Below are 288358 nucleotides of genomic sequence, written 5' to 3'. Positions count from 1 at the left end.
TGCCCGCATCGACGCCCGACCCCGAGGTAACCTGCCGTATTCAATTATCGATCATCCGCAAAACAATCGGGTCGGAGTCAGAATAAACGCGATCCCGAGTCGAACCATGCATTTACGGGAAGGTTTGCCTTAATGTAACGCGATACACGGTAACACGCAATCGCGATGGCGGCGCGGCGCGGCGCGGCGAAACGAGGAGGAAGGGAGAAAGAAAAAAAAAGTGCATCGCCGTACGATAATTGCCGGGGCCGATGTATCGTGGGCGTAGAGGAAAACGCGGACGCGAAAAGGCCGCTTCCTGGGGACGGCGGGGGCGGAGGCGGGCGCGAGGCGCACCCTTGCCAGTTACGTGCATTACGGGAACGTGCGCAGGTTTCGTGCCGCGTCGAGATAAGTGCTGTATGATTTGGCGATGATTGATGGGGTCATGGGTCAAAGTGATCAGCGGCGCTCCGGGCTCCTCGGCTCACCTGACCGAGGCCCAGGTACACTCGAATACCGGGGGCCTCCTGCCCGTGTAATACGGCTTCAACCCCTGCCACCTACCACCGCCGGATCGTGCCCACGCGCTATTTTTCTTATCCGCCCGGTCCTCCAGGGGATTCCAGCGGTATTACCTCCGCGGGATGACTATATAATTGACTGTCTTCCGTTGATAGATTGGTTCGGCAAATATTCAATTACGGCTTCGCGAACAGTTTCGCAGCTTTCTGAAATCAAACGGTTTCATTTGGGCCTGTCGTCCCTCTGCCTGGGGCAGACGCGTTCGTCGCGGGCTTCGGAGTTTAGGGTCTTTTAGCCTCCGTATTTTCGGAGGCTTTGGGTACGAAATTGTTTGCTAATCGCATCAGTTACAGAAATGCCTTTTTGGCCATTGCGAATGGGTTGAAGCAACCTTCGGAGAGTACTTAGGGTACTTAGCCTAGCTTTCCCGGATTCGTTAGCTGTGAACACGTTAGTTAATTGTGTAGCTTGCGAACAGCTTCTGAAATATACAGGGTTCCCCGGAAAGAATCATCCGATTTCAAAACTTTATATTTTAAAAAATTACACACAGAAAATTATAATTCAAAGACGAATATAACGGGAAAATGTGCGAGTTTTACTTTTTACCCCATTGGCACTTGGAGGTTCGGAATTTCCTTAACACGGAACTACCAAACCGTTGGATTGGTCGCTGTTCATCCGATAATATGGTTCTACACAGTTGGCCTCCGAGATCACCCGAGCTAACCCCATGCGACTTCTTCCTTCGGGGATTTGTGAAGGATCTTGTCTTTGTACCACCTTTACCTACAAGTGTAAATGAACTGAAAAAACGCATTTGCGATGCTGTACAAACAATTACCAGAGGTACATTACACCGTGTTTGGCAAGAACTTTCATATCGCAATGATATCATACGTGTAACGAGAGGAAGCCATATTGAACACTTGTAAACAAAAACTCGCACATTTACCCGTTATATTCGTGTTTGAATTATAATTTTCCGTGTGCAATTTTTTAAAATATAAATTGTTGAAATCGGATGATTCTTTCCGGGGAACCCTGTATTTTTCGTAATTCAAAATGGGCTAAAGTGTCTTGTATAATTCGAGGTGCGCATTCGGGCCCCCTTGGATTCAGAAGACACGAGTTCCCCCTCCGTGGAAAGCTATAAAATTGGCAAAAGTTCGCGGTGAAGGAATCCGTGATGCGAGATGCCCCACTTGTGAACATTCCTGGCTTAAGGAGGTACCTCTTTCAGCATTTCGCTTGAGATACTCTGGGGACGAAGATTGATGATGCGTTTCACTGGGTGTCAAGATGGATGAGTTACAGTTAGATATCTCTGAAACCAAGTGATGTATGAAAGACCTATTTGTCGTAAGTTGCGCGGAATCGATCAGCTTATTGACCGGATACCGGCTAATCGTTTCATTTTCATTGTACAAGAAAAATGGCATGTGCTTAAGCATGCCATCGCATCGCATGCGCTACTGTCTTCGAACTTGCGTAGTCTTTTAACCATTTCTTACCGTGCAAGCTTTTGTTTCATTTTCTAGTCGCTATAATTAGGAATACAATAAAAGCATCGCACATAGTATCGATTACCTCGCTCCTTTCATTCCAGCGTAGCGTAATTGGAAAGAAATCTCGCGCAAGAGAAAACGGAATACTTACCTCACAAACGTACTTATCTCAAAATACAATATATAATACAATGTACAGTACGATATATAATACAATACTCAATATATTGGGTTGTCCGAAAAGTTCGTGCTGATTTTGAAGGAAAATTGAAGCGCAAGAGATTTAAATTTTAGCATACATTTATTATATTATATTATATATATATGATGAAAGATGGAAAGATGGAAAAAGGTTGTAGAAAAGAATGAAACCTATATATATATATATATATATATATATATATATATAAGAGATTTAAATTTTAGCATACATTTATTATATTATATATATATATTTTAGTTCATTCTTTTCTACAACCTTTTTCCATCTTTCAGGCAACTTGAAAATTCCGTCCTGTCAGAATCTCTCAGGTTTCTCAGGGAAAACCTTTTCTACGTGATTTTTTATCTTGACCAAAGAGTTGATATATATATCAACTCTCAATTATATATAATATAATAAATGTATGCTAAAATTTAAATCTCTTATATATATAGGTTTCATTCTTTTCTACGACCTTTTTCCATCTTTCAGGCAGCTTGAAAATTCCGTCCTGTCAGAATCTCTCAGGTTTCTCAGCGAAAAACTTTTCCACGTGATTTTTTATCTTGACCAAAGAGTCGAAGCTTTTTACCATTAAGGGAATTTTGTAACGATCGAAATAGATGGAAATCAGAGGGCGCAAGGTCTGGTGAATACGATGGATGGGGCAGAACATCTCAAACGAGCTCCAACAACTTTTGTCGAGTTATCAAAGACACCCGAGGCCGCGCACTTTGTTTTCTTTCATATTCGAAGGCGTATAAAACGGACAAAAATTAACGTATCGTAACCAAATTTTTGTCCAAATATACCTGGAAGTACCGTCTTTCACGATATGTATGCATGTCGTTTGATTTCAATCAATATTCAGACCTGTCCTTACGCCACCTATCAAAAATCGGCACGAACTTTCCGAACAACCTAATACAATGCAATACTTGCCTCACAAAAAGTAATTTTCTAACGTTACAATTAAATCTTTTAATAAATACTGCCGAATATCCATGCTCGTACCGAATGATCTTTGTTCTATTTAATGTAATTAGTCACAGATGAATACGAGAACTTTTAACGTCACCTTAAACGAGAGCATAATCCTTTACAAATGGCAATAACTTTTCGGTACACTAGGGATATTTTCTTCGGAAAACTAGATTATCCATCAATAATAATGGGAACAGTGAACAAGTATATTCTGATCTTCTGTTACGCGCATAATCAAATCATACGTACGTAACAGCCCGAGTAAGATACGCAGACCTGATGCCATCATTATGTCGACATTCGTCCTCAAAGGGTTAGAGTGTGTAAAAGTAACAAACTGTTGAACTCGGCCCACTCAAGATTTAGAAACTCAATTAAATACTTCTTTCTATAGAACGGTATCAAAAGGAGGACCGCGCGCGCGCGCGCGCGAAGTTAATCACCCTAATTGGAGTAATATCTCTCTGGAATCGCCTGCAATAAACGATTCCCCGGGAGCCCGCGTAGCGAACGTCGAAGATTTTCGCGTAAACCGCGGTCATAAACAACCAGCGGCGAAATTACGACGGGGGACATCGGCGCACGGTGGGTGTGTACACACTAACTCAACGTGAATCATCAACGTGATCTCCTGGACCGAGAGGCCGTGTCCGTGTAGCCGGTACGTTTCCAAGAACCTTCTCCTCCGTCTACGACAAATTGGCCTAACCACCCGCCGCCTCCTCTCCACGCCGCGGGATTTCTCTCTACACCCCCTCTGCCCACGTTCTGACGTAGCACGGTGAATATAAACCGCGCCATTAGTCAAGCTTCTGACTAATTCGGGCAATTAAGATTGCCCGAGCAGGGACCAACCGTGAACGAGAGCCGTCCGGATATCTAGCGTCCCCGGTCTAGGTTGCTCGCAGGGCCGCCGCAAACGAAAGCGAGAGAAAAAGAGGAGATCGCCCCGGGAGTTTTCACCCCGTCACGAAGTTCGGGATAATTAGTCGTAATTTAAGGGAAATAATCAGGGTGATGTCGGCATTAATCTTGCCGCCCGGTCGCTCCTCGATTTATCTCTCGTAATATGTCGTTTAGAGAGTGGCCGGGAACGGAGCGGAGGGGAGGGCAGCGGTTTCTCGAGAAAAGATAATTACACGTTGAAAACCAAGTTTCGTGTATGAAACATTACTTTCGAGACGCTCCTTCGGGATGCACCGAAGCAGCGGCTTTCATCTCGGGCGAAATCGTGCTCGTACTCTCTGAGCAGCCTTGTACAGCGACGCTATTGTTATGCTGATACTTGTTGCTCGAAGTAATAAAGGACTCTTGGGTTATTGAAATTCTTCCGCGATGAATATGTGCTCCTGCTAGACAATGCCGTTCGAAATTATTCAAACTTGGGGAATTGTGCAGGAAATGTTGTGGATAAATATACTTGGGCAGAATAGAAAGACTGAAGACTGTAATATTGAAATTGAATTGAGAACTATTGGGTTGGCAACTAACTAATTGCCGATTTCAGTTATAGATCTCTCACTCCCATTTTTATGATATCCGTAAATGTTATATTATAAAATTATTATTATTGTTATTATGTTATTAAAAGCGACCAGAATTGGTCAAGTAATAAAAGACTCTTGAGTTATTGAAATTCTTCGGCGATGAATATGTGCTCCCGCTAGACAATGCCGTTCGAAATTATTCAAATTTGGAGAATTGTGCAGGAAATGTTGTGGATAAATATACTTAGGCAGAATAGAAAGACTAAAGACTGTAATATTGAAATTGAATTGAGAACTATTGGGTTGGCAACTAACTAATTGCCGATTTCAGTTATAGATCTCTCACTCCCCTTTTTATGATATCCATAAATGTTATATTATAAAATTATTATTATTATTATTATATTTTTTATTATCCGTGAATGTTAGCAACTGGACAAATTGAATGCAGCGGTCAAGGAAAAGCGACCAGAATTGGTCAATCGTAAAGGTGTCCTAACAACATTAAAATTAAAATATCTCCTGAACTAATGATTTTTTTTTAACATAAATAGGTTAATACTTTTTTGTCAAGAATATTAAGATGCATCAACTGATGTATTAAAAAATATATGATTCCATTTAAAAAAACGTTAATGACCTTCATATGTCCTCTACGCGTCCACCTACTAGAAAACTAGTATCATCAGAATGTGCCCCCCTCGAAACCATTCAAGTCCATATGAAACGTTTTTCCCCACGCGTAATAATAATGATATAAATCTAGATGGCAATATGTAGTGATCCACCCTGTATACATACATATGTATATGTATAAAGAAGAGGCAACGATTTTGCATATTCAATGGAGAATTGAACGGGAGTTTTAATGCATGATCTCTTTTCAATGCCCTCTAATAGAATCTCTAATAGAACTATGTCAGTAAAAAGAGTTCCAAATTCGAATAATTCAAGAACATTCCCTGGACTCGATCAAGTATTCTACATCCTGAGATCCTAAGACTTCGATTACTCGATTGAACGGTCTACGAAATTAAGTCCCTTCGTTACTGATTGATCTAACTAGTACCGAAATGAATTTAAAATAAAAGGCCTCTAGATCGATATTCCAGGATCAATTAACAACTTTGTCTGCAATTGATTTGAGTCAGATTTTCTAGTTGTATAAGATCTCTTTTATGTACTGGTCCTGGTCTTATCTGAATCGAACGTTACATTTGTATTTTTGGTATCATTTAAGTCCTTTGGGTCTACTTTGTTTCGATTCAAATATTTGCAACCTAATTGAATTATCGAAAATTATAAAGCTACACAGGTGTGCATCGGTCATATTCGTGCTACGTATTCTAGCATTAATCTTGAAAACGGGTGATCATTTTGGCAGTGAATGTACAGAAGATAGAGGACACGGGATCGTGTCCCTAACTAGTCCTGCAAAAGGAATTAGGTGTTATTAAGGACTTCATCCTCTTAGGAACAAGCACGATTAAGAGGTATTGTGTCCATGCAACTGAAGCATAATGTCTCCACGTGGGCGACCAGAACCGAGCCCATTGCCATAGATCGGCATAGAATGATCTATGGGCAGGTACTATTTCGTATACGAAGCGCACTCAGCCTTGACTAATTAAGGCATTTGCGTGCGGTCATTACGTCTTGTCTTAGCGATCGTCCAAATCATGATAATACATGGGCCTGCGTTCGTACCAAATTACTATTGTCTGTTCCGGTCGGTGGTCGAGCTACCATGTTAACGATTTTTATCGCGACAGTATCAAAACATATTAAAATATTGAAACAAATTCTTCGCCAATCTAATCGGAATCACAAGAAGTTCTCTGCTGCGAGAGCAGCTCCTTGTTATGGATAGTTATTTAACGGTGAATCAATTTTAGTTGCGCCGTTTGAGAAATGATATTTTCTCTCTATTACGTTCGAAACATTTACTAAACCGATCGTTTATCGATCGGCGCTAGTCTTTAACGTTTGAAAGGGCGACTACATACATCAGATTTCGCGGTGTTGTCTGAACAATTCTTTATTTTCTACGAAGACAGGTGATCAATCACTGTGATTGCCAATGATGAATGGCGTGGACAGTAGACAGTGAAAGACCGTGTTAAATGTCAGTGTGAATTTAAGTCGCTTGATGAAAGATTTTCCGACCACCAGCCACTTCCTTTCGTCGCACACTTCTTCGTTGTTTTCGTTCTCAATGCGCCACGTTACATTCGCTCGCGACAATCGCACCGAAAAATCATTACTAGACTGCGGCTTTTTATGCGAAATAAGAATTGTCTGACTCGATTACAAGAATTGCAAGTCGGATGAAAATGTCCTTTCTTTTTTAATAATTTTAATGAGTCGTACATGATATAAAAACATTCTCAAATTCTTCTGATAGTTTTACAATTTTGTCTTCGACCTAATCGTTTCTGTCAGTAATGCGTAAAATCCGCGATTTAATCAGCACTTTACATCGCGTGGAAAAATTGATAAATATTCTAGACTGCGGCTTTTTATGCGAAATAAGAATTGTCTGACTTGATTACAAGAATTGCAAGTCGGATGAAAATGTCCTTTCTCTTTTAATCATTTTAACGAGTCGTACATAATATAAAAACATTCTCAAATTCTTCTGATAGTTTTACAATTTTGTCTTCGACCTAATCGTTTCTGTCAGTAATGCGTAAAATCCGCGATTTAATCAGCACTTTACATCGCGTGGAAAAATTGATAAATATTCAGAAGCATATCAACTCGTCGTTTACTCAAAGCCAAGAAACTCCAACGAATTCTCGACAGTGAACGCGTACGTTTTATAAAATTCAAATTAACAATTCAACTCCTATTGTCAAATTGCACTGAAAAAATGAACAACAATAGATTGATATACAAGGTGTCCCAGGTTTTAATGTTCAAACTTTGTCAGTATATTCTATGGCACAAAGTAAAGAAAAAAATGTTATGTATATGTATATACATATTATATTATTTATATTTTATTATATACTATATATATATATGTATACATATATCTTGGTTTAAAAATGGACCATTTAGAATTCGATTGTATAATAATAGTATATATATAATAGTAATAATAGTATAATAATAGTATATATATTATTACTATTATATATTTTACTATTATATTATTACATTATACTATTATTACTATTATATATATATATATACTATTATTATACAATCGAATTCTAAATGGTCCATTTTTAAACCAAGAGTCTGATCGAAGCTGACAGTTCGACTTTCCTGTCCACCTGTATCAGAAATTACAATCGCATACTGGTTTCAACATTGTATCAACCTGCCGCACCGCACCGGATCTAAAATATCGCAGTGTCAGGGGCCAAACGCCGGCCGGGGGAGGAGTAAACGTTTTTCGTTCGACGTTCATATGCGGGCTCGGGCTGGGAGTAACGAGGATGGCAGTAATCCGGGCTAATCAATTTGGGCCTAATTGGAGATTACGGCGACCCGATCTCGGTCCCCGGCTCCGTTTCCCTTATTCCCCCCCGCCGGGTTTCTTTTCCCTTCTTTCGCCCTTTATCCGCCGTTGGACGCAGGGACGCGAGGACTGCCGCGGCGCTAATAGATTAATTTATTACGCCAAAGCCCTCAAAGGCGCCGCCCGACGTCGCGGCCCGACGACATATTAGTATCGTGTCACAGCGATCATTAAACATACCCACGGGAGAATCGCGAACCGTCCGCTGGCGGAATGTTGATTCCGATGCACGCCGTGGCGTGGGCGAGATTTTGTCCGCTTTTCTCACCGTTTCTTCCGACCCCCTAAATGCGAAACATTCCGATGGTATCGTAGATGAATATTTTTATTTGTAATCGCGGATACGATTGCAGTCTGAGCTCGCAGAATCGACTGGATTGTAAAGTATGTTTTGCGGTTTTCGGGGCAATGACTTTGATTCGCGTCGATTTGCACGAGTAATATGCATTTCCATTTCATATTTTCCAACGAAACAGTTAGTGCATGTTCCTTCAACGTAAGATAAATTATCCCGAATGTTTCGTAAAAAAGAAACGCTGCATAATTGGTTTAAACATCTGATTTTTGGGATTTATTTTAGTGTTCGAAGCGACCTGTCATCTACTTAGAAGCTGTGAATTTAATGGTGTTTCTAGCATCTTTTCGGAGTAGCTGGTGGAGCTAATTGAAAATCTATTTGAGCCTTTAATTGTATTTCGTGTACTCAGCAAATGGCAGAGCATGACTGAGTGTGTGTCGAATTGTTTTGATGACATTTTGATATTAGAATAAAAAGTAAGAAGTGTTCATTTTCTATACAATATTAACTGAAGAAGTACAACAAATACTTTTTAAAATTATGAGCTGTACTTAAAAAAGCTCATTTTTATATAAGATATAAAACTTATCGTCGAGAAAGTTTGTACATACAAGTACAGACAAAACAAACATTTCTTTAGTTCCTCTTAACACTTTATCGTCCGGTCGTGGTTGAGGCTGCCACTCAGTAAGGACTGGCTTAGTCGCGCGCGCATTTGCTCCCAGTACCGGCTAAATTTTCGCTATTCATTGTGTTGTGCTTATTCCTTTAAAAATAATAATAAATAATAATAATTATTATAATTATAATTCATAAGGATATGGGGAGGTCAGCATACAGGAGGTCAGCTACTAACAAAACAGTAAAGAAGCGAAAACCGTCGATAGCTAAAAGTCGATTAATAGGCTATCGGTCGATAAGCATTGGCAATCGAAAAGCCGATTAATAGGCTAGCGATCGATAAACATTGGCAATCGAAAAGCCGATAAATAGGCTAGCGGTCGATAAAGTGTTAAGTACATGAAAAAATAGTTAAATGTATCAAATACTAATAATTTTCTTCGCGAATGACCAGCCGGTTAGAAAACGTGTAGAAATATTTCACCAGAAATCGAAAACAGAAACGAACTATTAAAGGAATACGCGGTGCATTAGTCAGCAAAAGGAGTGTTCGCTAATTTCAGCCGACAGCAGAAAAATCCAGCGAAGTGAAAGTTGCGTGTCATATTGTCAGTATCATAAACTAACAGGTATATTTTCCATTCATCCATTATTTCCGTTCTAATGATCGAAAAGTTCGTGCAGATTTCAATACCACCCTCGTTCGAAGTTGATTCGACGCGTCTATCTCGTATCTCGATCTCATTAGCTAAGTCGAAATCTCAATTAATCAATGGAAATACTTTCCGCTGGCCGGGTCAGCGAGCTCAATTATTCTCGCGCGATTAAATCGCCGGGCCCACGCCCCGCGAACGATAATTCCGGGATCGTTTCAATTACCTCCTTCGCGATCTGTGGCGCTGGTCGCGTTTCAGCCGTACGTACAATAATCGACACCGAAAGTGGCGAGCCTGATATCGAACGCGGCCAACGTTTATTAATCACTTGTTATTACGGCGCTGATGAGGTCATTGTTGCGGTCATTCTTCCCCCTCTGTCGACAAACGCATTTTTATTCCGGTCGAAATTTTCGCCGCGCCGACCAGGCAATTATAATGGAAGTCGCGTTGAAACTCGTTGGGAAGTCGCGTTGGGAGCCGCATTGATTTATTACCTACATTATGCCAATTTTTTATTAACACGTTGCGATTTTTTTTCAAGAATTCAATCGAACTCCAAATGCCACGTAATTTTACATGTTCGTTTCTAAATGGATTTTTAATTATATTCATCTTTGTTTGCACAAAAATGGAATAAAATGTCTCCACTATTTTTTTATAATTATTCGATGAAACTCTAATGAATTACAGCTGGAATTCTGAATTATTAACTGAGGGCATGTGAAGGAATAGCCTTTTCCAACAATCACGAACTTCTTTTTATGGGATGAAATTAATCAATTTGATTCTAGCGAGCAAGAATTCCGCGTGTCGATTTTCCTCGTTTCTATTGTGATGTGTGTACAAATTTCCATCTTCAGCTTCCATAAGGCGAACACGTAACATTTCCAATTATTTCCTCGTGCATAAAAAGAACTGTTCGAAGTCCCGTGCACGTCGTTTTGAATTTTAAACCACGATTTATAATGTTGGTTTCTAAATGGATTTTTAATTATATTCATCTTTGTCTCCACTATTTTTTTATAATTATTCGATGAAATTCTAATGTGAATTACAGCTGCAATTCTGAATTATTAACTGAGAGCATGTGAAGGAATAGCCTTTTCCAACAATCACGCACTTCTTTTTATGGGATAAAATTAATCAATTTGATTCCAGCGAGAGCAAGAATTCCGCGTGTCGATTTTCCTCGTTTCTATTGTGATGTGTGTACAAATTTCCATCTTCAGCTTCCATAAGGCGAACACGTAACATTTCCAATTATTTCCTCGTGCATAAAAAGAACTGTTCGAAGTTCCGTGCACGTCGTCTTGAATTTTAAACCACGATTTATAATGTACCGCAAAAACCTCGTGGAAAACGCGACGCTAATTAAGAGGGAATTGCCGTGAGGTGCATTAGGTCGAGGAGAAGCTCGTAACAAAGTCCACAGTCTCCCCTGATGCAATCGTGGCAAAGATGCCGGTAGCGACGACCACGAGCGACGATTAAATCGAGAGAATACCGACCAACCAAAACCTGTGAGCATTCTCACAAAAAGTACGTCAAATATTCTACCTAAAAGTATGATTAGGATTACCTATGATTAGGATCTAGAAATCTCTCGCATTGATTGAAAAATCATACTGTGTGTGTGTGTGTTTAAGTAAGTTCAGCAATCAAGTTTATCTGACGCGATTTACGACAATGCCGTCCATTTTCTCTAATTTTACTACCAAACAATTCTTAGTTGCCTTTTTTATCCAGTTATTGTCAAAATCGAAGGTAAGGAAAATGAATATTAGCATGGAATAATATTAATATGGAAATAATATTAAAAAGATATTTTAAAAAAGTATTAACATTAATATGAAAGGAACATTATTAACATTAATATTAATATGGAAAGGAATACAGAAAATAATTTTAAAAGCATTTTTATTTTATATTCTATAAACTATAAATCTTAAAGAATAAGATGATTTATATCAAAATATGAATCCATATAAATAACATTTTCATTTTATTTCTATAATATACGATTTTGCACAAAAGCCACATTCTACCGCGTATAGATTATAAATCTTAAAGAATAAGATAATTTACCAAAATATGAATCCATATAAATAACATTTTTATTTTATTTCTGTAATATACAATTTTTCACAAAAGCCACATTCTACCGCGTATAGATTATAAATCTTAAAGAATAAGATAATTTACCAAAATATGAATCCATATAAATAACATTTTTATTTTATTTCTGTAATATACAATTTTTCACAAAAGCCACAACAGTCTACCGCTTCAAATGACAAGAGAAAGCTCGAATTTCTTCAAACAATATCAACGTCTTCGCAGAACCGAGAGCACCTTATTTTCCACGAATAATGTTCGCTCTAACGAACGTAGAAACTCGCGTTTCGAAATGTATCCAGATGATATTTCCGTGAGGGGACCCGCGGCGATCTTCAGCACGCCGAGGACGATTTAGAGTCATCTCCTCGATCACGGCAACGGAACGGTACCTTCTTTCACCCGGTAGCTGTTTGCCAGCGAAGAAGAAGTGGGAGGTGGCTGTGTGGAAGCAACAAAGAATGAAACGCTCGAGTCACTCGTCCGTCTGGAAGTCTAGGAATCAATCAATGACCGTCTTTCCGAGGAATCCAGCCGGCTCGTAGGCGGGATATCTCTTTCTCCTGTTCTGCCCATCCCCGTCCTCTTCGCGCCCATTCGTTCTAACAGTCTTCTGTCCTCGTCCAGCTTCTTCCTCGATGCAATACGAACGACTCGGCATCGAAGCTTCCTCTCGTTTCCTTGGAATCTACCCCCTCAGCTCTCTTTTTGCGCGAAGAATACCCAGCCATACCGGAGAATCTGGTAACCGGCGACTAATCACTTCATTCTATACGTCATCGACGGTAATAGGGGCTCATGACGGTAATGAGGGTGCCTGGATCGTGCGCCGACTGCCGCTTCTCAACGGTGTCCTTGATTTTTTCCAAGCAAGACGCTCAGCGTCGTTAAAGGAATTTGTTCATCGAAATGGCACTTGTTACACGATCGTTCTTGCGAATGATTAAACTTTCGTAGAAAAATCGGCGTGACTCGGATTGCAAGCGTTTACTTTCGTCACGAGGAATTAATCAATTTACTAGTTTGGAAATAAGACTAAAAATTCAAATCTGCACATTTTAGGGTGTTCTTGTAAAATGATGCAAAAATTATGGCCACATTGGATTGCTGTATCCAGACTGAGATAAGAATCATTGCAACCAGATAGATTGAACAATAAATCATCTTTAAAATGACATGTAATAATAATTATTAATTATTATTATTATATTATATATTATTATTTATTATTATTATATTATATATATTATTATTAATTATTATTATATTATATATATTATTACTAATTATTATTAATTATTATTATATTATATATATATATATATCATTATTAATTATTATTATATTATATATTATTATTATTAGAAACCTGTAACAGTTCGTTATACAGGGTGTTCTATTTATATACTACATTGCCCATCTACAATTTTTGTGTACAATCTGAGCGTCAATGAGGAAAAATTTACTGTATTCATTAAATTTACTCTGTTCGAATAATCGTATCTCCTCTTCCCAAATTGTCTATTTTTATGTACAATCTAAGCATTAATTAGGGAAATTTTACTGTATTCATTAAGACTTTATACAGTTCTGTGTTAAATAAGAGAACATAACACTGAATCTTTCCCGACCGCACACAATCAAAAATTGTTTAAAGAAATATGTACAAGATTCTACTAGCTATGAAATAATTGTTTGACATCGCAGAGCCTTTTCAGAACAGTTAATTATTCTGCATGTTGGATACAGAAGATTTAATAGACATCGATTTTAAATGAAACATAAATCATGATACATTCATTGTGACGTTTACACAGTTGTTCAATAAATAAAGGAATGTAGCATTGGATGTTTACCGTCCACACTTTTCGAAAACTGTTTCGTAACGAAGTTTAACAAAACTATAAACAAGATCTTTCCGGCTTTGAAATAATTATTAGGGGTGCCGGAAAGTAATGTCTTTTCTGCGCATGTCAGTATTCCTTTTTTTTTGCATACTAATTTTGGCATACTAAAAATTTGCATACTACATGAAAAGAGGTCGTTGATAATGACAGTGATTACATCATTGATTGAAAATAAAAACTAGTTAAAAATTTATCTGTTTGAATTTAACACGTTCCGTGCCGAGCTTTTTTTACTCGAATCTTCACACTTTGATATTTTACTAAAACTTGATGTATTACGTGCAATTATTAATTGCGATGGAAATTGATTCTTCGGTTCTAAATTTCTTGTAAACAATTTGTTCAGTTCACTAAGTAAACATGCAAGCGTGTACCATCGATGGTACACGTGGCACGGAACGTGTTAATGTAAACACAAACGACATAACTTTCCGGTCCCCCTAATATTTTGCTTCGCGAAGATTTTTCATTGACATTTTAGACATCGGGGATTTAAACTGTGGTTCAATGTCCTAACAGCTCGATGCACAAACCGCTGGCCCCGGCGCAAGTCTCGAGTGTGTCGCCGAGAAAAAATTGTACTCCGACAAAAGAGGAAAGAGGGGAAATGAGTACGAAAGATTGAAAAAGATCGCCCCTGCGTTTTCGCAACCGCGCCTTTTGCAACCGTGTCTTTCATTCTCCTCACACTCGACTTCCCGCGCCTTTCATCGGAGTTATAAAGCGCGACGGAGAGTTCCAGTTCCTGCAAAGATAAGGGAGGAGATGTTTACAGCGAGTAACAAGCGCGCCAACGAGCACCGCCGATAGCTTGCTTAATCTACGGCCTGGTCTTTACCTCTGATAAAGTTTCGCGAACGATTCCGCGGCAAGTGGTTTCCCGGAGAATGGCCGGCACGTTTCTGCAATTACAAATTGTGACTAGCAATTATGTCGCATTGCAGCAAACGGGCCGCTGCGGTACAAAATACAAGCAGATAGGTGATCAAGAAACAGTCGACGAAGTACAAGCTGTCGGAAAGCTATCGTGGTCATTCGTGCAAGAAGGCCATTCATCGCAATCCTGATTTATTAACGCGAGTGCCGCGTCGGTCTCGTGTGGATAATACTGACTTTTTTTATCAGATTTCAATATTCATTTTTATTGCGACGTTTTCGAACCAACTGAATTTACTAGAATTTTATATAATATTTTTTATATTTTATTTATATTTTTATTCTATTTTTTTAATTATATTTATATTATATTTATAATATATATATATACCATTGTAATTAACAACATAAAGGAAGGTGAAAGTTGTAGACTGTAATAATATTCAAGAAATTTGAAAATACAACATTCAAATTTATCTCCAGTTTTTAACAAAATATCTAAGAATTAATTAATAAAAAATAATCACATGAATATCAAAATATAGTCGAACCTCGATAACTCGAAAACTCGAATCTTTTACATATATACATATATATATATATATATATATATATTATATTTATATTATTATTATATTATATTTTAATTATATTTATACTTTATTTTTTATATTGTTTTTACATTTTAATATTTAGGGTTGATATTCGTGCAGTTGAATCGTAATTAGCAGGTTTCTTGGATCTAGTGATTTTATAGATTATTATACGCTAATGTATTTTCATTGAAATAAGGAATTTTCAATGAACGTTAACATTGATCACCATGTTTGCCTTTTTATGTGCTTCTGACAAAAAGAACTCTCAATTTGATAAAATATTGCATATCCCCCTTTACATTTATGTAAAGACAACATTGTTCATAGGTCCACTGTTTATCGAGCTTTTATGAAAAGTTCGTGGGTAGGTGTTTACCAATTAGTCATACTATTAAAGAACAATTCAATTATAGTGGCTGTGAATGATTTATGTACAAGTACGCAGCCATTCTTCCTGTACGTTGCGTGGTCTCACACTCACGCTTCCAACAAACAGTCATAAACATGTCACTTCGTTCTCAACCATTCACGTTACTATGTTATTTCCTCTCGCACGTAGGAGCCTAATTTTTATTTGATAATCAGCCAAAGATTTAAGCCTTGTTCTCTGATCCAAATGTTCTCCGAGTAATTTGCATCTTCTTCGATATTCGTTTTGTAATAACAAATGGAAGCTCGATAAAACATTTGTGTATAAGAAACCAAGATTTATCACACTGATTATAATTTCACCAGAATTACCATTATAATTAACAACATAAAGGAAGGTGAAAGTTGTGGTAGACTATAATAATATTCAAGAAATTTGAGAATACTTAAGAAATTTTAACAGAATATTTAAGAATTAATTAATTAATATTTATAGTAATAATATATTATATAATATATTTATATCAATAATATATTATATTATATATATAAATAATATTTATATGATAATTAAGTATAAATTAATTAATTAAATCGCTGCCTTGTAAAAACCTTTATAAGTAGAAATAAAACTTTTTCCAACTCGAATTATTTTCCACGAGCTCAAATGCATTCTTTTATCTGCAAGTCAAATTTTTATCCTCGCTGCTTCTGTAACTCGAAGTTACAGTTACAGTCAGTAATTAAGTCAGTAATTAATCGATCGGTGCTGCCTTCAATATTTCAAATTTCTAGCTAGCCAGTTACTGTTAGCTAACTGAATGCTAGCCATATCCTTTTCGTTTCTTAATGACGGCGAATTTTGGCAGAGATAATAAGACCTTAGCTGTACCCATTATTCTTTAACTTGAATATTCACTTTCCTCAAAATATTGGATCTCTGAGAGCACAAATTTTATTTAAAAAACGTAACGTAAAGAAATCATACGTGTGCATATATTGCCGTGATTATGTATCTATTACTGCGAGTCAAATACTGCGGACATTCTGATTACTGCGTGTCACGGTTGATATAATCCATTTTCTTTTGACAGTGTACGTCGATTTTTTATCAATGTAGTGATTACTTTATCTAAAAATAACATTGAAATGAACAGTTTATTATTAAATTATTATAATTATATTATTATTATATTTATAATATTATTAATATTATTAATTATTATTATTATAGTTATAATATTATTAATATTATTAATTATTATTATTATATTTATAATATTATTAATAATATATAAATGTCTTTCGAATCAGTGTTCACAGCTGCTCAATGTTTTCATAAGCTTCCGAATATCAAGTCAATAAATGAATTAAAACTGCGACTGCCGTTACTTGTACGTCATAAACTATCAATATTAAACATATACAAAATTATGAGATTCATTTTTAGAAGATTATACTGTATAAAATGTTAGATTTTACTATTTCTATAGAATACCGCAGCATTTGGGACGTCCGCAGTAATACCCACACTTACCCTAATCGTTTTTTCTCAGTCGAAGGCATAATTCGCATCACCTCCGCGTATTAAATGATCCCCTTTGTGTTTACATTAAGCAAATGACTACATTTTCTTCTGGTACACATGCCTCAGAGCAAAGTGTTTCGAGAAAGTCCCATTAAAATCTACGAATGCAACCCTTTTCTACCTAATCACCCTCGTCTAAAACAACCCGAGTGTGCGCAAACACGCTGCAACCCCCATGGTGAACGGGGTATCGCCTAGCAAAAGAGGACTTTCTCACGGTCTAGAATCAACAGAGGTTCGTGCACCTCGTCGAGAGGGATGCGTTGAAGAATGAAGGAATCCTCGTGTCCCGTCGCGGCATCTCCATGCAAATGGGCCGCGCATAAGAAGGGCGAAACTACTTATTTTGGGATCTCCGGGAATGTGACGCACCCCATGGTTCCACGGGTGACGGGTGTCGTTATTTCGGACGATGGGTCCCGCGCCGGGGACTCCAGCTGGAGCAACCATAACATCGCCCTCGTTATTCGGTGCTAATGACGCCGCGCGAGCTGGATTTATGGTGTTGAGAGTTAAGGGTCCCGCAGATTTCGCGCGGACCTCGGACGCGAAACGTGTGGGCGAGCTCCTCTCGTAAATCGAGCTTTCGGGGAAGCTCGTTCGCCTAAGTGACTTTACGACGCGATTCCGGAAAAATGTGTCGCGATCTTTTCAACCCCCACTCCCCGCCTGTTTCGCAAACTCGCGTCGTCGAGGCACCGCGGGACTCCGCTTTGTCACAATTTTTATCGTCAACGGGGGAACAGTGTTACGTGTAATTATCCCGGGACAATGGTTTATTGAAAAATGCGGGGGCGGACTTAAATAATAGAGGGCTGAAGAAACCATTCGCGCGAGTTCACGCGTCTGTTCCATAAATTGCGGTAACTGCGTCCTCGTATGTTCTAATGTCTCGCGCGAAGAGCTAGAGTCCCCATGAAAGTTACTTTTACGCATACTCTTCGAATTAATCAACATCAGAATTTAAGTGGCCCGTAAATTCAACCACAAGTGAAATAATGTTGCTATGCTTCTCTTTTAAGCACAGAATACAGTAATTTCTCCATAATTCGCGCTCGGATTGCGCACAAAATTGGACAGTTTGGGAAGAGGAGATACGATTATTCGAGCCTTGCGTCTCGTTTTTATAATTGTCGACAATCGGTAACTATAAAAAAAACCGCAAAGCTGGAAAATAGATGGCGAGCATCGAACGGCGACGCCCGGGTCTGTCGCGACCCGGTATCCCAGATTAACAGTGGATAGAATTTTATACATAACCGTAAAGTATTATAGAAGCGAAGAATAATTCGATGGGAAAAAACGCGCGTTGCTTTCTTTCCATTCGCGAAGTATTTAGAATTAGATTGACCGAACCAATCGGGAGACGCCGTCAGTCGAATGATAGAACAGTAATTACAGTAATTTCTCCCTAATTCGCGGTCACATTGCGCACAAAAATGGACAAAATGGCCAACCGACGCGGGAATGCGTACCGATGAGTTTCTGGTGACGTCAGCCGAGAAATTTCGAGCGGAGGTCCGATTCGACGGGAAAATAGATGGCGAGCATCGAACGGCGACGCCCGGGTCTGTCGCGACCCGGTACAGTAATCACATGTTCGTAGGACGCTCGAACCTCGCCGGTTTTGCATTCTTTCAAGCGACATTTTAACACGAAATCTGTCAGTTGAAATTACCGGTTTCGCATTTCTTATTTTAAGCTTATTGAAATTATGGAGACTTTTTCGCAGAAAGCGACTGAATACATTTTTCAATTCGAACACACGCTATAATAAAGATGGCGAAAGGTCTGAATAAATTCAGTCTTATCATTATTATAAAGCAACACACTTCAGTCATATTTACTGCTTGGTAAATATAATGTTTATAATGTGGGTCGTTCCATTAGGATTTTCCTTTTAGAAAAGATTTCGTTGTTTTTCGTAGTACAGTAATTTCACCCTAATTCGCGCTCAGATCACGCAAAAAAAAATGGACAATTTGAGAAGAGGAGATGCGATTATTCGAGCCTTGCGTCACGTTTTTATAATTGTTGACGATCGGTAACTATAAAAACGAGACGCATCTGAGATCTCCTCTCCTCAAATTGTCTATTTTGTGCGCAATCTAAGCGCGAATTAAGGAGAAATTACTGCAGTTCCTACAAGGAGACCAACTTTCACCCAAGGAAGTGTAATTTTAATCGTTTTCCTCGTACTTGCTATTTATTAATGTGCCACCATTTTCTTTTTATTTCCAAGAACTTCTTTTACTTCACTCTTTCACCGAAGTTCGCTTCTAACGTTGCAGAAAAAAAAAATGTTGATAGGAAATCTGTCATTTAGGTTATCATTACGTACGCGTGCTGCTGTTGTGATAAGGAGGAGAATGAAAACATAGGGAAGTGGAACAGCGGAGGACATTGTGCAACAATATGACGCGACGGTGTGTGAAAGTTAGGTTCGCAACATTCATTTCCAGGGTGTTTGTCTCGCAGCTGCAACCCTTCCTTCTCATTTATGATTTAAGCCCGCAGCACGTGCACCCGCTTCTTCTTCCTTCCTTTCTCTGTCCCTCTTCCCCTCGGGAGCGATCACGACGAAGGATAACACGGTGAGAATTTATAGATGCCTGGTCTTGAGCGAACCCCAACACACACCGTAGACTTCGGCGAGCTTTCCACGTCTCGTTGACGATTATCTTCGATCATTCGTCGTACGCAAACACGATCCCACAATTAGATCGTCATCGATTGCTGGACTTGATACAAAACGTGTACAAGATAATTAGAAAAAGTTTGCTTCCCTAAATGCGAAGAGCACCTTAATTTGAAAATAAAACAGATTGACAGACTTAATTATCCGAAAGAACAATCTCTTTCGGAGATGCGAATTTTAATCATTCTGTAAGGACGTGAATTACGATGTCCGATAAATTCCTTTGTGCAGTTCTCATTTTCGTGAATTACTTTGCGAGACCTTGAATGACGGAACGTGCTAAAAAAGTTGTCATGCGATAAGAAGAAAGTAAAATTAATCTTTCACAATGTAAATATTTTTTAAAATTTTTCTATTCGAATTTGATGTTCTTAGAATTGAAGAGTATTATAAAAACAGTCTATCATTTGAATCGAATCATTTTTAATATACGTTTAATATGTGTTTTGTATGAGTGGATTACAAAGTTTTTTATCCTATTCTGCTGTCAATGCAAAATTTGCTGATCCATTTTTTTAAGAAGATAAAACGAAGGTTTGTATTATAAAATGCTATTAATCTCACACAATGTAAATATTTTCTTGTATTTTATTTTAATGATAAGTAAGCACAGTTTTATTGAAGTAGACAGTAAAGTTATTTTACCAAGTCAATCGTTAATGAACAATTCGTTAATACATTCGGTTAAGAAGACAAAATAGTGGTTTGAATTAGAATATAAAAATTGTAAAAATTGTAAAGGAAATCATGCAGTATGATAATTTCAATTTCAGCGGAAGCCGACAATAATCGTCAGTCGAACGAACTACCATTAGGAAAATCTTCGCAGGAGAAAAAAGTTCAAACTTTCCTGTGCTCGAATCAACTTTGAGATGTTGACCCTGTTAACGCAGGAAATGAAATCCTACCTTTCTCGAGCGCCTCCACAAATCTCGACGAAAGTATATAAATTACACAAAATTTTGCAACTTCGATTTCCCCGTGCTCGACGTTCCCGATCGAATCGAAGCAGGCGATACGTTGGCGCCGTGAAAACTACTTCCTCTCATCTTAATCGTCTTTTAATTACGCGACACACGTTGCCGGCCATGTAATCGCCGAAGGCGCCGATACCGTGGCTATTTAGTTAGCAACGAAGTTTCGCAGGGAGACGCATGGGAACGATGAAGTTATGAAACCCGACAGAGACTGTTTACGCACGCGTAATTAGAAGAAGAACGAATCCCGCCGCTAATTTATCTCCCTGTCACGGGCGAAATAAATCACTTTTAATGCACCCGCGGCTCCGTCGCATGTAATCATCGATATTCTGCGTGAAAATATTTTCACCGGGATCCTATCCCCGGTCGTCCGTCCATCTTCTCCTTTCGCGAGTCGCCACGCGATTCGCGGTAACGCGAATTAAAAATCACCGCTATCAATACACCGGACAGCTAAACGAATGCTACTGTCTCATTCGGACTACCGGTCATCCATCAGTTCTTTCTATTCAATTACTTGTGCACACGGCCTTGGGACTGTTAGGCAGTCGGCTGTGCAAATAAAGAAAGGATTAGTAGAAAAAAAAAAGGATTCTATAAGCTAACCGAGAGAAAAGTGTAAAAAGAGGAATTCTTTCTCAGAATAATGTTAATTATGTGCAGAGAAAAATATACCAATGGTGTAACGAAGGGTATTTACTTAATTGATCAGATCAGAAAAAGATCGGGAGAATTTAATAGTCTTTAATTGTTTTTGATCTAACGGTTGGTGTTGCTGACGACTTCAAAAAGTATACAAAGTACTAAGATTTAAATGTATGTATTTGTGTAGGACTTAGTATAATTGTTATGTCCTAGCTGACATAATGATTTTTGTTAAAAAAACTTCTGTGACTTTATGACTACATCGGTATTAATGTTTAAATATTTTTAGCATAAGGATAGAATTTTATTTCGTTTGTGCAAGGAATGATTAAATATTAGTAGCAGGTGAATAAAATTGTATTTCGGTTAAGAAGGAATGATTAAGTATTAATAGTATTAAACGAATTTGAAAAGAAATTATTAAATATTAAGCTAACAGAATTTTATTTCGGTTGAAACAAAATGATCAAATATTAGCTACAAGAGAGTACAATATTATATAAAAGAGAAGTAATTAAATTTTGATAGCAGGTGAATAAAATTGTATTTCGGTTAAGAAGGAATAATTAAGTATTAATAGTATTAAACGAATTTGAAAAGAAATTATTAAATATTAAGCTAACAGAATTTTATTTCAGTTGAAACAAAATGATCAAATATATTAGCTACAAGAGAATACAATATTATATAAAAGAGAAGTAATTAAATTTTGATAGCAGGTGAATAGAATTGTATTTCGGTTAAGAAGGAATGATTAAGTATTAATAGTATTAAACGAATTTGAAAAGAAATTATTAAATATTAAGCTAACAGAATTTTATTTCGGTTGAAACAAAATAATTAAATATTAGCTACAAGAGAATGCAATATCATATAAAAGAGAAGTAATTAAATTCTGATAGCAGGTGAATAAAATTGTATTTCGGTTGAACAAAAATAGCTAAGTATTAATAGTAGTTATAGCATAAAATTTTATTCCGTTTAAAAAGAAATGTTTAAATATTACTAGCAGGCTGATAGAATCTTATTTCACTTGAAACGGAACGATTAAATATTATCAGCAGGCGAATAAAATATCACTCCGGTTAAAAAGAAATAATAAAGTATTAATAGCAGGCGAGCAGAATTTTATTTCGATTAAAAGGAAACGATTAATATTCGTATCGACTAGAATCCGAGACATCCACCGGTCTGACTCGATAATATACAGGAAGAAGTAAAATGTGCTCGAGCCACGGTTTTCGCTGTAAATACCGAGGTACGTGATTTCTCTCGCGTCGGGAGACACGTTTTTCGCCGTGGAATCAATTCCACGTATCCGAGCGTGCAATCATTCTGGAATTTTGAGGTGGTCATGAAAATTGCGCGGTCGTAGGACTCGGCCGGGGAACAGCACCTAATCTTTTTGCGGCGTTATTACGGTAATCGAGGTGTTCCGCGGCCATTATCGATGCTCCATATTTTTCGCCCTCCCCCGCCTCGCGTTCCGCGCTCGGCGGATCCGTGTTGTACACACTGGCACCGAAATCGTCCTGCAATTACTCGCTCATAAACGAGCGACGCTAAAGGAAGTTATGCGCCCGGCCAATAAAAGCAGCGTCAATGACACACGCACGGCCGCCAGCAAAAAGCGTTAATGGCCGGCGTACCATGCCGGGGCCACGAGCACAATGTGTCCCGGGTGTACAGGCTCTGCCATTTCTGGGGGACCGTGGCAAAAATAGTATTTATAGAGGGCGGCGCGACGGTGCATCGCGACGGAATCTCCTTCCTCGTTAACTCGCTACCATGAATCTCCGCGAGACACGTCACTGCAATTTCGTACGAATCAAATTGACCGCGAAGAATCGAACCAGTTCATGGGCAAAAAGATGACGGATAGGAACCGCGCACCGAACTTCCGTTTTTGTTTCGTCCGATATAACAGGAAATAAAAGGTGCTCTTATATTGTAATTGGCATCGTCCCGCTCGCCGGACAAATGAGACTTTTTACTTTGTTTTCGTTGTTCCATAACTTTTATCCGATGCGAACTGTCCATCTGATCGCAGTGGATCTCTGTGCGAATTAAATATTTTCCGTGTCAACTGAAGGAAATGAATATCAAATAATTCCAGAACCTTGAACATAATGCATTAATAATAACCCTCCTATTGTGTCGCATATCTGCACGACTCGGATCTTACATGATTTTTCAGCTACATTTTTCAGCTATTTGTTTATTATTATTATTTATTATTATTATCAGCTATCTGCTGCGATCTCTCCAAAAGTACAACACTTTTGTAACGTTTAATAAAGAATATCAAACTATCCCTTAGCTGTTTTTAACGAGTATACTAGTCACGAAGAAATGGCAACACTTTGTCAACGTGCTCGTCAAAAACAGCTGACTGGTTCGTTAATAAGTTTTTGCCTTCTACACACGAGGTATACGATCGTAGATGTCAACAGCGCAAGGAAGCATCGACTAGTCCCTGTAGTAATTCGATTAGAAAATCAGTACACTATTTACCCGTTAATCTGCTCCAGCATAATCCTCTAAGTACTGCGATTGCGGCCGTGATGAGATTTCCGAAGAGCCAGAGGTTCGTAGAGCCATCGGTCTCGGAATGGGCAAACGGACGGCAGCCGCGGCGTGGGATCATCGAATGATCGAGCAACGTTCCCCGGAACACCCTATACAGGCTTATACAGACAGTTAAACCTTATCCAAAGTCGATGAAGAAGACTACAATAACCAAGAGGACGTCGGCCGCGTCCTGCCCATAAAAGCTTCCCGGCCGGACTACGCGGATAATACCCGCATTAATAATTTATAACTCGGCCGTTAACAGTTCCGTTGATTTTTTCTGGTCGTTTTGGTTCGGTTGCTCTTGTTGTCTCTACCGAGGCAGGAGGAGAACGTGGCTCTCCGGGGCCTTTTTGCTTTCGCGCGACATAAGGCCCCGGGCGCAGAGTGTCCCGACGAAGCGCGCGTCCCGTCGTCCCGTCGCGTCGAGGCGCCCAGGGACGTCCTTTCGACGACGTCCATTCGACGTCCTTTCGGCCGAATCGGCTCCGCGGCCATTAAAATCGAGCTCGCCAGCTCGTTCGCCGCGTTCTGCAAATTAATTGAACTTGCCTGCGCGAAATACTCCCGATGGCCCCCGCCCGATGATTTACGGCGACGCGCGGGCTACGCCAGCGATTAGCGTCGCCGCGCCTGTAAAATTTTATGGAAACGCGAGTCGGTGCGGCGAAACGAACAGAACCCGAGATGCCGGAGGCTCGGTCCCTCTGTTATTTTCGCCGTGGCCGCGCGGTTCGATGTCCACCGAAAGAATCTATCGGTGGAACGTAACGTCCGCTGGGGAATAATTTGTTGCCGATAAGACGCGTCGTTGACGTATATTTATCCTCTTTTATTGGGTTGGCAGCTAAGCAATTGCCGATTTGTTTAATGAAATACAAAATTTCTTTTTACTTGGAATGAAGTTTAATCTGTAATGTATCTTCCATTTTGTTCGATGACCTTTTGCCGTCTCTCTGACAACTTGAAAATTCCACGCTCGTAGAAAGTATGATCCTTTTCGGCCAAAAACTGAGTTAAGTGAGATTTTACAGCGTCGTCATCGTTAAAAGTTTTACCACGAAGGGAGTTGTCCAGGGATCGAAATAAGTGGTGATCCGATGGCGCGAGATCAGGGCTATATGGTGGGTGTAACATCGATTCCCAACCGATATCCATCAATTTTTGCCGAGTGGACAAAGACGTGTGCGGCCTAGCATTGTCCTGCTGGAAAATGACACCTTTACTATTGACCAGTTCTGGTCGCTTTTCCTTGACCGCTGCATTCAATTTGTCCAGTTGCTAACATTCGCGGATAATAAAAAATAACATAATAATAATAATAATAATAATTTTATAATATAACATTTACGGATATCATAAAAATGGAATGATTAAATATTAGTAGCAGGTGAATAAAATTGTATATCGGTTAAAAAGGAATAATTAAGTATTAATAGTATTAAACGAATTTGAAAAGAAATTATTAAATATTAATAGCAAGCTAACAGAATTTTATTTCGGTTGAAACAAAATGATTAAATATTAGCTACAAGAGAATGCAATATTATATAAAGGAGAAGTAATTAAATTTTGATAGCAGGAGAATAAAATTGTATTTTGGTTGAAAAGAAATAGCTAAGTCAATGCGGTCTAGCATTGTCCTGGTGGAAAATGACACCTTTTTCTGGTCGCTTTTCTTTGATCGCTGCGTTTAATTTGTCGAGTTGCTAACATTCACGGATAATAAAAAATAACAATAATAATAATAATAATAATAATAATTTTATAATATAACATTTACGGATATCATAAAAATGGAAGTGAGAGACATCTATAACTGAAATCGCCAATTACTTAGTTGCCAACCCAATAGAATCGTCGACTTCTACACAGATGCGCTTCGATGGAACGAAGTTGAAGATACGGTTGAGCTAGAGGAATTTTATTTTTCAACCGATTGGCTGAATTGATTGAAATGTTCTTTTAAAGCAACACAGTATGTGGGCAAACTTGACGTATTTATTCTATGTACCTTTAAAAAAGTTATTATTTTATGTACTGTATTGTGGCTTTGGTATTGTGACCGTAATGTGTGCATATTTAACAATACGTGTACAATATGTACGTCTCACTATATAAAAACAGAATGTTGAGGGAGGTATGAAACTTTCGTTGAACTAAAGGAAACCTATACCAACGGTAATGACTATTAGGCTGCGGATCTTTCATAAATAAATAATAATTCAATTAATTGATCGTAAGAAATAAAAGTTAACAGATAATGTCGCTCTTCTTTTAGTAATTTGTAATAACTTGGAAATAATGTAATAATGTTCTGATATTCTTCTAATGTATTCGCAGTCTTGTATTTGACCTATTCATTTATGTCATAAATGCATAAAAAACACTCAGAGTTTTATGAACTTATCGCAAAAGAGTGCGAATAACCTTTGTAACAGAGACAAGATTAATCTTGTCACAATTATTCAAGATGGAATGGAACCTTTCGTATGACCCCGAAAATTACATTCGCTAAAAGTATCTAATTTATTAAACGCAAAAGAGAAATCAATAAGCTAAGGTAAATGGAAAAAGAAGAAAAGTGTCAAAGACGGTTCATCAATTTCCTTACATCGAAGCTTTCTACCTTGCTGACGAATCAAGACCAAATCGACCAACAACGCTTGTTCACCGACGAAATATTCGCCCATAAGAGCAACGATTGAAACTGAACATAAACATTAATATGTTCCAGCAAGAAATAGAAAACAATAAGAACCGTACATGAATAAGAACCTAATATTACCTTTTTTTTCTTTTCGATCATGCGAAACTATGCAATAATTCTCCGCACGTTCGGACGGCCCGATGCCGGGGAACCGCGGTTGCAAAAATTGAAACCCAACCGCACCTAAACGCATACGCGGCGAATAAACCGAGCGCATTTCTCCGAACATTCTTCTTCTTTATTGGCCGCAGCATCGATACGACGACTTCTTGTTGCCAAAAATCTCACCGTCGTATCCCGTACGCGCACGATTTAATCGAGCCAGCTCCGCCCAGCTCTGGTACGACGATCGTTAAGCGTCGAACGGTTCTTCCCGTGTATTCTTGCTGTTGTAACGAGCCGAAAAAACGTCCGAGGGTTTCTGGAGCACTGGAACTGCTCCAGGGCGCGGGTTCTTGCGATTACGTATCGCAAATCAGTCATTCGTCCGCGCGCGTCTTTGGGTTCCCCGATCGCGGGCCCGCGAAGATATCGCGCGCATCGTGGAACCGAACGAGCGATTATCGTTACGAAAACCATCCGGCTGGTTTATTTTGCCAGATAAATCAGAAAACGGCGCACCGGTGGCGGCGTAATAAATTTATTTCGCGTTCGACTCCCCGATGATCAACGGGCCGTCGCCTTTTTTCTTCCTCTTTGCCCGCAAGTCCCTTAAGTGCGTTCGGGGAAACGATCGATGGAACGATGGAGATTTCACCGACACGGTTCCGCGGCTGCGTTACGTTTTTATCAGGGACCTGGATAAGAGGCCATTTGCATCTATAATTACCGGATTTGATTTTGGAAACGAGCACGACGCTCTCCCCGGATCGGTGCAGCCGAGATACTCGGCGCGGTTCTCGCTCCGATTGTTGAAAAAATTCTCAGATAGTGCGAAATGGATTCTGCTTACTTTACGAGGGCAACTGGGCTTTAACGGTTCGAATACCGGAAGGCCTATCAACCTTAAAAAGACTGCCAAAGGGACCACACCGAAGGGGCACATCTGGGAGATTTCGGGGCGAGCTTCGGTAGCGAGCAATCGTAAACGAAAATAATAAGTATAAAAAATAAATATAAATATAATAAATATAATAAATATTAATAATAATAGTAATAAATAAATATATATAATAAATAAATAATAAATAATAAATAAATATATATATAATAAATATTAATAAATAAATATCGAACATCATTTACTGCGCTAGGTGATTCGATCAATTCTCGCTGTTTTAGAAAACTCATATGTAACGTGTTCAGCTTCTTTAATATTGATACAGCTAAAACAATAGTGAACAGTAAAGATATTATATAATGATATATCAATAATAATAATAAAGATAATAATAAAGATATAATAAAAAGATATATATATATATAAAATAAAGGTAATAATATGATATATTAATTATTAATAAATATTATGTATAAATATTATACATAATCGTATCAGAAATCAGTAAAGATGTTATATAATGTTATATCAATAATAATAATAAAGATAATAATAAAGATATAATAAAGGTAATAATATGATATATTAATTATTAATAAATATTATGTATAAATATTATACATAATCGTATCAGAAAACAGTAAAGATATTATATAATGTTATATAAATAATAATAATAAAGATTATAATAAAGATATATAATAAAGGTAATAATAAATATAGTAATAAAGATATTATATAATATACATATATCATATAATTATATTATGCCTATTAAGATAGAAAATCTATTTGACTCCATTTTGGTGCGATCTAGTTGGAAAACTTATATGTTGCATAGTTTATCCCAAAATTGTCCTAGAGTCTTCACGGTCTCGTGTCAGTTTCATTCATTTTTGTATGCAAAAAGATTCGCGGTTTAATAATTAGCGTTGCTCCGAAGGCACCTCGAATAGCGACTCGAATCGAAGCAATCGTCGCTGGATTTCGAAAAGAGCCGAACGGAATAATAATGATTCAGTGTGAACGGCGCCTCAGGTGGCAGGCAAAGCGCTGGCACGTCAACAAAGGCATATCTCGCATTCGCTGAGCGTAAGGGATATTAACTCCAAGAATAGTATGCGTGGGTCGGTCTCCCACGTACGCGTCATACGCACGTCATACTCGGCGAGGCTGAGCGGAGCTGGGAGCTCGGACAGGTAAGAGGCCTGTCCGTCTTCTAGCTCGAATTCCGCGGTAGCCACCGCGATTCCGCTTTGCGTCGTTTCGCGAATTTCGACATGCAACCGCACGCGATCGCCGACTACTGGAAACAGAATCCGGATTTCGACGGGGCTTTCTCCTTCCGTGACTTCCTTGTGCGCTGAAACGTTATTGTCGCATGAACCGGGGAATATGTTGTAAGTCAGGGGTGTCAAACTCAAAAGCTAACTTGGGCCAAATTAACAATGCTTGACTTTAGGTGGGCCGCAAAAAAGAAATCAATGTATGCATTATTCTAGACTGTGCAATTTATGAATTTATAGTAAAAGCCAATAGATTAAATATATTGTTTTCAACTTACTGAAATTATTAAATGGAGATTCTTGTTTGGCTTCTGTTTCTTGAGATCGATGAACAAAAATATTATTTTGCATAAAGATCTGCAGTGTAGTAATAACTATTTGAGCGATTTAAAAGCGTTCGATTATGTCAAACGTGAAAATTGGATTTATCCATGAGAAATCAAATATAGGTACTTTGTTCAAATATGATATAGATCGTTTATTTTGAAGATCTGAGACTATTTTTTGTTGTTTCGAGAAAATTAAAGATTAGCATATTAGTCAATTTAAAAATATAAATTAATTATGCCAGGTCTGGCAATGTTGCTACTAATTTATAGTAATAAATTATTATAATAATTTATATACAGAACACTGTATAAAGTCTTAATGAATAAAGTAAATTTTCCCTAATTGACGCTCAGATTGTACACAAAAATAGACAATCTTGGAAGAGGAGATACGATTATTCTTCGCTTCTATAATACTTTACGGTTATGTATAAAATTCTATCCACTGTTAATCTGGGACTGTAACTACCTACAGTAATTTCTCCCAAATTCGCGTTCAGATCGCGCACAAAAATGGACAATTTGGGAAGAGGAGATCTCAGATGCGTCTCGTTTTCATAGTTACCGATTGTCGGCAACTATAAAAACGTGACGCAAGGCTCGAATAATCGCATCTCCTCTTCTCAAATTGTCTATTTTTTTTGCGTGATCTGAGCGCGAATTAGGGTGAAATTACTGTACTACGAAAAACAACGAAATCTTTTCTAAAAGGAAAATCCTAATGGAACGACCCACATTATAAACATTATATTTACCAAGCAGTAAATATGACTGACGTGTGTTGCTTTATAATAATGATAAGACTGAATTTATTCAGACCTTTCGCCATCTTTATTATAGCGTGTGTTCGAATTGAAAAATGTATTCAGTCGCTTTCTGCGAAGAAGTCTCCATAATTTGAATAAGCTTAAAATAAGAAATGCGAAATCGGTGATTTCGACTGGCAGATTTCGTGTTAAAATGTCGCTTGAAAGAATGCAAAACCGGCGAGGTTCGAGCGTCCTACGAACATGCGATTGCTGTACCGGGTCGCGACAGACCCGGGCGTCGCCGTTCGATGCTCGCCATCTATTTTCCCGTCGAATCGGATCTCCGCTCGAAATTTCTCGGCTAACGTCACCAGAAACTCAACGGTCCACATTCCCGCGTCGGTTGTTACTGTAATTACTGTTCTATCATTCGACTGACGGCGTCTCCCGATTGGTTCGGTCAATCTAATTCTAAATACTTCGCGGATGGAAAGAAAGCAACACGCGTTTTTTCCCATCGAATTATTCTTCGCTTCTATAATACTTTACGGTTATGTATAAAATTCTATCCACTGTTAATCTGGGATACCGGGTCGCGACAGACCCGGGCGTCGCCGTTCGATGCTCGCCATCTATTTTCCAGCCTTGCGGTTTTTTTTTATAGTTACCGATTGTCGACAATTATTAAAACGAGACGCAAGGTTCGACTAATCGTATCTCCTCTTCCCAAACTGTCCAATTTTGTGCGCAATCCGAGCGCGAATTATGGAGAAATTACTGTATTCTGTACTTAAAAGAGAAGCATAGCAACATTATTTCACTTGTAGTTGAATTTACGGGCCACTTAAATTCTGATGTTGATTAATTCGAAGAGTATGCGTAAAAGTAACTTTCATGGGGACTCTAGCTCTTCGCGCGAGACATTAGAACATATGAGGAAAACGATTAAAATTGACTTCCTTAGGTGAAAGTTGGTCTCCTTGTAGAAACTACAATAATTTCTCCTTAATTCGCGCTTAGATTGCGCACAAAGTGGACAATTCGAGGAGAGGAGATACGATTATTTACGTTTTTATATACGTTTTTTCCCGTCGAATCGGATCTCCGCTCGAAATTTCTCGAAGCTGAGAGGCTTAGCGCCGATTAGGAAGAACTTACCGTGTATCTGACATAATCGAAGGTTCTACTGTATTTCAGTGATTTGCTTAGCGGTCTCAATTGCTGAAAAACATAAAAAATGTCGCTCACTGCGCATCCTTCAGGTCCCAAGCGGCCGATCCTACCTGCGCACGTAACAAAATGGAAACAACGTCGATTCGTCGGTTCGTCTACACATTATTGTCCATGTCGGTCACGTCTAAGGCCTAAACGAGCACGTTATTTTCACATTCTTCTCTGTGCGACGATGATGCAAGATCCTCGGTTGCGATCGATTGCGCAACCGGCCGAGCTGTGCGGTGGCTGATGGCGTGCAGCGTTGGCGGATCGATGCTTGATTTACAGCCTGTCGGATGTCTCGCGTACCCCGCGAGGGATAATCGACTACGCAACGCGTAATAGGTCGTTGCCGTTCGATGTCGTCGACGGAAACCGAGTTTGCCTACGGCTCAGGTGTGGGTGTCGAGTGACTTTTTCGCGAGCCACTCTGATTGGCACACGTACACCATCGACGGAAAAAGCCCGCGTGATAAATGGGCAATAAAGTGGCAATGAAATCCGAGCTGATTGCGAGTAATAATCCAAGAATAGGTTAGTATAGTTCGCTTCTTTATTACCCCTCTATCGTGACGACGCTGCTCGTTCGGATACATTGTAAATGTAGTCTGTCACGTCCGTTTGTTTACCTTACGTGGGATTGTCCAATTAGAGATCTAACGCTTGCTGACGTTGCACGATCGTTACGTTCGAGAGTTCGCAATCTGATTTCCTCTATAATATTACAACCCTTGGCAAGAAGTGTTCGTCCGCCTTTTAAAATGCAATAACTTTTTCCGAACTGGTCTGATTGACTTGAATCGTTTTTTAAGTGTTGAAGGGACCAGCTTACGCTACCTTACATACTTTTATAAAAATTATGCTATTGCATAAAATGACAACAGAAATATATAATAACTCTTTTATTTGAACGTGGAACGAAAATTTAAAACATGCGTTTCGTAGACCTAGATAAATTATATGCATACTGGAAATTTCATCGTAATTGGTTGACGTTGTTATGAGCTACAAACAATTGAAGATCGTGAAAATCGCAGTTTTTCGCCAAAAAAATATCAACCAAAAATAAGTAATTTTTCCGTTTTTGAGTGACTATAGCCTGACATATGCGTCAACTGATTTCGATGAAATTTTCAATTTACATGTAAATTACCGAGATGTAGTACCAAACGCATTATTTAAATTTTCGTTCCAGGTTCAGATAAAAAAAAGTTAAAAGAACGAGTGTTTATTATGTTCTGCTGTCATTTTATATAGTAGCAGAGTTTTAAGAAAAAGTATGCTAGTCATTGTACCATAAACTAGTCTCATTAACATTTAAAAAGAGATTAAAATCAATTAAACCAGTATGAAAAAAGTTATTGCGTTTTAAAAGGTGGTCGAATACTTTTTGCCAAGAATGGTATGTCAGCATTTAGTCCATATTCTTTTCCATCTGTACATGTATCACAATGTTCGGATGTGAGAAAGATTGATTCCCATTACAAATCTTACTTTCCATATTTTTGTATCAATCTATTACCAAACAAAACGTATAACGTATACAAATTTTATGTATTTTCGTATAAATGTTTATAATATATATTTATAATATTTATAATATATATAATATATATATATATATATATATATATATATATATATATATATATATTATAAAATGTTTATAAATATATCTGTGCTTTTTCTAAAAATAGAATAACTATACGTTCGACTAAATAATTAGTGCACTTAGTTGAATTAAAAATATGATAATACAATCAAAAAAATTAACGAATGAAAGAAAGAATATTCTATTTTTCACAAAAATTGTATAAAAGAACTTTGTGTTTGTTTATTTTTTTTAATATTGAAATGATCGCCAGTCTTCCATATTCGCTTCGTTTTACCATTTCTTGAAATCACTTTGAAATTGACAATCGTTCATTGTGTCGGAAACTTAACCCCAGATTGCATTTTCGCAAAGGAAAAAGTTACTTCAAATGACCTCAGCTACCCCTCACTTTCGGCTGTTAAAATAATTATGGAACATCCTGTATGTAATACACGATCGCCTCGAACTCGTCGAGCAGACAGACGAGACCTAGAAGAAGGTGGCGTCGAAAGAGGTTTCCCTCGAACCGCTCTGGCAGTTCTGGTCGCCGAGGAGAGGTCGGCCTCGATTAGAGCCACGGAATAAATTTCTGCGGAGTGTGGGAGCGAGGCGGCCGGGGTCCTCGTCTCCAATTGACCCCACTTTGCTGCGAAACTCAAGCGACTACGCGGGCAGATTTCAGTGGGTACGCGGGCATGCCTAGATTTTCGCAGATTGCGCGCGGTTCCGGGCCTGGCTCTCGCCACCGTGGTTGCCTGCCTGCTGTGCCAGCCAGGTAAAACCAGCGTGTTTGCGGTCTCGTATAAGCTGATGCCTCGAAACCACCGGTTACCGTATGCATGCTCGCGTATCAAATTTTCTCACCGGCTTGTTTCCCATTTCCACAGCACCCGCGGTCTCCGCCGGCCAGCGTGTAACGTTAATCATACCGTTTGAGATGAGGGTCTGTCTCGGGCGCCGATTAGAACTTGGACACACGAGCAGGCCCGCGGTGGCGAGGCGGGGCGATACGCGCGCGGACTTAATCACCGAACTATTAGAATGTAAATGCACTGCGACGAAACTGGTTTCAGAAGAAAACATTTCGTTTACTTTGTGCTAAGTGGCCGGCGCTCGTTCGTCCAACACGAAACTACCCGTCTACAGAGTAATTATTGGCCTCGCGGATAAGTAATTACCCGATCGACGGTCGCGTCCGCGATATTTTCATTCCAGGAGGAATTTGCATACAAGAGCATTTATGCTGGAAAACGGAACGGTGGCACGATAAAATCTTGCTAAAATGTTGGAACTAGCTTGCGAATGCTTCCGGTAACTTTCACAGGACTAACTTATCGAACATTACGATACGAAGGAGACAAGAGACCCACTGAATTTGATTGAACTCCTCACTCAACGATAGTTTTGAATGTGTTGCGACGGCAACACCGAAGGTCGAACGTCCCTGGCCATCCCTTGAGCAATTAACACGTTCCGTGCCGAGCTTTTTTTACTCGAATCTTCACACTTTGATATTTTACTAAAACTTGATGTATTACGTGCAATTATTAATTCTCGTACACATAACACCGTAACAAAAACTTATCAACGCCCATTCTTGCGGTGGAAATTGATTCTTCGGTTCTAAATTTCTTGTAAACAATTTGTTCAGTTCACTAAGTAAACATGCAAGCGTGTACCATCGATGGTACACGTGGCACGGAACGTGTTAAGCAGTATACCTGCGACAGAAAAAATGCATCCGAACGAAAGTACTCTTCGACCCGACGAACGGACAACACGCGCGACAGACTCATAAATTCCATATTTGACAAACGAAGAAATTACAAACCCGAACTTTCGAACAGTTTCCCACTCCTCATTTCAAGTTCCTTCCGACACACCCATCTCCGATCAAAAACGCTTCATTTCCTCCACCAAAACCCACCATCCACCAATCAGCAGAAAACCGAGGTGACAAGCGGGAAGGCACCTAGAACGTAGGTAGAACTCGTAGAACTCCTAGAACGTATAGAACTCTGAGAACGCAGATAGAACGCACATCGAAACCACAAATAACGCGTCGCTAACACCATAGCTGTACAGACTGTAATATTATTAAAGTGTACATAGAAGCAACCAGCGACTTCGTTTCAACTTAATTCCACTTGAAACAACGCGCATATACAGAATGCCTCTCTGAATAACTGCATTTCTTTGTATGAAAATATTCGTTGTCGAAACACTGTTTTAGGCAAATTTATTGTCTAAAACTTGATTACAGAAAACAGGAATTAGATGAAGCATCAACGCGTGTTGTTTTAGAGTTAACAGCGTGCTCGAACGAGTTTCCTACGTTTCTTTGGCGCGATCGAAACTGCACCTACCACAGAATATACTATTAAATTGTACTCCGTATTCGTTGCGTGACATTTTCCCAATTCATTGTTTCGATTAACTAATGATCGTCGACGGTAATCTGCGACGCAAGCGTCGCTCAGCTACGAAAGAATTTCAAACAAATATACGAGTCGAAGCTACAAAATTGTTCTACGTTGTCGAAACACCGTCGTACTGGCTTATTACTCGTAAATATTGTCCCTTTCATAATTCTTTCTAAATAACAAGTAAGACTTGTCGTTATAAGAATGGAAATAAAAAGTATGTAGAAGACTTTAAACAGAAGGTTTGAGGGTTTAGACGATAAATAAAGACGCGACAGGTTCTAATGATACATATCGTAACGACCGATTTCGTCATAGAAGAAGAATTAAGATCTTGGACGAGAGATCGGCCGGGCTGGCGGTCCCGCAGCGACGACAGAGAGAACTATGCCGAACCGTGAAAGAAGGAAATTTATATATCCGAGAGCTTGTCATCTTCCACCCCTCATTTCCGTGGAGTTGGCGAATTGTCGTAGATACATCTGGAAATAGCCTTCCCGGAATAGCGAAGAATTTAGACCACCAACGCGCGGTCTCTTGTCTCAATTAACGCTTAAAGACTCGTCCACACGAAACCACCACCCACTACGCTGCTCGACACGCTGTGTTTGTTCGTAACAAGAGTCGCGCTTGTTATCTTATAAGAGCCGGTGACGATACCGATCTTGATTCATACGCCGGTGCAGAATAATGCGCATTCGTGTGACGGCCAGTGCCGTCCGTAAATCACGCGGTCGTGGTGCTCACCTTCGCGACTGGAAACCAAATTTCGCCAGCGGTACTCGCACACCAGATTCCCGAGATGTTTCATATTTGCCGGCGTTCCGTGTCTGCTACCAGCTCGCTCGACCTCTATTCCGTGTCATAACTATGCGGTTCGTTATGCAAAATAATATACAGGGTTCCCCGGAAAGAATCATCCGATTTGAAAAATTTATATTTTAAAAAATTACACACAGAAAATTATAATTCAAACACGAATATAACGGGTAAATGTGCGAGTTTTTGTTTACAAGTGTTCGATATGACTTCCTTTCGTTACACGTATGATATCATTGCGATATGAAAGTTCTTGCCAAACACGGTGTAATGTATCTCTGGTAATTGTTTGTACAGCATCGCAAATGCGTTTTTTCAGTTCATTTGCACTTGTAGGTAAAGGTGGTACAAAGACAAGATCCTTCACAAATCCCCAAAGGAAGAAGTCGCATGGGGTTAGGTCGGGTGATCTCGGAGGCCAACTGTGTAGAACCATATTATCGGATGAACTGCGACCAATCCAACGGTTTGGTAGTTCCGTGTTAAGAAAATTCCGAACATCCAAGTGCCAATGGGGTGGTGCACCATCCTGTTGAAAAATGAAAGTTGGAAGATCTTCTTTCAACTGTGGGAAAAGCCAAAACTCCAACGTATCTAGGTAAGTAATACAGAAAAAAATAATAAAAAGTGAAACTCGCACATTTTCCCGTTATATTCGTGTTTGAATTATAATTTTCTGTGTGTAATTTTCTAAAATATAAATTTTTGAAATCGGATGATTCTTTCCGGGGAAACCTGTATCTGTTTTAGCAGGTCGCTTCAATTTTCAATTTTACGATAGATTCGAACGAAATTTTTCATGATTTTAGAGTCACCTCGTGTTGCACCATTTTCCAAGAACAACGGTCGAAAACTCGAGTCACAGAAGCATTCTGCAAAGAATAAACAATGGATCGTGAGTGTTATTTGCGAGATTACAGCAGTTTAAGTTAAAAAGCAGATATGATGAATCGTATATATGCAAATTATATAAAAGATTATTATAAGAAAAGAATTATATGCAAATTATTATAAAAAATATATATTACAAAATTAGTTTTTAGGTGCGCAAAGGTTTTTCTTTTATAACTATCGGACACAGATTGTTACACGCTTGATAACATCGTTAACGATGTCAATATTTTTAGAATGTCTACGTATTCTTTGATTATTGAACTATACTTGGACTTATCACAGTTCAACCAATATTTTATAACATCACGAGATATCGAAAATCCGTTTTATTACTTTATTATTAACAAATCAAGGAAACCCAATTTGTTTCGCTCTGAAAAAGTATGCGAATCCACGCACGCGATTCATGCATTTGTGCAATTCGTAGGAAATCCGAATTTGGGAATAAGCTGTATATCACGTTACAAAAATTTCGAGAAAATTTCGCAGACAATCGTCGCAGATTACCGTCGACGATAATTGATTAATCGAAACAATGAATATATTTTGTGGTAGGTGCAGTTTCGATCGCGCCAAAGAAACGTAGGAAACTCGTTCGAGCACGCTGTTAACTCTAAAACAACACGCGTTGATGCTTCACCTTATTCCTATTTTCTGTAATCAAGTTTGACAATAAATAAGCCCTCGACTATTATAAACTACCGTATTCCTTTGACGCGTCGAATCGCGGAACCGCCAGCCCGGCCGATCTCGTCCAAGATCTTAATTCTTCTTCTATGACGAAATCGGTCGTTACGATATGTATCATTAGAACCTGTCGCATCCTTATTTATCGTCTAAACCCTCAAACCTTCTGTTTAAAGTCTTCTACATACTTTTTATTTCCATTCTTATAACGACAAGTCTTACTTGTTATTTAGAAAGAATTATGAAAGGGACAATATTTACGACTAATAAGCCAGTACGACGGTGTTTCGACAACGTAGAACAATTTTATAGCTTCGACTCGTATATTTGTTTGAAATTATTTCGTAGCTGAGCGACGCTTGCGTCGCAGATTACCGTCGACGATCATTGATTAATCGAAACAACGAATTGGGAAAATGTCACGCAACGAATACGGAGTACAATTTAATAGCATATTTTGTGGTAGGTGCAGTTTCGATCGCGCCAAAGAAACGTAGGAAACTCGTTCGAGCACGCTTTTAACTCTAATACAACACGCGTTGATGCTTCATCTAATTCCTGTTTTCTGTAATCAAGTTTTAGACAATAAATAAACCCTCGAACCGCGGAACAAGCGTTTAAAGTAGCCCCGCAACATTCTGTGAGTTACGTTGATTATAATCGACGCAACTCCGAGCGATCATTACAGCGTAATAATTCTTCCGTAGCGCGTCTCGATAACGTGTTACGATGTCTGTAATCTCTGCGTCACTAAACAATCCCAGCGGACGCAATTTGCATCGATATTCAAGAATAACTTAAACTAACAAGCTGTTACATTGATGAAACTATTCCGATAACGAGCCATAAGGAAAATGCGCAACCTATCCTGTTAATATAATGCGATTCGCATAAATTTAGCCCCGTGGTCACCCCTCGGAGATCATCGTAAATATCGCGCGATTCTATCGCATGCATTTTCTAACGCTCGAGCCACGCGACGAGCAACTTTTCTAAAATCGCGGTTAACAACCTGCGCCGTATCGTATTCGAGCAAGAACAATCTCGGCGAAATCGTTAATTAATTCCGGAATACGTGTGTTTTTCTACGGGCGTTTCCATCGGCGATCGTTTTTCCTTTATACAAGATCGACGTATCGACAGCGATTGGCAAACACGTGTTTTAGTGAGTTTCGCCAGGCGGTGCGGCGTGTCTCCAGGAGAAGAAAAAGTTTGCTTTATGATGTTGTCGGTGGTAAACTAGTTTCCAAGGTGGCGAGGCATTCGGGCCTGTTGCATACTTAATTTCCGCGATACCAACTACGCTGATCGTCGGGAACAATCGTTGTTTTCACCTGTACACGTTACGTGATATCAGTTGTTCGTAACAAATCGATGTGGAAAATGTTTTCGTTAATAATAAAATTATATGATATAATGATAAAATCTGTCAGTTATAGAGCAATTATTAACATAACGGATGTATATCATTTGCAAACATTCATAGCAATTTCTATCGTTACCCGCATCATTTGAAGCAATAGATAGTACGATAATACTTTACAGTATTGTTTTAAATCTTTTAGAATTTTTACACATTCTCGGATGGCGTATCATTTTACATGTCACAAACAAAACAAAAGCATCGATTACCTATTGAATCCTTTATATAAGGGAAAATCCTTTACATAATTCTTTATACATATAATCTTTATTATAAGGGAAGGTCAAGAAATGTTCACAGAATTTTAAATATGTACGTATTTATTAAATATATTTATTACGCATATTATTATACGAACAAATGCAGCGTTCACATCGTACCGATTCGCAGCACTTAGCCGAGAAAAAAATCACTTCGACGAAAGATTCCAAAAGGAGAGAAAATGAACAAGAAGTAACTAATGATGATCAAACTAACGATCTAGCCCACCATAAGGTAATAACGAACCGCCGAGCCTTTTCAAACAGAAAAAGAATGGATTCGAGTGTTAGAATGGAATCATTGCTCGACCATTTTGGCGATCGCCGATTATGCCAAAGAAGTCAATTACAGGCAGAAAAAAGCTGAAACAGTTCTCTCTAGTGTCGGCTAGATACACCCAGACCACATTCCAGGAGATAGTACGGGATCGGACGCAAAAGGGAAACGGAGACACGGCCGAAGCAACTCATTCCTCACGGGAATCGGTGTAATTACGATTTTTCGCGTGGCACCGCCGCGCGCCGCGGTTATAATTTCTCGACAAGCACGCGTGTGGGATAAGTAATGCTTATCGATCTTTCCCCGATGTTTCCCGGCGACTATCTGCCCGGACCGCGAGCTCGCACGGCGTGGGAGGCTCGGGATTTAATAGCCGTCAGATAATAACGAACGGATATGCACCCGATCGACCACTGAATCAGCCCCGGCTGCTTAGTATTTCACGGTTTACGGGTTATGAACACAAGGATTATTGTTACTATTATCGTCGGACCACCTGCGTGGCCGGCGGAGCCGCTCTCACGTTCGAGCGCAGCTCTTCTGCGACCGCCACGAGGAACAGATTTCATTCTTGTTCGCCGAAAAACCCTGCGATCTCCATCATCCGAGGAATACATTGTCCAGCCGACGAAACGATTGTTTCGCCGCGACTCGTGTACACTGCTTGACGCGCGTTGCTTTCTTTCCATCCGCGAAGTATTTAGAATTATTGGGTTGGCAACTAAGTAATTGCCGATTTGTTCAATGAAATAAAAAATTTCGTTTTACTTGGAACGAAGTTTAATCTGTAATGTATTTTCCATTTTGTTCGATGACCTTTTGGCGTCTCTCCGACAACTTGAAAATTCCACGCTCGTAGAAAGTCTTATCCTTTTCGGCCAAAAACTGAGTTAAGTGAGATTTTACAGCGTCATCATCGTTAAATGTTTTACCACGAAGTGAGTTGTCCAGGGATCGAAATAAGTGGTAATCCGACGCCGCGAGATCAGGGCTATATGGTGGGTGTAACATCGATTCCCAACCAATATCCATCAATTTTTGCCGAGTAGACAAAGACGTGTGCGGCCTAGCATTGTCCTGCTGGAAAATGACACCTTTACGATTGACCAATTCTAGCCGCTTTTCCTTGACCGCTGCAGTCAATTTGTCCAGTTGCTAACATTCACGGATAATAAAAAATAACATAATAATAATAATGATAATTTTATAAAATAACATTTACGGATATCGTAAAAATGGAATGATTAAATATTAGTAGCAGGTGAATAAAATTGTATTTCGGTTAAAAAGGAATAATTAAGTATGAATAGTATTAAACGAATTTGAAAAGAAATTATTAAATATTAATAGCAAGCTGACAGAATTTTATTTCGGTTGAAACAAAATGATTAAATATTAGCTACAAGAGAATGCAATATTATATAAAAGAGAAGTAATTAAATTTTGATAGCAGGGGAATAAAATTGTATTTTGGTTGAAAAGAAATAGCTAAGTCAATGCGGTGTAGCATTGTCCTGGTTGAAAATGACACCTTTACGATCGACCAATTCTGGTCGCTTTTCCTTGACCGCTGCAGTCAATTTGTCCAGTTGCTAACATTCACGGATAATAAAAAATAACATAATAATAATAATAATAATAATTTTGTAATATAACATTTACGGATATCATAAAAATGGGAGTGAGAGACATCTATAACTGAAATCGGCAATTACTTAGTTGCCAACCTAATAGATTGATCGAACCAATCAGGAGACGCCGTTAGTCGAATGATAGAACAGTAATTATAGTAATTTCTCCCTAATTCGCGCTCAGATTGCGCACAAAAATGGACAAAATGGACAACGCGACGCGGGAATGCGGACCGTTGAGTTTCTAGTGACGTTAGCCGAGAAATTTCGAGCGGAGATCCGATTCGACGGGAAAATAGATGGCGAGCATCGAACGGCGACGCCCGGGTCTGTCGCGACCCGGTACAGCAATCGCATGTTCGTAGGACGCTCTAACCTCGCCGGTTTTGCATTCTTTCAAGCGACATTTTAACACGAAATCTGCCAGTCAAAATCACCGGTTTCGCATTTCTTATTTTAAGCTTATTCAAATTATGGAGACTTCTTCGCAGAAAGCGACTGAATACATTTTTTAATTCGAACACGCGCTATAATAAAGATGGCGAAAGGTCTGAATAAATTCAGTCTTATCATTATTATAAAGCAACACACGTCAGTCATATTTACTGCTTGGTAAATATAATGTTTATAATGTGGGTCGTTCCATTAGGATTTTCCTTTTAGAAAAGATTTCGTTGTTTTTCGTAGTACAGTAATTTCACCCTAATTCGCGCTCAGATCACGCAAAGAAAGAAAATGGACAATTTGGGAAGAGGAGATGCGATTATTCGAGCCTTGCGTCTCGTTTTTATAATTGTCGACAATCGGTAACTATAAAAATGAAACGCATCTGAGATCTCCTCTTCCCAAATTGTCCATTTTTGTGCGCGATCTGAGCGCGAATTAGGGAGAAATTACTGTAGTTAGTTACTGTCCCAAATTAACAGTGGATAGAATTTTATACATAACCGTAAAATATTAGGGGGACCGGAAAGTCATGTCGTTTGTTTACATTAGATTCAAGCAGATAAATATGCGCAGAAACGACATTACTTTCCGGTCCCCCTAATATTACAGAAGCGAAGAACTATTTGGTGTGAAATGTTTACCTCCTTGCTTACGTTATGTTGTTGTTCATGACGTAATCCCTTGTGCAGCCTTAGAACGTGGCTACACGAGCGTCTTTTTCGGCGTTTTGTACGCGCAACAAATGACGAAGAAAAGGCGGCGTGCAAAAACAACGCCGAAAGAAAGGCGCACGCATAATCGCGGCCATATCGTGTATTATCGCGTAATATTTTGTCACAAAGAATTTGTTCAAAATGCCGTATTCTTGGAGTTTCGCATGATTACGAATTCCGCGTACGCTCGTGCCCAATCAACATAAATACAATTAAAATCAATACGGATACCGTAATACAGTAAAATGAACGAATTATTCGATAGCGATCACCGGCAAACAACTTAAGTCATCGTTCCTAATTAAATGCTTAACATCGAGATTCACCATTTCCATCCTGAAAAATATCCCGTTCTCTTTCTTTTATCTGTTTTCTCTTTGTAAACTCAATTAAAATTCTTGTTCTACTCCCGAATCGAATATCGGTTTTACCTCAAGCATACGAACTCCTCTTTCGTTAACGCTTTGAGATACGACACGAGGAGACCCAGAACCATTTCCTAATTGAATCTCTATCTTTCCTTGACCAGGAGTATAACAGATCGACCGATCGGAAAGCCCGTCGAATTAATAGCGAGCCGAGACGGGTCCCCGGCGAGGACGACGCGGAACGACCGCGACGATAACTTACGACGAAATTTTCGTCGTCGACCGTGCTTAACGTCGCTCCAGTCCAATATCGTTTAGATTAGCTCGAAATTGTCGGGACGAGGCAGGCGCTCGGCCGAATCGACCGGCTCGTACGCCCACACGTGAAACGTCGTCGCATCTTAAGTGGTCCCAATGAAAAAAAGCGCACGCCCAGGCCGGCCAGCCAGCCTCCGAGACCAGGCCCGGTTGCATTATAATTACTACAAATTGAATCGTTTAGCCGCTTTTAAGGTCGTGAGATAGTGTCCGGGAATGCGACGCTCGAATAAATCAATTCACGGGTTCCCCGTATAACTAACCGTTCGCTCGGACACACGCGCGCGATGGAACTGTTTGATGCTGGTTACGAGGATGACCGTTCATCGGCACCGTTGCTCTTTGTGTTGGATATCGGTGCTTATGCACGAGCAAGGAACTCAAACTGTTATTTTGGAGCAAAATGGTATTTGATTTAGATAACAGAAACAAGATTAGTAGAAGCTTCTGATCCTCTTTCTCGGCGAGGAACTCAAACTGTTATTTTGGAGCAAGATAGTATTTGATTTAGTTAACAGAAACAAGGTGAGTAGAAGCTTCTGATCCTCTTTCTCGGCGAGGAACTCAAACTGTTATTTTGGAGCAATATAGTATTTTATTTAGTTAACAGAAACAAGGTGAGTAGAAGCTTCTGATCCTCTTTCTCGGCGAGGAACTCAAGCTGTTATTTTGGATCAAGATAGTATTTGATTTAGTTAACAGGAACAAGGTGAGTAGAAGCTTCTGATCCTCTTTCTCGGCAAGGAACTCAAACTGTTATTTTAGAGCAAAATGGTATTTGATTTAGTTAACAGAAACAAGGTGAGTAGAAGCTTCTGATCCTCTTTCTCGGCAAGGAACTCAAGCTGTTATTTTAGAGCAAAATATTATTTTATTTAGTTAACAGAAACAAGGTGAGTAGAAGCTTCTGATCCTCTTTCTCGGCGAGGAACTCAAGCTGTTATTTTGGAGCAATATAGTATTTTATTTAGTTAACAGAAACAAGGTGAGTAGAAGCTTCTGATCCTCTTTCTCGGCGAGGAACTCAAGCTGTTATTTTGGATCAAGATAGTATTTGATTTAGTTAACAGGAACAAGGTGAGTAGAAGCTTCTGATCCTCTTTCTCGGCAAGGAACTCAAACTGTTATTTTAGAGCAAAATGGTATTTGATTTAGTTAACAGAAACAAGGTGAGTAGAAGCTTCTGATCCTCTTTCTCGGCAAGGAACTCAAGCTGTTATTTTAGAGCAAAATATTATTTTATTTAGTTAACAGAAACAAGGTGAGTAGAAGCTTCTGATCCTCTTTCTCGGCGAGGAACTCAAGCTGTTATTTTGGAGCAAGATAGTATTTTATTTAGTTAACAGAAACAAGGTGAGTAGAAGCTTCTGATCCTCTTTCTCGGTACTCCTATGAAAGTGGCTGCCACCTACACTAGTTATCTGCCTCGGCGCCAAGCATTTCCTACGCCAACCGCGTACTTCCTCGCTGCCGTTCAAGATCGTGAAAAGATTTCTTCGGCAAGGATCGAGGAAAAAGCATCGCAAGTGCACAGTGGTAACTGCGCCAGCAAACGTTTCTTGCTCGAGGATTTCTCGGTGACGTAACAAAGAACAGAACAAATCTCGATGATTCTGGCATTAACTCTCTTGCTTTATCGACATCGTAACTTCGTTCTTATTGCTAGAATAATAGAATACTCGTTACGCACGTTCTCTTAAAACCGGATGATTTTGTTGCACGGAGAAGAGAACGTGCTTCGTCGAAGTTCGAAAGTTGGAAAGTGAAACGAACGAGCACCATCGCACAGTTGCCGCCTTATGCACATGTAATCGGAAATGTGCATCACTTTTCGCGTGTATTCAACGAACAGCTAGGAGAATCGCTTCGACTTCCGAACAACGATATGCCCCTAACTATACTTGAGCGAATGTTGTTTCTTTGATATCTTCATTAAATTTATTTCTGTTGGGTATCGGTGTTTATGCACAAGCAAGGAACTCAAACTGTTATTTTAGAGCAAAATAGTATTTTATTTGGTTAACAGAAACAAGGCGAGTAGAAGATGTGTAAGAATAGGATAAGGAGACAACCGAGTAAGTGCAATTACTCTTGCGAAGGCTGTCGTTCGACTGACTAGGCAGCGTAGTTTTTCTTTCTAAAGTTGCCAGGGGCACAGGATAAACACGTGCAAGCGATTATCCTTACCCTGCGCATTTATTGCCCTGGCAGCGTCGTCTCCGGCTCGAACGTCGCATCGGTGAGCCGACCTATAAGTGTACGACCCTCCAAGAGTCATACCGCAAGATATAATAAAACTAGAATCTAAGCAAGCATTTAACAAATACTTAAAACTATCTAGACACTTCAATACTTCCCGATCAAAGACTTTTACCTAATTAACTATTCGACGGTCTGTGGACGCGCATTTGCGTGTAGGCGAGACGATGGACGCATACAGTGTCCCTCAAAAGTGTTCGTATACCTCTTTAAATGCAATAACTTTTTTTTAATTTTTTCCGGATGGTAGAGAGACTAATCTACTAGACGATGGCTAAAAAACTTCTTTTTAAATTTTGCTGTTACTTGGAATGAAAAGAAGAAATTAATTTTCCTCGTTTTTTAACTTTTTTATCTGAGCCTACAACAGGCGTTGAAGGATTTAAAAAACTGCAGATTTCTTACAGTTTTTGGTCAAAATCGTGATAAAACTGCGATTTTTGCGATCTTCAATTTCTTGTAACTCATAACAACAAATGAACCGACATTTTTTAAATTTTCGTTGCAGAGATAAGAAAGTTAAAAACGAGAGATTTTTATGTTTTTGTCATTCCAAGTAATAGCAAAATTTAAAAAAGTTATGTGAAGGTTATGTCAAGGTCATGTCAAGGTTATATCAAGGTCATGTCAAGGTTATGTCAAGGTCATGTCAAGGTCATGTCAAGGTCATGTCAAGGTTATATCAAGATCATGTCAAGGTTATGTCAAGGTTACGTCAAGGTTACGTCAAGGTCAACATATGAAATTTTTAAGCAAGGTGTACAGTGAAGATTAACAAAGTACGTAAATGATATTAAAGTTTAAAAATATCACTGTTATGTAGTAAAAAAAGATCCGGAAAGTTCTCGCTTCGTGATTTGTTCAATACTTCGAACGCGGCTCGAGTCCGTCCCGACCATCTGTCAAAGCCTCGTGCTGCGGGCTCTCGAACTTTGCGCCGTCACCTCTCATTGGTCAGTGTTTTCCGTTAATAACTCGTAAACAAAGCCGCAGATTGCATTTTCGCAAAGGTTATGTCAAGGTTATGTCAAGGTTATGTCAAGGTTATGTTTATTACTTCAAATGACCTCAGCTACCCCTTATTTTCGGCTGTTAAAATAATTGTGGAACACCCTGTATATATATATATATATATATATATATATATATATATATATATAACAATAATGCTCCACCAAATGCTACACACTGAAATCATAATTCTCCCGCGACTGTCATGCCCCAAATGACGCAAACTGGACCTCCTCGATATCGTCGGGACATCGAATCTTCGTTCCCCGACAATGGCAGGTTCCCCAGCATTCGCGGGCATGTGCAACTAATAATCCAGTGCGATTACTTGCGGAGAATCGTAGGAAATAACTGTTTACAAACTCCTCGGACGGCGCGGCGCGGCGCGTCGGTGCGGTGACCGCGAGATCGTTCGTGCATGAAAACGAAAATGCGGCTCTCGTCATTCTATCGGTTAAAACGAAGGGAAAGAGGAAAGGGTGAGAAAGGGAACGACTTGAGGGAACGGGAGAGGAACGGAGAAAGAATGAAAGAAAGAGAGGGAGAAAGTTGAGTTAACAACGTTCGCCGCGTTCCGCAGGGATGCGCTTATCGCGGCGCGCACGTCACGATCGAAATTTTATTACAGATAGGAATAGGACGGGGCTACCATCGGAACGAGCGTCTCTCTCATTCGTTACGCAGTTTATTTCGACGATTGTATTTTTTTCTTCACCGGCGTCCGTAATGTCTCGCCGGGTTTCTCTAGTTTACGGCCGACGAAAGGCAGCGTCGTTAGACGTACCTTTAATCGGGACGCGCGTCTATGCCGTGCGCACGGGCGTCTGTTGTCCGATCCTCGTCGCCGGCATGTTTCGCGGGGATCGGCCAGGGTCATTGCCTATAAACGTCCCGGCCCCCGGAGATCGGTAATTTACGAGCGTTCCCCTGGAAAACGAGCGGCCCCCGACGATTATCGCTCTAATTGTAATTAACGTCTCTGGGCGCCGTGGACACCGGCCCCGATCGTTTTATCGTGCCACGCGCATATTAATGAGTTTTCGCGAATCACTTGTCGCTCGCCACGATACGCTTCCTCCTCGGGCCCGATACATCTGTTTATTACGCGGCCGGGCTGCCGGCAATTGCGCAATCCGGACGTTTATTATCGACGAGCGTGGGCGGCTTTCGAACCGAAACGCGATCCAGAAGACGATCTAAGGGAGAAAGTGAGTTAACGATCACTGTTCCGCGAGGAAATTAATGTAATCGCATCGCATAAAGCTGTGCGCCCCGTCACTGCTGAACGTGATGGAAATATCGTGGTTGGAATCCGGGGACCTATCTCAACTTCCAAGTAGCTAATATAATATAACATTATATTACTCGCATAACTCTGGATTAATATGATATCACTTGCATAACTTCAAAGAGATATAATATAGTATTATATTAGTTGCATAACTTCCGAAGAATTTAATACAGTATTATACTATTTGCAGAACTCCCGATGAGTTCAATATTATTGTATTAATATTGTAAACATTATGAGGGAGTGTTGATGGGCACCAGAAGTTCGTATCGTTTTCCATTAATACGTTCGATACGAAATCAGAATTGTTTTTTTTTTAAATCAATTTAGTGCGAAATTTCAATAATATTAAGAGAACGATGATCGTTGTGTCTATCTCATGTTTCCTAATAATATTTTACTTGCAAGCTTCATTGTTTTATAACGCAGTTTTCTTTTTGTTATGTATGTATGTTTCACCAGTATACAAAAATAAACAATATTGAATACTAAAGACATCAGAAATGGATATTTTATTCCAGTTGCAAGCATATAATTTGATTATGTACACAACAGAAGACGAGGGTATATTGTTCATTTCTGCCATTATGGAAGTCTTTGACATATGTATTTTATATATTATTTTGTATTATATGTATTATTATTTATATATTATATATACAGGGTGTCCCAAAAATGTCTCGTGATCCGAAAGTAGGGGATTCCTGAGGTGATTTGAAGCAACTTTTTCCTTAGCGAAAATGCAATCCGCGGCTTCGTTTACGAGTTATTAAGGAAAACCAGTGACCAATCAGAGGCGAGATCATTTAGCGCGAGATGGCTGAGCCAATGAGCGGAACTGGGCTCCGTGCACTCGTTGGCTGGGCCGCCGCGCGCCAGTCGAGCTCGCCTCTTATTGGTTAGTGTTTTTCGTTGATAACTCGTAAACGAAGCCACGGAGAAAATTTTCGCAAAGGAAAAAGTTGCTTCAAATGACCTCAGGAACCTCTCATTTCCGGATTGCGAGACATTTTTGAGACACCCTGTATATATGTATAATGTAGTTCTTTGAGGAAAATATTCTTCGTAGTTTAATAATCACTTTCATGTTTCAGAATTTATTACACAAAGTCAAATCATTAGGTACGATACACTTCCGTGCATTATATCTTGCTTCCGAAAATTTAAACTCGTCAGTCTAATATCGCATTAAAAAAAATATTCGAGCGCCGTCTTCAAACGTTTAATGTAAATTTAAGAAACGACGATCTAAAACTAGGTTTCAATCGAAGAAGATGTATTAGCAATCGATGGTTATATCTACATAATATTATCGGTGTGAAGATAAATTTGAATTTCTGACATCAATTTAATGCTACGCTGAGCGACAATTTGTTGATGGAAATTTACGTGCAGCTCGTGCGCTCAACACTGGAACACGATTCGTATCTGTTCTAAATACCGGGCAGCACAAAGTATCGTGGAAAATCAATTTGACCGTACGCGACGTCTCGTTGCACGCAGTTCACATACTGTAACACCAATCAACATTCCGTTTAATTACTAATAGCGGTATCTACAGATGTGTTTGAGCACATCGACTTTGCTACAAGGCATACATTTCCAAGCCAAAACGCGTTCTGACAATCCATTTTGCCACTGTTGCAAATTATATTCGACGTACTGCAGACAGCTATGGTAAACATCGCCGTTCCTTGTTGAGAATTGGGTTAATGAGATAGATTCTGCTATTTCTTATTTGAAATTGAATTTAGTAGCTAAGTAGTTAGTAGCTACGTTTTAGATAACAGAAATGCAAATTAAATGATAAATATCATACACGCCAAGTAAATTCATTTTAATTTATGAGTAAAGTTTTGCTCATAATTGGTAATTTTCACTAAGCTTCAAAAATATGAAAAGAATAAAATTCAAAAATAACAATTCAAAGAATAAAATTATCGTGCTAATTTTCAATGTGTATCAGAATTGTTTATAAAACATAGTGAAATAAAACAGGAACACTACTAAGAATCATAAGATAATTATTATATCTACGTAAAATTTTAAAAATGTCGAAAAAAATTCGGCTCTTTATCTTTTCAATTAGATGATATTTTTCCCAGTATAAATAATTTCGTACAAACATTAAAAAAATCACCACTTTTCATTGCGGTAAAGTGACTTATGCCACTTTCAAAATAAACGGCTCAATTGTTGGTGATCTCAAGGTAACCCAAATAAATCGTCAATGCTGAAGGAAAGAGAAACGTCAATGCGAGAAAGATTCGTACGAAAGATACATCGAATACGGAAGAAGCAAATCGAGAAGTGAAACTGTTTCCGACCGCAGGAGAAGCGAGGCAACGCGACGCGCGGAGGCCGCGAGGTCCCCCGACGAATCAATTTTCCCCATCGTCGGGAGACAATCGCAAATCACCAGACGTCTCTATAAAACGCCCCCCGGTAACTGGACCCAACTAAGATGTCTCGGGGATCGAAGAAACCCGAGGAGGGATCGCGTCGACGTAGGAAAACCGAGGGGCAGAGGGGCTACGGCCGAGGGAAGCCGAGCAAAGTGAAACGTTCGCGGCACCCACGCGACCACCGGTCTAGATGAACTGTTTGTTGTTGCGTTTCAGTGAATTATGGCCGGGCCGTGGCCCCGTGCTACGAAGCCGCCGTATATTAACGGCTGAAAGCCAGCAAATGAGATCCGGGAAAGATTACAATTACCATCGCAAACAATATTCCACCTTAGCATGGAGCCGAGAAAACGGTTATTTACAGCCCATTATACTCGCCGGACAAACCTGGGGGAGGAAGCTGCAAGAACGCGTGCACCATGCACTCGAGACGCACAAGTTCTTTGTACCTCCTTGGGATTCAGGGTGGCGCGGATCTGCGACAGAACTTTCAGCGTTGCGATGTCAGTGCGGAACAGGCCCGTGAGGGTTCTATCCGATTATTGAACAACCCTCTGTGAACGAACATTTTCCATAATATTCCATGTTATATTATATAGTAGGTTATTTAAGTGTTATTATTTTTATATACATAATTCGTAATTGTATTATGGTTATACAGGAAGTTCCAAAATTATCGTATTTCCGAGAAATACGGAGTTCCTGAGGTCATTTGGAGCAACTTTTTCCTTAGCGAAAACGTGATCCGCGGCTTTGTTTACGAGTTATTAACGAGAAACAGTGACCAATGAGAAGCGAGATCAGCTGGCGCGAGGCGGCCCAGCCATTAAACGGAACTGGACTCCGTGCACTCGTTGATGCGTTCTCGTTGGTCAGTGTTTTTCGTTAATAACTCGTAAACGAAGCTGCGGATTGCATTTTTGCTGAGGAAAAAGTTGCTTCAAATAACTTCAGGAATCCCTCATTTCCCGGAAGTAGCGTAATTTTGAGACACCCTGTATATGTTTCGTATACGTGTACTTTGTTTACGAGTTATTAACGAAAAACAGTGACCAATGAGCGGCGATAGCGCGAGGTTCGAGAGCACGTGGCTTTGGCGGAGGTCGGGACGGATTTGAGCCGCGTTCGAAGTATTGAACAAGACACGGAGCGTGAACTTTCTGGATTTGTTTTACTACGTAAAACAGTGATATTTTTTAAAGAAAAACGCTGTTGGAAGAATTATAGAATACGGATGACCGTATGGCACCGGTCTTTATCTCCCCCTCGTTGGATCCTCCTACCTGGGCGACAACTGTGGCCACCTCCTGGGGGGTGACCGAGTCAACGAGTCCGCGCACCCTCTACTCAGCCCGCTTGACAAGACGCGCGATCCTCGTCCCCGTACCCGCCAGAGCCTGCGACACCTTCACGGCGAGTGCATCGGCCAAGGCGACTTCATCAACACCGGGAACCTCAAGTATCCGGGCCCCTGTAATCGCCCTTCTGGGCTTCAGCGAGGCGATGCCAAGTTCTGCCAGGTTCACCTTCGACCTGGCAGCGGACATCGCCTCGGCGTACGTAAGCCCCTCGCCCGCCGGTACCGTTATGGTAATTGCAGCCGCCTGCGGCGGTCGCGGAGGCAAGGGCGTCTTCTTCTCCGGCCTCGTGGCGCCCACCCTTTTCGTGGCCGTCTTAGTCTGCGGCGGTTTAACCGCCCTCGCACCCGCCGCAGCTTTGGCTGCGGTAGCCGCTCGCCTCGCCCTACGGCTCACCACTTTTGCCCACTCCTCCACCGAGCGCACCCTCGACCTCGCAGGAGGTGGCACATCGGCAGCCGAGACAGTCGCCGACTCAGATGGTCGCCGCCCAGCCACCCCCGTCCCTGACCGCCCCACCGGCCGCCGAAAGGAGGAGGAGGCAGTGTTTTGTGCGGCAGGTGGCATCACCCGCGGCGCAAGCTCCCTCCTCAGCGACTCCAGTTTGTCGTCGACAAGAGAGCTGACCCACGCCAGCAGATCCCCCGATGCAGGCGCAGGTGCAAGCTCGATCGCTCCACATCCCAAAGCGCGGGACTCCCGCGTCCCACCGACCAGCAACCGACGCCACCGAACGACGAGCTCGCGGAGAAGATATTGGGCCAGGCGGCGATGGCGATGATGGCATGGTCGTCGCCGTCCCGCTCTCCACGATTTGCCGGAGTCGGGACAGCTCTGCCCGAAGGTTCGCCAGCTGTCCTTTTAGGAGTCTCCTTACACAGACGCGTAGTTAAGACTGGGTCTTCCGTACCCGGCCTAATGACCGATAAGAGAAGGCGTCGGTTTATCCACGTTCGGACCTCTCGTAGGTGTCCCGCTAAACTTATATCCCGAACGTGGATATAAGTTTATTGTGTATGCCCTATGGGCGCGGAAACAGATCTGTGCCACCTTTGCGGTGGCCGGATTCACACTAAATGTCCTTTTAGGAGTGCATTCTCCACTTCTAAGGCCCTCGTCGAATCCGAGGACGACCGAGCGACCAGCTCGCCAATAGCCGTCCGGGTATTTAGGGCGGCCACCCTCAGCACCCTTGTCAGGGTGCCCTTCAGTCCCTTCGACACCGAAGCGACCCTGGCCACCTCCTCCTGGCTCTCCAAAACCGCCGCGGCCAAATCGCCGGTCGTTCGGCGCCGGAATTCCCGAGCCAGCTCCGCCTCATCGGGGAGAGGAATACTCGCTCTGCTCGTCGCGGGGGCCGGGATTGAGGGGTCGAGTATAGTTCAACCGCCTCCAGCTCATCCTCCATCCGGCAAGCCTCGACGTACTTCTTTTCGGCCCCCGCGAGGCCAACATTCTGGCCGACCGCTGGAGGCCGGCTCCTCTTCCTTCCCGAGACCGACGAGATCGTACTGGTAGTCGACACCGACTGGACCGAGCAGTCCGAGTCGTAATCGACCACGTCAGCCTCCGCCATCGACGTCGCACAGGACCCACGGCTGCTCGTCGTCACCGCACGCGATCAAGACTGCGGTCTCGAAACAACAATACGTTCGAGTCGGACGCTCAGCATATTCATGCCCACCTCCTTTCCTCCTACCCTACTTTGATATTCCCTTCTTTGGTCAACACCCATAAACGTCCTTGTATCTTTGACATCCATTTTATATTGTTACGGCGACTTGTCCAAATCAAGTCGCTGCAATGTGAAACTGCCCTGTTGTGAACAACTCCTTAAAAAATAATAGAAGATAGGGGTTGCCACGGAGGTGTGTTATTAACGGACAATCGAAGAGTCGAGATCGGACCGTCGAACGATCAACATCCTCCTTCTGAAAGATCTGAATTGTATTTGTATCGAATTGTGTTATAGTTAATATTCTTTATTGTAAATAAAATACCGCGACGCGAGAGAAATGATGTAATTCGCAACAATATTATGAAATTTATACGGCGGTTCTATTATACACCTGCAGATGACATTTTTTAAAGAATTTATTTGTTTAAGTGTTTATAGTCATTGGTTGTTTAGCATATTTCTCATTGAATCATATATTTAGACTGCGGATTTTAAGAGTGACTAATGTTCACTGCTCTGTGAGAATTATTGGGTTGGCAACTAAGTAATTGCCGATTTCAGATATAAATGTCTCTCACTTACATTTTTATGATATCCGTAAATGTTATATTATAACATTATTATTATTGTTATTATGTTATTAAAAGCGACCAGAATTGGTCAAGTAATAAAAGACTCTTGAGTTATTGAAATTCTTCGGCGATGAATATGTGCTCCCGCTAGACAATGCCGTTCGAAATTATTCAAATTTGGAGAATTGTGCAGGAAATGTGGATAAATATACTTAGGCAGAATATATATATATATAGAAAGACTAAAGACTGTAATATTGAAATTGAATTGAGAACTATTGGGTTGGCAAGTAAGTAATTGCCGATTTCAGATATAAATGTCTCTCACTCCCCTTTTTATGATATCCGTAAATGTTATATTATAAAATTATTATTATTGTTATTATGTTATTAAAAGCGACCAGAATTGGTCAAGTAATAAAAGACTCTTGAGTTATTGAAATTCTTCGGCGATGAATATGTGCTCCCGCTAGACAATGCCGTTCGAAATTATTCAAATTTGGAGAATTGTGCAGGAAATGTTGTGGATAAATGTACTTAGGCAGAATAGAAAGACTAAAGACTGTAATATTGAAATTGAATTCAGAACTATTGGGTTGGCAACTAACTAATTGCCGATTTCAGTTATAAATGTCTCTCACTCCCCTTTTTATGATATCCGTAAATGTTATATTATAAAATTATTATTATTGTTATTATGTTATTAAAAGCGACCAGAATTGGTCAAGTAATAAAAGACTCTTGAGTTATTGAAATTCTTCGGCGATGAATATCTGCTCCCGCTAGACAATGCCGTTCGAAATTATTCAAACTTGGGGAATTGTGCAGGAAATGTTGTGGATAAATATACTTAGGCAGAATAGAAAGACTAGAGACTGTAATATTGAAATTGAATTGAGAACTATTGGATTGGCAACTAACTAATTGCCGATTTCAGTTATAGATCTCTCACTTACATTTTTATGATATTCGTAAATGTTATATTATAAAATTATTATTATTTTTGGCCGAAAAGGATCAGACTTTCTACGAGCGTGGAATTTTCAAGTTGTCGGAGAGACGGCAAAAGGTCATCGAACAAAATGGAAAATACATTACAGATTAAACTTCGTTCCAAGTAAAAAGCAATTTTTTATTTCATTGAACAAATCGGCAATGTTGTCAACCCAATATAAGACTGGATTTATTTAGACTGTTCACAATTTTTATTATAATATAGCTTGGATTACAAAATTTATTCAATCATTTTCCGTAAAAGAGTCTCTTTGCAATTTCAGCAACTTTAAAATTAAAAAAAAGGGGAAACCGTTCATGTCGACCGTCTCGTTAGGTTCAGTGTGAGTAAAAAAATGGACAACTTTGTAACGTAAATTCCGTAAAAATACAGAAACGATCAACGTCGAACGTTAGACAGTTTCATCGACGAAGCTGGCTGGTGATTGGCTGGCACGAAGAAATATACGCGTACGATCGTGGCTGGCGCGAGTGCGTCGCAGCGACGAAACAGTAACTCACGCAATTACCATCAGAAAGTAATGATTTACGCGGCGGTTTTGCTCGTTTTGTCGCCGCGCCGCGTTCCCAGCCACCGACGTATTATCGTTATAAATTTCGCTGAAGATGTCTAAGTTTTAAATCATCCGGATATGTGGCGAATAAATGATCCCTCGCGCGCGGATTCATAAATAAATCATTCCCGTTGGACGTCGTCGGGAGGCGACATTGTGCGCGGGACGACCGTATTTCTTTTTCCGCGAACTTTAGTGCTCGCACCTTGGCTGCCGGGAACCCCCGTCGCATTGTAAAAAAGAAAGGATCGCGTGTGTGGGATGTGTTCAACAACGTCGCGGTCGGGAAACATGAGCTTTGGCTTGTATTACATCGTGTCTGAATCATCCGCGAGAATTCCTCTTCGAATGTTCCACATGCGGAATATTCTATTATACAGTAAATTCTCTCTAATTGACGCTCGGCTTGGAGACAAAAATGGACAATTTGGGAAGTGGAGATACGATCATTCGAGTCTGGCCACTCGTTTTCATAACTGTTGACAATCGGTAACTATAAAACCGAGCCGCAACGCTCGAATAATCGTATCTTCCCTTTCCAAATTGTCCATTCTTGTTTCCAAGCTGAGCGTCAATTAGGGAGAATTTAACCCTTATACTGGCCACCGGGCAAATAATTGCCCATTCCCTGCAATTTCTTCGACAATATTTTCAGAAAAATATTATGAAGCTGCTCTAAACGTCTACTCTCTCGACACAAGAATTTGTAAATTAAAAAAAAAATGCTTCGCGCGAACAATCTTGGAAGCTGAAGTTTTTATTGTAAATTACATACTTGGTTAACGTATTCTGACGAGCGTGACTCTGATGATTTCTACCATCAACCTATTAATAATGAAAATTCTGTTCTCTTGTCGTCAATATTTAAGCACCGAAATAAACGCGGACGCACGATAAATATAAATTCTAAGAAATTATTACAGCTGAAAACGTTCTAATCATCGAACTGTGGGGATAATGGTAAAGAGTTAATAATACGATACGGCTTTACTACCATTTAATCTTCCGCGAACGAAACTTCCAACGATGCCAGAAAAACTGGAAGTTCAAACAACTCGTGGTAACAGCATGTAAATCACACTCCAGTTTTATCGTTCCCTCTATTAGATGAATGCGCATAGTTAACTTACTCTGACATAATATTTTATATTATTTTAATACGGTGATTCGAAGGAGTGGAGGCTTATTATGGAAAATATTAACGATTACTATCATTATTTGGGATGAGAAGGAGGGTGCGTTAACAGTGGAGGATGTTACAAGGAAACGAGCGAGAAAAAAGGGGGAATAAAACACAGCGAGAAGGGAAATAAGAATGAAGAAGTCGGCGAAACACGGGCACGAGAGAGATAGAGACGTATGAGGAACGTAGTAAAACGAGGCGTAAGTAAAAAATGACGATAATGTCGATGAGCTGACAGGTTTGAGATCAACGCGAAATTAAATTCGGACGAGATGAACATACGATGCGGAAAGAGCAAAAAGGACGAGTTCAATGCAAAAACTATAAGCTACGCGTGCGTTATAAATTATTTCTGATCACTGCAATCAATACTAATTTTAAATGCAAAAGGGGTGGAAACTACACCACTTAACGCTACATAGAAATTCCGTGCAGTCGAACTAACTGGTTTCCAACTTCTTACATAAATTACGATAGCGGTTTTAATGAGAGTTCGCGCACTCTCATTTGGTTGTGTTTATTCAACCCTTGTGTTAATAACCGGGTGCCCCCGGGTACCCTGTTACATGCTCGCTTAAAATATGCTATCTTCCATCGTTGTTTGACACGCTTTCAATCCGCGTTTTCTTGAAGCTGAGAATTTTAATGTTTCGTAGATAAGCGAAACGATCGTGCCAAGTTCTGCGAGCAGTCAATGAAAATATTATTTTAGCAAGAAATTTGAAATAATGGCATGATTGAGAAATGTAAAATGTTCTTGATAGCAAACTCTGGGAAGAAAAAGGGCTTTGTTTGCAGCTTTTGAAAACGGTTTTGCATCATTTTTGTAATCAATTTTTTCTGCAAATAATCGATCCTTCATATATATATAAATATATAAATAAATAATTATATACATAATATAATATAATATAAAATATAATATAATATGATATAATATAAAATATAATATAATATGATATAATATAAAATATAATATAATATGATATAATATAAAATATAATATAATATGATATAATATAAAATATAATATAATATGATATAATATAAAATAAATAATTGTCAATAATATACAATAACAGCTTAAATTATACTGTTCGAAGATCGCATAAATATTAACACACCATACATGGTTGAATTAGTCTTTCCATCAACAGTATCATTACGCTAATCAAAATACATCGTCCCATTAAAAAAAAAGTTGTAAGTATGACTATACTTTTGTAAGTTTTCCGATGCGATAATTGCCCTATTATCTAATATCATTGAAAAGAACGGGGAACGTTTCGCATCGAAATTATAAGCGATTCAGCCCGAATGCTTCCGACCAACATAAACAAATCTGTCCGCTTCAAATGAGCCGTTTATTTTGAAAGTGGCATAAGTCACTTTGTTTTTAAGTCGATATATTTAAGGGTCTACGTTTCAACACGTTTAAAAATATGGATGCTAACTTTCGAGAAGATTTACTTGTATTTGTTATCTCAGGATACTGATATTTTTCTCGGTATAAATAATTTCGTATAAATGTTAAAAAATCACCACTTTTCATTACGGTAAAGTGACTTATGCCACTTTCAAAATAAACGGCTCGTATGTTCGTTCCACGATATATTGAAGCATGTGTATTTGGAAGTACAGTAAATTCTCTCTAATTTTCCCTCTCCTTGTAAACAAAAATGGACATTTTGAAAAGAGTATCATTATAACAAGCCCTATTGTCGAGGTTATTATAAAAACGAGGTGCAAATCTCTATTTCCATTTGTATTTACAAGCTCAAGGAAAATTAGGGAGAATTTACAGTACACCAGACTGGCAATTTAGATTCTAAAAGCAAAGTTGTCTCATAGTGCGACGATATGAAATCATAAAATTCATTGTAAATGGAACATCAAAGTTATTTTATATATTTACAAGGTTATTATAAATTTACATTTTTCTTTATTGTAACGTTATCATTCCGGTAAAGTGACTTATGCCACTTTCAAAATAAACGTCTCAATTATTAAACCGCGAATCTTTTTGCATACAAAAATGGATGAAACTGACACGAAACCGTGAAGACTCTAGAACAATTTTAGGATAATCTGACACTATTTTCGCCTTGTTTTGAAAGTGGCATAAGTCACTTTAAGGGCCTGCGTTTCAACACGTTTAAAAATATGGATGCTAACTTTCGAGAAGATTTACTTCTATTTGTTATCTCAGGATACCGATATTTCTCTCGGTATAAATAACTTCGTATAAACATTAAAAAATCACCACTTTTCATTACGGTAAAAGTGACTTATGCCACTTTCAAAATAAACGTCTCAATTATTAAACCGCGAATCTTTTTGCATACAAAAATGAATGAAACTGACACGAAACCGTGAAGACTCTAGAACAATTTTAGGATAATCTGACACTATTTTCGCCTTGTTTTGAAAGTGGCATAAGTCACTTTAAGGGTCTGCGTTTCAACACGTTTAAAAATATGGATGCTAACTTTCGAGAAGATTTACTTCTATTTGTTATCTCAGGATACCGATATTTCTCTCGGTATAAATAACTTCGTATAAACATTAAAAAATCACCACTTTTCATTACGGTAAAAGTGACTTATGCCACTTTCAAAATAAACGTCTCAATTATTAAACCGCGAATCTTTTTGCATACAAAAATGAATGAAACTGACACGAAACCGTGAAGACTCTAGAACAATTTTAGGATAATCTGACACTATTTTCGCCTTGTTTTGAAAGTGGCATAAGTCACTTTAAGGGTCTGCGTTTCAACACGTTTAAAAATATGGATGCTAACTTTCGAGAAGATTTACTTCTATTTGTTATCTCAGGATACCGATATTTCTCTCGGTATAAATAACTTCGTATAAACATTAAAAAATCACCACTTTTCATTACGGTAAAAGTGACTTATGCCACTTTCAAAATAAACGTCTCAATTATTAAACCGCGAATCTTTTTGCATACAAAAATGAATGAAACTGACACGAAACCGTGAAGACTCTAGAACAATTTTAGGATAATCTGACACTATTTTCGCCTTGTTTTTAAAGTGGCATAAGTCACTTTAAGGGTCTGCGTTTTAACACGTTTAAAAATATGGATGCTAACTTTCGAGAAGATTTACTTGTATTTTTTATCTCAGGATACCGATATTTCTCTCGGTATAAATAACTTCGTATAAACATTAAAAAATCACCACTTTTCATTACGGTAAAGTGACTTATGCCACTTTCAAAATAAACGGCTCAAATAACAACGTAACAGCGTTGTTTCTAAACGATTCCACGGGTTTCGTGATTTCGCCCTGAGGCTACGTAGAGGAAGCGGAGGATTTGAATTCACTGCCCACGGAATCCGCGTGGAAACGTCGGGAGTAGTATCCTCCGTGTGCCCGTCGTTCCTTTTTTTTTCTCCCCTCTTATTATATCGGCGATGATGAAGTGCCGGCCGGGTTACCTAATGCTCGCACAATGGCGACAACGGCGCGTTCCATGCGCCGCGCATAAATCTCCGAACAACGGGCGTATGTGTGCCGCGTGTACGCTTACGAACGCGCCGCGGCGTTATCGCGCGATGTATCGCGGCGCGGCCCGCTAAATATGTTATAAATCCTCCGGTGAAACATTAGGGAATGCTTTGAATGCGCCTAATGCCGGACGTTGACTTTTCCTCCGTCGCTGGACGCGACGAGCAGCCGCCACCCTTCCTTTCTTTCTCGCGCGCAAGCCCCGGCCATCGAGATCTCAATCGATAGCGCTGGAATTTCCGGCGATACGACGAACCGTAAAAGAAACTGATCCATTCATGCGAACGTAAGCCGCCGCCGATGGCGTCGAAGATTTCCTACGGCGGCGTAAATATCGGGCCTTGTTCCGTCGATGGCTTCTAACGTGAAACAGGAACAGCTTTTTTTGCAGTATCTCGGTATCGGTAGACTGAGAAATTACCAGACGGTTGCACAAATGTCACTGGCCAACCGACCAGTTTTCTGTTTCCAGGATGTGTAGAACGTTGTACAACGAAGCAGTGCGTTAAGTAACGAGGGAACTGTTTTGAAGCAATTTTTATTCAAATACGTGTAGGGTACAGCTGCGTTGCGTAGCATAATTATCGACTCACTTCGATAGATAGTACTGTGCTTTTAACGCTTTGAGTGCTGTATCTTATGAAAATGAGAGACAGAATTATTTGTCCAGGTTCAACGCTTAATTATCACACTGATATATTCAATGTAGAAAATATGTGTACAGAATTGTGACCCAAAATTATGGTACTTCCGGGAAGGGGGTGATTCCTGAGGTTATTTATACATGTAGGGTACGGCTGCAATGCGTAGTATAATTATCGACTCACTTCGATAGATAGTACTGTACTTTTAACGCTTTGAGTGCTGTATCTTAAGAAAATGAGAGACAGAATTATTTGTCCAGGTTCAACGCTTAATTTTCACACTGATATATTCAATGTACCAAATATGTGTACAGAATGATGACCCAAAATTATGGTACTTCCGGGAAGGGGGTGATTCCTGAGGTTATTTATACATGTAGGGTACGGCTGCATTGCGTAGTATAATTATCGACTCACTTCGATAGATAGTACTGTGCTTTTAACGCTTTGAGTGTCGTATCTTATGAAAATGAGAGACAGAATTATTTGTCCAGGTTCAACGCTTAATTTTCACGCTGATATATTCAATGTACCAAATATGTGTACGGAATGATGACCCAAAAATTATGGTACTTTCGGGAAGAGGGTGATTCCTGAGGTTATATTTATGTAGAGTACAGCTGCATTGCGTAGTATAATTATCGACTCACTTCGATAGATAGTACTGTGCTTTTAACGCTTTGAGTGCTGTATCTTATGAAAATGAGAGACAGAATTATTTGTCCAGGTTCAACGCTTAATTTTCACGCTGATATATTCAATGTACCAAATATGTGTACAGAATGATGACCCAAAATTATGGTACTTCCGGGAAGAGGGTGATTCCTGAGGTTATTTGAAGTAACTTCTTCCTTAGCGAAAATGCAATCCGCGGCTTTGTTTACGAGTTATTAACGAGAAACGCTGACCAATGAGAGACAAGCTCACCTAGCGCTAGGCGGCTAAGCCAATCAGCGGAACTGGGCTCTGACTGCCCATTGGCTCGGCCGCGCTAGGCAAGCTCGCCTCTTATTGGACGATGTTTTTCCTTGATAACTTGCAAACAAAGCCGCAGATTGCATTTTCGCTAAGGAAAAAGTTGCTTCAAATTACCTCAGGAATCCCTCATTTCTCGAAAATACCATAATTTTGGGACATCCTATATGAATAATCAGTACCAGACATTTTGACTCTTCACTTTTCATTTTAATGAAATAAATAATAAATAACCTCAATCATCTCACATAATTAAGGAAGCACAATTGTTCGGATGTTGAGCTATATTCCATATTGACATTCGCAATAATTGTTACTTATTTCGGTTATTTACATTATGTTCACGAATAATGCCACAATTACGTTGCACAATCACGAACAATGTTATACCAAATTCAGAAGTAAAAGAAAGGAAAATAAAATAAATAAACAAAATAAATAATAAAACAGAACGTTGTGTGTAGATCGCCTTAATTGTTCAAATATTAAATTGCTAACTACATATGAATTGCGTTTATTGTCTACTATTAAGCTGATTATGCGTGAAAAGTCTACGAACAATACATAGAGAATTCTGGTATTGGGAAACCAGATAATCAAACTTTCATTGTATTTGTTACAGATCCGGGCAATCGAGGTTCTACTGTACTTTGACCTTAAGAAACCTTCTGCGGAAAACGTGTAATCTATCAGCACAATCTCCGAAAAATTCTACTAAACGAGAAGGTTCTTCCGGCTGCGATCCAGATCAGAAATCGAGGTTCAACCCACGCGCGAGTTCCACAGCGAGCTAGAAACGAGATCAAAAGTACGAGTCCTTGCCGAGGCGTGAAAAAACGCGAACGGCACGTGTGCACGCAGGGAACCGTTCGGCCAGATCGAAGAATGAGAAGGTATCGGGACGAGGACGGTAGTGGCCGCGTTCGACACCGGCACAATAGCCGCTCGACTACAATATAAGCAACGGTCGGGGCCCGTTACGATCGGGCCCCGCGTCACGAAAACGCTTGTCGCCGCGCTGAAAACAGCGTCGGCGGCCGGGCGCGGTTCGACTAACGACAGCGGCGACCCGAAGGGAACACGGGAATGCGGTAGGAATCTAAATAAGACACAATCGTTCCGAACAATCGCATACCGTCGGTGCATTGGAACTTTCTAATAAGCGCTTCTCGGCGCCGGTCGGCCTTGCTAGGACTACTGCTAGTCGAATGTGAGGCCGGCCTGCCCGCATTCAACAACCTGTTGCTCGTGAGCTACCTGTTCGCGCGCGTGCACAACGCCCTATGTATCCGTTTGTCACACGGCGGCCCTGTCCGCGTATTGCTGGACTGAGGACTTTCCGCGTGTGCGGCGAAAATTTTGGACCCCCTCCCCGAGAACGACAAATTTTATCAGAGTATGTTTCACGATCAAATTTTTCGTTCCCAGCAAGGTCCAAGTTCGCCCTATTTTTGCCACCCTCCTTTAATCTTTTAGGTACGGCTGAGTCTGGACGGCAGAGTCTGTGATACTGTATATTCTGTCTGTATATGCAAGGTGTCCTAAAAATATCTCGCAATCCGAAAGTGGCGGGTTCCTCGGGCCATTTGAAGCAACTTTTTCCTTTACAAAAATTTTCTCCGAGGCACCGTTAACGAGTTATTAACGAGAAACAGTGACCAATGAGAGGCGAGCTCAGCTGGCGCGAGGCGATCGAGCCAATGAGCGGAACTGGGCTTCGCGCGCTGGTTGGCTGGGCCGCCTCGCGTCAGCCGTACTCGATTCTTATTGGTCACTGTTTTTCGTTGATAACTCGTTAACGGTGCCTCGGAGAACATTTTTGTAAAGGAAGAAGTTGCTTCAAATGATCCGAGGAACTCGCCATTTCCGGATTGCGAGACATTTTTGGGACACCCTGTAGACTGTTGTAAATCGATGCGAAGACAAAAGAAGTGTGAAACAATGCATATGAAGACGATTATGAGTTCAAACGATGAGCGAGTGAGCTACTAGAGCAAGCCACTATAGTGGCGTGTCGTCCAGAGAGATGACATCCGCGAAAGCCACTATAGTGGCGTGTCGTTCTGAAAGATGACATCCGCGAAAGCCACTATAGTGGCGCGTCGTGTCTAAAAGGTTAATGAAACGTGTGAAAATTTGAATTAATTGTCAGAAACTATCTAAGTTTCTCATTTTTATCGCAAATGCATACAATTCTCACATCTCACAATAAAACTCCACTTATCCGAACTCGATTTATTCGAACGAAATTTCTGGCAATGATCAATGTGGAGACCTTCCTCTGAACCCCTATTGTCTGAATTACCATGTATCGTTGCTCCAATCATGTGACCACCTAGGTATTGTGAACGTAGCCAAACGTAAACTCAGCACGTTTTCTCCGAACGATCCATTTACCTGAACGGCAACTCCGGTTGTTTGAACGAAAAGTTACAAGTAGTGAGAATAATCGGCGGACTCAGATTATACGAACCTGCCGGTTATATGAACTGGTTGTCTCCCGCCGAGTTCATATAAATGGAGTTCTACTGTATTTTCAGCTTACTAAAGTCACTAAACAAAGATTTTTCTACTATGCTTCTGTCGTTTACAGTTAATATACAATAGATTGATAATTTGTATGGATTGATAATTTCCTGGAGAGATCGCTAGTGTCTCCTTTCCAGCATTTCCTAAAAACAGTGGTAGGCTTGATAAAAAATGGGCTCAGAATAATCGTCGTATAATTATCTGTCACAAGGTTATTACTGTATTGCAGAATTTATGCTTTTGTGATAATAGTGAATAAATAAGATGCAACATGGTAAAGGCATTGCAAGAATTTTGTAATATTTCATTTAGAATTCGGCACTGCAAGCGTTAGAGATATAGATTTTTTAATTGATTTTATACAATAATGAGGATACAGATATTAATATCTGTCACAAAGTTATTACTGTATTGCAGAATTTATGCTTTTGTGATAATAGTGAATAAATAAGATACAACATGATAAAGACATTACAAAAATTGTGTAATATTTCATTTAGAATTCGGCACTGCAAGCGTTAGAGATGTAGATTTTTTAATTGATTTTATACAATAATGAGGATACAGATATTAATATCTGTCACAAAGTTATTACTGTATTGCAGAATTTATGCTTTTGTGATAATAGTGAATAAATAAGATGCAACATGGTAAAGGCATTGCAAGAATTTTGTAATATTCCATTTAGAACTCGGCACTGCAAGCGTTAGAGATGTAGATTTTTTAATTGATTTTATACAATGAGGATACAGATATTAATATCTGTCACAAAGTTATTACCGTATTGCAGAATTTATGCTTTTGTGATAGTAGTGAATAAATAAGATGCAACATGATAAAGACATTGCAAGAATTTTGTAATATTCCATTTAGAACTCGGCACTGCAAGCGTTAGAGATGTAGATTTTTTAATTGATTTTATACAATGAGGATACAGATATTAATATCTGTCACAAAGTTATTACTGTATTGCAGAATTTATGCTTTTGTGATAATAGTGAATAAATAAGATACAACATGATAAAGACATTGCAAGAATTTTGTAATATTCCATTTAGAACTCGGCACTGCAAGCGTTAGAGATGTAGATTTTTTAATCGATATTGTACAATAATGAGGATACAGACATTAATGTACGTGAGAAATTGTTCACGTCTTTTTATATTTTCTACAAAATGTAGTTTATCGATTCAGTTTACACAGCGCGCGATTAGAAACGTCTGAACTCGAGGTTCTAAACGGCGAACACGATGAAGATGATAGAATTATAAAGACCGTCGAATGAATCAGCGGGAAATCGCTATTAACACTTCCGAAACAACGGGGTAACATCCAGTCATGTGCCTCGAATCCTGTTTCCCCCGACCCGGAGGGTTCTGTCCCTGCAAAGTCACAGGCGGACCTCTTAAATTCAATTAAGCGACCCTCAAAACCAGTGGAACCCGATCCCAGATCACTAGTCATCTTCCGCCCTTTCCCGCTGTATTCACGACACGATTATAAAGTGTAAATGAAGTAATCTCCCGGCAGAGCCGTGTTTTTTCACGGCATTGCATACAGGGTGACCTGGAAGTATCGTCGATGCACTCGTGAGAAAAATGGAAATGTGTATAGTACAAAACGATGAATGCAAAAGATATATTTAACAATGCTATTAGATTGTTTTCAACTTATTCAAAATGTTGAGAATGAAAATTAATTATTTTCTCTTTTCAATTTAATTTATTTAATGTCGCATCTGCTTAATAGCAATTAGCGACCAATTGCGGGATTACATTTATAGGGTTGATATATATAATAGTGTAACATATACAATAGTTTTTTGCATTAGATTTTTACATTATTTTCTTAATCTAGGCCTCTTAAGTTACTATATAAAATTATCTAAAAATTATATAATTATAATATAAATAATATAATTATAATATAATAAATATAAAAAATTATATAATTTCACTAAACAATTTGGTTTCTTCTAAGTGTGACATAACTTTTGCCGTTTGTTTGTAGTCGTCCAAACATTCTTTGTTGGTATTGGGCATTTTTTACTTTTTTTCTGATATTGTTCTACACTGGACATTCTATTAGAATGTAGTTAACTGTAAGCTTGGTGTCACAGTTGTTACAAAGTGATTTATCTGTTTTAGAGAGTTTTTACTGATGGGTTATTTTAGCATATCCAATTCTTAGTCGAGATAGCTTAATCGATTTGCTTCCTTCTTGTTAAATATACTATGGGGTTGGTATAGCCATTCTAGATTCCACTCATGTAAAATAGAAAATAAATTATTACTTCGCTCGCATTTGTTGCATTCGAGATAGAGAATTATTATTTTCTGTGAAGATCCGCAGTCGAATAATAAGCATACGAATAATCCTGATATCATTGTTTTAATGTAAACTCGTTCGTGTGGGTGTCTCACACTGCACAGAATTCCTCTTCCTCTTTCTCCTAGTATTCAAAGAAGATTCGCTATCTTTCTCAGAAGAACATTTGTATCAATAAAAGCAAGTTCGCCATCAAGTTCTTAAGAAATGTCAATAAATTGCCAAAATTGTGTTTAATAGCGAAAACCCCTGAAGTTCTCCAACAGTAATTATTGGCTCCTCTGCTCAACCCTTGAACGTCGCCGAGTTTAAGTTCTTCCCGGGAGGGTCGAAAGCTCGTACCAGAAGCAGAAGCTGGCGACCATTAAGGCACTCCGGTGATCATAGCCGGTCGCAGCAGCTCGTATTCCCGGTGATCGTCGCCGAACGAAACGAATCGCCCGGGGAACCGGCTTTGTCCACCATAGACACCTTCTGCGCCGGGCAGCTGGCACGAGCACGCCTATAAATACGGCCAGTTTGCATAGCGATCGTCTACCGAGATTACGATCCACGCGCTCGGAAAAACCGCGAGCACGAGGAGGATCATCCTCTCGTTCCCTCTCGTCCTCGCGCGCATCTTGGTATCCCCATTCTCGAGCCCCGATCCTCTCGGATCGTTCGGTCTCCGGTCCATCGAGGCCTGTCCCCGTCCATTTCGAGGCGATCGGGGACTCGAATGGTGAGACATCCAATCCACGCTGCCGCGTAAATGTCCCCCAGATAGCCTCACGTGCGCATAATACATGATCGTAAACGATCCGCCGGTGAACCTGTCGACAGGCTGGTTCTCGAAACGCTGATGGGAATAAGGATATTCGTAATAGCGACCCGATACCGGGGACAGGATGCTTTATATGGACTGCGGCTGTTAGCTAGCGAGATTCTTTATTTCACCCGACCGGACAGCGTCTCTCAAACTTCCTCCTCGATCCCTGCTATCGATATGCCTCGTCACGAGCGAATTAGATCGCCGCTCGCGACCGTTCGTTATCGTCGGGTCGTCGCGGTGGATAAATCTTCGATTAACGAAAACGTGGACGATGCTGCGGAATGCTGTTCTTTGAATTTTCACCGATACGTGGTAACCGCGGAAGTGCGTTCTCCGTACGAATGTTTAAACTCGGGATGTCGAAGATGTGTTCGAAGATATCGATGCCGTGTTATCTGACAGCGATTTTAAGTGTCCGATCGTTATCAATCTATCGAGCGTATTTCCGTAGATTTTTGTAGCATGATTCATTGTAATTGGATTTTCGATGACTACGCATCGATGAATTTTTTCGTAAAAATATTTGGGACTTAATGTCTCGCAATCCGGAAACGGCGGGTTCCTCGGATCATTTGAAGCAACTTCTTCCTTTACAAAAATGTTCTCCGAGGCACCTTTAACGAGTTATCAACGAAAAACAGTGACCAATAAGAATCGAGTACGGCCGATGCGAGGCGGCCCAGCCAAGCAGCGCGCGAAGCCCAATTCCGCTCATTGGCTCGGTCGCCTCGCGCCAGCCGAGCTCGCCTCTCATTGGTCACCGTTTTTCGTTGATAACTCGTTAACGGAGCCTCGGAGAACATTTCTGTAAAGGAAAAAGTTGCTTCGAATGACCCGAGGAACCTGCCACCTTTGGATTGCGAGACATTTTTGGGACACTCTGTATATTCTGATAATGAGCCTGAAAAAACATATCAACCATTATAGAATATAAGAATAATAATAATATAATAGTAATATATAATAATAATATATAATAATGATATATAATATATAATAATAATAATAATATATAATAATAATATATAATAATAATATATAATAATAATATAAGAATATAAACATTTTATGCTGCTGTTTGAAATAAATGATTATATATTTATAGTGTTTGTGGAATCTTGTGCCAGAGTGGTTTCTCCGTTTTCGTATAGTAAAGTATGTATATTACTTTTCGCAAAGAATGTTTTTCATTCGGGCGTTTAAATGCAATTTCCCGCTCGAAATATTTGTCGCGTCGAATACGCTTCCGAATATGTTTTCGATAATTTTCGAAAAAAACCGCGGCGCGCGTTTATCGGTTTGAGAAGCGCTGACCGAAATATGCGGCCGATAACGCGTATAGTCCATCGGATCGAAAGAAAGCTTCCGTGATAATTTGATATTTGCTGCGGGAAACGTTTACGCGCACTACTGGCACGCGGTATCTTTTTCCTAACACGCGACAAATCAAGTTTTACGAGCGACTTGTTCGAGCACAGTTAAACACACTCTTCGTGTCTCGCTCTTGTTACTGCCTAACGTTTTAAAGATAGTGTTCCAAGTCACTTTTCTTTTACAACTTGATACCGTTACCGTTGAAGAATTTACGACAATGTGCGCGCACACTACCCCACGGGGAATTTACAATGTTACAGTGAATACTTTCTCCGCGGCTAGGATATCAAATTCTGCTCCTTTAAATATTGTTTCAGATACGATCGCACGCGAACTTCTGCGAAATTTAATTGCACGGATTTCACGGAATATTTATTATATTATTTATTATTACTATTTATTATATATAATATTATATTATATTATTATATGATATAATAATATATATTATTATATATTATATAATTATTATTATAATAATATAATTACATAATAATTATAATTAAATACATATCATATATATAAAATAAATATTCTATGAAATCCGCGCAATTCAATTTCGAAGAAGTTCGCATACGATTGTATCTGAAACAATATTTAAAGGAGCAGAATTATATTATATATATATATATATATATATATATATATATATATATATATATATATATATAATATGTGTATTTAAATATTATTATTATTTAATTATATGCTCGTCTAATGTTACGGACGATTATGTCATAAAGTTGAAATCGTTGCTATGAAATTTAACGATCGCTTTGAAAGTTGGTCAATAAACATATAGCGCACTCGATAGACGACGGGACGACGTTGCAGTCGATAAAACGTTTCGAGCTAATATTTGATTGCTAATCGAATACCGTTTTAAAAATGTTTCGTCGTTTCGCAGATTGACAGTCGCAGAAAACATGACGGACGAAACGACACGCGTGGACGCCGACCGATAATCGAGCGGCGATCGTTGCTTACATTGTGCACGAAGAACTTGTTAATTGCTTCGATGACCACACAAGTCGTTCAACGAAAAAATTCTGCGACTACGCTAAACCATCATCCGCCGTGCCCGGCCCACCCATCTTCGCGTTTTGACGTTCGTACCTCACCGTCGCGGCGCGGCGCGACGCGGCGATCATGAATTTTCTGCGATCTCATGTTGCGAACTTGACTGCGTCATGCCAACGATACTCCTCCCTTTTTCTACGTCAGCGATTTTTGGGCGTGTTGCGCAAACATCGGCCGGCTCGAAAAACCAATCAATTGATGTTCGGGCAATTTTTAATGTTCTAGCAATAGCGGCCAGGGCGCGGGATGATGGCTTTGACCTCTCCGCTTCATCTTTGTCCTTCCACGAACTCGGAGCGGGACACCTGTTGCTTCGTGGTTCGACCCTAATCCGCTACGCGGTGCCACTCATCAACAAATTAAGCGACCCAAAATTTGTAATTAATAGGCTGATGACTGCGACACCTTCTCTTTTAATAATAACAGTTTCTTTGTTTAGTTATAATCGACTTTATTAATTATAATCCACCAAATGTTATTCATTTGTTTTAAATCGAAATTTGTTTGTTACAAAAATATAGGAACGAAAGTAAATAAAAATAAGCAAGAATAAGAAATTGTCTTGTTCTATTAAGGAAATTATTAAGGGTGAACGTAGTTTAAGGAGTTAATGTGCCCACAGATTTCGATCTTATTTTTTTCATAATCAACCCTCCAAAAGTGTTCTTCGATTCAATTAATTATTAATAGATCGCAGGTTTTTATGTAAACATTTTTTAGATGTATTTATACGAAACGAAGACACGATGAACCAATTCTATTGAATATTATTATTCTATATTTATATATGTATTATATTATGTATATTATTATTTATATTATATTATATTATTATTTTATAAAAATAATAATGTGATATATATAATATATATATAATATAAATAATATAATATATATATATAAATATAAAATAATAATATTCAATAGATATAGTATATATTATATATATATATTATATTATATTATTATTTTATAAAAATAATAATGTGAAGCAGAATATATATATATATAATATTTATATAAATATAAAATAATAATATTCAATAGATATAATATATATTATATATATATATTATATTATTTATATCATATTATATTATTATTTTATAAAAATAATAATGTGAAGCAGACTATATTTTAAACGAATTAACAAACAAATACACTTTATCCCGTATTTTACAATGTAATATTTCGTTGCTAGACGTAACTTTATCTATCCTTGCTACCTCGCGAGTTCCCCTTGGACGATCCTGAGACGCTATCGCGTGGCTTCGCGCGTAAACACGATCAGCCTGAAAATCGGAGGAAGACGTGACGTGACGCCCACGGCAAAAACGTCACGAAATATTTCGAGAAAGACGGCACAGGTCTAGGCAGTCCAAGGTCTCGGCGTGACGAGGAGAAGGAATAAAAGGCCGAAGAAGCGGGACTCCCTCATTTAATTACGCGGCGCGGCGGCTCAATTTTACGTTCGTACTCGCACCTTATATCTGCCGTCCCGGTGGAAGGCGTGTCATAAAGTGGCTCGCCGTTTCCTTGGACGCGCGTATACGTCGGCGTTCCCCGGGAAATTTATAGGTTTATTAGGCGAGGCGATAATACACGGGCTACGCGAGGCGTCCGGCCCCGGTTCGGCCGCGTCTTAGAATTTATTGGGAACAAAACGTGGCCGCTTCTTCGTACAGCTGCGACATCCTGGAATCCTCGTCCGCCCGGCACCAGGCCCAAGCCCAGGGAAAAGGGAGGAAAGAGGAGGGAAACGGCCACCGCCATTTTCGGGCTCCGCTCGTTAAAGCGTGCCCGGACACCTGTCATTAATTACAACAACCAGCCTACGTGTTCCCGAGCGTTTTCCACCGTCCCTGGAATTTATCGAGAACGCGGCACGCATCCGACCGCCGCTGCCCCGAATCGTTAATTAACAATCGCCTTAACGCGAACGGACGCGAGACTTTCTCTGGAACTTGCCAGAATTTTCCGCGAATCTCGCGCGGTAACGAGCTACATTTCTGCTATGTACTCTGTTCTTATAAATAGTAGATTAACGCTATGCCGTCTGTAGATCTTAGATATGATTCTTTTGTTTGACGTCGGCGTAATAGCTTGGAAATTTTAGATTTTAACAAAATTTCGGAGATGGCGGTAATATAAATTCCTAAAATTAAGATAAGTCGTCCAAGAATTTTCGTACTTAATTCTTAGTTAACACGTTCCGTGCCACGTGTACCATCCATGGTACACGCTTGCATGTTTACTTAGTGAACTGAACAAATTGTTTACAAGAAATTTAGAACCGAAGAATCAATTTCCACCGCAAGAATGGGCGTTGATAAGTTTTTGTTACGTTGTTATGTGTACGAGAATTAATAATTGCACGTAATACATCAAGTTTTAGTCAAATATCAAAGTGTGAAGATTCGAGTAAAAAAAGCTCGGCACGGAACGTGTTAAACAAGCACAATGCTATAGTTAGTTTGCTGCCTTTTAACAGCCAAGAAATATAGTTCAAATGTTATTTCAGTTTTTGAAAATGGTACCGAAGTGGTACCATCGGCATACAACAGATAGTTTTTGCATGGCACCAGCGTGGTGCCATCGGACGGCATAGTGTTAATATACGATTATACAGAAACTATTGCATTTACAACAACGATTCTGCTGTGAACATGTTGCCTACTTATCTAAGATTACTGAATCACAGCTATTTTGTTATACGTCTTGGAATGTCCAAGTTATTAACACTATGCCGTCCGCAGATCTTAGATATGATTATTTTGTTTGACGTCGATGTAATAGCTTGGAAATTTTAGATTTTAACAAAATTTCGGAGATGGCGGTAATATAAATTTCTAAAATTAAGATAAGTCATCCAAGAATTTTCGTACTTAATTCTTAGTTAAAGAAGCAGAATGCTATAGTTAGTTTGCTGCCTTTTAACAGCCAAGAAATATAGTTCAAATGTTATTTCAGTTTTTGAAAATGGCACCAAAGTGGTACCATCGGCATACAACAGATAGTTAATACTGAATCTTATCGCTCCTGATTTGTCCTTTAATGATTATTGAAGCTGAAAATATATTCTCGAGAGAAATTTCTTGATGAATCTCTTTATTCGAGTAGGAGTTGCGTGAAATTAGAATACATTCAGTTTTGTCGGCGTATAGTGTTTGGTAATTCTATGCTCAACTGTAGAGACTTAAAACCAGCTTTAATTTCACTTGGTGGCCAAGCACAAAAGTGAAAGTTAGAATATATTTGGTTTATTAAAAGTAGTTGTCCGTAAGTAGTATTATTTTGCTATTGAAAAAGAAATCGACTTTATCGGTTTGTTCAGCTACATAATCTATAAACAAATTATATTCATTGACATTTAATGTGCAAATTGTGAAATTATTGTGTACTAAATATTCAATAAAATAAAATAAAATATTACCGAAGTATCAGAAAATAGCATCACTTATGAATCATAATATAAATATATATATAATTATATATATAATATAATATAATATATATAATATTATATTATTATTATTATATTATTATTATTATTATTATTATTATTATTATTATTATTATTATTATTATTATTATTATTATTATTATTATTATTATTATTATTATTATTATTATTATTATTATTATTATTATTATTATTATTATTATTATTATTATTATTATTATTATTATTATTATTATTATTATTATTATTATTATTATTATTATTATTATTATTATTATTATTATATAGGATGGAGGAAATGAGAAAGTGTAGGTTTAGAAGTAAGTTTTCTTTCGATATCGTATAAAATTGATACCTTCTTTGGACCTCTGGGACCTATTTCAATGGAGAGTTGGTTTAGGTGCTATGAATCATCAATTATAAAGTGGGATCGTAAATTAAGGTGCATTTATCAAACAGACGCTTCGAATCGTATAGTCATGTACCCTTTGGTTAAGTAATTCATCACGGTGCAGCCTACTTAAAAAATGTTTATTAGAACATGACCGACTATAGATTTTTTTAAGAAAACGTGCCCTGAAATTTTTCGTATGCTGTGATATATTAACGTTAACATTTCTCATTACGATTTGAATTAAAATTTTCCATCCTATTGCTTGTGTTTTCGATTATGAGATTCTTGTACAAAAGCTATAAAAGCAAATTATATCTGCGAATTTTTCTTAAGAAAACTATTTACAATATAGAAATTAAATATTTCGGGCTGTAAAAATATTGTTTATGGGATAACTAGCAACATCGTACGCCTATTTAGCGATATCGTCATTATTAACAAATAATGTAACGCGTCTCTTTAAAATGAATAGCAAAAAATAGATTGATCAGAATAGATTGCAAAATTTAACATAAATTAAAAGGTAGCTTGTTCAAAATAAAATTGCAAGACAATCTATTAATTTATTCGAAAAGTAGTATCGATATTCCAAAGAAAAGTAAAAGATTTTATTCTAAAAATTTTATTTTAATTTTAATTTATTCATTATTTATTTATTATTTTAATTTTATTCTAAAGTAAAATTTTATTCTACGATCAGTTTATCCTATAACATTTTCCGATCTTTTTGGTAACCTTGAAACCACATACCTGCACTTTATTAGCAAAATACTGAATCAAGTACTCTTTTCATAGCCTCGCAAGGCAAAACAAGTTTACGAAGGAACAACTAATTGAATCGAACGACTAAAAATTTATTGTGATGTTAGAAAGAAGAGTTTCTTAGACAATGCGTAAAAAATTTTTCACGAGAATTGTAACTGATTGGAGTAACGAAACAAGACAAGAAAATTACTTTTTCCAACTTTTTTATTTGAAACAGTACTGCAGAAACAAAGCATCTAATTTAGATAGAAAATTCTTTCTTCAATCAAATAATATTAGCGACAGTAATAGTAACACAATTTTAATAATAACAATGCGAGTAATTCTCAGCAAATTCTTTCTTCAATCAAATAATATCAGCGACAGTAATAGTAACACAATTTTAATAATAACAATGCGAGTAATTTTCAGCAAATTCTTTCTTCAATCAAATAATAGCAACGGTAATAGTAACACAATTTTAATAATAACAATGCGAGTAATTTTCAGCAAATTCTTTCTTCAATCAAATAATAGCAACGGTAATAGTAACACAATTTTAATAATAACAATGCGAGTAATTCTCAGCAAATTCTTTCTTCAATCAAATAATATCAGCGACGGTAATAGTAACACAATTTTAATAATAACAATGCGAGTAATTTTCAGCAAATTCTTTCTTCAATAAAATAATATTAGCGACGGTACTGGTAACACAATTTTAATAATAACAATGTGAGTAATTTTCAGCAAATTCTTTCTTCAATCAAATAATATCAGCAACGGTAATAGTAACACAATTTTAATAATAACAATGCAAGTAATTCTCAGCAAATTCTTTCTTCAATCAAATAATAGCAACGGTAATAGTAACACAATTTTAATAATAACAATGCGAGTAATTCTCAGCAAATTCTTTCTTCAATCAAATAACATTAGCGACGGCAATTAAATAATCCGCAATAAAATAATATCGAAACTTTTCAAGAAAAAAATCTGCTGACACGAATCTGCCGAAACATCCGCATTCGAAGCGTCTCGATCTCGCCGGTTCCGAGGTTTCTCACTCGCAGAGGACCTCTGTGACATGGCAGTCAAAGGGTCGAAGAGGGGCGAGGGGGCAAGAGACAGTCGGAGTAGGATGAGATACGTCGTATCCCCGCGACCGCGGCTTAATTGACAGTAGCCGGGTTCGAGGGGGGTAACGTGGCCGGCTACCTCGCGTCCTTATTATCGTTAATTTTAATTAGAGGTTACTGCCTTGTCCCCAGCATCCCGGGAAGATACGCGCGCCCGCAGGAGCAGCGGGACGTCCCCGGTGCCTGGACGAGGAGAGGGCCCCGCGCGGGGTCCCTTGCCGCGGGAGGAGACGCGAAAAAGGACACGGCGGTCCTGATCCTGATTATAAACGACTGCTCCTGCGCGGATACGAGCGCGGCGCGGTGCCCCGCCGCGAGAGAACGTCCCGAGACCACGGACGAGACAAGATTCTGTGAGATGATTCGAGGGAGCCGCCCCCCCTGCGTGAATCTTCGGCCGGACGATATCTGATCCTGCGCGGGACAGCTCCCGGATTCGACCGACGTCGTTCCTTACCAAAGAATCCCGCGGCGAATCTAATTTCTCTAATTTCGGCCGCCGTTGCGGGAGGATGCGTTCCCTCGGCGCTTTACTCGATCCGACTCCCGGCTAAATTGAGGAATTTTAATGTTTCCCGAGCCACCGTCCACTCGCTGAATCCTTAAAGGTGTGGGAAACCAACACGGCGGCCGTTACGCTCGTAAAACAGGAAAAACGTGTACGCGCATGGAACTTCCAAGGGTTCCAAAAATGTAACGTTCAACGCGTTTAACCTTTTACGAACGGAGCTGTTGTGAGACGGCAGTTGGACAACTTAGATGTGATAAAAGAGTTAAAAACTTTGTTACGTCGAAGGGAACGTGTTCTTGCTTATGACAGAATATATTACTATTGCTGAAAAGTACTTATATTGTTATTATTAAGATTGTGTTACTATTACTGTCGCTGATATTATTTGATTGAAGAAAGAATTTGCTGAGAATTACTCGCATTGTTATTATTAAAATTGTGTTACTATTACTGTCGCTAATATTATTTGATTGAAGAAAGAATTTTCTATCTAAATTAGATGCTTTGTTTCTGCAGTACTGTTTCAAATAAAAAAGTTGGAAAAAGTAATTTTCTTGTCTTGTTTCGTTATTCCAATCAGTTACAATTCTCGTGGAAAATTTTTTGCACATTGTCTAAGAAACTCTTCTTTCTAACATCACAATAAATTTTTAGTCGTTCGATTCAATTAGTTGTTCCTTCGTAAACTTATTTTGCCTTGCGAGGCTATGGAAGAGTACTTGATTCAGTTTGCTAATAAAGTGCAGGACCTGTGAGAGTATGTGATTTCAAGATCACCAAGATGATCGGAAAATGTTATAGGACAAACTGATCGTAGAATAAAATTTACTATGAATCTTTTACTTTTCTATGGAATATCGATACTACTTTCCGAATAAATTAATAGATTGTCTTGCAATTTTATTTTGAACAAGCTACGTTTTAAGTTATGTTAGATTTTGCAATCTATTCTATTACGCATTGTCTGAGAAACACTTCTTTCTAACATCACAACATATTTTTAGTCGTTTGATTCAATTTGAGAAAAGTGATTGTATTTCGAAAAGGGGCCGAATATTTACTGTGCGCTAAAAAGTTAAAATTTGGCACAGTAATCTCACTTTGAGTTCCTGCATTGAAACGCAATGATTTAAATGAATCTAATTATGATTGCTATATACATATATTAGAATTATATATAATAGAATATAATAGAAAATAATAGAATTATAATATTTAATAATTATTTTTATTTATTAATAATAGAAATATAATAATATAATTTAATTTTTCTTACCATTTTGCTGCGTAACATTTTATCTTCCTTACAAAACACACTAAAATATATTCGACGCAAGTCCACCGTTCGCATCCTGTACGATACACTCTCTCTCCTCGAGAATCCACGGTGTTCGAGGGTGAACGCTAAGGCCGCCATGAGAGGCGAGAGATCTTTCCTCCCGCGCAGACGAAGCTGAAGAATCGCTGGAGGGGTTCCGGCGCGTCGGACAATTAAATCTTTTTAATCGTCCCGCGTAATTGGACCGAATTAGTGATGCCGTCCATCCAACTCGGCGGATCCCACTCCCTGATTACCGCTCGTCGCCGGGCCAAATAACAGAGAGATAAAGCGGTATCGAGGGGACGGCCGAATGGAAAAGAAGAAGAGGAATGGGACCGAGCCGGCCAGCGAAAGACCGACTACGGAGCAGAGGGGAGCACTTAGCGGAATACGTCCCGGTGATTATTGGCCGTGATAATGATCGAGTCGCTGCGAGTTGTCTATGGCGTGATTGTAGGTCGCGACGGTGATCCTTAGGCCATGTGCGAGGGTGGTTATTAAGAGCGACCGGTTCCAACCGAGAGCATCAAGGACTCGGATTAGAGAAGAGGCGCGACTGTGCATGCCTCGGTTTAGAGCATGCACGGAGACATTTGATTTGTGACGTTACAATGGATAACGAGTGTCTTCGGATTTATTCGCACGGTTCATATACAAATTTGATTAAGTATATTATAATAACTGTTCGCTGAAATGTTTGCAAGCATTGAATCGTCGTAGACATTCAATTAGTTTTTCATTAACATGCGCAACGTGAATTTAGGACAGAAAGATGATCGCGCAGTTGGCTAATCATTTAAACCTCTTAGGGCTGAATTCTTTATTGCCCTAATAGATTCCACACGCGAACAGTCCAAGTCTAAAGTGATCCATTTATAACACAATTTATTGTAGAATGAACGTTTAGTTCACGTTCTTCTGAAATATATCGCATCATTATAATGTAGTAAGCAGTAAAGGTTAAACATATTCTGCTATATACTCTTGAGAAGAGGAGAACTGCGCGGATCTTGTGCTATTCAACCCTCGTCCATTTTGTATGTGTAATCCTGTTTCATACTTATACCGCCTTAGTATAGAAATGAGGAACCGGTGAAGCTTAATGATTAAATCGTTACGCAAATATTTAAATAAATAAATAAATAAAAATCATTTATTTAGAACGTTAGAAATTAGTTGTGCCAACCTGATGTTGCTAGAGAGTTAATATTGGGTTGGTAACTAAGTAATTGCCGATTTGTTCAATGAAATAAAAAATTCTTTTTTACTTAAAATGAAGTTTAATCTGTAATGTACAATATCAATTAAAAAATCTGCATCTCTAACGCTTGCAGTGCCGAATTCTAAATAAAATATTACAAAATTCTTGCAATGCCTTTACCATGTTGCATCTTATTTATTCACTATTATCACAAAAGCATAAATTCTGCAATACAGTAATAACTTTGTGATAGATATTAATATCTGTATCCTCATTATTGTACAATATCAATTAAAAAATCTGCATCTCTAACGCTTGCAGTGCCGAATTCAAAATGAAATATTACACAATTTTTGCAATGTCTTTACCACGTTGTATCTTATTTATTCGCTATTATCACAAAAGCATAAATTCTGCAATACAGTAATAACTTTGTGACAGATAATTATACGACGATTATTCTGAGCCCATTTTTTATCAAGCATACCACTGTTTTTAGGAAATGCTGGAAAGGAGACACTAGCGATCTCTCCAGGAAATTTTTTTTTTTTTTTATCACACACACACAATCCATACAAATTATCAATCTATTGGGTTGGCAACTAAGTAATTGCCGATTTGTTCAATGAAATAAAAAATTTCTTTTTACTTGGAACGAAGTTTAATCTGTAATGTATTTTCCATTTTGTTGGTTGACCTTTTGCCATCTCTCCGACAACTTGAAAATTCCACGCTCGTAGAAAGTCTGATCCTTTTCGGCCAAAAACTGAGTTAAGTGAGATTTTACAGCGTCATCGTCATTAAAAGTTTTACCACGAAGGGAGTTGTCCAGGGATCGAAATAAGTGGTAATCCGATGGCGCGAGATCAGGGCTATATGGTGGGTGTAACATCGATTCCCAACCAATATCCATCAATTTTTGCCGAGTGGACAAAGACGTGTGCGGCCTAGCATTGTCCTGCTGGAAAATTACACCTTTACGATCGACCAATTCTGGTCGCTTTTCCTTGACCGTTGCATTCAATTTGTCCAGTTGCTAACATTCACGGATAATAAAAATAACATAATAATAATAATAATAATTTTATAATATAACATTTACGGATATCATAAAAATGGGAGTGAGAGACGTCTATAACTGAAATTGGCAATTACTTAGTTGCCATCCCAATATTATTGGAGCAAGTTTTATAATAAAAACTTTACAAATTCCAAATAAATTCGGTCTTCTTACTTTTGTGAAGCAGTCCATGCCAGTTAGTATTACTGCTTGGTAGGTTTAGTGTTAAGTGCCGGTCACCGGTGACCCCCGTGGCATTCAACGTGAGAGGGATGTTTATGCTAATTCCAGTCGTCGTGAAATTTTGTCGGAACGAAGAAGTGGGAAAAATGTCTGTCATTGAGTAAAATAATAATAATAATAATAATAATATTATAATATAACATTCACGGATATCATAAAAATGGGAGTGAGAGACATCTATAACTGAAATCGGCAATTACTTAGTTGCCAACCCAATAGTATCAACAGTAAGTTTATAAATAATGGCAAGAAATTAGTTATCATCAGACTTTTCTCTGATCTATTTCTAACGCTCCGCAGGGACCGCATCGAAGCTCCTGCGCCACCCAACGTTAATTAATTGCAGAGCGGAATGTATTGCAGATAAATGGTACGAACGAGCGCATTTCCCTTGTACTATCGTAGCCGGCGCATAAATTTTATTAATAACCTCGCGTCGCGAGCTGGATGGCAGGTAACAACACCAGCTCGCTAATTCCGAGCAGGATAATCACAGCCAGTGTTTACTCGACGATGATTTCCGAGGGCCGAGATTCTTTCCGCTGACGGGGGTATTTAGTCGGACGTATTTACCCTGAGGAGACAATGTAATGGGTCAGCAATTAGACGAGAAACGATTAAAAGTGGCCCTTAATTGGCCGCGGCGGAGCCTCCCGAGCGATTCACACTCGCGTCCCATCATCCCTCTTCGCCGATCGTTCCACCCCTCTCTCCCCCGACCGTTCTTTATTCACCCGTATGAACTCCTTCTCCTCGCCTTCACCCTGTTCATTCGAACAACCATCTTCTCACCGCCTCCGCCGGCCACCCCGGGGCGATAAATCACGCGAGCTCGTGCAAGTAGTAACTAGTAACCAATTCGCGTTTGTACGACTCCCGTGAGATATTAGCTATTACAAAGACTTATGGCGCGGAACCACCCTCGCCCTCTGGCTACGGGGCCGCAATGATCATCGTGATCGACCTTGATTAATTACGACGCGAAGATTGCCGCTCGCCTATTCTGCGGTCAGGTAGCACGGAGTGACATGACCTTTTCCCTTGAAAATTGCGAGATGTTCAAGAACAACAAAGAGAGAGAGCGATCTTTCTTTCGCTTTTTCTTTGAAAATAAGACAAATCCGGAGGGATAAAGGTAACAGTCGTTCGCCCAGAACAGAGGCGGTTGAATAATTCGACTTTATGTTGCAAATCATTTCAGCAATTCTGAAAGAAGGTTAAAATGTGACTTTCATTTTTAGAGAGTGAACTCCGTCAATTAATAGTTTCATAAGGGTTTTGAGTGATTTGAATTGATATCGGTTTTCATAATGAGGATGTTTATGTATATTATATATTATTATATTATATTATGTATATTATTTATTATTATTTCATAATGGAGTTTTTCTAAGGTAAACAAACCTAGTAGCATATGTATATTGTTTTATGTTTTATCATAATATTTTTTCATCGCAAAATACTCATTGCAAAAATAAATAAATAAAACAAATACTGTTTGCTCATTCGCAATTTTTGTGTTACAATTTGACGCGTTCGACGTATAAAATATTAAATTGCCAACCGAATGAAGTTGACAAAATTATAGTATATACAGTTAGAGAGCGAATGTAGTACAACTTGATGACCAGTTGACTAATGAATTTTCGGCGACGTTGGCGTTCCCATTACCATTTTCGTGTCTCCCCAATCTGATTAACAAGATTGATTCTCTCTAATGTCATGCATATTACTCGGCGAATAATTCTTCCGCGGTCTTAATTTGACTCGAAGTCCGTGTATATGGAAATATCTGTACGAATGCTTCGTAATTCTCTTCTAATATCCTCATAATTTTGTAGTTCGAGTAATTTATTCACGTTGCCGCTTTAATGGGCCTTCTTTGAAGCTCTGGTCTCTCGTGATCGTACGACGTGGCTGGAAGTATATTCACATTCATTTATGGATTCATGCTAATATTTTCGCGAAAATATCTATAATAATCCGGACCTATATAATCAATTCCTTTTTTCATATCTCCGTCCGAGCCACATGTTTTCATCTTCCGAATTCTCCTCGAACTGTTTATCATTTTTTGTCACGCGAAGATCTGCCGCGTTTCGTATCGCCGTGTTAAAAAATACAACGCGATTTCCTTTTTTTCGCAGAAAATTGGACGCACGCCATTTTAAGGAGCGGCAACGAACAAACCGCGGCGATTATATGTGTTTGAGCACATTATATGTATTCACGGTCATTATACTCTTCTCTATTATGCTCTCCTTAAATGTGGCACGTTAGCGACGCGCTAATAATCTTCCAGCACCGATTTATAACATAAAGCGTTTGCATACATAATGATATAAATTACTTTGTAAAATATATAGTAATTTGCAAATCGCGTATGATAATGAAGTACAATTATTGACACTTTAATTATTAGATTAAAATTTTATAGAGAAGAAAATACGCGGACATCGTCGGTAATAAAACCTTTTTGTTCTTTTAAATAGTTTTACGAACATGCATAGCCTAGTAATTATTTTAAACTGCAATTACACATTATGGAATATGTCGATTTACGATCAGAATTTATTATTAGGATTACAGGACGAATGAATGAATTCTTGGCTATGTATGCGTTCATTTAAAAATGATATTCGATAGATAAGTATCATTTCAAACATTTAACACTAAAATATCAGAAGATAGGGGAAAGCGTATGTTTTCGTTCAATAGTTTTAACAAATCGAAAGCAATACCGTAACGTTCTCAAATTCTTCTCATCGCTAAACCATGGATTTTATGTATTTATGGCAAAATCGTGTAACCGAAATATAAAATTCTGAAGACATAAGAAAGGTTCGTAACATGTTTCAACTTATTCAAATTTTGTAAAAGCTTTTATTTCGCATAAAGATCGGCAGTCTACTCCTAAGTTTACAGCAGGGGTGTCAAACTCAAAAACTAACTTGGGTCAAATAAACAATGCTTAACTTTAGGTGGGCCGCAAAAAAAAGAATCAATGTTCATAGAAACAAATATTTTTATTTTGACTAGTACGTTGTAATAAACATATATAAAGTTAAATTATTGTTTACGTCCTGATACTTGACGTCTCTTCTCTGATACTATCTTTCCTATTTCGGGAGAAATTTTATTGGCCGAGACTACTTTCAAAATTGTATAAATATAATATAAATAAAGTAGTTTACAAATAAAGTATATTATAATTTTGTATGCTGGTTTCGTTTCTAATCCAAATTTCTATTTTATTTTTGTTTTGCGTCGGATATATTGACTGGGCCGCAAAAATGTTCATTGTCAAATTTACAGTGTCAAATTTTACCTATTTATTTACGTCACAAATGCATAAAATCCACGATCTAAGGTATACTTAGAAAGTACAGCCATCGTTCGCGTAAAATAGGGGTCGCAACGATTTCTGCTATTTTCCAACAAAAAAAGCAGAGCGGTCCCTGTTCTACGTCGAGATGGTCGAATTGAGCGAAGTAGTATTATAGTTATCAGGGTAATAGAAAAGATAGAGGCTCCGAGAGCTGTGCTGTGCACGGGAGGCGAAAGTGCTCGCGCTTGCGGGCGTTGAAGTCTCCGGCGCTCGGCCAACACGAGCGCCAATTCTTGACTATGCCGGTAAGGTGGCTGCAAATTACTCGCGTTTTCCTTCGCATTTCACTCGGCCGAATGGCTGTGTCCATGGGCAGTCGGTCGCCCGCGGCACCAACCCCCGGTGATTACGAATTTCTGGCTTCTGCCTGGGTTGAGGCGAGGAGGAGCCAGGCCGAGGAGACGACGAAATCATCTTAAGCGGTAAATTGCACATATGCTAAGTGGCCGCGATTCAAATTATTATTATCATCGTCATCCCTCGGCCACGGAATCGCTCTTCCGAGAATGATTACACGCGGCCACGGGGACCGCGCGTATGCTAAGACAGGTCTCTCTGTTTTCGGGGCCTGTTCTTTCCTCATTTGTATGCGATTTGGACTAGCAGCGGTGCGCATGCATCTCGCCGGGCTTTCGAGAATCTTCCCTTTATGATGCTTTGGAACAAAAATGATATACCATTTAGACAATATTGCTGAAATATTCGACTTTGTACGTTCGACACGCTTGGCTCGTTAAATCGGTTCATTGGCAGTTTAGAGATCGAGAAGTCGTTACGCGTAACTCGTGTGCTAGGAATACGAGACTAGGTCTAAGAGTCGAGAAGAGATTTAAACGTCGAGCGAAACGAGAACGAGATGATCGAGGTAGGCGAGAAGTTGTAATTTTCGTGTAAAACAGAGTCACGAGTTGCTAGAATTATTCGTTAAATCCCGTTCAATTTCAGGAGTGGTAATCATAGTCATCAATATAATTTCTGGAGATGTTTAGCCGCTAATGTATCTAAAAAAAACAGCGGCTTGACGAAGAAGGCGGAGGAGAACCACTGCGGAAATGATAGAGTATACAAAGCATTCCCCGCATTCGAGCCCGATTGGAGGACCGATTCCGGTAATACGTTATTAATTTGAATGGCCCGCGCCCGATGAATTATTTAACGGGGCCCGATTACCCTAATGCGTCGCGCGTCCTCTTTTATTAAAACACTCTCGTGTACGCGACTCGTTCTTAGCCGGGACCGATCATCGCTGATTTTCTTTTCTTTCTTTTTTTCGCGACTCTCGGTCACGGTCCTTTGTGCCCTCACGATTCTTTTAATTGCGAGACACCATTAAAACGGTCGGAAATGCACGATTCTTCTCGGAACTGTGACCAGCAGATTATTGTTATTAGCTTTCGAACGCTGAACACGCAGCGCGCAAACGGTTCCGCCGAAAATCTCGTATTTTCGGTGGAACCGTTCGCGGCACGTGCCAATTATTTCACGTTGCTATTCGCAAACTCCTTTGTTTTTCCAGCCGTCCATATAGGGTACGATAACTTGTACGCCCGTGTTTGCGATTCAAATGACTGGAATTACGTGTTATTAGGATTAATGTGTTAAGCGGACGGCTTTTATCGGGTTGATCGTCTTTTCGTCTTTTTTTTTTTTAATATTTTTGATTTGCATAGTCGACGAAATTAAGATCTCTTTCTGTATAATATTAGTTATTAGTTACTCCGACTCTATTTATTATAGCGCTTTCCGATCAGAATTGTGTAATAATGACGTTTCGAAACGAATCAACGTTGAAGTTTTATAATAACAATAAAATTAAATTTATTCGAACTGCATATTACACAATTTCTATGTATTTATGTTACGCTTAAACATAACATTTCTCGTAGAAATACTTTTACAATTGCACCAGACATTTTAAACCATTCGGTAATTCTATTGTTACTGTCACAGCGTTCATGTTGCTTGAAATTGGGATTATCGCGTGACACCTAAGAACTTGCTAATATTAGGTCTGCCGGAAAGTTCTGTCCGATAGTGTCACTTCAAGTTTCAATCCATATGCACATGTTGATTTGAGACATATATGACTATCTCTCTTTATCATTGCATTTACACACATGTACTATCCTAAATAAACTGAAACAAAGATGTCTCATGTCATTATTAAGCGAGACGCGATCGTGAAAACATGGCTACCGATGATAATGCCAGACCACATACTGCTTTGGCGACTCGTCAGAAAATCGCAGAGTTAGGCTGGGAAATTCTGTCGCATCCACCATACTCCCCAGACCTAGCACCCTCCGATTATCACTTGTTTCTCTCTTTGCAAAACTTTTTACAGGAAAACAAATTCAAAACTGAAGCTGATGTCAACCAAGCACTAGTCGAGTTCTTCGCCTCTAAAAATAAATCATTTTTTAAAAATGGCATTTACAAGTTGCCATCACGCTGGCAAAAAGTCATAAGTAACGATGGAAAGTATATTCTACAATAAATATTATTAAACGTATAAAAATTGTGTTATATTTCAATTCAAAAACGGACAGAACTTTCTGGTAGACCTAATATATGTAAGACGTTCTCTTCAACAAATCAAATATCCTGCCAAATACAATACGAAAAGAATTGTTATTTTTATAGATCAATGCTTACTTTGCGTTCATTCTTTTGAACATTATGGATAGTAAAAGCAACATTGCCAAATATAGTAAATTCTGCCCAATTTTCTTTCAGCTTGTAAACAAAAATGGACAATTTGGAAAGAGGAGATTTGAGCCTCGCACCTCATTTTTATAATTGTTGACAATCGGCAACTATTTTTTCAAAATGGTATTTACAAGTTGCCATCACGCTGGCAAAAAGTCATAAGTAACGATGGAAAGTATATTCTACAATAAATATTATTAAATGTATGAAAATTGTGTTACATTTCAATTCAAAAACGGATAGAACTTTCCGGTAGATCTAATACAATGTAGTTTAGATATGTTGCAGTGGCATACGTTTGACGAGACGTGACCTTTGAAGCACAAGTGAAATTTTCGGCTGTAAGAATTCTGTCCCCCTTAAGGGCGCAGACCCACCCACGAAATTCCTAGACGGCAGTGGCACCCATCGATTCGACGAACCGGCGTCCCGGTCGATTTGCGCTTGGCAAATATTCTCGAAACCCTCACCGCCGGCCAGGATCCCTAATTGCCGGGCGTCGCGCCAGTGTTCAGTGGTCCCCGAGGACAAAGATCGCTCTTCCTCCCCGTTCGGCACCACCGACGATTGGAATTCCATCCCCTGGCAGTGCGGTAACGCGAGCCGTTGCGCAGACCTCAGGAATGCCCCCCGAGCTGCGACGGTTCTGTAATGTTACGTTTTCGAAGCGGGGGAGGGACATTGGTCCCCGAGCCCTGCGATTCGAACGAGAACCCGCTTGCGTAAAACGTCGAAATCCTGGCCAGAAGCCAAATTCAAATATTGAATTCCTAGAATCTATCGCGAGATTTTGGCGCGGTTTTAAGAGTAGAGTAAGTGTTGGTATTACTGCGGACGCACCAAATACCGCGGTATTTTATGAAAGTAGTAAAATCTAACATTTTTCATTAGTGTGTAATCTTCTAAAAATGAATCCTATAATTTTTTATATGCTTAATATTGATAATTTATGGCATGCAAGTAACAGCAATTGTAGTTTTAATACATTTATTGACTTTTGATTTTCGAAAGCTTATGAAAACGTTGAGTCTTATGAAATACTCGTAATGGCAACTATGAACGCTTATTCGAAAGGCATTTATATTTTGATAATTAATAATAAACTATTCAGTTTAACGTTACTTTTAGATAAAGTAATCATTATTTTGATAAAAAAGAATCGACATGCACTATCACTATTATCTATCCTCAAATATTAATTACTAGCACAGTATTTGGCACATAGTTTTTTACTATGTATGTATAATACATTACTGCGGTGATTTACTGAACTGCGTACCTTAACCTATACAGTGAAATTCTCGATTAGCCGGTGCGAATACGCTTGATCGCAACACCAAATTTGTAAAGTGCTACAATGAGAATATCTTAATCCTAGGAATTGTAGCTGTGTGTGTACGTTTAAAAGAGAATGGGTTATGTCAACCTTGACACGCAGTAATCGGTACGTCCGCAGTATTTGGCTCGCAGTAATAGATACATAACTTTATATCACGCTTTTTAATGAAATCTGTGCTTTCAGTGATCCAATATTTTGAGAAAAGTAAATATTCAAGTTAAAGAATAATAGATATAGCTCAAGTTGTCAATTCATTGGCGTGAGAGGTCTTATTTTCTCTGTCAAAGTTCGCCTTCATTGAGAAACCGCAATAATACCTACACTCACTCTAATAGTTCAATTGATGTGATACTAGGTTTACAGAACGCGTCGTGTTAACACATTACAAATTGTTTAATTTGTGATTATTGAAATTATAAAGGTACATTTATAGGGAATTCATTAAATGTTTCAGTGGACATACATACATGGTGTCGCAGCTTTTCCCGCAGAACTTGACCAGCACATTGCACGATTAAAAATAAGAAATAAATATTATATGAACATAGATTTTTCAATGCTTCTTTAACCTTCTGGTGATGAGCAAAATTTGTGTAGCTTCTTTCACACAATGACAATACGTCATTCATTGACCTACGCCAACAGTTGAAGGTTAAGAAGTTACGAGAAAAGTACAAAATAATAACGGATTGCTTCCTTGATCGATTCCTTTCGTTAGAAATCCATTTCGAGAAATGTCATCCGCCGACATGCCACGACTTTTTCGTTCGAAGCATAGTAAACAGAGTTTATGGGAAATGATAAAGAATCTTGACATCCAAATTCTACTGTCCGACAAAAATGAGTAGGTGATATAGTAAACTATGTATTAAATGAACAGATAATTCGTATGAATTTCTATTTTACTTCCCTAAATTATAATTGACGTTATATATAATTATATATATTATGCAGACCAACTTTATGCAGAATAAAAATTGTCAATTATATATAATTATATATTATAATAATTATATATATATATAATATATAATTATATATAATTGACAATTTTTATTCTGCATAAAGTTGGTCTGCATAATATATATATATTATATTATTATTATATATAACGTCAATTATAATGCAGGGAAGTAAAATAGTCAATTAAAAAAAAATATAAAAAAAATAATATAAATATAATAATAAATAAAGTTGGTCTGCAGTCTAATTATTACCCATTTTCATTACTCATTCGATGTTTCACATACGCTGTTCCTACCGATGGACTTTATTACTGCATTCTTTTTTCAATATTTTCACCTTAGATGAGGTAATCTTTCGCCTCATTTATTTTACTCTGGGGAATTGGTAATCTTGTACGAGATAATAAGACAATCTTTCTCATCTTTGCAGCTATTATTCTTTCGTCCCTACGTTATCGAACATCGATTAGCCCTCCGCTAAACGCACGACGCCCATTCCCGAAGATTCCTAGGCAACGTCCGCGTTTCGTCAGCAGCGTTCATTCCTCAACGGTAGATAAATTTCTTCTTTACGAAATTGCCGGTTCCCCGGGGCGAGTGGGTGCTCGGTAATGAGGGCGAATCTGAATCCCCTTGGCTCGGTCTTATTTAAAAGTTTCGTAAACTAGAACGCCGGTGTTCACGGAATCGGCTCCGAACGAGAACGGCGAATTCGGTGGGCCCGGTGCGTAAACGTGCGGGTGGATGATTGCCATGATTGCCCGGTGATTATGGGAAATTTCCGAAAAGTCGACGATCCGTGGGCCCCTGTACCCTTTCGACACTCGGGGGTAATCGGTCGGTACCAAGTTAATCGCGTCTATTACCGGAAATTCTGGAAAGCTGACGCGGCTGCGATTAGCGGCCAAGAGCACTCCCTTGATTTCTCTTTGATCCCGCCGACTTTGATTAATCCATCGAGATTATTACTTTGCTATTAATCAACGTTGGAAATTGTGTTTCGGGGAACCGTGGTTCGCGGTGCCCACACTTGTCCCCGCTGCTTTCTGAAAACTGCTTGACGGTACGTTCCCGAATTCACGAATTTGAAGCGATCTGAAAGTATTCTATATTTTTGTTCTGTTAAGGTTTTATATAATTGTATAATTCTATGTAATATATAGAATAAGGTTTATTAATAAGCTAAGGTATAATATATATAATATATAATAATATAAATAATAATATATATAAATATTATTATATTATTATTATTATATATATATTATATATAAATATTATTATATTATTATTATTATATATATATTATATATATATTATTATTATATTATATATATAAATAATAATATATATAATATATTATAATATAAGCTATATAAGGTTCATAAAATTGCTAAGAGCTTTTTTTCAAGGACAAATATTTTCTTCAATTACAGGGCCAACAGTTTTACAGTTTTAGCAGACTGCGGATTTTAATGCGTCCGCAACAAATTCAAACTTATAACATTACTCATTTTTGCTTTGAGAATTAAAAAATAAAAAAAATATCTCTGTTTCATTTATATCACAAGATATAATTTTATCATCGAAAGAATTTACGGAGATTTTGCTTTCAAGAATTTTCAAGTCGTACAATTTTTGAATATTCTGCTTGAAGTTGACAGAAGAATTCGGAAGGTATTTTTATAGAAATAAAGATTAAAATAATATTAGAAAAATAAGTGAAGATATTTCTTCCCAGAGTAAGATTAACTTTTGCAACTATCATGAGCTAACAGCAAGCCAAATTAAAAGAAACCTAATTCAGAAACAGCATAAAGAGGATGTCACGGAAAGCATATCGGATGATGTCAATAATCCACGGCATTTATTAACGTAAATTTTATTGTTTAAATTAGACGTGACAGTATTATGTCGTATCTACAGGAAAAGTACAAAGTTATAAGTTATGCTATATATATGTATATCATATATATATATTATATTATATTATATATATTATATTATAATATATTATATTATAATATATTATATTATATATATTATATTATAATATATATATTATAACACGATAATAATCGTACGAGATAGCGAAGAGGTTCCTTACTTCAGCGTTCGATTACGAGTTCGATGGGATGAATTTTCTGGGACGAACAGGATTAATTGGTAGCTTTGAAACGGGGTTGCACGAGGATCCAGTGGGTAACAGTTGGGTGTAGGCGTTTCGTGGTGGATGATGGTGGTTAAGGGTGTCGGAGACGTAACATAGAAAAATAAATGTGAATCGCCGAAAGCAGCCACGATAGAAGGCACGACAAATTGCTACACGGAAGCAGATGCCCGCTCGCAGCATCCTTCTCACGACAGGCTCGTCGTTTTCGCATCGTTTACTCCGTTCTCGCTTTCCAACTTGGAACGCGTCGCACGGCGCGGCGTCGGATGAAAAAGAAACACACGACCGATTGTAAGGCAGCATTGTGCACACAGCTCGTCGATCCTGATTGTGCAAAGGAACGAAATTATTTTCGTGATACGTGAAGCAGAATAATTTCGTTCTTTCATCGTGAAAGTAGCGTGAAAGACGAATCTCGCCCGGGCAACTCGCGGCGAAGAGGGACGCTCGCGACCGAGAAAACAGCATCTTTCGAGCCGCATTTCGCAATTTCCGGTCCCTCTTCCTCGCTCGTCTGAAGCGCGATTCGCTTGGTGAACGCTTGGCGCGAGGAGAACGAGCGTACAACGGTCGAACGAGGCTCGATCGCGGCCCGTCCGCTTGAAAATCGAAAGAAAATCGAGGAAAGACACGGTCCATTTAGCCGGAAATCGGCGAGTATTTTTGAAAACGTGTATATGTACAAAAACAGGTGATTTTTATACCTCTCCGGCGGCTTCGCGGCCACACTCCGAACTTTGGCGATTGCGACAAGCAACAACTTAACATCTAGACTCCTTAATTTTTTCTTTCGAGGGACCAAACGCGGCGTGAATGCGACCATAATCGATTTTGAACTTTGCTCTTGAGTATATATAAGTGTATGTAATGATTTCAACGAAGAATTTTCTTGTGAATTTCCAACTTCAGCAATAGTGATTCATTTGTTTCGCATATCAGAGTCGAACAATTTTCGTTAAACAGTACTTTAACTCGATTAAAAGATAAAGTAATGTTTAACGAAAATTGTTCAACATTCAAAATAAGAGAATTATGTTATGTTTTTCTATGCACGTGTACGTAACATATCTTGCAGCGATTGTCTCGTAGAAAAGAAAACTGAAACTATGTGATTTATTAAATTCATCGAGAAGGAAAATAAGCATGTAAATTTGGAAAAATGATAACTAATCAATTCGTTGAACGAGATCGAGAAATGTTGCATCTCTGATCGGGTTCTCACCGCATTGTCACCTCAAAACACTTACTCCGCTATAAGAACGCAACGTTTCGGTCGCTTCTTCGACACTCCCGAGATAATCTCGTTTTCATATCCTTATCGCATTAATCGGTAAAAAATAGTGATTAATATGAGCGTATATGTTGTCTTGATTCTTTGAATACGAGTAGATGTCTATATTTAAGTGTCTAATATACGTAATATGCGAATATTTGGCGTGACTTCGGGAATCGATGAGAATAGGGGTTTATCGATGGAAGGGAACGCTTTATTAAATGGATCTAAACGAAAGGGCGGAAGACCTAACATTAAGCAAGCACATACGAAACCGCCAATCTCCAAACCCTTCGATTAGAAAATACAAAAATATTTTAATATTAATAATATTCACATCTCCGCGTGCAGTTTCGCACAAAGAAAAGAAAATCCGCCATCGAATGTTTCTAAAATCAAGACGACCTTCGTGTGCATTTACTGGTTCGCATATTATTTCGGGGCCCCGCACACTCACGTGGGTAAAAAAACTGATTTTTCTGAAAATGTTTTATAATGGTTATAATTAGTTAAATGCTATTTATAATGTTATAAATAAGTGAATTCTCAAAAATTTTCATTTAAAAATCTACAAGGCATTTAATGCGAAAACTTTTCCAGCCGCTACTATATTTGTAATTTAAATTAATCTTACAACGAAACTGGAGAGATAAGTTCTGTTAAAAAATAAATATTTATAGTTCCCTATACTTCTTGGCATTTTAGGTAATTAAAGACCCCTTAACGCTAAAAGTGGCGAGCTTCCATGGTAACTCGTTTGAAATTTTCTACAAAAATTACCTACGGTGCATTAATTAAAATTTATAATGGTATGCACACGAATAAACTTAAATAATCATCTCCTACAAACGTGCGATCTCCCACGACCGTTACACGGTCTCTCCGATATGCGCGGCAATGTTTAAACAAGACCAAGGATGCCCGCGTCTATCAAAAAGAAAAATGTATGAAGAAAAAACCAAAAAACAGGCATAAACAATGTTTGTCCAATTAATCCGAGACTCTTCCGTATGCACCCTCTTAATAAAAAATCAACACGGGAGAAGGCGGAGAAAAGAAACGAAACGGATAGACAGCACTATTTATCCACATTGCGATTTTGCGATATTTGTTAAACACAGGCTTAGAATTAATTTGTGAATAACAGCAAGAACAAAATAATCAGAAGGATGCGACTACAATCCCTCTTAATGTTACGCTAACGTATGTACATCGGGGCGAACACGATCGCGAAGAAACTCGGTACAAAATTAAGGGAGACACACGTTACAAAGCGAACCTACGAGAAAGGAAAACCGTCGAACCGACGAAAAGTACGATCAGTCGATTCGAATGTCATGGGTGACATGATCGAACCAACTGTCGCCATCTTTGTCTCGCTGCAACGAGGGAAGCCTCCCGGAACAATTAGCTGCTCTAAAAAAGTTATGATACTACAATTCTTAATAAATGGAACGAGTGCTATTCGTTATAACTTATTTTTACTGCTTTACTGGAACAGTAAACGAACAATTCAAGATGGTGGTTGTTAAACGTGTTATTTCATAACATCTAACTATGACTGTATGCATGCATAAATCTTGCTCTGCATTCATCAAATTTTATAATTATTGCACGGGACAAAAATTCTGAATTAAAATTGGCTGAACTCACTCGATTGGACAGACAAATACACATCGTGTACAAAGATACACGCAAAATAACAATGCACAACAAAGAAGAGATATTTCTATGTATTTAGAAAAATTCAAAATTAACAATACGTACGAATAAACGTCACCTACACTAATTTTCATATCACATGAAATTTGTTGAGAGAACGGCACTCGTTTCCCCCATTAAGAAGCAGAGTACCAAGACTTCTAATCCTTACTTTTCAAAGCTAATTGCGCATGTAAGGAAGCTTCTCTCGCAAGTACCTCGAGATAGATAAAGTTTGCGTTTCTTGTTCAGTAAGTTCTCTTCCGCAGTCTTATGATTTCTATCAGACGATCTGTCGACGAATGCATTACGATCTACGACCGATGATCGTCTTCGCGCAGAAAATGCACTTTCTCTCGTCCCCCCCGTAGCTCTCGGACATTAACAATCGCCCGACGCTCTGCTCTTTCTCTTCCAGCGCGGTTCGTATCCTTATCGCGAGCGTCGCATCCGATCACGCTCGCGCGAGGCTCCCGAAAGTTTCAATCGGTCACGGTTGAATTAGACGCGAGCGCAGGAAAACTTTCTTCCCGGTGTCTGCGTTACGCCGATATCGCTCGCGATCGCTCGTTCTCCTCTTCGACTTCCGTTGCCACGCTTCCGAGCAACGATTTCTACCTTATCTTTCATTTTACTTTTTCTCCCGTTCGTTAAAACGACGCTTGGCTCTCGTTCTGCTGTTTCAAGGCAAAATTTAGTCCGGTATCCTTCCTTTTGCGCACGAATCGAAACGAAAGGATACAGGTAATGGTATACGTCTAGGCGAGAACAAAAGAACGAACGATCATGATCAGGTGCGCGAGATCGTTTCGAAAAGCGAACGATCGCTGCGTACGATGAACAGGTGTCTGACGTGTCTCATATCCTAGACCGGTGGCAGAGCCCACAGGGTCGCTGTCTTGTCGGCGGAGGTGCTTAGAAACGAGAACTCCGTCGGGTGCCATCGGCCTGAGATTACTTTGTCCTGGTGCTGCGCCACCACCACGCTGGGCAGAGGCATCGTTAGATCACCTGCGAACATATAGATTGTTGTCAATAGAAATTTGGAATTCTTCTAATCAATTTTACGATTTAATACAATAATTAATACTATAAGACATAGGACACTGTAATGAATTTGGGAGGATTTTAGATTCCTTGTGTTAAAGTTATTCATATTATAACGATGCTCTTGTGGACAATTACAATTACATTTAAAAGGCGTCACAAATTAGTCGCTTCTAGTGCTCGGTATGTAGTTCTAAAACAAAAGATTATTTATAAACTGTAACGCAATCTGTTTTTAACACGTTGAATGCCACAGGGGCCACCGGTGACCGGCACTTAACTTGGCAGTGACGCCATGGGGGCCACCGGTGACTGGCGCGCCCAAATTGATAGAAATATTAGGTCTACCGGAAAGTTCTGTCCGATAGTGTCACTTCAAGTTTCAATCCATATGCACATGTTGATTTGAGACATATATGACTATCTTTCTTTATCATTGCATTTACACACATCTACTCTCCTAAATAAACTGAAACAAAGATGTCTCGTGTTATTATTAAGTGAGACGCGATTGTGAAAACATGGCTACCGATAATAATGCCAGACCACATGCTGCTTTGGCGACTCGTCAGAAAATCGCAGAGCTAGGCTGAGAAATTCTGTCGCATCCACCATACTCCCCAGACCTAGCACATTCCAATTATCACTTGTTTCTCTCTTTGCAAAACTTTTTACAGGAAAACAAATTCAAAACTGAAGCCGATGTCAACCAAGCACTAGTTGAGTTCTTCGCCTCTAAAAATAAATCATTCTTTAAAAATGGCATTTTCAAGTTGCCATCACACTGGCAAGAAGTCATAAGTAACGATGGAAAGTATATTCTTCAATAAAAATATTATTAAATGTATGAAAATTGTGTTATATTTCAATTCAAAAATGGACAGAACTTTCCGGTAGACCTTATATATATAATTTAAAACAAATGTCAATATCTAAAGTTTTGTATTATTACCATCTTTCGATTCAAACTATGATCCCCGCCGCAATTAACATGTCAAACATGGTTTATACACTGTAACTTATCTATTGCAGATAATATTTCAACATTATATGTATCACATAAAAGAAAATTCATCGTGGCGCCACAGGCAATTTCTGTAAAACTGGCGTGGCATTCAACGTGTTAAGTTTGTAATATTTTTTCGATTGAACTATATTCTTCTAAATAGAATGCTGTATGTTTGATATGTGATGTGCTATAGGATGACTGTCAAGGTCGTACGATATCAGAAATTAAAAATGTACTCAGCGATTTAAATGATTTCAAAGTAAAGATAACGCCACTGTGCTATATAAAAAGAGATACAGCATTTCTTTTACAAAAATTGAAGTTCACCTTCGTATCTTGACAAATATTTAAACATGTTGTTCTTTTGTTTCTTTCTATTACATACTCACTACTTTTACGACGAATATATTTATGCTTCGATACAATGTAAAAATTGTTTTAACAAAGCGATATGTCCAAAGTTAGATAATTTAAGACCAGAACTACTGAGCAGGCCAAAATGACTTGCTCCAAATTTTTTCCATTTACACTCACTGAAATCATACAAATATTTTACTATAGGAAATTTTTTGATGAACTTTTTTGTTCGAACCACTACTATAATAGCAATCGCACAATGTTTGAGTAAAATTAATCCTATCATTGTTACAAAACAATATGTATTAGTCAATATATTATATATATTAGTCAATATATTGTCAGACTACGCAGTTCTACTGTTAAAAGTAGTAAAACGCCAGGCCTGGCATTGAAATCACTGAAGCGTACCTTGCAGATCGGTAAGAACAAGCTTATTATCGTAGCCACCGGTGAGCAGGTAATACGCGGAAGGCGAGAAACGTATGCTCCTGATGTCGGCCGCGTGCGGTTTGAAGCATTGCACGGTTCTTCCGCCTCGGATGTCGAACAGGACGCAGCTACTGTCCTCGTGACCGGACACCAGAAGACGTCCGGACGGATCGACGCAAAGCGCCGCTACGGGACTGCCAACCTGCAAAGGTATCAAATGCTGATCAGACACGAGATAATGACTCTGTTCCATATTGATACTGAAGTACGTCCGATAAAGGTTCGATCCTAAGAGGGCACTAGAGAGTGAGAAAGAGAGAGAGAGAAAGACAGTTGAAAGTCGTGGAAACTATGAAATTTGTGATGGGGTAAAATGATCGGTGCGAGTTGAAAAACGTGGGTCGAAGACTTTATCGGACGTGGAACTGAAAACGGAACTGAAACAACTGAAAATCGATGTCCTCGGTGCATGCTGGATGCGTCGTCTGTTACAGAAATCCTTTCTGCGTTGAGAACATAATGTACAGAGTGCCCTAAAATTATAGTACAAGCGGGAAATGAGGGGTTCCTGCGGTCGTTTGAAGTAACTTTTTCTTTAACGAAAATGCAATCCGCGGCTTCGTTTATCAGTTATTAACGAAAAGTAGTAACCAATGAGAAGCGAGATTAGCTAGCGCGAGGCGGCCGAGCCAATTAGAGGAACTGGGCTTCGACAGCTTATTGGCTCGCGGCAACCGAGCTCGCCTCTCATTGGTCACTGTTTTTCGTTAATAACTCGTAAACAAAGTCACGAAATGCACTTTCGCTGAGGAAAAAGTTACTTCAAATGACCTCAGGAACCCCTCATTTCTCGCTTGTACAATAATTTTGGGACATCTTGTACAATGTACCAAAACTTAATAATGAATACGTAATATCAATAACAGAAAATTTAATTTATATTTTCATTTGAATTTAATCATTCAGCTGTGTAGATCAACTTAAGAGGTACATACAATATATTTTATCGTATGTACAAATTATGTACACGTATCATACGTACATTGTATGCAGATTCCTTCAACAAGGTTTTCTAAGATTATTCTAAAATGTCTGAATATTATGAATACGTTTCACACAAAAATTTTAATTGGAACAATGAGACGAGCGTACAGTAATTTCTCCCAGAAATGTTCGGAGGTCGGAAATGAAATCGGCAGTTCTGAGAATACTAAGTCGCGATTCTTTGGGCCTCGAGGCTCGTTTTTATAGAAAACGAGCAGTCGGATGAAAAGGCAGCAGCCAGCATGCCAGTGTACATTAATACGAATACATAGTAATGCTAGAATAATAACGATGACTTACGTTTTTTATTTTCAATTTTTTGCCACGATTCGAAGGCAATTCGGAGGTCACATGACACGATTCGACGGTCACGTATCTAGTACCTACCACATACCTTGTGGTACCTTCGCGGATTTTCTTACCCGACTCACACACAAACAAACCATTTTGTGTTGTTTTTCGGGAATTCGCTTCGCGACCGTCTCCGTCGACGGTCGATAAATTACGAGACGTAATTAGCATCGACGTAGCAATAAATTACGTAAGCGTAGGACCAGTACAAGGAAATTCAGAGCAACCCGAAATTTGGCATTTTCGAGAGAAATTACTGTACTTGTTCTAGCACAAAAATGTACATTTCTTCAGGACAAGTGTAGCCTTTCTACACAGCTAAAGGGTTAAATGCGAATGTAAAGTAGAAAGAATTTTTGCAATTTGGACCAATGACGGGAAGAAAGCACTAATTGAATAAACTACTTCGCTAGATAGTACTTGAAATTTATGCTTCTAATTCCCGATGAATTGAGATAGCTATCCGAAGCAGGCCTGTCCATTTTTTATTCTCCGCTGTAATAGTTTTTTCATAGCGAAACATTACTTCACGAAAGTACGAATATACAATGTTATTTTATGAACAGACCTAGCATTAAATGGTTTGAGTGCCAAATGGTACGAACTTGCTGAAGCAAGGTAAGAGATTTTCTAAGACATTTCGACAGTATTTCATTTTAACTTCTCATGTCTTGATGATATCAAATTCAGAAGATTCAATCATTTTCGATAAAATCCTGTCGTGATTCAATCAAGCTTACGTTCGCTAAATAAGTTAGCGAACAAAATCTCTTGCGAACTTCGAAGCATCCTTCTTCAAGCAAATCAAGATATTGCAAATCGTATTTTCATTTTCATCAAAATTATACTTAAAAATCTTCTTAATGTAGTACGGCTTCTGTAATGCCATACTTTGACGAGTCGGGCTTGTGATGGAGATTTCTATGAGTAACCTGTTAATTATGAATGTTATTCCGTTCTTTTAAGTCAGAATAAAGTTCCCTTAAATTCAAATAAATTTAAGCACTAAATCAACGTTCATTCCTTTCCAGGAAATTACGAATCGAAAAAGTCTCAATCGTGATCGTGAAGAAAATTGCACCGCAAGGGAATACAAAACTTTGTATTGTTACAATTTACTGCTAATGATATCTCAATTTTGTCAACAGCTACAATCACGTACTAAAATCATTTCCAAGAACATAATCTAATAATTCCTTCTAGAATTACATCGTCAAGCCTCTTTCCGATCTATTGGGTTGGCAACTAAGTAATTGCCGATTTGTTCAATGAAATAAAAAATTTTTTTTTACTTGGAACGAAGTTTAATCTGTAATGTATTTTCCATTTTGTTCGATGACCTTTTGCCATCTCTCTGACAACTTGAAAATTCCACGCTCGCAGAAAGTCTGATCCTTTTCGGCCAAAAACTGAGTTAAGTGAGATTTTACAGCGTCGTCGTCGTTAAAAGTTTTACCACGAAGGGAGTTGTCCAGGGATCGAAATAAGCGGTAATCCGATGGCGCGAGATCAGGGCTATATGGTGGGTGCAACATCGATTCCCAACCAATATCCATCAATTTTTGCCGAGTGGACAAAGACGTGTGCGGCCTAGCATTGTCCTGCTGGAAAATGACACCTTTACGATCGACCAATTCTGGTCGCTTTTCCTTGACCGTTGCATTCAATTTGTCCAGTTGCTACCATTCACGGATAATAAAAAATAACATAATAATAATAATAATAATTTTATAATATAACATTTACGGATATCATAAAAATGGGAGTGAGAGACGTCTATAACTGAAATCGGCAATTACTTAGTTGCCATCCCAATATTATTGGAACAAGTTTTATGATAAAAACTTTCCAAATTCCAAATAAATTCGGTCTTCTTACTTTTGTGAAGCAGTCCATGCCAGTTAGTATTACTGCTTGGTAGGTTTAATGTCAAGTGCCGATCACCGGTGACCCCCGTGGCATTCAACGTGATAGGGATGTTTATGCTAATTCCAGTCGTCGTGAAATTTTGTCGGAACGAAGAAGTGGGAAAAATGTCTGTCATTGAGTAAAATAATAATAATAATAATAATAATAATTTTATAATATAACATTTGCGGATATCATAAAAATAGGAGTGAGAGACGTCTATAACTGAAATCGGCAATTACTTAGTTGCCAACCCAATAGTATGCTCATTGAGAATCTTAAGACTTTCAATTGATAAACCGTCGAAAAGTCATTTAAAAACCGAAGGATACTCCGAAGTTCACCTGCCTCGGTTTTGCAAAAATCGGTCGGTACCATCGGGCGTAAACTATTTCTAGATAGTCATGACAACTCCTACAAGATAGCTAAACTAACCCTGCTGCCAGGTACCGTAGCGGGCGTGACCATGTTGACGCAGCCCCTCGTTCTGAGGTCCCAGAATCTGACGGTCTTGTCCTGCGATCCGCTGACGAACATCGCGCCTCCCCAATTGTACAACGTGAGCACGTGGCCGCTGTGGCCGCTCAACGCCTGGAAAGGTGTGCCGGTCGCGCAATCGGTTACGTAGATCTTGCAGTCACCTGCGCCGCCGCTAATCAACAGGCTCGACTTGTTCGAGGTGTCCTCGAGGAAGCACAGGTCGCGCACCGTGCCATCGTGCATCGTCAGCTCGACTTCTTGACCTGCAAGGATCGTGACGAAAGCGTCATTTTGTGAGAAAGTTCTCGCTTTTTTTGAGAGCCGGTCTCTCGTTGCGCAACAATTACATAAACCGCGTGTTGCTGGCAAACACATGGCGTCCGGCTCGGACCTAATGACTGGTCTCCATTTTTTCTTCTTCTTTCGTGCCGGAATTTCGTATTCTACGCGAGATCGCGGAGATACGCGGCGTTATTAAATGTGATTAACGCGGTTCCAAGGAAATCCTGTTTGGCCCGGATGTTTGCCGGCAGTTTGCCGCAATACAGTAAATTCTCCCTAATTTTCTTGCAGCTTGTAAACGAAAACGGACAATTTTGGAAGAGGAGGTACAATTATTCGAGCCTTCCTCTTCCCAAATTGTTTATTTTTGTTCACAAGCTAAATGAAAATTAGGGAGAATTTTCTATATTCCAAATCTAGTATGTTCGTTTGAAAACTTATAAATTAAGGATTAAACAAGGATCGTAATTAAGACCCTTTTCACGTTTTGAAAAACAAGTCTTAAATATGTTATATCAAAAGTTAATCTGCACGAGTGAATAAGTCTCGCGCATGTTCTGAAATATTAACGTAGTACTAAAAACAATACTGTCGTTTCTAGGTGATTTTATCAAACTCAATATCTCCACACGCTTAACACATTCTCTTTTCTTTCACTCATTTCTCTGTCTACCTAAAATTATAAGTTTTAGGAAAATTGGGGAGAATTTACTGCATTTTTATGTGTCGGGTCCGGACTATCGATTTATTTCGGAAGAAAGTAGCCAACAATTCTATTAATTTTGGATTATTTTAAGTGAATAGTTTCAGAAGATTTTCAAGCGCTATGAGACTCCAAAAAGTCGGTTTCTTTTTATCGCTGATTTTGAAAGAGTCGCCTGTGTTTCTGAACGGTTTATAAAATTCATGTGTTCGCATGGTTACGTAAGTTACTGGACTGAATTTAGCGGGAAGGTAGAAATTCGTTTAGGCCTGTTTTATAACGCGAAACTTTCCCACCTGCTTGATACATCGCGCGTAAAGACTGTGCTTCATACGACCGCATTATTTGTATCCAGGAATACGGACCAACGTTTAAATGGAAGAATGAACAAAATAGCGCCATCATACAATTTTTTAACAAATAAAACTATCCAAAATTGATTTGGGCAGCTGGATTCTTGATTTAGAAATATGCAACTCTATCATGTAAACCATCTGTTTCGTTTTAATATTTCCCAAGACATTCGTCTAAATATTGTTATTTATCCTATGTATTTCGACGGCTGTTTTCACGCTTCCAATAGAAACAATGATCGATAAAATTCCATGTTTATTATTGAAACTTTGCAAGCGTGCCGAGTTTCTATTTCTTCTATGAAATAATTAACGGCAAAGAAGTTCTAAAACTATCCAAAATTGATTTGTGCAGCTGGATTCTTGATTTAGAAATATGCAACTCTATCATGTGAACCATCTGTTTCATTTTAATATTTTCCAAGACATTCGTCTAAATATTGTTATTTATCCTATGTATTTCGACGGCTGTTTTCACGCTTCCAATAGAAACAATGATCGATAAAATTCCATGTTCGTCATTGAAACTTCGCAAGCGTGCCGAGTTTCTATTTCTTCTATGAAATAATTAACGGCAAAGAAGTTCTAAAACTATCCAAAATTGATTTGGGCAGCTGGATTCTTGATTTAGAAATATGCAACTCTATCATGTGAACCATTTGTTCCATTTTAATATTTTCAAAGATATTCGTCTAAATATTGTTATTTATCCTATGTATTTCGACGGCTGTTTTCACGCTTCCAATAGAAACGATGATCGATAAAATTCCATGTTCGTCATTGAAACTTCGCAAGCGTGCCGAGTTTTTATTTCTCCTATGAAATAATTAACGGCAAAAAGATTCTAAAACTATCCAAAATTGATTTGCGCAGCTGGATTCTTGATTTAGAAATATGCAACTCTATCATGTGAACCATCTGTTTCATTTTAATATTTTCCAAGATATTCGTCTAAATATTGTTATTTATCCTATGTATTTCGACGGCTGTTTTCATGCTTCCAACAGAAACGATGATCGATAAAAAATTCCATGTTTATTATTGAAACTTCGCAAGCGTGCCGAGTTTCTATTTCTCCTATGAAATAATTAACGGCAAAAAGGTTCTAAAACTATCCAAAATTGATTTGCGCAGCTGGATTCTTGATTTAGAAATATGCAACTCTATCATGTGAACCATCTGTTTCATTTTAATATTTTCCAAGACATTCGTCTAAATATTGTTATTTATCCTATGTATTTCGACGGCTGTTTTCACGCTTCCAATAGAAACGATGATCGATAAAATTCCATGTTCGTCATTGAAACTTCGCAAGCGTGCCGAGTTTCAATTTCTTCTATGAAATAATTAACGGCAAAAAGGTTCTAAAACTATCCAAAATTGATTTGCGCAGCTGGATTCTTGATTTAGAAATATGCAACTCTATCATGTGAACCATTTGTTCCATTTTAATATTTTCAAAGATATTCGTCTAAATATTGTTATTTATCCTATGTATTTCGACGGCTGTTTTCACGCTTCCAATAGAAACAATGATGGATAAAATTCCATGTTTATTATTGAAACTTCGCAAGCGTGCCGAGTTTCTATTTCTTCTATGAAATAATTACCGGCAAAGAAGTTCTAATCGATATAGCTGCAGAAGAAATCGCGGACTGTCCGAAGAAACCATTGATTTCATTGGCCAGTGGCGCGCCTCGTTAAATCTAAAAAGATAATCGTCGGTTCTATTTACCTTCGAGGTTCGACGTGTCGGCATTGAAGCGCATCAGTTTGACAGTCTTGTCGTTGCTTCCGGTGGCCATTAATTGCCCATCCGGTGTCCACGCGAGACAGTATATCGAGCCCTTGTGATGTTTCGTTCTCTTGAAGAGAACCGTGGGCTGATAGGTCTGGTGATCCTCCCTGCAAAAAAAAGACCGCCGTGCCCATCAAGATCTCGTTAGCGGTTGCCGCCATGAGAGCGTTTTTCTTGCCGCGTTTTTCGTCGCCGCGATTCGAACGAGCTTGTGTTCCATTTCACCGCGCAAGTATCACTAAAACAACGAAACGGAATCACGCGACCGCCTCGCGATTCGAACAGCCGAGACATCGCATCGCCTCGGGCAGCTCGCGAACCGTTTCGCTTTTCCCCGGCTTTTTCGATACGACTTTCCATTTCGGTATCGCTGATATCACCGCAGAATCCGCTGAAACTCGCGGTCGTTATCGGCACTTAAATATTTATTAGCGCGCCGCTGCGATATATTTTTATGCGTCCGTCTCGAAGAGATATTGCGGATCGTTTACAAGCGCACGACGAAGCTTCATGCATATTCAGATTTTACGATGTTTTTTTTTTCTTTCGCGGGACGAATAAATTGGAAACGCTTAGGCTCCGCGAGAGACCTTATCTCGATGAAAATAAAGCAAAAGATAGCTTCTTCCTCTGAGAGACATTTATTAGATGCGATTTATGTTTTATCATGCTTGACAGGACTCGTAAATGCGTTAAATCCGTCTGTGTATTCGTGAAATATTATTAATAATACGAGAAAATAATAAGGGAATAATGACGATCGAAGGCTAAGATCTTCACACTTTCCACGACAATTATGATACGTGGAACTGACAAGTGTTTAATCTACTTTCGTTCTTTTCGCGTATATATTTTATCCTTTTCACGATAACGTCTTTGGTCGACATTTCTTTTTCCGCGGTCCAGGATTTCAGACTTATTAATTTTAGTTACAGAAATGTGTCGTGAATCGTCGAAACTAGAGTAGGTTAGCGGCATTTCCACGCATTGAAATCATTGGTGCGTATTCTTGGAGAATTAGAAAAAGTTATTATTGCAAAAAATATATATATATATATATATATATAATAATATATATTATTATTAATATATATATTACTGTTATGATTAAATTTACTGATAGCGATAGAAAATACTTTTATACCAACGAAAAAATAGCTCACTTTTGTACTGCGCTGGTTTTAAATTTCTATGAAATAATATTATGATATTCTTTATTCATTACGCAGTTTTATTCATTAAAACGTATCACTAAAAAATAATGATATTCTTTATTCATTACACAGGTTTATTCATTGAAACCTGTTTCTATTCCATATCAATGGTGAAATTAGATATATGAAGTTACACAATTATGAGAACGCCACCATACGATATGTGGTACCTAACTTTATCAATAATTATCGGGACATAAGAGAAAATTCCAGATTTATAAATAGTGATTTTTACAGAAGTTCGAATTCAACTCACGATTCTGTTTTCTTACGTATTTAGCTGGTTAAAATTCATAAGAGAAAATTCCAGATTTATAAAGAGTGATTTTTATAGAAGTTTGAATTCAACTCAATTCTGTTTTCTTACGTATTTAGCTGGTTAAAATTCTTAATTAAAAAGGAAAAGTTGATCGCAGACAGCGAGATAAGTAAAAGTACACCATAATAAAATAATTTCCTTTGAACATCCTATTGGGAACTGGATACAATTAAAGATCTCGGTGTAAAGGGCGTCCAGATTTTATAAAACATGCTCCACTTGCGTACCAAGATCTTGATTTACAATAGAGATAATTTTGTACAGTATTATATAGTATTATAGTATTATAATATTATAGTATTATAGTCTTATAGTATTATTGTATTATAGCATTATTGTATTATACAGTATTATATCCGAACATTCTGTTATCTAAGCATTGTACCATTTAGATGTGCACTATCACCTAGTGCAGAGAATTTGAATAAAATTTTTAAATAACAGAATGTTTTGGTATCAGAATATTACAAAAATAAACCTTTTGGATAAGAGAGCCTCTATTTGTACAAACACTCGCGACGAAATAATGACGCAACGCTTTGCTGCCGATCATCCCGGTGAACCCGTTCCGAACGACCATCGATTTCTGTCGAGCGCGGAGCGCATCCACGGTTCTCATGCGTCACTTTCCATCAGCCTCGTTTTCCTCGTGGTTCCCAGGTCCGCGAGCTGGCGACTCGCCTCTAATTAACGCGAAGAGGATGCCGGCGAGCGGAAGGGCCGCGACGGATCGTTTCGGCCGTGGAAACGAGGGAGAGGATCCCCCCGACACACGATTTTAAGAGAGGCGAGGAGAGCGCCGCTTTCACGCCGGCTGCTCCTATTTACGTCGATTTTAATTAGCCGCGAGTTTTCCCAGCCGAATCCTCCGGTATCATACTGTTCGCCGATTAGACCGCGGCGAACCGAACCCGAACCGAGAACAGGGCCCGGCTGCTCGCCTGCGTTCACTTTCTTCCGCGAAAACGCGCGCGTATCGCGTGCTCGAAATTATGGGCCAGTCGCGATCACGAACGAATCTTCGATTGCTTCATTAGAATCCGACGTTTCACTTTCTCCGCGTGGAAAACGACAACGCAGCGCCAGGCAGGAATCGGCGAACAATCGAGCAAAACCGCGAAAAAACCGTGTTCAAACGATTCGCTACGCCGTGTGTAATCGCTGCACAAATTGTATGCATTGTGCTTCGAGCCGCTGATCTAATTTGATTTCTCGTTACGTGAAAGGTGAGTATTATATCGCCCCGATGAAATCTTCGCCGCTCGGCGAAAAATAGGCCAGCCGTACGTGTTTCCGTTAACTTGGCATTCGTTAATTACGCCCGACTATTTCGGTTCGTACGACCAGATTAACCCGTTTCGATTAAAACAAGGTAATTATCGCGGGCAACGTAACTGCCGGCGCGCATAGAGCCGGCGTTTTATTTCATGCGATTCGTTTCAACCAAGCGTCGAATTGGATTCGTAACGCTTAGGAGTAAAGGTGCCTTATATGAAACCCACGTTTTCTTATTTTCTTTTATTATAATCGATTAATTAATACATATATATACATAATATTAAAATTATTAATAATAATTATATATATAATTATTATTAATATTTGTATATATAATAATAATAATAATAATATATACATAATATAATATAATAATAATATATATATAATTATTAATAATTTTAATATTATTTAATATTAATAATAAAATAATAATAATAATATAATAATAAAATAGTATTATTTAATATTATTATTATTAATTATTATTATCATTATATATATAATATAATTAATATATAATTTTCGATTAAAAACTCTTTTAACGAAAGTAGAGACACGTTTGGAAAAACTGAAATACGTATTTCTTTAAAATTTATTGGAAATACAGACCAAAAATTCCGCTTCCCCGTAAAATAAAACAAAAATCGAAAGTATAGAAATTCACAGATTTGAAAAATAAGTTCCTAATGAGAGATTCCGTTTGGTTCTTTCAGGAAATTAATTTTCTCTGCATTTTTTCACACGTTGGGCATATCAAATTTGTTTCTTCAGCACCGATCGATTGCAATATACAATAAATTACATAGGCGTAGGACTAGCACAGGGAAATTCACAGCAACCCGAAATGTTGCATTTCCGGGAGGAAATGCTGTATTCACAACGGAAATAAATTAGAGTCAGATATTAGGGAGAGTGGTCCTCGCATTAGGCAATTTCACCCTACACATTGTCGAAAACAAAGCACGCGCAGAGAATCTGTAGAATTTGAATTCGTTCGCTCTCGTGGAAGAGAGCAATCGCAAGTTAATCTGACAATCTTTGAAACAAATTAAGGATTAGATCATCAATTTCGATGAAAGAAAGGAGAAAGTAATATTTGCATACACAACACTGCGCACGCGTCTATTCAAATCGCATTTTCTCTCCTCGATTCAATCATTCCGAGTGGTTAATAGAGAATTTCTATTCCATTTCTGCAACAACAAAACGATCTCGAAATATAGGGTAACGCCCGAGTTGTCTGCAGCCGAGTCGACTGGTGCGGCGCATGCGGTTGTATGCTTTCATCGTGTCTAATAACTTCGACAGTTATCCCGTTTTGGAAAGCGGAGGGAACGAGAAAAGTCGGGCGACGAGGACTCAGCCGGGTGATACAGTTCTGCGAAACGTTTCACGACAAATGAAGATCCACGCTCTCGCTTATTAATCACCGGCTGTCACGCGGCCGCGCGTTTATCACGTTCCGCGCGGCCAATTTACACGGAAACAGAGTGGAGCGGCTATCGTTCCAGACTTCGCCGAGTGGGCGAGAAGAAAGCTCGGATTCCTTCACGGGATCGAAACCGTCGGTCGCTCGAACTTCGGCGAACGTTCTTCGTGACGAGAGAATATCTGCTCTTTCCTGGAATTCAGAAAGCGTAGTCGCACGCGCAAGTTGCCCTTTTTGCGGAATCGACTTGGATCCTATTTTGTTTTGTATTCCAATTACACGGCGATACTAATTTGGCGATCGCTGCAAATTAAAACGAAATTTAAAATTCGTTCTTCTTTGCTTATTAATTTTTCCGAATTTTTACTGTAAAAGCTACACAAGTCTCTATTTTATTCGTGAGTTGCATGGACGTTATCATTTTCGTAATAGTTTTATAATTTACAATAACGTTCTTTTTATTGTCCTAGCGGAGATCATTATCTTCGGATTGGACAGAAATGGGGAACCAATTATTCATTTCGATATTAAATTCATATGTATGCATAGAAATACAAAAAGTTAGATTGTAATCATTTATCCAACGACTCCGTATTAAAATCTGCTGCATAGTGATGAATGTTTTTATCTGAACAAGTTTTATTTTGTGTAATAACGCGATTTTATGGCTGCAACCGGTTTAGAAATTATACATATAAAGAACGAATGTACACGTTGTTTACAAAAAGTCTGCGCTCCGATGTGCTTGTACATGAAAATTTCAGCTAAATTCATTTGAATCAAATTTTTTACAAGATTGCACAATAACGTCGAATCAGATTTGTTATAAAGATCCTGAACGTAATCTTTTGAATTGAAATCAAATTCAATTTTTCTGTTGTTGATTATCGATATTATAAACTAAATATATTATTTATATTATATGTATATATACAGGGTGTCCCAAAAGTGTCTCGCAATCCAAAAGTGGCGGGTTCCTCGGGCCATTCGAAGCAACTTTTTCCTTTACAAAAATGTTCTCCGAGGCACCGTTAACGAGTTATCAACGAAAAACAGTGACCAATGAGAGGCGAGCTCAGTTGGCGCGAGGCGACCGAGCCAATGAGCGGAACTGAGCTTCGTGCGCAGGTTGGCTGGGCCGCCTCGCGTCAGCCGTACTCGATTCTCATTGGTCAGTGTTTTTCGTTAATAACTCGTCAACGCTGGCTCGGAGAAAATTTTTGTAAAGGAAAAAGTTGCTTCAAATGACCCGAGGAATCCGCCACATTCGGATTGCGAGACATTTTTGGGACACCCTGTATAATATAAATAATACAATATAATATATATAATAATATAATATCATTATATTATATTATATTATTTATATTATTTATATTATACAGGGTGTCCCAAAAATAATAATAATATATAATATTATATATAATATATAATATAATATAATATAATATAATATAATATATAATGTATATAAATAAATAATATATATGTATGTATATATGCATAATACCTATTCTTTGTAAGAAATTATGAACGATAAAGAAATGCTAATCAACATCTAGAAACCGTAGTGTGAGAGGATAATTCGATACCGAAACAATTTCACAGTTTCCCGTCAGTCGAACAGACGCGACAAAGAAAAACGGCTGTTCCGGTGATCGAGTTCCTAAAGCTTGCGATCGAACAAGCTACATGTTCGATCGCTGAACGCGGACAAGTTAAACGGTTCTCAGCGGAACATAATTGAGCGATCACTGGGCACTTTAATGACCGAGTTTGCAGGAACCTTGCCTTTGACGACTGACGCAACCCGGCATTACGCTGTAAAAAGTCACTTCCTGCGATTTTACGGCCGCGCATAGTTGAAATTTAAGCATCGTACGACGGCCATTATCTTTCCATCGATTGGAAACGCGCGGGTCCCGCGCGTCCAAGAAACTTTTACGAGCTGTGCGCGCGCGCGCGCGCGTGCAACGCCTGCTGCAATTGTTGTGCTTTTTATTCCGCCGTTTTCGACGAGCCTCGCGCGGCCCGAGAGTTACGATTCGTCTTTCTCACCGGCAATCAGATCCAATATATTTTAACGAAAACTGTCATAATACACCGGCCCGTAAATTCGCTCGGTTGCACCGTCCGCGACTTTCACCCCGTGGTAAATATTAATTTAGCTTGTAACGTAACACCTCGCTCTGGAAAGCGCCTCGTTTCGTCCTAACGGGGCGTTAAAATGAAAAAGAGACGAATTATGTAAACCGTTCGTATTTTTTTATAGTTCACCGCGCGCCAAGGCGAAACGCTCCCAGCATGATTCACAACTGTTTTTTCTTTACGCTCTTTTAAACTCGAATGCAAAGCGTACACGGTGTGTGTGTCCCTCTCGCGAAAGTCCGTGGAAGTTATGCTTGTTCGTCAAGCGATTATATCCTATCCGGTAAAAAGCAGGATCAATAAATTCGATGGTAGCGGCGTTTTTGTCATTACCCGATGGAAAGTATAGCGGAACGATTAAAATCGCGATTCGGATAACACGCAACGGATCTAGTCGACGTGCGATCAACTTTCCATATTTTTGCGTAGTTACATATCGTATCGTCGAGGAGAAATTGAAATAACGAACTCGGAGAGGCGAGGAAATAGTCGATTCGTCGGACCTGAACTTTCTTCGATAAACGTCTCGTCTCCAAACCGGAGAGAAGAAGTGTGTTAAGAATAAATGGACGAAGCTCGGATTGAATGTGTAAAAATTAATTTTCGATACGTCCGTACTGATACGAGTTTGCGGATTCAGAAGTATATAATAAATTAATTTAATAATAATAAATAAATATAATATAATAAATAATAATATAATAAAATTATAATAAATAATATAGTATAAATTAATTAAAATTATAATAAATATATATTGTAATAAATAATAATATAATAAAATTATAATAAATAATATAGTATAAATTAATTAAAATTATAATAAATAATATAATATAAATTAATTAAAATTATAATAAATATTATAATAAATAATAATATAATAAAATTAATTTAACTATATAATAAATTCTCCAAGTCAAGTTAAATTTTGATTAAAAAAATTTCGTATTATTTTATTTAAGTATTTGAAATTGTGCTGATCCTGAATGTATTCGGGAAAAATATATTCTTACGAAGTTACGTATATAAACACACACACAAACACAGCCAACAATTATTCGCATAATTTTACAATCTCCGTTCGAATAAAGAATCATTGAAATAAATAGATAGAATGATTTATAACGAGTAACGAATAATTGTTATTCGAATAAAATATTCGACTGAAAAGTATTCGTACGAGTAATTATCTTAGAAAAATTCGAAACAAATCGCATAATGTCCGACTTCGGTGTACGGTAAAGCTTACATTTCTTTCTCCTTATTTCTAGCCTATTCAAAGGCAACAAAAAGTCGCCTTTACAGATCGATGGTGACCTAAGTCATTTTGCTGACTTCTAAATAACCCAAGGGGGTCGGTGAATAAATTTAGCAGGCGTGGGAATGGCGTTACTTATGACAAAGCTGCCCGAACAGTCACCTTTCGTTCGATTATGATTGACGTTTACCTGTCCGTTCCATTAGTTCGCGTCGCCGGCTTATCGAGTATCGCGGATCAAAAGCAAACGCGTTATCCGTGCCGCGAAATAATGGCACGGCGAATTGCATTCACGGGGGATGTCGAGTTTGCACCAGTCTGGCGGTTAATGTTGCACCGACCGAAACTTGTTCGAGATAACAAAGACAGAGAGACAGACAGAGAGAGAGAGAGAGAGAGAGAGAGAGAAACACAGAAAGAGAAAAAGAGACAGGGAGAGAGAGAGAGAAAAGAGGGAGAGAGGGAGAGAAAGAAAGAGAGAGAGAGAAAGGGAGAGAGAAATAGAAATAGAAAGAGAGAGATAGGAAGAGAAAGAGAGAAGGAGAGAGGGGGGAGGAGAGAGAGAAAGAGAGAGAAAAAACGAGAGAGAGACAGGGAGAGAGAGGGGAGAGGGAGAGAGAAATAGAGAGAAAGAGAGTGAAAGAGCGAGAAAAAGAGTGAGAAAGCGAGAAATAGAGAGAAAGAGAGAGAGAGAGAGAAAGCGAGAAATAGAGAGAGAGAGAGAGAGAAAGCGAGAAATAGAGAGAAAGAGATAAAGAGGAAGAGAGAGAAAGAGAAAGAGAGTGGGAGAGAGAGGGACGGAGAGAGAAAGAGAGAGAGAGAAAGCGAGAAAGAGAGAGAAAGAGAGAAAAAGGAAGAGAGAGAAAGAGAAAGAGAAAGGGGGAGAGCGGGAAGGAGAGAGGAAGAGAGAGAGAGAAAGCGAGAAAGAGAGAGAAAGAGAGAAAGAGGAAGAGAGAGAAAGAGAAAGAGAGATGGAGAGAGGGGGAAGGAGAAAGAGAGGGAGAGAGGGGGGAGGAGAGAGAGATGGTATCGCAGAATCGCGGTGGCGGGTAATAAAAGAATCGCGCGGACCATCCACGCACGCTGGCCGAGCCATTCAGGAATGCTCCGTTTGGTATGAAGGCCTCCGCCGTTCGTTAAGTCAGCAGGCTCGCGTAAAATTAGTGCGGCCAACGCAAATTTAAAAGCATCTCTCGAGACCGCCGCGCCGGCAATTTGCGGACGACCAAAGCGGACCGTAAGTAATCTGCGGGTTATCGTGAACCGACCGCGGGCAACGATTCGACGCGAAGTTTCGGCCGTTCTTCACTGGATCGTCGGCATTTTTGATACCCCGTGCACGTGTATTTAAAATACTCGTGTACCCGCGTAATTAACCCTTTTAGTGCCGGCTGAAAATGTACTTAAGCGAAAAACACTGAGCCAAGTGGATGTAATTTGGTCAGGACTGAGGGAAAAGTGATAGAAATTTTGTAAAAAGATAATCATTACTAAATTCATAAAGAATATGAACATAAGAAGATATAATAAAAATATGAAATTCATAAGAGATGAAAGTTTCATTCGTGTAACTTAAGCTGTTTTTGACGAGTATACTCGTCACGAAGAAATTGCAATATTTTGTACCGTGACGTTGTATATTTGTCAAAAACATCTAACTGATTACATTCGATAAATAATTGAGAATTGTTAATAAAATATTTTGACTGAATTTCCGGAAATTGTACCATTTCATTGCCACCTAGGTATCTGTACAGTATTTATGAATTATAAAATAGATCAACAAAAATTACAAATTGTAATCTTTGAATGACTACGGTTGGAATCAAAACTTTGAGTGAAAAGAATGGAACGAGGTGTTAGTCCGAGCGTTAAAATTTCAGTAACAGTAGTGTTACAATTTCAGTAATAGTTAAAATATGCAGTTCGCCGTAATGAATACAGTTATATTTGCCAGAGATAATATCTGCTACCTATTCGTAACTTGTGGCTCTTGTTTTGTTACTAGACTGTGAATGTGTATATGCATTCATAAATATTTATAGATTCCTTCAAAAGGCAGTGTTTAATAGTACGTAATTGCACTTGCATACGTTTCTGCCAACTATTATTTATTTAGACAAGTACTGGAAGTTAAATAATAATAGTATAATAGCCGTACGAATAAAACTACATCACACATTTATTTTTTTTTGCTTCGTTTTCTATTACTATAATTATCTTTCACGTCTCTTCTCGTTTCTGTACACGCCACATTTTTATGTTTCATCGTTCATACTGTTTAAGACTTGATATAATATTAAGCAACGTGTACATAGACGTGAACGCATTTTAATTATTTTATTTTTTAATTTTATTATATTATATAATACATATTTATTATATTATTATTATTATTAATTTTATTATTTATTTTATTTTATTTTTCAATTATTTTTATAGCTTCTCGTTGCAGCTCTGTTTCCAATTTTCGATTTCGTGTGTCGAATTGCGAAATTCGGTTTAATCTCCGATCGCGAAGGATTGAGTAAACGTTGCAAAAATACGCGAATGGTGTTGACCACCATGACGACCGTACTCTTTTGCGACTGAACATCGATCCGGAAAATTCAATGACATTTAAGACAGAAGAGAGGGCGACGCAAAAAGGAATTGTGCGAGCAAAACTAATTAACTAAACAGAATCGGACAAAATAGGTCTAGAAATCCGGAATTTTGCGTTCGTCGACCACCCGCACCAAAATCAATCTATCGCGCGTCGCATGGTTATCGAATTAAACCGTGATCAGTTTACAATGTTCGGACAGTTCCTTTCACGCAGGTCACCGATGGGGATCTCGCAAAAAAGTCTCGCCAGCTGCTAAGATACGCTTTCATATGTTTCCGACAGTATAACCCAGATCAAAAGGCGGAAAGCCGTCCTGGAGACTGTTTTAGCGTTACATGGCCGAGAAATTATAAAATATAATTGGGATTCCAACGAATCCGGGAAATTATAATGGGCGATATATGGAACGAGGATTAAGTCGTTGATAGAGTTTCGTAAAAAGAACATAAAGTGTCGACCAATGGATATCAAATAATCTCTAGCCGAGAAAAATATTGCCGACTGGAGCGTGAACCATAAGAATGCTATCGATGGATCTGCAGCTAGTGGTCGATAAAATTGCAATAAATATTACATTATAGAAAATTAAAATGAATACGCCATAAAAAAAACAAGAGGATAGAAAGTTGGGCAAGAAAATTCGCCAAGAGCCTTAAACACTGAAAATAAACGGGATAGCAAAGAGTATCAAATGGGCCGTTAAGAGAAAGGAAGGATCTGAAGAAGTCCCTGAAGAAGCAGTAAAATATTGTATAAGGAATAAAGTAACAGGTAAAAAGAATCGGATCTATGATAAAATAGTCTAGAAACAATATACACAGTGAATGTGTCTAAAATGTTTGTGAGGTGTAATTAATACTAAAAAGAGCGCAAAACATTGTGTTTCATTATCTTGATTGATAAAAATCCTCCTTCGCTCACAATCTCGTTCTACAAATTCTTTTCATTTTATACCTCTTACGAGTAGATAATTAATATTAATAAAAAATTTCCAGACGCAATGTTGAAGAATTAGATCGAAAGTAAAAGTAATGACGCCCCGAAGCTTCCTCCGCGAACATGTTACGGATTACATCAATTTAATAGAATTCGAAATTGCTTCAAACAAATTGCTTCGACCTGGCTGATTTGAGAAATGCGCCAAATAAATGGCTTCTGTGTAGCGGAATTGGGAAATGCTTTTAATCACTTGCTTCGATTTAGTAGAGTTGGAAATTGTAGCAATTAAATTGTTTCGATTTAGTAGAGTTGGAAATTGCAACATATAAATTGCTTCGATCTAATAGATTCGAGAATTGCTTGAAATAAATTGTTTGGTTTTAGTAGAATTGGGTACTGCTTCTAAGAAGTTACTTCGATTTTGTAAATTCTTTCGAGATTTTGTCAAATGAATTGCTTTCGATTTTATCAAATTCGGAATTGCTTCTAATAAATTGTTTCGATTTAGTGGATTTAGGAATTGCTTCTAAGAAGTCATCACGATTTAGTAAATTCTTTCGAAATTCTGTGAATTAAATTGCTTTCAATTTAGAAGAATTCGGAATTGCTTCTAATAAATTTCTTCGATTTAGTAGATTTTGGAATTTCTTCTAATAAGTCATCGCGATTTAATAAATTCTTTTGAAATTCTGTCAATTAAATTGCTTTCAATTTGGAAGAATTCGGAATTGCTTCTAATAAGTTTCTTCGATTTAGTAAATTTTGAAGTTGCTGCTAATAAGGCACCACAATTTAGTAAATTCTTTCGAAATTCTGTCAATTAAATTGCTTTCAATTTAGAAGAATTCGGAATTGCTTCTAATAAATTTATTCGATTTAGTAGATTTTGGAATTGCTTCTAATAAGTCACCACAATTTAGTAAATTCTTTCGAAATTCTGTCAATTAAATTGCTTTCAATTTGGAAGAATTCGGAATTGCTTCTAATAAATTTCTTCGATTTAGTAAATTTTGAAGTTGCTGCTAATAAGGCACCTTGATTTAGTAGATTTGCGAATTTCAGCAAACAAATTGCCTGAATTCGGTAGAGAATTAACGGAACGATAAGATTGTGAACACTCCAAAGAAAGTATCACCTACCTGACATCGTGGAGCTTCGGATACGAGCATATTCTGAGCGTCTTCGAGTTCGATCCCACGGCATATAATTTTCCATGGGGGTGGAATTCGGCGCATCGGACCGCTTGCACGTCTTCGAGCGCAGTTACGGGAACGAATCGCGGCCTTCCGCCATTGCTGCTGCCGTTGCTGGCGTCCAACTCTTGCCTCGGCTCTTGCTGGAATCAAAACAACAACCAGTTTATTATGCAGCCCTGGGCGCGCGACTAATTGCGATCGTTCCACGTTGTCAGGGATTAATGACAGCGCGCGGCGCGACTAAAAGCATCGAGATCTGATACGATCTGCGCGCGGTCTAGCCGTCATAAATGTCGCTGGCAGGGAACGTGCGTCATTGGTGTCGGCCTTTCAATGACTCCTGAATGTGGCACTAGTGGTCGAACCGTGATCCGTATTTGGCATGACATTCTTGTAATGAACAAAAATTTTGTTAGGGGAAAGGTACGCTTAAAGGTTGGTCGTTCAGCTAAATTGTACAATCAGTCGGATTGGTAGAGAAAATGTTGACAAGCTAAGTATTACGCTATTTTTATACACACTTACCTGTCTGTCATTTAAAAATATTATATATATATATATTATTATATTATATTATTATATATATATAATAATATAATAATATATAATAATAATAATAATATATAAATAATATAAATAATAATGTAATATAATAATAATATAATAATAATAATAATATAAAAAATAATATAAATAATAATGTAATATAATAATATATATATTATATTATATTATTATATTTATATTATTATATATACTAATTAAATGAATCGTGCTGTTATTATATTAAGAAAACGAAATGACAGTCGTAAAATTGGGAAGTATTACATTGAACTCTTTTAATACGTTCGATAAATTAAATCTAACTTGAGAATATTCTTAAATGTCTCTGATGCTAATGCTTTTCTAACGTAAAAAATTCGTAATATGGTAATTACGGTATCAAACACATTTTAGCAACAGGCTGCAACTAACTACCGGCCTCGCAACAAATTAACAACGATTAGATTGTTCTTTCGATCATGACAAATTATAGAGTTTACGCAAGTTTCCATTTTATACCGCTCTGTTGATACAATAACATAGTTTGAAAGGACATAAATGTCTGGTCGATTTATGCTCGGCTGTTCTTTTAAGCAGCGTTAATATTCATAGAGCCCAAAGGCAAGGTAAAGTTACGACTTTAATCAAGAAAAAGCGAAATCGCTGTAACTTTCGATGATTCGACGCGATCTTTCCCCGATACATATTTCACTTTTAAACCGGATCGCTTGCCATTAGATCCCGAGTGACGTCCGTTTTGACCCCTTTTGTGTGCCCTATACGTAAGAAAAGTTACGCACACAGCTTAAAGACATTTTCCACCGCGAACCAGTTCGTTGCGCGCAATCCGACGTGTTACGACCAGCGAACGTAACGGACGACGAAAACTTCAACGGAATTAGAAAGTCAGACCTTGAAAGGATTTCTAACGCCTCTTTTCTACACAATCATGAAATTTATTTGTATGCTAATCCCGGCGGAGCTTCCTGCTCGCGGCGCTTTGACGTTTCGAGCCGTGTTCACAATAATACAGTTGCACTTACGGTGCATGTGCCGCTGCGCCGGCAGTAATGCAACAAGCGCCAACCGTGCCAATTAATCTGGTGCCATTTTTGGTAAAGTTTCTACTTCGTTAATGTGTCAAGTTCTATTTTTGAAATATTCCCCGACTTTCTTTCTAGAAGTACTCTTTCTAGAGTTACGTTTAATACACTGTTTTTTTAGATTGTCCACAATGTAGAATCTACATAATTAATAATATGAAAATTGGCACTATTGAAGACTTAATTTTAATATGTAGAATAATATCGCACACGCACACACAAAATTTATATTCTTTTCTAAATGTATCAGGTACAGGTATATAATATAGTTAATTGACCATAATGAAATATCTTTTTCTCACATTTTCACATGTTTTCATATTACTGATATAAACAGATAGTAGATTAAAAATAATTCTCAATCGTCGTTTGTACATGCGGATTTTATACACTTATGCGAAAAATGAAATGATGAAATTTAAAATAGTGAAAAGAAAGTAGGAATGTTAATGTACCCGTCATTATTTAAGAAAAATACGAAATAAATCGCTCCTAAATCTTGCAATTGATGCAGATAATTTTTATCTTGCACAAAACTCGGTGGCCTAATAATTAAAAGGAGTCGCAACACCATTTCGCATTTCGTCTATCACGTATTATCAAATCTATGTAGATGTATTCGTAAACAAGTTATCGAATAAATTGATTCGTACGCGTTCATATCGTAACAAAAATCAATCGAAGCCTTAGTTTTACAAATTGTTCTACGCGAACATTATTTGTAGTGTTCCACAAATCTACTGGCTACAGTAAATTAAGTTTGGTGAATGGAAACTGCATACTGAATGGAACCAGGTTGTGCATACTTCCCCAGCAACCTATTAAATCGTTCTGTCTCTCAGTTTTATTTTGATCTTGACACGATATCCCGCCAGCGCAATTTCAGCCAGCTGCAGGAAACTCACTCTGGCACGAGGACGCTTTCAACGAATAACAACGTCGCAGAGTACGTAAATTTGCCTCGTGGGGCCTCCGAAATTTTTTCGCCGCACGTTTTTGCGCAACGATTCGCGCGCCTCGCCGCGCTCTTACTTTCGAGTCCTGCGTGTTCTTCGGCCACGATTATCTCGATCGGGGGAATTAGCAAAGCAAATAGGGTCGTTTTGTCGGGCTCTGTTGTTGGCGACCTCCTCTTGGTAAACCGCGAACCGAGAGCAAACTCGTCTCGATATCACGGTAAGGTAATCTCACTTCGTTCTTTGCGATCAGTGTTTCATTTTGATTCTCCATGCTTGAGGTATGGCGAGTTCCACATTCCTTAACACGTTCCGTGCCACGTGTACCATCGATGGTACACGCTTGCATGTTTACTTAGTGAACTGAACAAATTGTTTACAAGAAATTTAGAACCGAAGAATCAATTTCCACCGCAAGAATGGGCGTTGATAAGTTTTTGTTACGTTGTTATGTGTACGAGAATTAATAATTGCACGTAATACATCAAGTTTTAGTAAAATATCAAAGTGTGAAGATTCGAGTAAAAAAAGCTCGGCACGGAATGTGTTAATATGTATTAGGTTTACCGGAAAGTTTTATCCGTTTTTGAATTGAAATATAACACAATTTTCATACATTTAATAATATTTATTGGAGAATATACTTTCCATCGTTACTTATGACTTCTTGCCAGCGTGATGGCAACTTGTAAATGCCATTTTTTAAAAATAGTTGCCGATTGTCAACAATTATAAAAACGAGGTGCAAGGCTCAAATCTCCTCTTTACAAATTGTCCATTTTTGTTTACAAGCTGAAAGAAAATTGGGCAGAATTTACTATATTTGGCAATGTTGCTTTTACTATCCATAATGTTCAAAAGAATGAACGCAAAGTAAGCATTGATCTATAAAAATAACAATTCTTTTCGTATTGTATTTGGCAGAATATTTGATTTGTTGAAGAGAACGTCTCACATGTATTAGGTCTACCGGAAAGTTCTGTCTGTTTTTTAATTGAAATATAACACAATTTTCGTACATTTCATAATATTTATTGTAGAATATACTTTCCATCGTTACTTATGACTTCTTGCCAGCGCGATGGCAACTTGTAAATGCCATTTTTAAAAAATGATTTATTTTTAGGGGCGAAGAACTCAACTAGTGCTTGGTTGACATCAGCTTCAGTTTTGAATTTTTTTTCCTGTAAAAAGTTTTGCAAAGAGAGAAACAAGTGATAATCGGAGGGTGCTAGGTCTGGGGAGTATGGTGGATGCGACAGAATTTCCCAGCCTAGCTCTGCGATTTTCTGACGAGCCGCCAAAGCAGCATGTGGTCTGGCATTATCATCGGTAGCCATGTTTTCACGATCGCGTCTCACTTAATAATGACACGAGACATCTTTGTTTCAGTTTATTTAGGAGAGTACATATGTGTAAATACAATGATAAAGAGAGACAGTCATATATGTCTCAAATCAACATGTGCATATGGATTGAAACTTGAAGTGACACTATCGGACAGAACTTTCCGGTAGACCTAATACAATAAGTTCACCCTAATTTTCCTTCAGCTTGTAAACAAAAATGGACAATTTGGGAAAAGGCTTGCTGCTCGTTTTTATAATTTAGCTAGTTTTTATAATCGGCAACTATAAATATGTGCTGCGAGGCTCGAATAAACATATCTCCTCTTCCCAAATTGTCTATTTTTGTTTACAAGCTCAAGAAAAATTGAAGCAAACTCTATCTTAAATAGAGTTTGCTGTTCAAGGTACAGTGAATTCGCCTCAATTGACTCTCAGATCGTGCAAAAAAATTGCGGCACAATCCGGTAACTATAAAAACGAGCCGCGAGGCTCGAATAATCATATCTCTCCAAATCGTCCATTTTCTTTTTGCATAATCCGAGCGCGAATTAGGGATAATTTACTGTATTAATAACAATTGTTTAATACTGAACCTGAGGAAAATAATCGGTTTTTTATTTTACAAATCTATAAACTTTAGAAACTCAGGAAATGCTTGAATCAATTACGTTGTTGGAGCAAGTTTTACCATAAAAATTTCACAAAATCGAAATGAAATCGATTTTTCCACTTTTATGAGGCAATGCGCGGTCACTATTATTGCTTGATAGGTTTAGTGCTAATTATGATTGTTTCATATCTAAATTCTAAGCTGTGACAGAGTTACTTAGCATCACACAATTACCACCTTCTGTAAATCACTTGTAATTATTATTTATTAATATGGTATTCTAACGTATTATAAACCGCGTGCGCGTAATTATGCTCGCAATGCGGACCGAATTATACTCGCACACCGTCGTTATTTTCATCATTTTACACGTTGGTTTATTCGGCTTTTACTCCAGCGTACGTGTAAAGTTAAGAGGAATTACTATCGCTATGCATATTAGGGACCATAAACCGTTGAGAATAGTACAGAACGTTAAGTACGCATTCTCTTTTTCCGGCGACCATCTCGCATTTAGCTTAGCTATTCCCAAATTACATATTTAACATTATTACATTCAAGTAAATAGGTTCTGCCCTGATAAGCAGTTATGCTTTCTTCAAATGAGGATTTAGTATTACTCTTACTCTTGGTTGTGTGCTCAAGTGTCATTGATCGGAAGGATAATGTGTTTCACGTAATGATGATTGGTCTGTCTTGTCTTGCGTACATCGGCTTGGCATGTGACTAATAATTTTCATTATGCAATACGGCGGATAACTGATTTCCTGCGACGACGATGATTCAGATAGATGCCTGATCGAACATTGACGCGGATTACGAAATCTTTCATGTATAAACAGCCGTGAAACAGAATTATGTTTGTAGAATTTAATTGTAAATCGTGAAATATAATTAATCAAACATCTATAGAGTATAAACAAGAATTTGTTTTTCATAGCAGGTTTTCACAATTCTCTATAATAAAATATAATATAATATAATATAATATAATATAATATAATATAATATAATATAATATAATATAATATAATATAATATAATATAATATAATATAATATAATATTATATAATATAATTAATATATATTAATATTATATTAATATAATATTAAAAAAATGTCGATTAAACGATTCCTATTAACACGCAAATCACGATGCCAATTACGAGGCCAAGTCGCGGCGAAGATTTGAAACCGAGCCTAAAAAATATAAATTATTCATTTTCTGCAGATCCAAGCGAAATTCTATCCCGTTATAAATACTAAAAAGCTTTATGAAAAATGCATACTTATAATTGGACGGTGGATTTTTATGCTCTGACAGTTTAGAAAATGTTTCAAGAAACGATCCAATAAATATATATTTCCAATTATTTATCCCAGTGAAACTCCTACGAGAAAGTATCAAGATTAAAAAGTATTGTAGATTTATGAAAACGCTCGTAATTATTTGTAACAAACCGGAGAATTATTTAATATTTTAACAGCGATAAAATTTAGTCGATCGAAGCACATTGATGAAATGATCGCAAGGCTGGCGTGGTTAAACGTACGATTGTTAGGGCGATGCGATCGAAATGAAAGATTGACCGTGGAAAAAATTCGAAAGATCTAGGACGAGACAGGTGTAGACCGATCCTGACAAACAGTACGAATCGTTGCTTAGTCACGAACACCGTTTCTCCATCGGTGTTCACCGTACTGTATCGTTCTCGAGGGAACACCGAGGTAGGTTTGATCGAAAGAATGGGCACGTAACAATCGAATGTGTCATTTGGGAGGCCATTTGTACGCGCCGTACAACTAAATCTGTCTAGTCCAAACATTATTGCTAGGCTACGGACACATACGTTCGCAGCATTGTGATTAAAAAGTAATACTACCTTTGGATACTTCATAATTTAAAGTCGACAGTTACGAACGTTCAAGGAACGTTTAAAAAATTAAGAAAATTAAGCCCTTGTCGTGATTCGACGAGCCTGATTCCCGATGGAGATTGCCCAGAACAACCGTACTGCGGATTTTATGCAACTAGAGACTGGATAAAAAGAATTTAGAACAGTGAAGACATAAGAACAATTTATAAACATTGTGTTAGATTATTCCCAATTTATTCAAACTGTTAAGAGGAAGAATGCATTTTTATCTAACTCTTGTTCTATACAATTAATGTAGTCGAGTTTTAATTTGCACAAATATCCGCAGTCCAGTAATAATTTGTTAAGTATGAATTCCCTTCGTTTAGGTCTGAATGAAGTTTTATTCTCTTGTCATTAATATCTATATATAGATATTAATGACAAGAGAATAAAATTATAATAATAATAATAATATAATATATAATAATAATAATAATAATATAATATATAATAATAATATAAAGTTATATATATATATATATATATATATATATATATATATAATATTTAAGCAAATGTACATAATAAATGTGAATTAGACATATTTTGTAAATTCTATATAACTACACATATAAATTAGGTTACATTCCCCTCCTAGAAAATGATTACAATCGAAAAAGTCCTAATTATTGTAATCAGGAAGAAAATGGTACCGCCGAGAGGACGGTACCGTTAGAAAAAATTCAGAAAATTTAGAACCACACAAGCACATTTCCATGTAAATGTTTGAAATCTAATTTAGCTGAAATGGCGCGGGTTAGAATTTACTGGGAATTAAAATATGAACGGTCATTAAATAGCTAGAATTACGGCGGAACTTTCACGCGTAGTAGAACTCCGTATCCACAATGACGCTTATGATGGTCGGGATGATATATAAACCTACATACATACATACATACATGCATACATACATACATACATAGTGCCACCGGACTCCTCCGTTTGCTTTCTTATGAATTATGAACGGCGCTGGTAACAGGCGAAGTTACAACAGCAATCTCGTGGAAAAGAAATCGACAGTTCACGAAAACAATTCAGGATGGAACAGCCGACAGAGGGTTTATGAGTGAGAACGGGGTCGTCGAGAAGAATCGATCGTCGAGACGGATCGACGATTTAGGTTCGTGGAAATTTCATCGGCGAGCTGGCTTTCTTCCGGACGATTTAACGAACCGGAAACGACCCGGTGGCGAATCGTCCGGGAATGAACCATAAATTTCGAAGGATTCGCGCGGCAGCCCGGTTTCTCCAACGGCTCACTAAACTTGCAAATTATTGACAGTTACAGCCTCCTAAATGATTTAACAGGTCGTCGGGGCCGCTTGTCGGAACACGAGAGAAAACAACGAGCACCCGGTAATATTGGGTTGTCCGGAAAGTTCGTGCCGACTTTTTAGGAAAATTAAAACGCAGCTCATTTCAATATTGGAGCCAAGCTTCACAGTATGATCGTGGATGGTCGATTTTGATTTATTTAGCATTGCTGCTAAATGACATTATAGGTACCATTCTGTTCCGCAACCTTCCTCCATCTTTCATGCAGCTTGAGAGAATTCCGTCCTTCCAGAACCTCTCAGGTTTTTCGGCAAAAAATTGGACGTTCTTGATCTTCAAGTTCGAAATTTCCAGCTTTAAACCGAGCAAACCACTTCCGCACAGTTCTTTCGGCTACAGCATCCTCGCCATAAACAGCGCATATCTTATTTGCCGCTTGTGTGGCATTTTTGCCCTTTCGGAAAAAGAAAAGCATTAAATGCCCATAATGCACTTTATTTGCCACCATATTCTAAGGCGTACAAAACTGATAAAAATTAACGAATCGTAACCAAGCTTTTTGCCAAATATGGCTAAAGTTATCTCTTTTAGAATATATGTACACATGTCATTTGTTTTCAAATAATTGTGATATATTCAGTCAGGTCTCTCACGCTACCCTACCGAAAATCGGCACGAACTTTCCGGACAACCCAATAATAGCGCGACGATCTCGTTACTTCCGTTTTGCAAACAAGTTGTTGCCTAACGTGCAGAAAGGCTTTTCTTTAGCGTCCTCCTCGCAATTTTACAGTGCTTTCAATTTTAATGACAGAGAACAAGATTATTCTTAACGCGTGTTACCACACCGAACGAATGCATGACAGAAAATAGAACGTAGAATATTATGATTCATGGCTGTTTCAGAACTACATGGAAATCAGTGGTACACGTCCAACGAGCCATTGAACCTAAAATATCAATTTTAATAGGTGCAACACGAAACGCGTGTCTGCAATAAAATGGTAGTGTGAAGATCTGTAACTGATTTCAAGCTTGAGTTGATCAATATTAATAGTATCAGCACGATTTTTCTGTTGTCATTATTTAACTGTTACAGCGGATATGGACGACCAAAGAAATTTTCCCTTCGAGTAATTAATCAATGACGAAATGTAGGATCATAATTGAATGGCTATTGTCGAGTGTGTCGAAACGAATTTCTCGCAGGACAAATTCGAAACGGAGAATCTGTTGAAGTCTGACACAATCGGAAATAATTGCACGCGACTCGAGGGAGCGAGCAAGGACAAGTTACAAAAGTAAACGTTCCGCGGATTAAGAGGACAATCTCATTGTCCGAGGTTCTTCCATAATGCGTTGTAATTGCCTGACACGTCCTCCATTCGTAACAGTTCGTGGCGCATGCACGAGGAATAATAATCGTCTCCTCGTCGCATTCGAAAGCCGCACGAAGATTAACGATGTGAAGGAACCACTCTGTGATTCATTACTCGCACCCCTAAATACCAACAAGCTTCTCCGCGTACAACGTAAAATATATGATTTACGAAACACTTGCGGCGGATGCTAATTTATTACGTTTAAAACAACAATTAGACTACGGATTTTGATAATCTACGAATCGCAAATGAAGCATGAAACAATGTCATTTCATTTTTAATTTACTACTGTACAGATAGTAAGTTTTGAAAACTCTTCTATTTACAGTACTTTCTCCTGGAAATACCAATTTTTGGATTGCTGTGAATTTCCCTGTGCTAGTCCTACGCCTATGTAATTTATTGCAAATATTTACTACTGTACAGATAGTAAGTTTTGAAAACTGTTCTATTTACAGTACTTTCTCCTGGAAATGCCAATTTTTGGATTGCTGTGAATTTCCCTGTGCTAGTCCTACGCCTATGTAATTTATTGCGATTATTTACTACTGTACAGATAGTAAGTTTTGAAAACTGTTCTATTTACAGTACTTTCTCCTGGAAATGCCAATTTTTGGATTGCTGTGAATTTCCCTGTGCTAGTCCTACGCCTATGTAATTTATTGCGATTATTTACTACTGTACAGATAGTAAGTTTTGAAAACTGTTCTATTTACAGTACTTTCTCCTGGAAGTGCCAATTTTTGCGTTGCTGGGAATTTCCCTGTGCTAGTCCTACGCCTATGTAATTTATTGCTATTATTACGTCGATGCTAAAGGTCGCTGGAGTCGGTTACGCATGTAATACGGCAGGGAAAACGACACAAAATGGTACGTGACCAATCTCCATCGAATCGTGGCATGTGATGTTCGAATTGCTTTTGAGTTGTGGCAAAAAAATTAGAAATAATCGTTTTTATTCTAGCATTACTACATAGTAATAACGATTATATTATATTATATCATATTATATTATTATATATATTATATTATTATTTTATATTATTATATTATTATATTATATTATTATTTTATATTTTATATTATATTATATTATAACTAAAAACGATTATTTCTAATGTTAAAGAAATGAGCTAAAATTTTCTTTCCTTTGTAGTGTAAAAGATGAAGATTAACGACCACAGAGACCGCGAGTGCGTTACAATTTTGAAGTGACCTTCCAAATCATACACTGATCAGCGCTTGCGGACTCCCGTGTCTTACCCCGACGCGACGTACATGTACGTGCGTACGTGAGCGTCGCATTGTAAACATCACGCCGCGCTAGGACGATCGCCGGGTGTTCATATTAATCTACACCGATATGCTGGCCGCTGCTTTTTTTTGCCGACTACCCCAAGTTTCTAGAAAAACGAGCCGCGAGACTCGAAAAATTGCGTCTTAGTATCCTCAGAGCTGCCGGTTTCAATTCCAACCTTCGAGCATTTCTGGGAGAAATTACTGCATTCACTAAATAGTGACACACACAAAATACAATACAAAAAGACAGTGAAGCCGTGTACGCAATAATTTCTATAATCGCTCGCTGAAGTCGTAAACCGTAATCGTAAATCGTGTTCGTAAATCGTGTTAGTAATCGTAGGCGTACACGTAATCGTGTTGATGCTCGTCGCGATCTGCCTCACGCTCTGCGAGCACGTCTTCTTATCGGTACGCCGGCCGAACGTTACGAGTCTCCTTTCGAATTTGGCCGTTTCGCTCGACCAGCGTCTAACGCCCGGCGATCGTCCTAGCGCGGCGTGATGTTTACAATGCGACGCTCACGTACGCACGCGCATGTACGTCGCGTGGGGGTAACGCACGGGAGGCCGCAAGCGCTGATCGGTGTGTGATTTCGAAGGTCGCTCCAAAATCGTAACGCACTCGCGGACTCTCCGGTCGTTAATCTTCGCCTCTTACACTACAAGAGAAAGAAAATTTTAGCTCATTTCCTTAACACCGTATTTTCATTAAACTTCAACTTTGGTTATCGAACAAATTAATCGGTAGATATTTTGTGTCAGAGGAACAAGCCAATGCATATAAAAATTTATGAATTAAATTGTGCATTACATTATGTATTGAACTGTGTATTATGTATACTATGTATTAAACCCCGTATTATGTATAAACTATGTATTAAACTATGTATTAAACTATCTATTACGTATACTATGTATTAAATCCCGTATTATGTATAAACTACGTATTAAACTATGTATTAAACTATCTATTGCGTATACTATGTATTAAACTATGTATTATGTATACTATATATTAAATTATGTATTAAATTATTTTTTTGGACTTTTATGAATATTACAAATTAAGGATACAATTCCAAAATTGTCAGTAAAATCTCTCTGAACAAAAGAAGGTTTACAAATATTGTGCTGATAGAATCATGAAAATGAGAATATTGTATGACGAAAGACTGGTCAATCAATCTAATCGAGAAGTTTATTAAATGCAAAGAAACGATAATTACGGGGAAAGAGATGTTACGTTGAATTGAAAAGTCTCTAGAGTAACCAATAATTAACCAATGGGATTGTTAAGCAAGCTCGAATTATCAATTCGCGGATGTTCGACCGTCGATTTAGTTGTCATAATGTGGAAACACAAATTGCGACTGTAATTGCAGCCCGTTCGTGTTTTCAATGAATTATTCATATCCACGGAATGATCAAACCACGAACAACACGACCGAACGGTTGGCTCTCGCTTTCCATCGAAATTACTCCAGCGAATCTATTTCTTTTACTGCAACTTTCGATGATAAACTGGACACGGTCCGGCATCACTTTCTATGCGCTCCTCTTATCGGTTTCGTTCGTGCGATTCTTATTTCTAGATCAATCAAGTAAAAGCTGGTAACAATTGTTAGGGAATCTTTACGAATTTAATTGCATCCGGCCGGCTACTTTCACCGGATTAAATTGCTATGTTTTCCTTTATTTCGTAATGAGTCCGGCGCTGATAACAGTTTCAACTCAGCTTCGATTAAAGGAATATTAGCTAAAGCATCGTTTTATAATTTGTTTCCTACTGGGTCAACGCCTAAGTATTATTATATCCATCGGTATATGAGCCGTTTATTTTGAAAGTGGCATAAGTCACTTTGTTTTTAAGTCGATATATTTAAGGGTTTGCGTTTTAACGTGTTTAAAAATATGGATGCTAACTTTCGAGAAGAAGAAATTAAACTCCAGAAACCTATGAATGGTCTGTGGAACTTTATGCAAAAGAAAGATTATCTTCATGAATTACAATAGACGTGAGTCAAATTGAAATATTTTTCTTGAATAATGAAATATAAAAATATTTCAGTGAGATATTAATGTTTTAAATTTCACCTATCCATTGTTATTATAAACGCATAAAATCCGCAGTTCATCAGTGAATTATAAAAATGGATACTTCACTCGTTTACGTATCATCTGCTTTTTTATCAGAACAGTGCGAGATTTTTCAGCAACATAATAATTGTAGCATTTTATATGATAATATTTTTCATCATTATTTGATTTCTCAAGATTGCAACGTACGTTGAAGTCCAAAAGTATTTTAAACTACATGTCAAATTCAAATATTTCACTAGAGTGCTACTATTATGCTATTCCCAAATATCATCAGCGATTGAGCCGTTTATTTTGAAAGTGGCATAAGTCACTTTGTTTTAAGTGGATATATTTAAGGGTTTGCGTTTTAACACGTTTAAAAATATGGATGCTAACTTTCGAGAAGATTTACTTGTATTTGTTATCTCAGGATACTGATATTTTTCTCGGTATAAATAATTTCGTATAAACATTAAAAAATCACCACTTTTCATTACGGTAAAGTGACTTATGCCACTTTCAAAATAAACGGCTCATATTACATTTTTACGTAGGCATTGGAACGGTAACGCATTAAACTGACCTAACCAACGATCAGAATATTATTAACACTTTGCCCTCGGTCCTATTCTAATTGCAAAATCCAAGTTATTGTACTCTATTTCATTAAAAACGAACAAATTTAATAATCCAAAAATTGCTACAGACGACATTTGAATTGTTTCGATTTCTTCATATTTCTTCTATATTTCTATTATTATTATAATTATTTTTTCTATTTTTTCTATTATTATAATTATTCATTTTTTCTCCTATATTTTAAGAATTCTAAATGCAAATGCGTAATGAATAAACTGTGTACGTATATGCATTAACAGTATTTACTAATGTCTGATGCACAAGAAAGACTTCAAATTGACAAAGATAACATTTTCACACGATTTTTGCTGTATAGAATATTTTAGTCGACGAAATCAATTTTTCGTTAAAAAACGATTCACAACAATGGAAATGTGACGAGAACAATAAACGATTTCATTCAGAGAAAAGTATATGTCACGAGAAGTGTGCGAATCCACCGGAAAACCCGAAGGCCCTCGATCAAGCATCAAGGAGGAGTTCAGCGATGCACGACTCAAAGAAAATTAATTACCGATCAGAAGATCCTTGACCTGCCCATTCGATTCTTTTGTTCTTATTGCAAACTGCGCTCCATAAGCCGTGAGGGATTTCTTATTGCAAATTTATTATAAAAATTCGTTTCTGAAAATACAATAAATTCTCCCTAATTTTCCTTCAGCTTGTAAACATTCGAGTCTTGCACCTGATTTTTATAATTGTTGACAATCGTCAACTACAAGTATTTCCTCTTCCTAAATTGTCCATTTTTGTTTACAAGCTGAAGGAAAGTTGGGGAGAATTTACTGTAATCAGATTGCATTTACGCATTCAGATTTCGCGCTCCAATATATGAGCCGTTTATTTTGAAAGTGGCATAAGTCACTTTGTTTTTAAGTCGATATTATTTAAGGGATTGCGTTTTAACACGTTTAAAAATATGGATGCTAACTTTCGAGAAGATTCACTTGTATTTGTTATCTCAGGATAATAATTTAAATAATTAAAAGCATAAGTATAATAAATTAGTATAAATAATAAATATAAATAATTTCGTAGAAACATTAAAAATCACCACTTTTTATTACGGTAAACTATGCCACTTTGTAAACTTGTGCCACTTTAAAAATAAACGGCTCATATGCTCCAACAAAGAAGTTTACTAATTTCTCGCAAAGTATTGCGATTTCAATAATAGTGCAGTATCAAATTTTAGATCAACTATATTAATTAAACGTTCCTTTAGTTCTACTGTCAAAAATGAGCACCAAGTACATTCTAAAATAAAGAATTGTTCGTATAAATAGATAGAATAATTTACAATGAATAATGGATAATATTCGAATAAAAAGCATTCGAGTAAAAAATTAATATTTAATTTATAAAAAGAATTATATATTACATATAAATTTATATAATATTATATATATTATATATAAATCAATAAAAATTCGAGTAAAAAGAATTCATTCGGATAATTATCTTAGACAAGTATTCGTACGAAACGATTCGATTCGTGCCGAACTCAACCGTAGAACACTGGCTCCAAACATCAGAACGGGGTTAGACGAAAGAAAAACAGTTTAGAAATCGATTAGAAAATCGTTCCGCAGATTTATCGACGGCCCGATGAATATTCGTAAATTTATTACAAAGTAGAGCCGCCGCGCCGCGCCGCGCGGATTCTCGAGGTGAAATCGCTGAATCGGAATTTCCCGGTGGATGATATCGATCGCCGTCGCTTTCCTCCGACATCCGTCGCCGGCGGAAAAGCGCCGTCACGAAACTGGAACGACGATCGAGATCGGTCGACGGGCCCACGCAATTCGGCGCCGGCGATTTTCACTCTTCACGGCGGACCGGTCGAACCGGACCGTCTCTCTCTCCTTTCTCCGGCCCCGGAGGCCCCATAGATCGGCGATCGGTAACGATTCGCCGGGCCATGGGCCCGGCCACGGCGGTGTCACGGGACCGTATCAGGTCTTGAAGAAGTGACGTATGCTCCTTTATACTCTTCTATCGTACAGGCGAATTCACCGATTCGTATGAAGAAGGTTTAGTTGAAATAATCGCGAAACTTAGAATTATTACTTATGGTTCACAAAAGATCTTGTCTGTGAACGAAAGTAATTAACACTTTATCGTCCGGTCGTGGTTGAGGCTGCCACTCAGTAAGGACTGGCTTAGTCGCGCGCGCATTTGCTCCCAGTACCGGCTAAATTTTCGCTATTCATTGTGTTGTGCTTATTCCTTTAAAAATAATAATAAATAATAATAATTATTATAATTATAATTCATAAGGATATGGGGAGGTCAGCATACAGGAGGTCAGCTACTAACAAAACAGTAAAGAAGCGAAAACCGTCGATAGCTAAAAGTCGATTAATAGGCTATCGGTCGATAAGCATTGGCAATCGAAAAGCCGATTAATAGGCTAGCGATCGATAAACATTGGCAATCGAAAAGCCGATAAATAGGCTAGCGGTCGATAAAGTGTTAAGTATTTCCGTGGAAAATACCAAAAGTAACGCTTAGAACACGGAGCGAATAATGAAGGTTTCTAATGAGACGAACGAGGTGTGGCTTGGTTGGAATCGAACTCGTCAATGACTGTTTTGTTCGGAGGTCCGCGCGTTTTTATACATGCAAGTGTTGATAAGAGCATATCCGGTGCGATTTGATTAGGCGTCGGAGACGTTGGAATGTTGCCTTGCTTCGCGAACGCGGAAGATGATTCATTGAATAGAATTAGGATGTTCGCCGAGTTCGCTCCCGGTGAAATCAAGCATCTCGGTGTCGGATCTGGGTTGTGGCACACTTTTTCGCCGATCGGCGAGTCGCGGGACGTTCGGTTTGTCGCGTCGGTGTGGACGAGGCTTAAGAGAGCCGTGGACCGTCCGAGAGGTTTTGGAGGACGGAACTTTCGAAACGCGTGCACCGAATTTCACCGTTTAAATTTATTACGGCGATGCTCGCGAACGACAGACGAAATTTGATGTGTGTCCGGAGCTTTGATAAATCCGAGAAATTACCTAGCGCGGGAACGGTGATTTACGCGTCCGGAATATCTAATGAGCATACATACATATTTGGCAATTTAAGGAGTCTGGTGTTAAAAGTTGTTCCGAGAACGAAAGGTTTGAGAAAGTGTTTCCTCATTTCGGTAGCTTGTGTAACATTAACCCTAGAAAGATAACCATATGACAACGTACGTAAAAGATAACCATACGCTTCAGAGGCGCATGCTTTTCTAAGGCGTCAATTTTATACTAACAATGGATATTTATTTAAGTTAATCTAGTCATTTTAAAGGTTTGGCATTATTGTAAAAATAAAATGCATTTATATTATATTTTTTTATATTTTAAGTAATTTTAAACTTAAATCACTAGACCTCTATGAAAAATTAACAAAAATCAACAGTCTTCGCAGGCGCCTCTGCGACGTAGGTTATCTTTCTCGGGTTAAAAGAAGAAATTGGTTGGTCAAGTAAACATTTTATCGACGAAATACAAACGATCAAGCGAACAATCAATTTGCGGTTGATAAGAAATCCGATGTTTTCCGTGACACGACTTAACACTAAATCTATCATGACGGCCATTTTGACCGGTTTCAAAAGTTTTATCTTAAGAATGTTGACGTTTCGTAAACTTTTTTATAGGAAATGATTGACTTGATTTCCTGATTCAAGAATGCATTATAATAAAATTGATAAAATGTCTCCTAAATTCAGTCTTGTCATCCTTGGAACAACACACGTTCATCACTTTTAATACTCGGAAGGTTTAGTGTTAACACGTAATTACGAAATTTTGAGAATTATTTGAGCTTTTGCTATGGTAACACAATTGTTTGCTCCTTTCTGTGGAACACGAATATTTTGTAATACCTTAAGATTTCAGAAAGATATTTCTGGCGCTGAAAAGAATTTCAAGGAACTGTAATGAGATAATTGTACTTGATACCGACATATGTCAACTTTCAAGTCAATCAAGTGAGGAGAACAGTTGTCACTCTTTCCAAGAAAACTTGGTCACTCGAAATGGTTTTTTATTCCACAGTCCGCGAAAAAGTTCTACGGACTGCAGTAATGTTGGGTTGTCACGTCCGAGACACGCATTTCCTTCGACATTAATAAAAATGTGTTAAATTACACAGTACATACGGCATCGAACGCTTCATTGATTACAGGCAGAAATCAAGTTCGGCTAATCTATTTCTTGGGACAATTTGCACAAATTAATTCATTCTAAACCTACGTCGTAGGTTTTTATATTCGTATGATCTTTAACTATCATTTTTCTCTTGCAATCAAGAAACCGTTATCGAAGAGATAAACGTCTATTTGCAAGAACAACTTTCAGTTCTCGATGATGAGACTTTAAATCGATTCTGATGTACGCGAACATCGATTAACGTTGCTAATTGCTTCTGAGAGTAACTTGGAATTCGTTCGATATAATTAGATATAACTCGATGCAGGATACAATTTTGTTCGTCGCTTGCGCTAAACAACAGCGCAACAAGAATTTATTCATTTTCTTAACAATTTTAATAAGTTGAAAATCATGCCACTGTATTCTTAAATTATTCTGATATTTCGACTAGATACTCAATATTTCGCCTATTATTCGCTTTTACCAGAAATGCATGAAATAATAATAAGTCTAATTTTAATAAATTGAAGATCATGCCACTGTATTCTTAAATTGTTTTGATATTTCGACTAGATACTCAGTATTTCACCTATTATTCGCTTTTACCAGAAATGCATGAAATAATAATAAGTCTAATTTTAATAAATTGAAGATCATGCCACTGTATTCTTAAATTGTTCTGATATTTCGACTAGACACTCAATATTTCGCCTATTATTCGCTTTTACCAGAAATGCATGAAATAATAATAAGTCTAATTTTTATAAATTGAAGATTATGCCACTGTATTCTTAAATTGTTCTGATATTTCTACTAGATACTCAATATTTCGCCTATTATTCGCTTTTACCAGAAATGCATGAAATAATAATAAGTCTAATTTTAATAAATTGAAAATCATGCTACTGTATTCTTAAATTATTCTGATATTTCGACTAGATACTCAATATTTCGCCTATTATTCGCTTTTACCAGAAATGCATGAAATAATAATAAGTCTAATTTTAATAAATTGAAAATCATGCCACTGTATTCTTAAATTATTCTGATATTTCGACTAGATACTCAATATTTCGCCTATTATTCGCTTTTACCAGAAATGCATGAAATAATAATAAGTCTAATTTTAATAAATTGAAAATCATGCTACTGTATTCTTAAATTATTCTGATATTTCGACTAGATACTCAGTATTTCACCTATTATTCGCTTTTACCAGAGATGCATGAAATAATAATAAGTCTAATTTTAATAAATTGAAGATCATGCCACTGTATTCTTAAATTGTTCTGATATTTCGACTAGATACTCAATATTTCGCCTATTATTCGCTTTTACCAGAAATGCATGAGATAATAATAAGTCTAATTTTAATAAATTGAAGATCATGCCACTGTATTCTTAAATTGTTCTGATATTTCGACTAGATACTCAATATTTCACCTATTATTCGCTTTTACCAGAAATGCATGAGATAATAATAAGTCTAAAAATATCGATTATATTAATCTATCTAAAAATAAGTCTAGCGATAATCGTACCAAATAGTCAAATAGGAAAAACAACTTTTCGAATTATTATTATTCAACAGCTGCGTGCGCGAACATTTTTCTATAAAAATATTCATAACGTATCGATGCAAATATTGTTTGTTCCACCTATTTACATCAACAAAATCCATTTTTTTTAAACGTGTGCACTACATCCTGCAATAAATTATTGGTGAAGTTACAGAAACGGGTCGACAGTGACCCGGTACCGGTCGGACAAGAGTAGAATCTTAATTTCGGGACTGTCGAAACGCGAAAAAATACATATAACGGCGAGCAAACATGCGCTGGAAATGATTTTTTTCTGGTTCGAAACGAAATTTATCACGGTCGGGTGACAGAAATCGCGAAACTGGGCGAGCGTGGACCGGCGGGAAGCGCGATAATTCATACACGAGGGCTAAGAACGAGTTCTCAAGCGAGCGAAAATAAATTTTCGAGTAGCACGCAAAAGAGGGCGACAGTACGGGCCCTGGAATTTTATGAGAGGTCACTTGCAGCGAACGAGTTCTTATCGCAAGCTATCCAACCGGTGCAGAAACGCACTTTTCTCCGCGAAGCTCGGCGCATGCGAATATGGATTTTTCAGGACCAGAGGCCTTTAAACCGATCACGTAATAGTTCAGACGACTGCAGCCTGAGGCGAAAGACGTTGCATATACGACTTACGTGCACACTGCATTAGGCGGTTAATGTGAAGCGCTCTTCTGTGTCAATCGATGCCTACACGGCTCGAGCGTTCGATAGATTAAATCATGATTAATAATACTGTAATCTTAACCGCTTGGATACGTCGAATACCATGGCGGTCATCGGTGACCGGCGAAACCAACGTTAAGCCAACAAACATAATTTTATTTGCTTTTTGCTTATTCATTTATTTGGTATATTTAACGGACAAACCGTTTCCTATTCGAGTGAATTCCAATGCTTTAAAATGTTTCAATATTCTGATCGTTACTAAAATGATGCGAAGACCCCCAGTAAGATAAACGCGTCACGCATTATTATTACATAATATAATAAATTACACATAATAAGAAACTCATGTTGGACAGACAGGCGAATCGTGAAAAATCAGCGTGGCATTCAACGCGTTAACGATTGAGGAACAGTTACGACGATTGGTTATTTCTATTTTTATGACCTATGCGGAATAGTTAAGCGCAAAAGCAGCAGTTTCAAAGCCTCGCCGATGTTGGCTTTAATATAGATCAGAATACGTATATTCTTCTATCTTGGAATAACCTTCGGCTGCGATGTAAAAATAAGAAGGTAAACAATATATATAAGCAAAAATAAGAAATAAATTCATTGGAGGCTTAATCAAATAAAAATCATAAACAAACATATTAAATGTATATACGTGGATGGAACTATTGTTAGAAAGGAAATGTTTGCAATGCTCTTTTCATCCACGCTATGCTGATTCCGAGTGAAAGGACACTCGAATAGCACAATTAAAAGGAGAAAATCTCGTAGAAAAAGTCGCAGAAGTAGCATTGTAAAACAGTTAACCGATTGCATGTCGTAAATTACTATAATAAGTTACGTAAATATACAATACGTAAATTGATTCTGAAAAAGAATGTATCTTTCTTGCGCTCCTTTCCAACAAAGCTATCGTCCATTATACGGTAACAGATGATTCCGAACGTTCTTTACATAATCGTTCTTTTCCGCTATTCGCGTATCACTCGAGGAACAGTAATAGCCGCGGTGCATCGAACGAATCTATAAGCATACATTTTTTCCCGATTCCATTCTCGACAGTGGCAAATGCTTCCTCGGCACTATCCAATTATAGAACAAGAAAGGCACTTCGCGCCGCCGAGAGACGATTGCCGGTTGTTGCGAACTGCCGATGAACAAGACGCTAATTAAGTGCCTCATTGGTAGAAACGATCGCTTTTATTCGAAACGGCTCCCCATTTCGACATCCGATCGATCGTTGGTCGATACAGAAACGCCGCGAAACTGTTTCCATGTTCCGCGACGCGTCCGGTCGTCCTCGTTCGCGCTCGAGCAGGTTGCGCAACCCGTGGATTCACTTTCACCGAAAATATCCCTTTTCGAAAGCGTCCAACGGTCTTAATTATCGGCTTGAAAACGCGCGCCCAGAGATTTCGGTAGTCAAGTAAAAGTCTTGGTCGAACGGTTTCGCGATCGATAAAAATAAATATATTGGGTTGGCAACTAAGCAATTGCCGATTTGTTCAATGAAATAAAAAATTTCTTTTTACTTGGAACGAAGTTTAATCTGTAATGTATTTTCCATTTTGTTCGATGACATATGTAATATAATATAATATAATATAATATGATATAATATAAAATAATATAATATAATATAATATAATATAATATAATATAATATAATATAATATAATATAATATAATATAATATAATATAATATAATATAATATAATATAATATAATATAATATAATATAATATAATATAATATAATATAATATAATATAATATAATATAATATAATATAATATAATATAATATAATATAATATAATATAATATAATATAATATAATATAATATAATATAATATAATATAATATAATATAATATAATAACAAGTTCTTAGGTGTCACGCGATAATAATCCCAATTTCAATCAACATAAGAACGCTGTGACAGTAACAATAGAATTACCGAATGGTTTAAAATGTCTGGTGCAATTGTAAAAGCGCTTCTACGAGAAACGTTATGTTTAAGCGTAACATAAATACATAAAAATTGTGTAATATGCAGTTCGAAGAAATTTAATCTTTATGTTATTATAAAACTTCAACTTTGATTCGTTTCGAAACGTCATTATTGCACAATTTTGATCAGAAAGCGCTATAGTAAATAGAGTCGGATGTCATAAAAATGGGAGTGAGAGTCATCTATAACTGAAATCAGCAATTACTTATATGCCAACCCAATATATATTGTAAACTCGATCCTTATTTGCTTAAAATAAATGCCGAAGAACGCGCAAACTATTGTTTGTACGAGAAAGTAAATCGCATGTCGACGGACAATTTCTACGTTTTCAAACAAGAGACAGCACGGTGTAAAGATTTAACTCGCAGTTTAATTAGTCGGCTACGCAATTAAGAAATGTTGTGCACGAAAGATTGGATGAAATTCCCGCAAAACATCGAATTATATATGCCAGTTTCTCAGATTTCACGGTAAGAAATATTTGGTTGCCAAAAATGGAGTTATTTCTGGTTCAGCGTGAAAGTTAAACGTACTTTCAATGATTTAAAAGAATAGTTCGGGCAAAATGCTGTCGAAAAGTTAGGCTTCAAACGTGAATTAAAATTCAGAAGCAACAAGCACTTTTATTTACAGGGTTACACAAGGGTTTCAGTGTGAAAGTTAAACATACTTTGAATGATTTAAAAGAATAGTTTGGGCAAAATGCTGTCGAAAAGTTGGGCTCCAAACGTGAATTAAAATTCAGAAGCAACAAGCACTTCTATTTATAGGGTTACACTTGAAATCATAATTCTACGGAATGTAGAACGTATGTATAATGCATATGCATAGCGATCTAGACAGTGTTCGCTAGATCGAACGCAGCGATCTAAAATTAGGCACGGATAAGTAATAACAATAATTCTGCCGCGGCCGTTCTGTTTAGTAACCAGTTTTCTCGCCTATTAGCGATTCATTTCATACTGAAATTTCTCCTCTTTGCACGGTCATAATTTAAGAATAGATTTTATGGTACAATGAAGTAATTAAGGTCGACGTGTCGATTCGCGCGCGCGCGCGCTGACGACGAACTGCCAGGGACAACTTCTAAAATTTGTAATAACGGAAACCAACGGAAGGCAACCAGTTTCTCCACGTTCTAAGGAGAAACACGTCGAAAATTCAATTCACCGAAAGCGATCGGCGATCATTGTTCGTTACAGTCCTGTTCTTTTTGCCTCTTAACGAAGAGGTAACGGTGGATTAACTCGAGGTCGACGATTGGGAACACTTTCTATTCGCGAAATTAAAGGCTTAAATTGAGAACTATTTGATCTGGAAAACGGAGAATCATTTCGTAGATAGCATGCAATTCTCGTCAAATCTTGGATCGCTATATAATTAATCGAACTGCGCGTTTGCCCGTGATCTTGTGGATCTTCATCGGACATTCTTGCACGGTTTAAATGAGACTCTTGTTCCGGTAGATCGTATTAGAAAACTGCGCTTATAGTCGCAGCGATTAGCGCGGAAAGAAGATCATCGATTATCCGCGCTGTTGGTAATTCGTTTCTGAAAAATCGGCGTACCAATTTGCGGAGAAAGCGAAATCGTCGGAAACTTTTATGATATACCAAAAGCAAGATAACCAATCGAACTAAATATCTGTCCATTATTCGAAGATTTCCGCGCAGGTTAAACGAGGTCCCTGTTGATCGCTCGGCAAAATAGCGCGCGCAATCACGGCGCGGCGTTCGTTCCATTAAAGACGCGGAGTCTCCGAGGTTTAATCACACGCGACGACGATTATATCAAAGCGAGGAGAAAATCGATTACCCGCTTTCCTGAGTCATACCGTTGTTTCCGGATTGCAACGAGTGCCGAGAGACCGACCGCGCGGCTTTACCTTGGAACGATTTGTACGCGACGTAAACGCTGCGTAATGGATCGAACGCCGCGTTGCAGGTCCGGAACCACGGCTGTCAGAGCAGAGACTGCGAAACTGGAGTAAATCGCGGAACACTTTCCATGAAATGTTGCTTTCGTCGATTTGCATATAAAATAGGATAAAGGAACTGTTTCGTAAAGTACAATCGTGAGTTTCAAACATGTGTTCCAACCATGTGTCAGATAAAAATGAACCCAGCTAATTCTACATTGGTAAAACATACGGAATCTAATGGCTTATAAAGCGATCTCGACGTATATCCACGAGACTGCTATTTAACGTATTAGGCGTTTCTTCTGTCAAGTATTCAATTCGCTCGTTAACTTTTTATTGGACATTTCGCACGCCGTGCTATTTCCTTACCGTTGTGTAATTCTTCTGAATATTCTTTGGAAATACATACATTCTTCACCTAATTCTGTGTTAATAAAGATCATTGAAAGTTTTATGGTAATTCCTCTTTCCTGTTTTCGAAATACAGTACTCTTTTTACGATATTTTAATCCATATTTATATCTTAATGTATATCGTAGTGTATTATTGTAATTGTAATTTTCAAAGTGTTTTAGAAATTCCTAACATTTTTCTCTTGTTTATTTGTTACTGTATTTTAATTTATATCGTTATTAAATTAAAAAATTAAAAGAAAAAGTTATTATCGTTAATAAAGATCATTGAAAGTTTTATGGTAATTCCTCTTTCCTGTTTTCGAAATACAGTATTCTTTTTACGATATTTTAATCCTTATTTATATCTTAATGTATATCGTAGTGTATTATTGTAATTGTAATTTTCAAAGTGTTTTAGAAATTCCTAACATTTTTCTCTTGTTTATTAGTTACTGTATTTTAATTTATATCGTCATTTCTAGGGATCTGGATTCCTTAATTTTGTTAACTTTTAATAGATATCTGTATACTGTTGAATTGTTGGTCAAACCTCGGTAACTCGAATTTCAATTTATCTAGATTAAATCTTTAAGATGCGGTGGGGTTATTTTATCTCATTTTTGAGCAAAGCAGGTTTAACGATGAAAATTTCATTTGTAGAGCCTTCGTGGAACAATTAGTACGTTGTATATTTCGACTTCTAGGACGAATTCAATTTGAAATAGGCAATAGCTATTTCGATGTAATTTAATTGCATTGCTGGTTTCATGCATTTGTAACAGTTTTTGACAACAAAACTGCAATATCGTATAGTCTAGAAAAGTTGAACAAGATCTTTATCTTATTCCCTTAAGCTGTTCCTTTGAATTTTACTTCAACTTGTTCTTCCAACCGAGACGCATAGATTATTATATAGACAATGAACAATTAAATTGATATTAATAATAAATACAGTATTATGACTAAAAAGAGACTAGTTCCTCAGGTTGTTCCTTCCATTTTTAATTGAAATTATTCATATGTAACCGATATATATATATATATAATCTCTCTAATCTCTCTCTCTTATATATATATATATATATATATATAGAGAGAGAGAGAGAGGTTATTATATATATATATATATATATATATATATATACATTACGAACAATTTAATTGTTAATAAATTCGTTAATTAATCATTAAGAAATAATAAATATGTAAGTTTATAATTCAGTGCGAAGAGGTTTCTGCACCTGAACGGAAGAGAAGGAAATAATCACACAACCAGAAACCTAAATCATATATAAGCTTCGCGGAAATAACGACTGTAGCCAACCGACCCTCTCCAACCCGGACCTTCTCGACTTCTTGACCCGCAAATCTAAACTCGCCTAACCCATCGTTAGCCAGTTTCACCGGGACACCAATAGATACGGCAAATAAAATCCTAACGAACCATGTAGCTGCCGCGGCGCCTTCCCGCCTTCTCGTTCCTCTTTTCGTCCGCTTTCCTGCAGCTTCTCGCTACCCTCTCGAACGTATTGGCTTCCTGTTGCTCCACCGACTCGACGTCCAAAAGGTTCTCCATAGACCTGCGCACCTGTCTGCAGGGGACTCCGTTCTTCGGGCTCTTCCTCTGCAGGTGATTGCCGTTTTCATCGTGGAAGTCCTCCCACTCGCTGATCTCGCTTCTGACGTCCTCCAGGGACCTTGTCCTGCCCACGGAGCAGGTGCACGGAGGAACGCTGCTCCTGCAGAGCCCGCCGGAGCTTTTCGCGCGACCCCTGGGCGCCTCCATCATCATCATTCTCGGCGAGACAGCCACGGGGGACACCTGGAGCGGCGACATCCCCTGCGGCGGCGGTATAGCGTTCCTGTACAACGGCGCCAGGTAATAGTAATCGCGGCCCTTGTTAGGGTTCGACGCGCTCATCCTGGCCGGCACGTAGTTGTAGTCTGCCAGGTGAGGCGTCACCCATTGCGCCATCGCGTCCAATGGAACGGGCCGGTAGCAGAACGACGGCCCCCTGGACGCCGGATGGTTCCGGTACATCGGCGGCCACGGACGCGGCTGCTTCAACTCGAATCGAGGATCCATCCGCGGATCCAGCACTCGGATGTCGCCCATTTCCCGCGAGCGATCGTGACCGGGTTCCGGAATGACGGTCGCGGAACTAAGAGCGGACGAAAGTGGCGTCAATGAACGGCGACCCACGGAACGTTCATCGCGGACGGGGACTACTTCCGATGGCCGTGGGCGATCATGCTCCGGGAACGATTACCCGTCGACTAAACCGGGTCTCGGAGATGATCGAAGTAGATCGGGGGCGAGAACGCAGAAAGAGAATCCGATGAAAGTCGGAGCGGATCGGAAAATTGGGCGCAACAGGTCGCCGCGAAGGAGGAACGTGGCGCGGAACAAAGGACGCCGGAGTTCACACGGAGAATGGGCCCGATTTTCACCACTTTCCAACGACCGGCGAGGCGGGCTGGCACCGTAATAGGGCCCGTCACTTTCGATCTTCTCCTCTCTGGCCGAACACTTTTCACTTCACTGCGGCTCGGGGACGAGTTTTCGGGCGGCAAGTTTCTTGTTTGTTTGTTTTTTTGGCACTTCGCAGCGTCGCACGGTTATGCGCCTCGGATCCGGGTACCGTTAGATCCCACCTTTCACTTTTTTCTGGAGGAACCAACCGGGCGACAGTCGGGTTAGGCACCCAGGCCGGATTGATCTCGATGGCGGGCCCGTCGATCGTGGGGGAACCGAGGATCGTGGATCGCGGATCGGAGACGACTGTGCCCAGCTGAGTGCAGCGAAGGAGTGCGTAGCCGACACGTTCACGTCGAGTGACTTCGGCTCGTTGAGAAACGACCCACTTCTCCGCCGCGGGATCGAAACCTCATCTCCCTACCACCGGCGCCTTCTCTCTCTCTCTCTCTCTCTCTCTCTAGAGGCTCATCCCTAAGTCTCCTCTCTCGCGAGCATCCAGCGGGGAACGAGACTCTGCGCCGTTCCGTTCGCGAACCACGCGATCCTCGGGTATCGCAACAGGTGGCCGTCTTGAACACCGTGTTCGACTTTGATATACGGCGGTTAGCAATTTTATGAAATTTATTGACACACGCGACGTGACATTGACCGACCGAAAGACGGACTCGACTTTGATTGTTGGGTTGTTGCTGGTGGAACGGTGAATGTAGTATTTAGCGGTACTTCATGGCAAACGGAGATTCCTTTCGTTTAGTAAAATTTATTCATTTGAGTAGCGCTCTTGTTCTTGATACTCTGTTAAATTGTTTTTCTTTGTATTAAAGGAGACGTTTATGTTGAAAGTGATGAAAAGTGGTGATTTTTTAATGTTTATACGAAATTATTTATACTGAGAAAAATATCAGTATCCTGAGATAACGAATACAAGTGAATCTTCTCGAAAGTTAGCATCCATATTTTTAAACGTAAAATTATAATATTATATAATATAATATAATTAATATAATACAATATAATAATATAATAATATATATATTATTATTTATATTATTATTATTTATTATATTTATTTATATTATTTATATAATTATTATATATAATTATATATATAATATAATTATAATATATTAATATTTTTAAAACGCACACCCTTAAATATATCGACTTAAAAACAAACGGCTCAAATATAAATATTCGTTGTTTAACGAAAGATTGTCATCATTTCGGGACGAGCATAACTTGGTATAAACAGCGAGATATTTTAATGTATTTCCACGTTTAATGAGAGAGTCACATTCACGTGTTTATATAATCGAGGAGCATAAAAAATGTTATAAAAGACAGGATTTAGTCGGATTAATTTTGTAGCGCAATTTTAATTAGTATCAATATTTGTAAGTTTAGTAATTCGTTTATCCTATTATGATTTTAATATTTTCTTCGGTTTGCTAATTTCTGACATAAGTTCATTTTATTTATAATAATATTCAAAATTTATTATAATAAACGTTTCAATTCAAATATATCACTTATAGTATATTGCGAGAGCAATGAACATTAGAAAACCGTCATAAATAATAATAAAAAATACGGGTATATTTATTTGAATGTAATTCTGTATTTTCTTAATAAATAACAAGAAATATACAACCCAACTATTTTATATTACACACATAGGTAGCAGAAAGCAATGGAATTAAAGGAAAACTAATGAATATGTGAAAGTATATATATATAGAGAAAAATGTTTTATATTTTCAATATCTGTGTATTAAAAACCCAACATCTTCATACACATGCAGTATAACTAACTGTGAACCATTAAAGATTTTTAATTAGCATACATAAACTCGATCTGAATAGCATCAAAGTCACAAGTGTGGTGACTTCGATGCGTGGGATGTATGTACTGTGCCATCTGCAGCACGATCAAGAACATAACTCTGCTATGTACTTCAAGTATCTCCATTCACCCATGCAGTGTCAAGTGACGATCGTTGCTTTTAACGAAATTTCGATTTCCGGCACTAAGAGAGTTAAACTGTATTAAAAAACGAAGTTTGATCGATAGTTTAATACATTTTCATTTACTTTGGATCTATGTATAAACGGTATTAACACTGAAAATAAATCATGTTTGACTCTACTATCTTAAAATTAGTCCAAAAAAGCTTCGTAATCGAGGAATTATAGTAATTTCTTCCGCAAATGTCAAATTTCGGTTTGCTATGAATTTCTTTGTGCTAGTCCTACGCACTATGTAATTTATTGTTACGTCGATGCTAAGGGTCGACGGAGTGATGCGGCACATGTGATGCGAATTCCCAGAAAACAACACGAAATGGTCTGTTTGGGTATGACTCAGGTAAGAAAAACCGTGACCAATCAACGACGAATCGTGGCATGTGGCCTCCGAATTGCCTTCGAATAGTAGCACGTGGCCTCCGAATTGCCACCCAATAGTGGCATGTGGCCCCCAAATTGTCTTCGAATTGTGTCACGAGGCCTCCGAATTGCCTTGAAATCGTGACACGTGGCCTTCGAATTGCCTTCAAATCGTGACACGTGGCCTCCGAATTGCCTTCGAATCGTGGCAAAAAATTAGAAATAAAAAAGTTAAGTCACCATTTTTATTCTAGCATTACTATGTATTCATATTAATGTATACCGCTGCTTTTTTCGCCGAATTTCTATAAAAACGAACCGCGAGACTCGAAAAATCATGTCTTAACACTACTTAGTATTCTCAGATCTGCGTGTTTCGATTCCGACTCCGAACATTTCTGGGAGAAATCACCTTCTTCAAATTTGAGTAAAGAGCAACGCAAGTGATTACGCTGTAAAACACGCTGCAATTACTGGAAATTTGCGACCACAGAATATCCAGTCGGTGTCATACTTCGATTGCGAATTGGCGACTCAAGCGACAATAATTCAAGCTCGATAACCCAGAGCGAGAGATTCGAATCGTACCGCGTTCCTTTTCGATAGGCTCCCGCCGCTTTCACTGCGCGATTCTTTTCGACGACGAGCCCGCCGTTTCGGGTTCGTTTTATTTCAGATAGAAATCGCGCCATTATGCGCAGGAAGTAAGAAGTAGGCGGGCGCAAAGAATTAATTCCGGCCGGAGCAAGTACATGCCGCGCAAGAAGCCGGCGACGACAGGTTGATTAAAGAGTTCTAATCGCGGGAATAAAGCGTACATCTTACGAGCACCATTGCGAAATCCCTCGTCCTCTCGGCCGACCGCGCGGACGCGTTTTATTCTCCGTAAATGAGCCGTTTATTTTGAAAGTGGCATAAGTCACTTTACCGTAATGAAAAGTGGTGATTTTTTAATGTTTATACGAAATTCACATTTTCAACAATTTCACATTTTCTTTATTCTGAGAACCAAGGAGCGTTATCGTTCACTAACATGTGAATCGTTTGCGGACCAAATTTATTGCTAAAATAATTTAAAGTTAAGTTAATTCATACTAACTTTATAATTTATTTCACTCGTCCTTTTAACATTTTAGCACGTACCTTTTAGATTACACTTTAAGACACGAGTCAAAATTGTCGAAAATGCAACTTGCGTCGCTAGAGTGCAACAGTACAGTAAATTCTCCCTAATTGACGCTCAAACTGAACACAAAAATGGACAATTTAGGAAGAGGAAATACGATTATTCGAGCTTTGCGACACGTTTTTATAGTCACCGATTGTCAACAACTATAAAAACGAGCCACGAGGCTCGAATAATTGCATTTCCTCTTTCATTTTGGTCCATTGCAATTGTCCATTTTTGGGCACAATTTGAGAGTCTATTAGGAAGAATTTACTGTATTTATTGTTATCGATGCATACATGGCATTGAGAAACTGTAAGGATATTCATCATATGAGCCGTTTATTTCGAAAGTGGCATAAGTCACTTTGTTTTTAAGTCGATATATTTAAGGGTTTGCGTTTTGACACGTTTAAAAATATGGATGCTAACTTTCGAGAAGAAGAAATTAAACTCCAGAAACCTATGAAAGGTCTGTGGAACTTTATGCAAAAGAAAGATTATCCTCATGAATTACAATAGACGTGAGTCAAATTGAAATATTTTTCTTTAATAATGAAATATAAAAATATTTCAGTGAGATATTATTGTTTTAAATTTCACCCATCCATTGTTATTATAAACGCATAAAATCCGTAGTTCATCAGTGAATTATAAAAATGGATACTTCACTCGTTTACATATCGTCTGCTTTTTTATCAGAACAGTGCGAGATTTTTCAGCAACATAATAATTGTAGCATTTTATACGATAATATTTTTCATCATTATTTGATTTCTCAAGATTGCAACGTACGTTGAAGTTCAAAAGTATTTTAAACTACATGTCAAATTCAAATATTTCACTAGAGTGCTACTATTATGCTATTCCCAAATATCATCAGCGATTGAGCCGTTTATTTTGAAAGTGGCATAAGTCACTTTGTTTTTAAGTCGATATATTTACGGGTTTGCGTTTTAACACGTTTCAAAATATGAATGCTAACTTTCGAGAAGATTTACTTGTATTCGTTATCTCAGGATACTGATATTTTTCTCGGTATAAATAATTTCGTATAAACATTAAAAAGTCACCACTTTTCCTTACGGTAAAGTGACTTGTGCCACTTTCAAAATAAACGGCTCAAATAATCCAGACTTTTAACTGCGATCACTTTTTTTTTCGACGCGGCGTAATTACCGTCGCTTATTCGTCCAGTTCATCGATTTTACTTTTTCCTCGTGGCACCGCAACGCGTTCGATGTTCTTCCATTTTCTTTCTCGAGGGGAAGCCGATACGATGCGCGTACATACGACCACGCCGGTTCAATTTTCCATCTCAGCTTTCTCCGATACGCTCCGTTAATAATTCGCGACGATGCGGCAATCCTCTCTATATTTTTTTCTCTCTCCGCCTCTCTACCCCGTTTCTCGGCTTGATCCCCTTTCTTTTATTCCCGGGAAACTGTTGCGCGCGCCCGGGCCCACGCAAGATTTCCTTTCGCTCGAAACCGAGCTTACACGATAACGCCTTCCTGCTCCGGACACGATCGGATACGGCGAAAGATCGATTGCCCGCAGACTTTCCGGTCCCATGAACCCGAAACGATACAACGCGCGCGTTACGAAGTAACGCACGATCTCCCGCTCTTATATGGACTAAATACCGTTTCATTATCATGCTCGACGAAAGAAACACGGTGGCGTGAATAATTGCGGACGCTAAAACAGCTCCCACACATTGTTGGTAATATTTAGTCTAAATTAATTATTTCAAGTAGAAACATTTATTTCGTTATTTATTTACGGACATTAATTCAATGTACTTGGAAATGAGATATCGATCTCTATATCGATTTCTATATCGATATTTCTATATCTATATCGATTTCTATATCGATATTTCTATATCTATATCGATTTCTATATCGATATTTCCATATCTATATCGATTCTCTATATAAATATAAAAATAAGGGAAACGATGCTCTGGAAGGTTCAAATTATATTCTTAGACTTTTGGGTCTCGATAGTATTGCTGGCTTTTGAGCGATAGTTGTTTGAAAAATGTATTTTTAACAAGCGTATGGTAGATGTATTTTTGCTATACTAAACTAATTAACTATTCTAAAATAATACTAAACTGTACTACTGCTATACTACTACTACTTAACTATACTAAAATAATTCGAAAATAAGGGTCACGAACTTGCAAACTCATCAAAGGTATATTTCTATATTAGAAATAATAGTTTTAATAAATAGTATAATATACATTATACATAATATATAATATACTATATAATGAATTAATAAATAATTTTAATAAATAATAAAATCTTTTGTTAAGTTCATTATGCTTTCGTTAAATAATAAATATAATAATATATAATAATAATATAATATATATAGTATATATTTTATTATTATTATATTATTTTTATATATTATTAATATATATAATATAATATATAATATATAATAATATATAAATAATATACTATATATAATTTTAATAAATAATAATAAATAATAAAATCTTTTGTTAAGTTCGCTATGCTTTCGTTAAAAATATTGCACAATTCTTCTCGTTTTCAAGATGTCATATTACAATACGAATATAAGTTTTGCAAATAATAAATTGAAGTTCGGACAGTAAAAAACGATCCTGTAGTTAGGAAATACATATTTTGCTAACGTTTCCTGAAAGAATCTCAGAAGGCTTCTTCATGCCTCTGATACATTTTCCTTCATCCAATTTTAACGTTGACGTGAAATAGTTAACGTGTAAGGAGAGATTCTTATACAACATCTGCACCACTGACATTTACGTTTAACGTTTATTCAGAAAACTATTAATAATATTCGAGCGAGCTCTCTCGAAGTGTGCAGACACATCCAGAAACCACAGGGAAACATTTTTGTACTTTCATTTAGTAGAAACTCTTCACAATCGTCTCATCCCGTTCAGAAGTCCTCTCCTGCATTGCTGCCAAGGTGAATATAAAAGAATGTAAAAATCCGCATAATTTCACAAAAATCCTGGCGACTCCATTTACCAGCAGTCGCTATTTTACCGCAAATTTAACCTACTTCGTTCTCCACAATAGTTGACAACCGCAAATACTTTCTTCAATTTCTTCTGCTACAGTTAGAACGTTAATGCGTGGTGCAGTAAAGACGAATACCGCGTTACAATCGGGACAATATCACGCACTTTTTGCTGGCAAATCGACCGAACACTCGATCAACGAAATAACACAGGGAAGCAATTGAAAAGGGCGGTTAGCGAGTGCGATCAGCAAACCGCGTAATAAGTCGTCCAACGTATCCATTAATCCGGGCGTTTACGATACACAAGAAATCAAAGTTGCTTTCTCGTCGGGCTGTTCCGTTGCTTTCTGCTCCGACGCGTAATCAATCGATTGCCGCCAGAGCAGGGGAGTACGATCGATTGACTCGGAAACTGATCGAAAATCATTCTGGAGCGTACACTAACGTTAGAGTATAAATTAATGTTCTATATACATACTGTTTCTTTATTCGTTGTATATAAGTATATATACTAATATAATACTGTAATAATACTATACTATATAATACTACTATATAATACTATATATATATATATAGTATTCTATATGTAATTTAAAATTAGTATTATTATGGTATAGTATTATATATATTATATAGTATATTTATTTATTATATAGTATTATTATTATTTATTATATAGTATTATTATATTATTATATTATATAGTATTATTATAGTATATTATTATAGTATATAGTATAGTATATAATACTATAATAATACTAATTTTAAATTACATAAATTTTGTTTCACATCCTTGGGTTAATATCGCATTTTAGTATCTTATGACAGGAAATAATCTTTTCAATAAAAGGAGATTGGAAAAAAAATTGACACAAATTTCTGAATAAAAGTATCTAAGAAATTTTAATGACATAATAATATACCTTTCATACCGCATGTTCCATTTACTCGATCACTACACAGACCTGTAATATGTCGTACGTTCCATTCATAAACTTGGTATCAACATTAAAAATTTAACTTGTTTCATTACTATGATAAAAAAACTGTTCGATGATGTATGTCAATATTTCTGAAGAAATAAAATACCCTAAAATACCTAAAATACTAAAATACCTCAAAATACTTAAAATACTCCAAAATACTAAAATATCCTGAAATACTAAAATACCCTAAAATATTAAAATATTCTAAAATACTCTAAAATACTAAAATATCCTAAAATACTAAAAAATACCCTAAAATACTAAAATACTAAAATACCTCAAAATACCTCTAAAATATTCTAAAATACTAAAATATCCTAAAATACTAAAATACCCTAAAATATCTAAAATATTAAAATACCCTAAAATACCAAAATATCCTAAAATACCTAAAATACCCTAAAATACCAAAATATCCTAAAATACCTAAAATACCCTAAATAAAATCTCAATCATAAATAATAGTACTTCATACAAGGTAATGAGAAAGAAGGAAAAATATCACTTCCAAGCATAACAAAATTTAATTACCTGACATAGTGACGTATTAATTGGTAGCGGCATTAAATTACGTATGATATGCATAATATAGCTATAAAACAAGTATAATCTTATTACATAATGATTCATCATTTTTGAGATAATGGCAATGTCCCATTTAATATCTGTCCCATTCATGATAGTTCTCCTTTTAAAAAAATCCTTATTAACAAAGAGCTACACCTTAAAATCACGCTAAAAAATCATGTTTGCCAACGGAAAAACGGAATTCCAGCCCACTGGAACACCGTGGCAAAGACGATCGCCGACGGTTTTCTTCGGCGATTCGTCGCTTGATCGGTCAAAATCTCCAGAAAATGGGTCGTGGAGCGTATAATCCAGGTGAGACACCGGCACAGACGTCGGATCGGTATCGTTTTAGAGAAAGTCCAGCGCGACACGAGGAGTAAATTGCTCGGATCCGGTGGACTGCGTCCGCAGTGATTATTGGTGTGTCGTGTCGGGAAAATATCTGCCCTCCGTGATGATCGTTTCACACTTTGCTTGTCCATTTCGACTGGTATATACCAACGCGCCGTTCTTTCGGAAACTCTTCGGAAAGATTTTCATACGACACATGTTACTCTTTTTTTACCTGTCAGCCAGGAAAGACGAGTCGTTCGTCATCCGTGTTTGCTTTCAACTTTCAGTAGCATTCTCTGATTAATTCAATCGATAAATCTTTCAAAATATTGTGCTGCGCATTAAAATGCACAGCACGCGTGATCCGTCACGACTAGACCGCGGGTTTTATGCATTTATGGGAAAAATGTACGAGTGAAACATGGAACAGTGGGAAAATTAAAAGAAGCTAAAAACGTTGATATGTTAATTACAGCTTGTTAGAATTATTTATGAGAGAAACAAGATTACCACTTGGCTGCTACGTATTGCAATCGATGCAGACAATTTTTAATTTGCATAAAGATTCCGCAGTCTAGTCATGACAAAAGTGAGCTGTAAACATTTCACTGGTCTTGAATTAAACTTTCTATATTTCGCCTTTAATATTGGTTAATTCTTCACAACTGATGCGTCGATTTAATCGAGGCTAACATTTACTATTTTCTGGGTGATCCTTTTTAAATTGTGAACGGAAGAGCAGGCATTTAATTTTTCAATTTTCAATTTTCAATATTTCAATTTTCAATTTTTCAATTTTTCAATTTTCAATTTTTCAATTTTCAATTTTCAATTTTCAATTTTCAATTTTTTCAATTTTCTTGTATATGCGAAATTTTTGAACGGAAACATTATTGGATATCAAAGTTGAAATAACGGCGACGAATCCAACAATGTTTAAGTCGACTCCGGATTTTTATGCGATATCCCATTTTTATTTGAATGTTATTCTATAAAAATCGCGACGAGAAGGCAACGTCTTGGATCGACTAAAATATTTAATCTATGTTAAGAAATGTCATAAATGAATGAAGATCCGTGTAGACTTATTTTTGAACAAAATTTTAGAAAACAGATTTCAGTAAAAATTAAATTATAGGATATCAAAGTTGAAATAACGCCGACGAATTCAACAATGTTTAAGTCGACTCCGGATTTTTATGCGATATCCCATTTTTATTTGAATGTTATTCTATAAAAATCGCGACGAGAAGGCAACGTCTTGGATCAACTAAAATATTTAATCTATGTTAAGAAATGTCATAAATGAATGAAGATCCGTGTAGATTTATTTTTGAACAAAATTTTAGAAAACAGTTTTCAATAAAAAATTCAGTTAAACAATTATTGTTAACGGTGTTTTTTCGGGTTAGCTGCGATGTCTGTCAATGTTTTGAGTCTTCTAACACGTGATCGAGAGAGGTGAATGATCTCTAATCTCATAAACGGTGTCGCGGGCCTACTAACTTCGGACGTTTCCAGTGAAAGTATAGGAAGATCCGCATTAACTGCTCAATGTGAAATACGAACAGTAGTGGACATGTGCATAACGTCTAAACAGGTTAGGAGGTTTATTTAAAGGATTTCATTCTACAATCTGCAGCTTCTAAATTCGATTCCGTCGTAATGTGATTGTAAATATTCTAAAAAAGCCATATTAGCAATTAATTATTAATGAGACTTCTACTTGCACACAATGCTCTAGCATGAATCATGGCTCGACCAAGAAAACAAGTTAATAAATTGCAAAAGCAATATTTATTATTATTTATATTATTACTATTATTTATAATATTATTATAATTTATTATTATTATTATTACACTCTCTATTACTATTATTATTATTATTATTATTACACTATTACTATTATTATTATTATTATTACTACTACTACTAGTACTACTATTATTATTACTATTACTATTACTATTACTATTACTATTACTATTACTATTACTATTATTATTATTATTATTATTATAATTTATTAGTATTTATTATTATTATTACTATTACTATTATTATCATTATTATTATATTTATTGCTTAATAAAAGCAATAAAAATTGTGCAAATTGAATTTTTACTTGATTAAAATAATTCACCAACGATTCGATCGCTTCTCGCAAATCGTTCAGAAATTAACTAATTTTACGATTTTACGAAGTTTACGATTTCTATGGTAGGAAAATGCTAATTTATTTAATACCGACGTTGCAACCAATTTAGACCCAATTTAATCTACAACAATGCAAAAACTGTCTTCCGCACAGTGTATTCTATGCAACAATACGCATATGAATCATGGATACATTTCTCGGTAACAGCTTCTTTCGAAAGCACATACTTGCATAAGTGTGAGACCGATGCAGAGAACTAACCGCGGGTTTTGCAATTTGAAACGCGAAGAATGAAACCGAAGCGGATCCGTGATTCCGGTAACAAAAATTACGGTCAAAAGCAAGTTTCTGCAACTTTGACCCGGGGGCAGCCTTGTTCTCGTATTTTCGTGCATGTTTTCGCCGGCGTCCTCGCATACGAAATCGAGGCACGAATCGACCCGGAAAAAGTGGGCGATGATCTTTCGGGAGAGCGTGCAAGGAAGAGGAATAAACGGGTCGAGAGTGCCGCTTGAAAGTGAAAAAAAAAAGGAAAATATTAAAATTCGAAGGTCGGTTGGATTTTGTTCGTTTCGCCTCACGGTTTCGCGGTGAACGATGAACAATTCTAACACCCTATAATTGCTACGTTTCAAAAGATAAATTCAATCTTTTCAGAATACCGGATTTTAGGCTGTTTGTAGGAGAAGCGAACGGTTTAGAATTAATTGCAGAATTAATTGCAAGCGTGAATGAGTAAAAATTGTTCTAACAGGGTTGTTCTAAAATTTGCATCGAAAAGTAACAAGTTAACCTTTAAATGTGTGATTTTTTGTTTTGAATTTTAAAAAATCGTTTTTTATAGGAATGTAGTCATAGGTTACGTAAAAAATAAATAAAAAGATCTAGGTAATAATATTGAGTATTTATTTTGAAAGAAGGTTGTATGTAGACTTTTGGCAACAATATGCGTTTATTACTATTTATTATATTATTATATTATTATTATTATAATATATATTATATAATATATAATATAATAATAATAATATAATAATAATTAGTAATAAACGCATATTGTTGCCAAAATTCTACATACATCTTTAATAATAATATAATATATAATATATAATTTAATAATAGTATAATATATATTATATATTATATTATTATTATTATATTATTATTATTACGTAAACAAATGGTCACGTATTTATATTATCTATTAGTATAGGAATTTTCACATTATTTATAAACGAAATGCAGCAGAGCAATTGCGATTTTTGTTGTGACACAAAGCAATTAGATAAATCACTCCTTTATAGGAAACTCGAAAAAAGAAAATACCTCTCCATGTAGCACATTGAACGTTATCACCCATCACATTCGAATGTCAAAAAACATATAACTTACTCGCTAAAAGTAATGTCAAGTCTTCCATTTCACACACGGTCTATCGTCTATTGTTATCAACGTGTGTTCGGAAACGCAAATACTCAGGTTTTTAAATAAAATTAAGTGGAACTGAAATGTAGACAATTGGCAACAATTTAAGGGTTAAAGCGGGCGGAGCAATGCAAGTAAAAAACTTCGATGGAAATGACCGATAGTGCTTCACTCGTCTATGCTTTCGTGTTTGAATTCTATCTTCGCAAGGAAATCCTTCTTTCGTACAAGCATCTCTCTTATTGCAGAACATATCGTTTCGATCAAGCGGATCCTGGACACATCAAAATGTTATTTACGATGCAAATCTCGTTGCAGATATTCCGAATAAATTAGCACGATTTAATAATTATAGACTCGATCTACTTTCGCCGAATCAATAGCCTTCTGCGGAAAGTGGGACCGCAGCAGAGCGTCGGTTACTCGGACACACCGCTAACCAGAATCAGAACGAACTTTTTTTATTATTATCGCGATATCTCTACAGAGTTGTTAAATAGTGTACCGCCTTCGCGAAGCAGAAAAATTCGAACAGTCAGCCGGACGCAAAAGTGAAACACCGCGTTTCCAGTCGGGCACGATCAACACATCAATTCCGAGCAACAAGCGGACAGACACTTGTTACAAGCGGCGCATGTAGGTCGCCAAGAAACTCCGACAAGGATTTTATCAGATCACGGCTGCTACCTTGTCGAACGGCCGAAGGTCGTCCAAGGATCTACCGAATCATTCCGGGATCTCGGCAAAAGGTATTGTTGTTCCGGGTATCGTGCACGCGTGTTCGGCGTCACGGCCGATACCGATCTTTTCGCTCCGAAAACCAACGGCGAGTGACGGTTTCAATTAAGCGGTCGCCTTGTTACCGATCCGATGCAATATTAGCATTACGCGCGATCGGATCGTGTTGCAATTTTCCCGCGAAACGCAACCTGTTCCCCCGGGTGCGACGGGTTCGCGTTGCGTAACTGCTCCACTGTTTCCTCGTGCTCCATTTTTTGTCACTCCCTCGTCCGGCGCTTGCGTGAAAAAATATCGCCGTGTCAAGTATTACCGGATCAACGGTGAGCCGGCGTTAAAAATGTTAATAACAAGCCGCCAGGCCGGCCGGGCACACGCGCGCGTACGCGATAAGAACCGCGGCGAAACGCGGGCAACGTGTGTTTTACTTCGCGAGGCCGGTACGAGCTACCGTAATTACCTCTCGTCCGGTCGTGGTACGTGGACCATGACTTATACCGGCGCCGAAAAACTCCGTTCGAAAGTGATGCCTGAAACGAGTCGTCGCGTCGCGACGGAAAAGGCGCGCTTGAACCGGAGCTTTTATCAGAAATTGCTCTTTCGAGTGGTCACCGACGAGACGTCTCTTGTAGGTGATGTGCTTGTTCGGACCTCGGAGTAACTTGGACGTAGGGTAGGGTGAGCGTGGGTATTACTACGGACGACCCAAATACTGCGGCATTTTATAAAATTAATATTTTATAAAATATTATAATATAATATAATAATATATTATAAAAATTAATATAATATATAATTATATATTATAATATTATAATTTAATATAATAATATATTATAATATTATAATATAATATAATAATATATTATAAAAACTAATATAATATATAATTATATATTATAATATATAATTAATATAATAATATATTACAAAATATATTATATAATATTTGTATAAAAGTAATAAAATCTAACATTTTATAGCGCGCTTAATAAATGATTTATAAATCATCGTGATTTATAAATGAATCTCATAATTCTTTATATGTTTAATATTGATATTTGGCGCGCAGTAATAGGAACGTCCACAGTATTTGGCTCGCAGTAATAGATACATAACCGCGGTAATATATGCACACGTATGGTTTCTTTACTATACGCTTTTTAATGAAATTCGTGCATTCAGAGATCCAATATTTTGAGAAAAGTGAATATTCAAGTTGAAGAACAATAGATATAGCTCAAGTTGTCAATTTATTGGCGTAACAGGTTTAATTTTCTTGGTCAAAGTACGCCTTTCTTTTCATTGAGAAACCGCGGTAATACCTATATTTATCCTACTCATAAATCGTTTGAGCTAGGTTATGCCATTAAACCATACCCACTTGACTTAAACCCTTGTCCTGTAACGAGTCACACTCGTGACTCGAAGATGTCGTGATTTCACGCATAATCTACTAAATATGAATATAATATATAAATAAATAAAAATAAAATAAATAATAAAATAATAAAAATAAATAAATAAAATATAATAAATATCTCATTCACATTTCTTTTAAATATGAATATCTCATTCATTTCTTCTAAATATAAATATCTCACTCATTTCTTCTAAATATGAATATCTCATTCATTTCTTCTAAATATGAATATTATCCATTTCTTCTAAATACGAATATCTCATTCATTTCTTCTAAATAGGAATATTTCATTCATTTCTTTTAAATATGAATATTATCCATTTCTTCTAAATATGAATATCTCATTCATTTCTTGTTTTTCCGCGTATTTGATATTCGCGGTTCCCTATGACTTTTCCAGATGCTAGGGATAATAAGCTGAGTTTCGTTTTTCTTAACTTGGAATATATTTGAACATTCAACTTCACATCGATTTTGAGTATAATTTTTAGAGTGTAGACTATTCCGTGTTCGGGTTGATGGTAGAATGAATGTTGTGTGTTGTGTCTTCTCGGAGGTAAGTTCGGTGTGGGTGTGTTCTAAGTTTGGGACAGTCGGATTTGTGGATTATTCATTTTTTGCGAGGAGTGAGGGAAACGGTCGCCCTGACTGATTGGAGTACAAAATTAGAAAGGTGACCGCCCCAAACTAAGGGTCACCCGCAGGTAGTGTTCGTGCCCTCGGGTGACGCCCGCGAAGTAATCCGAGTGTCCCAAGGATAAGCCGTAGCAAACAATGATCCGGAAAATGCCTCTTCTCGGTGGAACATGCATATCGTAAAAAACGGCTAGAATTGACATCTGGTGACCAACTGTGGGTCATAAAAGAAAATACTTGAATAAAAGACGGAAATGGCTTTCAACGAAATTGTTTACTACGGGTGTTCTGGCATTTCGATTGCTTCGTCCAAAATACGTTATTTCCTAGGGCCTTCGGTCCCTGGGTTATCCACATCTGGCGATTTTCCTCTACCCAGGGATGGACGTAAATGGTCAGTAATGTTTGACTCGAGGACAACATTTTTCCTTGCTTGATTTATAAGGGTTCCGTCATACAACGGAACATTTCTTCTAAATATGAATATCTCATTCATTTCTTCTAAATATGAATATCTCATTCATTTCTTCTAAATATGAATATCTCATTCATTTCTTCTAAATATGAATATCTCATTCATTTCTTCTAAATATAAATATCTCATTCATTTCTTCTAAATATGAATATCTCATTCATTTCTTCTAAATATCAACGTCATTTATTTCCTCCAAATTTGAACGAAATTTGACTCTTTTGTTATTAAAGTCTAGGCATAAAAGTAAACAAAGGGATACTAAAATTGTCTCGTTCTACCAGGGAAATCATTAAGGACGCACGAGTGCCAATCAACGTGGCTGTGAAAGAAGTCACAGTACAAGGGATTTAAGATGGATTTCCGTGTTCGTATCTCGCAAAACATGTGGCCGTCTAGATTATGTTGCAAGCCTAGCATCATAAAGTTAGTCGATTGATCAATTAAGATCTACGGTTTAGTCGCTATTCAGCCGGAACGTGACGGAAGTATATTTTCTACGAGATACGGCAGAATGAGTTATCGGTTTTCTTGCCGAACTTAACAGTAATCTAGGCGGAAGAAATTTTCTATCAATGATAACTGTGTGACGCCAAGAAATCTGAAATCTTTGTGCGAAGGGACCTTGACGTGACGAACATGATTTTTTAAACGGATTAGCATTATTACGCTAGTAGTTCTTCATAGTATGAAGAACTATTTTGTCTAAAATTTTTGTCATCTCTCTTTGGAGATTGTAGTAATATTAATACACTATGTATAGCAATTTATCCTAGGATAAATTTTTAATTAATATAAATTGGGATAACGAAATGTCGAATAATAAAATATGTATGTAATATTTAATATTTTAATAAATATTTCTAGAAATATTTATAGGTCGGAATTGAAACCGGCAAATTCGAGAATACTAAGCCGCGATTTTTCGAGCCACGTGACCCAATTGCGGCCCGATTTCTAATTTTTTGACACGATTCGAAAGCAATTCAGAGGCCACATTCCATTTTGACGGTCACGTACCTTTTAGCTCCGCGGAAACATCGTCGACCCTTAATATCGACGTAACAATAACTTACACAGGCGTAGGACTAGCACGGGGAAATTCACAGCATCCCGAAATTTGGCATTTCCGGGAGAAATTATTGTATTTAGTTACCAGTATTAATATTGTAATGTTTTCTAGAGGTTTATAGTAATTTTAAAGTTATAGTGAACATTTATAGTCAGATTTATAGTTATATTTGGCTCCAATTATGCAATTTGTAAATCACGTGAAAATATATTCGTTCATGAAAATCAATAACATTTCATTCTACTTTTACATCGAGCAACCTTCTGGTCCACAAAAATAAATAATTTGTATAACACACGAACATACAATATTTCGTGATCAGAGTCCAACGAAGGTTTAACAAACAAGAATTACTTGCCCTCTCGATCTCGATAAATACGATGTGGATGCGAACACGAAATGTCGAATAATAAAATATGTATGTAAACGATTATGCAGTGACAATTATCAGCGAAATTAGCATCGATGCTCAGTGTTAAAGATGATTCCGTGGTGGTCCCCTGCGGAGACATTACCATCGAACTCGAATATTTTCATCCGCGTGCTTTCTCCGACAGCGTATCTCGATCCAAAATTTCTTTCACTGTGCGCAACCCTAAATTCGCGTTAATCGGTAGAAAGTTCTGACCTTTCATCCTAAAAATTCGTCGATTCTATTGAGTTGGCAACTAAGTAATTGACGATTTCAGTTATAGATGTCTCTCACTCACATTTTTATGACATCCGTAAATGTTATATTATAAAATTATTATTATTATTATTATTATTATTATTATTATTATTATTATTATGTTATTTTTTATTATCGAATCTTATCGAATCTTTATATTCGATCCCTGGACAATGACGTTGTAAAATCTCACTTAACTCAGTTTTTGGCCGAAAAGGATAAGACTTTCTACGAGTGTGAAATTTTCAAGTTGTCAGAGAGATGGCATTTTCTGTAAAGCTTGTGAAAAAGCTTCGGAATATACTGGACATGTGAAGATCGATATTCAGTCAAATAATGTAAATCGTTCTAGATAAGATGACGCAATGTTAATATATATATATGAATAATAATTCGTAGTATATATACTATGAATTATTATATTATATTATATTATATTATGTTATATTATATTATACTATACTATATTATACTATACTATATTATATTATACTATATTATATTATATTATACTATACTATATTATATTATATTATATTATATTATACTATACTATATTATATTATACTATACTATAATATATTATATTATACTATATTATATTATATTATGTTATATTATATTATACTCTATTATATTATACTATACTATACTATATTATATTATATTATACTATACTATATTATACTATACTATATTATATTATACTATACTATAATATATTATATTATACTATATTATATAATATTATAATATATATGTCATCGAACAAAATGGAAAATACATTACAGATTAAACTTCATTCCAAGTAAAACGAAATTTTTTATCTCATTGAACAAATCGGCAATTACTTAATTGCCAACCCAATACAATGTAGTAGAAAGTCGATCGATCATCTGCAATTTGATAGCGACATCGGTTTTAGGTCGTTTAGTCGAGCGTTTTGTTACACGGTATCGAGCGGTAATGTAAGTTCATGGCTATTAGGCTTCCATATAGTTCTGTAGCCGATGCTGTTATATCAGATGGGATGTGTAATATTCGGAACAGTGTGATCACGCCGAGCCGGTGATTAAAATTGTAGCATGGATGCGCGGTGATGTGTGAAATATTTACAACCCGGCGATCCTCTCGGAATGCAACACGCCGAAGAGAATGATTGGGAGAAAACAGCGACGCTCGTGAAAATTCACAAAGAATTTATAAGAAAGTTGATGACCATTAGATCCGCCTGGTCGGACTTGGTTCCATCAGCGCGACGTTCGTGGCCCAGATTTCTTCGAGGATAAATGCTTTAAATATTTAATGTTCCGGTATTCCTTTGACACCAACGAGCGTTCCCTTTCATTTCGGTGAGACGGTAATTGTATTTGCATACGGCCGAGTGCTTGCCAATTAGTGGCACACGAGTGTGTCGGAAGAGACGGTGTCGTTTTGCGGAGGAACTGGAAGTTGCCGAGGAACTTGGTTGGTAATGTAGAGACACGAGTAAGGTGTATTCTCCTTGATAGTAGAACACCTGCAGTACCTGGTCCGACTGCCTTACCGATTCGATATTTTACGACTGATTTCAGCGTCCTCTTCTCATGGACAACGGCCAGATAAGAAACTATTACCTGAGCTGGTATTGGGAAGCAAAACGAAACGCGTGAATGCACATGAATGTGAAATAAAAGTATAATTAAAATATTCATGCTTCAGAATTTAATTCGTATTTCGAGCGTTGTTGATTATAAATAATAATATATAAATAATAATAAATTAAGAATAATAATAAATTAAAAATAATAATAAATTATAAATAATAATAATATATAAACTAAAGTAATTTAGTAAAAATATTTATAAATACTGTATAGCTAAAAATCATCGCTTTATCAATGAATTTGTTCGATGAATAATTTTACCTTTATTTTCACGATTTATTTGCATTAATTCTATTTTTACTCTTTATCAATTTTCTTCTATATTTCGCTGTAGTTTCATTTCATTATTTTCATTTCGGATATTTTAATATCGTCTCGTTTGTTTAAATGGCACATATATATCAGTAAACATAGCTTCGAGTTGTAGCGAAGGATTTCTTTTTTATTTACATTAAAGAAGGGAATCATTTAGTGTGGGAATTCGGTGTTAGTAGTAAGAAGAGCAGTTCTAAGTGATTTCATAAGACTGTAAAAGGATCGTTGCGAGAAGGAAGTCACATGGAATTCCGGCTATTTAATTTCCTTTCGCGTCTACAGCGAATTCTTATGGTGAGAACTAAACAATCAAATTAATGATTGCATATTCAGAATGTGTTACACTTATGCGAAAGTTATAGAGTGTAAGATTGAACATTTTGATAAAATGTTTTATTTTATGTGGTAGCTAAGATATGTTAAGGGTGTCAGCAAGAGAAAAATTATAGTACAACGTAAGAATAACATTCTTGAAATCTTTTTAATTCTTGAAAATTTATTTGTGTTACGGCACGTTTTATGGTTCGAAAGCTTCTATCCTAATTTATTTTATTCTATATTATTCTATATTATTCTATTCTATATTATTAATATATTTATTCGATATTTTATTCTGATATATTATTATATTATTTTATTTATTCTGTTCTAATTCTAAGATAATTTTTACATTAATAAAGTCTAGATTTTAAAAAATTGTTAAAAGTGTAATCGTTGTCTAAGTCGCAAGACCCAATTTCGCATGCATAAAATGCACTTTGTCATATAAAATGAAAATACTATAAATCAGAAAAATTATTTTAGATTTACAGTTAAAATAGCTTCGGGTGCGAAGGATTAAGAAGCCAGAAATAATAAATTTGTTAATGAAAAGAGTTACGTCTAATAACGCATCGATCGATTTGTGCAATTAAAAACGGCTTTTCAACCAAAACTGAGACAAAAAAGCCCATAAGATGCAACGTCTGTACGAATCCTAGGTCTATGATTTTGACAGAAGGCTCGAAAAAACTTTTGGCTTTTAGCGATGTCGGTATTTCAGAACATTTGTCTGCAGACAGACATCGGTGAATAGAGGACGCTTCTGATCAGACCAGTTTCTTACGTCGGTAAGGCAGATAACTTTAGGCGATGAGAAATTAAACTTCAGAAATCTATGAATGGTCTGCGGAACTTTATGCAAAAAGAAAAAAATATTTATCTTCTTTATATATAAAGAAGATAAATATTTTTCTTAAATATATAATTAATTAAATATCTTTAATTTATATATATTATAATTTATACATATATTTTATATTAATTAAATATTTTTCTTTATATATATATATATATATATATATATATATATTTCTTTAATAATGAAATATAAAAACATTTCAGTGAGATATTATTGTTTTAAATGTCACCTATCCATTGTTATTGTAAACGTTATTGATGCTAACTTTCGAGAAGATTTACTTGTATTTGTTATCTCAGGATACTGATATCTTTCTATAATATATGATATAATATATATAATATATAATATATAATACATAATATATAATATATAATATATAATATATAATATATAATATATAATATATAATATATAATATATAATATATAATATATAATATATAATATATAATAATTTCGTATAAACATTAAAAAATCACCACTTTTCATTACGGTAAAGTGATTTATGTCACTTTCAAAATAAACGGCTCAATTAGCAAAGACGATTAAAGGATATTCAAGCTATACTGTCCATGATTGAATTTCGTTCAGTCGACCCGTAGGTGTCCTCTCGTGTGGAAAAAAATAACAGAAAAATGGGTGTTGGCAACCACCTTGGTCAACATGTTGTGTCGAGCGGTACCCACGCGGTTCACTCTAAATGGCAATCCACTGACCAGCGAGTTGATACAGGTGACGAAACAAGATAATCTCTAGAGTAATCTCGGTTGGCGCGAACCCGATCTCGGCGAAAACATTATTTTTACCAACCACGCGATTATGCACACCTTGAACTGCACTCGATAGAAGAAAAGAGACAAGTATCGATTTCACAAGTCGAATCCCGCGAATCGAATCGAAGTTTTCTTGTGAATCGTGAACGAAGAAATATTTCATTCAGTTATCAGCGCAAAACCTCTCTTTATCTTTGTTGGCAACCTTCTCCGTTTTTCACCATGTGATCCGGAGGATCCTCGTAATCCGCGCACGTTGCTAATTATACACTTCGTGCAATTTAGAGTAGAATCTGCGGCGCGTCGTTACGTTAATTTTCATACTCCGGGAGAATTAACCAGGCTTATTAGCGCGAAAACTTAAAAACGCATCCTATCTGCTTGTTCGTCGACTGGCTAATACAATCGTCAAAGCATGCATAATTTCCATAGATCAACGTCGTGAGGAAATTTTTAATCGATTTTACCACAAGAAATTCACATTCAGGAACGTACCAACGGTACATCTAATTATATGTTCACATGCTTTTACACCGGCTGCACGGAGTTTTACATAAACTCGCATGATCGTCGACCGTTCTGGATGAGTTGAAACCATAATCGGCGGCTCCGACAACGTGTTGCCACAGTTGAGCCGTTTATTTTGAAAGTGGCATGAGACACATTTTTTTCTTTTTTTAAATGAAAAGATACCGTTCGATTGTAATTAGTGTTATCATTAACTGGATTTTTTCGAAAAAGTGACTCAGTTATTGACGAAAGTACGACCGATTGTATAAGAAACGAACGTGCTCGTCACGACTTTCTTCTTTCATAATATTATATATATAATCTATATATATTATCTCTCTCTCTCTCTCTCTCTCTCTATATATATATATATATATATATATATTATCTCTCGCTCTCTCACTCTCTCTCTCTCTCTCTCTCTCTCTCTATATATATATATATATATATATATATATATATATATAGAAGGAGAATATATATATCTCTCTCTATATATAGAGATAATAAATCTATATATATATAGAAGGAGAAAATATTATATATAATATAATATAAATATAATATAAAATATTATATATAATATTTTCTCCTTCTTTTATAATACATTTAATGCAGTACACCCTTCTTCGCTTCGTTATTTTTCCAAATACATTTACGCAGATATTGATTCATTAATAAGATTTAGCATCCATAAATAACATTTAAACTATTAGCGTGCACCTCGACCGAGTGAGTTCTCAAGTGTCGCATAATGAGCAGGAAAATTTACAACGTTGTACTAACTTGCCAATTAATCCACGATCGTCAATCAAACTTAAGTGGCACACCATGAACCAAGATTGACTGGTTGTCTTAATTAGCGTGCCGAGACTGTAAAGTCGAAGAATTCTTGGTAGAGAAACGTCAAGGTACGGTAGCCCCTGTTTGCAAATTTGCCATACGAATTGGATTGTTCTTAGCACGACAGAACTACCAACTTGACCCTGTTCCGCGCGTTTATAGGTATCTCGCATACTTTAAATGCACTTGCTGCGAAAAGAGTAGGAGAGATTCTAATTCACACGATACAAACCTTTATAGTACGGTCGTGAATATACGAAATTGAATAAGCGACGATTATAATTTCTAATGGCGTGTAATTCGACTTAATAGAGGTGTTTTTACATAAGTAAATCAACACAATAGAAACTAACGCCGATAATTAAATACAAATACGGTAAATTCTCCCTAATTGATGCTCAGCTTGGAAACAGAAGAGGACATTTTGGGAAAGGAAGTACGATTTTATTCCAACCTTGCGGCTCGTTTTTATAGTTGTCGACAATCGGTAACTATAAAAATCGTATCTCTTCTTCCCAAATTGTTTATTTATGTTTTCAAGTTGAGCATCAATTAGGGAGAATTTACTGCAGTAGTAAAGTCGTAAACAAAAATAAAAATTGCACGGAAGTCTGCAAAATCGACACAAATCAGGGGGATCCATTTTGTTCGATTAGTGGTTAAAGTAATACTTGTTGCAGTTTAAAATACATTTTATATGCATAAATAAAAACTACTTGTATTTATATAAAAACTTCCATTTATATCAACTGAAGTTTTTGCAAATCTAATTAGATGCTTGTTAGCTCAAACTTCTTTTTGATGCATTTCATATAATATATAAAGCCTTAATTAATATCATATCGATAGAGTAAATGTTTTCCAATGATATATCGGAAGAATATATTTAAATAACAGTTCATCTTCGTATACTTTGTTACGTATTCAATTTTTGCGGAACAAAAGTACTTTGTTTACATAACATGTACGTCCGAATAATAATCCGATTACTAAGCCTAATAACAAATAAGTGGATAGAATTATGACGGCGTGAGTCACATTTTCTTTATTCTGAGAAACAAGGAGCGTTATCGTTCACTAACATGTGAATCGTTTGCGGACCAAATTTATTGCTAAAATAATTTAAAGTTAAGTTAATTTATACTAACTTTATAATTTATTTCACTCGGCCTTTTAACATTTTAGCACGTACCTTTTAGATTATACTTTAAGACACGAGACAAAATTTTCGAAAATGCAACTTGCGTCGCTAGAGTGTAACAGTACAGTAAATTCTCCCTAATTGACGCTCAAACTGAACACAAAAATGGACAATTTAGGAAGAGGAAATACGATTATTCGAGCTTTGCGACTCGTTTTTATAGTTACCGATTGTCAACAACTATAAAAACGAGCCACAAGGCTCGAATAATTGCATTTCCTCTTCCATTTTGGTCCATTGCAATTGTCCATTTTTGTGCACAATTTGAGAGTCAATTAGGAAGAATTTACTGTATTTATTGTTATCGATGCATACATGGCATTGAGAAACTGTAAGGATACTCATCATATGAGCCGTTTATTTCGAAAGTGGCATAAGTCACTTTGTTTTTAAGTCGATATATTTAAGGGTTTGCGTTTTAACGCGTTTAAAAATATGGACGCTAACTTTTGAGAAGAAGAAATTAAACTCCAGAAACCTATAAATGGTCTGTGGAACTTTAAGCAAAAGAAAGATTATCCTCATGAATTACAATAGACGTAAGTCAAATTGAAATATTTTTCTTTAACAATGAAATATAAAAATATTTCAGTGAGATATTATTGTTTTAAATTTCACCCATCCATTGTTATTATAAACGCATAAAATCCGCAGTTCATCAGTGAATTATAAAAATGGATACTTCACTCGTTTACATATCATCTGCTTTTTTATCAGAACATCGCGAGATTTTTCAGCAACATAATAATTGTAGCATTTTATATGATAATATTTTTCATCATTATTTGATTTCTCAAGATTGCAACGTACGTTGAAGTCCAAAAGTATTTTAAACTACATGTCAAATTCAAATATTTCACTAGAGTGCTACTATTATGCTATTCCCAAATATCATCAGCGATTGAGTCGTTTATTTTGAAAGTGGCATAAGTCGCTTTGTTTTTAAGTCGATATATTCAAGGGTTTGCGTTTTAACACGTTCCGTGCCGAGCTTTTTTTACTCGAATCTTCATACTTTGATATTTTACTAAAACTTGATGTATTACGTGCAATTATTAATTCTCGTACACATAACAACGTAACAAAAACTTATCAACGCCCATTCTTGCGGTGGAAATTGATTTTTCGGTTCTAAATTTCTTGTAAACAATTTGTTCAGTTGACTAAGTAAACATGCAAGCGTGTACCATCGATGGTACACGTGGCACGGAACGTGTTAACGCGTTTCAAAATATGGATGCTAACTTTCGAGAAGATTTACTTCTATTTGTTATCTCAGGATACTGATATTTTTCTCAGTATAAATAATTTCGTATAAACATTAAAAAATCACCACTTTTCATCACGGTAAAGTGACTTATGCCATCTTCAAAATAAACGGCTCATATACATTCTATCCGTATGGTAGCCGGGCGTCCGTCCAGTTGCGTGTTTATGTGCCAATAAGCGTCAATTTTTGCTAACGGTACCGAGCTCGATCGGTCAATCATCTCGTACGTCGTACCGTGAGACAAAACGGTTCCACACGGTACGACACGAACGAAATCTGCGTGCACGTCGCAAAAACGCGACGACCCGGCGCGATGCAACGCGTGCAGCTGAAAGCGCATCGCGGCCGGTGCACGTGCATCGTACCGCGGAAGTAATTCGTGCGACCGGGCAACGTCACGTGCCGTTTTAGGCGGAACCGGTCGTGCCGCCGTTTCAGAAATTAGACCGATTACAGTGCCGACCCTGCTGTATAACACAGGAAAACGATGATTCGGACAATAGGTCGAACTCGACCGTTTCAAATGTTTTGACTTCTAAACGGCGGAAAATTGCGCAGTCTCTCCTGTTTAACAACCCGAACCGACAGAAACACAACGTTGTTCGTGATATTCGATCGACATTGTAAGAAATGCCAGTTCGTAAACTGTGTTACTGCACGTTATAAAAACACAAAAAATGATACTTTTGGTCGACCGTATAATTTCGGTGAGTTTATCTTATCTTTTCTCTCGACCATCAACTTTGAAATTTGATTGAATATGTGTATATTTCTATAAAGTTAATAGGAATGTTCAGTATAAGATCAATAAGACGATAAAACTACAGAAGTTCTTGTTATAGCTTTTTTATGTTAATGCCGAAAAAACAAAAGCGTACAATTATTTCTGCGACGATCGAACAACAAAACATAGCTGAACTCTATTTATGAGATAAAATAAAAGAATGATCGCTTCGATGTTATTAATAGTTATATATATTATTATTTTAATATATATAATTATATTTTTATAATTATATATATTAAGTAATTATATAACTATTAAATATAATAATATAACTGAATATAATTATATAACTATTAATTATTATATTAACAGTTATATATAACTATTAATTATTATATTAATAGTTATATATGTTTTAAATATCAGTTACTCAGAAAAATAATAATAACAACGAAAATGTCCTAAGATGGAGCTGATAAATAGTAGATAATAGGAGCAATATAAATCAGTAAACAAATCAAAATAATTGAAGACTTTCGACGTACCGTCTTCAATGTTTTAAAACGATTAATGAAGGAACTGAATCTTATATTATGAAATATTTTCGAGCTGCAGAACGACATTCTAAAACTGTATTCCACTTGATGTAACAAAGAAAAAGTGATCGAACTCCGCGCCTACAAATAATTGACTCGCTCAATGGCGAATGCTGCTTGGTAGATTTGCAATTCAACGTTACACAATGACTTGGGCATTCCATTTGTACTTGACATCATCCACGACAGGAGTAGGAAGCATTTCGCCAAACTCGACGGACACATAAATCCGCTCACCAAGCCATTTACCAAGGAACTGAAGAACAGGAGACTAAAATGAAAATAGCCGATGGACATATCATATCAGCCCATTGAACTCATGGTTCGGATTGCTACGGATTTATACGGAGAAAGAAGAATAATTAATGCTTAAAATATCTTTCATTCAGTTTACTTAACCGTTTGCGTACCACGAGCCACTTTTGCGCTCTTCAGATTTTGCGTCGAGAAAAGCCAGGGCATTTGGCCGAAACAGACGACTTACGGCCCACCCGAAATTTGTCGAAACGTGCTCAGTCTTTCGGACGCCTGTATACGTCGCGCGTCGCATCGCTGTCGGTAATCCAATTTGCATTTTGTTGTTACCTATTCTAAATTAATAGTATATATATTTTCATTCGTAACGTTTTATTTGATGTTTTACGGCTTTTTTCGACGCATAATCGAAGGAGCGCTATTGCGCTCTTCGGCTTTTCTCGACGCATAATCGAAGGAGCGCTATTGCGCTCTTCGGCTTTTTTCGACGCATAATCGAAGGAGCGCTATTGCGCTCTTCGGCGCTTTTCGGTCCTGTTTTTTCAGAACCATCTGGTACGCAAACGGTGAAGAATAATGTTCAAGATGCCCTGCTCCTCGGACACGAGCACACGCATTGCAACATGGATTGCCGAACTCGTGCGAAGATTTCATCAGTATTGTACGGCAGTTGTATTCCGCAATTCGTTCCCAGGGATCTAAATGAACTGGCACAGTTTGAAATGAAGAAATTGGGAGGATGAGTCCCGAGTAACACAGCCACGTGTTACGTCTACTGTGGGACCATCGGTGTTTATAATTCACGAAACAAAGGATTCTGATCCGGATTCATTCTTCAAGAATCAAAAAAAAACTCCGGGTATTTAACACTATACGCACACAAAAAAATGTTCCAGGAATATCTGAGACATATCTCGTGTAATTATTCTGTCGTTTTATCCACTCTGTTCGTAGATACGGGCCGGAAGTGCGGCATCGCATGCTGTGCCTTGTAGGGTTTTTGTTCTGAAATCCCACGATCCCCAACAAGAAAAGGAGACACGGCATATTTCGCGTCCAGATTTTGTGTCGTTAAGGTGCCAGGAAACGTCGCTGACGTAATTTGCTATTCCGTCGCGGCTCGGCGACGCTTTTAATTTACCCCGACCAGCCGAATTCGCGACGATAATTAAAGCTGAATCTATATCTATTGAGTTGGCAACTAAGTAATTGCCGATTTCAATTATAGATGTCTCCCATTTTTATGATATCCGTAAATGTTATATTATAAAATTATTATTATTATTATTATTTTACTCAATGACAGACATTTTTCTCACTTCTTCGTTTCGACAAAATTTCACGACGACTGGAATTAGCATAAACATCCTTAACACGTTGAATGCCACGGGGGTCACCGGTGACCCGCACTTAACACTAAACCTACCAAGCAGTAATACTAACTGGCATGGACTGCTTCACAAAAGTAAGAAGACCGAATTTATTTGGAATTTGTAAAGTTTTTATTATAAAACTTGCTCCAATAATATTGGGTTGGCAACTAAGTAATTGCCGATTTCAGTTATAGACGTCTCTCACTCCCATTTTTATGATATCCGTAAATGTCATATTATAAAATTATTATTATTATTATTATGTTATTTTTATTATCCGTGGATGTTAGCAACTGGACAAATTGAATGCAGCGGTCAAGGAAAAGCGACCAGAATTGGTCAATCGTAAAGGTGCCATTTTCCAGCAGGACGATGCTAGGCCGCACACGTCTTTGTCCGCTCGGCAAAAATTGATGGATATTGGTTGGGAGTTGATGTTACACCCACCATATAGCCCTGATCTCGCGCCATCGGATCACCACTTATTTCGATCCCTGGACAACTCCCTTCGTGGTAAAACTTTTAACGATGATGACGCTGTAAAATCTCACTTAACTCAGTTTTTGGCCGAAAAGGATCAGACTTTCTACGAGCGTGGAATTTACAAGTTGTCGGAGAGACGGCAAAAGGTCATCGAACAAAATGGAAAATACGTTACAGATTAAACTTCGTTCCAAGTAAAAAAAAATTTTTCATTTCATTGAACAAATCGGCAATTACTTAGTTGCCAACCCAATAGATCGGAAAAAGGCTTGACGATGTAATTGTAGAAGGAAATATTAGATTATGTTCTTGGACATGATTTTAGTACGCGATTGTAGTTGTTGACAAAATTGAGATATCATTAGCAGTAAATTGTAAGAATACAAAATTTTGTATTCCCTTGCGGTGCCATTTTCTTCACGATCACGATTCAGACTTTTTCGATTCGTAATTTCCTGGAAAGAAATGAACGTTGATTTAGTGCTTAAATTTATTCGAATTTAAGGGAACTTTATTCTGACTTAAAAGAACGGAATAACGTTCATAATTAACAGGTTACCGATAGAATCGGCAATTACTTAGTTGCCAATCCAATATCTTCGACATTTCCGTAACGCGATTGCTTCCGTTGACTTCTGATTGTCTGGCCGTTCTTTCTTCCTTTTTTTGCCTTTCGTTTCGTTTCTGCTCATCGCTTACGTAAAAACGACTTTCCATTCGATCGCGAATCTCATTCCCTGTTACGTGAATCGAATATTTCTCGATTTTGGCGCGCGATTCGATAGAACTCGTACGAACGCCTACTTGCGCATCGCTGGGACGATTAAACGAGACGCGTACGGTTATGGTAATCGCGTTAACCATGCTGGCCGATTAGGTATGGCGCGATGCAAATTACGTTCTCGCGTTTCCAACGGTCGGATGCAAATGAACGTTTGCTCGCGAAACAAGCTACCGACTCAAACAATTCACCGTTTCTCGTTCAACGAGCCGCAAAGCACCTGTTCCGCGATATGCCTCCCCACATTTCACGATTTCCTTGCTCCAGAACTGTCTTCTTGATCGAAACGCGCATCGCGGATATCATTTCGATTTCTAACTACACAGCTTCCGGCTAATTAATCGAGGAAGCTATAGTGTGTTACAGCGTGCACACGGTGGAACTGTATTTAACACTTTGCTGAAATTTAATTCGCTGACGATCTTGTAATCGAACTATGTACCTCGAGACGAGACTTTCACGTACTGCAGTTTCTTCGAAACATAATAATATTTCGTGGAAATAATTGTTACATGATTCGGTACAATTTTTCATAGGGGTTAATTGGTTTCGTTATTTCAGACTAATAAGCGGTGGTTGTAGAAGTAAGAGTCTGCATAAATAAGAATGTGCATTTTAGCACAATAATATTGGTAGAGTGGAAATAGCTTAGTAAAATGGAAATCGATCTGATAATTTCACAGCTTCGCACTTCAATCATGAGAATCATCATTTTAACTCTTTGCACTCGAATGGCGACTCTGAGGCACCACTAGAAATTGGTATACTATTTTTCAAAATCATTGTAAGAGCATCAGATTCCTTAATATTTAAAAAAAACTGTTGAAATTGCATCGTACTTGCTCAATTTCATATGCATGAATCGCAATAAATGATATAAAATAGAAATATCGTAGATCAGAAAATGTGTTTTGGATTTCGAATTCAAGTAGCTTTGATTGCAAAGAGTTAAGTGGTTTTGCTGTAATCTCCAATTTGTATCCATTTTTACACATTGTTTATTACAGACTTTTTAGCTTGCTTATTAGGTAATTTCGCTGCGATGATAACACTCAAAAAAAGTTTAAACAGAGTGTCCCAAAAATGTCTCGTAAGCCGGAAATGATGTTCCTGAGGCCATTTAAAGTAATTTTTTCCTTAACGAAAGTGCAATCTGCGGCTTCGTTTGCGAGTTATTAACGAAAAACACTGGCCAATAAGAGGCGAGCTCGTTTAGCGCGAGGCAACCCAGCCAATGATTGCACGAAACCAGGTTACGCTCATTGGCTCGCCGTCTCGCGTCAATTGATCTCGTTTCTCATTGGTCATTGTTTTTCGTTAATAACTCGTAAACAAAGCCGCGGATTGCATTTTCGCTAAGGAAAAAGTTACTTCAAATGACTTGAGGAACCCTCCATTTTCGCATTACGAGACACTTTTGGGGCACCCTGTAGAATCTTGGGCGTAGTATTTAAAATAATTAACGAAATATTAGAAAATCTAGTTCATTACATCTAAATAGCTAAAACAGTTAAAATAAATATAGCTATAATAATAAATAGCTAAAAATCTACATCATTACATCTAAAATAGCAAGATCACTTCATTTGACCACAAATTAGAACAGTTGCAAATCATTAGCAAGTAATTTAATTTCGTAACTAAAGAGATTACACGTATTTCCAAAATATTTTACATAAAATTCCGTACGAAACTCCAAATGTCGTCGATAATCTAAAGATATCGCTATTTAACACTGCAAAGTGTGCAAATTATTCTACGAAAACAAGATACAAAATCAGCATGCATCATCTCTCACGGAATCCTTCTCGCGAAACTCGATGTAAAACTCCAGAATACGCAAGATCGTGGTCGACAATGGTCCAAATAAGACGAATGTTGAAGACTGGACGGTATAATAATCGGACAAGTCACCGGTTGTGACGAGTCGTCGATTGTGAATCGGTCGAATCGAGCCGCGTTAATGACGCGGACGCTACTTTTAAATCGGCGGGTTCGGCGGTGGCCATATCGAGGGACACCTACGTATCGATCTACGATCGCTGCACGTAATCGTGGTTTATAAGGGCCGGTTGCGCGCGGACGGCGACGAGGAGGAAGCGGGACACACGTCGGGAATGTAAAAAATGTGAGTTACAAGCGCCGCGCAGGTGAGCGTGGGTAGCTCACGGCCGAATGTCGCGTAGGCCTCAACCTGCGGCAATCTTGTTTCAGGAAATGCGCGATGCCATGCCGCGCTCCCGTCGAACAGCTATCGCGTTGCAACCTCCAAGTGCAATGCCAGTCGCGAGCTATTCAATGAAAACCGCGGGGTCAACCGCGAGAGTTTGCCGGTGCGGCGTTCTCGCCGTTCGTCAGAGCTACTGCTCGCAACTTTCTAACTCGAGGAATTTTGGAATTCTTTGGGAATATCGAGAAGATGTCGCTCGTGAACCGATCGGAATTTTAACCGGTTAGCTGTGTTTGACGAGTATATGTCATAACGAGCGTAAAAAGTAGTGAACATTGGCTATGCAAATTGTAATTTTAGTGAAAACGAAAACATATCCTCAAATTTCAAGATGTTTAGAGTATTTCGAGGCCAATCCTACACGAAGGTGTTTACATTGTTATAAAAATAAGATTAGAAAAGAATCACGATATTGGTGTTCGATTTGCAAAGATTTGTTGAATACCAGCGAAGCAAATAAATAAATAAATATATAAATATATATATATATATATATATATATATATATATATATATATATATATATTTATACACAATGGACAATTCGGCTCGTTCTCATAGTTACTGAAGATCAACAACTATAAATTTGGCAATTCCCAAATTGTTCATTTTTGTTTACAAGCTTGTTTACAATTGGAGAGAATTTACTCTAAATATAAATCCTCTTCTAAGCAATCATTCCAATCGAGGAGGTACTAATCATTTTTACTGCGAAGATAATGGTTGATGGATTAGGGTTGGATACTTTAATTGGCACGAGAGTCATTTAAGCCGTTTATTTAGAAAGTGGCATAAGGCACTTTGTTTTTAAGTCGATATATTTAAGGGTTTGCGTTTTAACACGTTTAAAAATATGTATTCGTTATCTCAGGATACTGATATTTTTCTCAGTATAAATAATTTCATATAAAGATTAAAAAATCACCACTTTTCATCACGGTAAAGTGACTCATGCCACTTTAAAAATAAACGGCTCATTTATCTTGCTAATTCCAGGTCGAGCGCGAACGGTTGAAATTCCCAGAACTTCCATCGAACAATGAAAAAAAAGAAAAAAAAAGAAAATCGTCGCAACGCGAAAGGAGAGTGATAAAAACTGTGGAATTACGCTGCTGCGAGTCACCCGGAGGTGATCAACAGGTGAAATGCGTCGCGAGTTCCTCGCGACGAAATGGGAATACAAATATTTGCTAATGGACGTCGCAGGTGATGTAAATCGTGAATAGCCGTGAGACGGCTTTCCCAAGGAGCGCCCGGGAGTGAAATTTATTGGTCTCGGCCGATGTGTCCGAGCAGCGGTATCGAGAATGCGCGCGCCCGATCGGCGACGCGCATCGAATGTTTACGATTTTTATGCGTCCCTAATGATCGACGTGCGACGCGACGGTTAATCGGGATCGAATATGCGCGAACCCTCCCGGGGCGGCCGCTTTCATAATCACTCGATGACTAACACGGTATAGCGTGTCCATACCGTGCAAGGCACGTCGATGACGTAAGCACACACACACACACACACACACACACACACACACACACACACACACACACACACACACACACACACACACACACACACGGGTAAAACGCGCTTTGCATGAGACGCGACGGCGGCGCCGCATGCGAACGAACATAATGCTGGCAAGCGTTCGTTCTCTGCGCGCGGCCATCGTCGCTGTAAATCACGCTTTCGCGAAATTTCATCGACATTTCCGACGGGAAAAGAAAGTTTCGAGAGGCGCCGTTTTATTAGCCGCCGCCGCCGCCATTGTTCTCGATTCATCGAAAAAACACGCTCGCGAGGATCAATGAAAATCGAATTCGAGAGTCCCCGGACGCATTCCCACGCTTCAACGTGGCCGCGGACCGATAAATTCCACGCACGAAAGCGGAATCGTGCCTCCTAAGCAGAGCCCGGTAGAGTAGGATTTTAAATGCCAAATAGTGCATGGATATTTCGTTTTGGATCATGCATGTATATTTTTGAAAATAAAATATATATATATATATATATATATATTATTAATATAATAATTACTACTAATAATAATATATTATTTAAATATATATATATATATATATATATATATATATATATATATTAATAAAATATTTTATTTGTACTTCTAAAAATCAAATATTTTATTCGATGTAAAAAATGACTGTGTGTGTGAGACGATCTTTCAAATAATTCTTTATTTGAGGAACACTGAAAATATTTGTGCCATAGTTCGGTATATTTTATTCATTTCATTTATTATCGTGAATAAAATATTTCTATTCTTTCATAGCGTAAAATATAATTATTATGATAATCTATACCGAATGAAGTATGTTTCCTTTGCATTGTAAATGAACATAAGAGATGCACTTTGTTACATGCGAATAGCTGTGTTTAGAAAGACAATAAATTTCTTTTGTAAATATTACGATTTCTTACGGTATCTCGTTTGACGTTACGTTGAGCATTTTCTATTGTATGCCTTGTGTTATTGAAATAAAAAATATTTTATTTTATGTTATGAATTATCAAAAGAGAGTATTTTATATACTGAAATTTTTGTTCTATTCGAAAAACAATTTTATATGAATTGTGAAGAATCTGTTATTTAAAATAGCACTTCAAATATTTTCTCTGTAAATATTACCCAACTGTGTTTCTCAGCTGCGGTAGTACATTTCTAGATGATTTCACTTGTCCCTCGCCGGAGCCCGACAATAAGTCGGAGTTAGGTCACAACGATCTGCCGAGAAATCTACAGAAATCTGGCGGAGCTAGATTTCGAGGGGTACATCGCGTGTTCTTGTTATAATCAGAAGCTGGAGTATATACGTATCTACCTAGTTTATGGCCCAATAGCCGAATCAAGATCTCATCCTGATTTATCACGTATGGTTCGCGATAATTTATTACTGTCAACACTATCTTTCTCAATATAAATTACGGTCAGAGATCTATGCGTTCAGTATTAACTATTAGATAATCAATCATGGTGGAATTGTAATTATTCATGAAATGCTATTGACGTGTCGCACTTGTCGTTACGCTGGAAATTAATGAATACCTTAAGGAATGAACGTGGATGTATAGATATTGCTCATTTTCTGAGAAACATCCGACGTGTTAGAAACCATAAACTGCCGAGACGAGCGACGAGGCAACAATTTTTTGATGACATTTACGACGCACCAACGCGTGGATTTTCTTGGACATTGATGAATTTATTTTTTGACACTTGACAAAATATATGATTATACCTTAGAAGATGTGGATTTCGTTTTCGTTTGATATTGTGAGATCCTACATTTATAAACTGCAGAACACAGAGTTCTGCTTCTAGTATATTTATATATTTATTATTATATATAATATTTATATATATAATATAATATAATAATATATATAATAATAATATATATATAATATTTTATATATATATATTTTTTTATATATAAGTTCGTATCTAATACCTCTTGATAGCAGAAATAAAAGAAAAGTAACAAAGTAATAATTAAATTTAGTATTACATATACTATAATTAACAATAATAGTGTGTAACAATAGCAATGTAACAATAGCTCAAAACAATTGTCAACTGAAGGTCGAAATGAACTTCAAAATACTATGTATTAATAGTATAATTAAGTTCGTGTCTAATACCTCTTGATAGCAGAAATAAAAGAGAAGTAGCAAAGTAATAATTAAATTTAGTATATTACATATATTATAATTAAAACAATAATAGTAGTAATAATTGTATTTAATATTAACAACAACGCGTAGTAAAATAATAACGACAACATTCGTGTCATGTAATAAAATATGCCGCCGGAAGCTAACCATTTAGATTTTCACTTTAACCCTTTAATCGGACTGGTAATGGCTGCCAGTTATTGCTTCAGTAAATATCGCATATTTCCCAATTAGTAGGCGCAAGCAAATTTATGACGAAAGATTGCAAGCTTAACGAGTTAATGGAGAATTACATGAATTTATAAATAATTACATGAACGTATATTAATGATTCGTTTAAAGTTGCGTGTGGCCGCCGCATCCGCCATAATCCGGTTAAGGATTAAGAAGTCAAAACGAAGCCTTACAATTACCAGTAATCTGTGAAAACAAAAGTTCAGAACTCGTCGCAACGAATCCGTTGTTCTTCGGCAAGACATCGTTGTACAATAATTTCTCCCTAATTCGCGCACAGAAATAGGCAATTTGGGAAAAGGAGATACGATTATTCGAGCCTTGCGTCTCGTTTTCATAGTTGTCGACAATCGGTAACTATAAAAACGAGAATTACAATTTCAGTGAGTATAATCGAACCCTTTTAAAATTTTGATATAATTATTTCTTTTAATAAACACTCTAATTTTGTAATGTGTTTGTACCAGTAACGGCAAGATTCTGATTATATTGTGATTCTTTATGCAAATTCTCATTTTCATACGTCATTTTACAAAAATTAGAGTTACAGGAAACTTTCATTAGTTAGCTAAACTATTACTTACTGTAGAAATAAAATAAAACAATGATTAGATCCTGTTAATTTATACATTTCTTGGAGAAAGTTCCGAAGTCTAATTATAGTACTTTTGCCAAATTCATTTTCATTCTTTTAACTCATTTGGCTCGAATTGTGTGACCTGTCTTTAAACTGCAGATTTTGTGCTTTTATTAAAACATTTTATAAGAATATTAAGCAATCTGTTAGGAAAATTAAGTATGCGTATAAATTGAGGTTATGGAATCTGCGCATACTAAATCAATGAAATAAACATCTCAGTACCATTAGAGGCTTAAATATCTATAGCCTAGTAATCATTTGCAACATTACAATAAATTCTACCTGAAATTGACGCTCATTCGAAGCTTGCGTCTCGTTTTTATAGCTGTTAACAATCGGTAACTATAAAAACGAGCCGCAAGGCTCGAATAATCGTATCTCCTCTTCCCAAATTGTCCATTTCTATGCACAATCTGAGCGCGAATTAGGGAGAAATTACTGTAGTTAGTTACAGTCCCAGATTAACAGTGGACAGAATTTCACACATAAACGTAAAGTATTATAGAAGCGAAGAATAATCGTATCTCCTCTTCCCAAATTGTCCATTTTTACGCGCGATCTGAGCGCGAATTAGGGAGAAATCACTGTAGTTAGTTACAGTCCCAGATTAACAGTGGATAGAATTTCACACATAAACGTAAAGTATTATAGAAGCGAAGAATAATCGTATCTCCTCTTCCCAAATTTGTCCATTTTTACGCGCAATCTGAGCGCGAATTAGGGAGAAATCACTATAATTAGTTACAGTCCCAGATTAACAGTGGATAGAATTTCATACATAAACCTAAAGTATTATAGAAGCGAAGAATAATTGTATCTCCTCCTCCCAAATTGTCCATTTTCATGCACAATCTGAACGCGAATTAGGGAGAAATCACTGTAATTAGTTACAGTCCCAGATTAACAGTGGATAGAATTTCACACATATACCTAAAGTATTATAGAAGCGAAGAATAATTGTATCTCCTCCTCCCAAATTGTCCATTTTCATGCACAATCTGAACGCGAATTAGGGAGAAATCACTGTAATTAGTTACAGTCCCAGATTAACAGTGGATAGAATTTCACACATATACCTAAAGTATTATAGAAGCGAAGAATAATTGTATCTCCTCTACCCAAACTGTCCATTTCCATGCGCAATCCGAGCGCGAATTAGAGAGAAATCACTGTATCTCGCAGGAAGTTCGCCACCACCCCGGACCCTAATCGAAACGAGCAAGTTACCTGATCGACGCCCGCGTCGAACGCCCCCTCCTCCCAGATCGGATCGTCCCAACCTCCTGATGATCCGGAAGAGCCCCTGCGACCCGGATCCCACGAGTTTCTCTTGTTATTATCCAGGGAGTCAGTCGAGAGTCGTCTCCTGTCGTAGGAGGCTCTTCTGCTGGAAAGCGGCAACGCAAGCCTGTCTTTCCTCAAGCTCCCGTTCGATCCCATCAGATCGGTGCTCAACGTCACGTTCAGATTGCCCCTGAGGTTCCCGCTGGACCCGGCGAAACAGCTCTTCAGGTTGGTGGCGCTCTTCGCCTTCAGATCGGCGTTCGACGCGCTCAGACCAGCCTTCAGAGCGGTCTGCGAGGTCGGCGAGGTCGCGAACAGGCTGGACAACGTGTTGACATCCCTCCGCGAGCTCGGCCTCTGCAAGCTGGTCATCGATTTCGCGACGTAGTCCCGTCTCAGAGGTGAATTATAGTTGGACGCGGTGTCCTTCTTCAGGCATCCCATCGATCTACCGATGGGGTCCCGCCTCAGCGCCGAGCTGCCGATGGTGGACGCGTAAATGTCCTTCTTCGAGTGATTTATCGCGCCCATCGAGGAGCCCAACGGGTTCTTCCTGAGCGTGTTCGGGAAGCTCGAGGGATGAAGCTCCTTCCTCGGCGGCGACATGGGCAGGCCGAGGGACCCTCTTCTGCTCGGAGAGCTCCCCAGATGGCTGTCCCGGCGGCCGAGCGAGTCTCTTCTAGTCTGCTGGCTGCTCCCCATGGAGCCCCTGCGATTCCAGCAGTTCTCCTTCGCGTGTTTCCCATGGATGTCGCAACAGCTCGAATCAATCTCCACTTTAACCACCTCGGGGCTGCACTGCTGCTGCTCCAACTTAACGTCCCTGAAGAGCGCCTCCAGGCGACGTATCGCCGCTTGCTGGTGCGCCGTTGTTGACATGATGCGGCCGGATATCTTTGACGCACTCCCGAGTCCCCCCCTTCTCTCTCTCTCTCTCTCTCTCTCTCTCTCTCTCTCTCTCTCTCTCTCTCTGTTCTAATCGATTTAACGTCTCCCGGTTAGACACTCTTCGAGGTAAACGTGCACGCGATACTCCACATAATTTCGAAGAATCTGCCGACAGCTCCCGGCGAGGTGGAAACGTAACTCTACCGCGGCACCACTGTTCGACGAACTTCTTCGAGGCCGCTGCCGCGAGGTAGACGAACCGAAACTCACTGACACCCCGACGACCTTACACTTGGCTCTTGAACAGCCCGGCGAAATTATCCTCCGTCGACAGGATATTCCCTCCCCGGAATTGCTCCGTGATCCTTTCGGCGTGATTTAGCGGGAAACGTCACGACGGCGGTTCCCCGTGCGGAAAATGCAATTAGACAGTCCCACGAGAATGGTTCCCGCGGTGTCTAGGACGGCGGTGCTCGCTGCCTGGGACGGAAATGTAATCGTGGTTACATGGAAACGCGTGTGCGGCGTAACACACGTCCGGTGAGGCACTGGGGGACTCCGTGAGGAGAGAGACCCGAAGGCCTCAAAGGAGCTCTCCATACGGATCCCCACCAGAGCAGTGGCATTCGCAAAGTCCAAGTCGCCATATTAGGTCAAACCTTATGGGTTTGTCGCGCAAAACTGCCGGTGAACACCGGCACACGACCCTGGCGTACGGTGTAATCGGGTCGGCTGCCAACTTACATCGCCATTGTCAGCTCTACTTTCCACTGTTTATGGCCTATCTCGCGCGCTCGACGTGTCCAACGACCATCGTTTTCCATGGTGTTCGAACGCTCGGTCGTTCGATGATGCAGCTTTCGATCATCCCGTGCACCTATCCGAGATCCCGGGTTTCTCTCGAAGCTGGCCCAGTGCGAAGCACGGTTAATCCTTGCGTCGATGTGTAACAGTTTCTACATCCACTTTATGGGTTTGGCGCTTGTTGTTTATGCTTCGAATGTAGATCGGTTTATAATTGTACAAGGAAGTGTAACAATTTTGCTATTTGTCGACAAGTACAGTCTTAGTCAGCCGTATAACTTCGTATTCGTAAAAAGTGGTTTATTTTTTTAATCATATTTAAGCAAGTAAAATTATATTTATATATAATTAATTATAATTATATATTATATATTATATATATATTATATATTATATATTAATTATATACATTATATATTATATATTAATTATAATTATATATAATTATATATTATTAAAATTATATTATATTATATTTCGTATATAATATTTTATATTAATTGAGTCCGAATTTATTATGAATTTTACCTCGAATTTTTCAAGACTTCTTCAACAATTTAGTTGGAAAGAGTTAAATCAAATGCTACGGGAATCGTTTTAATTGATTGAAAAGAAAAGAAAGAAGTCCAAGATCGATTACGCATAATTTGTTAGAATTATATCTATAAATTAGAAACAAATGCTTCGCCACTTCGATGATAAGATCAGACGTATTCCACCATATGTTTAAAAATGTTCTGGATAAAATAAAATCGAATCGAATAGTTACTTGTGCGTAGCACTGCTGCACGAAATTGACTGTTCGTAACGTGAAACGAAACGTTGATTACGTAGCTGATAACATTTCCATTTATCGCTCAAAAACTGTGAACAGCCTTTTGTAAGTGATAATTGCTCCGATATCTATGACGGGACTCATTGTTCTATAAATAAATATTATATTATTGCTTGGCCTTCGTCGACACCGAGCGTCGCTAATCTCATTGTTTGCTCACCAGCTCTTAGGCTCTTATCGAAATAAACTTAATCGCGGAAAGTTGGCACAATTGTGCAAAGATTCCACTGAACATTCAGCGGACAATAAGCTTGCGAGGCTTAGTAGACGTTGGTCCATATTGTTGGATCAATGACGACAACAACAGTCGTATAGTTTTTTGTTCTTCTTTGGTGCCGTTGACGAAGCATAGCCTTAGTGGACGAACGAGGAGGAAAAAATGTTTATTGTCCATTACCGGGGAACATAAACGTTCGTGAGTCATCGTGAAGTAATAGATTGTACCGTCTAACAATATAATTGATCAAATGCTTCGAAGAATTGAACAGTTCTACGCCTCGAAAGCGTAAAAAGGAGAAAATCGGAATTTCTGTGAAGACCGTTTTAATTCGAATCCATATTATTTATTTATTTATTCATTTATTCGCGGGAAAGAAAACTTTCGCTTAAGAGAAGGTAATACGTAAGGAAAAACAAAATAAAAATTACGTAAGTAATTTTAGTATCGTTTAGTATAATACTAAATATATATATTAAAATTAAATATTAGTAATATAAATATATTATTATATTAATTATAATATTAAAATTAAATATTAATAATATTTAATTTAATTTTATATAATAAATATAAATTAAATTAATATATTAAATATTATTTTAGTATAATATTAGTATAATATTAAAGTATCGTTTAGTAAGGTTAATAAAAATAATTATTGTACAATACGTTGCGTATACATATGTTTTGCATATTTATCTTTAAAAACGTATGCAAACATGCACTCCGTATGTTATTTGCCGTGTATATGCATATATTATGCTTATACGAAACGTCTATCTCGTTAAATTAATTTGATCTATTAGTAAGCACTCGCGTACCATAACCGGATAGAGTCGGTAACAGTCAATACGTCAATATGTATAATGCAGAGTATACGCCACAACAAATCATGTTTTCGCAACCTTGAATTTCTAACTGAACGTTTTGATTTTCGAATTCGAAAATTTTCGAATTCGGTTCGATTATCGAAACGATAAGGTGAATTTCGTGTTTATAATCGTTTTCGTGTTTATAATCGTTTAAACATCTTACCGACCACGATTCAGAAATTAGAAACTATAAGATAGAGATAGAGAGAGAGATAGAGAGAGAGAGAGAGAGAGAGAGAGAGAGAGAGAGAGAGAGAGAGAGAGTTAGATATATATATATATATTATAATATAATATATATTATAATATAAATTAGATAAAATTATAAAAAAAATATATTATAAATTAGATTATAATATAAATTAGATCGTGTTTTCCGCAGGAATGTACATGAATTGTAAAATTCAATTGGAAAACGTCCCTGGTGGTTGTGGGGAAAAAATTAAAAATAAAATAAATGCTACTTTAAAAAAAGAATAACGGATTCGTGGAATTAAGAAAAATTTCACGTATTTTAAGCGGTGAATTCGCAGAAGAACCGATACATGTACCACAACACACACACACATTGCTCGAGTTTTGAGTGTGCACCGATAACATTGTGTGACGCGGAGCGATCATTTTCGGTGCACAAATTAATTTTCACTAACAAATGTCACGAACTAACTTCATCAAATGGAGTCGAAATGATACTGCCATGTTCCAAAATAGGTCTTGTGAGCACAGTGAAGAATTCCTAGTGTATCGATGTTGTCGAAGAATTTAGAAGTAGTATGAATAAGTTTCACGGAGCTGAGACTACGTGAAATAATTTGTTCACAGTGCACTTTGAACGATAAGTTGGAAGAGAAAGTAATACAGAGGTTTTTAACGCGATTAAGCGTGATTAGTAAAATACCATTTAGAATGTAATTACAGATTTAGCAAATTAGCTAAAATCATGATATCGAGCAAACGTACTTAAGTATAATGACCCTAATAAGAACCGCATATTAATCGCAGGCAGAATTGATAATTTCACAAAGAAGTACCACGTCGATATTTCCCACTTTTAAGTTTGTGAACTGATGCACTTAATTAATTCCTGCTGCACCAGCAAAATGCGGTAATGCAGCGTATACTGGCATTTGCAGGTGCAGACTTTCGCAATTGCAACGAGATGGAGCTGCGATTCTCTTCTACATTCCATATCTATTCGAATCTTATACACAAGGGACATAATTAACCCATTAATAACAAGTTCAGCAACCGTAATAATTATCATATTTAATGAAATAATTTCGATTTCATGTAGAAAAGTATTACCATTTTACAAAACAACTTTCAGAAAACCATTCACCGAGAAGAATGAAAAATGTTAAAATATAAATATTAGTCTGGATAATGTCGTAATTATCATATTTAATGAAATAATTTCGATTTCATGTAGAAAAGTATTACCATTTTACAAAACAACTTTCAGAAAACCATTCACCGAGAAGAATAAAAAATGTCGAAATACAAATATTAGTCTGGATAATGTCGTAATTATCATATTTAATGAAATAATTTCGATTTCATATAGAAAAGTATTACTATCTTACAAAACAACTTTCAGAAAACCATTCACCGAGAAGAATAAAAAATATCGAAATACAAATATTAGACTGGATAATGACGTAATTATCATATTTAATGAAATAATTTCGATTTCATGGAGGAAAGTATTACCATTTTACAAAACAACTTTCAGAAAACCATTCACCGAGAAGAATAAAAAATGTCGAAATACAAATATTATTCTGGATAATGTCGTAATTATCATATTTAATGAAATAATTTCGATTTCATATAGAAAAGTATTACTATCTTACAAAACAGCTTTCAGAAAACCATTCTTCAAGAAGAATAAAAAAATGTCGAAATATAAATATTATTCTGGATAAAAGGTGTCGCAATTAAGTTAATTTTATGAGCGAAATAAACATGCAACTTTCTATAAATCACTGATTAAACGATGTACTCATACAAAAAATCGAGGTATATCTTATTCTTCGTTAACTACCAAATATCTTCTTCACGAATAAAAAAATGATAAATAAAATTTCTGGCATCTTCGACTTAATTTAATCATTCCTGGCGTAATTGTACGCTAAACGCGTATAATAAGCCGCACGCGCCACTATTAACTTACTGGGCGTCTCGTCGACACCTACGCAAAGTTGCTGCCGCGTCCAGTTCACCTTGACGGACGAAGGTGTATCACACTTTTAGTTCCAGCAGGAAAAGGTATACCCTTTCGGAAAAGTGACATACCAGCAGGTGTTCAGTTTCAAGCAGAATATACCGTGAAAATAGTGGTCGGTAACCGTGGAGCTTGCGAACGAACAATAGATCTTTTCGCTGTAGCCTCCAAGCAATTGCGAATCTACATTTTCGACACTTTTATTATTTGCGGAATTTCAATTTCCTATACAAAACAAACGCTATCTGCTAAAATATTATATATTAATTATAAATAATATTATATTAATATTATACTATATATTGCAGGTGTCCAGTTTCAAGCAGAATATACCGTGAAAATAGTGGTTGGAATCCGTGAAGCTCGCGAACGAACAATAGATCTTTTCGCTGTAGTCTCCGAGCAATTGCGAATCTACGTTTTCAACACTTTTCGACTGTTTTTGGAATTTCAATTTCCTATACAAAACAAACGCTATCTGCTAAAATATTATATATTAATTATAAATAATATTGTATTAATATTATATTATATATTGCAGGTGTTCAGTTTCAAGCAGAATATACCGTGAAAATAGTGGTTGGAATTCGTGGAGCTCGCGAACGAACAATAGATCTTTTCGCTGTAGTCTCCGAGAAATTGCGAATCTACGTTTTCGACACTTTTATTGTTTCCGGAATTTCAATTTCCTATACAAAACAAACGCTATCTGCTAAAATATTATATATTAATTATAAATAATATTGTATTAATATTATACTATATATTGCAGGTATTCAGTTTCAAGCAGAATATAGCGTGAAAATAGTGGTCGGAATCCGTGGAGCTTGCGAACGAACAATAGATCTTTTCGCTGTAGTCTCCGAGCAATTGCGAATCTACGTTTTCAACACTTTTCGACTGTTTTTGGAATTTCAATTTCCTATACAAAACAAACGCTATCTGCTAAAATATTATATATTAATTATAAATAATATTATATTAATATTATATTATATATTGCAGGTATTCAGTTTCAAGCAGAATATAGCGTGAAAATAGTGGTCGGAATCCGTGGAGCTTGCGAACGAACAATAGATCTTTTCGCTGTAGCCTCCAAGCAATTGCGAATCTACATTTTCGACACTTTTATTATATTTGCGGAATTTCAATTTCCTATACAAAACAAACGCTATCTGCTAAAATATTATATATTAATTATAAATAATATTATATTAATATTATATTATATATTGCAGGTGTCCAGTTTCAAGCAGAATATACCGTGAAAATAGTGGTTGGAATCCGTGGAGCTTGCGAACGAACAATAGATCTTTTCGCTGTAGTCTCCGAGCAATTGCGAATCTACATTTTCGACACTTTTATTATTTGCGGAATTTCAATTTCCTACACAAAATAAACGCTATCTGCTAAAATATTACATCAGCGAATGCTCGATGAAAACGAAAGCACAATAGCTATGCCACTGTTCTGTTAATCACTTTAAATATGTACATGCATTTAAATTCGACGTGTCGAGTATATTCGAACAAAACAAAATTCCAAGGAAAATTTTTGCATGACGCTAAGCACACTAAATATTCATCTTCACCTCTTCTCTGATTCTCGATCCTGCAAACTGGTTCTGAAAAAACGTGAATTCTAAACACTTGTCCCCTAATTATAAACTTACGTATTTTATCATCGCGAGAGAACGTTCCCTTTTTATCGAAAGAAATTAGCATAGAATGCAGCATCGATCAGCATAATAAAAGTTTAAAAAGCTTGATGTCTTAAAATACAACGATATCTCTGGACCAGCGATAATGAAAAAAAAAGAGGAGAATGGAAAAGCCGCGCAGTCTCTCCTGTCGATCTCCAGGTTTTTGCGCTGGAAATCCGCTCGACGTGTTAATTCACTCGAGAGATTTTTTTTCGTTCCGGTTACATCACACGGCCATTAATATTGAAATCGGAAATTTGTCGGACGGAGTCATCGCCGACTATGCAACCGCGACAAAAATCTCGGAAAACCGCGACCGCCCACACGGAACCGCCATTTTCGTTTGCGTTATGAGGCATCTTCTAATTGTGCGAGGTAAACGCGAATCGCCGAGCGTGTGCGCAACGATTTGCATCCTGCAACTGCGTCATCGCGCAACATAATCCGACGACGGTCAGCAATGATCATTAGAATTTCGAGTGTGGGCGCGCGGGCCTTGCGGCGAGTTTACCAACGCGGTTCATTTGCGACACTCGATTCGCAATGAACGTCCGATATCAAGCATCGTTTTCTGCGAACCAACTTGTGGCTGCGAGATGATCTATGATTAGGTTGAATTGAGGAGAGGTTCCGGACTTGAACTTGCTAAAAATCGATTTCTTTTTCTCGTCTCTCACTGTCTACGATGGTGCAAGAGTATTTAGTTAGAAGGATATTTAAAAATTGTAGAAATTACCAAAATTATAGGCTTTGAAGTTGCAGCATGGTTGCTTTATCTCTCGAAAACTAATTCATCAATTTAAACTAATTATATAATAATATATATAAATAAATAATATAATAATAATATAATAATATAATATAATATAATATAATATAATATAATATAATATAATATAATATAATATAATATAATATAATATAATATAATATAATATAATATAATATAATATAATATAATATAATATAATATAATAATATAATATAATAATATAATAATAAAATAAATAATAAAATAAATAATATATATAATATACTTTTCCGCAGACAATGGATCGTTAAAATCCCAAGTTTCTCCAAAGTCGCTAATTTTTGAAGAATGTGGAATTGTGTAAAACTGATAAAAAACGTGATGTTTGACTTCACACCTAAGGATTGCAATGGTTACATAATTGTTGCACTGCGGTACTTCCAGCAAAATTTTCGTTCGAAGATGTCGAGGACAGAAATGCGGTAGGATTCGTTGTGACAAAAATGTCGATTTGTAAAAGCTATCTTGCCTTTTAGATCAAATTAAAAATTACATCATGTTAAACAATTTTAACGAATCGTTGTGGCTGAGAACATGTGAACACGCATCTAACGAGTCTAATGTGGTTATATAATTATTACACTGCGAAACTCGATAGGAGACAAAGATTCAGTAGAATTTTACATCTTTCGGTATTAAAGTTATATTTAGATTGGTATTAGATTTAGTCTAGCGATTTAGTCTAGAACGAGTCTAATGGTTATATAATTATTACACTGCGGAACTTGATAGGAGACAAGGATTCAGTAGAATTTTACATCTTTCGGTCTTAAAGTTATATTTTTAGATTGGTATTAGATTTAGTCTAGCAATTATAATTATATTCTGTAATCATTGAGAATGTTTCACTCACAAAATATAAAACTGCTCCAAATTTATAATAAATATTATTCCTATTGAAAGGATAATATTCAATCAGAAATTCCAGTTTTAGAACCATCAATGAAATAATATGATTTCGAAGTTGATAACATTCTTATATTAAACACTCTTTCTCACGACAGATTGTTCAGTCACTCAAACTATGATTTCTTCAATCCGACGTTCGTAAAATAAATTACCAAACGAAATATTGAGTTCCATGATAACAGCACCGAATATCACAATCCTTATTTATATTTAAACGAAAAATTTTTAACATTTACGTTCTGCGCGCGTCTTTTGCGAACGATACCTTAAAGATTGATGCACGAAAAATTCTAAACAACAGCGACGGAAGCTCGCAATAAAAATTCGAGACAAAGCAAGACTAATTAACCTAAATTAGACGTGCAACGCCTAAGACGCAGGATGGTTTAGACAAGGATTCACTCTTCACTAATAACACTTCTCTTCTACAATAATAAAGCAACGGAGGATCTATTAAATCATCCCACGCGAGCCCTATCTCAGTCTCAATTAACAACAAAGATCGCGTCATTTAATCCATAAGCCGAGTATGCCGCAAGATAAGCATAAAACCTACGACGCGACAAGATTTCCTCTGATGAAATCAAAGTGCAAAGCGAGGCGACGTTTCACGCGAATCGAAGTCTGTCCGTTATCTCAATCTCTCCGTCAAACAAATTTTTGTCGCGACGACGGGTTAGGTAAATTCACTTGAATCCTAATTGCTCGAGCAGACGAAGGGTGGGAATGCGTACCAGGAAATTCGAGCCTTCCGGAGCTAGCATTTCGCACACCTACGGCACACAGAATCCACTGAATCCGAAGTACGCGACGTCTCCGAGTGGTTACAACACATCTGTGCTTCAAAAGCGAATCTTATATGGATCGATGAACTAGTTCGTCCGCGAAACTGGAAAGGGACAAAGCAGGCCGTGACCCATTGACTCATTAGCACCTACGAAGACCAGAACACCGTATGTTGGCGGCCGCGTCGATCACGTACGGGGCCATGGATACGAATCGGAGTCGCACCTAGAGCCGCTTTTCAATGGACACCTGGCCTACCAGCTGACGCGCTGCAGTTCCATGAAATGATCGTTGCGTAATCCAGAGTACATACTGTTCGCGTATCGCGGATGGCGTTTCTAGAATGATTAATCGCGTGTTCTGGAAAGCTACTCCGATTAACGCGCGAAATCATTCGTGTACGAAACGAAAGTGCGTATTTATGCTCCAAATATATTATACGTTTACTTTCCGGTTGAAGCGAAACCGTCGAGCACGTGTACGCAGACGTGTTGCATTTGGAATTCCGGCGAACATTCTCGATTTGAACGAAAAACTTTCGTTTAGGAAATTAACTTAAGAATTTATTCATAATTCGGAGATGATGTAACGGGATTTTTTAACCCTTTGCGCTCGAGTGGTGACCCTGAGGCACCGCTAAAATTGTTACATCACGTTCCAAGGTGATTTTTATATCGTCGCAGTTTAAATTTTAAACATTATTAAAAGCGTAACTGTTGCATGAATCGCGAGACTCGATTTCGGACGCTTAAAATGGCACTTTGTCCTGCAAAATGGAGATACTGTAAGTCAGAAAGATTATTTTAGATTTACTGTTAAAATGGCTTCGAGTGCAAAGGGTTAAACTGCATTTCCGTAAAAATTCTTGATCTCAACCGAAATGTTCTTTCCGAAAATTAAATTATGATTCGTTCATAATTTGACGACAATGTGACAGGATTCTTGAGCTATTTCGATGTTTAAACCGTCCTGCGTTTTATCTATTTCATCGTCGCGAAAGCGACAAGTTCTCGCTGCATTTATGATTACGCTGCGAATCTTGATGCAAGTTGAAACTAGACGCTATTTACGAAGATCGACGCTTAAAAGTATATATCGTCAACGATTCCAATAGTTTAACATTGAACTGAAAGCAAAAATTAATTTTCATTGTATTCTCTTCAATTCGAAAACTGACTGGCCAATGTATCGAATGAATGAGTTTGTGCATTCGTGCAAGAGATCCCAGTAGAAAAATCAACTACCAAAAGTGCAGAAAGTATTGTTGCAAAACGCGCACGCGAATCGCGACGGAATACCGAATTAAATCGAAACGTAAACATTCGGATTTTAATAGAAAGCGATAGAAAATGCCGTAATTCCAGAACCGCGCGTTTCGAAACAAACCAACAAACAAAACGTCGAGTTTCTCCGAATACAAGAGAGGTACTCTGCTTTATGTGCACAGTGACGTAATCGCGATAGATTGAATCGTGATTATCGTCCTTGCGAATCGCCATTGATTGCAGCAATAATTACACAACAATCTGGTCTGCCCAGAAGCGTCAATCGAAGCTGGCAACAAAATTTCGAAAAATTCTCGCTGCCATTTCGTCGACTGAGAGAAGCTGTAATTATCAACGACGCAAAACGTTATTCAAATGCGAAACGATCGAACACCGAGACAAGGAAGCATCCATCCAGATCGTGAACAACGGAAACGTTGCGTCGCGCGCGACAAATGCCCGTCGAAGTGTCGCGACGCTTTTAATGCGCCGGTTACATCATCGGCGGCAGACTTTCCGGAAAAGGATTCGACACAGTCGACCGAAGACAAGAGAACGAGGCCGGGAAGCAAGGGAGGGAGTTTATGAGATCAACTGCTAATTGCCTCGATTAAACCGTTTAATTGGCAATTGGCCGATTAACCGATCGACGATTACAAGAATTGAAGACAGCGTCGATCCGAAGACGCTGTGCAACGGTGTTTTTGGGTCACGGAAAATCATTTTCCGAACTTCGAATCGGCGTTGCCCGTTTTCGTCGGTATCGCGAATTAATTTACAGCACTGAATCGGCGGGTCGATTATGCAAATCGCCGGGAAACGGTTGAACGTTTGGTAAACCGGTGGGCTTGTCTTTTCGCGAATTGTAATTACGCCCTCGGCGATATATCTATTGGGTTGGCAACTAAGTAATTGCCGATTTGTTCAATGAAATAAAAAATTTCTTTTTACTTGGAACGAAGTTTAATCTGTAATGTATTTTCCACTTTGTTCGATGACCTTTTGCCATCTCTCCGACAACTTGAAAATTCCACGCTCGTAGAAAGTCTGATCCTTTTCGGCCAAAAACTGAGTTAAGTGAGATTTTATAGCGTCATCGTCATTCAAAGTTTTATCACAAAGGGAGTTGTCCAGGGATCGAAATAAATGGTAATCCGATGGCGCGAGATCAGGACTATAAGGTGGGTGTAACATCGATTCCCAACCAATATCCATCAATTTTTGCCGAGTGAACAAAGACGTGTGCGACCTAGCATTGTCCTGCTGGAAAATGATACCTTTACGATTAACCAATTCTGGTCGCTTTTCCTTGACCGCTGCATTCAATTTGTCCAATTGCTAACATTCACGGATAATAAAAAATAACATAATAATAATAATAATAATAATTTTATAATATAACATTTACGGATATCATAAAAATGGGAGTGACAGACATCTATAACTGAAATCGGCAATTACTTAGTTGCCAACCCAATATTATTGGAGCAAGTTTTATAATAAAAACTTTACAAATTCCAAATAAATTCGGTCTTCTTACTTTTGTGAAGCAGTCCATGCCAGTTAGTATTACTGCTTGGTAGGTTTAGTGTTAAGTGCGGGTCACCGGTGACCCCCGTGGCATTCAACGTGATAGGGATGTTTATGCTAATTCCAGTCGTCGTGAAATTTTGTCGGAACGAAGAAGTAGGAAAAAGGTCTGTCATTGAGTAAAATAATAATAATAATAATAATTTTATAATATAACATTTACGGATATCATAAAAATGGGAGTGAGAGGCATCTATAACTGAAATCGGCAATTACTTAGTTGCCAACCCAATATTATTGGAGCAAGTTTTATAATAAAAACTTTACAAATTCCAAATAAATTCGGTCATCTTACTTTTGTGAAGCAGTCCATGCCAGTTAGTATTACTGCTTGGTAGGTTTAGTGTTAAGTGCCGGTCACCGGTGACCCACGTGGCATTCAACGTGATAGGGATGTTTATGCTAATTCCAGTCGTCGTGAAATTTTGTCGGAACGAAGAAGTGGGAAAAATGTCTGTCATTGAGTAAAATAATAATAATAATAATAATTTTATAATATAACATTCACGGATATCATAAAAATGGGAGTGGGAGGCATCTATAACTGAAATCGGCAATTACTTAGTTGCCAACCCAATATATCGATAGGTCGGAATTACTGGTTCACGTTCGACGAAGAAAGACTGGGACGGGAAAGAAAAAGAATGGAAATCGATTTTATGAACAGTTGCGTGGGGGGAACGTTTGCAACGATTAGCGAAAATTGTTGGTAAGCCAGTTTCACCGATGTGCAGTGCCCCTTTTGACTGTAAACGGGTCACGGGTTATACGAGCTGTTTTAGAAACAAGCGGAGATAGAAAGTTCGATATTAATTCAATGTTTTCCCGATTATCATTATGTATAAAGGAAGGCTTGGGAATCTCGGTTCACTGGTTAACAGTGCCACCATGAACGCATAACCAGCAATATTTCTGTTTGTGATCGATGGATATCATTGTAACATCCAAATTTTGAAATGCTTGCGCATTGTTTATACGATTTCCGAAGCACAGGCGAGACCATTAAACATAAAATATTGCTTCTTAGATTAAAATGCATAGCTTGTGACGTGTCCATTGTTGTTCAATTTTGATAGAACGTATTATCTTTTCAAGCTTTGTGTTCTTTTCATTGAAATTAAACCAATTTAAAGATCAAGATTTCAGATTTTTAAATCGTTGACACTTCGCGTGGTTAAAGTGTTGTAAGCAGGATCATCTTAACATTGGTATATATAATTTCGAACTAGTTGCTAAATACGTTCGATTAAGCTAGAACAGTAATGTCTCCCTAACTGACGCACAGATCGTGCACAGAAATGAACAATTTGGGAAGAGGAGATGCGATTATTCGAGCCTTACGATTCGTTTTTATAGTTATACATTGCCAACGACTATAAAAACGAGCCGCAAGGCTCGAATAATCGTATCTCCTCTCCCCAAATTGTCCATTTTCGTGGACAATCTAAGCGTCAATTAGAGGGACACTACTGTATTCAGAATAGTCTCAGAATAATCAAGCCTTTATATATAGCCCTAAATATAGAATATTGCCTTAATACTTTTCCATATTTGCACCATTGATCAATGTCTGCTATAAAATTGCATCGAGTGATCATCGTTGATTGCATATCTCTGTTTGCAGAGTGAGTAACTTAATATCGCATTTATCAAACCGATCCAGATATGCGAGGGGTGGCTCACGCAGCGATCAACGAAAACTTGTTCGTGTACATTGCCGTGTAGATTAATCGGTGTCGTATTTTATTGACTTACCTTTAGCGGCTTCACGACGTCGTAGTGACTCTCCGGCGTTCTGGACTCGTAGCTTGCATTCAACACCGAGTTCTGCCGCCTGGAACAGTCGAACAGAGTGAAATAGCATTTAATTTCGTTGAGCCGATGTTGTCGAAACAATAGCTTCTTTTAACCCTTTGCACTCGAGTGGTGACTCTGAGGCACCACTGAAATTTGTTATATCACCTTTTAAGATAATTTTGACATTAACAAAGTTTAGATATAATCAATTGTTAAGAGTGTAACTGTTGCGTGAGTCCTAAGAATCGATTTCGTATGCATAAAATGCATTTCGTCGTATAAAATAGAAATACCATAAGTTAGAAGAATGATCTTATTAAATATCCTGTTAAATATATTAATAAATAATATAATAATATTAATAAATATATTAAATATCCTGTTAAAACAGCTTCGAGTGCAAAGGGTTAAACATGGATTTAAGTATATATGAATAATATAAAAAGTTCCTTTCACGTCGACGAACACGAAGACACGAAATTACAAAAAGCTGGTCGTAACAAATCCGAATTTTCTGAAAACTTAATTTCCTTGAAAAATACGTCGAGTCGATAGATTTGTTGAGAACCTGCGTCGGTGCGTCTAGGAAAGAATTTCAAATAAAAGGATTATCTCATCTGTTCACACATTATCCTCGACTTTGCGTTGATTAATGAATAATACAAAAACGAGACAGCGATTCAAAAGAATATTCAAATACTGTGTCCCGACATCGCGCGACGTAATTTATACAATTTCCTTGCTTCGAAAATTGTGGGAACTCTTTCGAAAACAATCTTTACGGTTCTCGTGAATCTGTTCGATCTTTAATTAACGAAAAAAAATTAGCGAAACTCACAATACTGAATCGGATCCATTGATCGTAGGTTTCGGCGACTGTATCCCGGACCGCACAGGTGTGCTCATATGAACAGGCGAGGGTCCTTTACTCCCCAAAGGTTGTTTGATACTGGAATCATACAAAAAGGTGGACGATTTAGTATAAAAATAACAGATAAGTCTATCGATTATGTTCGCGAATTCCCTCGAAATCGACCACTGTTACACGTAATCGGATGCGGCTCGGCAAATATCAATCGCTCGATTAAATCGAACTGGCCATTATTCGGCTTAAATTTGAAGTAGCTATTTGGCGACGAAGCCTATCGTTATTCCCACGTTGGCAAACGTTTTAGAGGGTCAACAGCAATCAAGATTTCCTTTAGAATATCGCCAACAAGGGGCGACGGGGTTAGAAAGGTCAACCGAGACACTAGTCATTATTCAAGCGAGACGTGATTTATGGAAAGAAGGTATCTCGCATCCTTTATAGCCGTAGAACGGATGCAGTCTTTCTGTCCCAGCCATGACGAACAGGCCTAATCTGCCGGCGTTACTTGAATTTCAAAGCCGCGAATTTGCTCCCGGATTCTGCGAAAGAGACGAAAACATCGCATCGGCTGGCGCAATGAAAATTCAGGAGCGTTACTACACGATTCGCGTGGTTACCACTTTTTCATGTTTCGAACTGTTTGTCGTTTTAGCTCGTTATTTACGTAATTATTCATAGTATTCATAGTATTTATATATATGGTATATATAGTATAGTAAAGTATTTATATAGTATATACATTCATATACTATGAATAATTAAAATACTGTGAATATACTATACTATATAAATACCATATATACTATATACTATATATAATACCTATAATAATATAATACTTATAGTAATAACTTATATAAGTATTATAGTAATACTTATAGTAATAACTTATATAAGTATTATAGTAATACTTATAGTAATAACTTATATAAGTATTATAATAATACTTATAGTAATAACTTATATAAGTATTATAGTAATACTTATAGTAATACTTAAGTATTATTATTATATGTATGTATTATATTATATTATTATAGGTATTATATATAGTATATAGTATATATAGTATTTATATAGTATTAATTATTCATAGTATTTTATTATATAATAGCAAAACTAAAGTAAATTAAAATTTGTTGTAGCAACAATTCTGTTCAAAATTGTGTGTATTAAGGAATTAAATTTTATGAAAGTTTTTCTACCATTTATTTATTGCCAGTGCTTTCATTATGAAAACATAATAACGTACAAATTAAAATGTAATAATATATAATAATAATAATTGTTTCTGCCAGAAATTGTTAATAGCAGTTTAGCATTCTAAAGACATTGTCGAAGGATTTGTTAACCGGATGACGATGCGGAGAACACATTTTATTTGAATTATTGCAACGCATAGATGTATAGACTACGAATTTTGAATGCATTTTAATAAACATCTTTAATAACAAATGTAATAATATTTTATTATTATACTATTAAATATAATAAACCATTATTATTACATCTATTGCGTAAAATATGTTCGTTAAAATTTTAATACTATAAATATTAATAACATAATATTACACTATGTTTATTATTAATAATATTCATTAAAACGCATTAAAAATACGAAGTCTACACGTCTATGCCTTGTAATAATTTTGATTCGAACAAAATATGTTACATTCTCTTTTCTGCATCGTCATCTAGTCGTCGAGCCCTTAAATAATATTTTTAGAATCCTAAATTATTTTTAAAGATTCGTGAAAGAAACGTCGGACAAGAATAGCCTGTTTTTCCGCACCGTATTGTTGAACCAAATAATCACAGTTGCTTTCAGACTCATCCGATTTGCTCGGAAACACTTTCCAAGAGCAGCGGTCCGAAAAAATTCGCGTGTTTACAAAATAATGTTGCGTACACCGGCGAGCTACAGCTTTTTTGGCAGTCACGTAAACGAACCTCGCATGATTTACAAACGTTTTCAGTGTTAGCGTCGAACGGTTTCTAACAAGCCAACGTTCGATCACCGAGGTTACGTTCCGTTATACAAAACGCTGGAACGCGACGTCACGACGGCGTGCAACATTCTTGGTAACAGTCTTCTTTTTTCTTTTTTTTTTCTTACCGAGAAACTGAAAACGCTTTTGTACTCGCTTTGTTCTCGCGAGACTGCTCTCGCACCTGGAAATTAGAACGCGTGTCGATCGGCTGACAGGAACTGGAAGCGGAAGCAGCTCATAATTCGGTGACGTGATTCAAATCAACGACAATGATCCCGTGGCGAGATGTGTTCGCTTCTGGAACGGATTTCGGAACGAATGGAAACCAAGGACGGATCAGTCGAAACAAAGAATGAAAAATGTGAACGTAATTCACTTGCTGGACTGTGTGCGTATTCGTACGCATTTATGGTTTCTGAAGATTTTATAAAAACGCTAAAATATTCGACAGCGTTCGGAAAATATTCGAACGGCACTTTCTTAAAATTCGTGCAGGGCAATGGAAAATTGCATAAACATTCGCAATTCTTCTTTCACTGCTAGTATTCTCCTCTTTACTATTAAATTTATACATCTGTTATATTCGATATAAATCAGAGAGCCTAATACAAATTTTGACAGAAATTATTGCTGCTTCAGAATATCATTTTTCTTTTAACGCGATGGAAAATTGCATAAACATTCGCAATTATTCTTTCACTGCTAGTATTCTCCTCTTTATTATTAAATTTATACATCTGTTATGTTCGATATAAATCAGAGAGCCTAATACAAATTTTGACAGAAATTATTGCTGCTTCAGAATATCATTTTTTTTTAACGCGATGGAAAATTGCATAGACATTATAACAATTCTTCTTTCACTGCTAGTATTTTCCTCTTTAATGTTAAATTTATACATCTGTTATATTCGATATAAATCAGAGAGCCTAATACAAATTTTGACAGAAATTATTGCTGCTTCAGAATATCATTTTTTTTTAACGCGATGGAAAATTGCATAAACATTATAACAATTCTTCTTTCACTGCTAGTATTTTCCTCTTTACTGTTAAATTTATACATCTGTTATGTTCGATATAAATCAGAGAGCCTAATACAAATTTTGACAGAAATTATTGCTGCTTCAGAATATCATTTTCTTTTTAACGCGATAGAAAATTGCATGAACATTCGCAATTATTCTTTCACTGCTAGTATTTTCTTCTTTACTGTTAAATTTATACATCTGTTATATTCGATATAAATCAGAGAGCCTAATACAAATTTTGACAGAAATTATTGCTGCTTCAGAATATCATTTTCTTTTTAACGCGATAGAAAATTGCATGAACATTCGCAATTATTCTTTCACTGCTAGTATTTTCGTCTTTACTGTTAAATTTATACATCTGTTATGTTCGATATAAATCAGAGAGCCTAATACAAATTTTGACAGAAATTATTGCTGCTTCAGAATATCATTTCTCTTTTTTAACGCGAATATTACTAAATTATATTTTGTCGTTTTCCGGATTTGACGACAGTAAATTGGAAGTGTGCATCGAAAACGTACTATTTAGACTACAGAATTATTTTTGACACAATTTTAACTTTTAAAAGAACTACAAATGATTCTAATTCAGCAATTTTCCATGGAGAAAAATGTAAATGAGTAACTCTTCGAATATCACTTTCTTGAAATTCGTGCAGGACAATGGAAAATTGCATAAACATTCGCAATTATTCTTTCACTGCTAGTATCGATATAAATCAGAGAGCCTAATACAAATTTTGACAGAAATTATTGCTGCTTCAGAATATCATTTCTCTTTTTTAACGCGAATATTACTAAATTATATTTTGTCGTTTTCCGGATTGGCGACAGTAAATTGGAAGTGTGCATCGAAAACGTACTATTTAGACTACAGAATTATTTTTGACACAATCTTAACTTTTAAAAGAACTACAAATTTCAACTAAACAGCGAGGATAAATTTGGGAAACTTTTGTGTTCAGCTCGCGCGAGGATAGCGCAAGCATGTTTGACTCTATGAACAGTGCTAAAGCAACGCGAAACTATCTGATAGTAACTTTTCAACCGAATTCCACGAAGTATAGAATACAGTAGATACGTTTTTACTGCCGCTTTCTATCTTTTCGAGATTCAAGTGCCCACAACAGCTATAAAATAGTAACTCTGCTCTATAAACGTGAAACTTGAAAATTTCACGCAACAGCGGTGTTCCTAAGAGGCAATAAAAAGGAGAACTTACACCAAATTGCGGATATTATTGCGGATGTGGTGGATATATCTATGGACTAATTAAACGTGATTGAGATCGGAAAGAAGTCTCGTTTAAGTGTGTTACATAAAACCCGCAATGTATTCGTCAAAGTGAAACATCGACGAGATCATTACAATCATACGATAACGACCCGTCTGCATCTCAATGAATTTTTCTTTTTTTATAGCGATAAGAAATTCATCCGTAACTTCGAGTAACGTAGTTCTATCGATTCGTGTCGTATTCGTATTAAACAAATATCAAAGACTTCGCTAGAACGATAATATTAACACGTTATCTTCTCGCATCGATATAGACAATCTTTTAAATGCGAAAGATCGGCAGCTGAATAAAAATTAGCAAGCTATCTATCGAGCAACAAATGCAATAATTCTTTTCCGGAGTATTGTTCAGAGATTAGCGATTAAAAGATAGTACGAACGTTAGAAAATCTAATCATCGCGATGGCGTAGGAAAAGTGATCAAATTCACTACTATATTATATTATATGATATATGATATATATTATATATGATACATTATATATTATATATGATATATTATATATTATACATGATATATGATATATTATATATGATACATGATATATATTATATATTATATATGATATATTATATATAATACATGATATATATTATATATGATATATGATATATATTATATTATATGATACTACGACATTTCCGACAAGAATGAAAATATCTGGATATCTCCACGGACTCCGTGAAATTCCGTACGAATCGACAAGAATCTTGTCGCCGCTCTCGTCGTCGATCACCATTTTTTTTCACTGACGAAGCGCAACCGAACGTAGCACGCAAGAAACACGTGAAAAAGCATCCGCTCGCGTACCGATTGACACATGGTGGCGTGGACCCGGCGCTCCTGAAGCTGCACGTGCTGTTGTGGCTGTTCTGTTTGGTATAAATCGGCCGATTGCTCGGCGGCGACACGCTAACACGCTCGGCGATGCGAAACCGCGGGACGGTCGGCTTGTGATAAATCATCGTTCCGCGTCTGGTCGTTCACAGAAACACCACAGTACCGTTCACAGTTCCATTTCAGGATCAATGCTAAGGCGAACTGTATCACACTGCTATCGGTTCCCGTTAAATGCGCAAAACGACCGCGAGAAAATCGGTTCTCGCGCGGCGCGCCGCACAGTTCAGAGGCGGTCGAAGAAGAGAGCGCGGCGGTTCGGGCCTGGGCTGCAGCTGCCGGCGGCGATTTGACCGCTCCGGAAGTCGCGGAATCCGAAGCGACTCTCTCCGCGGTCTTATTTAGGGTGAAGCCGGTCGCGATCGAGGAATCCGGAGATCGCGGGCCGCGCGGTCGCGGCGGAGAACGATGCTGCTTGCGAGGAAGCTCGACGCGAAGTATCGAGGGAGCCAAGCGGTGGCTACGATTTCGCCCGCAAGCGGCATTAGACTCGACTGCCCGTCGAATCGCCGACTACGCTCGTAATAACAAAGCGTATCGCGGCCTATCAGAGGCTGCTTTGATTCCCGCGACCGCGATCAGCTGTGCCCGCCAGTGAAACGTGCAGACCTTCGAGGAAACGATTCCCGCGGATTCGCTTCTCTCCCCGTCGCCGTGGACCTGACCGAAAAACAATGCTGCTGTTGTCCTTGGTTCGAATGTCTTTATCCATTGTTTAGCCATTTTTCAAGATATTCGAAAATATTTGGAACGACGCGAGCTTTTCACCGTTTCACACGTTCGCGGACAATACAAATTTTAATCAGATTATTATTATTGTTATTATTATTATTATCAGATTATTAGTATTATTATTATTATCAGATTATTAGTATTATTATTATTATCAGATTATTATTATTATTATTATTATTATTATTATTATTATTGTTGTTGTTGTTGTTGTTGTTGTTGTTGTTGTTGTTGTTGTTGTTGTTGTTGTTGTTATTATTATCATCAGATTATTATTATTATTGTTATTATTATTATTATTATTATTATTATTATTATTATCAGATTATTATTCTCGAATTAATTGAGATATCCAAATTTTGATTAGTCAAATTTTACCCTAGTGTTCCGAGTAACACTTTTTAATAGTCATATACAATAAATGCTACAATGTCCGTGCCGATAAAGATCAAATCAAAGCGCATATTAATTTCGAAAAATGTACGCTACATAGGATTGAATTGCGTGATAATACGGCATCTGGATGATATTTGAATCATTAGAATATTATTTTTGTAAGTAGTTGTAAAGCAACGCGTGCGAAAATGTCGGACGCTTCTTAATTGAGTACACGTATCCACAATCGACACACTTTACGTCGAACCATAAAATTGGCAATCCTGTGCGTCTGACATCTGGAGTCTTATTCCACTACATTAGCGTTAGACGTTTGTACGTGTACAATATACTTAGAGTATTCAGGCTAACTATTTTTGCTTCGATCAAACTAAATAAGAACCGATCATTTGCCACACTTTACAACACTTTCTTCCTTTTGCACCATAAAATATGAAATTCTGAGTTATGGATCTTTTCGCGCCTTTCTCCTAATATAATTGTGAAACCTATATGTGAATTAAACAAGTTGTCGGCAATTACTGAGATGTAACAGAAATTAGAGCTTTTAAGGATACATTTTTAGCAAGCATTTATGTTGATATCGAAGATATTGCCAGAAAAACAATATATACTATCTTTAACAATATTTAACTTATATACTAGTAATATATAGTATATATAAAGTATATATAAGTATATATAATAGTATATAGTATATATTATATATAAAGTAAATATATATATAAATATATATAAATGATATATATATATATTATTTATATATATTATTATTATATTGTTATTATATATAATAATATATTATATTATTATTATATATTATTTATATATTTATATATATAAATATATATATTTACTTTATAAATAAAATAAGAAAACCAGCCTAACAGAGCACAGAAACAGTTACTCAGTTAACATTTAGCACGTTAAGTGACAAATATCGGGTCCAAAAATTCTCAAAAAATCAAATTTGATCAACGGAACCGAAAAACAAGAATGCAAAAATGTATCGTGACGAATGATGTTTTAACTCTTTCGCATTCGCAAAATCCTAGTAAATGTGTCGGAACAAACGTGCATTTCAAAAGCTAGTAAAAAAGGATCGACGTCGCTCATATAAACACAATTTCTTAAGTAAGAATGAACAATTCGCGGAGAATTCGCGGCCACACAAGCTTCGTCTAAAGAAATGGAAATCAACCGATTTATCTACTCACTGCTCCTAAACGCGAGATGACATGTACTTCTCGCAAACCGTCCATAAAGCGAACCGCCAGGTTAAAAAGTTTAATCTCCGTGGAATGATGTATCGGCCGGACGGAAATAACAGTGTTTTATCGCGCATCTGTTGTTTAATAAAGTCGGGCTCGGTGGACACGTTCCCCAACTGGTTTCACGCGAAACGAGAAAGTGATACGGGCAAACGGCTCCCTTTGAGATAATGACGAGAAGCATCTGGCAGATTCGTCTCGAGACGCGACAGCCGGCGTAACACTGCTAGTTGACGCGTTTCTGCGCGTTCGCGGCGACAAGACAAGTATTCTGCGAGCGGTCACAGCGAATTTCACAACAGGTTGAACGCACCGCCACACTTTCCGCCGCACACCAACGTCGCGAATTCCGATAAATTTTCAAACGTCACCGGCGAACAAATTCCTCGTTATGCTTTCCTGCGCTACGATCTCCAGAAGATTTTCTGTTATCCAGACGCGTTGCTATTTGCATACGATTTGCATCGAATTGTCCCTGATTTTCAATCGAATTTATCGACTTTTCCTTCGAGAGGTCTTATCGTCTCTCACCCAAAACGTGCCTTCTTGATCGAGACCGCTGTCGTTCGATAAATTATTCGTCTTTGTTGGATTGAGAACGCGAACTTGCGCGTAATTGGTTATAATTTATTATCGCTGCCAATTATGTTAGCAGAAGCGTGTAAATGCCAGACGCGCATTCGTGAGAAATTGACGAAGTTTGGATTGATTTTTAAAACAACGTTACGTTCTCCGGTGCAGTTATGATTCGGATTTTGCAAATAAGATCATTACCGTAGTGAATTAAAATTGAGAACAGTTGCAGTACAACGGCATGAGTGTTAAACTATAACTATTATTGTATTGGGTTGGCAACTAAGTAATTGCCGAAGGCACAATTATTCGAGCCTCGCGGCTCGTTTTTATAGTCGCCGATTGTCAACAATTATAAAAACGGGCCGCGAGACTCGAATAATCGTGTGTTCTGTTCCCAAATTATCCATTACTGTTTATAGTAATTTCTCCCCAATTCGCGCTCAGATTGCGCACAAAAGTAGACAATATGAAAAGAGGAGATACGATTATTCGAACCTTGCGTCTCATTTTAATAGTTGTTGACAATCGGTAACTATTGGGTTGGCAACTAAGTAATTGCCGATTTGTTCAATGAAATAAAAATTTTTTTTACTTGGAACGAAGTTTAATCTGTAATGTATTTTCCATTTTGTTCGATGACCTTTTGCCGTCTCTCTGACAACTTGAAAATTCCACGCTCGTAGAAAGTCTGATCCTTTTCGGCCAAAAACTGAGTTAAGTGAGATTTTACAGCGTCGTCATCACATTAAAAGTTTTACCGCGAAGGGAGTTGTCCAGGGATCGAAATAAGTGGTAATCCGATGGCGCGAGATCAGGGCTATATGGTGGGTGTAACATCGATTCCCAACCAATATCCATCAATTTTTGCCGAGTGGACAAAGACGTGTGCGGCCTAGCATTGTCCTGCCGGAAAATGACACCTTTACGATTGACCAATTCTGGTCGCTTTTTCTTGACCGCTGCATTCAATTTGTCCAGTTGCTAACATTTACGGATAATAAAAAATAACATAATAATAATAATAATAATAATAATTTTATAATATGACATTTACGGGTATCATAAAAATGGGAGTGAGAGACATTTATAACTGAAATCGGCAATTAGTTGCCAACCCAATAGTTCTCAATTCAATTTCAATATTACAGTCATTAGTCTTTCTATTCTGCCTAAGTATATTTATCCACAACATTTCCTGCACAATTCTCCAAGTTTGAATAATTTCGAACGGCATTGTCTAGCGGGAGCACATATTCATCGCCGAAGAATTTCAATAACTCAAGAGTCTTTTATTACTTGACCAATTCTGGTCGCTTTTAATAACATAATAACAATAATAATAATTTTATAATATAACATTTACGGATATCATAAAAAGGGGAGTGAGAGACATTTATATCTGAAATCGGCAATTACTTACTTGCCAACCCAATAGTTCTCAATTCAATTTCAATATTACAGTCTTTAGTCTTTCTATTCTGCCTAAGTATATTTATCCACAACATTTCCTGCACAATTCCCCAAATTTGAATAATTTCGAACGGCATTGTCTAGCAGGAGCACATATTCATCGCCGAAGAATTTCAATAACCCAAGAGTCCTTTATTACTTGACCAATTCTGGTCGCATTTCCTTGACCGCTGCATTCAATTTGTCCAGTTGCTAACATTCACGGATAATAAAAAATAACATAATAATAATAATTTTATAATATAACATTTACGGATATCATAAAAATGGGAGTGAGAGGCATCTATAACTGAAATCGGCAATTACTTAGTTGCCAACCCAATATAATGTATAAATGCAAGTTTGGCAAATTTCAAGAGGAAAGAATTATTGTACTAACCCTGTATATAATATAATCCTGATTATAATTAATTATTATATTATATATTATTATATATTATTATATATTATAATTAATTATAAAACAGCAGTCTCCGCAGTTGCAATGTTTCATTAGTTACAGAGTTCTTCATAAGGAATGCAAGGAATTAACAAGAAACTATTATAAATTCGCTAAGTATTACACAACTTGTTACGAGATGAAATGTAAAATTGCTTGAATAACATTGAACTAATTAATCTGTAATTAAACACTTGCGACACCAGCAGCACGCTTGACATGTGAGCCGTTTATTTTGAAAGTGGCATGAGTCACTTTACCGTAATGAAAAGTGGTGATTTTTTAATGTTTATACGAAATTATTTATACTGAGAAAAATATCGGTATCCTGAGATAACAAATACAAGTAAATCTTCTCGAAAGTTAGCATCCATAATTTTAAACGTGTTAAAACGCAAACCCTTAAATATTAATATAATTAATATTATTAATATAAATATTATTATATTATTAGTATTATATATTATTAATATAAATATAACTTAAAAACAAAGTGACTTATGCCACTTTCAAAATAAACGGCTCATGTGTCGCACCAAAATCTTAACGTGCTCTCGAAGCATCAATGCCCACATTTTCCAAAGACCACGCGCTCCAGCATTTCGCGAAATATAATTGATCGCCGTCGATTTGCGCAAGAACGTGACGTTTTCATCTCGCCATAAACGTCACCTGCGATCGGTTCACCTTGAACCAAACCAAACTAACCTACTCCCGATGCACCGTTCCCTTGTAAAGTATTTACAACACCTGCCGTTCTTCGGCGTTAACGAAGCGCCGTATGTCGGACTGCGCGATTTCCCCTTAATCGAGCGAACCACAAACAAAGCCGCGCTTGTGACCAATCTCGGCCGGTCTCGCGCACTAATTACCAAGCCGCGTCTTGCGAAGGCATGCGAGTGGGCGGCTAGGTTGCCGGCAATCGTTGCGGAGTCGAGAAAATTGCAATAAAATCCACCAATGACCGATGATGTCGTCGATCCTCGCGGTGAAAGCTGCTAAAAGAATTTCATGTTGAATCGCTGGACACATTGAACGAATCGAGAACGCGAATGGAGAACTTTCGCAAATTTCATTTTTTTTCTGTAATGCTTCCAGGTTTTAGAGTTTAGAGTGTTAACCCTCGTTCCGTTGTCATTTCGACCTGGTGCAATTAAATCGTCACCTAATTATTCAATTTTCGGCCAAGTTGGGCGAAAAGTAATCTGATTAATGATTAACTATCACAACTCGTTAATTATTATTATTAATTTATTACAATTGGGGAAGAAGTTCTCTGATTTATGATTAACGATTATATCACTATAAATTGTTATAAAGTAATTATAATAAGTAACAAGTTGATAAGTGTTCGTTGATCAGATTACACTTTGCTAAACTCGCCTCTTATTGGTCACTGTTTCTCGTTAGTAACTTGTAAACAAAGCCGCGGATGGCATTTTCGCTAAGGAAAAAGTTACTTCAAATGACCTCAGGAACCCCTCATTTCCTGGAAGTACCATAATTTTGTGACACGCTTGTAAAGTCGACCCGCGAGCCTCGTAGAATTATATCTTACTATTCTCACATCTGTCGATTACAATTCCGATCCCACGTCTCTTAGGAAGAGTTTACTGTATTTCGATTTGGAAATAGTAAATAAGTAAACTTAGTATTAATTTGAATATACTCTCTCTCTCTCTCTCTCTCTCTCTCTCTCTCTCTCTCTCTGAAGAAGTATATTGTTTACAAATAAATATATATATATATATATATTTATTTGTAAACAATATACTTATATATATATATATACTCTCTTATACCATACCACAGAAAGTATTGTGTAATATCGATATAATGCAACTTTTGCAGTTAGTGGTCACAAAAATAATTTTATTGATCGCAAAATAAAAGAGATGCGATTATTAAACTTAAAATGACGACACTTTGAATTTTGATTATCGATTTTACCTATTAGTTTCACAATATCGGGACCTAAACGAATGTAAAAAGAAATAAAAATTTTCGGCTGTTTCTAGTACATTAAGCAGGTTTTGAGATATTGCGGACATCTTTCTGGGGAACATAGTTCCGAGAAAAACACGTTCAAAGTTTTTATGCCAATGATCATTCATATTACGAATATCGTAGTTACGGTTAATAAGTAATTAACTGATTTTTCGGGGCGCCCTTCAACCAGCTGTAACATTCACAACTTTAAGAATTCAAGTTTTATAGATTCAAGTTTTATTTTTGAACCTACATTCTTCAAGAAAGTATAACAAAAATTCGATATTACAAAGACTCGCGCTATGCATACCGTCTTAAACAGATAAAACGATTATGAATGACTACTCTGCGTATCTCTCGGCGAAGCGCGGAATGGTCGCATACGTAAATTTGTGCGCAACGCGTATCATTTTCTTATGCGGCTGACATTGATGCGAACATGATACGTGACGTGAATTTCACTGTCACCGAGCAGACTCAAGGCTCTTATCTTCGATATCGTGCCGCCGCTCGATCTCAAGAAGCACTGGCGACGTCGAATCCTCGATACGATTTCCTTAGGAGACCAAGTTCAAGTAACTCGCCTATTAAGCGAACCATTCCACGTATCCACTAATTAGATTTCAGGCGTGCTTCCTGCCACTCGAACGGCAGGCGACGAACGATGAAACATCGGGAACAAGACGAAACGGAGAGTCGAAGAGGACGCGTTGGAAAAAAGCGTTGCACGCGACAAGTTAGAATATGTGAAAGAATTTATATGGAAATTCGAATGATTCTACGAGGCTTAACGATTCGTTCTTTCGCTTCTACACGGTCGAAGACGTATTAACGACGCTGGTTAGCGAACCCGTTGACACGGAGCGCCGCGAGCCGCTGAATTAGTGCAGGGCTCCCGAGCGTCTGACACTTCATTAACTGGAAAATATGACGCGCGCGTTTAGACGGTGAAATTTGCGGTCCGCGGTCGTTGAAATCAGCGACGGCCGAGAGTCCTTGATCCTTTAATAAACTCGGCGAACGAGGTCGCTCGCAATGATTCACCGGATTTTATTCGATCGGCGCATTCCTCGAAGTGACACCGATGCATGCTTTCAAAAGGATGATACTTATCTCGAGTGTCTGAAGAATTGTTTCAGTTTCCTAGCTGGAAAACGTTGTTTATGTCACAGATAACGTTTCCCGGTGTGCAACCACGTGGTGTCAAGTAAACACTCGCAATGCCCTCTCAAGATTACCGAGTACTCGAAGCGTTAACATTTGACGTTAACCTTTTAGGCACGACGCGCCACTATAGTGGCTTCCGCGGATATCATTCCTTTGAACGACGCACCACTATAGTGGCTTACTCTAGTAGCTCACTCGGTCATCGTTTGAATCAAATAATCGTTTTCATATGCATTGTTTCACACTTCTTTTGTCTTCGCATCGATTTACAACAGTCTCCAGGATGTCCCAAAAATGTCTCGCAATCCGGAAATGGCGGGTTCCTCGGATCATTTGAAGCAACTTCTTCCTTTACAAAAATGTTCTCCGAGGCACCGTTAACGAGTTATTAACGAAAAACAGTGACCAATAAGAATCGAGTACGGCTGACGCGAGGCGGCCCAGCCAACCAGCGCGCGAAGCCCAGTTCCGCTCATTGGCTCGATCGCCTCGCGCCAGCCGAGCTCGCCTCTCATTGGTCACTGTTTTTCGTTGATAACTCGTTAACGGTGCCTCGGAGAAAATTCTTGTAAAGGAAAAAGATGCTTCAAATGACTTGAGGAACCCGCCACTTTCGGATTGCGAGACATTTGTGGGACACCCTGTATATACAGTATCAGACTCTGTACAGTACACATCAGACTTTGCCGTCCAGAGAAATAGCCTCGCGCAGAATTCAGCCCTACCTAAAAGGTTAATGGATGAAACTTGCGAAAGTTCGCGAAAAATTCAAGCATCGATTCGTTCAGCTGCTCGGTGATTGATAGGAAATCGATGGAGACCTTTGCTTTCTCGATGACCATGCCAGTCACAACCGAATGTTCTGAATTATTATTGTTTCGCGACACTCGTAAAGTATGCGTCCTTAATGAATTTTGAATGCTATTGGCAGCAATAATTTATTAGTAGGCAGAGACATTGAAGAGTAATCAAAATAAATATTTTGTACATAATAAATAGGAACCGAAGCAATTTAGGAAGCAATCTTGACATTTTTATATTTTTTACATTGTTTCCTTTTATTTTGAATTGGACTTGCTCAATTTTGTCATAAAAGCATAAAATTTGCAGTTTAATAATCGTCTTTTGTTCTAGGATCCGCTGTCGTCAAACTTCATTTCAGATAAAAAGATTGAACCGAATAATTAAATGTCGTTCGAACACTTGTAAATAAACGTCGTAAATTGCAAAAGACGATATAGTTTCTTCGCAAAAGAAAATTCCAAAGAAACTTAAACAAAAACACAATTTATACTAAAATATCATCTGAAGAGTTTAGCAACATTGTTTAATTTGTGATATTTACGAAATATTTGATGTACCAGGATCTCTATAAAAACGAATATAACGTAAATATACATATAATAATATATAATCTGGATAATATGTTCATGAAATACGAATCCAACGTAAAGCTATAAAAATAACATAAAAGTAGCAATCTCTTCTATTTTCCTATCATATTTCACTCAACAACTCAAACGTTTAAGTCAGTTGGTGCTCAAGCAATCATGAACGCATTAAGAATTGAAAAGTCCCGAGGTTATTAATGATCGAATATTTTCAAGCGGCAGTTTCGCACAGAACTGAAAGTGAATTCTTGAATAATAACTCGCTCGGTAAGCAACACCCGGAGACATCATATGTATACATATAATCGTCATTTATAGCTTGACCAAGACGTCCTCTGTAACCGGACACCGTTCGCAGTTGAAAGTACAGACACATGTGGTCGATTACCGCAGGTTTATCACGTTGCAACCACTATACCCGTACTCGGTTCTGGAGAATCAGTTAAACTTCGCTAGCTCGGTTCACGGTGACACGAAACCTTTATAACTCCTCCGCGCGAAATTTGCATTACAGGCATTTAGGGATATACAATCTGGATTAGCGTGTAAAGCGCAGATTTGCCAGCTAAATCCCGCGGATAATCGAATATTTAGATACGCCTAACTGAGATCTCGGTGCAGATGAAAATTTTGTGATATATTAGACTTGTGCAATACTTCAAAATTATTCTATTGTAATGTGATAAAATTTGCATTACAGGCATTTAAGGATATACAACCTGGATTAGCGTGTAAAGCGCAGATTTGCCAGCTAAATCCCGCGGATAATCGAATATTTAGATACGCCTAACTGAGATCTCGGTGCAGACGAAAATTTCGTAATATATTAGACTTGTGCAATACTTCAAAATTATTCTATTGTTTTTCTATCACCTACGGGCAATTTCTTCGTAATTTTACATTGAACTGTGATTTCTACTGTTATAAGATCCAAATAAAGTAATTTCTCCCAGAAATGTTCGGAGGTCGGAATTAAAATCGGCAGATCTGAGAATACTAAGTCGCGATTCTTCGGGTCTCGCAGCTCGTTTTTATATTTCCCTAAATTGCCATCAAAAAAACTCGGGACAGTCGGTAAAAAAGGCAGCGGTCAGCATGCCTAGAATAAAAACGACGACTTAACTTCTTTATTTCTAATCTTTTGCCACGATTCGAAGGCAATTCGGAGGCCACATGACACGATTTGAAGGCAATTCGGAGGCCCCATGACACGATTTGAAGGCAATTCGGAGGCCACATGACACGATTTGAAGGCAATTCGGAGGCCAGACGATACGATTTGAAGGCAATTCGGAGGACCCATGACACGATTTGAAGGCAATTTGCAGGCCACATGATACGATTTGAAGGCAATTCGGAGGCCCCATGACACGATTTGAAGGCAATTCGGAGGCCACATGACACGATTTGAAGGCAATTCGGAGGACCCATGACACGATTTGAAGGCAATTTGGAGGCCACATGACACGATTTGAAGGCAATTCGGAGGCCACATGATACGATTTGAAGGCAATTCGGAGGACCCATGACACGATTTGAAGGCAATTTGGAGGCCACATGACACGATTTGAAGGCAATTCGGAGGCCACATGATACGATTTGAAGGCAATTCGGAGGCCAAATACCGCGGTTTTTCATGCTTAATTCACATCCAAACAGACTATTTTATGTTGTCTTCCGGGAGCTTCGCCGATCCTTAGCATCGGCGTAGAAATAAATCACATAGGCGTAGGATTAGGACAAGGAAATTCACAGCAACCCGAAATTTGGCATTCTCGGGAGAATTAACTATATTTGGCTGAGATATAACATATATATTAAAGTAAAGGCTACAATAATAGGACTTTTAAGATTCTTTTGAAAACAGTAAGAAATTAGGCTAGGAAATAACGTTCGCATTAGCGCGAAATAAAAATAAGTTTACAACTCCTTCAAGCACTCGATCGAGAAAATTGTTGCTCTTTCGTACCTGAATTACAAAGTGTACTAATTTCCGTAGGAATTACCATTAAAATACGAATGCTTTAATTACGATTGCATAGCTGTCTAATGTCTGGTTTTTGCCGCGAGCCTCAATTATAATCGGCTCGTTTAGTTGTCTGAATACCGAAAATCGTCCGTCTAGACAGCGCATACCGCAAATATGCGCGTTCGGCTGTGTTTTATGATATTCCCGTCTGCATGAATGAGACAATGAAACCATAAATATGTATAACGAAACCAAAGAGCGAGGAACGTCGGCGAGACGCGAGCGACGGTCACGATTTCCCCGTGCCAACCATGGGCACGTACTATTCCCATACATCCGGCATCCGGAGTCGGAACAATGTCAACGGTCGATGCCAATGAACCGCGTTCGAATTCCACTTTCATTTCGTCGACGGTCGAAACCGCGGGCCGTCTCTTTTTCCCTGCCGACGTCATTGAAAGTTATTTAGGTTACGAAACCGCGTAAACGATTGTAACGCCTAGGATAAGAGATAACGAACTACGCTTTCGGACACGTAATAGCGGTGAGCAGGATGTGTGACGGGTGAGACACGTCCTGCGTTGTATTGTGATCACTGGACTGTGGAGTTTCAAGCGTCGAGTGAGTAAGTGAAATATAGAAAAATTAAATCCTTAATTAGGGTCCAATTAAATTGCCATTTTACGTTCAACTGTTTTCAATAGCAGGTCAACAAGATGTAATTTTAAACGCACCTTTTTCTGGAAAGTATTCCGAATTTTATAATTTTATAATTTTGTAATTTTATAATTTTATAATTTTGTAATTTTGTAATTTTTATAATTTTATAATTTTATAATTTTTTAATTCTATAATTCTATAATTCTATAATTTTATAATTTTATAATTTTATAATTTTTATAATTTTATAATTCTATAATTTTATAATTTTTATAATTTTATAATTTTTATAATTTTGTAATTTTATAATTCTATAATTTTATAATTCTATAATTTTATAATTTTATAATTCTATAATTTTATAATTTTATAATTTTGTAGAAATTTTGTACGAAAGAAAGTTTTAAAGAGTCCGTTTTTATCTTCGATCTATAAGACGCATCCAAGAAAGGAAACCATCTTAAGTTTTCTTTTTAGTTTTTGAGTAAATGTATAAATCGTTTTATACATCTATAGTTTATTAATCTATAATTTCTCGAGTCTAATCGAAACCATTATTAAGCAGTGTATAAATTCAGTATTTTCCTTGCGATACTTCTCTAATGACATGAGATGATTCATTCGATGATAACGAAACAATTATAGTTATGCAAAGAATGATAAAATTACTCGAAGAATTTTGAGACCTTCGCAGATACTATGCATACAACATGAACGTTTAAAAGTGACCGGGATTACCCCGACTGGTCGAAAATACGTACTCCGCTTTCCCCTGCAATTTTTAATTGATAACTGATGAGAGAAGTTGAACGCGAATAAGAATTTCACTGAAGCTAAAACGAAATTCAAACTTTCCCTTACATTGAATGCATAATGAATAAAAGCTTTAAATTTAATAGCCTCCTAGTCATCTGCAGGACATCATAATTCTTGAGATACGAAAATATTTTCTATTCAACGCTGTTAATTATGTTTAATTTATTTGTCTTGGAGATTTATTAGCCACTTTCTATCGGTAACGAGATTATTTAGGATTAATAACGGCAACTAAAAGGTATTTGCGATGGAAAATAATATCGTCCGTACCATTGTCTATAAATTTCAAAGTATTTCAATATCAGATTATTGATTACTACTTATCTATACTATTACTACTAATAGTAATAGTAATATAATAATATAGTAATAATATAGTAATATAATAAATTAAAGTTATTATATTACTATATTATTATACATTATTATATATAATTATATAGTATTACTATATATAATAATATATATATAATAATAATATAGTAATAATTTAAGTAATATAATTACTTAAATAAGTAATATAATAATATAATAAATTAAAGTTATTATATTACTATATTATTATATATTATTATATACAATTATATATTATTATATATTATTATATATAATTATATATTATTATATATTATTATATATTATTATATATAATTATATATTATATATAATAACTATCGTCACAATTAAAGGGTTAATTAAATGTGCAACTTCTATGAATTACCGTACCTCCTGCTCTTTAAATTAAACCTGCCAATCGAAAATCGAAGTCGACATAATGTCAAATCCAATCGAATTAAGAAATAATTTGTAGAATGGCGAATCTGTCGAAATTAATCAAAGGGGACAGTAAATGGAAAACGTCGACGGATTCGGCGAGTCGAAATGGTGCCTCAATGATTATCACCGGATGCGACCGATACGCCTTTGCAGAAAAGATACACAGCACTTGACATCTCTGAGCGTCGGTAATTTTAGCCGTTACACGACATTTACGAGGATGCGGCCGGGCCATTTATTCGTTCGCGAAAAGGAATGCGCGCGACGCTCACGAGGGATGACTTCCCGCCGCTCCTGATTTGTCCATGGTGAATCTACAGGCGCACGTGGCCGTGGGAAAACATAGACCATCGCCGTAGCTGTTGCCGGTCACTTTCAAAACAATCGTCCGCACATGCCCCATTTGAATGACAATACAATTTTTAGGGAATCTTCCAATCGACGGTTGGAAATTGTTATTAGGAAATTGTTATTTTACACAATTTTTCCATCACGAAATCAGGAATTTTCAGCATTCGCCAATGCACTCTTTCGTCGCGTAAAGATTGTAATTTAAAATCTATTTAAATGTGAGTTACTTTCATCGAGGTTTTTTTTAGATATAATTAAAAATATATACGATTTCTATACGTTGAAAGAATATATTTATTATTATTAATTTAATATTTATTTTAATTTAATATTTATTATATTTATTATTATCTATTAATAATATTTAAATATCAAATATTGCAAAAGAAATGGTATAATACACAAACAACGGACCTCTGGGACAAAAATAAAGCTGAGTATGCTTAGGGATCATTTATAATTTCATGTATGAATCTATTTGAACATATTTTTTAAAATACTCCTAAACGCGTTGGATTTTCTATAGACCCAGCATGTAGAAATCTAAATCAACACGAATTATCTAAATTAAGTTAAATAATAATAATATTTATAATCTAGCTCCTAATGGGACCCCTACGGACGGGAATCATCCCTCACGCGACAAGGACGAAGTAAGGAAATGAAATGAATAAATTACGTCAAAAACCGAATCTTCTCACAATCTAAAAGCAGTTCAAAGTCTTTGGACTTCGAATGCTTAAAACATCATCAACGACAGAAAAGTAACGAAAGCTCGTGCTTATTGAAAAGTGCATCTAATTATGTATTATCGCGGCTCTGTTCCGGCGTTCCAAAAGGGTGGAGCAAAATGATCGGAAAGTATTTCAGCGAAGCAATTAAAACGAGGGGGGGAGAACGGAGGAGCGAGAGTTAGAGGTCACTGTCAAGTCGTCAAAACAATTCCGTCATTCTTTTTAGCATAGCCAGCCGGGGGATGCTATTTCGATCGGCGCCACATCGGTGTCTAGACCGGGCGAGTTTATTCTCGGCGGCCGCTACGGTGCCATAATAAAGCGCGACAAAGGCATTCCCTTGCTGCCATCTGTTAGAGAATGTAGTGAACCACTCGGTGTGATTGACTGTACCTTGCGGAGCTGCGAGAAGCCACCGGGTAAACAATAGCGTTTCCCTGGATTACGCCGGCCGAGTAACTCGATGGGACACGAGCCAAACCGCCGGCCTTTCATTTCACCGCTATTCCACGGTGCTGATAGTTGCCCGGCATTACGGCCGTTGCACACCGAAACGTTCACGCACGATACACTCTGAAACCACTAGTTGGCGTCTCTGCACCGATATGGCTCTTTATAAATTATTTGAAGGCCCGTTGCGAGAATAATTAAGTCCAGAAAAACCTGGCCGTGTTGGCAGACTCCTAACCGTTGATTCCAATTACAGTTTGTGTGCATAGAGGATAGGGGAAGGAGTTGCATGCCAAATTGTTTGGACATGTCTCCCAATAAAGAAACAATGCACTTTTTACGGTTTCATTGTACAGATGTTGCTGAAATACACACACTGGTAATATAGCGCTGGAAATTGTTAGATGGTCTGCTAGCTGATTATGGTTTCCATACGCGGTACACCAAGAGGGTAGTTTTCTTCTACTTACTTCTATTACATTTCGCACACCATTTACTAATACGGTATAAGACGATTTTGTCGAATAAAAAAGATCTCTCGCGTCAGTAAAATCCAGGTTTTTAAGAAATTGTTATTTCCGTATAAAATAATTTGAATCGATACTGTACCGTGCGTTTACTGCTCGCATCATCAATATTAACATTGTTCGCGATTTTTATTACAACAGTTTCAAGTGCACGTAACTTTACTACGATTTTAGATGCATAGAGCTTTACCATTACTATTTTAAATGCATACTACGTTTATTGTTATTAATATTATGTTTACTACGATTTTAGATGCATACAGCTTTACCATTACTATTTTAAATGCATACTACGTTTATTATTATTAATATTATGTTTACTACGATTTTAGATGCATACAGCTTTACCATTACTATTTTAAATGCATACTACGTTTATTGTTATTAATATTATGTTTACTGCGATTTTAGATGCGTATAACTTTACCATTACTGTTTTAAATGCATACGCAAATATTGTACGAATTAGATTCCTTTTAATCACCATATTTGTGATATCAAATGTACGCCGAAAATAACATCACAACTAGTGATCGAGTCTAAATGTAACACTAAACGGTAAATCGACATATAACATTTTAAAATGGCGTATTGTATAATAAGCACAAAGTAGGAATGTATGGTATACGAACACCTCAAGTATAAGGACCATAATTGATTTTAGTACAGCATAAAGATCAAGAACATGCGAAAATTTCGTAATCGCAAAAGTATTGTTGCACAATTGTGTGATTCGAATAGTACATATATAACTGTACATTTAGGACCGTTACACGGGAAATAACAAAAAGATCTGTCTGTGAGCGTCAGAATTTTATCCAGTCATATAGTGCCGTAATCTAGGAAGAATGATGTTACTCCAATCATAAGAATAATACTGCTTGCCCATAGGCTTTTGCGATTCTCTAGGAAACACTATGCGAAGTATAGTCTGCGAATGGCGCAGTCATCAGAAGAGGAAACGACGTTATGTTGCTTACAAGAACGCGAGAAATTTTTGTATCCGATTAGTTTTTCTGTCTTCACAAGTTTTTAGTCTCTATTTGCATGGTATAATTTTTCAAAACTTTTCTAGAAAAACATATATACTGATGTGATGCATCGGTAATTGTAAAATAAAAAATCAGAAGTCATTTAAATCCATTTAGTAGTTCTAGTATCAAATTAAGCTTCATAATTAGACTGCGGATTTTTATTCAAAATAGAAATTGTCTGCATTCATTTCCTTATCAATTTGAATGAGTTGAACATTGCGTAGCAATATCTTTCAATTCTTTAGATGTTTGCACTGGTTGCAATTCGACCGAGTTTTCGTCGCAGATTCATAAAATCCGCAATATATTCCTAACTAATAAAGCAACAGTGCAAAGGATGATATTTGCCCCGAATCAGTGAAAACGTGCCAAAGAGACGCGGAAGACGGACAAGGATAACTAAGTAATTGCCGATTTCAATTATAGATGTCTCTCACTCTCATTTTTATGATATCCGTAAATGTTATATCATAAAATTATTATTATTATTATTATGTTATTTTTTATTATCCGTGGATGTTAGCAACTGGACAAATTGAATGCAGCGGTCAAGGAAAAGCGACCGGAATTGGTCAATCGTAAAGGTGTCATTTTCCACCAGGGCAATGCTAGACCGCATTGACTTAGATATTTCTTTTCAACCAAAATACAATTTTATTCCCCTGCTATCAAAATTTAATTACTTCTCTTTTATATAATATTGCATTCTCTTGTAGCTAATATTTAATCATTTTGTTTCAACCGAAATAAAATTATGTTAGCTTGCTATTAATATTTAATAATTTCTTTTCGAATTCGTTTAATACTATTAATACTTAATTATTCCTTTTTAACCGAAATACAATTTTATTCATCTGCTACTAATATTTAATCATTCCATTTTTATGATATCCGTAAATGTTATATTATAAAATTATTATTATTATTATTATTATGTTATTATTTATTATCCGTGAACGTTAGCAACTGGACAAATTGAATGCAGCGGTCAAGGAAAAGCGACCAGAATTGGTCAATCGTAAAGGCGTCATTTTCCAGCAGGACAATGCTAGGCCACACACGTCTTTGTCCACTCGGCAAAAATTGATGGATATCGGTTGGGAATCGATGTTACACCCACCATATAGCCCTGATCTCGCGCCATCGGATCACCACTTATTTCGATCCCTGGACAACTCCCTTCGTGGCAAAACTTTTAACGATGATGACGCTGTAAAATCTCACTTAACTCAGTTTTTGGCCGAAAAGGATCAGACTTTCTACGAGCATGGAATTTTCAAGTTGTCGGAGAGACGGCAAAAGGTCATCGAACAAAATGGAAAATACATTACAGATTAAACTTCATTCCAAGTAAAAAGAATTTTTTATTTCATTGAACAAATCGGCAATTACTTAGTTGCCAACCCAATAGTTCTAGACCGGGGAAGCCACTCCCTGGACGATCCAGGACTAATCACCGTCGCAGCAGCGTCGATAAAGTGGCTTAAAGTGTAATGCAATGTTTACTTACCCGTCACCTTGAAGTCTATTATCAACCACCTGCGGGGAAATTGGAGCCGATAATTGCCTGACCAGGTCGTTCCACTCCCTTTCCCTTTGTTGGAACTTCTCCTGCAACTTCTGCTTCTGTTTCTGATACTCTTTGAACAGTTCGCCGTTGTAACTCTGTTCGAGGTGATCACCGCCCAGGGAGGTTCGAACAGGGACTGTGGTGGGGTCCGTGATTTTCGCGGCTATTCCCGTTGGCTTTTCGGCTAGAGAGTCCCTTCTGGAACTCCTGGCTGTCGATGGGGCAGGCGATTCCCTGCCAGCGATTCTACGCTCGGGCGTGGAGGTCGCTGAGGGATCCGTTTTAATACCTGTAACAACGAAACTGCATTGTTACAAAAGGGAATAGTGAACGTGGTAAAATCTGTGTTTAGATCAGACGATTAGATGTTCGGTACATCGTACGCACAGACATGTCCAAAGATGTCAATATATTAGAATATATTTAAGGGTTTGCGTTTCAACACGTTTAAAAATATGGATGCTAACTTTCGAGAAGATTTACTTGTATTTGTTATCTCAGGATACTGATATTTTTCTCAGTATAAATAATTTCGTATAAACATGAAAAAATCACCACTTTTCATTACGGTAAAGTGACTTAAGCCACTTTCAAAATAAATAGTTTAGAAAAATGACTGACGTATATTAATTTTGTCCGACGTATTTTACTGAAGTGATGTTTTGAAAGGACAGTGATTTACTAAAATTGTTGAATAAATTACATATATGAGCCGTTTATTTCGAAAGTTGCATAAGTCACTTTTTTTTTTTTAAATGAAAAGATACCGTTCAATTGTAATTAGTGTTACCATTAACTCGATTTTTTTGAAAAAGTGACTTATGCCACTTTCAAAATAAACGGCTCATATGTAGTAACCAAATGAGCAAAAAAAAATAAGATCTGCTATCTTTTTTTTTATCCCCGATATCTTATTATCTTATTATCCCCGATATATATTTTATCCCCTTTTTATACTCGACCGAATTAAATTGTACTTACTGGAATATTTAGAACGCGAACGAATTCAAATACCCACCCCCTATGATTTCAACTTACAACCTTCAGTTTCATAAATGAAAGTATTTTCATGCTTGTTTCCAAAAAGCTCACCATCTGGACTCTTGGACTGTCCCCTCGTCCTAGGCGGTGCCTTCGGTTGGCTGTTGTTGTTCGTTGTTTCTTGTATCGAAGGCAACTGTTGGAATTCGGCGTAGCTGGAGCTAAGGAAGACGTCACCCTCGTTCTCGAACAGCCTGTCCACGCTGGTGTTCATCAGCTTGTTGTTCTTGAAACCGGTTAGGTGAAAGCTCGCGAACGAGGACCTCGACATGGGATTTATATCGCCGGTGGACAACGCCATTAGCGCGGCAGACGGTATCGGTGTATTTTTAGGTCCGGGACTCCTCGGTCCGAGACCAGCCTCTAAAGCGGGCACTAAGCTGCGCGACATCATGTCGGCAGCGGATCTCGGCCTGGTGAACGGCATCGCGCTATGCGGGAACGTCTTCGGCTTTATAGGGGTGATCAGCATGTGCTCGGTCCACGAGGTCTCCAAGGAGGGTCTCTCGAGCCGTTCCACGTCCACGTTCAACGTTCGCTGGGCGAACGGCACGGCGAACGTTTCCGGCGGTATACTTTGCAGCCAGGAAAGCAGGCTCAGGTCGGAGTCGCTGAAGCCTACGGAGCCGTCCAGCAGTCTGGAGAAGTTCATCTCCACCTGTAATTAGACCGATGAACTTCCTATAGAAGCGAACTTCTAATCGCGTGTCTCGGAACACGGTCCGGTCGTCTAGCTATAACTCTGAAATCTACCTAGAACACACTACCGCTTCGTTTGTGACGAATTAACTAATGAAAGCTAACAGATAGGGGCCAGAGGGTCGTAAATCAGAGACGAGTGCGCCGAGCGATGCGATTAAGCGAACAGTTAACCAGCGAAACGTTGGGAATCAAGTTCCTCGCGGATCCTCCTGATTAATACCCGGAAACGCACCGGCCTGGTCGAATCGTCGACGTTGATGAAATATCAGTCGGTTAACGACTTACCTGCTCGCTCTCCTTCGAGCCGGTAGCTTTGGCCTGGCAGTAATTAACGCAGGACTCGTACAGAATCCCTTTGATGATCAGCTGTATCAGCCGGTCGTTCTTCGCCGAGGTGACCGGGTGCGCCGGGTCCGAGCTCTTTCTGTCGCCGGGAAGGAACTTCTCGACCAAGGGGTGCACCTCGCGGAAGCACTGGACTCTCGCGTTGCTGGGATTCCAGTCCTTGTACTGCAGGTGGTCGGTGAGCCGGGGCAACGTCAGCAGCAGGCACAGGCTGCTGTACTCCTCCTTGGAGGGCGCGACCTTCTCGAGGTCGCTGAGCACCTTGACCACCTCCTCGACCGCGTTGTCCATGCTGCCGTTCGTGCCCGCCGCGATCACGTTCGCCTCGGACTTGATGCACAACAGCTCGACGTACTTGTGCCGTAGGATCGAGTAGGTGAACTTCCGCATGTCGAAGTCCGGCAACGCCTCCAACGGCTGGATGAACTCCAGCACGTCGTCCCATTGCCCGTCGAGGATCAGCTGACGAAGGAAGAGGACATCGTCGCTGTACTGACCGTTTATGACGCCGGTCTCTCGCTCCAACGAGAGCTGCGAGATGTGAAGGTCGCGGCTGTGGAGGAACTCCAAGGTTAGTCGTACCACATCCTCCTCGCGCAGCGTCAGATGCGCCGCCGGCATCACGTACCGAATACGCAACCTGGACAGTTTCCAGAGCAGAGAATTACAGCCTCGACCTTCTCCGGAGGACGTGACGGGTTTCATGGAATTTCAATGATGGGGGAAGGGGGGAGAGGCAAACTGAGAGATCGATGCCTCTTCTGACATGCCGTCAGAACGCGTCACCTCTATCGTGCAATACCGGTCCGCAGATCTACGAACCGAACGCTGCACGCGGTTCGTGTTCCGAGTCTTTCGTATCTTTTCGTTCGTTTTCTTTTCCTTTTTTTAGAACGTCGCCGGGGGATCTGTCGCGCCCGTCGATCTTGTCAAATTCGACGTACTTTTTAACAGGGATCGAAATAAGTTATCTCTCACTTTTTGGACCCGAACGTCTCTCGGAGATGGATTTATCGAGGATGCTAGGATAATGCTTCGTTCAAGGTAGTGGAGCTGGTTACTGTGCGGTGACCAATTGTTGTGTTTTTGGGCATAATTGACTTTATGTTTGTCGGATAAAATATGTTAAATTTTGTTATTCTTTTATTTTGTTTATTTTCGAACACAAAATTTGTTTACTCTTTTATGTGGTTTACTTCTGAATACAAAAATTTAATGTGTCTTATCCGTTAAGTATAAAGTTAATTAGGCCGGAAAACAAACCGAAGGCGCAGCAATTGGTCATCGCACAGTAATTGGCTCTACTATCCTACGTCACATTTCGAAGAAATACATCTTACGACATGAAACGAACGAAACATGTTACAATGTACTAAAATAGAGACTGCGTTGATTTATACTCCGAGAAATGTATGAGGGTTATTGAGCTTATATGCTCGTATATGTTTCTATAGAATTTTTATGGTAAGCAAAATTACTGCAACGAGCTTGTTTAAAAAAAGTGTCGCGAGAAAAGATATTTTAGAATCCATTCGATATAATTAGTCTATTATTTATTAGTCTATATAATTAGTATATAATCCATTCGATGGAAATTACTTATCCTAGATCGTTTATCAGAAAAGGTTTCGCGCGAGAAACACAAACAAGCATTGAACTGCGAATTATCTAAATACTTTAAATAGATAAATTAATTGGAGAGTATTCGGTATTCGTCACGATGATTGAGAACTTTTTTGATATTGATGAACTAGACATTTGTTTCCATTAAAAATAGTACTTGTAAATTCCATTTGTACTGGAACGAAGTAAATATGATCTAATAACAAAAAATGAGCTTGTTTAAAAAAAATGTCGCGAGAAAAGATATTTTAGAATCCATTCGATGTAAGTTCGATGGAAACTAGTTATCCTAGATCGTTTATCAGAAAAGGTTTCGCGCGAGAAACACGCAAACAAGCATTGAACTGCGAATTATCTAAATATTTTAAATAGATAAATTAATTGGAGAATATTCGATATTCGTCACGATGATTGAGAACTTTTTTGATATAGATGAACTAGACATTTGTTTCTATTAAATATAGTACTTGTAAATTCCATTTGTACTGGAACGAAGTAAATATTAGGTCTACCGGAAAGTTCTGTCTGATAATGTCATTGCAAATTTCAATAGATATGCACATATTCATTTGAGACATATATTTTTGAAAAATGTTGCTCACAAATTGCCATCACGCTGGCAAGAGGTCATAAGTAACGACGGAAATTATATTGTACAATAAATATTACTAAATTTATGAAAAATCTATTATTTCCTTTAACAAAATTTTCCTAGTAACAAAATTCTACAATCGTTTCGATCCCTGCACCCCTGCAATGGCACCCTGTTCATTCCGCCTATGACATATCGCATAGCAATTTGTCTAAAGATTTTGTTAAAATTTACTCAAATACTGCTAGATGCACGACTTAAGACTATAAAATGAAAATGTTCAAAAGAAACTAAAGAAATTTCATATTTTCAATTATACATAAAAATTCCGCCAGTCATATCAAGTCATATTACGAGAGACTTTAGGATACCATGACGAGCTTATGGCATAAAGAAAAAGGGCAAACAATATGTAGGGGACGAGGGAAAAAGCTGAAAAATACGTACTGTAATTGCGAGTACGACTTTCTAAAAAAAAATACCATTTATCAATGGATTAGGTTTAAATCATCGCAAACGATTCGAATTAGACTGTGGATTTCAGAGATTTATGAGTTGCCAACTGTTCACAAGGATTTGCATTATTGCATTACTACTTACACAATCTAGTTATAACGTATACAACAATCAAATACATTAATCAATTAAATAATAATATTACCAATAGAATGAAGTTTACACACTAGCTACGTATTTAACATTAAATATAGATTATTCTACTTCTGCCCTACAGTTGTAACATGAAAAAGATAAAATCGGTTTCATTGCACAATACTGGACTACCCTCTAGAAAACAAAGGAAACAGAGCATCTCGATTACTGCATGAAAAAGTGCTGTATACAAGATTGCTTCTTTACGCAATATTCTATTCATTAATAAATTAATAGGCCGTTTCGCTCACACTCGAATCGCTGAATGTGATTTTAGAACGACATAATCCCGCAGTAATGATTCAGATAGATCAAATTTAATAACTGCTGTGAAAGTGAACCAATTTGTCTCGAATTTCTCTTATTCTACTATGCACAACCTGTCGTAAAGCGATGCACAATCTAATCTACGTGTACGAAACTTTCAAAACACGGTCGTGAAAAACGTTCACGCCACCTCTGCCAGTAATCGCATGCCCCGGCATACTGCATATTCCATAAACATAACAAATTATTATTTCTACGGACCGGCGCATAGAGAATGCGATATAGTCAACGCTAGAACCGTTTTTTCTCTCTCGTTGCAGTCAAGTCGAGTGATAAATCTTACGATCAACAACGCGGTGCAATTTGATTCACTGGAATTACTGTTCGAACGAGCCGCCGTATTGCGAAACCAAATAATGGTATGCGCGTACGGAATGCGCGAAATCCTTGATTTTCCAAGTTCGTTGCACTTCGAGGCCGCCGGCCCTGCTGACATGCCCTGATTGTCGCGCGAAATGAGATTCGGATGTTGTTCTCCTACTGAACTACTATTGCAAATAATTACAACCGGCTCGATAAATTGGTCACAAATTTCTGCCACTTGACCAATTTAATTGCAAAGCCAATGCCAATGATTCCAGTCCGTTCGCACCGCTCTGGCACGAGTAATGATCGGTTTTCTGATCTCCGATTTGTCCTTCGTTACTTGTATGTATGTATATATAATATAATATATTTATATATATATATATATATATATATATATATATATATATATATATATATATATATATATTTTTTTATTTGAATAATTTGTGTGGGTCTTGTATTGTCATTAGGATCCAATTTCCAATATTTGTTTCTGAACACTCTAATGACTTTTTACTAACGCAATTGTTCACATTTTTAGCAAATTTGTTTACAAAGTCAAAATCGCTAATCAAGAATATAGTTAAAAATTATTTCTCCCGTTCAAGGGGAATCTCTCGAAGGGGAGATTTTTATAGGGGGCGAATTTTAGAAAAACCACACTATAGCACAATTTCACCTGATCGATTTTCTAAAATTTTAATGCATAACGTGATATCAAGTATCGTTACAAAACGCACCTTAATATAACATTGGAAAGGAGTTTTCAGCAGGCTGGGGCATGTTGCCGGAAATTATTCATACGTTGGCCAAGAATACAATTTCTATGTCGTTTGGGTCCAGCACTGCATGGATGGGTCGGAAAAGTTCCCTGAATTCGGAGCCAGACGGATTTCCATAAACGTTATTATTATACAACGCGCGTCTATGTGCTCTCATGAATTTTATCTCATGCGCCGAAATATGTACATTGAAATCCCAAAAAGATGAGCCAACTATTTCCTCCTATAGGAGAAAACTTAAGCGATGTAAAATGTCAATATTAAAGATCAATTCCGAGACATCATAATGCTTTAAACGAACAAGGAAACTCATTGAATTTTTCTGAGGCAATACGGAAACAGATATCAATTCCGCGAAGGTGCCAGTTGCCACACGTCGGAAGTACAGTATTTCAATAAATGTGTGTGTTATGAGGAATTTCTAAATTTGTGGTGTCAGCAACGCCGAGGATTTATTTATATGTCGTCGGAGCTGCGACTCGTAGTTTCGATCGAAGCGTCATTGACAACATGTTGCAGTTGTTATTAGTAAGTATTCCGTGCTTGGCGCATTGACAATTCCATAATAAAATGAAAATTTAATCCTTTACACTCGAATGATGATCTTGAGGCTCGCTATAATATAATAATAATCGCTAAAAATTACATATTAATATAAATATAAGTAAAAATTCTTTTGAACGATAGAGTCATTTTTAGTGGTTTCAAATTCATCCTATGCAATTAAAGTTGCTATTTAAAATCGGGTACTAATATTTTATTACTAATATTTAGGGGTAGGGTATATAATATAGGGTATAAAATATTAGTATACAGGTACTATAATGTTTATATTTCAATTCAATATTGAAGGAGATTATAACTTTCATTTATTAAAAACTACAGCATGGTATGACTAAATATATAATAGATTATATTATATAATATTATATATTATATTATATTATATTATTATATATTATATTATATTATATTATATTATTATATAATATTATTATATTATATTATTATATAATATTATTATATTATATTATTATATAATATTATTATATTATATTATTATATAATAGATTTAATTTTAATTAGATTAGACTGAAGCAACTCCAATTAAAATAGGCTTAAACACACAGGACTAATTAAATTAGACTTAAACAAAACGAATTAAAATAGACTTAAAATCAATTAAGTAAGATTAAACAAAACCAATCTAATTCCAGAATTACGATTCTTCTGCACTCTTCTTCGAGTGCAAAGGATTAATACATTTTTCGATTATATTTTAGGGCAAACATTTTATTAAAAAAAATTTAACAGATTTCAGTTGCTGGTCTTTTAATCGGTAACGCTGTTGCCGATGTTCTGGTGCAACCTGGCTACGGTCAACCGCAAATGCCGTTGCTTCCGCAACAGATAGTGCCACCCCTTTCGGCGCTTCCACACGTCCCAATTCCAGGCTACGGACCGTTCCGCTACCACAATCCTGGATATCATCTGGAGCTTCACCCGGTCTATGGACATTTGGACCAATCGCTTGTTGGATTAGGGCATCATCAAGGTCACGATTTATCGGGAGCACTACACAGACGCCTCCATCATGCGGGACTGAGTGGTTTTGGAATTCCTCGCACGCATGCACCCCTCATTCCTTTGGTGAGCACTGGGACCATTTATATGACATTTTCACGATAGTTAGACACCGAATTCCATGCACTCATGGCATTTTATCTTGCTGTTAGGAAACAATATGTGAGATTCGTTTCTGTGTAACTCTACAGGGTGTCCCAGGTTTTAATGTTCGAACTTTGTTAGTGTATTCTATGGCACGAAGTAAGAAAAAAATGTTATGTAAACATAGGTCGTATAGAGCTTTATTAAGAAGTTATAACAAAAATTCAGAATAGGAATAGTAATCAACTTGCTGTTACTGCGAGCATTGGCTTGAATAGATCAGCACATGCCGTGTGTTTATGTAAGCTGTGTTTATTAATACATTTCGAAATGTATTAATAACCGTTGTTGACAATACATGATTGACATCGATCGAAGATTTTTTTTTAATTTTTTTTTTTAGTTGATTACTATTCCTATTCTGAATTTTTGTTATAATCTATATGACCTATGTTTACTTATACAATTCTTCGTGTAATTCCAAATATATTTGGGGGAGTAATTGAATTATTTTTTTTTATATCAATCTTAATCTTATTATTTACACCTATTTTAAACTTAAATAAATATTCATCCAATAAATTCTACTGATTTAATCAATATTTCTTTATTGTTATATTTAAATTACATTTTATTATATTTATTAAATAATTATTAAATTTATTTTATTTTAATTAATTATATCTTAATTAAATTTAAGACACTTTCATATTTAACAATAATTGAAATCAAAGTTTTAATTATTATATATATATATATAAAATTAAATTATTATATTTATTATATATATAATTAAAACCAAAGTTTTAATTATTGTTAAATATGAAGGTATCTTAAATTTAATTAAGATATAATTAATTAAAATAAAATGAATTTAATAATTATTCATTTACTTTTCTTACTTTGTGCCAATACACTGACAAAGTTTGAACATTAAAACCTGGGACACCCTGTATAATAAAAGTTGGGCATAAGAATTTGTGACGCACGAAAAATAGCAGTCGTATGGTAGTCGTTGTAGGATGGTAACAATTATAGCCATTTTCATTCGACAAGCGTTTTTTTAGTTTATAACGAAATGTTATTTAATCACGGAATGGATACATCTAATATTTTCAATAGAACGTTCAACAGAATTCATTCAATTGAGCTCGGAAGAAGAAGTAAAGTGTTGAAGAACATTTTTATTAGAAATTCTCATCTACACAACATTTATTATCGTAATTCTTTGCTCGTCGATTACTCTCACAATCGTGTACGTCTACCTATTTCCGTGTTAATAGAAGAAAGCCTCGAAGTTCATTGCAAGTCACTTCAAACTAAAATTAAAAACCAGGAAGACGGTTTCTCGTTTCGATTTCAAAGGAACGAGTAATAGTCAAGTTTATTAAATTTGTGTTGGAGCTATTTTACTACAGGACTTGCTCGATATTAAAATGCAAATTAAAGGAAGGTTGGGAGCCCAAGAACACGGTCGCCTATCCGACATTATGAATTCGTGCAATGGACTGTGCGCGAGCCTGAAGAAATAATGAATATTACTTCTCGACATTTTTCTGAGAATAAGTTCTTCGTCCCTAATATCGAAGAAAGAAAATAGTCGAATTTATTTATTTATCGACAGCTTGTTGATAGGCATTTTAACGACTGAACTGTATCCAAAAGACAGTCGACAATTTTCTATTAGAGAATAATTTCAGAAGAAACTTTCCGACTATGTGAAACGAATCGTTAAGAAATTCTCAACTGCTGATCATTGATTTTAAAAGAATTGTTACAAAATATATATAATATATATAAATATACATAATTATTATATATAATAATATAATTGTATAATAATAATAATAATAATAATAATAATATAATTATATAATATATATAAATATAAATAATAAGATTATCATAGTGTTATTAACGGAGCTTTTCTCAGCCAGCACATCGAAGATTCAGAAGATCCGCTAGTGGGCGAGCCAGCGGACAACGAGAAAAACGCGTGGCTGTGGCCACGAAGTCGACCCTAAACGGAGACAATGGGATGGTCGTTGATTTGTTGAATTCCGACGAAAAAGGTACGAACATTTATATGCACGTATAAATACAAGAATTCGTTCGCAAGAATTTTGTTCCCTTCACTGGCAAATTTGATGCGTGAAAAATAAAACGTAACCGTATCACATTTCGGTTAACTTTGAATCTTACAAGCTTGTGAACATGTTGCACATGCATAAAGAGTCACAGTCTACTTATCACTAGACCGCGGATCTTTATGCAAATGAAAATTTTTCTGCATCAATTGCGAGAAATTCGAGCCAAATAGAAAGTTATTTCTAACAGACTTAATTATAGTTGAGAACAATGAATTACTTGTTTACCGTTATAAGTACACACGATTTCCGTTATAAACGCATAAAATCTGCGATCTACTTAATGATTATGTATTTGGTAACAAGTTGCATTGTGCATTTCTAATATTATGAATACTATTATGATACGGCTAATAATTGAATTAAATTTTAATATATAAAGTTATGGTTAGTTTATTATGAATAATAATTGAATTATTATTGATTAGTATTATGATTAAAATATTATAACTTATTTTATTTAGATTTATTTGATTAGATTATGTGAAATTTGTTAGTTATATGATTTAATTAGTTTGTTGGAGTAAATATATTTATGCTATTTTAATAGTGGATAAAAAATTAGTTACAAATCTTTTTATAAATAAAGTTTATGAATTATTATAAAAATTTAAATAGTTTTTATACGAATGTTGAAGTAGAGATTAATTTTTAATATTAAATGAAAGTTTGAATAAGAAATTTAAATTAAATAATAATACGACTCTGAATTCTAGAAAATATTATATGAACAACATTTATAATGAATCTTATCATTTATATTTCAAGTTACACGAAGAACAAAATTGTAAAGACATGGAAAGAACTGGAGAATATTTTCGTATTATGTGCAACTTATTAAAATTATTAAAACGGAAAAAGAACATTTTCATGTGACATACGTTCAAATTTCCGTTCTAGGTTCAGATAAAAAGAAGTTAAAAACAAGGATCTTTTATTTTTCTTCTCATTCCAAGTAACAGCAAAACGAAAGTATTTTTTTAGTCATTTTCTCCCTTTAAGATTTTTAGCACTGAAGGGAAGGTTAGCGAATCGGAGATCGTGTTTAAGGTTACTATTAATGCAGTTTATTGAATTGCTATCGATGAGCGCGGGCGCGACTAGCGTGGTGTCGTAGGACTAGCAACTTAGGACAGACTGAGCTTTTGGAGTTGCGCGTTTGTCTCTTTTATAGTGGAAGAGAAGAAAGGAATAGATGGATTTTCGTAGGAAAGGAGAAAGTTGGGAAAGTCCCGTGCGGGTCGAGGTGTGCAGATGTGAGGAGAATTGTTTTATTAGGGGTGCGTGATTTTTAGGGAATTTTGAGGATTGGGAACGGTACTTGTTTTATTGCTAGCGGCCGCGCTCAGGAAGAGGGATGCGACGCCACAGATTTCAACAAAAATGAAGTCATTTTGTCCAGTTTCGAGAAAAGTTATTGCGTTTTAAACGGTGTTCGAATACTTTTTTCCAGGATTAGTGTAACGCAGACAAGTAACTGTCCAAGCAATGTCTAGTACTTTTCTAACAACGGGAAGCAAAGACTGGTCCCTGTAATGAAGTTCATTCTGCTCGACAGAGAATCGCGTGGAGGTCCGTCAAAGTAAAAACGATCAAGCAATGTCCGACTCAACTCTGTTAGGCCTGAATCCATTGAGCATGTATCCTGCACAGAATCAATACCAGTTCGCAATGCCATCCTCCAGCTCCTATCAGCAGATCGTCAACCAAGAGCCGACGCTACCGAGCCAAATAAATACCCGAGCCGCGACACACGAACCAGCAATAACACCGCAAAACCAAGCCGCAACAACGATGGCGAGCACACTTCGTGAAATAAAACCTGAATATGTATCGAATGCTTTACCTTCGTCGATGGTAGTGTTAAACCATTCGCCATGGAGAACGGCGCAGTACGATGTGCAAAATCAACAGAGAAATTATCCTGACCCTAGACCGATGACCGACGCGGAGAGGATCGACTATGAAAAATCGAAAAACCATATAGTGAGTACTTCCTTTTAATCGACTTACTAGCCATCCATAAAGCAGCACTTCTGTTCAACAGCACCGAGAATTACGACTTCTTTTATGGTTACGATATTATTAGAGTTTCTTGTTCTTCGTAATTTTCTAGAAGGGAAAGATCATTTGTGCTTCTTATCTATTACGTGGACAAATTCTTGTTCGACTGTCGATTTCATGTGTTCACGCCTGAGAAAAATACAAACCAAAAAATATGTATTAAAATTGAAAACGACATAGAAAAAAGCCAATTAACAGTCTTCCGGTACTAAAGTCTTAGAATTACGGAAAGAGTTTTACAATAAATTTGCACTAATTGACGCTCAGCTTGGAAACGAAAGTGGGTAATTTGGGAAGAGGAAGTGTGATTATTCCAACCTTGCGGCACGTTTTTATAGTTTCCGATCGTCAACAATTATAAAAATGAGGTGCGAGACTCAAATAATCGTATTTCTTCTTCCCAAATTGTCCATTTTTTTGATTAAAAACTGAAGGAAAATTAGGGAGAATTTAATTATAGTTATTATATTATGTTATATTATATATAAATTGATTTGAGCATGAATTGATACCAGAATAAGGACAATTGATTTTGATTTTTGATTTACTACGTTTATGTCAATAATATAATAACTATATATTATTATATATTATTATATATTATATAACTATATATTATTATATATTATTATATATTATATAACTATATATATATATATATATATATATATATATATTATATTATTGACATAAACGTAGTAAATCAAAAATCAAAATCAATTGTTCTTATTCTGGACGTCAATAATGGATTTGGTATGAATTCATGCTCAAATCAATTAATGGTTTAACTTGGACAATTCGATTGACAATAGTTGACAATAGTAGTTAAGGGTTAAAATTGCTGAAATTATGAAGACTCCTGCATGAAGAATGATTGAAGAAATTTCTTAATCGATATAGAGACTTTAATGAAATTGGCGAATGGTTCCTCGTCATAAAGAAATACACGATAGTTACTTTTAAAGTTCGGTAGATTCAGTGTTAAAAAATCTGCACAATCCACTATAAAAATGAGCCGAAAGGCTCGAATAATCGCATCACGTCAATAACGAAGGAGTTTCACTTGGACAATTCGATTGACAATAGTTGACAATAGTAGTTAAGGATTAAAATTGCTGAAATTAAGAAGACTCCTGCATGAAGAATGATTGAAGAAATTTCTTAATCGATATAGAGACTTTAATGAAATTGGCGAATGGTTCCTCGTCATAAAGAAATACACGATAGTTACTTTTAAAGTTCGGTAGATTCAGTGTTAAAAAATCTGCACAATCCACTATAAAAATGAGCCGGAAGGCTCGAATAATCGCATCACGTCAATAACGAAGGAGTTTCACTTGGACAATTCGATTGACAATAGTTGACAATAGTAGTTAAGGATTAAAATTGCTGAAATTAAGAAGACTCCTGCATGAAGAATGATTGAAGAAATTTCTTAATCGATATAGAGACTTTAATGAAATTGGCGAATGGTTCCTCGTCATAAAGAAATACACGATAGTTACTTTTAAAGTTCGGTAGATTCAGTGTTAAAAAATCTGCACAATCCACTATAAAAATGAGCCGAAAGGCTCGAATAATCGTATCTCGTCCTCCCAAATTGTCCATTTCTGTGCGCAATCTGAGCACGAATCAGGGCGAATTCACAGCATTACCCGAAGAGCCACAATCTTCTTATCAATAGTATCAATTTAACAAAACGTTGCTTCCCATTTCAAATACTTTCTTCCTCTCGCTCTGACTCTCCATCCTCACTGTCAACCAATTTTAAGCAACGAACATTCTATCACCCAGGTAAGCCAGCAAGCCAAAAGCTCAGAACCGAGTGGAAACGGCGAGATAGTAGGTTCTCACCATCACAAGGCCAAGACAATACATTTACACCAACATGGGAGTTTCCGATCTAACAACAACTACGAGAATGAAGCTTCCACTCCGTGCACCTGTCAGGATCCTGTTGTCACGGTTTACTACGGGAACGACGAGGCAACGAATAACTTGCAATTGACGCAGTTAGGCGTCCAGCAACCGGGGTTGGCTCTTCAGCTCGCATCCCTGCCGGGGAACGATTCGCCGAACAGGGAATACTACACGGTTGCACCGCAGACTTACAGAAGTCCCTTGGTCTACTCCGACTACAGATATTCTGCGATGCCGCCGTTAATTGTGCAGGAAGCTAACACCTTTCCGCTCGCAAGATGGCAATTAATCTGACAAGCGATCAAACACATCGAACAACCAAGCTGATTCGCGACTTTATTTATTGGGTTTTGTAAATACCGTCGCTGTGCATTCCGTCGCATGTCACGTGACTCCATCAGCGACGTCACGGACGAGCAGTTGGGGGTTGTGTAGGGGTAAAGGGCAGCAGGGTTGCCGGGGATGCTCTCACGTTTGCAATCGGTCGCGTCGCGACGGTCAAATACGCTGCCCTTTACCCTTGCTCTACTCGACTGCTCATCCGTGACGTGCGGATGGACGTCACGTGGCATTTGAAGGAATGGACGGCAACGGTGTTTGCGAAGCGCGCGTTGGAATGTGTGCTCTGAGACTATCATCGAAATCCGTCCATGTAGCCATCGATTGTACGATTTCTGCTAGGAAACAATAAAAACTGTGGCTGTAACCGAGTTGAACACAGCGGTTTATTATATAATAACTTTGAATAAATATACGACCATTCAACATTATCACGTTTATTACGGTCCGCTCTCTTTTTCTCTCCTACTTTGTGGTTTCTCTCTCTCTCTCTTTCTCTCTCTCTCTCTCTCTCTCTCTCTCTCTCTCTTGCTCGCTCGCTCTTTCGCTCTCTTGCTCGCTCGCTCTTTATCTTCATAATAGCTTACACCTCGAGTAACTCGGCGACGCTAACGAGAAGCCTGCGTCTAATTGGCCTTTAGTACGCGAACCGGATTTAAGCGTCGTTACGGTAGTCCTACAACTTAATCGCGGAAGCGATCCAAAAGGAGCTGTCCACCATCTACCCTGACGATATTAACTCGCAGCCCCGTGTCTTGCGTAATTTCGCGTGAAACGCACAGATCAAGAAGGAAACAATTTTCCCGATCGTCCTTTCCATTCCGGTTCGTTCACGCGTCCCCGACTCGGCCCGTTTCGGCGGATTATTTCCTCGTGTTATTAAATACGATACCGGGTGATCGGCTTGCCGTTTCCTTGTTATTTAGGCGTACGACGCGTTACATGAGATTCGACTCGGTTTGCTTTCGTTTTAAGGAATTTCGCACGGTTTTGGTGGACGCCGTTCAGTTGCACGTTCCAGTTGGGTTTCGAGCAACTTCGAGCTTTGGATCGACAAACTTGCGAAAATTTCTTGTCGTGATTTCACAGGTGTTGGGGACAATGATTTTTACTTTCGAAATGATTTCACCGACTGTCAATGAATTCTAACATAGAGTAATTACGCGGGTGCTAATAGGTGTGAGATAACGGATATTTGAGTCGTTTATTTTGAAAGTGGCATAAGTCACTTTGTTTTTAAGTCGATATATTTAAGCGTTTAGGGAAAAGAGCTCCTTTTACGTTTTTACTTCTTCTATAAGTTTATTCTCTTTCATAAATATTAATGGTGAAAAATAGAATTTCAAATAATTATTTCCAGTATATCTTAAGAAAATACTATTTCAATTAATAATTTTCTTTGCCACAGCATAAATAACTGTTTTGAATATCTCTATGACGTCAAATAAATCTTGAAATATTATTTCGTACAAACAAGAATATTTCATTAACTATTTCCAATATTTTTTCAAATATTTCTACAAAGATCTGTCTGTACACAATGTGATCGATAGACCATGTATAAATTCAGTTTTCGGCATTGACTTACAAGTTTGTACACCTGTACGGCAAGAAACGACTTTCCCGTATTATACACGGCGCCACCATAACACTATTCCGCAGCGAAAGTTATCTAGAAAAAGCGTCGTTGCTTATGGCATAATATTATCGCCGGGAGGATCGAGTTCCTGACGAACTCGCATTTCGAGAGGGTCCAGGCCGACAATTCGATTTCGGACAATTTGCCGGGAGCGTTAATTGACCCGAGAGCAGAGAGAGAGAGAGAGAGAGAGAGAGAGAGAGAGAGGCCTGAAGTTTCAGCCTACGGGAGAGCCATCCGGCTCGAAGCCGGAAAAGCAGGGCAAACACCGATCGAGCAATTTCTGATTCCTCCGCTGACTAGACACCGTGAAATGCAATTTCTTCGAAGCTGCGAAATTTCAACGAGAGACGCCCCCTTGTCGATGTGTTTGCCGTTCGTTACGCCCGTCGAAAGTGCAAGCGACGAGATAAGGAAATTACTTCGCGTAACGAAGTTCGGGACAGAACGGCGAGAATGCTCGAGCCCGCAGATGCACACCGAGCTCGATTATGGGGCCTGGATAGGGGAACTCGCACGGCCGAGGTGAGAACGTGAATGCGGATAAATTCACTATTTATGGCCGCCGGTTCTCTCTACAGAGTGGCGCGGCTCTTCCTCAGCGAATTCGGTCGGTTCGTGGACGTGAAGAGATAGCATAAGCTTTATTAACACTTTGATTACGAATCCACCGCTTATATAATATTTTAAGGCGATTGTGAGGCAGAAAAATTCAATGAAATTATTCTTTCGATAATTATAGTGTGTTGAAAATATAATAATAATAATATATATTATTATTATTATTATATTTTAATAATAATTTATAATAATATATTATATAATATATTATTATGTATTATATAACATATTATTATATTATATAATATAATAATATATATATAGTATAGTAATAATATTTTTAAATTCTTCTAATGTTTTCAAAGTGTTGCACCTTATCACTTTTGATCATAAGTTCTTCAGAACGAGTTGCACAAAATATTTATCTACATTCATTTTCGTTTTACACTTTAATTCAACTCGTTACGATTTATTCGCAATTTTATAATTTCAATCGATTCAACAAATTACCACATAATCGTAGAAAATTACAATTTTCTAAAGTTAATAGAATGCATATATTGGTGAATTTACATCACGTATAATTTTTGGAAAGACATTAAAGTTTTAAAATGTGTCGTATTCACAAATTATGTATTTGCAAAGAGCAAACGTTTGCTTGATTCCACGTTCAATACATTACGTCGATTATTATTTCAATGATTCGATCACTCAATGAATTAATATTTGCAACTAGTAAGCGAATATAAAGAATAACCATGTATAAAGAGAGAAGGTTACAAGCACATTATGGAGTATAATAGATTTTATCAGATCCCAAGATTAAAGTCTCAATTTCCTTTTACCTCGGAAAAGCTGGGACACCCTGTATACCACGGCTCGCCGAAGAAGATTAGGAAAATTGTAGGAGAACGTTTTATAGCAGAGGAGAATTAATATCCGCGATGAGAAATGCGATCATTTATAACCCTTATACGAATGAGACTTTTATATGAAATGCCTGAATAAAAGAGTCTTTCCATATTTTTCGTTCCTGCGTGAAATGGCGAACTTTATCGAATGATGCTATCGGCCATTACTTTCCCAACAAAAGTGATCGTTACGTGCGTCATAAATTGCATAAATTGCATACTTCAAAATGAAATTAGTAACTATGAAAAACTCTTGGAGATCAACTTCGTAGACGCACTAACTAATTTTGCTATCGCTTGAATTGCTAATTTTTCATCCGAGCCTATTACGAAAATTTGTAAAATACATTTTGTATATCTCGATAACGTATATGCATACCGAAAATTTTATCAAAATCGATTGACGTTGTTATGAGCTACAAATAATTAAAGATGGCGAAAATCGCAGTTCTCCACAACTTTCGACCAAAAACTGTGAGAAATTCAAAGAAGTTCCCATCTTTCGACGATTGTAGCTTAACTCTGCGTTAACCGATTTCGATAAAATGTTCAATATGCATCTAAGTTACCGAAATCTACAAAACACATTTTTTAAATTTTCGTTATAAGCTCAGATAAAAATTTCGAAATCGCGAGTTTCTTTTTTCTTAATTCCAACCAATTACAATTTAAATCAAATTGTAGACATTGCTTAGTGAACTAATCTCTCTAAAAAAAAGTGCAAGCCATTTCTACCACTTTTAAAAAAGTTATTCTGTTCAACAGGGTGTCCGAATATTAATACGAGTCACTGTACGTTTGCAAATAGGACTGGCGAATTGAACCGGGTCCGCACTTTCATTAAACGACAACGAGTCTGTGGGATGAAGCATAATGGAGGGCTAAAGAGTGTAGTAACATCATACGGGTTTTACTTTATATTACGGAACAAAAGATAATTCTCGTTATTCAGGAGTTGAATAGTCTGATCAGCGATCAAACCGATAAAATCATCCCTTTATTCGCCAATCGCCACCGCGTCACTTAAATGGCTCGTTTAGTAGCATAGCGGCGGGCCTGCGTTGCATAAATGGAAGAACAAGTCATCCGACCTTTCGCAGATTACAAACACTCGCAAATCGATGTTTCGCAGAATCAATGGGCATCGCCGCCGCTGAAAACGATCGAGGCGGGTTATTTTCATCGTTTCTGCGAAGGCGTATCGCTGATCTCCCTTGTATTTCCCCCTAGCAACGAGGATCGAATTCCACAATTTCCCCCGAGCGCACAAATTATAAGACAATACTAATTGCTATACTAATTATTTATTACTATTGTTTACTAATTAATTGCTATTGCTATACTAATTATTTATTACTATTGTTTACTAATTAATTGCTATTGCTATACTAATTGCTCTAACAAACTTTGCGTGTTCAATAATTCCAATGCGTTATATCTTTACGCCAATAATCGGCTATTCACTCTTGCTCAATAATCAACACAGTCTCAGATTTGTCACTCTTAGACATAGCAACGAATTGTGCCCTAATGCATAATTTTTAATTCTAGGCAAACATGTCAGATTGGAACATAATCGGAGAGAAATTAATTAGTATAAAATACCTACTGTAATTTCTTGCAAACGCATGTTTATTAATTTCATGAATAATTGTAGAATACTAAATCAATTATTCCAACCGATCCGGAGAATTTAATAGTTAACTATTGTATATGCGCCTTAAAACTGTACATAATCATTCGAACAACATTTCGAATAAAATTGTATTCGACTGATCTTTCGAATAAAGTTTTACTCGACTAATCTAAATTCTTCGAATAAAATTTTATTCGAATAACGTTTCGAATAAATACTTCAAATCAAATTTTACTCGAATAACGTTTTGAATAAATACTTCAAATAAAATTTTATTCGAATAACGTTTCGAATAAATTCTTCGAATAAAATTTTATTCGAATAACGTTTCGAATAAATACTTCAAATCAAATTTTATTCGAATAGCGTTTCGAATAAATACTTCAAATCAAATTTTATTCGAATAACGTTTCGAATAAATACTTCAAATCAAATTTTATTCGAATAGCGTTTCGAATAAATACTTCAAATCAAATTTTATTCGAATAACGTTTCGAATAAATTCTTCGAATAAAATTTTATTCAAATAACGTGTCGAATAAATTCTTCGAATAAAATTTTATTCGAATAACGTTATTCGAACAAAATATGCTCAACTGTGCAAACTTCATACTTACTGTACAGACGGAATTAAGTATGAAAACTTCAGATTTACCGAACACCATAAAGAATTGTATTTATTGACACAAGAATTCAGATCGAAAGATCAAAGATTATCGGCGCAATCGAAGTTGCAGAAGCGGACTTCCACTCTTCCCACTAATGAAATTATAAGTCAATCTGTGTGAAACGAATTTCATATTTGAAATGGACAAATCAATTATCGAGGATGCTGACTCGTGGCAAGCTTCCGACGATTAAATTGTAATTCACGTCTGTGATGAATATTTGAATGATTCCATATTCATTACCGGGCATCAAGGAACGGTTGTAAACTCCAAGCATAAACACTACCGTGGTAAAGGGGCGTTGAAACGTTCAAAGCGTGCTGGAAATTATGAAACGGTACGCAAAAGGCACGCGTTGCGTCTGCATATGCGTGACCGTTTGCATTTCACGCTTTATAATTGAAACAGAGTTTCACAATGCTTCCATTCGTTGTTTATTCTTGGTTCATGTTGCTACACGAATAATTTAACTAGAGCTTCAATTGTTCCTGCTGTCGCATACCATGCAAATCAACAATTATTAATTTTTTCCTCGGTATGATTGAAAATGGAATAGAAATATTTATTATTAAAAACACAATTATTAATACTTTATTTACTATGGGCCTATCAATAGCCTTTTTGAGTTATTCCTCTCAATAATTATTATATATAATAATGTATATAATATAATATTATATATTATATATAATAATAATTATAATAATAATATAATATATAATATATAATAATAAATATATAATATTTCCTCTCAATAATTATTTTTAAATAATTATATTTTAACAATGATTGAATAATTGAATAATTCAATTTGATAAGAACTGAAATTATTGTCGCTGTTGAACAATTTTTTGAGAAAGTCTTAACTGTTCATTTTGGACTTTCATAAGGCTATTAGAGAACTGCCAGTAGATGCAGTGTTAAGATAACACGATTACAGTAGAAACTAATATAATGAAACTAATTCAATGAAACAACTTTTCAACATTTTCAAATGAAGTAGCTTTTGAATTCGATTAGAGCAAGAACGTACAAATGAAACACGCAGAAACACATTTCAAATCGTTCCACCGTGTTTACCATCGTCTATCGACCAATATGAATACACCGTTATTCACGTAACGAGGAGGTCTAACTGGTTGTAATTAGCGATTAATTAAAGGGAAACGGCTTTTCAACAGAACTATTAATCGATACATTCAGGAACAACCGATTGAAATGCATTGTTGTCGCTGACAATGGGTCGTCTTCTTGTCCATTGAATCAATAATAACAGTATTAATAGAATCTACATTCCATGAATAAATTATAAAATGTGTTTAAAGCTTTGTTCTGCAATATAATCGAATATAATATAATCGAGGTAGGAAATGTAAAACAGAATTCGATAAATCGTTCAATCCTTCAGGTTTAAAGAAAGATATTATTTTTATACTAGGAGAATATTTAATCTTTTCAAGTAAATCTGTAGCAAACTATTAAGATCGAATAATCCTAATGAAGAACTATTCCACAAGAGCACATTTTTATACTAACAAAATATTTAATCTTTTCAAGTAAATCTGCAGCAAACTATTAAGATCGAATAATCCTAATGAAGAACTATTCCACAAGAGCACATTTTTATACTAGCAAAATATTTAATCTTTTCAAGTAAATCTGTAGCAAACTATTAAGATCGAATAATCCTAATGAAGAACTATTCCACAAGAGCACATTCAGATTACAATCTTCCAATTACAGACCGTGGTTGGTGGCCTTACACTGGGCGATCTAAAGTGTCGCTAATTTACATCAAGCATTATAGTACCGACGCCGCTATGTCCAATGTCACCTCCTCGTTATAGTTAGCAGTAACTCTCATGCCCTATATCCATACTCTGTAGATCATAACGCAAATATTTCCTACTACAGTGATTTCAGCTGGAATTGCCAAATTTCGGGTTATTGTGAATTTTTCTGTGCTAATCCTATGCCTATGTCATTTATTGCTACATCGATGCTAAGGATCGACGGAGTCGGTCAAGTGTGTGATGCGGTACGCGAAGTGAATTCCCGGAAAACAACTCAAAATGGTCTGTTTGGGTATGAGTTAGATAAGAAAAACTGTGGAACTACAAGATACGTGGTAGGTACTAGGTACATGACCGTCGAATCGTCGAATATAACCTTCGAATCGTGTCATGTGGCCTCTGAATTGCCTTCGAATCGCGCCATGTGGCCTCTGAATTGCCTTCGAATCGTGGCATGTGGCCTCTGAATTGCCTTCGAATCGTGTCATGTGGCCTCTGAATTGCCTTCGAATCGTGGCATGTGGCCTCTGAATTGCCTTCGAATCGTGGCATGTGGCCTCTGAATTGCCTTCGAATCGTGTCATGTGGCCTCTGAATTGCCTTCGAATCGTGGCATGTGGCCTCTGAATTGCCTTCGAATCGTGTCATGTGGCCTCCGAATTGCCTTCGAATCATGACAAAAAATTAGAAATGGAAAAGTTAAGTCGTCGTTTTTATTCCAGCATTACTATGTATTCATATTAATGTACACGCTGCCTTTGTTCCCGACTGCTCCGAATTTTTACAAAAACGAGTCGCGAGGCCCGAAGAATCGCGACTTAGTATTCTCAAATCTGTCGGTTTCATTTCCGACTTCCGAACATTTCTGGGAGAAATTACTATATGTCGCGGAGACAAATTTTGAATCAAATCAAATTTTCTGTAGCCATCTCAAAACTGTTCGCAAGTGCATAAATCCGCAGACTGCTTCTACCTCGCAGCGAACTTGAAATCATCCTCTCGACTTCAATAGACTTTGACCAGATTATGTTTCTTTAAACCGTTCGTCGTCGAATCCAAAAGAGTTGAAGCGTGGCTAAGCCAGCTAATTATTTCCATCGCGCAGAGATTAACCCCGAGGTTTCTTGCGGTGGTGGATTTCCGCGACGATAAAATGCGCCGCGATTTATATTCCCGAACAATATTACAAAAGCGGAGTCGGTTGAACGGGCCTAGAGAGACCGAAGAATTCTCTGCCGGGTAAACCGGCACACAAAGACTGAAGTCTGAAAACCTAGCCGGCAGCTTTGCGAAGCGGTCGTTTCCATCTTTTCGATGCCGCCGGCGCGCATAGTGCTGGAGTTCCTTTACTATCGGTGTTTCTCGGCTTCGCACTACGTTCGCGATTCCGGCACCGAGACACTCGCCAGCACCGTGACATTATTATGCATGAGCGGCTGAAGTGACCCGTTAATTTATTCGATGACTCTCGCAGGGCATCAATATCCGCGCGCCCTTCCGCGGGAATCGATTAATGGAACGTGTCGACCAGCTGATGAAACGTGGGACATCTGTTCTTTCCTCGGTAGCAGAACTCGTGACTAGACTGCGAGCTGCTGTCTCGTATGCGCGAATTCGTGCACATTGATTTCCGAGCTGTAGCTCGTTTCTCCTTCAGAACTGCCCGTTTCTATCTTAATCAGTTAGCTGTCACGGCCTCTTTGAAAAGCGTGTGCGACACCTAAAATGTGTCGTAAAAGGTAAGCGATGACGTGTACTTTATTCTCACTGTATATATAGTTTCTCTTCACGATTATGTATATTTTTCGACTTCTTCGTATTATTTCATTTGGACCTCCAAATATCCAAAGCACCTTAAAATTTAACGATATATTAGGTCTACCGGAAAGTTCTGTCCGATAGTGTCACTTCAAGTTTCAATCCATATGCACATGTTGATTTGAGACATATATGACTATCTCTCTTTATCATCGCATTTACACGCATGTACTCTCCTAAATAAACTGAAACAAAGATGTCTCATGTCGTTATTAAATGAGACGCGATCGTGAAAACATGGCTACCGATGATAATGCCAGACCACATGCTGCTTTGGCGACTCGTCGGAAAATCGCAGAGCTAGGCTGGGAAATTCTGTCGCATCCACCATACTCCCCAGACCAAGCACTCTCCGATTATCACTTGTTTCTCTCTTTGCAAAACTTTTTACAGGAAAAAAAATTCAAAACTGAACCTGATGTCAACCAAGCACTAGTTGAGTTCTTCGCTTCTAAAAGTAAATCATTTTTTAAAAATGGCATTTACAAGTTGCCATCACGCTGGCAAGAAGACATAAGTAACGATGGAAAGTATATTCTACAATCAATATTATTAAATGTATGAAAATTGTGTTATATTTCAATTCAAAAACGGACAGAACTTTCCGGTAGACCTAATATATGTGAGACGTTCTCTTCAACAAATCAAATATTCTGCCAAATACAATACGAAAAGAATTGTTATTTTTATAGATCAATGCTTACTTTGCGTTCATTCTTTTGAACATTATGGGTAGTGAAAGCAACATTGCCAAATATAGTAAATTCTCCCCAATTTTCTTTCAGCTTGTAAACAAAACTGGGCAATTTGAAAAGAGGAGATTTGAGCCTTGCACCTCGTTTTTATAATTGTTGACAATCGGCAACTATTTTTAAAAAATGGCATTTACACGTTGCCATCGCGCTGGCAAGAAGTCATAAGTAACGATGGAAAGTATATTCTACGATAAATATTATTAAATGTATGAAAATTGTGTTATATTTCAATTCAAAAACGGACAGAACTTTCCGGTAGACCTAATATTTCAGTTTCCGTTAAGATTGCAATTGAAACAGCAAAATGCACCTTTCACGCGTTACGTAAAAGTTTTCTTCACGACAGATACACTCTTCAAAAACATCTAACAACTTAAGTGAATCGGACAATTAATAATAATAATAATAATAATAATAATAATAATAATAATAATAATAATAATATCGCGAAACGTAGTCAGTTTTTCTAGTCCGTGGTTGCGACAGAAATGAACGTATCTTATAAACGGTAAAAACAATCGTATAAAATCAATAAAATCTTATTAAAACAATATAAACGATCCTAAACTTTGTTATTTATATATACTGTACAATATAAAATATGAGAAATGTTCATTACATTTTTAGTATTTTATAGAACTTCAACGATGATTTGATAAGAAATAAACTGTTACTTGCATTTGCAAGATCAGTCGATTCTAAATTAAGACAGACTAAAACGCGGAATAGTTTATCCACGAATAAGGTAATAGCATCTCGTTCGCAAGAAAATTATTCAATTATTTACCCATTCGAATAATTATCTAGATAAAGAGCTATTCGAACAATGCGCCGTATCGTCCGGCATCCCCTAACGATATCGGAACGTCTTCAATCACCCTAACGAAGTTGCGCCAACGAAACAAAGGAATTTCCCTAACCGGAGTAGGAACAATCGGCGAACATCGTTGAAATAAATTGAACGCGGCAGCCGGATAACCGGAGGACGATGTTCGGATAATTATCGAGCGTCGTTCGTTAGCGGCGACGAAAAGCAAGTAGGTACGCGAGCCGTAGCCGCGGAATATTTACGAGGATGTGGGTCATCGCCCCTGGCTCGTGCTCGGTCCGATTCGGTGGATTCACCTGCGTCCACCGCCGCGGCTTTGCTATAGCGATTTATAAAAGGGTATCCGGTGTCTCTTCATCGCTCAATAACGCGGCACGTAGCGCGCTTTCTTCGGTACGCGCCACGGCTAAAGGAGCCATTACCCACCCAGTAATGGACGTATTCAGCTAGCTCACCTTTGACCCGAGTCGCTCGGTACCGGTGCGCGTTTACTCAAGGAGATAGCCTGGTCTCCGGTGACAACTTTTTCCTTCCTTTTCTTTTTCGGCCGGCACGGATTCCGGCGCGGCGACGGACGCGACGCGGTTAACAGCCTCCGGGAAACCAGCGTGCATCGTGAAAATCGCACCGTCATAGCGCGGTTTATGCACAGGCGTGCACAAGCGTTTCTCTTCCCGTTAACGGCCGGTGAATAAATGCGGCCCGATTATGAGCCGATCGCCGCGAACATAGAAATCGTCGCTCCTATGACAGACGCGTTTACGCCGGGTTTCACGCTGCTCGCCGGTTAATAGCGCGTTTTCTTGAACAGATTGCGGTCCCGCGAGGTTAAACGCCGTGTGCGGCAGTGGGAAATGGTTGGCTTTTCTTTTGGAAAGTGTAGGATGGTTTCGGAAGCGAGGACTTTTACGGGTACGCACCGATGGAGGTCATTTTTGCGCGATCGTTTGATGGATTTATTTATTTCATGAGAAACTTCATCTACCACGATCATTTGTAATACGAATTCGTTCGTTACTGGATACTTCACTGTATAAGGGAATAAAAATAATGCAAAAAGTAAATATTATCCTTTCTCATTTTAGTCAACATTCGAAGGATTCAAAGTAAATAGTTGATGTTATATTAAAGAAATGTGAATATCCTGGAGGAATATAAATGGAAGGAAATTCTGGAAGGAAATATAAATATAGAAGATATAAAAGAAGATATAGAGAAGAAATATAGAAATATAGAAATAATATAGAAATAATATAGAAGAAATATAGAAATATAGAAATAATATAGAAATAATATAGAAGAAATATAGAAATATAGAAATAATATAGAAATAATATAGAAGAAATATAGAAATATAGAAATAATATAGAAGAAATATAGAAATAATATAGAAGAAATATAGAAATATAGAAATAATATAGAAATAATATAGAAGAAATATAGAAATATAGAAATAATATAGAAGAAATATAGAAATATAGAAATAATATAGAAATAATATAGAAGAAATATAGAAATATAGAAATAATATAGAAATAATATAGAAGAAATATAGAAATATAGAAATAATATAGAAGAAATATAGAAATAATATAGAAGAAATATAGAAATAATATAGAAGAAATATAGAAATATAGAAATAATATAGAAATAATATAGAAGAAATATAGAAATATAGAAATAATATAGAAGAAATATAGAAATATAGAAATAATATAGAAATAATATAGAAGAAATATAGAAATATAGAAATAATATAGAAGAAATATAGAAATATAGAAATAATATAGAAATAATATAGAAGAAATATAGAAATATAGAAATAATATAGAAGAAATATAGAAATATAGAAATAATATAGAAGAAATATAGAAATATAGAAATAATATAGAAATAATATAGAAGAAATATAGAAATATAGAAATAATATAGAAATAATATAGAAGAAATATAGAAGTATAGAAATAATATAGAAATAATATAGAAGAAATATAGAAATATAGAAATAATATAGAAATAATATAGAAGAAATATAGAAGAAATATAGAAATATAGAAATAATATAGAAATAATATAGAAGAAATATAGAAGTATAGAAATAATATAGAAATAATATAGAAGAAATATAGAAATATAGAAATAATATAGAAGAAATATAGAAATAAAAAGATATAGAAGAAGAAATATAAATGGAAGGAAAGAGAATTACACAATTTTATAACAATAGTGCAAACAGTGAAAGGGTTGTTTAATTTTAATTTAGGAGACAACGAAGCTCCTAAATCGTTCGTAAGAACTTCATAGCGCGAGAGAACGACAAGTGAGCTTTCGGATCGTAAATATTCATCGTAATTATAGCGCCAATAAAGTCGAAGATTTCAATAATAAGCTTGTCGATTATTTTGTTCGTCGGAAGCGTGTCGCCAAGTGGAACTGTACTGCGAACGAGCAGCGATTGCAAAGGTTGCGCGCGTAGGAAGTTCGTAATCGTGGGAGCAAAAAAAAATGGCAAGCATATTCTCGGGCTGTTTCCCAACCGTTCAGACGAAGAGACGGAAAAGGAGCAGGCACGAGGCTGTGCCAGGACAAAATCGGAAATGCTCGACGATTTCGCGAGCAATCTTATAGAGTGGATTCGCGAAATTCCGGCAGAAATTTCCCATCGTCGAATGAAAAACAAAAACGCAAAGATTTAAGGAACACCAGCTGCGAGCACTGCATTTCAATGAACATTAACTAAAACCGCAGATATTTATGCAAATTCATTCAAGTGTTCATGTATGAATTTTGAGAAGTCGTGGTAAAAGGAATTTCGTTTTTCGATTCATCAAAAAATGTCTCGTTCTTTAGAATATTATATTTGCATCCAGTTTGATAACATTCATATTTATTCGTGTTTCTAATCCACGAGCCTTGGAGAATCGAATGTTAAGAGTTTTATTAGTAACAAGGATTGCAAGCGCAACAATTGTTAACCGAGTGTCACAAGCGAAACTAGACTGCAAGTGCAGAAGAATTGCAAACGAGAGGAGAGTTGCAAGCAATACAGGGTGTCCCAAAATTATTGTACAAGTGGGAAATGTGGAGTTCCTGAGGTGATTTGAAGTAACTTTTTCCTCAGCGAAAATGCAATCCGCAGCTTTATTTAAGAGTTATTAACGAAAAACAGTGACCAATGAACTGGACTTCGACGGCTTGTTGGCTCGGCCGCTTCGCGCCAGCTGATCTCGCCTCTCATTGGTCACCGTTTTTCGTTAATAACTCGTAAACGAAGCCGCGGATTGCATTATTGCATTTTCGCAAAAAAAAAGAAAAAAGAAGGTTACTTTAAATGACCTCGGGAACTTCTGATTTCTCGCTTGTACAATAATTTTGGGACACCCTGTACATTATTTTCCTCTGTCGTTGCAGATTTCTCTGCGAGTCCCGTGTTAAAGCGATATCCGACTCAAGGTTCGGGAAAGTAATATTTTTCGCCGTGACGGCAACGATTACCTGGCATTCGCAGAATTTCGACAGAAAAGATCAACATCCCGCTAATCCGCGCCAAGATTAACTATCGTTTCTCTGCACGCGTGCAAGGAAGAATAGCTACGTAATTCGTCAGCAGCGTGGCACTCCATTCACTCGACGGCAATCGACGGGCCCCTTTTGTTTGCCGTGTTCCCTACGCACTACCGAGATCACGGATTTTTCATTGTCGGCAAAGTCTGAACCGGGATGAACAAGGGAGGGCGGTGCAACCATGGCAATCCACGTCGTGCAAACATGCTGGATTGAGCAGTAACGGAGTCTGAGATGCGCGTTTGAAGTCTATCACCAAGTCTATCTATCACCAAAAAATTGGTCGATGCACAGTTGAGTTACAGGTATCGTAAACATCGCAGACCACAAATAACAGTTATGTCAAAAATTTCATAACAGAAAATCATCGATAGAAAACTGATTTTTATCCACGCAAAGAATAATCATTGTTAAATTCAAAAAAGATAATTTAAGAATGATTAGGAAAAATGAACTTTTATGTGTTATGGTTACTAATTAATGGTTATGAATAACTTTTTTAATACTAATATTATTAATATTACTAATATTACTAATATTACTAATATTACTAATATTGCTAATATTGATAATATTGCTAATATTACTAATTTTATTACTATTTTATTTTATTTATTTTTTTAGACTTTTTTATTACCAATGACCATCATAAACGATGCAAATAATTTTCGGTTATAGATAATGAAAATTGTTTTTTATTACAAATAATAATTATTGATGAAGAGAATGTTAATTCGTTACAAATAAGTTAGAATTGACGAAAAATTCACAATTTTGTTGTGAATAACCATTACCGATGACTAGAATTCGTACTGATTACTAATAACAATTATCGACGATCAGAACTTTACTTTGGTTACCGATAATTGATATCGATAATTAACATAATTGAGAAAATTAGCAGATACGTAAGCCGAAAATTTGATTACCCCCGAAGTAGTACAAAATTGAGGAAAAGCTTGACATAGTTTACATCGGGGGTGTCAAACTCGCGGCCCGAGATGAACATTTTTGATGTCAAGTATCAGGACGTAAACAATAATTTAACTTTATATATGTTTATTACAATGTACTAGTCAAAATAAAAATATTTCTTTCTATGAACATTGATTTTTTTTTCTTGCAGCCCACCTAAAGTTAAGCATTGTTTATTTGGCCCAAGTTAGCTTTTGAGTTTGACACCCGTGGTTTACATGAAGATTGAATTCGCTGCGATTACTAATTTCATTCGGTAACTTCATTCCAGCGAACAACGAACGCTGCAAGAGAAATACAGCATCCGAGAAATACTGCATCAGCACCTACGCCCAAGTTGTGTACACCACAATTCCTGGATTGCTATATTTCTCCCCAGGGTTTCAGCATGTTTGTAAACACCATCAATCAGCCGAAGATCCAAGGAGCCTAAGAAATCCTCCCCGCTCCCATCAAATCCTATGTGCTTTTTTATCGCGGTATATTTAGCGCCGATCGTCGGAAGCATTACCCTCGCGTCTCTACCGAATTCTTCTTAAAATAATGACGAGAAAACAAACCGCGATCTATTCGCAGAAGCCTTTGAACAATCTTCAGTCACAGAAATAATATCGTCAAATCGATACTCAGGGTGCCATCATTTAATCCTGACAGGTTTCAGAAGAATTTTCAATTACGTTCTTTTCAGCACAATTAAAAAATACGGTATAACCGAAAGAATTGAAATTTAATTTTCTCGGCGCATTCTCAGCTCTCTATTAAAATTCTGCAACTCCAAATTCAAGTGGAAAAAATGTTTACAACTTCATCGGAAAGTTAGAAATTTTGAATCTCTATTAAAAATTTTGCAATTATACAGTAAATTCTCCCCAATTTTCGTTCAGCTTGTAAACAAAGATGGACAATTTGTAAAAACGAGGTGCAAGGCTCGAATAATCGTATCTCTTCCTCTCCCCAAATTGTCCATTTTTGTTCACAAGCTGAAGAAAAAATTGGAAAGAATTTACTGTATCAACACTGAATCCACCGAGCTGGTCAAAACGACCCGTTTTATATTTTTCATCTCAATTACTGCATCTATTAAAACTTCCGTTCTTCTTTTCACAGGCCGCTAATCTTTGTTGCGTTATTATCGACATAAAAGAAGTAAATAAAGAATCAAAATCAATTATTTTTACTCTGCACGTCAATAATGAAGGGGTTCAACTTGGGTTCAACTTCGATTGACAATGATAGTTAAGGGTTAAATGTGCTGAAATTACAAAGACTCTTCCATGAAGAATGATCAAAAAAATCTCTTAATCGATATAGAGATGTTAATGAAATTGGCGAATGATCTAAATAACTAGTCTTCTCCTCGTTATAAAGAAATACACGTTAGCTACTTTTAGGGCTCGGTAGGCTCAGTGTTAAAAAATCTGTACGATTTCGTCCGAATTATATAAACAAGTTATTAAATAAATTTGTGTACGTGCGATTAATTTGTTTTCGCTACCCTCTTGTTTTCTTTCCTCGTTGTGAAAATCGCAAAGAAATTAGTATCGAGGCAGACTCGGTGTTTCATCAAAGCCCCCAAGCACCTCGAGGACAAGTTTTAAGCGTGGCCTTGGTCTTGGGGTAGATCGAGACCTACTTGAATCCGCGCCCTTTCTTTCCAACAAGTCCTCGCAACCCTCGTCCATTGTTTTAAGAACGGATCGACTGCTACATGGTCGATAAAGCGCGGAAGTAGTTCGCCCGCGACTTCGCAGTACGTAATGTACCTTACGAGGCTCTCCCTGTGCTCGCGCGAAATCGAATGGACGAAGCTCTCCTCGAGGTTGTTAAGCCGATAAATCCCGGCTTTGGTAAACTATAACGGTCTGGAGTCTAGAATGTCGAAAACAGCGGCCACATTTGCCGGAACTCGTTTTACCGAAACCGCTGCGTCTGATTATTTTTAATGAAGCGATAACATTCTGTAGACTGTGGAGAATGCTCCGGCGAACACGGCGCAAAGGTGAGGTACGTGGAACGTTCGTTTTAAAATCGGTTGCACGCACTTGTGAATTTAAAAAAGGGTGAACGTAAAATCACTGCGAAAATTACGCTCGTTACGAGAGATTTTTCATGTTTCCCAAGATCTGCAAACTCGTACGCGAAGTTGGGCAAATTTTATTTGGAACGATAAATAACAAGTTACAAATTAAATTATTGTTTCATTTGAAATTAATTATTAAATTCTTTATTTAATTAAAACGATCATTTAATTGATTACACGACAAATGTTTCTCGTATTTGCAAATAAATTTGTCATGGATTTTAGCGAAGAGCAAATAATAAATAATTTTTGCTTTTAATTGCTGTAAGCAATTAAGCGATAATTAATAAGTAGTAGTCGAAATTTATATTATAATTAATTAATAGTTATATTAACTTATTAATATATTATTATTATTATTATTATATTATTATTCATTATATATATAAAATAATATATATTATAATAATTATTATTATAATATTAAATTATTATTATTATTAAGTTAACTTTTTTTAAAAGATTGCCTTAGATCTATATAAATAACAAGTAATTATCATTGTCTTCTATATGAACTTCCAAATAACAAATAATTCGTTGTTTCAATAATCAATTAAATAAACATTTACTTAAACGTTACGAGGAACGAAATGTAACAAGGAAAGTAATTGTTAGACAAATCGAAACAATTTCAATACGAATTTTAAAACGGCAGAAATTATGCAACCGAATCCAAAGTGTTTCAAACATTTATCTTTATAACAACGGACATACGAATCATACGATGCGATAAAATGTTACACAAAATTCTTCCGTTTTCCATGATCAAACTGCAAAACGCGTATTTGTTAATAACATTGCTTTGAAACTGTTTACCCCATGCGACAATGTTCGTCATCGGTCAACGCCGACGCGAGTTGATTTTTTACAGCGAACACGGCGGGAACGGCGTTCGTTTGTAAAAATTCGGCGCATCCTGAGCGCGAATTTCCATGGGACTTCGTCGCACGAAGCGAAATGGGGTGTGACAAGCTGAAAATGGCGCCGTATGTATCATTGCGGATAAACAAACCGCGACGCGTATCTCTCGAGTACAATATGCCGACTCCGCATCCCCCGTGCAATCTTTCCTCTGTTTCACGGTTGAATTGCTCGGTAATATGGCCGATAATACGCGTCGGAAATGGTACATTGCGGCGTTTCGGCATAAAGGGCGTAATTGTATAAACAGATTGGCGAGAGGAAAGCAGATTCAGCGGCTGATCGTGCAGATTGAACGAGTTATGTCGTGAGAAATATTAGGGGATGTCTGTCTGTCGAAGGGTTCGCGTCGAGCTTTAACGATGCGTTTAATCTTTCGAGACAGCTTCTAAATACAAAAGTAATGCTGTAAGCAAAAGTATCAGTAATATTCTGCTATACTCGTCGATAATTGTTGTTTTCTACGAGGTAAACCGAAAAGATAAGCAAGCATCAATACACAAGAAAAATTAAAATATTGTGACATGTTTTATAGCAAAAAAACGATTCCATGAAAATTGTGCAGATTTATAGAACACGGAGCAACATGCAACGCTTGTTATGTAGAATGGAATAATAAACACCGCGTCTTACGAACGGTATTTCTACATAAAAACTAATTGACCTTAACATTCTGCCGACGAAGGTGGATCAGATTTGACCCGTATTTCATCGGTGTACGAAGAGATGGTTCACCAGCGATTCTGTTCGAAAATATTCTAGAAAAGATACTTGTCCACGGTTTGAATGGTTCTTTCATGAAACATAATTGATGCGATCTTATTTGCAAAACTGTGTTACGAAAAAAACATAATCACTTTAACTCAGAGTTTAACTCAAAACTAAGTTAAGTTAACTTAACTTCACTTGAGTTAAGTTAACTTAAACTGAGTTTCACTCATCGGTTATCACATCGTGTTCCAGTCGAATATTATAATAAGTAATTTCATGAATAAATAATTAATTATGCTTGCTCTGCTAAAAATGTTTTGTAATAAGTGATATTGAGACCAAAATATCGAAGATCAATTTATGGAACATTTTTTCCTTATCATTATTATTATTGAAAATATATTACACGAAAATCAACGAAGCTGTAACTAGGATTTCTGCATTCATTGTACATGCAGATGTGCGGGAGACGCGAAAGTGCATCAACGAACATTTCGAAAGATCCGAATTTCAACCTCGACTTCGCACAATTTCTAGCAAAAAGAGCAATCTCTCTCTCTCTCCCGAATGTAACTTTTTAGAGTTTTCGTACTTCGAAGCCTCGCTGTGTACTCGGAGAAAAGCAATATACACACTTTCGACACTAGCTTATAGCGTAAAACACCATACCATAGTTCTCTAACTTTACAGCAAAACATCTTTGTAAAAATCTGCTCGGCCCGTTACAGCGAACTGAAGCATACAACAAGCTCAGCCGTGAGCCTCTCTAGCATCAGAAATATCCAAAAGCGTGTTCGATATTCACAGGGGATTTCGCCAAATGAATATTTTAGGCAACGTGCACCGCACAGCGTGGTGATTTCGGAGGCGGCGTCGGCGTTGGGGATACTCGATAATTACTTTGTTTTAGTGGTCCGTTCGCGCACCGTGGACATTCACGTGGCACGTAAGAAAGAGCGACAGTCCACTGGAAGAAACATCACACACGCGACGAGACGGTGAACGGAAGCACGGGACCGGAAGCACGTGGCTCAGCCGTACGAACGACGTCGCCCGACAAACTGGCTCGACGCCGGTCGTCGACAGTTATCTCTGCGACGGCGCCCATGCTCCGAAACGCGCGTCTACATAGTAGACGATAGTAACAGCAACGTGTGCATTCACGGTGATATTAGCTGGCTGCACACGTTCCGTCTGCAACAACGCTTCCCTCGAATATATTCGACTTTTCAATCCCACGCTCGCCGAACATAAATCCCGCCATTTTGCGTTTTGGCTAGTCCAAAATCGTTTATCTCTCCGGAATGGTCTCCGTCGTCGACGAGAGCGACGCATTCTCTGTGGTATGAACAGCGTTTTTGTTTAGCTTCTTTGAGATTTGTGTATGTGAAGAAAGTATAATATAAGTATAATATATAGTATTATATATAATTAATATAATATTATTAGAGTATAAGATTAGTACTATTGCAGGTACTAGAACGAAAAAAAAGTCGAAAACTATTACGTCACATTTTTATACCACATTGTAGCCGGTTAATATATATATACTATATATATAAGATTCTTAATTAGTACAAGATATTATTAGTATATATAATTAGTATGTAATATGTGTAATATGTGTATTAGTATATAATTAGTATTATATATAATTAATATAATATTATTAGAGTATAAGATTAGTACTATTGCAGGTACTAGAACGAAAAAAAGTCGAAAACTATTACGTCACATTTTTATACCACATTGTATACCACATTAACCGGCTACAATGTGGTATAAAAATGTGACGTAATAGTTTTCGACTTTTTTTTCGTTCTAGTACCTGCAATAGTACTAATCTTATACTAATAATATTATATTAATTATATATAATACTAATTATATATACTAATACACATATTACATACTAATTATATATACTAATAATATCTTGTACTAATTAAGAATCTTATATATAGTATATATATTATTATTATATATATACTATATAATATATAGTATAATACCATTCGCAGTGAAATGTACAGGATTTATTTAAACATGTTTCGAGCAGATATACCTTTTCCAATAAACACGTTAAGTGCCGAATATCGACCCAAAAAATTCTCGCAATATGAAAATTATTTAATTAATGAAACCGAAACAGAGAAGTTAAAATTTACTACTGGAAATATTAGTTTGACTTTGTTACATACGAAAATGGATTTCGAAAGCTAATTAAAAATTAGTGTCACCCTTATGAGACTCGCACAGCACCCAACGTGTTAAACGAAGTTGACATTTGTGACATTTACTGCTTCGAAACATAGTCCAGTTTGGAAAATATATAAATATAATAATATAATAATAATATAATAATATTCCATATATAAAATAACAAATATTCCACGATGAAGAAAATGTGTAAGATTCTTAATTAATATAAGATATTATTAGTATATATAATCAGTATGTAACATGTATGTAATATGTGTAATATGTGTATTAGTATATAATTAGTATTATATATAATTAGTATAATATTATTACTATAAGATTAGTACTATTGCGGGTACTAGAACGAAAAAAAGGTCGAAAACTGTTACGTCACATTTATATACCACACTATAACCGGGTTAATTAATGTTCGAAGAGGGTACTTAAATATCGTGGAGTCATACAAATCACAACGGTAATAATGAGACGTTTAAAAAAATTGCTGACGAACATGATTCTGATTATCGCAGTCACCCGACAGAAAGAATGCAAACATAATCCATACGAATGTAGGTACCGCATGATCGGGAATAAAGAAGAAATATCGAGGAACAAAACGGTAGACGAAATTTTATCCACCGAACGCACGAGATATGTAGTTTCAGTATACCGTGCGGAGGATGATACGAGGGAGAATCGATTTCCAGAGAGTCTGACAAAGTGTGGGTGGATGTGACAGAGAATAAAAAATGTCTCGACTACGTCGCTGGAGAATTCTTCAACGGCGGACCTACATCGGACGAAATAAAATTTTCTAATTAGTGGTAACGAGCACCGGGACGAAAGATGAGTCTGTAACGACGCAAGAATTGTAGGTGAAGGTTGAGAGTACATGCTTCTGTCTTGGATTTCGCCGTGTTCAGAAATTCGGCGATCTAATTCAATCTTAATTCTCTGTCTCGGAACTCTGATAACTTTATCGAAGCGTGGCCATTGACGGCACTGGCGTGTGTGTGTGTGTGTGTGTGTGTGTGTGTGTGTGTGTGTGTGTGTGTGTGTGTGTGTGTGTGTGTGTGTTTACCAATATACATCGTTTATGCATTACTCATCTTATTATCGTGTAGCGTGATTGCTTCATTAAAATCCCAAGAAACGGTCGACCTCAGCATTTCATACGTTCGACGAGCGCTATGCCGTAATTATCCTACTTCGTAAAGCGATCCGGTACCGCACGATTTTCGAAAAACGAAGAGGTAAACCAAAGAAACTCCAGCGACCTGATTAAGAAGCAAAATTAGAAAGCGAGATCGTTAATGCTACACCCTTCTAACTCTAGCGTAAATGGAAACCAAGATTGCGCTTGACTTGTAATTTTCGGTTTCGCACAAGTATCGCGTGCTCTGGATTGTGAATCATTAATAGACAAATAGCGTATATTTAGCATACTGGTCAATGAATTGATCCCAGAGTAAATTAATTTATTTGCAATCTGTTCGTCTTCATTGTACGCATAATGTGTAATATTTTTAATTTACTGAGCATACGATATATAATATGATATAATGATCAATACATTAACACTAGAATGGAATTCTAGAATAGAATTATGTTACAGTTATTGAGATTACAAGAATGCTTTTATCGACAATTATTATATTACTATATTATTATATTATTATATTACTATATTATTATATTACTATATTACTATATTATTATATTATTATATTACTATATTATTATAGTATTATATTACTATATTATTATATTATTATATTACTATATTATTATATTATTATATTACTATATTATTATATTATTATATTACTATATTATTATATTATTATAGTATTATATTCCTATATTATTATATTACTATATTATTATATTATTATATTACTATATTGCTATATTACTATATTATTATATTATTATATTATTATATTACTATATTATTATATTATTATATTGCTATATTACTATATTATTATATTATTATATTAGTATATTACTATGTTACTATATTATTATATATTTATTTGGAAATTAGTTGAATAAAATTTTATTCGAATCATTATTCGGAAAATTTGTTCCAAAAGCTTATTTGAAAAATTCATTTAAAAAATTAGTTAAACAAATTTTATTCCAATTTATTCAAAATATTGTTTAATTAAAATGTAACTCGAATAATGCCCAACTCTGCTGGGCACTAAATTACCCAAGCATACTTTTCAAATAGGAATCGCGTAAAATGTCGATAAAGTCAGTATTGCGAATGCGAAAATACAATGGAAATACTTTCAGCGTCGTTAGTTCAAATATTAAGTGGATTACTGTTAGTCAAGAAGGCATCCTCGTTTATCCAACAAAGGAATAATAAATCCGCTAGATGAACGTCATTAGAATTCAAAAGGCATTTGATCCACGTCTTTTGTGTCACAGGGGACGATCTTTTGTCAATGACGTGCCAACACAATTCGGTTTTATTGTCTGGCCGACGAAAGGGTTAATAGAGGAGCGTGTACCATCCAAGAAGGAAAATTAAGCGTCCGCCCTTATTCATTGTTCTATCTACTTGAAAAGAGGCGGCCACACAGCGGCCGGAAGTGCTAGACACGCAGTCTTCGTTAACAGTTCGATTAACATATAGCGGCGTGAGCAACATCCGTCTACGGCCGCAATTAGTCAAAATAATTGAAGTCATTCAATTGCACTACTTGCAATTTCCATAAATCAGCGATCAAAAAACACGAAAAACATTTCTATTTCTAATTACTGAACGGGGGATTTCTATACAATTATCGGATGATAATATTTAAGACGCTGAACATAAATTTCATACTCTTCTGTGCTCCGGAAAAAAAGAAAAACACTTATTCGGACAGCAACTTTATATCTGATTCCGGTTTTCACTAATTGTTTCTTAAAAGACTCGAATGTGCCCGCACGAGCACTTGCACTAATTGCAGTTTGAATAATCATTTCAACATCGGTTTAAGGAGATGCTGCTAATTAGAAGAATACGATACGCTTCTCATAAATTGCTAAACGTAGTTTGATCATGCGATAATAATCCCTCGACACGAGTATCCCGGCATTTACTTATTTATTCTCAATTAAGGTGTCAACGATCCCTCGATATCACTTTCTCGGCACCTGTGATTGAAAACAGCCGGGAATAAATTGAATTTGACGTACGGCGAGAAACGAGTATCTATTCGCGATTATGATGGATAATCAAGTTACATCATCTATCGAATAAAATATCTCTTGCCACTACCGCCACGCTAATTATGGTTGCGCGACTGTGAACACGAAACGGCCGCACCACGTTTTCGTTCCTGGGGAGAATTATTATATGTATAGTTGCTGACAATCATGGTGCGCACAGAGTCTCGTAATCGTCTCGCAATCCCCGTAGTATGCAAAGATAAAGCTCGGCAAGAAATTGCAGTATCATTCGATGTAAATACTGCCGCGAATAAAATTATACCGCTGCGAGGAAATTACCGTGATAAGAAAGCGTATGACAAATGCCTCGCTGAAAGCTGCGGATTTTTCACATTTTTATACTTTGTTATCGCCACTAATTGTGAGAAGGCACGACAATTGTTCGTTTCAATTGTTCAGTTCAAATTTATTCCTCCTTTATTCATGTACTTCGTGCTGCGCCTGCAAGTTGTCTTGTAGTATGTCTGCTGCATATATTCTGATGGACATAGTTGAGTAATCGTATTATTGTTACTATAATTTCAAAAAGGAGATCCATTACACGTTTCACTTGTATTAAACAACATTTTTTAATCTGTGATGTTTATGAAAAGTTTCGTCCACAATGATTTTATCATAGTAATTATCGAAGTAAACGCGTACACGCAGACCTGGACAAATTTGAAATATCATTGCAAATATTTTATTATTATATAATATTTTATTTCGTAGTTACTTGCATGCATAAAATCTCTACTGAGATATTATAAAGAAATATTATTTCAAATAACACGTTATATTTTATTTTTGAATTATTTGAAGTAATTATCTGAAATAATTATAAAGTTAAATTTAATGTTTAGGGCTGGTTTACACTTTTTTGCTTGAAACAAATTTTCGTGAAGATTTCATAACATAAAATCTTGTTGATTATTATTTTGCGGTTATGAAGAGAGCATCGTATTAAAGAAAATTATTGTGAAAATGTCGTAAAATAAAATCATTTCGTTGATTATCATTTTATGGATTATTTCTTTTGGCCAATTTGAAATGAGCCGTTTATTTTGAAAGTGGCATAAGTCACTTTTTCAAAAAAATCGAGTTAATGGTAACACTAATTACAATTGAACGGTATCTTCTCATTTATAAAAAAAGAAGTGACTTATGCCACTTTCAAAATAAACGGCTCAAATACAGAAATAACGGAATGATTTATTATTTGAATTCGTTTTATCTCAAATGACTCGATATTAATTTTATTTTCAGATAACGGTAGCGAAAATAACGGTCTGAAATAAATTATTTCAAATAGCTTTAATTTTTATTTCAAATAAAATTTACCCAGGCCTGCATACAAGTAATGTAATCTGAACGACGTCGATGTAACACGAGTATAATATAAATCAATAAAACGAAAGATCGCAGTCGAGTGCCAAAAATATCGAAAAGAGAAACAGAGTGTTATATAGCGTACAAAGAGTAATGAAAACAATTACGTTACACGAACGTACCGCGGAAAGTGAACCAATTTATGGCGGACGTAATTCGTCGTTCGCCTAATTGCCGCTGTACATCGCGAACGATAGGAAAGAAGGTACAAGTGGCTTTCCAATTACGATTAAATCGTCTTCGGTTGTCTTAGCCGCTTTCACAACGACATACATACATAAGTATCGAGTTACGTCCGAACGAAACGTAATAAAAGCAGAAGGAAAGTGAGATAATATAATCGCGGTTCGAGGTTGAGAATCGAGAAAGCAATACGATAATCCGACGTAAATGAAGACACGCAAAAACGGCGAAGGAGGTTGACCGAAGTGTGCCAGGAGGTTTCATAACGTCTAGGAAATCAGATTACATTCGAGTATGAAATGTACGTGGCTCGAAAACTTATCGACTTCCTACAGAACGTCTATCCCTCCTTCGGAACCCTTGTTTCCGAGCGACCATTATGTTTTATTCATGTTTGCCATTCATGGCGGGCAGGCCGCCGAGAGATTTACTATCATCGACTTTCGTCTGGTCACGGATTTCAATTTTTTCCGCGTGTGTTTGCCGTCACTACAATGGGTCCGGAATAGAAACCAATGTCATTCATGCTTCCGATGCCTAACGTGACACGTTGAACTAATTGTTCACAGTTTTACGATTGCTGAACGCTGCTTATTAGCGTTTAGCAGCTTCTCCATGTTATGAACAGACTGCGGAAATGATGGAAACTCACATTTTCATGAATTCTTGTATACAAATCTTGAGAAGGATCAACTTTCTTACTGCAACTAAAAAAATCTTTGCGAGGGGTATCAACAATTAGACTGCGGATTTTAGGCACTTATAAGAAAAACGTGTAGCTGAGACACAAAACTGACAGTATATTATTATATATATTATTATATATAATTATTATATTATATTTTATTATTATATTATATTATTATATTATATTTTATTATTATATTATATTATTATATTATATTTTATTATTATATTATATTATTATATTTTATTATTATATTATATTATTATTATTTATAATATATAATTGACTTGAGTATATTATCCATAACTCGTTGAAATGATTAAAGACAGGAATAACAAATTTTAATTTTCCATAAAGATCCGCAGTCTACTAATAATACAATTAATTTATGTCAATATGCACACTTACTTGCATTTTAAAAACTTGCATATATCACAAATGCATAAAGATCTGCAGTTTAGTTACGATTGAAAGATCCCTACAAATTGAATACATTTCTCAAAAATTGATCTCCATTCTTTGGATAATTGTACATTTACTCAAATGTCCAATTAGTTTTGAAAAACTGATAATTAAAAGTTATAGTACCTTCTATTAATTAATATGAATACCACTAGCTCGGAAAATTGAATATTTGTTAAAATTGCGTTTTGATATGGTATACATTTGAAAAATGAAAAATATCGTATTAATTTTATTTCCTGCATCAAATAGAAAAATCAGAAATCCATTGGCAAGCATATCAGTATGTATATGAAGTAACTGTATAATATGGTGTATATATGTACAATGTATGTGTACATAACAGTGTAGAATGAAAATGTATAAGTAAGAAAATAAATATATTTTTATCCGTACATACATCCATACTAGATAATACAATGACACTCATATTAGTTAATAGGAGGACACTATTACCACTAATCGTTGGTTTCCTAAAACTAATTGGACATCTGGGTAACCTCGCTTGTAAGTGGGAAGTTTTAAGCTCGGAAACTCCGGACTTATAGAACATTACAGGAAGTTGTGGTTATTGGCAGAAGGATTAAAGTCACTTCGCTGCTACGCTATATGCAAAATGTCCAGCGATTTTGCTTGAAAAAGTAAATCGAACGTTTAGAACAAAACTTCTCTCGCGTAAGGCTTTCTTCCTAAAAGACCAAATTTTTGTGTATTTTATGGAGTATATTTGATCGAACTCCGACTGGATGATATCATTTATTAAAAAATTGTATTATCCATGCCAACCGACCATCTTTTAGCTGCTCACTCTGCGTAATTACCATAACAATAATCCAGGCTCGGCTGAAAATGTACGAAACGTAAATTCCATCCAGGAAGTAGGCGATTAACACCACTCGGATTCGTGAAATTATTTAGAGCCGCCGTAATTTCCTCCAGCATGTTTCTTTTTTTCATGTAACAGCCGTCGCAATAAACATTACGGATTTCACGTATTTTTTGTGAAAACGTGAACTTCGTTCCACGAACTCGACGTCGGAACATCCATGAGAACCCTAACGGCGCGTGCGAAGCATGGGACGTTTCTCACATGGGGTACCGGTCCCTGTGACCTTTCCTTCACCTTCACCTACACGCTGAACTTCGAGGCGAGCTTCCGCGAAGGAAACATATCGATGCGCTGTCTATGTGCGATTCTAGTATCCTCTTGCACATTCCCTTGAAAACCGCGTTCAAGGAATCCGGCGGATCGATTAACGATCAAAGCACGGAATGAGAATACTATTTCCTACATGGCACTCACACGGCCTCCTAATAATTGTCGTTTCGTTCTTAACGGATGTTCTCATCTTTCGGCCCCCATGCCGGATAGATTCCACGATCATTTTAAGATAAACTATATGGGATGATCTTGGAACTTAAGAGATTTATTTGTGTACATGTAAATTATCGTTACAGTTAAAGATACAAATATAATATAATACAAATAATACATATAATAATAATAATAAATAATAATATGTAATAATATATAATAAATAATATATAATATAATAGTAATAATATAAATAATAATATAATAATAATATAAATAATAATATAAATAATAATAATAATAATATAAATATAATAATAATAATATATATAATACAAAAATAATAACATAATACAAATAAAAATCGTTACAGATAACGTAGAAATTGTAATAATTATTCGCTGTGTAACCAGACCAATTTAACGTGTGTATATATTACTATCAATTGGCTCGCTTGCTATAATTGTCGCTGAAATTGTTCAAAATTGTACATTCGAAACAATTGTGAGTAAACAATGTATCGATATGAATAGATATATGAGATGTCATTGCAAACCAAAAGTATCAAAGTACAAGTATTCATAAAAACTTGGAAGTGTAAAACTACATTCTCGAGCTGCTGCAGTTTTCGAAGAAAAAAGACACGATGTTGCAAACAAGAACACTATATAGAATGGAAAAATATTTTTAATAATTTCTGCTCACCTGAATTTAACGACGGCTCGACCAGCATTTTTCAGCGCGCCATTTTACGTGGAACATCGCACACTTTCCTTCGCAAGAAGTAATATTTATTGTTCGCTGTTCCCATTTCGCATGAGACAACCAAGTTTGCCGGTGAAAGTACTCGACGGAATTAATAGCTAATTAATCGCGAGTAGAAGCTTCTTCGCTGATTACGAGTTTCTTGAGGAGGCTCGTGTCTTTAATCGATGCTCGCCTTAATAATGGCAAGCCAATGAGACACACACACCCACACACATAGACGAACGTTGCGACAGACAGCAATTAGGTAAATGAACCAAGACTGAATGTCAGGATAATGGGAGTTTCGAGGACTTTCGGACAGCTGCGAATTGCATACGACACGCCGAAATGCGACTGGAAATATTAATTAATCGGGCGGACGGTTCGAGAAGCATATTTCCCGCGGACCTTCGCCATGACGAAAACATTTAATCAGCAAAAATTGCGGCGAGGCCTGTTGGATAGGGAAATCAACGTGAAAAGCAAGCGAAACTTCGATAATATTAAATTATCGAGAGAGAGAGCTGAGACAACAGGGGAACACACGTCGGCAGCTTCTTAACGGAAAGTGAATTATTTAAAGTAATATGTTCTGAAGTCCTACCGCAGTGGCCCATCCTAACATTATATAAAAAAGATTAGTCGTTATTTACAGCTTATAAGTAGGTTTGTATGTGCTCGAGTACCAACCGGGTTGCTGTACGGATTCTTTTGGTTTTCATGTGCAACGCAGATTAAAAATATTACGCGACCTCCTATTTATCATAATAAAAGTATTTTTCAATATTTGCAATTTACGAATACAGCTAAAGGAATCCTTCATGAAAACTTGACTCTAATCTTTCGTTAATGAACGCTATACATATTTCAAAAACTCGTACAAACAAATGCATAAACCTGCATAAATCTGCAGTCAAGTCAACGCGTTTCAAGATAACAATAAAAACATGAGTTTCCTCCCTAAATAAATTTGAAAACTGGAAAAGACAAGCCTAGTATCGATTGCTTCTACAAATCTAATCGGATTAACCGAGACAGTATTCAAACCTTTTTTATTGACATGGATTGATGATTCTTCGGCGCTCGCTGCAAGGATAATGCACTCCGCGATCCTTTTTCTCTCTCCGAGTTCCATTAACAAGAATAAGACGGTAAAACGCGTGCGTTTTACAAAGAAAAAAAGAAAAAATTTCCAACGGGTTTAGAACTTCCTACCGTCTGATGTAATTAATTTCGTAGCCACGTTGCCGCAGGAAGCCTAACCAAAAGAAGGCCATGCATATTCGGTTTTACACGGATGCAGCCGCGCGCTGCGACGCTCCGTGGGGCAACGTTCGTTCCGGACTGTGTATTTCCTTTAATTGACCGTGTGCTCATCCCCTCCCAGTTTCGAGTCATCCAGTTGCTACCACCCCATCGTCGCGGTTGTCTTCGGCGCTCTGCTTTCGTCGGAACGCTAAAACGGCGCACGCAATAAGCCGTCTTTATCCGTTGGATATCTCGTGACAACAGATAAAAACGACGGGACGAAGAGTTTCTATTGTCTCAGACGCCGAAGAATATCCTGGTGGAGGGTATTGAACCCGGGATGCCTATTATCCATTTTTTGCTCTCGCTTCTATTCCGATCGATCGATTCCCTAGCTGGATATTTGGTATCGTATCCGACAATTCGCAATTTCGTTGGTATTCCCGGGCTTATTGCCTACTCACGTTCTCCACGATTGAAATTTCTAATTGTATCCGACCCCCTTTAATACAGTTTCATTCTACTTGTACATAAGGTAAATATTGGGTTGGCAACTAAGTAATTGCCGATTTCAGTTATAGATGTCTCTCACTCCCATTTTTATGATATCCGTAAATGTTATATTATAAAATTATTATTATTATTATTATTATGTTATTTTTTATTATCCGTGAATGTTAGCAACTGGACAAATTGAATGCAGCGGTCAAGGAAAAGCGACCAGAATTGGTCAATCGTAAAGGTGTCATTTTCCAGCAGGACGATGCTAGGCCGCATTGACTTAGATATTTATTTTCAACCAAAATACAATTTTATTCCCCAGCTATCAAAATTTAATTACTTCTCTTTTATATAATATTGCATTCTCTTGTAGCTAATATTTCTTCGTTTAATACTATTAATACTTAATTATTCCTTTTTAACCGAAATACAATTTTATTCACCTGCTACTAATATTTAATCATTCCATTTTTATGATATCCGTAAATGTTATATTATAAAATTATTATTATTATTATTATTATTATTATTATTATTATGTTATTTTTTATTATCCGTGAATGTCAGTTACCTTCGTGGTAAAACTTTTAACGATGACGACGTTGTAAAATCTCACTTAACTGAGTTTTTGGCCGAAAAGGATCAGACTTTCTACGAGCGTGGAATTTTCAAGTTGTCGGAGAGATGGCAAAAGGTCATCGAACGAAATGGAAAATACATTACAGATTAAACTTCGTTCCAAGTAAAAAGAAATTTTTTATTTCATTGAACAAATCGGCAATTACTTAGTTGCCAACCCAATAATTACGAATATTTTTGATTCACAATTTTGCGAAAATAATGCTCGCAATCGATTAAAGAAAACACAAAAGAATGGGTTGAATAAATCCAAGAAGGAAACACAATGTACTTATGCGAACAACATTGTTGATTAAACGAATGGATAAAAAACAGCTCGCGAAGATTGAAAATCTGAAAAATTTATCGATAATAAATGGCAACAGTTACGTGACCGTTCGATGCATTTGCATTCGCAATAGTTTGCTTCGTATTTATATGCATGACAAATAAATGTGTTATAATAATAATAATTAATAAATGTATTATACAACCCAATAGAAGGAAGATGCCCGACAGAATCGACAATTTATTCAGGATACTATGGCACAACGTAATAAGCATCTCATCATATGCTGGCACAATCGTATCTGCCAACGTAATAGGCATCTCATCATAACTCGTTAGTTGTTATGATTAATTTATAATAATTGGGTAAAAATTATAATAACTAACAGCTGTGATCGTTAATCATCATTCAGATTACTTTCTGCCTAACTGTGGTTCTCAAAGCTGCATCACAAGAGCGGCTAGAACGGCGAACGAGTTCAGCGAAAACTGCATTTCTTCGCAAGCATTCTGACAATGAACCGTTTTACTCATTCCTCTGTATCTCTGCATTGAATCTTGTAAGTTGTAATATTCATATTTTTTCTGGATTATGTGCATTTCATATGTATGATTTATATATATATAAAGAGAGGTCTGGTATCCCGTAGGTAAATAATAAGAATCAATAATAATTTAGAATTCCTTCGTTCAATATCGTGCATTTTTTATGGCATGTACTTTATAAACGGCAATAAAGTCTATCGATGTAATAGAAATATGCGTAGGAAACGATTTACGATAAGAAACCTTAGGCACCTTCCCAAATTACCTTACACAGAGGATCAAAGTACCGATTGCTCAAGCAGGCTCAGCACGAAGACACCAAATAAATCAGACTTATCATATCCGGCGAAAGTATGTCCGTCCATAAATTATTTCACTCGGAACTAACTCCACCGGTTCCGAGCCCCTGGAACTTCGTAGTGTGCTTAACGTCCAGTTACGATGAATTCTTGAGAGAGTTCGTGACGGCAAAGCATCTACGATTCGGCGTGAATCTAGAAGGCACTGTTCCGCCTCGATAATTAATATTTCCCTGCAGTAATGTCATTAATTTTACTAAGTTTAAAATTCATTATTTATTGATTTATTTATATTTCTTAGTCACTTCAATCGTTTTTATTAAAGACACCTTTTCGGGTGCTAAAACAATTTTGATTTCATTTATGCAGTATTTATTTTCTTTAAATGTTCACGCTTGTATTCACATTTACTTTCATAAATTGTCCAATTTCTATGTAAAAAGAAATATCTGCAGCTGGTAATGTTTAATTAATATCAAGAAATTCTTTCAAATCGACATACCTTTTCGTGCCCCGGTTTTGCGCTTCAACCCTTTGCACTCTAAGGCGCCATTGTAAATTGTTATATCGCGTTCCAATAATAATATGTGTGACTGTTGCACGAGTCGCAAAATTCAAATTCATATATGTAAAATGCGCTAGGTTATGTGACCTCTAAGTCAGGAAACTTATTTCGGATTTAGAGTTAAAATGGCTTCGACTGCAAAGGGTTAAACGTTAATTGCGATAAAGACAGTTTGGAACTAAGATATTTCTGTTTCTATTTCTTACATTTATATAAATGTGGACGCTATTTCATTGGTAATAGAACAGACCAATAAAGTAATGCTAATTTTAAATAAAGATCGAAGAATATCTAGAAAAAGAAATATTTAGAAAATTTTTAGAAATGAAGAAAATAAAATAATATAATAATAATATTATTTATTTTATTTTTATCAATAATAATAATATTTAAAATAAAAAAATATTTAGAAATATTGAGAAAAAAAATTCTTAATAAAATTATAATACAAAATTTACGAACTACTTAAAATCTCTTTCTAATATTGTTCATCTTCTAAATAATACGTTATAATTATAACGATACAATTTTAGACAGAGAAAAGGCAAGCGAATGTGTAAAAATCATAATCATTTTTTCTTAACGGTCAGACGAAATTCCTGCGGTTCTTAAACGTTTAAATATGCGGCAGGCGTCGCCCGTCAAATTCGAGTTTGGCAGAGCCTCGTAATTTCCACTTAAGGGGTTAAGGATCGAGCTACATTTAAGATAGTCGTGGCCGGCTTATCGGGTTAAATGCCACGCTGTGCGACGAATAAAACCAACATCGAGGTAACAACCGGCTCAGAGGCGAGCACTTAGAAAGAACATACAACCGCGGCGCGGCTTCCACGCATCTATAATTTTCCAGTCACAGACAAATCGCGTCGTTACGGGTTCCCATTATAATCGATAGGCGGTCGCTGGGAAATTGCGACGGAGACCGAGGAATCGCGGAGCGCGACCGTCGTGCCATTAAACGGAATCCTGGTGCGCGTAATCGTCGAGCAGGTCTTGAATCTATCAATGATTCATCGCCGCGTGGCGATGGTCACACTGGTTACGCGCGAGGATGCAGGTCGCCGCGATTCGTCTCGAGCGAGTGCGCCGTTGCTGCAACCTGCCCACCATGCAACCGGTACCGCGGCAACAAATCTAATCGAGATAATAAATCGACGCTCGGACAGATGCCCGCCGCTGGGAAGACTCCGTACAAATGGGACATCCGACGGGATGGATAAGCGAATGCTCAAATTCTATTTAAAGGCGCGTCCGACGTGCTAGCTAAGCGAAGCATTCGATTACTTTCATCCGCCGTTACTGTTTTTTAACCTTTTAGGTACGGCTGAATTCTGCGCGAGGCTATTTCTCTGGACGGCAGAGTCTGATACTGTATATACAGGGTGTCCCAAAAATGTCTCGCAATCCGAAAGTGGCGGGTTCCTCGGGCCATTTGAAGCAACTTTTTCCTTTACAAAAATTTTCTCCGAGGCACCGTTAACGAGTTATCAACGAAAAACAGTGACCAATGAGAGGCGAGCTCGGCTGGCGCGAGACGATCGAGCCAATGAGCGGAACTGGGCTTCGCGCGCTGGTTGGCTGGGCCGCCTCGCGTCAGCCGTACTCGATTCTTATTGGTCACTGTTTTTCGTTGATAACTCGTTAACGGTGCCTCGGAGAACATTTTTGTAAAGGAAGAAGTTGCTTCAAATGATCCGAGGAACCCGCCATTTCCGGATTGCGAGACATTTTTGGGACACCCTGTAGACTGTTGTAAATCGATGCGAAGACAAAAGAAGTGTGAAACGATGCATATGAAGACGATTATTTGGTTCAAACGATGAGCGAGTGAGCTACTAGAGCAAGTTACTATAGTGGCGCGTCGTCCAGAGAGATGACATCCGCGAAAGCCACTATAGTGACGTGTCGTTCTGAAAGATGAAGTCGTGCCTAAAAGGTTAAAGGCGCGTCCGACGTGCTAGCTAAGCGAAACATTCGATTACTTTCATCCACCGTTATCGTTTTGTACCTATGATACGGGTACCCACGGTTTGACGCTTCCACGATTGGCTCGACAATATCGATATAGTAGTGCTCGCTTCTTTTCCCTTGGTGTCATTTCAAAGTCCAATGTCGAGGCCATAGCGAGATTCAGGTGCGGTGGAAAGCTCTCTTCCGGATTGCGGTGAAATTCTTGTGTCTTGCTTGGTCATTGAAACTGTTTTCATTGTGCAGGAAATGGTTTTCGTTAGCGGCGTTGTTAGAAAGAGAGTAATTGGGAAGTTTATGCTTCGAGTCACAAAAAGAATGACGCGAAAGTTGCGACAAGCAAGTTGTATAAGATTTATACATAATTGGCGAAATTGCGAAATGTTAGCAGAGAACGGAAGCACTACTAATTAGTAAGTAATAATTACTAATCAGCTGATAATTGCTGGCCGTCTGTATGTACCGTCAGGAATTTTTTAAGTGAACTGGCTTTTTACAATCAAGCTTGGTGTTTTCGGGAGAGTACATATTTTTAAGAAGATCTCAGAATTTTGTCGCTAAAAATATAAATAGTTGTCGAAGATTTTATCCACGTAGAGATTTTGTTTGTAAATACCTTGTGCAGTGGCTGATTCAATTTGAAGATCTCAGAACGAGACATGTTTTAAAAAATTTATTAGAACAAAGGTTTATATATTCGGAGTTAAAATATCGGTGATCGCGAGACTGCGGTATTTTGTACACAATCAAGGTTTTCTAAATCAATCGTAAGAAATGGAGGTTGGACGAAAGTACATCTCGTTTCTCCATCCATCGTTAAGTGACTAAGTAAATGCACGAAATCGGTAGCCTGGTTATCAATGGAAAAGAGAGTTTATGTTAAGGCAATTAAAGAAAACGGGCTATCGAAAGAAAATATCTTTCATACCAGTTAAGCAGAGTTTTCTAAGCATTTTGATCACCGATTTAGATAACGTGGGTATCAGATAACCGCGATTAAAGTTTCTCGTTTTACTGGCTAAGCTTCAAGTAATCTGCAGAACGTACACTAACTTCATAGATTTAAATCGGATTAAAGCGATTTAAAGCGAAACTTTCGAGAAATATTTTCGAGATGAAACAGTGATTTTACTAGAAAATTAATTAGTTGACGAGAAACGTGGGATTACAACTTTATCCATATTTAAAAAGCGGATAAAACTACGTTGCAGATCTACTTTTCAAAACGTCAGAAAATAAGGATCAACTTTTTAGAATGCTGGAGCATCCGTCAGAATGTTCTTTATGCAATATATCGTGAAATCTAGAAAAGAGAACAATTTCTTTAATATCTTCGTTATGGTCGATCAGTTTTGAAGACGAAATTTGTACGTATTTATCGATCACATTGTGTGCAATTTCTATTGACAAGTTCGTCCTACATTATTTTAACGAATTAGCTGTTGCAATTTTTTCGAAAAGTGTGCAAATTATTGTAATTATACTGTGTATGTTTCATTTTCTTCATATTTTTGTTAAATATCATCTTCGGCGAGAATACTTGTTATAAAGAAATGGCAATATTTTGTGTTTGAGGAGTGCTTTAACTCTTAAAATTGCCATTTTTTAACTAACAAAGATACCGTATTATTAACCCTCGGTCAACGGATCATTTTCACAAGTTTGCAATCGATGATCGTTCACGACCATTCCTTAACTTTGTTCATAAGTTTTTCAAAACATAATCTTGACGATGCTTCTCGTACACTGTCTTTTTTATAATTATATTTTATAATATAATTTTTTTTTTTAATTATTATATTTAATATACTAATTCTAAAATTTTTTCTTCTTTAATATAATAATTCTAAAATAATTCTAGAATTTTCGTACACTGTCTTTTTTATAATTATATTATATTTAATATAATTATCTTTTTTTAATTATTTTATATTGAATATAATAATTATTTATATTTATTATAATTATATTAATATAATTATATTTATTATAATTATATTAATATAATTATATTTATTATAATTATATTAATATAATTATATTTATTATAATTATATTAATATAATTATATTTATTATAATTATATTTTATATGTCGTTATATTACATTATAATATACTATAATATATATAATATACTATATATATGTTTATATTACATTATAATTATATTTTATAATTATGCGACGATTTAAATACTCTGAATCAAAATGGCACAGGCATCGCAGTCTGCATTAACGTTCAATGCCGCGAAAGCATCTGCTTCGAACTTTTCGAGACTTCGACCTAAGAAATAGAACTCTTTAGAGCGCAAGATCACCCAGCAGACCGGTGACCACGAATGCGATGACTGTTCGATCGCCGTTGAGCGATTATAGTCCCAGAGCGGGTAGGTACAGTTAGCACCGCGAAAGGGTTCAGGAAATGGCAGAAACTCTCGGAAAGTCGAATCACGGCGGATCGATCGGACGGCTAGGATTCGGCTGCCGTCGAGCCGAAGTTTGCTGCTTGAGCGGCGGACCGGTAAATGAGGAAGGCAGCCTAGATCTCGCGTGAAGGATTTCGACAACGAACGAGGCCAAGTTCGTGGCCGACCTTCGTCTACGCGGGTTCCAGCTGGAATCGTGACCAAAGAGCGGGGTCGAATGTACTTTCGATCGTCGGCATCTCCGCGGCTTATCCGCGTCGCGACGGTGAAACGAGACTCGTTGAATTTCACCGACCTAAAAAAGATCCGCTTGCTTGTTTCCGTTCCGGCAGTTTCGTGAATTTCGACGATAAACCGCCGTTCATCGCGAACCGAACGATCCCGGACACGAGAACTCCGTTTCGTAGGAAACGAACATCGATCTGATCAGATTCCAGGATTTCACAGCTTGGCCTGGTACAGTTCTCACGGTTGAGATTTCAAGGTATAGGCCGTAACCTTTTTTTTTGTTTTAGAAAAACTATTCCAATAGCAACAACGCGCTGTGTGAAATGCACTGTGCTAAGTTCACCGGAAGACGTCGAAAGATGTTCGAAAGAACGTTCGAATACTGTAAAACCTCGATTATTACGAGGTGATCAAATAAACGCGAATATTCAGATAACTATCGCTTAATTAAAGCGCTAGATTAACAAAAAAAATATTATAATATTGTATATATAAAATATAAAAATAATAATATATAAAAATAAGAACATATATAAAATATATAATATATATTATATATTATAATATTTTTTTTGTTAATCTAGCGCTTTAATTAAGCTATAGTTATCTGAATATTCGCGTTTCTTTGATCAGCTCGTATAATCGAGGTTTTACAGTATTATATTATATATATATATATATATATATATATATATATATATATATATATATAATATATAATATATAATATATAATATATAATATAATAATATAATATATATAATATATATATATATATAATATTATAATCACATCAATTCAAGTTTATTAAGTGTAATATGTGACAATAAACGTAACCCATATGTACCCCGAGAGGAAACATTCGATAAAAAAATGATGAAATTTCAGATAATCGAGGATCTACGGTACGAAGATATTTGAATACGAAGTGCTGTGTTGCATGGCATTAAAGTTGCTGTAGGCCATAAATTCCGAACTTCCATGTTTCGGAGTTGATATACGGGAGACGAATATTTTCACAAGTACAGTAACCCCGGAAAAATTAATAAAGTTTTCGCAAGATTGTTTCCAAGCATTAATATAATAAATCACGATTTTATTCAGGATTGAAAGAATCGATAGAAATATATTGCGTATTCGAGACACAATTTAAAATGCGAATTTATCAAACATTTTAGTTCCAATGTAACAGCCGCTTGATACGTCGAGGTAACTACGCCTGTCTAAAAATTGTGAGCGGGAAATAAATACTGCAAGCAACGTTAACCAGATATTGCAGATTACAATATTTTTATTACACTGCGGATCTTTATGCAAAATAAATCTTGTCTGTATCAAATGCAAAAGACAGGAGCCAAGCAAAAGCGTCTTCCTATTTTCGATGATTTTAGAAGGTTGGAAACTACTTAGTGCGAGATTTCCAACAAATTTTTAAATGTTTTAAACATAACATTTATTAAAATCATTTTTAGAGCATAAGGTTTAGGGATTATATAATACAAATTAATCGAAAAAACGAAGAAGAGAATCGATTAAACGAAAAATCGTGACCAATGAGAGGCGAGATCAGCTGACGCGATATGGCCGAGCCAATGAGCGGAACTGGGCTTCATCCGCTAGTTGGCTCAGCCACTTTGCGCCATCCGAGCTGGCCTCTCATTGGTCAGTGTTTTTCGTTAATAACTCGTAAACGAAGCCGCGGTTGCATTTTCGCTAAGGAAAAAGTTACTTTAAATTACCTGAGGAATCACCCATTTCCCGAAATTACCATAATTTTGGGATACCCTATATATCGATATTATTAAATTCTTTTAATCATTCTACTATCTTAAATTCAACATAAATGCATAAAACCAATTGTATACTTATTAGTTTGAATATTGATATTATATTATTATATATTATATTATATTATTATTATATTATTATTATATTATTATTATATTATTATATTATATATTTATAATATAATATAATATTCAAATTAATAAGTATAAAACTGGTTTTATGCATTTATATTGAAATTGGGTATATATATATATATATATATATATATATATATATATATATTATATTTATATTATTAGTATGAATTGAATGAATTTACTGTAAGCGTTCGTGTAACAAAGAAAAAGCCTCTGGTGTGGCTGCAATCTCTTTTAACGAGTTCGTGGAGATAAACATCTACAGAGAAGTTTAAGACGACACGAAATTTTAGTCGATCCCGGGAATTGAACATCCACATGACTTTTCGATTACAAGGAATTCGAAGGATCGTCGCTTCGGGTGCAGTTAGAACGGAATCGGCGTCACGACGACGCAGCAACAACATAGTGAAATAATGTTCCTTACGGTGACCGTCTCTACCTGGCTAACACAGCACGGGTCTCGCGAAGCTTTTTATCCGTTCATTCCGTACACGGTGCCCGTTAGTTTTCGTGCATCTCCGTAGACATTAGCGTAATATTACGTAATTCGAGCAGCACTTTAACCCTTCGTTGAAAACGTCACGGTGCTACGATAATGCGGACGATTATTATCTCGCGACGGTGATGTTGCTAACAGCATCCTACGGTTCCGTATACGCCGTTCTATCCTTGTATCGGGTCGGTGTGAAAGTAATGCCGGTTTTTCGGCCGCAAGATAAACGGTTTTATACGGCCCACATATCTTAGATAATGCCACCGATGCCCCATTTACGGATCGCGCATATTAAGCGTCGCTTAACGGCCTAGTATTTTCGAATATCTAAATCTGTTCGGTAAATTTGATCATGCGTTTTCGGATGTCGATATCCGATAATTTGTATCTCTAATCAGTATAAAGAGCGGATCTTTTCTCGCAAATGAAAACTTGTCTATATTAATTCTATAAAACAAGTATTAAATGCAAATGTATGTTTCCTTGTATCAGATCATTAAGTATGAAATGCTTTTATAATGAAGTAATAGAGTAAAGTATGTATTTCATGCTTAATGACCTAACAGCAGTTTTAATAAATTGGAAATAATGCATTGTTCTATATTTCTTTTTTACCCACTTTTGCCATAAATGCATAAAATCCGCAGTCTACTAATCAGCAAAGTACCCAAAAGTAAATGACCTTCACAGTCTTTAGGAACGGTGTTTGTTAAATAAATTATTTCTTAGTCAAGATAAATGTAATATTTTCTGATTTAGTATTAAGAAAAATAATATAGTTTACAATTATATTCCAAATAGTATTTGACCTCGGTATTACGTTCTCTTGCAAATTGAGATTCGCGATTTGCACAAAGATATTCAGATGAAAGGTGGAAATTTCTAGATATTTACAGAATATTATTCTATTAATATTATTATATATATAGATATTCAGATGAAAGGTGGCAATTTCTAGATATTTACAGAATATTATTGTATTAATATTATTATATATATATATATATATATATATATATATATATATATATATATATATATATATATATAATAATAATAATAATAATAATATTAATACAATAATATTCTGTATTCTGTATGTAATATATAGTAATATAATATAATATAATATAATATATAGTAATATAGTAATATATATATATATATATATATATATATATATATATTACATACAGAATACAGAATATTATTGTATTAATATTATTATTATTATTATTATATATATATAATAATATTAATACAATAATATTCTGTAAATATTTAGAAATTGCCATCTTTCATCTGAATATCTATATCTATATATATTACAGATATTTGCAGAACAATAAAGCAGAATCGTAAACTGATTGAATCAAACAGTAATACCATAGTAAACCGATCTATTTCTGTATTTATCTATTCCTTTATCCATTTCCTTATTTAATCTAATCAGCAGGTTTAAGAGGGTAAACATTTATGATCAACAACAACATTTTTCTCGAACACTCTTCAAAATTTTACGATTATCGATTTTAATAGGATTGTATATATGTACAGTTCGATATAATGATCTACAATAACAGTTATCAACTCTGCTACATTTTTGTAGATAATGATGCTCAGGCTATCCCTATGCAAACTTTTCAGAATGATAATATGTTTAGCGACTGATAAACTCAGCTCAATGAAATAAGCCTATCGCTTATTTGTACTCGAGATTACACGACAATCGTCGCATCAAGGATGCGCCACGATTTGGTGAACAAAAATCACGACCTTAAAACAAAAAAGGGTTTGCCCGTTATAATATTTGCCTCTTCAAAACTAAAGTATGTCTTCAGGCGACAATTTCTCATCATGATTGAAACAGCTACTTAAGGCGATCAAATTAGGTGGTTCGGCTCCAATGTCGATTCGAAATTAACCAAATGCCAGCCGGTCCATTTAAGAGAAATTACTAGAGCGAAAGTCACAAACAGAGACAGACAACCGTTATGTGTAGTTCGATCGACCTGAATACATGCACGTAATACCTACATAACGAGGACCTACATAAACATCGATATTTCATCTAGGACTCATCCGGTCCCGGTGCCACCGCACTTATCGCGAGGATGTGTACAGAACGAAGAATAGAAAGGCGGAAACTATCTTACGAACTCTAAATCGTCAACCGGTGACCTTATTTAAAAGACAAAATTAACCCGTTAATGCAGTTCTTTTTAAAAAGGCCGGCCAAAAAAAATCAATTTTTTTTTAATGTAAAGAAACACAATTTAGAACGTTGTCTTGGCAAGAAAATTACAAAAATACAAAAATAATCAAAATTTTTATTGCAATTTTGGATTTTACTATTATTATTATTATTATTATTATTATTATTATTGTTATTATTATTATTATATTTTATTTTACATTATATTTTAGTAAAATATATATTGAAAAATGAGCGAATCAGAATCTGAATATGAATACGCTGTCGGAAAGCGGCTCACAAGGATATATTTTATACTTGAATAAGTATGTGTTACAGCTTACAATCCCATGTAAATGATAAATATCAATAAAACGATTGTTTTCTTTTTTTTGCTTCCACATTGTTATTTTCAATTCTCGATCGCATTCGAGTGTGAAAAATTATAGCAACATAAAGTACAACGCCGCTCGAATTATCTCGAGCGTGCACAGTTTGGCCAGTTTGGCGCGCTCGAGTTAACTCGAGCGTGCACGTTAAGGGGTTAAGCATCGGATCGTTTGAAGACCGAACAAATTTACCTTCCCAAGGTGTCCTTCGAAAAGTCCTCAATAACAGTGATCTCGGACGAAGCCACAACGATCATGGTAAAGCTGCACTCCCATATCTCGCGAGGTTGTCCAAGATTCTCTTGTTCGGAACCGTTGACACTCGTGCCACCAGCGATACCAACTCGCCCAACGGTAATTCAATGATCCCAACAATACCGATGCTAACCACGCAGCGTTCGATTATAACAAATCATTCGCAGATCATCACTCCCGTACCACCGAATTCACGTGCACGTTCTCCAGAGGCGACGGCCTAACGAAGCTGCCGATTAACGACGAACGGTGAGATATGCTAATGGAAGAGGATGCCCGAGGTCCGCGAGACCGTGTCCACTCAATATTCATCAGGTCCGCGACCCTAGGTCAGTAACTGGCTTCACGCGGAAACGGGTAGCGGCCGCGTCGGCATAGAAGCACGATGACGGCTCAAGGTCACACCACCTTGCCAATTGAGAAACTTTCGACCCGGACGAGTCCGCAAGTTCTTCCGGATCCTCCTCGTCACATTTCTCGGACAGCTTCGAATCGGTCGGAGGTTTCCACGAACGGAGCCGGATCCCCGAAACGATCACCGTTCGCAAGGAGCATCCTAAGTCACCGGAAGGAAACTAATTACTCTGCGCGGCAATCCCTTGAAGCGCAAACACACTCGCGGAGCTTTCTGATCAAAGGAGGCCCGCGAAATGAGCAGCGCATCGAGTCGCGTGACGCGCGGAGCCCGCGATGCACCGAGCCTGCTGTTGAAGGGGAGAAGAAGATGATACGACTGAAGGTGCTCGCCAGTGTTCAAGGCGCATTCACCTTGGCTCCACGCACCTGTGTGCATGCGTCAGCGAAACGAGCTTTCTCTCTCTCTCTTTCTCTCTCTCTCTCTCTCTCTCTCTCTCTCTCTCTCCCTCTTTTTCTCCCTCTTCCTCAACCTCTGTCTTGATGGAGAACTCGTGCGACTAGGGATTTCACGCTCGTACTCGACGAGTTCCTCCGTGGGCCACTTCCGCAGCCTTGATCTTACCTCTGGAAACGATAACGATCGTGGTCGAAGGTCGCTGATTATCGCGCGCGACCGGTTCCAGTCGGCCTGCAGCCGCACGAACGCGTGCCCGGCAAGATGAAGAAATAGGGAAATATTTCTCGTTGATGTGTCGAGTTCCTGGGATTCTAGTGTCGCTCGATTTTCTGCCTCGTCGCATTGTCCGGTTCGTCTTCTGTTAATTGACCGACTTTATCCGCTGTTAGTGGATCGTGGATCGTTAAGCAACAGAAAACTTCTCTGCCCGTACTTTCGTACGGGTTCAAAGTAATCCGACTTGAAACCAGTGAATGTAGAAACGCAGACTTTAGATAGAAATTAACAAGGAATCTGAAATTTTTAAACAGATGAATTTAAACAATTGCAGTGCGTAATCTTTTCGATCGTGAAGGGGAAGGGACGGAATAAGATTGTGCTGTTCTGGCCAAAAATGAAATGAATTGGGGAAACTGATAAATCAATATGAAGGTAAAATAAAAATTTAGTTCAAATAATCGAACAGCATTGTTATACTTTTTTCCACTGCGTTCACTGCGTTGTATTCGACCTACTCACTTTTGTCAGAAATGCATCAAATCCGGTTCAACGATTAGGTTTCCGAACAAATATTTGTGGATTTTAACTTTCTTTGTCAGCTTCAGCCAGAGATTATTGTTATAAAGATTACTATAAACTAGTTATAATAATTAGTTATAATCATTAACCTGATTACTTTTTTACCCAATTGTAATAAAATAGTTATAATAACTAACGCGTTATAATCGTTAATCATCAATCAGATTATGATTATATATATATTAGGTCTACCGGAAAGTTCTGTCCGATAGTGTCACTTCAAGTTTCAATCCATATGCACATGTTGATTTGAGACATATACGACTATCTCTCTTCATCATTGCATTTACACACATGTACTCTCCTAAATAAACTGAAACAAAGATGTCTCATGTCATTATTAAGCGAGACGCGATCGTGAAAACATGGCTGCCGATGATAATGCCAGACCACATGCTGCTTTGGCGACTCGTCAGAAAATCGCAGAGCTAGGCTGGGAAATTCTGTCGCATCCACCATACTCCCCAGACCTAGCACCCTTCGATTATCACTTGTTTCTCTCTTTGCAAAACTTTTTACAGGAAAACAAATTCAAAACTGAAGCCGATGTCAAACAAGCACTAGTTGAGTTCTTCGCCTCTAAAAATAAATCATTTTTTAAAAATGGCATTTACAAGTTGCCATCACGCTGGCAAGAAGTCATAAGTAACGATGGAAAGCATATTCTACAATAAATATCATTAAATGTATGAAAATTGTGTTATATTTCAATTCAAAAACGGACAGAACTTTCCGGTAGACCTAATATATGTGAGACGTCCACTTCAACAAATCAAATATTCTGCCCAATACAATACGAAAAGAATTGTTATTTTTATAGGTCAATACTTACTTTGCGTTAATTTTTTTGAACATTATGGATAGTAAAAGCAACATTGCCAAATATAGTAAATTCTCCCCAATTTTCTTTCAGCTTGTAAACAGAAATGGACAATTTGGAAAGAGGAGATTTGAGCCTTGCACCTCGTTTTTATAATTGTTGACAATCGGCAACTATTTTTTAAAAATGGCATTTACAAGTTGCCGTCACGCTGGCGAGAAGTCATAAGTAACGATGGAAAGCATATTCTACAATAAATATCATTAAATGTATGAAAATTGTGTTATATTTCAATTCAAAAACGGACAGAACTTTCCGTTGGACCTAATATTATATATCAGATTATGATTAATCAGATTTAGCCCCACTCTCTGGTTTCAGATTATGTACTGGCTAGTTTCTCGTCATCAATGAGAGACGGGCGTCTTGAACACGACTCGTCATCCACTGATTCATTTTCTTCTTCGAAATGCTTGAACCATTTCTGTGCGATTCCGTCACTAGCAACACCTTCTTCACAAGTACTATAAATATGCGTCTTACTAAATTTGCTGTGGTATAACTAAGTTTAAATTCGTAAAGCATAAAAGCTCGAATTTCTGACTCTTTGCTGAAATATAAGGCCACATTTGCAATCATTAATATTTCCTACATCTTCATTCACTTCTTACAATTTCAAAGAGCGATAAATGCATAGATTGCATTGATGCATAGAATGCATAGATCCATTGCCCTGCCTTTTGCACTGTTCACAAATAGAATGAAATGCGTAAAAAGGAAGCTCGATCTGGCAAGAATATACATTCACCGTCAAAAGCTATTTTTCAACTTTCCTCAAAAATGTATACAACCACAATGCAGCGAATAGTAACGTGCGAACGATGCCACGAGTGGACGCGTTAATGAACTCCAGTCCCTTATTCTGCTTGAAGTCAAAATTTCGCTCGCACAGATGCCAAAAGTCGAGTGAAACGAGAGAAAAGGGCAATTAAGCACATCGGAAGGAGACCAGACGGTCGGGCGCGACCTTAAACAGTCCCGAGAGTAATTAAAATGCTGTTAATCTCGGTAATGAGAACGAGCGCGCTGACGGAGTTTTAACGCAATTACAATATGCGCTGCACAGTCACACTCTGAATACGATGAAACTCGAGATTTAAATAACGTCTACGATCCTGTCGGGTGATACACTTCGTCCCGTCCGCGTGGCAAGAGCCTGCGAAACCTCCTCCCGTCGCATCCTAAAAATCTGTTAACCAAATCCATAGAGTTTCGCCGGCGGAGCGGCGGGCAGATTAATCAGCGATCGAAAGTCGTTCGGCCGGCGCGATTTCATCGGGGTCGTTCACTGTGGAAATTCACGCTTTAAAACGACTCGTTCCTCTCCTTTTTTTCCCCGAATCGAAAAGCGGCAGACTTTTTGTACATCGTAAAGAGAGAGGAAAAAAAAAAGTTACAGACACCGACAGACACTGTACATTTTATGAGAGCCTGCCAACAGGAAGGATCATTTATTGCGACATTCGACGAGGGTTCAATTAATGCGCGGGAACTGTCCGCCGACGCGTTAATGGCGCGTTTTCAACTTTCGAACGCGAATGAAGGAGTAAAAGGGACGCGACGGTGAAAATTCAGGGACGGTGAAAGACTAACAAGCTTTCAAATCCGTAGGTAACGCGCGATATTGAACGAGCACTCGACAAATAGCCGACACGGGCTAGCTAGCTCATTAATTAGCGTCGTCTAGCCAAGTGGCTGATTGATTCGTAGACGGGAGCGAAACATGCATCGGCGTGCGAAGAGTTTCCCAAGAGATCCAGCTACAGAGCATTCGATGCACTTTGCAGGATTGAAAAGAGTTTCGACGCGCTCCGATCAGACCTGGATAAAAATATTGCAACTATGAGATACAAATGTTTGTGCAAATATCATTTCTCTAGCCTAATTCTTGGGCTTGGTGAAAACGAGGATCGTAGAGCTTATAGACTTCTAGTTTACGACTAGACTTTCTATTGGGTTGGCAACTGAGTAATTGCCGATTTGTTCAATGAAATAAAAAATTTTGTTTTACTTGGAACGAAGTTTAATCTGTAATGTATTTTCCATTTCGTTCGATGACCTTTTGCCATCTCTCTGAGAGATGCTTGTTGCTAACAATCGTTAATAATCGTGCTTGTTGCTAAGAGGATGAAGTCCTTAATAACACCTAATTCCTTTTATAGGACTAGTTAGGGACACGATCCCGTGTCCTCTATCTTCTGTACATTCACTGCCAAAATGATCACTCGTTTTCAAGATTAATGCTAGAATATGTAGCACGAATATGATCGATGCACACCTGTGTAGCTTTATAATTTTCGATAATTCAATTAGGTTACAAATATTTGAATCGAAACAAAGTAGACCCAAAGGACTTCAATAATAACAAAAATACAAATGTTACGTTCGATTCAGATAAGAGCAGGACCAGCACATAAAAGAGATCTTATACAACTAGAAAACCTGACTCAAATCAATTGCAGACAAAGTTATTAATTGATCCTGGAATATCGATCTAGAGGCCTTTTATTTTAAATTCATTTCGGTACTAGTTAGATCAATCAGTAACGAAGGGACTTAATTTCGTAGACCGTTCAATCGAGTAATCGAAGTCTTAGGATCTCAGGATGTAGAATACTTGATCGAGTGCAGGGTATGTTCTTAGATTATTCAAATTTGGAACTCTTTTCACTGACATAGTTCTATTAGAGATTCTATTAGAGGGCATTGAAAAGAGATCGTGCATTCTATTGGGTTGGCAACTAAGTAATTGCCGATTTGTTCAATGAAATAAAAAATTTTGTTTTACTTGGAACGAAGTTTAATCTGTAATGTATTTTCCATTTCGTTCGATGACCTTTTGCCATCTCTCTGACAACTTGAAAATTTCACGCTCGTAGAAAGTCTGATCCTTTTCGGCCAAAGACTGAGTTAAGTGAGATTTTACAGCGTCGTCATCATTAAAAGTTTTACCACGAAGGGAGTTGTCCAGGGATCGAAATAAGTGGTGATCCGATGGCGCGAGATCAGGACTATATGGTGGGTGTAACATCGATTCCCAACCAATATCCATCAATTTTTGCCGAGTGGACAAAGACGTGTGCGGCCTAGCATTGTCCTGCTGGAAAATGACACCTTTACGATTGACCAATTCTGGTCGCTTTTCCTTGACCGCTGCATTCAATTTGTCCAGTTGCTAACATTCACGGATAATAAAAAATAACATAATAATAATAATAATAATAATTTTATAATATAACATTCACGGATATCATAAAAATGGGAGTGAGAGACATCTATAACTGAAATCGGCAATTACTTAGTTGCCAAGCCAATATTATTGGAGCAAGTTTTATAATAAAAACTTTCCAAATTCCAAATAAATTCGGTCTTCTTACTTTTGTGAAGCAGTCCATGCCAGTTAGTATTACTGCTTGGTAGGTTTAGTGTTAAGTGCCGGTCACCGGTGACCCCCGTGGCATTCAACGTGTTAGGGATGTTTATGCTAATTCCAGTCGTCGTTAAATTTTGTCGGAACGAAGAAGTGGGAAAAATGTCTGTCATTGAGTAAAATAATAATAATAATAATTTTATAATATAACATTCACGGATATCATAAAAATGGGAGTGAGAGACATCTATAACTGAAATCGGCAATTGCTTAGTTGTCAACCCAATAGATTATGAGCTTGTATTTCGATGCAGAGAGAGAGAGAGAGAGAGGTTACTAAGCCTCCAGAATGGATATGCATCATTTCTAGATAGACGTATTTTTGGTTCTCCTTTCGAGATGAATCGATGTTTCCGACTCTCGTACCTAATGGATCCGAGGAGCGAACGACCCGAGATAGCCGGCAGTTCTTAGAACACGTTCCTCATCTCGATAACAATCGTGACTCAGGGTCCCGGCTCTTGCGTCTGCATTAGATAATACTATAATTCAAGATTCTTAGTCCCGGAGGTTGATTTTAATTCGAGCCTGTTCTAGGTTCCGCCAGCTTAGGCTTTGCGGTTCTGAATTATGGCGAATCTCTCGATTCTATTAACGTCATGCTGTACTATGATTTTCATAGCAAGGAAAATTAAACATTTTTCGATTACTATCATTTTCTCGAAGGAGAAGAAGAACCTTTACATTTCTCGTGTACCTATACATTTCCTCGAATGCTGAAATATAATGATAACGAGAGAACAGAATTATATTCCCATTGAAGAAAATCGAATAGCATTTATGTTTAACAAGTTATTCCTAGAAAGACTCGTCAAAGTACGGGAAGAGGTTAAACTGGCCGAAGGGTCGTGTCATTGACCTTTTGCACATTTCGCTAGCATTGCATTGAAAATAATACCAACAGAACCTTGCGACTAAGCCAACAGTTTCCTTACGTAATATATCGATAAAGTTTGAGTCTATTCAGGCTGTGACCGACTTATCAGAATTTTGAAGTTGTCAATTTACACGATTTACATCTGTGACATTTTTGAATCTTTGTAGGATATTTCAAATTCTCCAATATCAATGCTGACGTACAATTGATAATCTTAACACACCGTTCCGTATCAAATTAACGCGGTCCTGTTACAAAACCACGCAAGGACATTCCAGGCGCAACCACCGAATATTTAACGTAACAGATGTTGCACAAGAATCTCGGTGGGCAGACACTTGATAGCCTACCGGAATGTAACGGAAATGTTTAATCGTCATTATCCCAGTGGTACGCACGAAATGTTGCCCACAAAAAAGTGCGGGCACTTATGATCCTGACAGAGTAATTTCAGCGTCGCGATTCGGACCGCGAAATGCCAACAAGTACGGCATTGCTTCCAGTGTAGGATCGTTAATTGCGCCGACATGAAAATGTTACAGGTATATTCGCTTCTTTACCAGTGCATAGTTACGCAATAACGTACTTGCGTAATTCTTGGACCATTAAACGACACTTCGGGTGAGAAAACCTAATTAAGCCTGGCTGAAATTTGAAACAAAAACGATGATCATCTCTCAAAATTCCCATTGTGCGAGCGAACTTCATTAGAGAAGTTTAAATTGGATAATAAAGTACGCGCGTGGAAATTATTGCGATGCAATCAACAATATTACTGTGAAATTATTTCCCTGGCGGATCAATGATGTAATCGCGAAAATCAGAACTCGCTGTTAAAGAGATTTAACTGCAATTCTGCGAACTAAACTCAATCCCTGTTACGATTATTCAATCGACCATCGAATGCTCTATTAAATATTCTTAGCTATTAAAATCTCGTTTAGGAGATATCCAATATAAATAACTGCTACTAGGGAAACCATAACTTATGTATAAGAGCGTCTGATTAATAGTCAGCAAGTTAAAAGTTAACCAATGTTATTCAATCGATTCAATTTTAATCATTTTCAGAGCACGTTTGAACATCAAAGGTGTAGGAGAACGACCATAAGTTGATTCATAAAGTAATACTTCCGCACGGATTCCACGGGGACAACCAAAAAAAAGTGGACACGCCGTGAAAAAGGAAAGGCGCGCAGAATTAAATTCCGAATGCGTTTACGACTGAAACCGGCAACAAGTTCTCAGTTTCATTCGAAACGAAGAAAGTACCATGCAAATGTCATCCGCGCTGAAAGCAGCTATCGGACGCAGCATATGGTACAGTTGAATACATCCGTATCAGTAAAAATAACGGGATAAAATGATCTTCACTGGAACTGGTTCCGGGATCCTGTAATGTCCACTTTGGAGTAGTCAGGAAGAACATTAGTTACGCCACCTACGAATGTTTGGGTTCTCCCATATACTGTTTATTGGGTTGCCAACTAAGTAATTGCCGATTTGTTCAATGAAAAAAAATTTCTTTTTACTTGGAACGAAGTTTAATCTGTAATGTATTTTCCATTTTGTCCGATGAACTTTTGCCATCTCTCCGACAACTTGAAAATTCCACGCTCGTAGAAAGTCTGATCCTTTTCGGCCAAAAACTGAGTTAAGTGAGATTTTACAGCGTCGTCGTCATTAAAAGTTTTACCACGAAGGGAGTTGTCCAGGGATCGAAATAAGTGGTGATCCGATGGCGCGAGATCAGGACTATATGGTGGGTGTAACATCGATTCCCAACCAATATCCATCAATTTTTGCCGAGTGGACAAAGACGTGTGCGGCCTAGCATTGTCCTGCTGGAAAATGACACCTTTACGATTGACCAATTCTGGTCGCTTTTCCTTGACCGCTGCATTCAATTTGTCCAATTGCTAACATCCACGGATAATAAAGAGTAACATAATAATAATAATAATAATTTTATAATATAACATTTACGGATATCATAAAAATGGGATTGAGAGACATCTATAACTGAAATCGGCAATTACTTAGTTGCCAACCCAATATTATTGGAGCAAGTTTTATAATAAAAACTTTCCAAATTCCAAATAAATTCGGTCTTCTTACTTTTGTGAAGCAGTCCATGCCAGTTAGTATTACTGCTTGGTAGGTTTAGTGTTAAGTGCCGGTCACCGGTGACCCCCATGGCATTCAACGTGTTAGGGATATTTATGCTAATTCCAGTCGTCGTTAAATTTTGTCGGAACGAAGAAGTGGGAAAAATGTCTATCATTGAGTAAAATAATAATAATAATAATAATTTTATAATATAACATTTACGGATATCATAAAAATGGGAGTGAGAGACATCTATAACTGAAATCGGCAATTACTTAGTTGCCAACCCAATATAATGTATAAATGCAAGTTTGGCAAGTTTCAAGAGGAAAGAATTATTGTACTAACCCTGTATATAATATAATCCTGATTATAATTGAATATATTCTCAACAGCAGTCTCCGCAGTTGCAATGTTAGTTACAGAGTTCCTCATAAGGAATGCAAGGAATTAACAAGAAACTATTATAAATTCGCTAAATATTACACAACTTGTTACGAGATGAAATGTAAAATTGCTTGAATAACATTGAACTAATTAATCTGTAATTAAACACTTGCGTCACCAGCAGCACGCTTTAATTATTTCTAATGCCATAGCGAAAAAATTAAGTAACACTATAAATGACCAAAAATCGTGTAAACTGCTGTTTAATTTAGTTAGCAACGATGTGTATGATATCTGTTTTTGCAAGCTTAAATAAACTGGTAAGCAAACAAAATGCTGTTTGGGGTATACCGAGCAGCATCGTATTAATTGAACCTGAACGGTGGAACAACGCTCTTGAGAGACAGTGACTTTCGTTCTCTCGCAAAGTGAGAGTATAATTACACGGTTAAACCCTCATCTCTGCCAGAGAATTAAGCGAAAAATATGCGGAGCCAGAAATTGAATTAACTTTTTATAATTGTCATTTAATATTCCTTTCGAATTGAATATTACTGCTAACTTTGCTGTGGATACTTAATTAATAACTGTTCAAATAACACTTAAGGTAAGTATTAAAATTAAGAGATTTCAAAGAAATATTCCCTTTGATTTGTTAATACGATTTCCTTAAAAACTACTATCGTACAGTTTTTCCAAATTTTTGCTACATTAAAAATTATATTCTGTTCTCATGACAAAATAATACATTTTTTAAAAGTAATATCTTTAATAAACTAGGGTAAAATATGTTGTCTGAACTTATATATGTTTTGTTCAACAACATTTCTGTTTTTTCTGGAAAGGAATATTACCTTTGGGAACTTCTTTAAGAATTGTTCCCTTGAAACAGATATTTTAGAATCTATTGCCAAAGTTCCATAGAAACAACTTATTTTGAAACGTTCATTATTAAAGGTTCTCTTCCTTAAAAGTATCACAAACGAAGCTCTGACCTGTATATTAGTTAAATAAAAATTAATACTGAATAGTTTTCAAAACATATATTTATATTTTATAAGTTCTAGTCAAATTAAAACATTCCATGCTCGAAATAGAACCTATGAAAAAGTTCCACAATGCTTTCAGTCCCCACAATAAGAAAACTTTTAAAATAATCTATTTAAAGAAAAAAGTCGTAGTCAACTTAAAAGTCTTTTCAACAAATTTCACATTTATAACGAACAACCTTATTGTACAATCTCTTTAAAAATATGTAACACATTTGAGATATTTTATCCCATTTTCGTTGCACTTCTTTCAAACAAACATAAAGAATAACCCCATAAAGATCCGCAGTCAAGTGACGAGCAATGGACGCGTTTCCGGTTGCTCCGGAAACGAACCGGGGCAAGTCATTCATTATTACCGGTAAAGTGCACAGTTCGCGGGAGTTCGGTGTGCGTGCAACGACTCCGTGAGCGACAGGCGCGTGCTCGGCGCTCGGATGCGTGAGATGCGTGAAATCCATTAGACCGCGTGGTACGCACGTGTCTAAAACCAGTTTCACGTGAATCTAAACGGCTCCCGCGAAGCGTATTTTCCAACGGAATGTCCGAGTCACGAGCGTCTCCCCTTAGGCCGAACCGTCGCGACGCCGATTCGTCACGAACGCTAGGAACGCTATACCCCAGATCGACGATAATACAATAAATATAATAAATATAATAATAAATAATAATAATATAATAATAATAAACGCGGATATATATATTATAATAATATAATATATTATAATACTATAATTATATTATAATATATAATTATAATAATAATATAATAATTACAATATATAATATATATTATTATATTATAATAATATAATAAACGCGGCACCGGTTGAAAATGTGCAAAAGCGGTGAGTATGCGCCTTTCAAGTACAAGACTATCCGCGCGAGAACTAAGTCTGAACTAAGTTCTTCGATTCTCTAGTACGTTAGCTTTAACCCCTACCGCTGGACGCAGGAATAATTTAATACGGAGTAGCGCTGCTTTTGCGACATTGACTTTCATCGTGATTCATACGACGCGGTGGTTAATATTAAAAGATTCTATATACGCGCCGATTATAAGCGTTTACTAGGTTTAACACCGGCTAAAGGGAAGTAGCCGTTGGTATATTAAGACGTCTAAAAATACTGCTGACAAATCGTACAGGCGGTATTAATAATATACTTGAAACATAAAAAATGCTCGAACACGAACACGACGTTGTATCCGCGTACTGACAGCACGAAAAATTGCAAGGCAAGTCCTGGCGGTATCGACTATCGAGTTTAAGGACCATCTAACCTTCCTAGACGTGTGTGCAGCTTGACAGCACTCGAAGCTGTGCGAGGGAAGTGAGGTTAAGTATCGACAGAGCAGACGACAATTTTGCGGAAATTCTACGAAGTGACAGCAGAATTTCGCGAAAATCTTCGAGATAAACTGGTCGGAGGAGCGAGCAAAGCGTGCGCGATCATCAGCTGGATACAGATGAACTGGTTATTGTTTCTTTCCGATAGTGGTTCGCGAGGAACGAAGAAGAGCGTGCGCCAGTACGCGGAAATCTTGACTGGAAGATAGCTCGTGGAACGAAGAAGTCGTGTAATTTCGGTCAATTAAGCTATCCGGCGGCTTGTAATTGGCCACAATTCGTGGTAAAAATAAACAGAGCGAGTTGACAGTAGTGCTGGCAGGGTGGCACAAACGTGCGTAGGAGATCATCTCGACCCCGAGCGGATACACAGTCGTTTCCGATCAGAAAACACGTATTTCCCGCCAAAGGCCGGTAGATGATTGGGTACACACGGCTCGCGCGGCTCGGGAATTATGTAACTATTGTTGCACGACTAGTAAATAAAAGCTACTTACCGCTGATCGAGGCGAAAAACGTCAGGATCGCGCGCACACACACACGTTACGCCTCGCACTGCTTGAGACAAACTGCCGTGTCGTGGCGCTGCCGGTCGCCGCCATCTTGGATCGATCAGTCGGCTCCAGGAAACCGCACCAGTTTTTAAATGTCGAAACCTTCTGCCGAGCAATTCTAACAATCTTCGTTAAATTAATAACGTCATAGTAGAGTTCGTTATTTTGTCATTTTTACAAAATAATATACTTACCGAACAATGCTTTTGCCTCATCTACAGTAAATTTTCTTTACTTTTGCATATATAATTGTTGTTATCTAGAAGAACCATGTGCAACATTAATTTATTTTTAATATATTTTTTCTTTGATGTTGGCCGCATTCATATAATTAT

At 37.1% G+C, this 288358-nt stretch overlaps 2 protein-coding genes and 1 long non-coding RNA gene across 5 annotated transcripts; 2 read left to right on the top strand and 1 right to left on the bottom strand.

The window, feature by feature from the left end:
* Positions 1–36099: 36099 nt before the first annotated feature.
* LOC117219046 (uncharacterized) lies at positions 36100–37854 on the top strand. Its single transcript, XR_004489935.2, has 3 exons — positions 36100–36318; positions 36599–36860; positions 37072–37854. It is a non-coding gene; the product is annotated as an uncharacterized LOC117219046 (long non-coding RNA).
* A 52373-nt stretch (positions 37855–90227) lies between these two features.
* Positions 90228–277068, bottom strand: LOC117219082 (WD repeat-containing protein 47). 3 transcript variants are annotated; one of them, XM_076522912.1, is made up of 11 exons: positions 275714–277068; positions 220292–220991; positions 219356–219962; positions 218204–218552; positions 194694–194804; positions 193814–193892; positions 115611–115807; positions 103210–103379; positions 100092–100399; positions 96333–96573; positions 90228–94519 (listed from the first exon to the last, which is right to left on the bottom strand). In XM_076522912.1, the coding sequence occupies exons 1-11, from the start codon at positions 275776–275778 to the stop codon at positions 94374–94376; spliced, it is 2973 nt and encodes a 990-aa protein (XP_076379027.1). In that variant the 5' UTR covers positions 275779–277068; the 3' UTR covers positions 90228–94373. The 3 variants fall into 3 exon arrangements, with proteins under 3 accessions (XP_076379027.1, XP_076379033.1, XP_076379042.1); XM_076522918.1 differs by having other exon boundaries at positions 96333–96555; positions 275714–276610; XM_076522927.1 differs by lacking the exon at positions 275714–277068 and adding an exon at positions 252535–252685.
* Positions 225058–233204, top strand: LOC117219074 (uncharacterized). Its single transcript, XM_033467968.2, has 5 exons — positions 225058–225163; positions 225950–226285; positions 228237–228375; positions 230009–230436; positions 232309–233204. Exons 1-5 carry the CDS (start codon positions 225146–225148, stop codon positions 232726–232728), a joined length of 1341 nt encoding a protein of 446 aa, XP_033323859.2. The 5' UTR covers positions 225058–225145; the 3' UTR covers positions 232729–233204.
* Positions 277069–288358: the final 11290 nt, after the last annotated feature.

The sequence above is a fragment of the Megalopta genalis genome, chromosome 1 (assembly GCF_051020955.1).
Source record: "Megalopta genalis isolate 19385.01 chromosome 1, iyMegGena1_principal, whole genome shotgun sequence".
Lineage (NCBI taxonomy): Eukaryota > Metazoa > Arthropoda > Insecta > Hymenoptera > Halictidae > Megalopta > Megalopta genalis.
Note: the sequence above shows the minus strand (reverse complement) of the source record. Positions and strands in the feature narration are given on the sequence as shown.

Coding starts and splice junctions, on each gene's coding strand:
- LOC117219082 (XM_076522912.1), bottom strand. CDS start 275,778: ATGATCGTTGTGGCTTCGTCCGAGATCACTGTTATTGAGGACTTTTCG. Junction 219,963..220,291: donor GCTCGAAGGAGAGCGAGCAG/GTAAGTCGTTAA, acceptor GTCTAATTACAG/GTGGAGATGAACTTCTCCAG. Junction 96,574..100,091: donor CTACGGTACCTGGCAGCAGG/GTTAGTTTAGCT, acceptor GTGTCTGATCAG/CATTTGATACCTTTGCAGGT.
- LOC117219074 (XM_033467968.2), top strand. Junction 226,286..228,236: donor ATGCACCCCTCATTCCTTTG/GTGAGCACTGGG, acceptor AGCTTTTCTCAG/CCAGCACATCGAAGATTCAG. Junction 230,437..232,308: donor AAAAATCGAAAAACCATATA/GTGAGTACTTCC, acceptor TCTATCACCCAG/GTAAGCCAGCAAGCCAAAAG.